We start from the raw sequence: 242,883 nt of genomic DNA, 5'->3' as shown, positions 1-242,883 counted from the left end.
CCTAAGTGAAAGGTTATCTTTCAGAATCTTTTGGCTTTTTCGTTTCTCCTCTCTTCCCCAGTCCTCTCCCCTGCGACCTCCAGTCGTTGACCACCACCCCCACAAATGCTACCTTTTCCGGAAGCGGCAACACAGCGCTCTTGAAACTAGCAAACCCGGTTAAATGTCTGCAACCATATGCAGGGTGTGAGCATAGAGAAAGATCAAGAAATCCGGCCCTGGACCCTGTTGCGCAAGATCTTGCATGGTATTTCCCCCTCACTTCACCAGGGGCCCAAACCTTCTCGGTCTGTATGGCAAAAGACATGGTTATGGTCTATGTGGAACTGGAATTGAACAATTAATGTCTCAACACTTGGAGGCCCTTTAAGTGACCTTAGCCAAACCGTGACCTCCTTAATGGTGCCTTCATTCAACTAACATTTATTGGGCGCCCTGAGGTGCTTATGCATACTGCGATGGCTTACAATTTCTCATCTTTGTGTCCGCACCCTAGCACAAGGTCAGCCATGTAACATAGATGCTCAGTGAATGTTGAGTGATTATGAGCATCAGAAACGTACCATGGGATGAACACCTTCATTAAGATTTCTTCATAATAGTCTGAAGATTTATTTAGCATCTCTCTGCAATACTTAAACATAACCTCTGAGAGGCGAGGGAAAGGAAAGGCATTAAAATATCTATATAACCATTTCTGGAGTTCTTCTTCCCTTATCCACACCCACCTTTCCACCCCTTGCCAACTGAATCTTCATTTGAATTGTGCTTTTTGGCAAAATTCCAAATTCCTGCATTATGCACTTGTGATGGCACTGAATTAGGTTAGTGTCTGCAAGGTTAATGTTCCCCCAGGCATTAACCTTAGTAAATTGTGATGCCTGTTTAGAAATAGAAGAAGCCCAGAGGTTCAGCTTAATTTAGCCACGGGTAACCAAGAAGAGCAAGGGTAAACTACAGCTCCACAATCACCTCTCCATTAAAACATATAAATTTTAATAAGATGACAGTGCAGGGGCTTCCCTGGTGGCGCAGTGGTTGAGAGTCCGCCTGCCGATGCAGAGGACACGGGTTTGTGCCCTGGTCCAGGAAGATCCCACATGCCGCGGAGCGGCTGGGCCCGTGAGCCATGGCCGCTGAGCCTGCGCGTCCGGAGCCTGTGCTCCGCAACGGGAGAGGCCACAACAAGTGAGAGGCCCGTGTACCGCAAAAAAAAAAAAAAAATGACAGTGCATATTCTGAATGCTAATTGCAACAAAACATTGATACAAGCTAGAGCAAGGGACAGTTATCTGGAGGACAGCCTTCTGGCAACTTCTAGCATCTGCAATGGCATCAAATTCAGATGTTAAAAAAAAAAAAACAAACACCTCTGACAGCAAAGAGGCAGACTCTGAATATTAGGTAATAGGAAAACTAATAACTGAAAAGGGTTGAAGTCCTGGAGATTACACCCAGTGGGCTGAGGTTGATTGGTTTATCATCAGGAATAGATCTAGTTCTCTGCTCAGCACCATAACTAAGAAACAACAGAGGAACAACTGTCTTAACATGGTCAGAATAAAGAGCACTAAAGAGATAGTGACAGCAGAAGTGATGACTGGGAGCAAGTTTAAGCCTTTGGTAGGTTAAACTTCTGGAACTATTTCTCAGGCCCAGTTTGCCTCCTTCATGCTCCTCTTGCTCACCTCCCCAACACCAGTCCTAGGCATTCAGCCTACTTTCCTTTCCTTTATTTTTTAAAATTTTTATTTTCAAATAAAGATTCACAAGAAATTGCAAAAATAGTACAGAATCCCATTTACCCTTCATCCAGTTTCCCACCATGGTAATATCTTATAAAGTTTTAATAAGATATCAAAACGAGGAAATTGACAATGATACATTATCGTTAACTAGACTACAGAACTTAGTTTTTACCATTTTTTAAAAAACACTTGTATGTGTGTGCACGTGAAATTTTATTCCAGGTATCATTTGTGTAACCACTACAACCAGGATATGAAACTGTTCCATCATCACAAAAAAACTCCCTCATGCCACCTACCTTTTTGTATTCACAAATCTACCTCCGCTTCTAACCCCCCTACTCTATCCTTGCCCCATAGTAAGCACTAATCTGTTTTTCATTTCTGTAGTTACGTCATTTCAAGAATGTTATATAAATGGAATCATAGAGCTTGTAAACTTACGATGTTTTTACCTAAACATAATGCCCTTGAGTCCCATCCCTGTTGTGACAGGTATCAAACATTCATTCCTTTTGATTGCTGAGCAGTATTCCATTGTATGGCTGTACCAAGATTTGTTCATCCATTCCCCAGGTGAGGTACATATGGGTTGTTTCCAATCTTCTTACTATTACAAATAAAACTGCTATGAAAATTTGTGTACAGGTTTTTGTGTGAACTTAAATTTTCATTTCTCTGGAATAGATACCTAAGATTATGATTGACAGGTCATATGGTAAGTGCATATTTAATTTCTGAAGAAACTGCCAAACTTTTCCAGAGTGGCTATATCACTTTACATTCCCACCAACAATGTATGAGAGGTCCAGTTTCTCCCCATCCTCACCAGCACTTGGTATTATCACTCTTTTTTATGTTAGCTATTTTAATAATGTAGTGGTATCTCATTGTGGTTCTCTCCCTTTTAAAAAGAGGTTCTCTCTCCCCATAGCTGGTTCCTGCATAGGATGCATGCTATCTCTCTAACTCCTACTTTCCATGTGTGTTTTTAAACAAGCTCACAGGCCCCTTTTGTTGAAGGATTTCATTACATATCACTGCAGAGAAACACAACTCTTGCTTTACAAGCTATAACTTTACAACTCAAGTTATAAAGTTTCTTGAAATATTAAGTACATATAGCTTATGTCTTTTTTTGACACCCTTTTTGAGACGGCTCCAGGAAACATCTATTAAGCAGGTGTAGAAATTTCTTTTGGGAAGTGGTACACATAAGCTGCTCAGGATGCAGTGCACAGGTGGCAAACTTAAATGCCTAACAAGCCAAGCAAAAGAGCCAGGCGGCTCAAGCCAGTCTAAAGGGCGTAGACATTACTCATTTCCCAGTGAGAATGTGAAGAACAGGAAATCAAGAGAAATCAGGAATCTGAACTTTGGGGTGAGCTCTCCCTAATATTAATGTTGACAAGTAACACTTAAATTTCTGTAAAACAGGAAAGCATGTTAGACAAAACATGTCTGTGGGTCAGATTCAGCCTACAGCCACCAGTCTATCTTATCTGATTAGGCCTAACCTGTGGAAGGCTGGCACCACTTCTCCAACTGGTGGGATTTCCAGGGCTTCTTTCCTCTCCTCTGGCTCTGGAATGAGTTCTCTTCAGTCTTGGCCCTCTGGCTTCTTTAGGAGAGGAATGTACTTCCATCTCTCTTCCCCAAAGACTTCACCAGGTCTTCAGAACCTCCTGTATTAACCGTTTTCCAAGCTTCCTGGACTTTTCAGGCTCAGGAGGATGGGGAAGTACTATATTCTCTTCCCATGTGGTTGCCTGCAGCATGAGCCATTTGTCAAGGCTGCCTCTACCTTAAGGAGAAACTTGGCTTTTTTGCAAAGCTCTAAATTCATAGACTTGTCAGAGATAGGTCCACAGGAGCCTGATCCACTTTATCTTGTCATTCCCACTCCACCCAGAGAAACATGGCTTTTCCTGTTCCTGTGGGCCATCTTTTCGTAGGATACCTCTCCCTCAGTTTCTGCTTCAGATCTGAAGGGCACTTCCAGATCACTGATATATTCTAAAACTAATGACCAAAATGTGGACACAACTCAAGCATCCATCAACAGATGAACAGATAAAGAATATGTGGTATATACATACAATGGAATCTTTCTTTTTTTTCAATCTTTATTGGATTATAATTGCTTTACAATGTTGTGTTAGTTTCTGCTGTACAACAAAGTGAATCAGCTATATGTATACATATATCCCCATATCTCCTCCCTCTGGAGCCTCCTTCCCAACCTCCCTATCCCACCCCTCTAGGTCGTCTCAAAGCACCGAGCTGATCTCCCCGTGCTATGCAGCAGCTTCCCACTACCCATCCATTTTACATTTGATAGTGTATATATGTCCATGCTATTCTCTCACTTCATCCCAGCTTCCCCTTCCCCCCCACCCCCGTGTCCTCAAGTCCATTCTCTACATCTACATCTTTATTCCTGCCCTGCCACTAGGTTCACCAGTACCATTTTTTTAGTTTCCATATATGTGCACTAGCATATGGTATTTGCTTTTCTCTTTTGACTTACTTCACTCTGTGTGACAGACTCTAGGTCCATTCACCTCATTACGAATAACTCAATTTTGTTCCTTTTTATGGCTGAGTAATATTCCATTGCATATATGTGCCACATCTTCTTTACCATACAATGGAATCTTATTGAGCCTTTATTTTTTTTTATAAATTTATTTTATTATTATTACTATTATTTTTGGCTGCATTGGGTCTTCGTTGCTGCACGTGGTCTTTTCTCTAGTTGCAGAGAGCAGGGCTACTATTTGTTGCGGTGCGCAGGCTTCTCGTTGCAGTGACCTCTCTTGTTGTGGAACACAGGCTCTAGGCACATGGGCTTCAGTAGTTGTGGCACATGGGCTCAGTAGTTGTGGCTCGCAGGCTCTAGAGCGCAGGCTCAGTAGTTGTGGTGCACAGGCTTAGTTGCTCCACGGCATGTGGGATCTTCCCAGGGCTCGACCCGTGTCCCCTGCATTGGCAGGCAGATTCTTAACCACTGTGCCACCAGAGAAGTCCTTATTCAGCCTTTAAAAGGAAGGAAATCTTGCCATTTGTAACAACATGGATGAACCTGGAGGACATCGTGCTAAGTGAAGTAAGCCCAAGAGAGAAAGACAAACACTGCATGATTCTACTTGTATGAGGTATCCAATATAGTCAAACCCATAGAAGCAGAGAATATAATAGTGGTTACTAGAGGCTAGAGGGGCGGGGGGCAGGGGAAATGGGGTATTGCTATTTAATGGGTATAAGGTTTCAGTTATGCAAGATAGATAAGTTCTAGATATCTGCTGTACAACACAGTGCCTGTAGTTGACAAAACGGTATTATGCACTTCAAAATTTGTTTTCCTGACAAATCTCATGTTAAATGTTCTTACGAGAGAGAGAGAGAGAGAGAGAGAGAGAGAGAGAAACGTACACAAAAGGAAAGTCTGGATGTCTCTTGCCTTAACAGTGGTGACAGTATCACTGGGGTTTGCATATGTCCAAACTCATCAAATTGTACACATAATATGTGCAGTTCTTGGTATTAATTATACTTAAATTAAGCTATGTAATAAAGCTAAAGCTAATGAATGACCTATTCACTCCTACTTTGGATATTAAGTTTACACAAAAATTCTTGAGTTTAGGGAGACAAGCAGCCCTCCACCTCTCAGGAGCCTGAGGAAGGTACTGGGTTGCACTAAAGTTCATTAGCTGTGAGATAACTATTGTTTGGAGGGATCCCAGGGAAATCATGAGTGAAAGTCAAGAGGTGCAAGAACATGGTGATGGATGAAAATAACGTCTTGGGCCAGAATGATATCAGTGGGAAAGGAAAAAATAAAATGAAGCAACATTATGAGGATAAAAACTTATCAGGACCTAAAGGTTAGCCTTGTGGTTAAACTAAGTCCTCCTGGGTTTGAATCCTATCTCTACCACTTACTAGCTTTGCAACCTTAGTTACTTAACTTCTCTGTGCTGTCAAGTACCCCATCTAGGAAATGAAACTAATAATAGTAACTTCCTCTTAGAGTTGTTAAGAATATTAAATGTTAATACATGTAAATTATTTAGAATAATATCTGGCACATAGTTAAATGTTCTATGTGTTATAGATATTATTGTTGTTGTTATTATTACTATTAAAAAGCATTTAAAGATGGTGCTGAACCAAATTTCCTAAAAATAAAATTCAATAGGGGCAAAAAATCAGTTCCTACAAGTAGATTGAGGGAAGGGACAAGAGAGAAATTATTCAAGGACAGAAAAATGATTTAAGTGGAAAAATATCTTGGAGAATGTTTAGCGTGGGGAACAAAGAGGGTATATGATAGAGCCAGAAAAAGAAAAAAAAGCAACTAAGCTGCAGAAAAAGATATGTAACATTATTCAGAGAATTTATTTCTAAGAATAATCTTTACCTGAATAATTTTATTTATAAGGCTGATAAAATTGATCTATTGTAAAGATGCTTGCTATTTTCTACTCAGCAAATACCAGCAAATCAAGTTTCTACCTCTTCTTTCCCAAAGTTTAAGCAGAATGAAGACAAGTTAACTACTGTTATATGTATTAAAACTGTGAGTTTCCTTAAAATAGAAAGAATGGCAAATGGAAACTTTTATCATTCTCCACCTTTCAAAGATTTCATACATTAGCTTATTGCCAGATAGTGTGATATAATGTGGAGATGATTTTTTTTTCTCGTTTTTACTATTTTTTATAATTCAAATTTTAAAAGCATGTCAGAATTCCAGCTTTACCGGAGAATCTCAAAACTACCCTGATGCTAAACAGTTGTGGAGATCAACACAATGAAGGAGTTTCCCCCAAAATGACCGTCTTCCTACATGTCAATGTGCAGGGTAAACATTTATTAAAAGCCCACTTGCAAGGCTCAGCAAAAGAGATAAAAGAGATCCTGGGTTGCATTAAAGTTCATCAGCTGTGAGATAACTATGGTTTGGAGGGATTCAGGGGAAGACACGGGTGAAAGGTCAAGATGCACAAGAACACGAGAACGGAGCGCTGGGGTTGAGGCTGTGTTCCCTTTTCATTCTCAAAGTGATTTTTCATAAAGGCAATTTTACATTTTCCTGAAGATTATGCAGCTACATAAGAACACAACTGCTGGTATTCAAAGAAGGCTAGGATGTGGTCTAAGCTCACGTGAAGCTCTTAGACTAATAGAGGAGAGCGATAAAAAGTGAGATAATTTCAGCATAATATGCTGTGATAACATAGAGGTAGCCAGAAAGTGCTTTGGGTTCCCTCACTGATGGAACACACATATCATTCCGATACCGAAACCATACTTTCCACCTTGTTCGTACATCTAAAAACTTACATGGGAAATTCTATACAAATGTCAAACACGATGCAGGTCTTTCACATTTAGAGAGGCATTTATCTCCTGGTAATTAAGAAATGTGTAAGCTTTGAAGCAAATTCTTTCCAACACACACACACACACACACACACACACACACACACACACACATCTTGAAATGATGGCAGAATAATCCTCCGTACTCCATGAACAAAGTGTGAACAAGTAAGGCTGCACAGAAAAATACAAGTTGAAAATTAGGTGAAAGTGATCTATGGCAGGGGTAGCAGACAGAAATGATAGCATCAGTGATAAAGTGGATAATTTTCTTGTGGGAACAGGCTGTTTTACCTTTTCATTTGCTAACTGATATTTCATAAAGACAACCATTTTACGCTTTCCCAAAGAAGATTATATAGCTACATAAGCTATCTTCTTCCCTTATGAAAAAAGGGGGAAGGGGACAGCTCAGAAATCAGTTGACTTGGGGTATAGTTTTGTTTGTAAGAAAAGAAGTTTCAAGGTCACCATTAAAGTGATAGCCCAATTAGCCTCAAGGCCCATATCATCTGAGTCTGCATGTGTGCTCCCCTGACCTCTAGCACAGAGTGATATGACATTCAAATAACTGGTGTCCATGGGAAGAGCCTCAAGTCAACACAGAACCATTAATATCAGGGGCATTTTTTTTTTTTTTTTTTTTTTTTTTTTTTTGCGGTACGCGGGCATCTCACTGCTGTGGCCTCTCCCGTTGCGGAGCACAGGCTCCGGACGCGCAGGCTCAGCGGCCACGGCTCACGGGCCCAGCCGCTCCGCGGCATGTGGGATCTTCCCGGACCGGGGCACGAACCCGTATCCCCTGCATCGGCAGGCGGACTCTCAACCACTGCGCCACCAGGGAAGCCCAACAACATTTTTTGAATGCCTAGCATGTATCGGGCAATGTGCTGAGTGTTAGTGATATTCATTTCCTTGAGAAATCCATATATTTGTTTTTCTATTCATCGACCAAATCACTCTTGAATATTTGGTATTATAGTAAACACTAAAAATACTATGGTAAATAAAATACTCTTCCCCCAACCCTCGAAAAGGAGCTCACCGCCTTCAGTTGGAGTAAAACACATGAAGAAGCCGCTTCACTTGAGAATGATACCGTCTAGACAGGATAAGCACAGCCTCCTGGGAGGACATAGCTCAGCCCCACCGCCAGGGAAGCTTTCTCTTCCCAACATGAGACTGAAGCCAAGACCTGAAAGGAGGTAGGCTGGGGTTCTGGTGGAGTCCTGGGCAGAGGAAGGAGATGGCGGGTAAAGAGTCCTAGAGCCAGAGAGAGCTTGGTGCGTTCTGGGGACCAGCCAGTCATTCAGAATGAATGAGCGCAGGAAGTGGTTAAAAAAAAAACAACAAAACGAGACTGCAGCAGAAAGCAACAGCCAGCTCCAGAGTGCCTCGTGGGCTAAGCTGAGGCATCTGACCTTTATCCCGAGAGCAGGATTCCCCAGTGTGGCTGGGTGGTGAGCAAGAAGATTTTAGATGGTGTGCTATCCAGTGTTTCTTCTTTTGGTAGCTAATGAATTTTATATGCATTAGAAAATATATAATGCATGTATCCAACATATTCTATTACATTATTGCTCAAGGTAAGGCTGAGGGACAAAAGTGATTCAATTCACACAAATTTTTATATATGTCATATTATCACTGGTACATGAACAACCATAAAAGACTGACGTTTGGGAGAAATGCCTGAGACCGACAGATTGCCTTTGAATGATTTTATGCAGGGAAGTAACAGGACATGACTTCTGAGTTAGACACAACACTCTGGTTGTGGAGAATGCATCAGGGCAGTGTTTGTCAAACTTCTGATTAAATTCCATTAGAGGATTATGAAATCAAATTTAAAGTTGTAACTGGCAGGGTTTTTTTAATGAAACGTAATAGGATAGAATGAATAATATCAGACAGCTTCACACTATCAATACTTTTAAATATATTATGCTCATGTATACATGTGTGTGTCTTCACTGAATTACAGTGTAAAATGGTTTTCTTCCTGTGAGTCGAGTTCAAAGGAAGTTTAAAAGCCACTGGAAATAGACCAGTTAAGAGGCTGTTGCAGTAGTTTGTTCATTCGTTCAACTGGTATTTATTGAGCACATCTTATTTGAAAAGTGCTGTTCTAGGCACTGAAAATATAGTTGGTGAACAAAACAGAAAATGTCCCTGATCTCACAAGATTTACACATTGGTGAGGAGAGGATACAATGAACACGTAACCAAATATATACATAAGACAATTTGAGGGATGGCTAGTTTTTAAAAGCTATAAATCCAAGGGAGAAATGTAAGCTCCACACAGGCTGTTTTTTCACTGCTCTGTCCCGAGCACCGAGAATAGGAATGGTGCCTGGAACATAGTAGCTTCTCAACAAGTATTAGTTGATTGAGTGAATAAGGGAAGTTGTTGGTTTGACTCAGGTAGTGACAACAGAAATTAAGAGAGGTTGGATGGATTCAAGATATATTTAAGAGATAAAATAAAAGGGGCTTAGTGAGAAAAATAAAAAGATTTGGGGGCCAAGAGATAAAAAGAAGAAGAATGATTTCCCTACAGCCTATTCTAAATACACTAATCAGAGTGATTGTATGATTTCTCCACTCCAAACCCTCCCGTTGTTCCCTGCTATACTCGGAGTAAAACTCAAAATCCTTACAATGGCCGGTAAGGATGCACATGATCTAGGCCTGGGTACCTCTCTGACCTCATATCTAATAATCTTCCCCTGGTTCTCTCTGTTCAAGCCACACTGGCCACCTTGCTGTTCCTCAAACCGTCCAATTAAGTTCCTGGTCAAGCAAGGCCTTTGAACTAGCTGTCCCTCTTCCTGAAATGTTCTTCCCCCAAATATTTATGCATATAGCACAGTCCTCGCTTCCTTCATGAGGTCTATTCTGACCATCCCATCTGATACTACAATTCACTCTCCATGACATCCAGTGCCCTGCCTGCTCAGTTTTTCCTTGATAGCATTTATTGTTGTGTATATAATATATAAAAAAATATATAACATACATAAAACTTATTGTTTTCATTGTCCCTCTCCTCACAAGATTGTAAACTCTCCTTGAGCCTAGAGCGCTGCTTAGCACATTGTAGGGGCTCCAAAAAATATCTGACTAAAGAAAATGAAAGATGACTCTCAGGTTTCTGGTTTGAGCAACTGGGTGGATGCTCACTGAGGCTTAAATCTTAGGAGGATGAGAGATTTGGTGAGAAATAACAAGTTCCGTTTCAGACATACTAAGTCTGTGAGACCAACATCCAGGTGCGAATGACCTTTAAGCAGTTGCACACATGGGCCTGGCACTCAAGAGAGCCAGAGGTATAAATTTGAGAGTCCCTGGATTATAGACAGCATTTGAATGGGTGACACTGGAGAGAAAAATGTAGAGAAGGAAGAACCTTGAGAAACAGCAGGAGGTAAGAGCTGAAAAGTCAGAAGAGCCAATGAAGGAGAGAGAGGATGAGGAGATAGGGAGTTAGGAGGAAAACTGGGGGTTGTGGAAGTCCATGGAAAAAAAAAAATTTTTTTTAATATTTATTTATTTATTTGTTTGGTTGGTTGCACTGGGTCTTAGTTGTGGCATACAGGCTCTTAGTTGTGGCATGCATGTGAGATCTAGCTCCCTGACCAGGGATCAAATCCAGGCCCCCTGCACGGGGAGCGCAGAGTCCTAACCACTGCACCACCAGGGAAGTCCCAACCCAGGAAACTGGTTTTAAGAAGGAAGATATACTAGTTATCTATTGCTGTGTAACACTTACCCCAAAACATAGTGGCTTAAAACAAAGCACATTTATTATCTCACTCTTCCTGGGGGTCAGCTGTACGCTGCTTAGCTAGGGCCTCTGTTTCAGGGTATCTTACAAGGCTGTAATCAAGCTGTTAGCCAAGGCTGTGGTCTCATCTGTAGGGTTGACTGGGAAGAAATCCTCTTCCAAACTGTTAGAAAACTGTCCAGTTGTTAGCAGGATTCAGTTTTCCAAGAGCTGTTAGGATGAGGGCCTTGGATCCTTCTCATGGGGGTCTCTCCCTAGGGCACCTCGCAACTTGGGAGCTTGCATCAACAGAACAAACATGCAAGAAGGCTCCGAGGAAAAGTGCAAGCAAGTCTCTTATAACTTAATCTCAGAAGTGCCATGTCATCCCATCTCACTTGTGTCTTATTCTGTTCTTTAGAAGAAAGGTACTAGGCTCAGCCCACACACAAGGGGAGAGGATCGCAAAAGGGAGTGAAACCAGGAGGTGGAGATCCCTGGGATCCATTTTCGAAACTGCCTCCTACAGAAGATGTGTCAGCAGTACTAAATGTTGTAGCGTGATCAAGGGTCCAGGAGAGTTGGCAATCTCCTGGGAAGCCATTTGTTATTTTAGAGAGAGCTGGCTTAGGAGTCTGTGGACTCTGATGGACTGGAAGAAGTTGAGACAGCTATCCTAGACAATTCTTTCAAATGCTTAGATATGAAGGAAAGGATAGAGATAGGATGGCAGGAGGAAAGAATGGCGTCAAAGCCAGATTGTGGGTTTTTTAAAAATTGGAAGAGATTTGAATGTGTTGAAATGTTATTGGGTAGGCATCGATAGAAAGGAAGAGACTGTGGGCCGAGAGAGAGAGAGAGACGAATCACTCAGATGGTTTTATAAGGGATGGAGAAGACCGGCAGTGATTCCAGGAGAAAGATGATGAGGGCCTCAACAGTAACTATCATTCATAAGGTCTTACTTGTCCAGGATTATTGTAAGTGTTTATTATTACTGTAAGACTTTTATACCATGCTATACAACAGGAAACAGGCCTAGAAAAACTAAGTAACTTGCCCAAGTTCACATAGTAAATAAGAGGAGCAAAATTTAAAATCAACCCCTAGGCCCGTGGGTCTCAAAGTGTAGCCCAGCAGCATCAGCGTCACTGAGGAACTCGTTAGAAACGCAAATTATCATGTCCCACCCCAGACCAAGTGAATCAGAAATTCTGGGGGTGGGGTCCAGTGATCTGTGTTTTAACATGCCACGCCCTCCAGATAACTCTGAAGTTTGAGAAGCACTGCTTCAGATGATACCACCCCTCAGGGCCCAAACTGGGGTAGGTGTGATAAAGATGAGAGAAGAGGACAGATTAGAGAATTATTTAGAAAGTTAAGGGAGAGTAACTGGGTGAAGAAATCCAGGATGACTTTCTAGCTTGAGTGACAGAGAAATCACCAAAAGAGGGAGGAAGTTTTGTAGAGAAAGGTGACGGTTTTGGACAAGCTGATTCTGAAGTTCTAGTAGGCAAACAGGTGGAGCTATCTAGTAGGCAAATGAACATATACCTCAGATGGTGGAAGGGAAGGTCATGGCAGAGAAGCCTGCCCCTAACATTTGCAGGGCCTGGGGCAAGAGTGCACATACCTGGACCTAAATATTTAAAAGTTATAAATCAAACTGACTTATTTTTAAATAAAATACACCGTCTCCCTTTACCATGACAAATATATCTTTATAATGACAAAATTTTTAAAAATGTTTATAAAGAGATGGTTTTTATATGCCTGCAGGTTGGCAAAATGGCTGATGATTTGGGAGATCTGTTGATGGGTCAGCAGTTGGGATGAGTCATAAAATATATATGTAATTCATAAATTATTGTTCCTTTCCTTTATGAAATTTATTTTTCATGCCTTCATTTTAGCAAAATTTTCAATAATGTTATAATGAAGATTTTCACATAACTTGTATGCAATTGACAGTAGTGATTCAAAGGGTTAAACAGTAAATGTAATTGTATTCAAAGTACCCAAAATTTTTAATAAATTTTCATTAAAATGTAAATCAAATGTAAAAAATTTTTAATTGCTTTTCATGTACATTTCTAAAAATTCTTTTTCTTCTATTCAAAACTATTAAAATTGAAAAGCAAAATACAAATTACTATGAATGAATATCAACAATTTAAATCAAAACTACTTAAAGTTGAAAGTTTTAATTTTTTGACAATTTAAATCTTATTAAATATTTTTATAAGGATGAAACTATTAGCAACTCTAGCAATATTCATGTTTTCATTATCTCTTGCTACATAACCAGTCATCTCAAAACTTAGCAGCTTAAAGTAACGAGCTCTTATCTCTCACCATTCTGTGGACTGGCTGGCTGGTTCTTCTCCTAGTCTCTCCTGAGCTCTTCATGGGACTGCAGTCATGTGGAGGTTCAGCTGGAACTGGAGGGGGACCTCATGCACATGCCTGGGGCTGTGAGGGGGTGGCTTGGAGACTGGGACTTCTCTCTCCACATGGTTTCTCATCATTCAGTGGTCTGAAGGAAGGTGGCTTCCTTACATGGTGGCTGGATCCCAATTGGAAAGCAGAACCTGCTGGGCCTAAGGCCTAAGCCCTGAACGGACATAGTCACTTCTGCCACTTTCTATTGGTCAAAGCAAGCCATAAGGTCATTCCAGATTCAAGTGGAGAGAAATGGACTCCACTTCTTGATGGGAGAAATGCCACGAGTGGACAGGAATGGGAAGCATCACTGGCAGCTATCTTTGCAAACAATTTACCACAGTCCATCTGGTTGCCAATGTAAAGAGTTGGTTATTGGGCTTCCCTGGTGGCGCAGTGGTTGAGAGTCCGCTTGCCGATGCAGGGGACACGGGTTCGTGCTCCGGTCCGGGAAGATCCCACATGCCGCGGAGCAGCTGGGCCCGTGAGCCACGGCCACTGAGCCTGCGCGTCCGGAGCCTGTGCTCCACAACGGGAGAGGCCACAGCAGTGAGAGGCCCGCGTACCACAAAAAAAAAAAAAAAGAAAAAAAAGAATTGCTTATCTTCATAGCTTCACAGATGTTATGCCTAGACCTACATACATACAAATTTAAAATAATAGGCTATATTAAATAATAGGATATATAATTTTAAACAATATTATTGTTTAATATTATAAAATGCTGCTCTGCCATTCTGTGCAACAAGTGTGAGTAATAGGAGAATCAGGATTTAGAACATGAAGAGAAGCAAGAAAATGGAGGCTCAGCATCCATTTTCTACTCCTACTGGGAGACACTTTGTCATGCAATAATCTTTTATACTTCACGCAGTCTGAGAGGAAGGATTTGACCAGTTAGTTGTCTAAATACTTACCCTGCTCAAATCCTCTTCAAACTCAGAAGCAGTACCCATCTCTATGTCAGCAGCACTTATTTAGAGGTAGCTGCCTTTTGTTTTAGGAACATAGGGCAAGAGATGTGGAGAAGTATTTCCTTGAGACCTGGACAGTATTAGTAGAGTAGATGTTTAAAGATATGGGTCACACTGTACCTGTGCTGACTGCTGGATTCTGGATGACAAAGGTACTCAGGTAGTCCTCAATTAACTTACATTGTATGTATTTGCATATGTAAGGATCTCCAAAGTACACAGTCCAGGGCAGGACCCTCTTGTCTAATGAAAGTACTGAGTAGGTACCACTGGATAGCAGGTAACATGACAGAAGAGGAGAGAGAATCCAGGGAGAATGGAGAGACCAGAAAGGATAGAACTCTGGGGAATAAACACATTGCTTACAAAATGGATGGACTGAAGTATCCATCAGTAGGAGAAATGATTAAATAAATTACGATGCATTCATTCTATGAAATACTAAGGAACTCCTTTCTCTCATTCTGTGTTTGTCTCTGTCTCTCTCTACATGAATATGCATGGACTGATCTCTAAAGTAAAACAGAATAAAACAGCCAGCAAAGTGTAGGACAATAGGTATAACATGATTTAGATTTATATCTCACACACACACACACACACACACACACACACACACACACACGTGACTGCATGAAAAAGGACTAAAAGTAAATATACCAAACTGCTAAGTGTTTGGAGGTACAAAGGGGGATTTTCACATTTTTTTTTTTTTTTTTGCGGTATGCGGGCCTCTCACTGTTGTGGTCTCTCCCGTTGCGGAGCACAGGCTCCGGACGAGCAGGCTCAGCGGCCATGGCTCACGGGCCCAGCCGCTCCGCGGCATGTGGGATCTTCCCGGACCGGGGCACGAACCTGCGTGCCCTGCATCGGCAGGCGGACTCTCAACCACTGCACCACCAGGGAAGCCCGGATTTTCACATTTTATTCAGCCACCTAGAATAACTTGTTGTCTCTGAACATGAGTTTTCTGTTATGTAAAAAAGAGGTAATAATAGTAATCACTTCACAGAGTCCTTTTTAACAAGTTGAGATACAGTTCACTCACCACAAAATTCACCCTTTTGTACAATTCAGTGATTTTTAGTATGTTCACAAGGTTGTGCAGCCATCACCACTATCTAATCCAGAACATTGCATCATCCCATAATGAAGCCCCATAACCATAAGCAGTCACTCCCCACTCCCTCTTCCTCCCATTCTTTGGTAACCACTGATCTACTTTCTGCCTCTATGTATTCGGTTATTCTGGACATTTCTTATAAATGGAATCATACAATATTTTCAAGGTTCATCCATGTTACACCATGTATTAATAACTATACTTTATTCCTTTTTTTTTTTTTTTTTTTGCGGTATGCGGGCCTCTCACTGTTGTGGCCTCTCCCATTGCGGAGCACAGGCTCCGGACGCACAGGCTCAGCAGCCATGGCTCATGGGCCCAGCCGCTCCGCGGCATGTGGGATCCTCCCGGACCGGGGCAAGAACCCGCGTCCCCTGCATCGGCAGGCGGACTCTCAACCACTGCGCCACCAGGGAAGCCCACTTTATTCCTTTTTATGGCTGAAAAATAGTCCACTGGATGAGGGTATCACAATTTGGTTATCCATTCGTCAGTTGACAGACATTTGGATTGTCTCCATTTTTTTGCTATTATGAATACTGTTGCTATAAACACTCCTGTACAAGTTTTTGTTGTGAGCATATGTTTTATTTCTCTCAGGTACCTATCTAGGAGTGGAATTGCTGAGTCATATGGTAACTCTATGTTTAACTTTTTGAGGAACTGCCAAATTTTCTACAGCAGCTGCACTATTTTACATTCCCGTCAACAATGTATGAGGGTTCCAATTACTCCACATCTTTGCCAACACTTGGTATTGTCTGTCTTCTTTATCACAGTCATCCCATTGGGTGTAAAGTGGTATCTCATTGTAGTTTTAATTTGCATGTCCCTGATGGCTAATGATGTTGAGCATCTTTTCACATGCTTATTGGCCATTTGTATATCTTCTTTGGAGAAATGTGTATTTACATTGCCCATTTTAAAATCAGTTTATTTATCTTTTTATTGTTGGTTTGTAAGAGTTCTTTATATGTTCTTTCTATTAATCCCTTATCCAATATGTGGTTTGCAAATATCTTCTCCCATTCTGTGACAGTCTTTTCACTTTCTTGATAGTGTTCTTTGAAACACAAAAGCTTTTAATTTTGATGAAGTCCAATTTATTATTTTTTTTATTGCATGTGCTTTTGGTGTCATATTTTTAAAAACATTGCCTAATCCAAGGTCACAAGGATTGGCAACTATGTTTTCTACCAGTTTTAGCTCTTACATTTAAGTTGTTGATCCATTTTGAGTTAATTTTTATATATGGTGATAGATCACAGAGTTCTTATGATGATTCAATGAAATGAATATTGCATACTACGAAGCACATAGTAAACTCTCGGTGACTGGTAGCTAGTATTATTACGGTATTATTTGTTTAACAAAACCACCAAACACACAACAATCATTGAACAAGCTTTGCAGAGAAAGATCAATCTTATTACTTCATGGTCACATCTGCTTTTCGAGAAAAACACATAATCACCTAATTTGGTTGTCTACCTTGTTCTCCATTTTTGGTAACTGCTAGTTGTTTCCAGAAGATGAAGACTTGCCATGGGTAGAGATTTCAAAGCAGAAGCAGTTCCAAAGGACAGCCCCACCACCACCCTGGATAATGAAGCACCTCTGGCACAAGCATAAAGCTCCCCACAGTGACTATAGGAGGAAAAACATGCATTTTGACATAAGTATTTATCATGAAACTTTATGGTTTCATCCTGTGTTTCTATGTCCACGTGCATATATATTTTTGTGCCTGACTTTACGTAGAATTAATTAACTTCTGAGTATTCACCCACTACCCAAATGTTCCAATTAAGTCAGGGCCCCAGCTACCCAAATACGCCAAATATCTTCTCTGGATCTTCAGTATTCACAGTGACTCCATATTGGTCTTTCTTTGAGACAGTCTCCCTGAAATCTCAGTGTTTTCAATGTGGGTGGAGGGGTTGCTTCCAGGTTACAATTGGCAACATCTGGAGATATTTTTGGTTGTCTCAACTGAGTGGACACTACTGGCATCTAGTGGGTAGAGGCCAGGGACACTGCTAAACATTCTACAATGCATAGGACAATCCCCCAAAACAAAAACTTATCCAGCCCCAAATGTCAGCTGTGCTGAGGTTGAGAAACTCTGGCTAGATATATGAGTTGATTATGCTTACATCTTGAACTAGAACAGCAAGGTGTGAAAGCTCTGGAATTAGACACAGCTAGATTCAAATCTGAGCTCTTCCACTTACCCCATTCTGTGACCTTGTGCAAGTTTCTTAACCTCTCTGAGCCTTAGTTTCCTCAGCTAATAATCACTCTAATATACATACGTATGTATAATCATCTTATATGTATATACCTAAAATCATCTAATATATAATATGTGGCATAGTGACTGACACATAGTAAATATTCTAATATTAGATCACATAAACATAGTTGATAATGATATCCTAATAAAAATAATACCTTAGAGGGTTTTTTTTAAAGTCAGTTTTATTGAGTTAATTTACATAGGGTAAAACCATCCTTTACTTAGTATACAGTTCAATGAGTTTTGACAAATGTACACAATTGTGGAACCACCACACAATCATGATATTGAACAGTTTTATCATCCCCAAATTCCCTCATAGCCCTTTGTACAAATTCCCCACCACACTGATCTACTTTCTGTACCTATTGGGGGGTTTGGCTCTTTTAAAACATCATATAAATGGAATTGTAGAGCATGTAGCCTTTGAGTCTGGTTTCTTTTGCTTACATAATGATTTTGCAATTTATCTATGTTTTTGCACGCATCAGTAGCCTTGGTCCTTTATATTGCTGAGTAGTATTTCATTGTTTGGATGTGTCACAGTTTGTTTATCCATTTACCAATTGATGAACTTTTTATTGTTGCCAATTTTTTGGTTATTATGAACACAGCTGGTGTGAACATTAGCATACAGGTATTTCTATGGACATCGTTTTTATTTCCCTTGTAACTGACAAGTTTAACACCAGGAGTGAGGCTTCTGGGTGCTGTGGTAAGTGTATGTTTAACTTTGTAAGAAGCAGCCAAACTGTTTTCCAAAGTGACTGTGTCATTCTGCATTGCTAGCACGTGATGTTGTCAGTTTTTGTTTTGTTTTATAATTTAATTTTAGTCTCGAAAGTAGGTAGTGGTATCTTATTGTGTTTTTAATTTGCATTTTCCCTAATAACTAGCAATGTTGAGTTCCTTTGTTTTGACTTCATGTTTTAACATACAGATGATTTTGGATGCTTTAAATCTCACATAAACTATATTAGCTGGGTAGAAATAAACAACATGTTTATACTGACGAGAATTAAATGCATGCCTTCTCTCCACCCCACCATCACCAAAGTGACTGCTTCCCCATTTCCCATAAGAAAAGAAACGTCTGGTTTTGTACACTCTAGCAACCCAGAACTGCAGCCAATCTGCGTCATCCTCACTGCGTAATTAGAGGCTGGAGGTGCCCACGTGTCTCATTTTTAGGATGCTGTGGGCTACATTTGGCCCAGATTAGGTTATACTTTAGGCATTTCACTGCATCTCTCTTTTTCCCCTCAATGTTCTGGTTCTCAGAAGGCTCTTAAAAGAACAAACAGCTCAACTAACACACCACTGTAAAGCAATTATACTCCAATAAAGATGTTAAAAAAAAAAGAACAAACAGCTCTGGGTTGGATTGAAGAGTCTCCCTCTCTGAGGACAGTGGGGTGATAGAGACTTCCCTCAGGCACGCTCTCGAAAGCAGGAAAGAAAACCAAGCCCCACCAGCTCTTGAGGGCACAGTGTCTTAGTCTCAAACCCAGCCACAGCATGCCGCTTCATATACTAAAATCGTCTGTCCACAAGAATTCTGTTTGTTTCACCAAGTGGACATTGTCCTGCCCTCCCTTCTTCTCACATGGAACCCATCACCATCACCACTTTTCCTCGTTCTCCTAGTTATGGTTGCCAGAGAAAATAGAGGATCCCCAGTTAAATTTGAATTTCAGATAAACAACACATAAATTTTTAGTATAAGTATACCCCACATAATATTTGGAATCTTCTTCCACTGCCAATGTTGGAGGCACTAGCTTATTTTTATTAAGGGAGTCAAGGTCTTACTTGGGGAGAGAACCAAGAACATACTTGATTTCTTTTTAGCTCTATGCTTGTTCTTCTCCCCCTCCAAGAGGCAGGCTATACAGACAACTACTTATTTTCTCCACCACTGCATCAGTTAGGGGACTTCAGAAGCATAAAAGACCAGAGCCAGATGGCAATGACGTACCTTTCAGTAGCAATTCCTGTTTAAAAAAAAAGGAAAGCTCCTTCTGGGCTGGCTCTGTGTACAGTCAGATGAAAAACTGACCACCCCACTTGTTCAACACAGCATGGCTGGGGAAGGAAGCAGGCCAATCCTTATTAAAGGGTCACTTAAACTCATTTCTGGGATCAGCCTGATATAAATACATTCGTTTAACATTAAACTTTTTGAGTCAGTGCACTGCTAGCAAACCCACTAAGAGTGAGCTTCTCCTGCAGAGAAGGGCACAAGCAACGTCAAACCCTTTAGCCTCTCGTATAAGGTTAACAGGAAAATATAAATATTTATAAATAAATATAAATATAAATAAGTAAATGGAATAAATGCTATTCTTAAAATAAGAGGAAAAAATGTATTGACTACCTCCTATGTCCAAGTTCCCTATGTGCATTACCTGAATGCATCCCATTTTTTTTACTTAACATACTTGTGGGCTGGGTGTTATGAAATTCTGAAGAGTTAATTTCCCCAATGCTAGTGGAGTAGCTTGGATTTTTATTAGGGTCAGTGTGATTCTAGAATTAGGTCTCCCTACTAATCCACATGAGTCTGACAACCATAATTACCCGAGAGAAGGAAAGAGAAACTTCCCAGTGAAAATGCTCGGTAGTGTATGGGAATTCTCACAATGAATCAGCCCCACAGTACAAGGCCTATGATTCCAACAGCCAAGCAGAACCCACGCAGGCAGCTTTGACAGTGACATGAAGGATGGGCTCCAGGTGCCACAGCCGTGGATAATTTAAGCCCCTTCATTGGAGCTCCAGTGAAGGGCCAGGACTGGAGACTGGTGTCAAAAGCCATTGACACAAAGGGAAATAAAACTATCTTGTAACTTCCAGAGACCAGGGCAGGGAGGAGATCAGGAATCCAGGCAAGCGAAGAAATCCAATCATGTTTCTAGCCACCAAAGCACCATGAGTGACTGTGACTCTGAGGTAACGTCTGGGCCAACCACAGCTTGGTCCTGTGGCCTGGGACCTGTGTCCTCAGGTGTGATGCCAACAACAACAAGAGTTAACATTTACATGGCACTGTCCAGGTGCCAGGCTCTGCTCTAGGAGCTGCACAACTTTTAACCCATTCAATCATCACAATAGCCCTTTGAGATAAGTACTCTTATTATCTTCCTTTCATCCTTGAGGAAGTGATGGCAGAGAGAGGTTAAGTAACTTGCCCAAGATTCCTCAATGAGTAAGTGGCAGAACTGGAACTCAAACAGAACAGTCTGGCTCCAGAGCCTGTGCTCTTAACCATCACACCATACCACTGTGTGGTAAGTATCTGCACCTGTCCACAAGGCAGACCAAGGCAGTGCTGGTAAATTCTGAGGAAAGGATTGCAATTAGCAGTTGGGATCAGCTTTCCAAAGGAGGGCACTGAATATAGAGGAGAAAGTCAGTGGAGAAAACCATGGTGAAAGGAGGGATAGAGAAGGGAAAGCCACAGAGGTAGACAAAGAAGGAACAATCAGAGAGATGGGAAGGGAAGCAGGACTGTGCAAAAGCTAGGCGAGCGCAAGGAGGACGAAGTTGCAGGAAGATAGGTCATCCACAGTGCCCAGTGCTGCAGAGAGATCAACAAGGGTGGGGCCTGAGAAACAGACACTGGAATTGACACTTTGAAGCTTGTGTTGTTGAAGGTATGGGTTATTCTTGAAGGATACATACTTGGCTGCTGTAATAAAGGCCAAAATAACAGTGCGAAGCACACTTTCCCCTCATGTAACAGTCCAGCATAAGCAGTTCCAGGCTAATATGGCCCACCATCGTATCTTGGTGCATGAGGTTTCTCATTATCTCAGGTCTAAAAGTACGGTTCCTGTCATCCCTCCACAGTCCAGGCAGCCTAAAGGTCAAAAGCTTCATCGAAAACGTACCCCTTCCTTTCAAGGGGATGGTCCAGAAGTTATGAACCTGGCAACACCTAGCTGCAGGGGAACCTGGAAAATGCAGTCTTCAGCCGGGAAGTTTGGTACTCAGCTAAAACTGATGGGTTCTATTTCTAAAGGAAGAAAAAGATGACAGACATTGGGACACAACTCTCTACCACAGAGGTCACTGGTCACCTTTGCAGTTAGTTTCATCTAGTGGGCTGTAGAGAGTTCACAGGGAGAGGATGCAGTGAATAGAGAGGAAGAAGGACCATGTGAGAAGATTAGTGGTCACTGGAAATAGAGAAAAGAGATGGAGTTTGAGGAGTAGCAGAATAGAAAGATGGTCTGTACAAGTGGGGGATCTAGGGCTTCCCTGGTGCTGCAGTGGTTGAGAGTCTGCCTGCCGATGCAGGGGACGCGGGTTCGTGCCCCGGTCCGGGAAGATCCCACATGCCGCGGAGCGGCTGGGCCCGTGAGCCATGGCCGCTGAGCCTGCGTGTCTGGAGCCTGTGCTCCACAACGGGAAAGGCCAAAACAGTGAGAGGCCTGCGTACCACAAAAAAAAAAAAAAAAAAAAAAAAAAAAGGTGTGGGGGGAACTAGGTATGTTTATGGAGAGCAGAAAAAAATCAAGAGGGAAGAGAGAGACCAGATGCTGAAGAGATCAGCCTTGGACACTTCTTTCTTTGAAACAAGAGGGCAGGAGAAGACAGTGAGTAAAGATGTACATTTCAATGTGGAGAGTAGGGAAGTTGAACAAGCATGGGTTCATGTGGCCCCGATGCCAGCCATGTAGGTGAGATCATCCACCTCCATAACTGTGTGTTTCCAAATATGAAGGCTGCCAGGAGCTTACAAAACGTAAGGGTGATGCCTCATGTGCTTGTCTACTGTCCTGTCGCCTGTCTCTCAGGGGGAGTTACATTAGTAACTATGCACTATCGCTCTCCTACAGAGTTAGAAACCTACACAGAGCTCCTTCTCACCTGGAAAGCCAAATAGACACTGTGGATACAGAGATGGCCCCCAATAAATATCTGTTAAATCAGTGAATAAATGAATGGGTGAATAAGCAAATGAACAAACGCATTTCACGACTCTGAATAGTTGCATATGCCAGAACATTTAAATTCCTCTTCAAGCAGCGTAATTCCTTACAGGCTGACGTTCGTTTCAACAGATTCCATTTCCAAACCTGCTTCCTTCTTCTCTAAAACATGAGAAGGATACATCCCCTGGAATTTCTGAGATGTTGTGGATATTATTAGGCAATATCTATCCAGGTTTTTGTTTGCGCTGTTAGAGGAGCTCGTGAGGATCCACTCCGGCTAAATGTTGACTCCTTCCAGTTTAAAGAAATAGCACCAAAAATAGGCTGCTTTTTCCCCAAGAGGAAAATATCCTTCCATGGAAGTTCTTTGCATGTATTTGTTTCCAATTGCCATAATGTCATATTGTTTCAGATGTCAGGCCAGCCATGTCAGAACTCAAGAATCCAGATATTTCAGACGAGGAAACTGCCCCTCCCCTCTCTCCCTCACCCTCAGTTTTTACAGTTAATTGTTCATCATCTCTACTTTGTATTTCAGGAGATTACTTCTAGGAAGATGGTGAAATTAACAGGAGAAAATCAGATCAGAAGTGGCTGTATCAGCCATCAAGTCCCCACAAAATCAGAAAGTCTTTCATCATGAAGTTATTGTACGTGGTAATGTGTTGAGGACTAAACAAAAATGACAAAGTGCTAGTGGCTGCTGCCTGCGCTGGTGTCAACATGGGTTCAGAAGCCTCCTGCTGTAGGATGGTCCCAACCACATGACCACTTGAGACCCTGCCCTGAGGTTTTTCTGAAACAAGCCCATTCTGTTGGTGAGTCACAGACACCTTCACTGTAGAGGGAGAATCTCCAAGTTCAACTACTACAATTGAAGAAATTATAAGCAAGCACAACGATTTCCCTCACTTCTAATAACAATTCCTCTTTCTGGTTCCAACGTGAGGAAACAGTGTGCTAGCTTTTATCCTCACCTTCAGATTGCCAGCTCCCCAAGCAGCCCTTACCTTCTGAAGGACAAAGCTGCCTCTGGTTTTCTACCCTTGGAAATCTCCCTTAACTTGTCTCTCTCCAAGACAAGACATTCTTTGAAGCATTCTTTAAAGCCCAGACTCTCTGGCACGAGACAGAAACAGGGGTGCAAGGGACGTGAAATAACTGTCCTCTTCCTTCTCCAGGAAAAGTGGCTTTTGGTGAATATATTTAGGCACCACCTTGCCTCCTCCACGCTCTCCTTGAACACTGAGCTTCCCACTGTTCTTGGCAGGGGACAGGGCACTAACACCAATACCCACTGTTGGTCTCAATCCACCCCTGCCTTCCAGATCACTCCACTAGCTCTGGGGGACTACCAGTCCTCCCATATCACTTTTGTTTGACATCAGAGCCTCTGACTTCTCAGCCCACATGCCAGAGCGGCCAACAGGGTTCTTCCTGCCCAGGGCACAGGGAGTACTCTCCTACCTTGCTTTTCCTTCTTTTCCATCTGTGACCTCCCTTTTCCCATACTACAAAGACACCACACAGAGCAGACCACACATTTTCAACATGTTTACTAAAGAAAATTAAAGGAGTGATTGTACTAAAATTACAAAGTAGCATTTGTGTATAATCCTTGGGTACAAATCAGTGCTAAATCCTGTCCATCCTTCTCTGATCACGCAGTTATAGTCACCCAAGATTTGTGCCTCTCCCAGGTCTATCTCAGACTATGCCAGACAGTCCCCATGCTGACCCGGTCTGGGCCCGTCCTCCTCTTGTAATTACAGAGAAGCTGGACTGTGGTGGTCTTGTGTCTGAATCTTGCCACTTGCACCTGATATTTCATACCCTGTGTTTAGTCCTGGGTGTCATCGTTTAAAAAGCACATTGACAAACTTGAGAGAACAACCAAGTGGTGAGGGATCTGAAAGCCATCTTACACCCAGAATGGTCAGAGAAACTGAGGACATGGGCTACAGACGAGAGGTCTTGGGGAGTGGACATGGCTGTCCTAGAGGCTGATGAGATACCTTTGCTGCTTTCAGCCCAACCCAAAGATGTGCCTTTCTTACACTAACTCAGCTACACTAAAGGGGTTCAGACTGTTCTAGAAAACAGTGTTTCTTTATCTAAATTGTTCTAGCAGCCATGTTCCTTCCAGCAGAGATGTTCCACACAAGATTCGTGTGCTGGGTGAGGGCTGGCCTTCCAACTCCATAGTTGTCTATGTCTGTGGAGAACACAGAGAGAGGGTCCAGAGGTTTTTGGTTACTATAATCCTCTTAAACCTTGCTGCCTGTTTGACACTAGACATCAGTCAGCTTTCACCTATTATTGTTAGCTTTTGAAATTCTGACACGCTCTCCAGGAGTTTAAAATATTCCCTTCTACAGGACAGCACAGCTTGCTAGCTTTAAATTTCAAACTTCAAAGCTGCTTTGGAAATTAAAATTTGCTTTTACAATTTTAAAGGTTTCTAGCCACAAGAAAGGTGACTTGAACTTTGGAAACTGGCTTTTGAAATGTACACCTATTGACCAATTTAGTGGTGAGCTTGGAAGTCCCTCTGCCAGCAGCCTGTTTAACTTACCTTTGTCCTCTGGTAGGTCAGCCCACCTCCTGTCTGGAGCAGACTACAGCAGTGGTTCCCAACTGGGCTGGGATTGGGTCAGGCATCGGTCATTTTTTAAAATTCTTTGGGTCATTCTAGTGCGCAGCTAGGGGTGAGAAGTTCTGTTCTTGAAGGTTTGAGAACTGCCATTTTAAACCATGTTCCTCTCAGACATCATTTTAGAGCAAGCCAGTTTGCTTACGTTCTAGAAACTTAGTGTTATCATATTGCAAAACACCATTCCAGAATCAATGGATGAATTCTTTTTATCTGTTGTCCTGACTCTCAGAGGACCTCGTGCCTCAGGTCCACTAGACCCAACTATGATGGTGGAGTGAGAGTGGAGTGGAGGTTGAGGGATGTTTTTATATTTCTAATGACAAAATTCTGGGGCGGTGCAGGGGAGGGTGCTCAAGCTACACTCACCTACAGGTGTTTTGAGAGTTTCTCTTGGGTACCCCTTGCTAACACACAGCCTCCCCAGGCCTGAACAAAAACATCTTTCTCTGAAGCTTCCACAGTCTCAGACAAGACAGCATTGCTTTAAGGAGGCTTTTGACATGCTGATTCACAGCTGTTTATAGTCAAGAATAGCTACCCACTGGGGAAATCACATCTGTGCTGACTATTGGAATAAAACTGCCCACAGAAGTTGATGAGCCAGCAGACTCATCCTTTTGGATGCTGCTAGATCCCTGTCATCCCCGCACAAAAGTAAACTCTATGAAGGCACAGATCCCATGGGTCTTCTACACCCTTGTGACCTCAAAGCCTAAACAACATCTGACATGAAGGGGGTACTCAAGGAATGTATTCAACGGTTGTATAAATGGATAATGAATCAAATGTCAATCAGGGCCCAGAGAGAACGCCAGAGACTATCAATATTATGTAAAAATAAATGAGTAAAGGGACTTCCCTGGTTAAGAATCCTCCTGCCAATGTAGGGGACACGGGTTCGAGCCCTGGTCCAGGAAGATCCCATATGCCGTGGAGCAGCTAAGCCCGTGCACCACAACTACTGAGCCTGTGCTCTAGAGCCCATGAGCCACAACTACTGAGCCCACGTGCCACAGCTGCTGAAGCCTGCGCGCCTAGAGCCCATGCTCCACAGCGAGAGAAGCCACCGCAGTGAGAAGCCCGTGCACCACAACGAAGAGTAGCCCCAGCTCACTGCAACTAGAGAAAGCCCGCGTACAGCAACGAAGACCCAACGAAGCCAAAAATTTTTAAAAAATATTTAATAAATTTATATAAATAAATAAATAAATGAGTAAAATATTTATTTCCAGATTCTGGTTTCCCTAGAGCTTCACAGAAATGCTCAGATACTAGCAGAGGAAGACCTTCTGGACAACTTTACACATTAACTTAGGGAGGGACAGACAAAGACGGCTCAACCTATATGAAGCCTTAGATCTACTTCTAAATGACCAGCCCAAACGCTTTCATTGCCAAGAGTTCCCCAACCTCCACCCCCTTCAGCCTGAGCATCAAGAAGCACCCCTCCACAGAGCTGCCTCCCCCAACTCCGGGATTCCCTGATATTAGCCGTACTGACTGACCGCACCCCCAGGGAGGGCCCCTCTCAAATCCACTCCTTGTGCCCCAGGTCTCAAGCCCGACCCCTCACACCCTTGCATAACTCCAGTTTTACCAATCATAGAACACCCTGCCCTGCCCAGCTGGGTGATGCATCACCAAGCCCTTTTCCTCCTCCTCAGAAGCAGCTTAGAAAATCTTTTACAATTTTTCTTTTTGTGTGTGTGCCTCAAGAAATTAGAACTAGGCTTGTCCGGCCCTGCCAGTGTTAGCAATCATCTGCTGGAGAAGCATGCAGATCTGAGGGAGGAAAGCCAAGCAGCTGCATTCTCCCAATCCCCAGGGCCCTAGAACACACCCCACAGAGTATAAATCATTTCTTGGAATATGGAATGTGGGATTGAATGAAGAGATTCTGACCTAACCACCTTTCTCCTGGGCTCTCACATCATCCTCCCACCCCCAGAAGCAGCCTGGGCATAAAGGGAAGTGTTCACATCCACTGCTTTTGAGTTTCCCTGTGAGCCTGGCCACCGACCACGTGACTTGGCAGAGCCTAACAGTTTTCCCTGAGCCTCTGACTGGTACAATAAGGAATTTTTACTTTGAGGCTCAGTCAGCTTTCTGATGAAAAGAATTCACTATGTCTCAGTATAAGCACTGCCTGTATCAAAACGCACACATGGAAAAATCAGGTGCTTGCACTCAATAGTTCATGTGTTGGATCTCTTGTATTTATCACATTCTCTGGCTGAGATTCAAAATGAGGGATTAAATGCTGGTGACCTGGGAGCTAGCATCATCAGTGGCTCTAGAAAAGTCCACTCTATGATGTATTATTTAGACTGGGAAGATTGTTCCCTATGGACCACACCTCTAAGGATGTGCATCTTAAATGAAGAAGGAAATATTCGAGCAGCTCAATCTGTAACAATAACCTGTGATTGTTAACTACAGTTTAATGCTTTAAGAAGAGCAGCGTTCCAATTTCTAATCAAGGGGGCATTGTTACTGATAATAATTATCCCCTCTGTGCTTATCCCTCTCTTTGAAAAATGCATCTTATACAGGGTGGAAAGTGATCACTTGTTTAGGAAACTTCACTCTGTCCACATTATCACAAACACTGGGAGGTTCACATAAATGAGATGGAGGGATTAGGACTGAGAGGCAGACATTACATTTAAAGTAGCACCTGGTTAGCAGCCGCCTGATGGAACTCTCCCCACCCCCAAAATACATGCAGACACAGAAAAAGATTAAAAACTCTAAGTCATCCAGGAATTTAAAAAATACTCATCTGACAAGCACTGAATAGTCACTGCTTTCAAGGAATTTCTGGTCTAGTCACTAAACCAAATTCTGTCTTAGTTAACTATTGCTGTGTTACAAATTACCCCCAAAACTAAGGGGCTTAAAACTTTATTTTCTCACAGTTCCTGTGGGTCAGAGTCCAAGCATGGCTTAGCTGGGTCGCTAGCTCTGGGCCACTCTTCAGGCTCAACAAGACTCACTTCCTCCCTCACTCACATGGTTGTTGATGGGATTCAGCTCATCACTGGTGGTCGGACTGAGGATTCCTTGGTTCCTTGAGATATGGGCTTCTCCACAGGGCTTATCACAACCTGGCAGCTTCTGAGGAGTTTTAATAATAAAACAGAATGTAGTAAACCCGGAGACAAGCAGGAATGTTCCAAATTCCCCACCCGTTCCCCACTCACAGCTGATTTGAGGAGTATCTTGAACATTTCATGCCTACCCATCTGCATCTAGACATCCTTCTTCCTTCCTTCACTGATTCATCCATTCAACTAATATTTGGGGGCTCTCTCTATGTGCCAAGAGCAATTTTAGGTAGTGGGAATACAGCATAAGAATAAGACACATTTCCATTTCTTAGGGAGTTTACATTCTAGTAGAGAAGACAAATAAATAAATAAGAAATGTACAGTATATCAGAAGACAGGTGTTATAGAAAAGATAAGGTGGGCTAAATGGGAGAGAGAGTGCTGAGCGCTGTGTATGCATGTGTGATTAGAGGTTATAATGTGACATTTGAGCAGAGAACTGATAGAGAACTCATAGAAGGTAAAAGTCTTCGGGTGGCAGTGTGCTTGGCATATTCAAGGAACAGCAGTAAAGTCGGTGGGACTGAAGCAAAGTCAGTGAGGCAGAGAATAGCAAGACAGAAGGTCAGAGAGCTGGTTGAATCATGGAAAGTAGTGGAGCTCACTGCACAATAATTTTAACGGCTTTGTAAGTCATTTTAAGACTTTGGGTTTTACTCTGATGTGGGATACAGTGGGCAGATTTGGACAAGAGGAGTAACATGATTGGATGTAAGACCACTTGGTTGCTAGGTTTAAAAAGAAATGGTCTGTGGGGCAAGGTTGGAAGCTGGGAGACCAGTTGCAAAACTATGGAAATCATCCAGGCAAAAGTAGTAAAAAGAGACTGGATTCTGGTTCTATTTTAAAGGTAGAATAAATAGGATTTAATGAAAGAATGAATTTTGGATGTGAGCAAAAAAAAGAGGCATTAAGGACAACTTCAAAGTTTTCGGCCTGAGCAACTGGTGCCATTGATAGGGAAGAGGAACACTGTGGGAGGAGTAAGATGCGGAAGGTTCAGAAATCAAGAATTCTGACAGGACCAGAACAAAGAATCCTAAAATTTATACAGACCCACAAAAGACCCTGAACAGCCAAAGCAATCTTCAGAAAAAAGAGCAAAGCTAGAGGTATCATGCTCCCTAACTTCAGATTATACTACAAAGCTACAGTAATCAAACCAGTATATACTGGCACAAAAACAGACACATAGATCAATGGAACATAATAAAGAGCCCAGGGGGTATTTCCTGGCGGTCCAGTGGTTAGGACTCTGTGCTTTCACTGCCAAGGGCCCGGGTTCAATCCCTGGTCAGGGAACTAAGATCCGGCAAGCCATGCAGCCTGGCCAATAAATAAATAAACAAACTCACACACCATTGGTCAATTAATCTACAACAGAGAAGGCAAGAATACACAATGGAGAAAAGACACTCTTTTCAATAAGTGGTGCTGGGAAAACTGGACAGCTACATGTAAAAAGCAAATTATAACATTTTCTCACACCATATACAAAAATAAAGTCAAAATGGATTTTAAAGACCAGAAACCATTAAATTCCTAGGAGAAAACATAGGCAGAACACTCTTTGACATAAATTATAGCAATATTTTTTTTTGGATCTGTCTCCTAAGGCAAAGGAAACAAAAGCAAAGATAAACAAATGGGACCTAATTCAACTTAAAAGCTTCTGCATACCAAAGGAAACCATTGACAATGTGAAAAGACAACTTGCTGAACAGGAGAAAATACTTGCAAATGACATGACTGATAAAGGGTTAATATCTAAAATATATAAACAGCTCATACAACTCAATATCAAAAATCCAAACAACCCGATAAAAAAATGGGCAGAAGACCTGAATAGACATTTTTCCAAAGATGACAAAGGCGGCCAACAGGTACATGAAAAGATGCTCGACATCACTGATCATCAGAGAAATGTAAATCAAAACCACAGTGAGATATCACCTCACTTCAGTCAGAATGGGTATCATCAAAAACACCACAAATAATTAACACTGGTGAGGACATGGAGAAAAGGGAACACTTATACATTGTTGGTAGGAACATAAATTGGTATAGCCACTATGGAAAAGAGTACCGAGGTTCCTCAAAAAACTAAAAATAGAACTACCATATGATCCAGCAATTCCACTCCTGGGTATACATCTGAAAAAAACAAATACACTAATTCGAAAAGATGCATGCACCCCAATGTTCATAGCAGCATTATTCACAATTGCTAAGACATGGAAGCAACCTAAGTGTCCATTAACAGAAAAATGGATAAAGAAGGTGTGGTGTATATATATATATATATATATATATATATATATATATATACACACACACACACACACACACACACACAATGGAATACTACTCAGCCATAAAAAGGAATGAAATAATGTCATTTGCAGCAACATGGATGGACGTAGAGGGTATTATGCTTAGCAAATTAAATCAGACAGAAAAAGACAAATACTGTATGTTATCACTTATATTTGAACTCTAAAAAATAAAACAAACAAATGAATATAATAAAACAGACTCACAGAAAAAGAAAAAAAACTAGTGGATACCAGTGGGGAAAGGGAAGGGGAGAGCAGTGAGACAAGGTTGGAGGATTAAGAGGTACAAACTATGATGCATAAAATAAATAAGCTACAAGGATACATTGTACAGCACAGGGAAATATAGCCATTATTTTATAATAACTTTAGATGGAGTACAATCTATAAAAATATTGAATCACTATGTTGTACACCTGAAACCAATATTGTAAATCAACTATACCTCAATTAAAACAATAATAAAATAAATAATAAAAAGAATTCTGTTTCAAATATGTTGAGATGTCTATTAGACGCCCAGATGGACAAATCAAGTCGGCAACTGGATAAATGAGTCTGGAGTTCAGGGATTGATTCTGGGCTAGAGATGGAAATCTGGAGTCATCAGTTTATAGACATTAATTAAAGCCCTAAGAGTCGATGAATTCACTAGGAAGTTAGGGTAGATAGAAAAGAAAGATCCAAGAACTGAACCCTGGGACACTCTAACGTGGAGAGCGGCATGACGGGAAAAGTGCAAGCGGCTAGTCAGGTAGGAGGAGAATCAAGAAAAAGTGGTGTCCAGGAAAACAAATGAAGAAAGTATTCCAAGTTATTGAATCTTCCTTTAGTTTCTCTCAGCTTTTTCCAAATGCCCATGTGCATAAGAATCACTCTACGAAGCACCTAGACAATACCTTATTTGTTATTTTGTGGGAAATTTAAAAGATTTTCAAGGTAATTCTGACTTGGCTTGATTTTAGCCATAGGTGCTGACACAAGAATGTAACTGTGATGGAATGTGATCTACTGTAGGTCCCAGGGAACTGGGAGGATTCTAACATACTATAAGGACAGAGGTAGTGTTTACTGGGGGTCAAGTATAAGGGTTTACTTCACTGAATTTTTTTTGATAATTGCAATTTTAAAAACTTTTTATTATAGAGAATAGCAGATGTGCAAAATTAGGAAAATAGTCTAATGATATAATAGCCTCTGTGTTCCCATCACCCAGTTCAGCAATTACCAACTCATGGCCAATCTTGTTTCTTTTCTATTCCATTCACTATCCCCATACATTTTGAAACAGACTCCAAACATCATACCATTTCGTCTATAAAAATACTTTTTTCACATTAATACCATTATCACCCGCAAGAAGTTAATGTAATTTCTTATTACAAAGAAATCCAACCAGTGCTCAAGTTTTCAATTGTTTGATAAATATCATGATTTTTTAATAGCTGGCAAATTGTTTGTGGAAGGGAGCAGGCAGAGTTTCCCACCATCTGGATTTTGATGATTGCATTCTCATGCTGGTGGTGCTGAAATGCTTAGCATGCTCCTCTATCCTCTGAATTTCCTATAAAAAGGAGTTGAATCTGGAGGCTTAATCAGGTTTGTCAGATTTTTTGGGGGCATGACTACCTTATAGGTGCTGCTGCTTTCTTCCACCAGGAGTCCCTTAATGTCTGGTTGCTCCTCTTTTTTGTGATGCTGGTGGCTGTTGATGGTCAAAGCCTAGATGCATCATCACATTGGGGGTTGCAAAATGGTTCTCACTCTATCCATCCTTCTTCATTTACTAACTGTAATACTTCTATAAAGAGAAACTTCCCACAATCTGTATTTGGTTTCTCCATGATACAGTCCAAAAATGGAAAGGCACTATAATGCTTAATTTCTTGTCAATTTTAAAAATAATGAGTTGGTGTCTTGCATCCTCCCACAGAGACCAACTAGGGTATTGTGAATGCATGGATTTAATTATTTGAGTGTTTCAATCCACTGCAGTTATCCTCACTGATGCTCAAATTATCCACCACTGGCCAATGGAAGCCCCTTCACATAGGTTCCTGAATCCTTTTGATGTATAATCCTCACTATCTGGTGTGGCAAGATGTTCAGGTTTACCTTGTATATTTCCCATCCAGACGTAGAATCAGCCATTTCCCCTAGAAGCCCTGGTTCCTTTTAGTGGAAAAGGAATTGAAGTTGTTACGTACCATATAGGGTCACAGAATCAAAGAGCCAGGCGGTAGGTGTTGAAGGAGATGTCACTTCAGTGAGCAAAGCTATACTAGAGTCCCCTAGAACTCAGAATTTGACTGGGAACCATTCACACCAACCTCCTCTCAAGCTGTTGATCTAAGAAAAGGATGCTATTATCTCCCAAGCAGACAGTGTTGGGCCAAGCTGATGGCATTGTTTCATTCAATCCAAGTAAGTAAAAGGAGAAGAAAAATGATGTCCATGAAAAAATGCTACTAAATAAGGGAAAGGACAAGGGGAAGGGACAAATCCCTGAAAATGCAGACTGCTACAGGACACAGAAAGAAAATACTGTGAAATTATTTGGCATCCTCAATAAGATGGAAGAAGAGATGTCTTTCATAAAACATAAGCAGATAGTCACAGGATGAAAACAAGCTGAAAAGAAAAAGAACAAAATAAATAGAAAGGTAGATGCAAGAGATAAAGAATTCTAAGGGAAAAATCATAAACACAAGGGCAAGAATATGATCAGACTCTACATCTATACACATTATACTGTTGTTTTCACCTAATAATATATGAGAAACATCTTTCCATATGTCATTAAATATTTTTTACCATAATATTCCTAATAACTGGACTGCATGGGTAATTCAACATATGAAGGGTCATACTCCATTGAACTTACCCTCTTGTGTCAGAAAACTAGGCGTTTTCCAAGTTTTTCTGCCATTCTGCGCAATGTGAAGATATACACATTCTTGTATATCTGCTCAATAAATAGTTATTTACTGAGCATCTAATGATTATTACCGGGCACATGCTGGGGTGCATGGTAGTGAAAGAGATGGACACAGTTCCCATCTTCATGGACCTTGCAGCCCAACAGGGAAACAGGGCAATTAAGTAAGAAATTTCAACACTTTTGTGATAAATGGTGGAGAAATTTTATGGTAATAAGGAAGCACATGGCTGGGAAGCCTAACCTACTTTAGATTTTCCTGAGAAAGTGACATTTAATCTGAGACCTGACAAATGAGAGGAGCTAAGCTAAGAAAAGAATTGCAAATAATATTTTAGGGAGAAAGAACAGCACGTGCAAAGGCCTGAATATGAGAAGAGCAGGACACACTCAAGACGAAAGAAATTCAGTGGCAGGTAACCAAGGGCCTTGTCACTGAAGGATGTTAAGCATGGGTGTTCCGTGGCCAGTTTTTTTGCTCTAGAGGAAGCACCCTGGAGCACAATGGACATTGGATTGAAGTGTAGCATGACTCAAGGTAGGGAGGCCATTTAGGAAGCTGTTCAATAGCCCAGGCAAGAAAGGGTGGTGAGCCAGAAGAGGGTGCTGGCAGTGAAGACTCAAAGAAGCAAATGGACCTGGAAAATATTTAGGAGAGGCTGATTCATTTGATAGGGGTGGTAAGAGAGAGGGGAGTCAAAGCTGGATCCCAGGTTTTTGACTTTAGCAACCAGGTGGTGCCATTTACGAGTATCGGGAGAAAGAGATGAGAAAGATTATGAGTTTGGTTGGGTAATGTTGAGTTTGAGGCTCCTAAAAAATCCCCAGATGGAAATAGCCAAAATGCAATTGGATATACAGACTTGCAGCTCAGGATCACTTCTGAGATCTGGACTGGAATTCTAGATTTGGGATCCATCAGCATATGGGTTGTAATCAAAGGTTTGGGAGTGGTGGAGATCTTACAGTAAGAATATGTAGAGAGAGAAAGAAAAGCACCTAGGGCAGACCCTGAAGAACAGCGCCAACACTGAAGGGATAGGCAAAGGAAAAAGACACTTAGAAGGAAAAGCCAACAAGATAGGAGGAAAACCAGGGGGAAAAAGTGCAGCCTTATAGAAGCTGAGGAAAAAGCTTGTGATGAGAGGAAGGGAGTGGCTAACAGCATCAAATATTTCCAAGAAGTTAAGAAAGACAAGGGCTGAAAAGAGTATGCTGGATTTAGTGACTATCTACATGACACGACAAGAGCAGTGAGTGACAGGGGTGAGTTGGGCATGGTGACCAGATTTCACAGTAAAGAGTCATCTGAAGTTGAGGAAGCAGCCAATCTCTCATTTGACACTTGACCCAATTTGAGAATCACTGTCTTTTACTCAAGCAAGTTTAACTCATCTACATTTATTTTCATAATAGTTTTATATGAGTTTGCTTCTTTCATTTTGTTTTATGCTTTCTAGTTTTTATGTGTTCTTGCTCTTTCTTTTCTATTTTATTTTTTGCTGAGTAGACCATTGTGTTTACCATTATCTCATAAAATGAACTGGAGTGTAAACAGCCTGCTTTTAATTCTACTCAGTAGTGGAACCAGAATCTGAACCCAGGCGGAACCCAGTGGAACCAGAATTTGAACTCTGGGGTCCACAGTCTCAGCCACTGTGCTGTACGGACTCTCTTGTGACCCCAAATATCCTAATACCCATAGAAAATTAACTTGCCCTTGAAAATAGTTACACCATAAGGGCCATAATTTCACTTGTAGAAATACACTTTAGAGAACTAATCAGAGAATTATGCACATAGGTATTCATTGCAGCATTATTTATAACAAAATGAATTTGCATAGGTTTCCCTTTTTTAAAAATAATATCCATCAGCTGTTCCTCTTCAGTGCTTATCTTTTTGTCTGTGTTAATAATTTTTGGTCTTGTATCTGAATTTTGGTTGTAAATTGATCACATCCCTTTAAATGCCGATTGAAAAAAAATATTTACATTAAAATCTGTGCCCTGTCTGCTTCCTGAGCTGGCTGACTGTTTACAACACAGAACAAGACCTGACATATAAGGATGAAAGAGCTCCTAGTCCATGTGAAGGAAGCAGAAGAGGCAGGCATTTTCTGGCATCAAAGCTGACATGTTGGGCTTCCCTGGTGGTGCAGTGGTTGAGAGTCCGCCTGCCGATGCAGGGTACACAGGTTTGTGCCCCGGTCCGGGAAGATCCCACATGCTGGGGAGCAGCTGGGCCCGTGAGCCATGTCCGCTGAGCCTGCGAATCCGGAGCCTGTGCTCCGCAACGGGAGAGGCCACAACAGTGAGAGGCCCGTGTACCGCAAAAAAAAAAAAAAAAAAAAAAAAAGCTGACATGTTTTTTTGTTTTTTTTTTTTTGACATGTTTTAAGACCTGAGAAATTCGGTTCTAAGATGTCTGGCAATGAAGCAGAAAGAACTACAATAAAGTTACATAATTTCCATTGTCCAGTAAGACAAAGAATTAAGAGTAATTCTTTTGTGGAGGCAGATTTTTTTCTGGGATCTAAAATCAAGCAGGTGTGGGAGGGTCTGAAGCCCCTACCCACCATCCTCTGGGCAGTTCAGGGGGAAGGGCTTGGTCAGTCCTTGCTATAATTATGCCAGAGGAAAATGACATTTTTCTGGGATTCCAATCTTTCCTTTTTGACTGCTAATAAAGCTAATAATTTAAAAATATATATATATATAAATAAAATAAAATCAAGCAGGAATTTATGTGAATCTTCATATAATGGGTATTGAGGGACACTGAAGACTGGAACAGAGTTCCCCAAACCCTTGGAATTTCCTGAGTTGTAAGAGGCATGAGAGCATCTTTTGTTGTAGTATTTGGTTGCTTGTCCTCAGTTTCTGAAATTACTTCAGAGCCATAAAGGTGAAATGGGTGTCTTGTTATTCGTAACAAGTCCCTTTCAACCACAACTGACTTTATGTTAATGAGGCGACTTTTGGAAAGCACCTGAAGATGGGGGGCTGGCTACCAGAGGAGCCAACCCTATGATTAGAGGGTTGAAAGTTTCAGTCCTACTCCCTGACGGCTGGAGACTGAGTTCAGTCACCAACGACCAATAATTTAATCAATCATGCTTGTGTAACGAAGCCTCCATAAAAACCCAAAGGACAGGGCTCGGAGAGCTTTGGGGTTGGTGAACACATGGAGATGGGGGGAGATGGAGAGGGCAAGGAAGCTCTGAGTCCTTTCCCATGCCTTGCCCTGGGCATCTCTTCCACCTGGCTGTTCCTTTCATAATAAACCGGTGATCTAGTAAAATGTTTCTCTGAGTTCTGTGAGCCCCTTTAGCAAATTGATTGAACCCAAAGTGGGGGTTATTAGAACCTCCAATCTATAGCCAGTAGGTCAGAAGTACAGATAACAAACTGGATTTGCGACTGGCACAGGAGGGGCAGGGGACGTCTTGCGGGACTGAGCCCTTAACCTGTGGGATCTGGCACTATCTCCAGGTGGACAGTGTCAGAATTGAGTTGAATCGTAGGACACCCAGCTGGTGGGGGAGAATTGCCTGTGGGGGAGAATTGCCTGTGGGGAAACACACGCCCACATCCACCCTCCGCCACACATTGGGACTGGGTGCTCAGACCCCTTACTATCTTTGAACAGTTTATAAAGAAATCCTGTTAAACCCATTGGCCTGGAGGGCTCTCCATGAACTTGCATAAAAGCACACGGCCAGATATCCTCTCCTGACCTGGGGAAGGTATCTATGCAAACAGATGAGAGTGGGGTCTGGTATTTTGGCTTCTGGTCATATTTGTGTCTTCCTCTCATCTGGGGAGCTCTACCACCAGCAAGGCGCTTTCAGATCCCGTGCTTTTTCAGCTTTGCCATGAAAGCACCCTCAAGCGAATATGAGTTGGAGGTGGGTGAGATGTTGTAGCCCAAAAAGGCCAGCTGTAAGCTAAAATGTGTTTGAAGATTTGCAATTTATATTTAAAATCCATGCGAATTACAGTCTGTTTCATAATGTGTTATAGGTAAAAATGTGTCCCCCGCCCTTAAAACTTCTAACAAAATTGGTGCTCCAAGAAGATGGGCTGTTTTTGTCCTATCTGAGTATCCCTTGGCCAGCTGCCTTGGACCTCCCCACTCCCACAGATACACCATTATTTTAATTTGATGTTGGGCCAGTGCTTTCAGAGTCTAGATTAGTAAACTGCTTCTTTCCAGTATTAGATGTCTTGGAACAGAACATCATGTATTCTTCTAAAGTACAGAAAACAGGGTCTATATAAACTCTGGTTGACAGGTTTTGTGTTGTTTTTTTTTTAAAGTGACATTAGCTGGTGAACATAAATGAATTGGACTTACTGCTCAGCCACTGTTTTACACAGGTACAAACATCCAGTGACCACATTAGGCAAGGGCCAACACACTTCTCAAGAAGGATCTTTTAATCTCTAGCATTCATGATCGTGACCTACCTGAAATTCTAGGGGGGAGATGCCTGGGTGGTGGACACTTGGCGGGGCTAATCTCACTAGAAAAATGAGGCTCTAAGGAGAGGTTTGAAATCTCCAAACTGCCACTCTGTGAGAGCAAGCACACTCTAAGAATTTTGCACGTTGAGTCTTTTTTCTTATAAGCTCGTTCCTATTCAGTTGGCCCTTTCTCTGCCTAGGACTCCTGGATCTTACAAGCCTAGGGTTAGCTAAAGCAGCCCTGCGGGGAGGGGTGTTGTGCAAATCCTCTAGATGGATTTAGGAATGGGCTGGGCCATCATATGTGTTTATGGAAGGCCCGAGATCATTCAGAAAAAGATGTATCCTCTGGAAATTGGAGGCCACAACCTCCAAGAGCAAGACTCATAGAGTGCAGGCCAGGGGTAGGCCAGTAGGCATCTGGAAAGCTCCGTTGAACAAGGAAGAAAATATTTCATTGTGAAAAAGTATCTAAAGCAGATGCTGGCCACCTGTTCCATAGAAGAACCTCAGAATGGCCTCAGCAGTACAGCTATTTTAAGAAAAATGTCCTCTCAATGAACTAGCAAAATGAGTAAGCTACAAATTGTATCCCTAAAGAGCTAACAGATAGAACTGTTTGGTACCACTTCTAAAGAGTCATTTAAATACTGACAAAACCAATATTTGAGACTACATGTGTTGGCCAATGGGAAGACCCAGAGGAGGTAAGGTCGGGTATTCATTCCTCCAGAGGCCTCCTTGTTGGTTGGCATGGCTGCATTTCTCTACAGAAAGCTACAGTCCTGCTTGAAGCCTTCCTACAGTTACAGCTCTCACCAAATTCTGGCAACTCCTCCCTCCCCTACCTCTTCAGGCTTGGGGATAGTAACGCTGGCTTGAGATGTTTCACCATCCTTCGCTGGTTTCTGCTAAGGCTGCCCAAGCTTTTGTGGACGGACCCTTCATTAAACTCTCCTCAATTCCCCTTTTGCTTATGTCATCTTTCCCCTGCTGGACGCTGACCCACACACGGTCCTCACTCCAGGGCCAGACTGATGAAGCTGTCACCATTTGGAACCTGTCTGGAAAAAGAACACAGTGGCGTGTACCTTGTTCTTAAGGGCTTCTTCCTAGAAATGACACGTGACACTTCTGTCCATTCTTCATAAGCCAAAGCAAATCACAGGTGTATTAGTTATCAACTGCCATATAACAAATAACCCTAAAACTTAGTAGCTAAAAACAATGAACATTTATGATCTCATGTAGACTCTGAGGGTCAGGAATCTGTGAGCCGATTAGCTGGGTGGTTGTGGCCACAGGTCTCGCACAAGGCTGCAGGCATTTGGAGGCTGGACAGGGGCTGGAGGATCTGCTTGCAAGGCGGCTCACTCACACGTCTGGCAGCTTAGGACTGGTTGTTGGCAGGAGGCCTCGGGTCCTTACCGCATGAAACTCTCTAAAGTACTCCTTGAGTGTTCACATGACATGGCAGCTGGCTTCCCCTGGAATGAGCAAGTCAACAGAGAGTCCAAGAAAAAGCCACAAAACCTTTAAGGACCTAGTCTCAGAAATCAGAGACTTCTAAGTGAGTCATTAACTCCAGCCCATGCTATATGGGCAAAGCTAAGCTCTACCTCCTGAAGGGGGGAGTATCAAAGAACATGTGGATTTTTTAAAACCACTTCACAAGCCTACACCTAACTTCAAAGCAAAAGACGTGGCTGGGAGACGAAGCATAAACATTTGGTGAGTAGTACTAATGACTGGAAGAATCCTAGGAGATTTCATTGGCCATTTAAGAGTTCAACAAGATCTCGATCCGAGGTTTACTGCTGTGTTTATGAGTCTTTACTATATGAATCTTGGGGTTATGGTGTTGAAAATATAATTTGAACCCAATCCAGGAATCCCTTGGAATGGGGAAGGGGAAGCCCAATATCCAGACTTCCTTGAAATGATGTCATTCCCAGGGCTAATCCCCTCTGGGAAGAAGAGCTTCTTCACTTAAAATGAAGCCCTGGGCAGGCGGGAGTGGGGAATCCGCTTTTCTCTATGATCTTCATTGTTCCGACCTTGGGGGCCAAGGTGGTGTCCACCCTGTGGAACTGGGAGGTCTGGGGTCAGAAAGAGGGGCCTCTCTGTGTCCATTGCTCATGTGTATGGCCTAAGCTTTTGGTCAAACCTGTTGGAATGGGCTAGTCTTGTCTCAGAGGTCCAGACCATGAGAGTAGGCGATGTATCCACACTTGGGTCAGAGCATCAAGGGGAAAGAGTGCATGGGAGGCAGGAGTAGCTGAAGAGAGCCACATGGTCCAGCCCCCTCCCCAACAAGAGAGTCTGTCTCATGAGCAGACCTAGAAACTCTGGGTTGTATCCTATTAATGTATCCAGCATTTTGTTCCTACCAGCTACCCCCAATCTGCCTGACTGCAAAACCAGAGCTGTCAACACAGCGGCCCAAGAATCCAGGCAATGTGAAGATCTTGGCCCATGAGTGCCAAGGTCATATCTGTGAGGGAGGTGTAGTCATTTCCAGACCCAAGGCCTGAGGCAGACAGAGATGGAAGATACCTCCAGACCAGGACAAGAGGTCCAGAAGGGTTGGAGATACTTTCTCTATCTGATGGATCTGAGGCCCTGCAGGGAAATGAAAACCACCTTCCCCAGGATCTGGGAGAAATTTCTGGTGAGCCTCTCCCCGCTGCAAAGCAAGGTCACAGGAACAAACATCCTGCACAACACCTAGTGCTCTGCCTGCTCTACACTGTGGCCTTTGGACCACAGGGTTGTGGCACAGTTCCAACCCGGGCCCAGGGTTTGCTGTGGCCACAATCATTGATTGTACCTGTATGAGGAACAAGCACAGTTTGTAGCCAACTGAACTTTCTTTTGTCTCCCACTAGCCTTTAAATTTTATTCAGTGGGTAAAACGTTTCTTCTGCCACAGGATGAAAATTCAGCAGGCCTCATGATTTTGCGTGTGCTCAGTTTTAGGGAAGAGAGAGCCTGGCAGTACTTTAGGTCAGAAAGTCACTCTTGTTCTGTAGTTATATATTAGTCAGCCTTCACTCTTCATTTAAAGGAGTCTTGTTCCTCTCTCCCAGCCAAGGCTTGCAGTTGGTGCTGCCGCCTCTAGGAAAGGCTGCTTCTTCCTCCAACCCGATCCCCTCTCCTCCCCACCCCACAGCGGCTGTTTCCATCATCACCAGGTGAGGGAGAGGGCAGCAGATGAGGTAAGGTCACATGCCACTAGGCTAGACAGCTTGGTACTCTCTGGGTTGGTAGGGAATTCAAGCTGACTTTCAATTGCAGGTGCTCCAAGACTCCCACCCCTAGATCTTTCTCCTACGATTCCCTTCCCCCGTGATTCATCTGTATCCTAAATGGTCACTGGCGACACCTTTAGTTCCAGCTTCCTGCTGCTTGGGCCCCAGAGCCTCTCCCCTCTGCTTGGCCCACTTCTGATCCATGGGAAGCACTCACAATCCCCTTAGTTCTAATGAAGTCCCAGATGATCCTAAGACACCAGCCAGGTCCTGGCTCTGCCTCAAAGACCCAAGTCAGCACATCTCTCTGTCATCCCCCAGAGAAAGGAATCAGACCCTGGGCCCCTATTCACCCCTCAACTCCAGAGGTCTTGTGGCCACTGTCTCCAAAGGTGGCCGCCACCAATGTCTCCCTTCCCTTTATGTGCGTGTCCACTCAGCTATCAAGAAGTAGAATCTATTACCCCGCCCCCTTAAGTGTGGACTAGCCTGTAACTGCTTAACCAGTAGCACAGCTGGAAGTGACTCAGCCAGTTCTGGACCCATCCTTTAAGAAGACTAGCACCTTGCCTTTCCTCCCTGTTGGTACCTGCATCCATGCTGTGAGGAAGCCCAGGCAGCCACATGGAGGAGAACTGAGCCCCTTAGCCAACAATCCCAGCTGAACTCCCAGCCATCAGATAGCACCAACTTGCCAACCAGATGACCGAGCCATTTGGAGCACAGACAAATGTCCCCACTGAGCCTGGTCTAAATTGTAAAAATGTGAACAAATCAGTGATTATTGTTTTAAGGCACTAGTTTTTAGGGTGGTTTGTTTTGCAGCAATAGGTAACTGAAATGCTTTGCAAGTTCTCTAAGTAGCCCCATGGAAGCCTTTCTCACTAAGTTTGAGGTGAAGTAGATGGCAGGATGGGGGATTCAGCATGGCAACAGATCTCTCCAAGAAAATCTCTTTGCAAATTACCCACTCTCCACACACTCTAACCCATTTTCATATCCCTGATCTACCTGAGGAATTGCGAAACCACTTTAAAATTTCCTTTATAAGGTCAAAGTGTATGGGAATTCTGTCTGACGCTCACACGGATGTCTACTACAGTTCATATTAATTCCTCAGTTAAAGCTGGGGCTCAAAAAACCTCACGTTCAGATTCTGTGGCACTGGGTCCAGGACTGGCTGAGGCAGACACTGACGGTGGGAGTCTTCAAGCAGACGGATGCAACAGTGATTTTTAAAAAAATTTTTAGGCAGGAAATCCTGGCAGAGTCCTATTTGAAGGTCCAAATGAGTCAAAAGCTATGCTGTAGTTGAAGAGGGAGGGGGACGTCCAAGCTGGGCCAGGGCACCTCTCCTTGCTCCTATCCCCCTAAAGCAACATAAATGGCCTGGGGTCTGCAGAGCACAATTTGAATACCACTTGTGTAAGGCAACCAGCGTGGGCTTCGGAGCAGGTGAACATCTCTGCATCTCGGTTTCTTCATCTGTGAAATGTGGAAGATGACAATGCCTGCCTCACCGTTTTTAGGAGAATTTGATGAGCCCAAGAGTGTAAGCACATCTGCTCTTACTTGGTAATCCACAATGTCTCTGCTTTCATTTTGACTCAAGTCTCAACTCAACAGTAGAGAGCCCTCCGCGGCACCCCAGGCCTCTGCAGATCGTCACTCTCTGGGACAAGAGAAGCTCCTCTTCTGGAAAGTGGCCAGACTCCTGGTAAGGGAGGGGTTAACCATGGTTTCCCTCCCCCACAGGATAAAATTCAGGCGGGAGAAAGGCTGAGGCGACTGGGAGGATCACAGAATTGCTGGGATGCCCTGAGGCCTTTTCAGCGCCCCACATGGTGACCCAGGAACTCCTCCCTCACAACCACTGTTGGGAACTTGCTGCATGCTAGGCAGATGCTAAGGGCTTTCCCTGCACTGTTTCATTTAATCCCCACAACGACCCCACGATGCAGATACTATGACCCTGCTTTACGGGTTAGAAAACTGAGGTTCATAGATGTTAAACCAGTAATCCCCAAGTTTGGCTGACCATCAGAATAACTGGGGAGCTCTTAAAATGCACATTCCTAGGGCCCCACCTCACAACAACAAAACCAGAACTCAGTTCTTTAGGGTCCAAGGTCTCACACCTATCCAGTGGGAAGACAGGGCTGGGAATAGGGGGAGTCAATGGAGGCGGCTAGAGCCAGGGTGCACCAGAGAGCCAGGCCCTCTTACAATCTACCCGAAGGTGACCCCAGCCTCACCGTAGGCCCAGCCACTGCAAAGCCAGAATTGGAACGCAGGCCACACTCTTAGCCATGAAGCTGCCACCATCCCAGGATCCCCTAGGGGAGAACTTCATAAACATGAAGATGCATCAAAGCCACCAGGAGGGTGCTGACCCAACCAGCTGCGTGGAGTCTGTGATTCAGTAGGTCTGGGGTAGGGCTGAGAATCTGGATTTCTAAGTTTCCAGGTGATGCTGATGTGGCTGGTCCAGGCTCCACACTTGGAGATCCACTGCCTTAAGGTGGAAGGAGGAGCCGGCACCTAGAGCAACAGGTGCTTCTCTAGATTTCTTTTCTAAGGGTCTGGGATGAAGGGCTCTGAGCAGCCTGGATGCCCCACTCTGCAACCCCAAGGTACATGTACCCCAAGCTGGATGAATTCCCCCATCTCTCCTGCACACAAGCACCTTGATGCCAGGCGTCCCAAGCTGCTCCTGGTCTCAATAAGGAACAGTATCCTGGGGAAAGGGTCTACAATTTGCCAGTGCAGAGAAGTCAGGCCCTACCTGGGTCAGGACTGATGGGATTTCTGGTTTCTGACCACTCCGTGTTGACGCCATCCATCCACGCGGGGGCTTCTGGCATGGTGGTGGTATGCTCACGTTTGTTTCTGTGCTTTTTGCAGCTCTGCATTTACCACTGACCAAGAAAAGAAGAACCAATTTAAAGTTCTTAGGCTCTCACCGCTCCCTCATTGAGTAATTGTCCTGAGAGCAGTTGCGGACATTAGCACTAATTACTTAATTTAATTTTATGTGCTCCTTGTTAGGGTCCCAAATTCAATCTACAAATTAATGGCAGCTCACATGCAAATGAGTGGAATTCACAGTCCCCAGACTTCATGGTTTTCGTTTTGGTCTTTACAACAGCCCTACAGCCCATAAGCCAGCACTGGGTATTTCCTTCTCATCCTCAAAAATACTCTTTCTGATTCATCAAGCACCTAATTGCACAGCTCTTGAGGGACCTTTCTACCAAAAATGAATATCAGCATCCAGTGGGCCTTGGCCCCTTCATCACTCCCACCCCCACAGCTCCCCTCAGTGCCCTGACTTAACTGACCTGTTCTCGACCCCTGACCCCTATCTGTTCCTCCCAATTTTTCCACTCGAACCTAGGCCCATTAGGGTTTGGGCTAAGAGCCCTACGTTGGGCGTCAGGACATGTTGGGCCTGCCTACTGACCAGCCGGCTGCAGTTTTCGCACCTAAATACAGGAGCAACAGGATGGTAGTTTCTGCTGAAGGAAATGGGAGGTGCTGCTGAGAAGAGAAATCTAGGGCTGTTATGATCTTAGGACTCGGGGAGGAAGTCCTTCCTCCGGGGGTTTTGGAACTCGGCTTGGAGATGTCGGGAGGGCAGGAAGCAGCTCTGGGGGTGGCCAGTGTGGGTGTGGAGCGCAGGGGGGATTCACAGCATCACTGGGCTGCCATTTCATTTTTGCTGGTGGCTGCAGTGAGGGACAGCCTCCAGCTTCCAGGGGGACTCAAAGAACCCCTGGAGGATTCAGAGCTCTGGGGAGAACTAGCCCAGGCTGGATATAAGCTGTGTGGAGAAACTCAAAGAGCTCCATCTCTGAAACACCATCGCCACGGGAGCCCAGGCCAGCCCCAAGCTGACCATAACCTGCAGAGAGAGCCCTGAGAAACAGCTGTGGCCTGGGAGGCAGGACGCATGGAGAATGGTCCTTTGGCCTCTTTATCTTCTCAGACATGAAGTGACCACAACCGGGAATCGTTCAGGTCTCTAGACTCACTATCGGGAGGACACCTTTTTTTAAGCTTTACTGAGGTAAAATTGAAAAATAATGGGAGACATTCTTAATAAGTTGTATGTTGGGAGCTTGGAATCGCTTATTTGGGCCTTAAAAAATAGTTCCTTATTTTCATCCAAGTTGGTAAAGCAAGACATCTGTTATTTGAGAGAACTATCCTGTCTTAGTCCATTCAGGCTGCTGTACCATCATACCACACACCAGGCAGCTGATAAGCAACAGAAATTTCTCACAGTTCTGGAGGCTGGAAGTCCAAGATCAGGTGTCCGCAGGCTCAGGTTGTGGTAAGAGCCCTCTTCCAGGTGCCAATTCTTTCTGGGCCCTCACATGGTGGAAGGGACAAGAGAGCTCTGTGGGTTCTCTTTTATAAGAGCACTAATTTCGTTCCTGAGGGGTCCACCCTCAGGACCGAAGACCTCACTTCTTAATACCATCAGGCTGGGCATCAGGATTTCAACATATGAATCTGGGGGGAAATGAACACTCAGACCATAGCGTAGCCTGATCCCTACGGGCCCATCAGCAGTGATGTTCCATGGTTCCATGAGCTATCCCCATTCCTTACTTACCTGAACAATAGCCAACAGTACTAAACACTTAGCCCAGTGTGCCAGGCACTGCGCTAAGCACTTGACATGCATTATTGTACCAAATACAACATTTCTGCACGGGAGGGGCTATACTTATGCCCACCTTGCACCAAGGAAACCAAGTCTCATCAAACTCAAGTAACTTACCCCAAATCACAGAACTTGTAAAAGGTGGAGCTTAGAGCTCCACTCCTGGCTGCTTCTCCAGCATCAGTCCCACCCAGAGGTCCCTAACTCCTGTGACAGTCAGGAACTCTGCCTGTGGAGCAGAGAGACCCTCCCCCAAGCATGAGGACAGGGCACTGGGAGCAGTCAGATTGCAGCAATGGACACTGCTGAGGCGGGCTTGGAGTTCAACCCTGGACCATCTAGGCAGAACCCACGTGTGGCAGAATGTTAAAAAAAAAAAAAAATCCTTTTGCTGTTCTATTTCTGTTGAAGGATAGACACAGTTAGAAAATACAAATGTGTGCTTGTTCGAGGGGTTTGAAAGAGATGCTGCTGGGCAAGAGGGGGAAAGCAGCAAGCAAAGCCCTCATGCTTGTTCAGGAACTCTAAAAAGAAAGTATAAAACCCTTTTTCTTTTAAAGGAGGCAGAAAAATCTCAAACCATGACTGGGAGACTGACGAAATGAGAGGGGTTTGTAGACTCCTAGATCAGAAAGAGGCACATCTTCCATCACAAGCTGGATAGGTGGAAGGGTGGGTGGTTGGATGGTGAGTTGAGAATTCTCTCCAAAACCGGACTGTCCCAATCCCCAGGAGGGCTTTTGGGCCATCAAGTTCCCCTCTCTAATATCCTTGCCCCAGATTCTGATAGGCTCTCCCAGCTGAGGATGGCCCCAAAGCCTAGATTACTGCTACGGGTGGAGAATGCAGGGGGCAGAAGCAGCAAGGAGTGCGCGGAAAGCCAGGGAGATAAGTTAGGAGCGGAGATTTCCCCCTGAGGAATCATCCTGATGAAATCTGGGCTAGAGAGGTCCACGTTCAAAGGTCTGTTTACCTTATTATCGTTTTACCCCGAGGAATGTGCCTGTTGGGTTAATGTTTATTTTATTGAATAATCTAGTTTTAAGCATGTCAATAAGAGTCAGTGCTACTTTATAGGAAGAAAATGCAGTTTGTGGCTGATTTCATATCTCCACCAAGAGGTCCTTCCTGGGCCCATTGGCTCTACTGCCACCTGGTGGTGGATTCCTTTAGCGCGGGGCTGGCCATTTGGGTCACAGACCAGAACCCCAGCCCAGGGTTGGAATCCTGGCTCCGCTCACCCAGAGCAGGATGACCAGTTCGACAGAGTTCCACTCTCTGAATTTCAATTTCCACATCTTAAAGTGGAGACCGTAATACCGGCTTTGGGGGAATTTTGTGATGATCCAATGAGTTAACGTATGTGTAGTGCCTAGTGCAGAGTAAATGTTTAATAAACTATTCATTAGTCGTATTGGGAAAGAACTTGATATCACCGTGGGGTTCTGTTCTCCTCATTTCCATTCTGACTTGAGTGAAGCTATGGAAGGCATGGCCCCCGCATTGGCGGCTGAATCAGAGGCTGAGAGATGTTGGCATGTTGGGCCAAACCTAACAGGGGAAATGTAACAGGAATAAAGTTATAAATTATATTTATTGTCCACCAAGTGTCCACAAATGTGGGGGATGCCTAGCTGACAAAAAAAGACCAGGCCAAAAACACTGAAAGATTTTAAGAACACACAGCTCAACCACAACCAACTGGGTGACTCCACACTGAAAACTCTAATTTGATCAACAGTCGTGAAGGAGCAACAGATATCACAAGCCTTTAAAATGTTCACTCACCTGACCTCTTAATTCCACTACTAGGACTCTACCCAGAGAGAGCTGTACACAAAGATTCTCATCACAGTGAAAAATTAAAAACAATAAATGTCCAATAATAGAGGACTAGTTAATTCAATTGTGGCTTACCCATATGCAGTCCTTCAAAATTTAAGGGAAAAATCTCATCATATAAATTGGGGTGCGGAATATAATTAGAACTAGAGGATCATAACATACTGATAAAAAGTTTCAATTAAATGAAGATAAAAACTAGAAGACTTCATGCACCTAATGAGACAGCTTCAAATTGTATAAGGCATAAATTGACAAAACTATCAGGAGAAATTGACAAGTTCAACATTGAAGTAGGAAATTTTAATACACCTCTTTGAGTAGTTGATCAAGCAGACAAAAAAAAAATCAGTAAGGAAGAAGGGTTGAACTCCACAATTTAGAAGCTTAATAAGAACCCTGCATAGAACACTGCACCATACAGCTGAAGAAAACATGTCCTTTTCAAATGCAGACTTGACCACACACGCAGAGAAACCAGCAGTATCAGTACTTGATGCTAAATTCTAAGACTGGTGAGGATAGCGAGCCAGATGCTCTTTGTTTGGAACTCAGAGAAGATCTCCCACAGGAGGTTATGGCTAAGATGAATTTGTGAAGACAGTTCTCCAGATAAATAAGATGGGGCTGGGAGCTGAGCCTGCCTCAGGCAGAAGTCGCCGGTCCGAGGGTCCTGAGGCAAACAAAAGCAAGTGAGCTCAGGGAACTACAGAGAGCATCCCTTGGTGTCTGTAATACCAAGCTCTCTCAGTCAGCCTGCTTCCAGGCAGAGGCTCTCTCATGAATATCCAGGCCCCACCAAAAGCTATGGTTCAGTTTCCGCCTCTAACAAGAGATGGGGGTCTTCAGTTACCTCCAAGCTGGGGCATGTCCCCCAGAGAGAAACATGAGCTGGGCCCGAAAAGGAGCCGTCCAGAGCTCAGGTGTCAGGCAGGCGTGGTGAGCTCACCACGAGCGGGAAGGTCACAGGACTCTGCGGCTCCGCCAACCACCAAAGAAAGTCTCTGTCCATCGCCTACGGGGACCCCTAAAGAGCCTTAGAGGCCTGCAGGCTGGGCCACGCAAAGTGGGAGCCAAGACTTCCAGGCCTGGTCCAACCCAGCTATGTGACCCAGATCACCCGTCATCCTCTGGGGCTCAGGCCACCTGTTAAACACAGGTATCACTGGCCTCCTGCCCACCCCAGCAAGGTGTCACATACACAGGCTCAGGTTTAGGAGGGAACTCGAGAGGTGTTTGCAACAGTAACTGTCCAAAGCCCCTGCGTGGTGGAAAGCCAGTGTTCATCCCAAACATTCATTCAGCCAACTGCTTTCCCGTGTCCTCCCTACAAACCACTCTCCATGTGCCCCTGTGACCTGGTGTGGGACCTCGCCTTATCCCCCTCTCAGTCCCCGTCCCTGGCTACTCAGCAAGTGGTGAGATATGATAGCCAAGAGAGGTTTGGGCAAGCCACTCACGCCTTTTAGCTCAAGAGACAAATATGAAGGGAGAATACAGAAAGGAAGTTGGGAATCCGCTGTGTGACTGTGAGCAAGTCACTTCCCCTCTCTGGTTATGTCTCCTCATTTTTAAAAAGAGGGGAAATCATCTCTAAGCTCATTTCTTGCTGAAGATTCTGGGATCCTATCATTGAAAGAACTAGATCTATTTCAAGGGTCAGTTGAGCAAATTCTTAATCAAAGGATATCGTCCCTTCCATTGACTTACCAGGGCTGCTGAGAGGTGCAAGGAATCAGAAGTGGGGCTCACTGAGCCACAGACCGGGAATTAGACCTCACAAGGGGCTGTTACCGAACCAGGTACCAGATTCGCTCTGCGCCCCACGCAGCAAGCCAAAATGCTGAGACGCTGAGGTTTACAGCAACGACAGCGCTTATTCACTAGGCAGCCAAGCAGAAGGAAAAACACGCCTCACACCTGCCTTCCCACGGACAAGGGGCTCGGGGCATTTATGGGATAGAAATAAAGATACCTGGCGGTCCGAGGTGTGGGGAACAGGAGAAAAAAGGTGACTGGGAAAAGGTGAGGTAATCCACGTTCTGCGCAGGCGGATCCAAGCCACAGGTTGAAAAATGGAGGCGCTTAGCTCCACCTGAGGGCGGAGTTTCCGGCCCTCTGACGTCAAAAGGTCATCGAGTGGACACTCGCGCATGCCCAGTTGAAAGGTCGGTAGTCCGTCCAGTCTCAGGACCAGCTCAGCTCAGAGTAGACGCAGCTGACTCCAAGTTCCCGGAAAGCAAGTCGGGCAAAAACGTTATTGTTTCGGCTACGTGCTGCGCGGAGGACGTGCAAGCCTTTCCTAGACAACCTTGACTAGTGAAGGCAGGTGAAATGGATTTTTGACTAATGGTTACCCACGGTCTCACGGCTGCCACCAGGACTTGGGGCAATAGGTCCACTGTTCTTCAGTCATCCCCACCTGCCTGAATCAACACAGGGGGAACTTCTATCAGGCCTGACCAACATTTTTGATATGCTAATAAGTCCTAAGAGAAGCCAGTCCTTCACATGTGTGTGCATGTGTGTATCTACAGATACCTACAGAGATACATATATGTAGAGAAACTTGTGATCTCTCTCTCTTCAAAAATATACGAATATATAGTGAATTAAGAAAAGGAGAATTAGGAATTCCCTGGCAGCCCAGTGATTAAGACTGCATGCTTCCACCGTAGGGGGCACAGTTTCGATCCCTGGTCGGGGAACTAAGATCCAGCAAGATGCGTGGCATGACCGAAAAAATAAAATAAAAGTAGAATTACGTGATAAAATGTAGGTTTGGTTCTTGAGCATCTTTGGGGGTGTAAGGGAAACAGGGACGATACCCCAGTTCACGGTGGTGCGCTTCAGCTTGCTGATGGGAACTTATGGTGCCTCAACACCAGCAATGAGCAGTCTTCCTGTTTCCTGCTTAATCTGGGCCAGCCTCTGGAGGGTCATACTTATTTCTGCGTCCTAAGTTTTGAGAGGGATACTTCAAACCAGAGGCTCCCATGTAATATCAGCTCAGGTGGGGTGGAGTCTGGAAAGCACTGAGTGATGGTTGAAAGAATTGGGCATTCGGAGCCTGGACAGGAGCAGACGGGGGGGGGGGGGTGGGGGCGGGGGGGGAATGTAGTAAAGGCACACACAAAGGCAAGGGCTATATAGCTTAGCATAGAAATAGAGTTGAGTTTTCACGAAAATGTAAGTAGAAGGAAGAAAGATTAGTTACAATGGCCACGACCATATCCGCACATAGAGTTTCATCCTTGGGTCTCCTTTCATCCAGCCTGCTCCCCTCAGTGACTTTGTTCATTCCATCTATCTCCTAATGTCTCCCAAACCCATCTTCAGCCAAGATTCCTCCAGAGCTTCATACTTGTACATCCAGCTCCCTCCTGGTCACCTCCACCTAGATGTTCTCATGCATACCAAGCTCTACATGTCCTGAAGTGAACTCTTCACCACATCCATGACCATATTGGAAAGGGCTTCAAGTTTTATGGGCGGCATTTTTACCAACCACATCTGGAAGGCAAGGGAAGGTATGGAATGTGTCGTTTATAACTAAATGGTAAATGGTTACCATTTCCATTTGCCTCTATCCTTAGAATGAGGTGTTTTCAACTCGGTTGCTCATCGGAATCACCTGGGACATTTTTAGAAAATGCACATTTTCTTCCAGGCCCCACCCAAAACTCCATGAATCAGAATCCCAAGAATCTTAACTTTTCTTTCTTTCAAATTTTGACTCCCACTAATGAGATCAACGAAAGTCCATTATGTTAATTAACAAGTCATAAATTTCACCACTGAAAATTCATTCACTTCTACTGACATTTATTATAGTCAGTAGGAAAGATCAGGAATTGATTTCAAGGGAATGAATGCCTTGGCTCTTATCCCCACTTTTAACCAGAAAATACACCTCTCCACCATTCTCTTGAAATTTAGCAGTTCTGGGAAGCATTATCCGCTTGATGCCTCCAGAGGGAATCTACCCTTCATTTGGCCTCTCTGAGCATCAGGTGGTTGATTGTACAGTATTAATTTGTTCTCACAATAATTCTGTTCTTTGGAGAAACTCTTAAATCACTCTCTCTCTCCGCCCTGCCCCCCACCAAACTGGCAGCTCAGGAGTAGGGAAAGAAAGGGCAGGGCAGCCAGGACAGGCACCGAAAGGTCCTAACCTCCACACTGGCCCACAGCAATTTTCAGTGGGCTCCCATGCTGCCCCTTGGCCTGGGGATGGCCCTGAGTTTCCGGCCTCAGATATCTGACAAGAATCTGTCATTTTGTAGCCTCGATGTGCTGCTGGCTACCTTTCTGTACTTTTGATAGCTTTTCCCTTTGAACAAGCAAAATATGGCTATGCTCACCTTGTGGGCAGAGGTGGGGGGTGGGGATGAGTAAAATGTAGGCAGTTCTAAATAGTAGGTCATTGCCAAATTATTTTAAAACCAGCATGGGAATCTAATTAGACATGGATGTGCTAGGATACACCTCCATTCCTGCATCAGCCGCTCCCTGGGTTACACACTCTGCTTCCCACTCTCAGTCCCTTTTTATTTTTATTTTTTTCTGATTTCCCCTACATTTCACAACACAAAGTTTATTAGCAAAATCATATATTTAATATATTCTGGGTCCTAGACTCTTATCAAATATATCATTTGCAAATATCTTCTCCTATTCTGTGGATTACATTTTCACTTTCTTAAATAGTCATAAATTTAGCTTTTGATAAAATCTTGCTTTCATACAAATCTATAGATACAGTTAACTTAAATTTGTTACTTGGCATTACATACAGAATGGACAGACAACAAGGTCCTACTGCATAGCAGAGGGAACTATATCCAATATCCTAAGATAAGCCATAATGGAAAAGAATATAAAAAAGAGTGTATATATTGGGCTTCCCTGGTGGCGCAGTGGTTGAGAGTCCGCCTGCCGATTCAGGGGACACGGGTTCGTGCCCCAGTCCGGGAAGATCCCACATGCCGCGGAGTGGCTGGGCCCGTGAGCCATGGCCACTTAGCCTGCACGTCCGGGGCCTGTGCTCCGCAACGGGAAAGGCCACAACAGAGAGAGGCCCGTGTACTGCAAAAAAAAAAAAAAAAAGTGTATATATATATATATATATATATATATATATATATATATATATGTATAACTGAGTCACTTTGCTATACAGAAGAAATTAACACAACATCGTAAATCAACTATACTTCAATAAAAAAAAAGAAACAGACTCACAGATATAGAGAACAACAAACTAGTGGTTACCAGTGGGGAGAGGCAAGATAGGGGTAGGGGATTAAGAGGCACAACTATTAAGTATAAAATAAATAAGCTACAAGGATATATTGTACAGCACAGGGAATATAGCCAGTATTAATGACTTTAAATGGAGTATAATCTTTAAAACTTGTTAATCACTATATTGTACACCTGAAACTTTCATAATATGGTAAATCAACTATACTCATAAAAAAGAAAAAGAAAAACAAAACAAAAATTTGTTAGCTGGTTTGTGAAAAAAAATTCTCTTTAAATTTAGATATAACAGTATTCCTTATAAAAATTTACTTCATTGTATTAACACATATTCAAATTATCAGATAAATATTTCTTATAGAATGTGGCCTGAACAAAAAAGAATAAAGCCTAAGTTGTGATGGGACAGTTTCTTCTGATTTTCTCACGCGATGCAGGTTGTCATGGAGGGTCTATCAGATTCAGCAGGAAGTGGAAGGTCAAGGGGCACCGCTGTCAGGCTGCATTCTTTCTTATTTCACCCAAGAAGTCATAGGTCTGCTCTGAAATGCCGAAAGGTTCATGGAGCCCCGCTGGTGACAGCAGAGCCTGGAGGGCGCCCTCGTTTTCTTGGTTTTGCTTGAGCAAGTCGGCGATGACCTTCCATTGGGCAGCCTCGGTCTCCTCCTCTGCCCACCAGAACGCGGGCAGGAGCGCGGAGTGGAGGAGGGGGAGCGCGCGGCGTGGTAAACCAGGAGGAACACGGCCTTCAGTAGCTCCTTGTCTCTCTTCTCCGATCTTTTTAATGTACTCTCTTTCTCAGCCCAGGAACTCCCGAGTGCATCCATTATGTCGGGCTGCTCCAAGAGCTTGGGGAAGGTGGCCAGCACTGGATTACTAATTAAATCAGCACTGTGCATGCCCATCCTGTCTTTCAGGAGCACATCTCCAAGAATCTGGCAATAAAATACCAACAAATGAACGGAGCACATACTTCCAATTAATGTTCCCGGCAGTAGACTTAGCATGTTCCTTGATCCTCTGTTCAAAGATCTCAGTTTTACTAGAAGTTGAGGCTGCCTTCTCACCGTCATCATCTGATGGAAAACACTACCATGTGCCCTTCTGGATACTGAAGGGTCCACTTCAACACCTTTTTCATAAGGGGTGCCTCCATTCAAGAAGAGTTCATAAGGTTTTGCTGGAATAGGAATTCCACTGGCATGAAAAAGTTTAAGAAACACCCAGCCACAACTTAATTCTCCTCTTTCACCAGTTGAATTGTGAATATAAGAAATTCCAAGTTCAAATAATATTCCAAGATCTGGAGAAGAAGAATTGGACCTGATGAAACAGTCACCATCAAGCAAGCAGGGCAAGATGCCAGTAACCTGGGAGAAAAGGTCCATGTTTTGGGTTTCTTAGGTTGCCACGTGGCCCTGACTGTATGAGTGTTGCTTAGAACCTTATTGCCGTCAAACAGACAGAAGCGCACGTGTCTGCTCAGAACCTGGATGCTCACTCCTGGGAGAGGAATCATCTTACAGCTCCAGAGGGTCAGAATCAAGGAAACCCGTTTTAGCATCCCACATTAGATCTCTGAAGGCCAGTTGTGAAGTAGTGAGCTCTGGTTGTAAGAAGTAACTTGCTCGAAATTGATCCCCTTGCTCTAGAAGCTGGAAGGGGGTGGAAGGCCTGAACCCGGCAGGAATAGCTCCCATCGTGGTCAATACGTCGACGGTGTTAATCTGCTCTGAGATGGCTTTTCGGACTGCACGCCAATGAGAATCGGTTCTTTGTTTAACTTCTGCTCCTTCTGCCATTTCTACCTCTGCATCTTCTTCACTCCCTTCTTCACTAGACTCCTGGCCTTCTTCTTTATTATAGGGCTCCAAGTCTGTTCTGGGACTAAGACCTTTGTTTCCTTTGGCATTCTAGCCATCCACCAACCATCAGGGTTTTTTTCAATTATAAGGCGAATTTCCCCTTTCTTAAATGTAATGTCTCCGACTTGCTGAGCCATAAAATCTCCAACGTATTCTCCACTTGTGGCCTCTTCATCTTCTTCTTCTTCATCTTCTTCAGCAGAATTGTCATCGTCCTCTCCTTCAGTAAGCGCCCCAGTTTCAGCGACATTTTCTCTACTTCTGGACACAGCAAGTTCCTGCAGTTGGTGGGTAAGCTTATCCAAAAGATTGTGTTCCTCCTCTTTCGTCTGATTGTAACTCCCAACAGGGGCAGGTTCATCAGCCTGTGAGAGAATATAAGTTTTGCTTAATTTTTGAAGAGCATTTTTATTTTCATCTATTGCCTGTTTTAATTGGATACATCTTTGGTAAACATCTCGCCTTTTACTGGCTTCTAGAGCTCCTTTCAGTCGACTCTCAGAAAGCAAATCATCAAGCTGCTGCTTCCGCTCCTGACTGCGACGCTGCAGGAACCGGAGGGGATCGTGCTGCCACCTCGCCAGCATCTCCTCTGCCTCGGCCTCAGTCCCTTTTTGACCAGTGCTGCAGCAGGAGGCTCAGCCAGAGCCGCTATATGAAAATCCTCACAGGGCAACCCTTTCATAGATAACCAAGAGCTGACTTTTCCTTGTGAAGCACATGCTCAAACTGGAATTAGAACGTGAAGTTCACTCGTCATTGGAAATACACTATGTACCATTTTATGTAGGATATAAAACTTTATTTTGAAAAATTCCCACCAAGTTTATCTTACAGACGTACTCTTACATGAGCATAAAGATGAGGAAATTCATTGCATCATTTATAATGGTCCCAGACTGGAACCCACTCTCATTTCCACCAATGTGAGGCTAATGAATTATGGTCTATATGGAATACCACATGGCCAAAAAGAGATAGAGGTATATGTATTGACACGGAGCCCTCTTCGAGCTATAGTAAGTGTGCGTGGTATGCTCCCCTTTGTGTGTGTGCAGGGGTGTATGCACATGCGTGTGACAATTTCTGGAAGGAGACACAGGAACCCAACAAGAGTGGTTACCTCTGTGGAGAGGAACAGGGAGACTGAGGGATGGGAAATGAGAGAGAACGACCCAACTTTTCATGTATAGGCCTTTAGCACCATTCTAAAAAAATTTTTAACCATCTCCATATATTAACTTTAAAAAACATTTTAACATTCTCTTGAAATGTCAAATATGAATTTCACAATCTACAAGAAACTTTGATATGTCCTTTAACATTTACATTTATAATACTATGGGATCCTTGATTTTAATACAGTCTTTGATTTGACCTCTTTTACTTCCCTGGGTGGGGATGGGGAAACAGAATTTGGCTTTTTTTTTTGCCTTTATGTGCTTATTGTGTATTCTCTGCCTTTTTCTCTGCTTATTATATATTAGGAGGAAGAAGGAATTATTTTTACATATTTATTACACATATTCTGAATTAGCTACTGCCTCACACTATTTCTCCTTTCTTCATCTTGTCACATAAAGGAGCACAGCATTTACACTCCATGCAGTATTCCTCACTGTGGTTACTGGAAACCATCACTTTAAGACATTATCTATTAATAAGTGGGGAGGGGCAGATGTGGACACTGCCCTTTCATTTCAGTATGCTGTAGCCATATTTTGCTGATAGCCTAATTCCTGATACTTATTTGTTTTCATCTTCTGACTTTTAGTTAAAATTCTTTTGCGAGCCACATTTGGAGGGAAGCTGTGTGCTTTTGTCAATTTCATTACCCATGTCCATATTCATTCCCAGTGTATTGTGCTGTCTAGTACATGTACCAACTTTAAAAAAAAATTGGTGTATAGTTGATTTGCTATGCTATGCCAATCTCTGCTGTACAGCAAAGTGGCTCAGTTATACACATACATTCTTTTTTCTAATATTCTTTCCCATTACGGCTTATCCCAGGAGACTGGATATAGTTCCCTGTGCTATACAGTAGGACCTTGTTTATCCATTCTAAATGTAATAGTTTGCACCTACCAACCCCAAACTCCCAGTCCATCCTTCTCCATCCTCCCCTCCCCCTTGGCAACCACAAGTCTGATCTGTGTGTCTGTAAGCCTGTTTCTGTTTTGTAGGTAGATTCATTTGTGCCATATTTTAGACTCCACATAAAAGTGATATCATATGGTATTTGTCTTTCTCTTTCTGACTTACTTCACTTAGTATGATAATCTCCAGTTGCATCCGTGTTGCTGCAAATGGCATTATTTTGTTCTATTTTATAGCTGAGTAGTATTCCATTGTATATCTGTAGTACATGTACCAACTTTGATAAAGTTCCTATTGGGCCGTGTTGTCTGAGGTAGTGATTACTGTTATTTTTCTTTTGGTTGCAAAGCAGTTTGGTGTATAGTGATATCTTTTCACAAATATTATTCCTATCATCTGCAGGTATTTAATTAACAATTAAAAATTAAATAGTATATACTTATATTCAATTTCCTGTGATAAACCATAATGGAAAAGAATATGAAAAAGAATGTATATTTAACTGAATCACTTTGCTGTACAGTACAAATTAATACAACATTGTAAACTATATTTCAATAAAATAAATTTTTAAAAAAGTAAATAGTACTTAAAGGTTTATGGTATAAAATAAGATGGGATAGTGAGTGAGAGTATGGATGAAATGTGATTGGCCACGTCAGTAATTGTTAGGGCTGGATGAGGGGTACATGGAGATTCATTGTATTTTTCTCTACACTTTTGAATATGTTTGAGAATTTCCATAATAAAATGTTAGAAGATTTATCGTATAAAATAGCTGCCCCTTGCCTCATTTCCACCTATTCCCCATTCCTCAGTCCCTTCAATTCTTTTTGCCATTTCTTTGGACATTTATCTTTCTATTTCTTAACAATGCTTCTGGTACTATGTCTTGATTTATCAAGACATACTAGATGAGTATCTGCTCTCTTAACCTGACCTCCCAAACAACTGCTATAGTTGTTAGCACCATGTTTGGATAAGCTGAGTGTCCTATTTCCATTATTATAATCATGTAAATATTTTAACTTCAGAGCCAGGTAGTATATTGATTATGATTCTCTTCTTACAAAACATTTCTTTTTCTCCTGAATATTATAAAATACTTGTTTTTATTGCTTATTTTTCTTTCTAGCTACGGCTAAAACATCCCACTCCAATAGCCTCCAAATACAACATTCCACACTTGTCAAATCTATACAGAAGCCTACAATTCCAACTTTTCTCAGGTGTTCTGCCTCCTGGAGCTCCCCATCTCTAGCTCACCTTTGGATACTGCCTTCCCAGGACTCCTTCTGACCTTATCCTGGGTGTACCTGTCATCTCCCTTCTATGCTGGATCTTCTTTTTCTGTATCCCATGTTGTCCTGATTTTTCATCAATGCTCCTGCTTTGGTGAACCACATCCTTCAATAGCTTCTTTTTTTTTTTTCACATCTTGATTGGACTATAAATGCTTTACAATGGTGTGTTAGTTTCTGCTTTATAACAAAGTGAATCGGCTATGCATATACATATATCCCATTATCCCCTCGATCTTGCGCCTCCCTCCCACCCTCCCTACCCCACCCCTCTAGGTGGTCACAAAGCACCGAGCTGATCTCCCTGTGCTATGCAGCAGTTTCCCACTACCCATCCATTCTACATTTGGTAGTATATACGTCAATGCTACTCTCTCACTTCATCCCAGCTTCCCCGTCCCCCCCCCACCCTGTGCCCTCAAGTCTGTTCTCTACATCTGCGTCTTTATTCCTGCCCTGCCACTAAGTTCATCAGTACCGCTTTTCAAAATTCCATATATATGTGTTAGCATATGGTATTTTTTTCTCTTTCTGACTTACTTCACTCTGTATGACAGATTCTAGGCCCATCCACCTCACTACAAATAACTCAATTTCGTTCCTTTTTAGGGCAGAGTAATAAATATTCCATTGTATGTATGTGCCACATCTTCTTTATCCATTCATCTGTCGATGGACACTTAGGTTGCTTCCATGTCCTGGCTATTGTAAATAGACCTGCAATGAACATTGTCCTACATGTATCTTTTTGAATTATGGTTTTCTCAGGGTATATGCCCAGTAGTGGGATTGCTGGGTCATATGGTAGTTCTATTTTTAGTTTTTTAAGGAACCTCCATACTGTTCTCCAGAGTGGCTGTATCAATCCACATTCCCAACAACAGTGCAGGACGGCTCTCTTTTCTCCACACCCTCTCCAGCATTTGTTGTTTGTAGATTTTTTGATGATGGCCATTCTGACCGGTGTGAGCTGATACCTCACTATGGTTTTGATTTGCATTTCTCTAATGATTAGTGATGTTGAGCATCTTTTCATGCATTTGTTGACCATCTGTATATCTTCTTTGGAGAAATGTCTATTTAGGTCTTCTGCCCATTTTTGGATTGGGTTGTTTGTTTTTTTGCTATTGAGCTGCATGAGCTGCTTGTATATTTTGGAGATTAATCCTTTGTCAGTTGCTTCATTTGAAAATATTTTCTCCTATTTGTAGGGTTGTCTTTTTGTCTTGTTTATGGTTTTTGTTGCTGTGCAAAAGCTTTTAAGTTTCATTAGGTCCCATTTGTTTATTTTTGTTTTAATTTCCCTTACTCTAGGAGCTGGGTCAAAAAGGATCTTGCTGTGATTTATGTCATAGAGTGTTCTGCCTATGTTTTCCTCTAAGAGTTTTATAGTGTCTGGTCTTACATTTAGGTCTTTAATCCGTTTTGAGTTTATTTTTGTGTATGGTGTTAGGGAGTGTTCTAATTTCATTCTTTTACATGTAGCTGTCCAGTTTTCCCAGCACCACTATTGAAGAGACTGTCTTTTCTCCATTGTATATCCTTGCCTCCTTTGTCATAGATTAGTTGACCATAGGTGTGTGGGTTTATCTCTGGGCTTTCTATCTTGTTCCATTGATCTATGTTTCTGTTTTTGTGCCGGTACCATATTGTCTTGATTACTGTAGCTTTGTAGTATAGTCTGAAGTCAGGGAGCTGGATTCCTCCAGCTCCATGTTTTTCCCTCAAGACTGCTTTGGCTATTTGGGGTCTTTTGTTGTCTCCATACAAATTTTAAGATTTTTTGTTCTAGTTCTGTAAAAAATGCCATTGGTAATTTGATAGGGATTGCATTGAATCTGTAGATTGCTTTGGGTAGTATAGTCATTTTCACAATATTGATTCTTCCAATCCAAGGACATGGTATAGCTCTCCATCTGTTGGTATCATCTTTAATTTCTTTCATCAGTGTCTTATAGTTTTCTGCATACAGGTCTTTTGTCTCCCTAAGTAGGCTTATTCCTAGGTATTTTATTCTTTTTGTTGCAGTGGTAAATGGGAGTGTTTCCTTCATTTCTCTTTCAGATTTTTCATCATTAGTGTATAGGAATGCAAGAGATTTCTGTGCCTTAATTTTGTATCCTGCAACTTTACCAAATTCATTGATTAGCTCTAGTAGTTTTCTGGTGGCATCTTTAGGATTCTCTATGTATAGTATCATGTCAGCAAACAGTGACAGTTTTACTTCTTCTTTTCCAATTTGTATTCCTTTTATTTCGTTTTCTTCTCTGATTGCTGTGGCTAGGACTTCCAAAACTATGTTGAGTAATAGTGATGAGAGTGGACATCCTTGTCTTGTTCCTGATCTTAGAGGAAATGCTTTCAATTTTTCACCATTGAGAATGATGTTTGCTGTGGGTTTATCGTATATGGCCTTTATTATGTTGAGGTAGGTTCCCTCTATGCTCACTTTCTAGAGAGGTTTTATCATAAATGGGTGTTGAATTTTGTGAAAAGCTTTTTCTGCATCTATTGAGATGATCATATGGTTTTTCTCCTTCAATTTGTTAATATGGTGTATCACATTGATTGATTTGCATATATTGAAGAATCCCTGCATCCCTGCGATAAATCCCACTTGATCATGGTGTATGATCCTTTTAATGTGTTGTTGGATTCTGTTTGCTAGTATTTTGTTGAGGATTTTTGCATCTATATTCATCAGTGATATTGGTCTGTAATTTTCTATTTTTGTAGTATCTTTCTCTGGTTTTGGTATCAGGGTGATGATGGCCTCATAGAATGAGTTTGGGAGTGTTCCTTCCTCTGCAGTTTTTGGAAGAGTTTGAGAAGGATGGGTGTTAGCTCTTCCATAAATGTTTGATAGAATTCACCTGTGAAGCCATCTGGTCCTGGACTTTTGTTTGTTGGAAGATTTTTTTTTGCGGTACGCGGGCCTCTCACTGCTGTGGCCTCTCCCACTGCAGAGCACAGGCCCCGGACACGCAGGCTCAGTGGCCATGGCTCGTGGTATGTCTCTGCATACAGACAAAAGACCTGTATGCAGAAAACTATAAGACACTCCGCGGCATGTGGGATCTTCCCGGATTGGGGCACGAGCCTGTGTCCCCTGCATCTGCAGGCAGATTCTCAACCACTGCGCCACCAGGGAAGCCCTGTTGGAAGATTTTTAATCACAGTTTCAATTTCATTACTTGTGATTGGTCTGTTCATATTTTCTATTTCTTCCTGGTTCAGTCTTGGAAGGTTATACCTGTCTAAGAATTTGTCCATTTCTTCCATGTTGCCCATTTTATTGGCATAGAGTTGCTTGTAGTAGTCTCTTAGGATGCTTTGTATTTCTGTGGTGTTTGTTGTAACTTCTCCTTTTTCACTTCTAATTTTATTGATTTGAGTCCTCTCCCTCTTTTCCTTGATGAGTCTGGCTAATGGTTTACCAATTTTGTTTATCTTCTCAAAGAACCAGCTTTTAATTTTATTGATCTTTGCTATTGTTTTTTGTTTCTATTTCATTTATTTCTGATCTGATCTTTATGATTTCTTTCCTTCTGCTAACTTAGGGTTTTGTTTGCTCTTCTTTCTCTAGTTCCTTTAGGTGTAAGGTTAGATTGTTTGAGATTTTTCTTGTTTCTTGAGGTAGGCTTGTATAGCTATAATCTTCCCTCTTAGAACTACTTTTGCTGCATACCATAGGTTTTGGATCGTCGTGTTTTCATTGTCATTTGTCCTTCTAGAGAACTTTTAATTTCAGTTATTGTGTTGTTCATCACAGTTTGTTTGCTCTTTAGTTCTTCTAGATCCTTGTTAAATGTTTCTTGTATTTTCTCCATTCTGTTTCTGAGATTTTGGATCATCTTTACTAACATTACTCTGAATTCTTTTTCAGGTAGGTTGCCTATTTCGTCTTCATTTATTTGGTCTTGTAGGTTTTTACCTTGCTGCTTCGTCTGTAACATATTTTTTTGTCATTGCATTTTTTTTTTTTTTTTTTGGATGGATGGGCCTGTATTCCTGTCTTACTGGTTGTTTGGCCTGAGGCATCCAGCACTGGAGTTTTCAGACAGTTGGAGAGAGCTGGGTCTTGGTGCTGAGATGAGGACCTCTGGGAGGCCTCACTCCAACTAATATTCCCTGGGGTCTGAGGTTCTCTGTTAGTCCAGCAGTTTGGACTCAGAGCTCCCACCACAGAAGCTCAGGACCAACCTCTGGCCTGGGAACCAAGACCCCACAAACCGTGTGGCGTGGAAAAAAAAAAAAAAAGAAGAAATACAATAACAAAGAATAAAAAACAAAATAAAATTAGAAAGCTAAAAAATATATTAGGAAAATTAAAAATATAATTGAAACAACTGCAACAAGGTAAAATAAAACCAGAACAGAAAAAACAAAATGGGGGGGCGGGAACAAGCCAAAAGGAGCAGAAAAATAACAAAGTATAAAGAATAAAATAAAATTAGAAAAATAAAAGATTAGAAAAAATAAAAATATAAATGAGTCAACAACAATGAATCAACAAGGTAAAATAGAACCCCAGTCTAAAAGAGGAAAAAAGAAAAAAAGAAAAAAAAAGAAAAGCCTTGGCTATGGGGGGTGGAGTTTAGGTGGCGGGGAACTTATGCAGGGGCGGTGTTTAGGGTGGGTGGGACCTAGGCGGGTGGGGGGTGACGTTTGAGCATGGGGCGGGGCCTAGGCTCAGGACCTAAGCAGCTGGAAAAGGCCTTGGGGCCAGGGGCTTACGCAGGGCAATGTTTAAGTGTGGGGCGGGGCCTCTACTTAGGACCTGCGCCAAAGCGGACAGGCAGCACGTCCAAAGGAGGGCCTCTGGAGTGTGAAGTTCTGGAGTTTGGACGTAGGGCCCTGCGTGAGGTTGTCTGGGTGTGGTTTAGGCCCAGCACGGTTGGAGGGGGTCTCCGAGCGTAGAGGTAGGGCCCTGGGTACAGGTGTAGGGGTGGAGCTTGGGCTCTGCACAGCAGGAGGGAGGCTCCAAGGGCAGAGGATTAGGCCCGGGAGACCAACAGGCTCCCCAGTGCCTAAGGGGACAGGGAAAGCACTGGCCCCGTTCCCTTCCATTCCTTCACGCCCCTCCCCCACTGTCTCCCCCACGGTCTCCCCCATCCCCGCTGGACCCCTAACCGTGGGTGGGTCCCACTGGGTGTAGGAACTCCTCCTCTCCCCCAGCCACCTGTCGGGGTGCCGGTCCCGTAGGTCCGGCCTTTACTTTTGCTCCCCATCCCTCCCTCCCACTCCCTCAGGACCCATGGACAGAGGATCAGGCCTGGGATCTCAGCAGACTCCCGGGGGCCCAAGTGGGCAGGGGAAACCTGGCCATGCTCCCTTTTGATCCTCTGCCCTCCCAATGGTCCCCCAATTTCCCCCTTTGGACGTGGGATCCCTTCCCCTCCCCCAGCGACCCCTCAGGGGCGCCAGTCCTGTCCTGCCTCCACTTCACCTCCCCCTCACTGCACCCCACCCTGCCTGTCCTGCCCAGTTGCTGGGGGTTCCTCCTAAGGGGACCCTTAGGTGTCTGTGGTCCCCCGCTGGTGCCTGGTAGGTGCCCTAGTTGTGCCGAGAGGCCAATTCCGCGTCCTCCTAGTCTGCCATCTTGACTCCGCCCCTCCAATAGCTTCTTTAGACAGAGTGTATAGGAAGATAATTTTTTGAGACTGCATATCCAAAAATGTCTTTGTTCTGCCTCACACTTGATTGACAGTTTGGCTGTCAAGTTGGAAATAACTTTTCTCCAGAATTCTGAAGGATTACTCTATTCTCTTCTGGCATCCAAGAAATTTTGCTATTGAGAAGCCTGATGCTGTTCTGATGGCATTTTTATATTAAATGTTTTCCTGGCGACTTTTATTCATCTGAAATTTCATGGTGATGTGCAGTGGTGGTCTCCTAAGCATATGGAGAAAGGGTCAGGACCCGGGCATCTAACTGCTCTTGGTATAAACTTTGCACCAGCCCCTCCCCACACCCAACTCCACACTTGTTCCTTCTTACCAGTGTACCTGCTTCCTCTAATTCCTGAGTCTTTCTTGGATTCTGCTGTGCAAATCTGCTTTCTCATTAGTAGCGCCAGCTATAGGCACATAAGTTTGAGCTGCCACCGTTTTGCTTATTCAATTAATACTCCTCCATCTTTTTATCTTCCAAAATTTTGTGAACATTTCTTGTACACAGTGTCTCGTTTCCTTTGTCTTTAATGGTACTCAAAAAAATATTTTTTTCCTTACTGCCATTTTAGAGGAATTTTGAGAAGGTACAAAGATAAACCCAAAGCACAGTCTAAATCACTATAGTATTTAATAGGAAATCTTCTACAATATTTGATGAAAGCCTCATTAATGCTATTTTTGTTATTACCATATTATTGAATTTCCATCTTAATTTCTGCATAATTATCCATATACTCTTTATCATTAAAGCTCAACATAAAATTTGCTTTTGCTATAAACTTGCAAACTTGAAATTGTACTAAGAAATTGGTATTACCTAATTCCCTCCCTTCCTTCCCTTTTTTTGTATAACTGCTGAATTTTTGTGTATTTTCTAAATAACTGTACCAAAATAGATGTTTGGCCAGGCCACTGGCTTAATAGCTAGTAATATTCCACATTATATAAATATATATATTTCGTTAACACCTCACTACTCAAAGTGTAACCAGTAGCACTGACAGTATCTGGGAACTAGTTAGAAATGCAGACTCTGAGGCTCCACTCTATCAAATCAGAATCTGTGTTTTAACTAGATCCCCACGTGATTCACAAACACATTAAAGTTGGAAAACTAATCTAGTATTTCACCATAGCGTGCCCCTCTCTCAGGTTTCCCCTTCTTGCTCCCATTCCCAGAAGTACCCAAGACATTTTCCTTTTAAATGTCTTACAACTTGAGTATGATGAAAGTTACCTTTTCTATCCCTCCCCCATCCTCATGGGTCTGTCCCAGAGGGTCTCCTCCAGGTCTCTGCTCCTCCGAAAGGGACAAGCCTCGAAAAGTACACGCTCTAGAGCCATGTTACTTGGGTCCATTTAAACTCCAGCTCTAGTAGCTACAAGCTGTGGGACCTTGGGCAAGCACATCACTGCACTGTGCCTCAGTTTCAGGTGTAGTACTAATAAGGATTTAATGCATGTTAGCTATCATCCTCTGAAATCAAGGCCTTAACAACTGAATATTTAGGAATTTCTCCGTATCTTCTGCTGATGGTGCTTCTATCACACAGGTGTGTGAAAGGATGTTTTATTCATTTGGACTTTTGCTACTGAATCAACTGGTTCCACCTTCATCTGGGTATGATTTTATAAATATCTGCTGAATCAACAGATTCCCCAAACCTTTTGGACTTGTGGAGTGCCCAGGAAGTGAACATACTTCCTGTTAGAGCTTTAAGAATGAGGGATCCATCTTCTTCAAGGTTCAACAAATATTCTGAGAAAAATGAGCACAGGGAACAATAGGGGAGGGAGATAGGTGAAGGGAGAAAGCCAGAGGAATTTCAGCATTGGTGAGAGGAGAGGGGGAAATGGGGACAGATATTGTCTAGAGGGCAATTGTCTAGTGATGGACTTAACTTTCCCAACTTTAAGTATGATGATGGCTGGAGGTTTTCCACAGATGCCCTTTATCAGACTGTTTCCTTCTATTCCTAGTTTCCTGAGTTTTATCATGAATCAGTGTTGAATCTTGTCAAATGTTTTGTCTACACGTATTGAAATGATCATGAAGTATTTCCTTTATTCTGTTAATATGGTGCTTATAGTTATTGACTTTTAATTTTAAACTAACCTTTCATTCTGCAATAAACTCTACTTGCTCATAAGGTATTATACTCTTTACATATTGCTGGATTCAATTACCTAATAGTTTAATGATTTTTGCATCTATGTTCATGATATATATTGATACGTCACTTTCTTTCCTTGAAATGTCTTTCACCAGTTTTGGTATTAGAGTAATACTTGTTCTCATTTTTTCAAAAAGTTGGGAAAAGTATTCCCTTTTCCCTATTTTCTGTAAAGTTATGTAGAACTAAAGCTTTTCTTCCTTCAATATTTGATAGAATTCACCAATAAAGCCATGCGGACCTGAAGTTCTTTTGCAGGAAAATTTCTGATAATAACTTTCTTTGATATAAGGCTATTTACATTTTCTGTCTCATATCAGTTTTAGAAAGCTATTATTTTTCAAGAAATTTGATGACTTCATCTAATTTATTGGTTAAAATTTGTCCATTATTATCCTTTTAATGACTGTAAGATCTATAATAACATCCCCAATTTCATTCCTGATAGGGATAATCTGTGCTTTTTCTTTTTCCACTGAGTTTTGCTAGAGGTTTAACTTTATTACTCTTCTCAAAGAACGAACTTTTGGCTGTGTTAACTCTATGATTTACCTGTTTTCAGTATCACTGATTTTTGCTCTTACTTTTAATATTTCTTTCTTCTACTTACTTTGAATTTATTTATTTATTTAATTTTGGCTGCGTCTGGTCTTCATTGCTGTGCACAGCCTCTCTCTAGCTGTGGCGAGCAGGGGCTACTCTTCGTTGAGGTGTGTGGGCTTATTGCAGTGGCTTCTCGTTGCAAAGCATGGGTTCTAAGCGTTTGGGCTTCAGTAGCTGTGACGTGTGAGCTCGGTAGTTGTGGCTCGCGGGCTCTAGAGCGCAGGCTCAGTAGTTGTGGCACATGGGCTTAGCTACTCCACGGCATGTGGGATCTTCCCAGACCAGGGATCGAACCTGTGTCCCCTGCATCGGCAGGTGGATTCTTAACCACTGCACCACCAGGGAAGTCCTTACTTTGAATTTAATTTGCTCCTTTCCCCCCTAGTCCCTTCCTTCCTTTCAAATATATAAACATTTAAAGCTATATAATTTAGGAAGCAAGTACAATTTTTCTGATTTGGCCTTTTGTTATTTTAATTTTCGGGGTTACTAAACCTTGAAAGAAACTCCTAAATTTTTTTAGGGAAAAATTTTCAGGAGAATCAGTAAATTCTACCCTGGAGGAGAGTAAGCATATATATCTAAAAAATGATTATAAGGCTATAAAAAGCCTAGCATTCCTCTTACATAACTCTTGGTTTTTCATTCCATTCCAAGCTGGGTGTGTGTTTATTCTAAAGATGCTTGAATTTTAAGAACCCCCAGTTCCTCTGTTGGATACTATGCTGTAATTACCAGTGACTCATTCATCAAGTTTTTGGATGTAAATGAAGGCTAGGTATAACTTCAGTTAATTTTAATGCTTTGACCACACTAACTGCATCACCAGTACACCGTCAAGATGAAATTTTCCTCTATTACTAAGTATTTACATTTATGTAATGAGTCTTCTTTCTTTAGTTATTGCTTATATTATCTTTTTATATTTATCTTTGGAGATCTAACTCACCCTTTAAATAATTCATTTTGAGTTCTGGTTTTTAAATACAGAAAAGGGTTAATGCATATAGATTTTCTTTATACTTATTATGAATAGTACTAAAAATGATTTCCATCATAAAATTTCATTAAGAGTTCTTTTTTAAGGAATTATTGTGCTATCAAATGAAACTTTTTCAAAATCAACCCATCAAGAAATTCCTACTTAAATATACATACAACCAAGTGAATATTTGTATATTTCAGAGAAGATCATCTTTTAAAACATAGGTATCAGTGGCCTTTTCAAATTAAGTTAGCTAGTAGAAAAAAATCTAATACATTTTATATTTAGTCTAAGGTTAGGCTGGAAGAAAAGGCTTTTGATTTTTAAAGGCCAAGCTACTTTATTTCATGAGCCAAGAGATGATACAATTCAATGGAATGAAATGTGTACCTATCAAGATGACTTTTGCTTCTAACAATTTTATCTTTTTTTTGAAAAAAAAAGGGAGAATTTTTAAAATCATACATCATTTCAGCATCTTATTTTTAAAAAACCCAACACTTTGGCATAAGACAAATTTATACAATTAAACACTTCAAAATATAATATGGCATATATTATTTTTCCATAGGGCATCAGATGCTAATAGGTACTTTGTTAAAATAACAAAAATCATATGAAAATCAACACAATACTTCATTTATTTATTGTATAAGTTTGGCAAAGAGCACAAAACTTCAGCAACATTTTAAACATGTAAAAAAGTCAAATGTTGAACAGTACTGGAAATCTTTTTTTATGTAATTAGTAATAATGAGTACACATGTAGGGTTCTGCAAAGCTAGCAAAATACAAAGGGTGCTTGGCTTCTAAACATATACCACAAACACACACACACAAAAGCAATATAATTTATCTTTACAAAAATTACAGCCAAGCAATAAAAAAGAATGTTAATAATGAAGACACTAACACGTATGTTCACTACATATATCTTATACCATGAAATGCTACACTTTGTACCCTGAAATGCCATGTGTAGAGAGCCGAGCAGAGTCAATCAGTTTAGGCTCATCACTGAGGTTAAGAATTATCTGAGCATTTAATGCTTGTATGTAACATACTCAATGAAACCTTGCTATATACCAATTCCTAGATCACATATCTGAGAAGTTGTGTCTTCTTTGTTGGCAGTGTAAAATTTTTGACTAGTATCAAAATTTTGGTAAAACACACATTGAAGGCATTTTCTAGTGTATGCAATGTTTGGGGGCATTAAAGAATGTGGAAGAAATTCTTAGATTACACACTAAGTTTCTGCTGAGGTTTGTCAAACCAAACAGCTCAACTATAAGGCAAGGAAAATTAACCCCCTATAACAGATTAGTGGGTCTTACCAAATAAAGATAAGAATTCAATCTTAGGAAAAAACTCCCTACATAAGCAGATCTGAAACAGTGGGCACTAAAACGAACATCTAAAAATTACCTAACATCTTGATATTCAGTCATTGGTTCAGAAGCCTGACAATTTGTTGGTATATTTTATCTAATTAACATTTTTAGAATCAGCACCAGTCCCCAAAACCTCAAATTATAATATTTAATCTTCACTAAAATACACCCTTTTGTGCTATATTAACACTACAATCAAATTAAAGAAAGCTGAATTTACTCAACTTATTATATTTTTGTGTATACTGGTAGCAACTTAAATTTTTTTATTTACTTGTGCTTCTGTTTTGGGGCACTTTGATTGAAGAGAAACTCATTTCACAGGATTACATCTTGCTAAAGCATTCCTTAGCATTGGTCCAAACTTGAATTCCCTTTAAAAACAAACAAATCAAAAAAAACAAAAACAAAAAAAAAAACTTTTAAAATGTGATTTTGAAAGAATTCTGAAAGCCCAAGTATTTGGCTTACTGGTATGCTAAGTTTTACTTTTTGGGATAATTAACAAGTCCAGCAAATAGGACACTTCTTCTGGCAATACCTAATATAAGTCAATGTCAAATACTTTTGAAAAAAGTAATAGAATCATTTGTTTGAGCCTATCTTCAAAACAGAAAGAACTCCTACAACTTCTTTTTGAAAAACTCATTTACTCTATTCATATCATTTCTATTTATAAACCAAACAAGTTCTCTAATATTTGAAACAAAAGAAAAAACTTATTAGTCTAATAATTAAATATAAATTAATGAATTATTAATTTATTAGTCTAATAATCAATATTTTGATAATTAAGTACTAAGTTATCAACTCCCTTTCAATGGTTATAGCAGGCAATTTAGCAAAAAACTAATATGCTATAATATAACTAACACGCTTAAACAAAAATGCATGTTTGAAACTGGGAAAAAGTGCATGTTCGTAAAAATGTAACAGTAAAATCTAGAAAGTGGTAGAAATAAACGTATGTTTTCAAAAAACAAGATATATATTTGCCAATAACTGCTAATTTATGAAGAAAGAATATTTTCTTTAATATTTAAGCATTAAAGTTTGTCAATATTTATTGAGGCTTCAAACAATAGGAAAAAAAATTAATCTTTTTAGCTTTTTTTCCTCCCTGATGGAATACAAAAAAAAAAAAAAAAAAAAAAAAAAAAACCCACAAAAATCTTTTAAAATGTCCCCGATTGCCTGGATAAAGTAGTATCTAATGGAGTATTCGTTGGTAGAATGGATAAGATAGATCTCATGTGCACTGTCCTAGTAAGACATCCATAAGACAGCAAATGAAAAAACAAAAGCTACACACTAGCACATATAATGCAATCCTGTTTTTGTGGGAAAGGAAAGTGTATATTTTCTAAATGACCGTATAAGTACAAATGAGTCTGAAAAGATAAACATGAAGATGTAACAGTGTTGGGTTTTCAAAAAGGGATTTGGGGAAGGAGGAGGAGAATTTTTACTTAATATGCTTCTGGCTTATTTGAAATTTTTACAATGAGCATATATGTTATTTGTATAATTTTTTTAATCTAAAAAGATAAAATAACTTGAAATATATAGATACCCACATTTACCAAAAAAAGATGATGTTTATCTTGACTTCTCGTACTTAATTTTAAGTTTCTAAAGAAAATAGCACTGTAGATTTTCATATATAAGAATCTACTCCACTTAGGCAAGAAAATAAAACATGAAACACTGTAATACTGTTCCTAAGAAATAAGGTAAACATACACTCTTACTAATCTCACGTATTTCAGGATACACCAGATACCCAACAGTGTGTCTGCACATACCTACAGTAATATCTTGTTTATCCAGAGATTACTTTTTAGCACCCCTCAACCCGCTCACCCTAAGCAAAGTGGCAGGGGGAAAGTCCTTTGAGCCATTACACAAAATCTGCATTCTTGGAAAAGAAGCAAATGGGAGATCACAGGAACCTATTAATGAATCTTTTATAGGAATAAAACAAAACAAAACCACTCTAAAAACCTTTGTTTTCTGATTTTTCAGACCACCAAAGAGTTAAAAAGGCAGATTAGAAAGACGGTAAATGTGAAGCAGCAGCAGGAGCTGATGGGATGACAGCAGCAGAGACAAAAACACCCCAGACTACAATATATTCAAGCATCAGCATTTGCAGATTGATCAGTCATGGTTTTAACTTCCCTCAAGTGACCCCAAGATCTACAACATGAAGTAACTTACAATTTCATTGAGGCATAACTATAAATTTGGCCCAATGACTAATGTGTGAGTCTGTTGTTTCTGTCTCAAAACATCTTTGTTGTCTACTGCTATTTCTCGTCATACAAGTAAAAAGGGCTAAGAAAGTGACAGTTCCAAGCCAGAAAATACAAACTTTGGACAAATTAAAGCATAAGAGTGTTTGTATGAGTATGATTTTTTTCCCTCTAAGAATGTCTTAATAAATATGGGAATCCATCTTACTATGTGATATACTGAGATAAAGCATGTTAAATCGCTCAATAAATTGCGAAGTGCTAGAGAAATGTAAAGCGTGGGAATGACTGGTGGTCACACAGGCAGATCCTGGGTTATGAAGAAGAGGTTAAGGAATATTTTGTATTTTGTTCTTACAACAGCGTTTTAGAAAGATCTCCATCACTGCCAAAACATTTATTTTAACCAGAATAAGCTTCAACGTCCTTGCCTTCTACTGAGATGTCAACTACGTGAAGGGTTTACTCTGACAACAAACCATAATGAAGCCACGGTTTCCCAAAATAACGCTGAAACCATTTTCCAGTCGAAGTATATATCACTGTTAGGAATGGTACTGTACTGCCCTGTCCAAGGGCAGTAACCCTGGGACATATAACCAAAGTACTGTTGTTCATACATATTTTCACATACAAGTTATAAACGGGGCATACAAATTTGGAACTTTAGATGAGTAGAGACTCGGTAATTGATATTTTGATTATGACCCTTCTTTCAAAATTAAGTAGAAAAACTGGGAAACATTCTGGAAGAGGAGAAGAATGGACTTAAAAATGAAAATGATAAATACTTTGGTCCAAATAAGAAACCGATTTTAAAGAAATTTGCAGGCACTTCTGAATATACTTGTACCTTCACTGAAACCAAAACCTACCTTTTTGCACATACTGATCTGCATGACTGCATAGCTTATGAGGGCCTCCTTTAAATCATGGTTCTTTTGTTCTTTGAAGCGTTCAATATCAGCCCAAGCATTTTTGACAAATTCTCTGAAATAAAAGGTATAGTCATTATTATTATTCTTATTTAAATTAAGTAAACTACATATTATAAATTTGAATAACCACTTCTCATTTGAGTTGGGTTTTTGTCTATACAGAGGAAAAAGCTATTGCGTGTATAAGATAGTTCTATTTTTTCTCTTCCTAAAAATTACAGTGGGAGAAAAAGCATACAGTCATACACTCATCTACATTTTAATAATCTCTATTTTGCCACAAGAATTCCAGCTTCAAATTATTCCCATAAAACAGATGTAAATGGCTCCCTGAACCAGCTCATAAGCCTAACAGATGCCACATGAAGTTGCCTTCCTGGGGTCACTGGAAAACATACATTCTTTTCAACAAGATGGATTATGTATCACATTTATCATGTGCTTACTTTAAATGACAACTACAGTTTTTAAAATTCTGAGAGCAATTTGTCTTTTTTTTTTTTTTGGCTGCACCGCCTGGCATGCGGAACTTCCCTGACCAGGGATCGAATCCACACACCCTGCAGTGGAAGTGTGGAATCTTAACCACTGTCTTTTTAACTCTATTCATGAGAGTTTAGTTTGACTTACTTGATGCCGGAAGTTCTAAAAATTAACAAAATCACCTCCAAATCAGTGATACACTCTTGGTCTGCCTTGGTCTACTCAACAACTATCAGATGAAAACAACAATATGAAAAACGAGCCCAACAGTCATGGCAGACCTTTGAGAACAGAATTTCTAAAAATATTTATGGAATAATTACATTCCAAGCCCTATGCAAGGTGTTGGGACATAAAGATGAAAGAGACATAGTCACTGACTTTGAAGGGTTTGTAATTTAGCCAGGGACAGTCACACTGGACAACCAACCACCCAATACAAAACTGCCATGCAATAGTGGCATGAACCAAGTGTTATGACAGCCTGTGAGGATAAGAGAAAGCTTCACAAGAGAAGTAATGCAAAAGCTTGGCACTGGAGAATGATCAGGCTTTTAACTGACAGAAAAGGGCAGAGGGAATGTGCAAAGGATAGAAATCATGAAAAGTACAGGAAAATAATATTATGAAGCTTAGATACGTTCTTCTTCCTCTTTCCCTGACACTAAAACAACTGTTTCTATGCAACATGATTTTTGATTACTCAAATTTCTTAGGAATACTCAATCACTGCATTTTAGAAGAACAGGCTACATCCAGGGACACTGGTGAAGCTGGGAATGGTTATAAACAATCTGTCACAGAGTCTACATGTCTAGCCATGTTAAAACACCACAGCATTTTTACCTGCCTTCCTGATTTTTAGACTTAAGTTGTTGTTCTCCTTCATTTATTTGTTCTTCTAGCACCTTTATTCTGGCTTCTCTCTGCTCTGGAGTTTCTTGACCAAAGAGCTTGGTAGTCATTCCCTTCAAAGAAAATGTTCTCACGGTCTAAAATGAAATAGAAACAGATGAATGGATAAACAACACACATACACTGAAATATTATTCAGCCTTAAAAAGGAAGGATATTCTGACACATGCTACACAACATGGATGAACCCTGAGGACACTGTGGTAAGTGAAATAAGCCAGTCACAAAAAGACAAATACTGTATGATTCCACTTATATGAGGTATCCAAAGTAGTGAAATTCAGAGACAGAAAGTAGAATGGTGACTGCCAGGGGCTTGGGTGGAGAGGGAAACTGACAGTTGATATTTAATGGGTACAGAGTTTCAATCTTGCAAGATGAAACAGTTCTGCAGGTTGGTTACACAACAATGTAAATGTACTTACCACTATTGAACTTTACCATTAAAAATGGTTAAGATAAAGATCTTATGTTCTGGATATTTTACCACAGTTATTATTTTTTTTCTAAAAAGGGGAAAGAGCCATTTCCTCCCTAGCTCAGACAGAAAACACCACACAAGCCTTACAACCAGGGGGCAACTAATAAGATTTCTAACACTGGAAAATATGGAAGAATCAAAAAGGGAAAAATTTTAACCGAGCTTCTTCATCATATGGAAAACTTCTAGGTGACGTATTAGGCAAGTTACTTCTTTATGTTAGTGATATTTTTTCTAATTACTCTGTGATATAAAAAATGATAAAATTCAACAGGCAACAGTGAAAATAAACTAAAGAAACTATTTAAAATCTGTGTAACTCACACTAAAACTTGGTATCTATTAGTAAAACAGGATGCCTAAATCCAAGCCTCAAGCTTCACTGCTTTACCATTTCCTTATTCTCCGGAGTTTACTGAGGGAAACACATTTAGGAGTAGAGAACCAAGCTCCCTGAAAATGGACTGGGAATTTCCCCTGGATTTTAAAAATAAATCAAGACAGTGTCTACCTGTTTCATGGTCAGAGGTCTTTTCCAACATATCTCTATGTGAGTAGCCCACAAGCACTTTCACAAGTACAGTACTTGTTAACTATGAAATGATTCATAAATGGTGGCATTGTAACTGCCTTTTTTTTTTTTGCGGTACGTGGGCCCCTCACCGCTGTGGCCTCTCCCGCTGTGGAGCACAGTCTCCGGACGCGCAGGCCCAGCGGCCATGGCTCACAGGCCCAGCCGCTCTGCGGTATGTGGGATCTTCCCAGACCAGGGGCACGAACCCGTGTCCCCTGCATCGGCAGGCGGACTCTCAACCACTGCGTCACCAGGGAAACCCTGTAACTGCTTCTTTACTTCCAGATTGTGTGCTCTCACCATGACGGCTTTTTTATTCCAATGAAATAGCTGGACAGTAGAAAGCTGATTATAAAAATGATCTAAGTCCAATACAATAAGATAAGGAATTTTCTTCACAAGTATTCACTGTAAGCATTCAACAATAAAGTACACAAAAAGCTCCCTGTTAGGAGAGAGGCGCCGATTCTAAAAGGGCAAAGTTTTTCAAAGTTAACTAAAATTTCTATAATATACCAGGTAAAATTAAACCTGGCAAAGGTTATTATTTCAATCCCAAAGAATAATGTTTTTTTACTTGGACTTAATCAGAAAAGAGATGGTTCTTATTACACACAGCAATGTTGCCAAAATTTCTTACAACACTATATAATACGTGTTTTAATGGCTTACATCCTTTTATATCAAGATCACAAACAAAAGAATTATAAAGTTGCCCACAAATTATTTCCCTGTAAAAGCTACGGGCATCCTGCAGCCCATTCCACTTAAGGTTTGCTGTAATAATACCAGAGACCTAAATGGAACACCACTCACCCCAGTTGCCAGTTCCTCACACTGCTGCTTCTTGGATGCTAAGTCCTGAGCAGCCATCTCCAAATCATACTGCATAAGTTCATGTTTCCTGCACACAGCCCTAGGGATGAAAGAAAGTGCTGCCATTTAATTTTTGTGGCTTCTCCATTAATGTGTTAAAAACATTTTTTGCAGGGGTAAAGGGGAGGCATCCACGTCTTACTACAGTCGGAACTTTTATATACAGAATTTTCAAGTTTAAAATGTAGTAGCCCAACCTCAAAAATTTAATCTAGCAGAACCTAAGCATAAAAACTTTATATATACTTAAAACAAAAAAGGTTGTTTTCCAGATACTTGCAACATTTTTTTCAATAAACACACCATTATCACATACATTTAAAAAAAGCTTTTGTATAACATAGGAACTAATGCTATAATCTCACATAACAACTGAGTATTGTTTAAAAAGACATTATCTCAAAGCTTTCTTCTTTTTATTTAGAAACCTCTATTAGTTTTTATTTTCCTAAAAGTAATCCATGCTCACTGAAAAGAAAAAAAAGGATTCTAATACAGGAATGCACAAAATAAGTTTCAAGAATGCTCTCTTTTCCCCAGTTCCACTATCCAGACATAATTCATGTTAATAGATAGTATATATCGTTCCAGACTTTACCTAGGCATTTACAAATACACATATCCACCCACCCCCAGTAATTCTACATCTTTTCTTTCTCAACTATTTATATACCAAAGACACATATGTTTCTGTATCAATACACATTAATCTTTTCTATAACTTTTAAGAGCTGCAGAGAATTCCACTGTGTTCAGCAACTTTCTTTTGGTCTGTAACTTGAAAACACCTTGGTGTAACTTCTTCTTTTTTTATTTATTTATTTTATTTATTATTTATTTTTGGCTGTGCTGGGTCTTCATTGCTGCATGCAGGCTTTCTCTAGTTACGGTGAGCGGGGACTACTCTTTGTTGCAGTGCATGGGCTTCAGTAGTTGTGGCACGTGGGCTTAGTTGCTCCGTGGCATGTGGGATCTTCCCGGACCAGGGCTCGAACCCGTGTCCCCTGCATCGGCAGGCGGATTCTTAACCACTGCGCCACCAGGGAAGTCCTTAGTGTAACTTCTTACTACTCAAATCTCTAGAAGGAAAAAGGCTAACAATGTGATGTTTTCATACCAGCTACTGAACAACTAAAGGAATATTGCTCCTGTTTTATTAACAGAATTCTTAGGCTGATTTTAAAAGTGATAGGGGACCGTTGGTAGTGCCAAGACTCGTCAGGACATGCATACGGTCTCTCGCTGCCTGGTGTGGGGTTTGCCATGGGCTGGCAGCCGCCCACTTCCAGTTGGCTTTTTACTGAGTTATGAGGTGCCCGGTGTGGGGCACCAGTCCAACTGGGGCGCTGCTCCTCGCCGGGCCAACCTACTTAGCTGTACTTTTCAACTTTGAAAGTTGGCAGGAACGACAGCAGAGCTGTTGCCTCTTTGAAGCGATAACTTCTCTGTGCTAGTCTATCAGATGAACGGCATTTACTGTTAAACTATTCCCACTGTATACTGTGCCAGGCTTTCTTAATGGAAGGTAGTTTTATTACTTGTGTCCAGAATGATGAAGTTTTCGAAAGAAAAGTTACCAATTGAATTGATGATATGCTGCCCAGTTGCCACTGGACTAGGATAAAACTGATTAAAACTTAAACGGTATTAAATCGCTATATTACTTAAAGTAACCTTTATATCAAAATAAAACATTTTGACTTTAATTTCAAAATCCTTTATAATACTAATGAAAATAAGTTACTGACATTCGTTGAAAGAATACTGGTTTGAGAGATTTGCAGCTTATCTAGCTGTGCCTTGCAAAAAATTAAATTTGTCCACCATGATTACTTAAATTTTGTATAGATTCCTTTCAATTCCATGGCTCTCCTGTAATATTAGTGATAATGTAAAAGCGAGCTTTTGTACTTGTCTCCTAGTAAGATTCCTTTATTTTCTAGAACTTTATTAAAACCAGGGAGCTCTGTTGGCAGTTCACCTTTTTGACATGGATTATGTTACCTTGTGCTCTGGCTTTCTATTTGTGTCCTGCTTCCCTACCATATTACAAGTGTTGAAAGGGCAGTGATCTAACAGATTACCTTGTCTTTCCATCTCCTCATGGCTTCCTATAAGGATCACTTGAGCTAGGAAAGTGACTGGAAATAAGGCAGTAAAATTCTTGAAGCAGTTGTTAAAACAGAAAGTAGGGGGCAGGCAGAAACCATTTTCTTCTATATATTATATGTATAACTGGACAAGATGATAGAAAGTACTTTTAAAATCAAAGAAGGGAAAATCAGAGAAAACTGCCATTCCCCACAGCCAGCTTGTTCATGGTATACACTTGTGTGAACAACCAAAGATAAACAGACAGAAAAGCAAATGTAACTTACCACTAACCAAGACCACCTCTGCAAAAAGAAATGAAAATAACTTTTGGCAGGATTCTGTTTCATCTGATATAATTCAGAAGCAGGAAAAAAAGCCTTTTAAAAATACTGAGAGTATTAAAAATAAGCATTTGAAGAAATCATCATTTCTAACTGAAGTGAGCCAAAAGGAGAATTATGCTGGGGTAAAGTTTAGTGATCCACTTTCTCCTAGTGTTCTTCCAAAGCCTCCTAGTCACTGGATGGGAAGCACCATTGAAAATTCCAACCAAAATAGGGAGTTGATGGCAGTACACTTTAAAACTCTCCTAAAAGTTCAAACTTACATCTCAGATTCCAGTATGTATGTAAAACACAGCTTTTCCAAAATCCCTGGACTCTTGAAAAGCAGTGGTACAGAAATGGAAAATTACCTTGTTGCAATATACAAGGGCAAAAGATGAGTTTAAAAAATTACAAACAGGGGCTTCCCTAGTGGCGCACTGGTTGAGAGTCCGCCTGCCGATGCAGGGGACACAGGTTCGTGCCCCGTTCCGGGAAGATCCCATATGCCGCGGAGCAGCTAGGCCCGTGAGCCATGGCCGCTGAGCCTGCGCGTCTGGAGCCTGTGCTCCGCAACAGGAGAGGCCACAACAGTGAGAGGCCCGCGTACTGCAAAAAAAAAAAAAAAAAAAAAAAAAAAAAAAAATTACAAACATCTTGTATTATATTTTATATTTTGTAAATACTGTATACCATGTATTACGTGTATATTGTTCATACTTGAGAGGTACATTATAGTTTTTTTATTAAAGTATGCATTTTGCCCTGCCCAAATGGTAGGTGTTCTGTATATATACAATGGAGAAATTTTAAGCGTGCTAAGGCACATGAAAGGCCAATTTATTTGCAGAAGGTACTGAGATAATTTTTCAAGAAACAGCTGTCGAATCTCAAGGTGAAGATCTCAGTGTGAACAGTTTACTAATGCACTACTGCAGTTTAAATCTGTGGCACAATCATTGTAAACATGGGGTTTGTCTATGTTCCTCTAAATTGATTTCTGCCTTCTAATCTGTAATTACCAGAAAACTCCTATTCCCATTTTTACCAAACTTAATTTCTGGTTTTTGGTTTATATCCATTCAAATTTAAAATTTTAATGCCAACAAAATCGGTTGTAATCAAATTTTAAAATAATAATAATTTGGCCCCCAAAAAAGTGATAGGAAAACAATTCATTTTTCTAAACTGGACTATCTCCCAGAGAATTGTTTGGCTCTGTAGAAGATACTATAAAAGGAGAAGACAAAGTCCTGACTTGACATTAAGAAGTTACAACCTCACTAAGGAGATAAAATATGCAGGTATGGAAAAAATTACAGAATTTAAATGGTAATACACAACCTAGCGACAGATTATGCTACACACTCAATCTGTACTTTGCTTCCAATCTTCAAACTGGAAAAAGTAGAACAACATACAGACAGACCTGAAGTCTGAGACTAACAGGTTTTATCAACATAATGCTTCAAGCAGAGGGCTCATCTCAGCTATGTCTAGCACTCTATAACACACAGGAATACAATGAGACCTCATTCAATATCTGGGGGAATTAACTCATTTAAAAATCTTTATTTTAGAGTAGTATATGAGTGGTGACCAGCCACAGGGCTGCATCTGGAACATGTACTATACTTACCTGAGTGCTTCTGCGTAAAAAAGATACTCCTTTAACTGATCTGCATAATGTTCTTCATCTTCTAAAATATCATCAATAGAAGACGCATACCTATTTAAAAAACATTGCAAATGTATATCTCAGAAATAACTAAATTTCCTTGTCAATTGCATTATTATGAACTTTCATCAAATCTTTAACTGTGGTCACTTTTAAGTCTTTTGTCATTTACAGATAGTTCTAGGTGTATTCTGATGCTTTTGCAAAGATGTTCCTATAAAAGGGTTTCATCTTCAAGGAATTCATGGAAAAGACTGACAAGTACAGGTTTCTGGTCACTGACTATACTGCTGAACTGAATGAATAAGCATTTTCAGAACTCTAATGGAAAACTGATGAATTCATAAAATTGCTAACAAAAGATCAAGATGAAAAAAAATTAATTACATGGGACTGAGTGAACTGATGAGGATGATTATAATTTTTGTGACTTTCTGTTTGAATAAAAAAAATGTGATGTAAAAAAATTTTTTTTAAATAAAAAATATTGCATAGAGTAACCTTTATCAGGACACAAAGTATTGAAGTTCTAAAGAAGGGCTATTCAAAGTGTGGTCCGCAGACCATTTGCTACCCATGAGTGACAAAAGCAAGTACACAAAGTGAGAATAAGCATTTAGAAACATTTAATGACTTTTTAAAATTGAAGTACAGTTGATTTACAATATTATGTTAGTTAGTTTCAGGTGTACAGCAAAGTTATTCAGTTATATATATATATATTTCTTTCAGATTTTCCATTATAGGTTATTATAAGACACTGAATATAGTTCCCTGTGCTATACAGTAAACCCTTGTTGCTTACCTATTTTATGTACAGTAGTTTGTATCTGTTAATCCCACACTCCTAATTTATCCCTCCCCCCTACAGCAATCTTTAATTACCATGACAATTTTATTTAATTTACCTAAGTGTTCTGATCAGCAAGGTCTTCGAAATAGAAAAACAAAGCAAACAAAAAACGGTCCTTCTTAAGGTAGCTTAAGAAGCACTGTAATATCTTTTGTTCAAATATATTACAGAAAGGGCTACAAAATCTGTAGAAAGAGTAAGAGTTTAGTATAATTGGTACATTAGTGTTCCTGGTAGCAACTACATACAGTAATGCCACAAAGCTACAAAAGGAAAAGTCGAGCAAGTAAAGATTACAGAAAATTTTAGAAGCCTTATTTTATTCTAATTCTCAATAGCAACCTCTGCTTTGATCTGGACAAGCCCTTCACTGTCGTGCCACTCTTGTTCCTGGCCTTGAGTCTTTTGTTGCACAGAAATGTGATGGCTTTCCACACTACTTCTCCAAATCCTACCATACGTATCTCAACACCTCTAGAAATCTTCCCAGACTTCTTTAGTCCTAGTCATCACTCTACTTCTGATCTCTTATCAAAAATTGAGGACTTAAATTTTATCAAAGAAATGTCTCTTGTGTTGGTTTTCTCTGATCACATTATAAATTCCCTAAGGACATGGGCTATGTCATTTACTACCTCTGTATGGTATAAGAAGCATCCTTTTTTCAAATCAATTCTGATTCCCTAGCATGGGCATAAAAGAAAAATATATTTTATGTCTCCAAGTCCTCTTCCTGTAGACAAGTAAACAAGTTTACTGAATTCTAAAAACAAACAAAAATCTACCTTAATGCTCACTGAAAAGTGATGTGTTTACAGTATTTATAAAAGTAGACAAAATATGTATTCTGTAAATATAAATTTACATTTGTTAGAGTGTGGAATTTCCCCTGTGTGACTGAAAGACATCTTGAGAATCATTGTTAACAGTAGGAAAAACTGCCTTTAGTTCATAAATCTACAATTCTGGAAAAGTTAATGTTAAGAAAACAAAAAAGAAGATAGGTAGCTGGTGGCTTGAAGATAGGAAACATAGTGTAGGGATAAGCAGCACATCTTTGGGTAGAAAAGGGTAAATGGTAAAGATTTTTTAGATATCATTACTAAAATTAATTTTATTTAACATTTTAAATAAACCAAGTAAAGGGATAATCCCAAATTCTTGCAAATACTAAAAATGTCCAGTCAACAGAATGCAGGGAGACTTAACAAAATGGTTGAAAAGCAGCCGGTCAGCTTATATAACAGCCCCCCCAAAAATAATACTTAGATAAAATAAATATATTTTTGTCTTTTTATTATTCAGTTATAGGAGTTCTTTATATATTATGGTTGGAAATGTTTACTCCCAGTGTGTGGCTTGCCTCTTCATTATCTTAATGGTGAGTTTGTGTTTGTGGTAAAATATAATGTAAAATTCACCTTTTTAACAATTTATTGGTGTACAGTTCAGTGGCAGTAAGTACATTCATATGGTTGTGCAACCATTACCACCATTCATCTCCAGAACTTTTCATCTTCTCCAACTGAAACTGTACTCCCACATTCCTTCCATTTCCAATGGTGTCTTTTGATAAGCAAAATTTTTAATTTTGATGAAGAACAATTTACCATTTTAAAATATTTTTTTCTTTTCATATCCGCTTTAAAAAATCTTGCCTACTCGAAGGTTGCAACAATATTCTATGTTTTCTACTAAAATAAAACCTGCAATTTTAGCTTTTACACTTATGTGTATCATCCAAATTGAATTAGTTTTTACGTAAGGCGTGAGATATAGCTCAAGGTTCATTTTTTTGCATGAAGATATCCAGTTATTCCAGAATCATTTCTTGAAATGAACTATGTAAATGTGGATCTATTTCTGGACTCCATCCTATTCCACTGATCTCTTTATCTCAATACCTTCTGATAACTATAGCTGTATACTAAGTCTTGAAATCAGGTAATATATTCCAGGCTTGTCCTTTTTCAAGACTGTTTTGGCTATTCTATGTTCTTTGAATTTACATACAAATTTTAGAATCAGCTTATCAATTTCTAGTAAAAAGTTACTGGAGTTTTGATTGAGACTGTGATTTAGGAAGAATGGTCATATTAACACTACTGAGTCTTCCAATCAATCTATGAACATGGTCTAGTCTCGCCATTTATTTAGGTCTTTACTTTCTCTCAGCAATGTTTATATATAAAGTTTTCAGTGTAGAGGTCTTACACATATTTCATTAAATTAATCTGTAAGTCTTCTGTTTCGATGCTATTATAAATGGCATTTTAAAGTTTTTATTTTCCAGTTGTTACTAGTATGTAAAAACAACTTTTTTAATATATTCATTGTGTATCGTGCATTCTCATTAAATTCAGCTATTCCATAATATTTTCGGTTGATTCTTTATGATTTTCTACATAAAAGATCCTGTTAACTGCAAATAAAGAGAGTTTTACTTCTTCCTTTCTAGGATGTATGCACCTTATTTGATTTTCTTGTCTTACTGCACTGACCAGGACCTCTACTACCATTTTTACTAGTTGTGGTGGAAGCAGACAAACTTGCCTTGTTCTTGATTTTAGGAGAAAACACCAATATTTCACTATTAAGTACAGTATTACCTGTAAGTTTTAGACTGAGGAAATTCTTTATATTCCTAGTTTGATGAAAATTTTTTTTTTTTTTTTTTTGCTGTGCACGGGCCTCTCACTGTTGTGGCCTCTCCCGTTGTGGAGCACAGGCTCCGGACACACAAGCCCAGCGGCCATGGCTCACGGGCCCAGCCGCTCCGCGGCATGTGGGATCCTCCCGGACCGGGGCACGAACCTGTGTCCCCTGCATCGGCAGGCGGACTCTCAACCACTGCGCCACCAGGGAAGCCATGATGAAAATTTTTACTGTGAATAGATGTTGATATGCTTTTTCTACATGTACTGAAATGAACACATGGGTTTTCTTCTTTACTCTGCTAATATGTGAATTGAACGGAAAGATTTTTGAATGTTAAATTAATCTTGCATTCCTGAGATAAACTTCTTTAAGTCAAACTATATACAGAGAGCACAATATAAATGCCAGCAAACTTGATAAAAATAGAAGAACAGAAGAATCACTAACACTTCACCACTAATGTCACCTCAGGTTCTACCTTAAATTCTCTGGGTACTTACACATCCATATGATGACCAGCACTCTGCAGTCCATCACCCATTTCTTTTTCTATGGCACTCCACTCACTAAGAAGAAAAAGATAAAACCAAAAACATCATGAATTAGATATGGAATATTATTAAATGGACTCTTTTACAAGGTTGTTTTCTAGCTAGCTTTTAAACAATGTATAGTATCTATTTTGGATTTATTTTCTGTGACTCGAACATGCTCCTTTCCCCGAAGTTTAACAACTAAATGCAAGTGAAGGCTTTAACATATTAGTTCAAAAGTTTGTATCTGCTGCTGTTAAGTGCAAAGAAAGTATCATACAAAACAGTTTCTGCTTACAGACAACTTTCTCAGCTAGGGTGCCTATTTAAATCAACTGTGGTGCTTTTAGAAACTATGAATGCTTACCCTGCTCTTGATCTACTTAATTAGAATCTCGGGGACAGAGCTGAGGCATGCATATTTTTAATTACTACATGGATGAGTCTGATAAACACACATGATTACATGTCACTATCTTAACAGGTCACAGAAAAAGTGTACAGAAATAGTAGGTGTACCATAAAACTTTGATAACTTGCACTAAAGTTGCATGACAAAGTCTACTTAAAACCACAGATCATTTTGTTGTCATTTCAGTGAAAATTCTTGAAATAAAAATTCCTTTTTATGGAAGATGCATATGTATATTATAATAAAGAGGGAAATAAATCTATAATCCTAAATACTAAGAGATGACATAATTTGATATATTTCCTTCTAGTTCTTTTTATTTGCTCATTTTAATATGGCTGAGATCATGTAGTATATGCAATTTTGTATTATGCTCTTTCTATTAATAGTATTTCCCCACATTATTAAAATAACTTGTTCTCAGCATTATTTCAGATGGCAACTCATAATTTTTTAACCATGTTCCTGATCATTCAAGATTGTTTCCAATTTTTCTGCTATGTACAATAAACACCTTCAATTGTATATATCATAAAAGGGAAAAAATTAAAACACTATGGTTCTGTTAATCTGTAGTTTTTATACACTGTTCTTAAAATATCAGATTATACGCTTATAATACTAGAAGGGTAAAACCGTACATGGTTTTTAAAACTGTCAAGGAAGGAAAACAAACATAAATAAACATATCTCCTTCCGACAATTTTTACTCATATGTTTACTCTCAAAATAGTAATAGCAACAGTTAACCTTTTTTTAGTGCTTTGCTGTTTATAAAATGAATTTTTAACATCTCTAGCTATATTATCTAAAGCCACACTTCCAATGCCTACAAGACAACTCTGCTTTTATATACTTCTGTCACTTCAAATTCAACATACCTAAAGCCCAGCTCTTCACATGAAAAACAGTCTAGGGGTTTTGGCAGATTACAGGCATAACTAGCTAAATCTGTAATGTAGCAATCACAGTTAACACAGCTATAGGTCACGTCAACAGAATTAATGGACAGTCCAGATCAACTATCTATTGGATGTTCCACAGGTACTTACTTCATCCATCTAATCTTGGAGCACCTTTTAATGTGCTACCAACTCAAGGTTTGGTAACCAAATTTAATTCTTTTGTTTACCAAACAAGACTAAAAACTAGTTCAAGAAAGGTAAGACTTACACTTAATCATCTATTTACTCCTATTAGGTCGTTAAGTGCCTGATAAATACTTGGCATTTATAGGTTGTAGGTAAAATGAAAGAATGAACTGATAAATGAATAAATGTGAGGAGGGAAACATGTACTGGGTTCTATGTATCAGCCACTACTACTAGGCACAAGATCTCTCCCCTCAAGATATACATAGTCTAGCCCTTGACTACTCAAACTGTGGTCTATGAACAGCATCACACCTGGAACTTTTTGGAAATGCATACTTGCAGGACTCATTCCAGATCTACTGACTCAGAATACTCATTTTAACCGTTCTCCAGGTGACTTGTATGCCTATTACAATTTAAGAAGCATTTGCTAAACAAAAGGTTCTAATTGGGGTCCAGGTATATGCCAAGGATTGGAACTAGAAAATGTTAACCAGTTTAGGGAGGGAGAGGAGGGAGAGGAGGGAGAGGAGGGAGAGGAGGGAGAGGAGGGAGAGGAGGGAGAGGAGGGAGAGGAGGGAGAGGAGGGAGAGGAGGGGTCCATTAACAAGGAACTATTAAAGTATAGAAGGAGGGACTTCCCTGGTAGCGCAGTGGTTAATAACCCTCCTGCCAATTCAGGGGACATGGGTTCAATCCCTGATCCGGGAAGATTCCACACACTGCAGAGCAACTAAGCCCGTGCGCCACAACTACTGAGCCTGAGCTCTAGAGTCCGCATGCCACAACTACTGAAGCCCGTGTGCCCTAAAGCCTGCAAGTCACAACTACTGAGACCACACGCCACAACTACTGAAGCCCGCATGCTCTAGGGCCTGCATACCTCCAACTACTGAAGCCTGCATGCCTAGAGCCCATGCTCCGCAACAAGAGAAGCCACAGCAATGAGAAGCCTGCGCACTGCAATGAAGAGTAGCCCCTGCTCACCGGAACTAGAGAAAAGCCTGTGCGCAGCAACAAAGACCCAACGCAGCCAAAAAATAAAATAAAAAGTATAGAAGGATTTAACATCAACTTTATAAGAGGCTTAACTGCTATCATAAAGTACTTAATGGGTGGATAACTGTCACAGATGAACCAGATCAAAGAGGGTAATAAATCTTTTGTAGCATCTGATGAAGACTATGGACCTTTTCCACTAAGGAGGGAAAATCACAAACAAAATTTTCCATGTAATTTCAGAGACTTCATGGATTAAAGACCTAAATGTAAGACAGGAAATCATAGAACTCCTAGAATAAAATATAGGTAGAGCACTCTGACATAAATCGTAGCAATATTTTTTTGGATCTGTCTCCTAAAGCAATGGAAACAAAAGCAAAAATAAACAAATGAGATATAATTCAACTTAAAAGCTTTTGCACAGCAAAGGAAACCATCAGCAAAATAAAAAGACAGCCCATGCAATGGGAGAAAATAGCTGCAAATGATATGACTGATAATGTCCAAAATACATAAATAGCTCATACAACTCAATATCAAAAAACCCGAACTCAATTAAAAAATGGACTGAAGACCTGAATAGACATTTTTCCAAAGACATACAGATGCTCAGTACTACTAATCACCACAGAAATGCAAATCAAAACCACAATGAGGGCTTCCCTGGTGGCGCAGTGGTTGGGAATCTGCCTGCTAATGCAGGGGACATGGGTTCGAACCCTGGTCTGGGAGGATCCCACATGCCGCGGAGCGACTAGGCCCGTGAGCCACAACTACTGAGCCTGTGCATCTGGAGCCTGTGCTCCTCAACAAGAGAGGCCGCGATAGTGAGAGGCCCACGCACCGCGATGAAGAGTGGCCCCCGCTTGCCACACTGGAGAAAGCCCTTGCACAGAAATGAAGACCCAACACAGCAAAAATAAATAAATAAATAAATAAATCTGTTCAAAAAAAAAAAAAAAACCACAATGAGAGACTTCCCTGGTGGTACAGTGGTTAAGAACCTACCTGCCAATGCAGGGGACACAGGTTCGAGCCCTGGTCCCACATGCTGTGGAGCAACTAAGCCCGTGTGCCACAACTACTGAAGCCCGTGTGCCTAGAGCCTGTGCTCCGCAACAAGAGAAGCCACTACAATGAGAAGCCTGAGCACCGCAACAAAGAGTAGCCCCCGCTCACCACAACTAGAGAAAGCCGGCGCGCAGCAACGAAGACCCAACACAGCCAAAAATAAACAAATAAACTTATTTTTTTGAAAAAGATTATTAAAATAAAAAACCCACGAGATACCACCTCACACCTGTCAGAATGGCTATCATCAAAAAGAGCACAAACACCCAATGTTGGCAAGGGCGTGGAGAAAGGGAAACCTTGTACACTTGTTGGTGGGAACGTAAACTGGTGCAGCCACCGTGGAAAACAGTATGGAGAGCCCTCAAAAAACTAAAAACAAAACTACCATATGATCCAGCAATTCTGTTGCCGGAGGGTAGGTTCTTGTTTTGTCACAGAAATAATTCAGAGACGAGACACAGAGGCCAAGTAAGTGAAGTGAAGATTCACTGAGCAACAGTATACTCTCAGGAGGGAGAGCTGGCAAGCTCAGAAGAGCAGCTGCCCCTAGCTCCTTTTGGCAAGCTGGTTATACGGGGTGTGAAAATGGGTGGAATATTCATCAAGGAGGGAGGGACTTTGGGGTAACTTCCTGGCTTTCATCCAAGTTCCACCTTTCTGAGAGGAGGGGCTGTTTTTGTCCTTGGTCTTCTCAGATCTGCCATGGTGTCAGGTGCAAGATGGGTACTGCTCTGGCTGCAATGCTAATTCTATTGTAATGAGGGTATAATGAGCAAAAAGTTACATTCAGACATAAGAGGTTCTCACCTTTCTTTGCCTCTAGGACCCTGTCATTGCAAGATGTATGGTTTCCTGTCATATGACCCATGCCTCTCTTCTCTGCTCATATCTGGCTAACTGCCTGCTCTAACAATTCCACTCCTGGGTTATAAATATGAAGAAAATGAAAACACTGACTCGAAAAGATACATGCACCCCAATGTTCACAGCAGCATTATTTACAATTTCCAAGATATGGAAGAAACCTAACAGATGCCAACAGGCGAATGGATAAAGAAGTGTGGTATATATATGTGCATGTATATACAGATACACATACATACACACACACACACACACACACACACACACACACACACACAATGGAATATTACTCAGCCACAAAAAAAGAAATTTTGCCATCTGCAACAACATGGATGGACTTGGAAAGTATTATGCTTAGTGAAATAAATCAGACAGAGAACTGTATGTTATCACTTATACATGGAATCTAAAAGAAAACAAACTAGTGAATATAATAAAAAGAAACAGACTCACAGATATAGAGAACGAATAAGTGGTTACCAGTGGGAAGAGGGAAGGAGGGAGGGGCAAGATAGGGATACGAAATTAAGAGGTACGAACTATTATGTGTAAAATAAACAAGCTATAAGGATACATTGTACAGCACAGGGAATATAGCCAATATTTCATAATAACTTTAAGTAATTTCAGAGACTTTAGAGAATCTGAAGTCCATCCTTATCTCCTAGCTTAAGGAATCTGAACTATAAAACCACAAAGGTCCCTCCTGCTCTAGTATTTTACAGTTCCATTAAGAAAGAAAGGAAAGAACTCCAAGAATGCCCAAGGGTCAAGACTCTGGAAAGGAATAAAAATATTATTACAACAAAAATAGAGGTACAGAACTAAATTTAGCTGCCCAATCTGGTGTTCATCAGGGATAGAGGCATGGGAGGCAAAGTCTCCAGCCCCAAGCAAGTCTGTAGTAATAAGTTTTATTTGTTTATACTTCCATATATCATTTCATTTAAACAAAGTTCCATGCTAAAAAAGGGTTTGGAAATCACTCTCCCCATTTAACCCCACAATTGAACAGATATTTAAAATTGGGCTCAGAGATCTAACGTGGTTTACTCAAAAGTCAGGCATCCAATGAGAGGCAGAGCTGAGATTAGAATCAACTGCCATCAGAGTGTTCTACCTACTAATCCCAACCTTCACTTCCTTTTTTTGGCTTTCTTAATCAAATGAGCTCTTTAGGGAATTCCCTGGAGGTCTAGTGGTTAGGGTTCCGTGCTTCTACTGCAGGGTACACGGGTTCAGTCCCTGGTCACGGAACTAAGATCCCACAAGCTGCATGTTATGGCCAAAAGAAAAAAAAAAAAAAGCTCTTCACTGCCACTCATCAACCACATGACCAAAAAATAAATTACAGAATCCTTCAACAAAATACATCCTGTGCGTCTTTGAGCTCTGAGGTATATGACAAGGTTTGCATATCCCTGATCATGTTTACACATGACTCTGAAAAAATTTTCTTTTGCAGTTTCCTGGAATCCCTTGAAAGGAATTATACCAACTGAATCTGGGAAAGATGTTTTTCCTTGGTTGCTTCTGTATGGATTCACAATCTATGAATTAAGATGAGTATTTTAAAATGTTCAATTAACAGAATATAACATTTTAGGCTATTAGCTCCTGACAGCTTTCATTTGCTTCAAAAACTTTAGTTACTGGCACTTAAAACTCTCTTTTTTCTAAGCCTTTTGCAGAGTGAATCCTGCCTGTGTATTGTAAAAAATAAACAGAAACCTCAATTAAATAGAGTTGGAAGACTAAAAGGCGGAGCTCTCATGCCCTGTGTCCACAGCAGAGCCCAAGAAGAAGAAAGATTCCTCTTCTTTCCTGGCCAGGTCTCAGCCAATGAAAAGCCACGGAGACTCTTTGTTTACTCTAGCCCTCCCAACTTCCTTTTCCTCTCTATGAAAGCCTTCTCCTTCCCCTGTCCTGTGGGAACTTGCATGAGCTTTGCCATTGTTGCAGCCTGGAACTGCAATTCTCTGCTAATCTTTGCTGGAGAAATATCTGGCAGTCTATTTGTTTCAAGTCAACAGTGTTTGGTCCAATTCTTGACAGGCAGATCTTACAAGTTCCTGAAACTAGTGAACATATAGACAAGTCCTATAAGCACCTACATGGAATGACCCTTTGGCCTGTCCTAAATTGAATCAGGTGCTATATCCAGGAGGAAGCTGCAAAAAGCCTAGGAACTCAAGAAGAGCAAAAAATGAACTCCCATACTTTAAAAAACAAAAACAAAAAAACCCAGCAACATGCAACATGAACATATTACAAAAATCTTCCCTGTTTCTTCTCTGTGCATCTAATTCCTGCTCATTTCTTACTTACAAGTAAGTTTAAGTCTTGTCACCTTTCCTTCCCTCTTTGACAGTCTTTTTCCACTCATAGCTCAATCATTTTCTTAATCCATTCTCTCACTTCAATCTCTCATTTAGCAAAAAGGCATAATTTTACAAAGTGATTGGACATATATAGAAAACATTTAAATTAAGAGACAAAGCTGATGAAATCAGCTTTATATTTCTTCCCCTCTCAAATTCCAAACCAAAGAACAGAAACACATTAAACTTTTTTCCAGTTATGTGACTCTCAAGCTCTGGATTTTTTCATTACTCTTTTTTTTTGGCTGCGCCGCGAGGCTTACAGGATCTTAATCCCCAGGCCCTGGCAGTGAAAATGCGAGTCCTAACCACTGGACCACCAGGGAATTCCCTGGATTTTTTCATTACTCTTATGGTCAGTGTAGTGCCACTGACCGTAAGAGTAATGAAAAAATAAAAAGGAAACAAAAAGAAAAGATAAAAAACACTCATTACCAATTGGTACTGCTCTGCAATCCTTTCCCACATTCCTAAATGATACCCTCATCAGTGCTTCTCAAACTGGGATACTTCATCTTGGATATCTGAAGCCATCTAAGCATGGCACAGTTTTTCTGAAGAACGAATTTTAAGTTTGAGGCAGGGAAAGTTACACATATGCTTAAATAACCATGGATGCTCTACAGAGTAAAATGAAAAATTTGAATAAACTGACAGAACTCAAGTCTTCAAAGAGATTCTGCACTTGCCACAGCTGCTTCCAGCCAATCCCCCAGGGAGCTGGTAAGGGGAGATAAAGGAGGATATGCAGTAGTATCAGTTTAAGAACTCTCTTCTCCATTAGTTTGAGACCGACTGCCCTATATCACTCCCCTCAAGCTTCCTAACCACAGAATCACCCACCTGTTCTCAGCAGAGACACCTGCTTTACTAAGACAGGGGCCAGCTAAAGTGGCCTCCTGCCACATACTGCTCTTCTCCTTTAAGACAGCTCTGTGCCTTCCTCTCTATCTTCTCTCCCATCCACCCTCCTACCCTTGCTCCCCCAGCAAAAAGCCACCACCACCACCACAAAGAGGCCCTATACCCCTTCAAGAATAACCTCAGAGACTTTTCTTAACAGACTTATCAGTAACTTGCTGTCTTTCCTTCCTTAACCCTCTCCTGTCATCCCTAGGACCACTGCATTATATCACTCAAACCAAACTGCTCTCCAAATTAACACCGAAGGTTTACCCACCCATTTCCCCTCCTTTCGACTAAATTCAATTCCTCTACAGTATAACTCCAACTTCTTGAAGTGCTCCCTTCACTTGCTTGACACTGCGCACTCCTCATCAATTTCCCAATGTCTCCCTCACGTTCTTTTTCTTTGCCTGACCCCTGAACACAGATATTCCCCAAGGTTCCGCCCTTGAGTCTCTCACAGACTTACCCTAACCCTCTAACATTATCACCTTAACCCTACATTAAATATCATTCTATTAGGATGTAACTTTTATATACAACTCATATTCTCACCAGCCTCTTACACTGCAGATCCAAATTTCCAATTGCTTAATAAAAATCTTTAAATCAAATGCAATCTATTCAAAACAGAACCCTTTAATTCATTCCTCAAACCTGTTATTTTTCCTACATTCTCTATCACAATCCTCCTAATCATTCAGCTGCCTGCAAATGAAATTTTGGTATCTTTAGCACCTACCACGGTAGCAGGAGCTCAGCAAATGTGTGCTGGATGACTGAAAGAATCAATTGATAAATCTTGTCATTTATGTCTCCTTAATAGTCCCTACTGGCAATTGCTCTGGTTCAGGCTCTTGATCACCTGCTTAAATTACTTCAACCACCTGTGGTCTCCCTGGCTCACTTTTTATGAAATATTTTAGATGTAAAATGACTTTCTGTTAATTTACTGAGTTAGCAGAAAGGCGAATCTGTATAATATTTATCATGAGACATTAATGCAAATAATTTTCTTTACAATTTGATTCAGCCAAGTGACCTTTCATCCACTTGCCTCTCAAATTAACACAAGTCCATTTATTATTTACAATAAATGTACTACTTTTGAGAGTGTCTGATTTACGTTAATTATCATATGAGCATATTCCCAAGCTTAGCTAGAGTTCCAGTTTGAGTAGTATTCTTAAAATCAGGGCTGACTCACGCATAGATCTAAAAGCAGGTAAGTTGCTCTTCATGCAGCTGACTTGAATTTGCCTTTCTTCCCATTATTCCTGTTTAGACATATACTCCTATCGTAGTTATGAAGAGTCTACATGTTTACAATATTAATATGCTTCTCTTCATTAAAAACATCATATAATGCTGATATTGTCCCATCTTCCATTTGATCAACCAAGACATATAGATAACCTGTTACTCAAATTAAGTAAATATGTAGCCATATCTCGCACCTGACATTCAAATAAATTTCATATGAATCAAAAATTTATAAAACCACAAAAATGTAGAAGAAATGAAAAATCTATTTTTTTATAATCCATAGTGGGGAAGACCTTATTAAGATATACACAAAACTCAGAGGCTATTACTTTATAAAGGAGAAAATCTAACCGCTTACATGTTAACTGAATTTAACAAATTGAGTATTTCTGTATATCAAAAACCACCAGAAGGGCTTCGCTGGAGGTGTGGTGGTTAAGAATCCACCTGCCAATGCAGGGGACACGGGTTCGAGCCCTGGTCCACATGCCACGGAACAACTAAGCCCATGTGCCACAACTACTGTGCCTACTCTCTAGAGACCATGAGCCACAACTACTGAGCCCGTGCTCTAGAGCCCATGAGCCACAACTACTGAGCCCACGTGCTGCAACTACTGAAGCCCGCACACCTAAAGCCCGTGCTCCTCAACAAGAGAAGCCACCACAGTGAGAAGCCCACGCACCACAACGAAGAGTAGCCCCGGCTCACCGCAACTAGAGAAAGGCCGCACATAGCAATGAAGATCCAATGCAGCCAAAAAATTAAAAAAAAAAAGCCCCATACAGTTATTTACTGATAACAATATATATTGGAGAGCTGTTTTTAAGTAAGAAAAAAGCAAAGTAAAACAAGGGAACATAGCAATGTATAAAACATGCTCCCTTTCCATGTTTAAAAAAATGGGGGTTGGGGGGGACTTCTCTGGTGGTCCAGTGGTTAAGAATCCGTCTTGCAATGCAGGGGACACCTGCTAGATCCCTGGTCAGGGAACTAAGATCCCACATACCGAGGGGCAATTGAGCCCGTCCGCTGCAACTACTGAGCCCACGCGCCACAACTACAGAGCCCACATGCTCTGGAGCCTGTGCGCCACAACTAGAGAGAAGCCCACGTGCCACAACTAGAGAGAGAAGCCCGCACGCCGCAATGAAAGATCCCGTGTGCCACAACGAAGACTCGATGCAGCTGAAAAATAAATATTTTTTTAGAAAGGGGGGGAGGGAGAAATGAATTTGTTTGTGTGTTAATATATACATTTATGGTGCTACATGTTACTAGAAGGATACACAAGTAACTCAGAAACTGCTATTAGTTGCCTCAGAGGAGGAGACCGGGGTGGTTGGCAGGCAGGAGGGAAGAGACTTTTCACTATATAAGCTTTTGTTCCTGTTGAATTTTGTGCTATATGAATGTCTTACCTATTCAAATATGTTAAATGAATTATTTTGATTAATTCAATCAAAAGGACTTAGAACATTAGCAAAGACATTTTTCTTACAAGAAGATTTGGATAATTAACTTCTAAAATGTCACAACTAAAATAATTAACACACACAAAAATTCACAAAAGAAAAAGCTCAAAAATAACCAAGATATGCAAGTTATCTACACAAGTAAATATTCTAATTTACACTAATATTACCTCAAGACTGAAAAATCCATCTTGCAAAAGCCTTCAGAAATTATAAAGTGACACAAAGAAAGAAAAGAAAAAGAAAATCGCTAACTCTATATGACAGTGATTTCCAAAGGAATCTTCTTGGCCATTCTGCCAAGAAAGTAAAAGACACCGCTCACTGCTTCAGAGCAGTTTATCTTTTATCTGCTCAATATACTGGACTCCCTTATTATTTTTTATTTAAACAAAGGCTTTACAGTGAAAAGTCTGAAGACTACTACTACAGAACATCATTTAAAAAATAATCTTTTGCTTTCCAGAATCATGTATTTTCAAGAATTATAGTTCTTAGGCAAAAAGCTAATTAGAGCTAGTTGTTGTTTATTATAAAAGTTTGCATAATGCTTACCTGAAAACTCGCCCATAATTCCCATGTACTTTATATACACCATACAGTCGGTCTGCTACTCTCTGGAATAAATATTCGAAAGAAATTGCTATGAAGTCAAAGTTACATAAAGATTACTTAAAAAAAAGATTTTATCCTCATTTAAAATACATACATACATATATATATATATATATATATATATATATGCTTAGCACAATAACCTTGAAAAATATGGAAAAGAAGCTTAAATCTCCCAAAGTTTCATCATGGGAGATAATTATATATTTTTAATTAACGTTTTAAAATTTCCTATACCAAGAGTGCTACTATTTTTAACCAGCAGGTTACTATTACTTTTATTTTATAAATTTATTTATTTATTTATTATTTATGGCTGTGTTGGGTCTTCGTTGCTGCACGTGGGCTTTCTCTAGTTGTGGCGAGCAGGGGCTACTCTTTGCTGTGGTGCACAGGTTTCTCATTGCGGTGGCTTCTCTTGTTGCAGAGCATGGGCTCTAGGCACGTGTGCTTCATTAGTTGCAGCACCCGGGTTCTAGGGCACGTAGGCTCAGTAGTTATGGCTCGCGGGCTCTAGAGCGCAGCCTCAGTAGTTGTGGTGCACAGGCTTAGTTGCTCATGCGGGATCTTCCCAGACCAGGGTTTAAACCTGTGTCCCCTGAATTGGCAGGAGGATTCTTAACCCCTGCACCACCAGGGAAGTTCCCAGGCAATATACCTCTGTGCTACTTTATCAAGTTAATGCCTTCTAACCAACTAACATTAGATATTTTAGTAACAGTAGAATTACAATTTAGGTCACTGAGATAAAATATGTACTGCCTAGAGACTTCCCTCGTGGTCCAGTGGTAAAGAATCTGCCTTCCAATGAAGGGGACATGGGTTCTATCCCTGGTTGGGAAACTAAGATCCCATGTGCCGTGGGGCAACTAAGCCCACGCGCCACAACTACTGAGCCCAAGTGCCCCAACTAGAGAGCCCACATGCCGCAAACTACAGAGCCCATGCACCACAACTAGAGAAAGAAAAAAAAAAACCCACGCGCCACAACTAGAGAGAAGCCCACGTGCCACAACAAAGAGCCCAAGTGCTGCAACCAAGACCCGACGCAGCCAAACATTAAAATAAATGAAATAAATATTTTTAAAAACTACAAAAACAAAATAATGTACTGCCTAGCCATTCACACAAATTTTACAAAAGACAAAACAAAACACCATATGCAGTAATCTCCTTTACTTTCCCCCAAAGTATTATGGACATGAACTAGAAGATCAAAAGTCAATCCCACATAAAACCCTAAAAAAGAATTCCTAGTATATAATTTCCAAATGTAAACCCTGAATTTACATTCAACCCCTCTAGTTCCTTACTCAAACATGAGTAATTTGAGGAATTAGGCATTAACCATACAATAATTCTTAAACCTTTCAATACTTCAGCTTAAACTGAATGAACCACATTGTAAAAACCTGGAGCAGGCGTAGGAGGATCATAAAATGTTTTCCGTCTCTCCTTGACCTGCTAGACTAGAGGGCAGCACACTACAGGTCCACAGCTTGTTTTTGTAGTCTTATTGGAACACAGTCATACTCACTCATATTAGCACTGTCTATGGCTGCTTTCATAGCAGGGTTGAATAGCTTCAACAGGGACCATATGACCCAAACAGCTGAAAATATTTACTATCTGGCCTTCAGAAAAAGTTTGCCGACCCCTGTACTATACTCCAATTTCAGGACAAAGTTCATAGTCTTTACTATGCTTGAAACTTTCCAGGGCTGTCCACAGACCTCTAAACTAATTTCTCTGGGATGTTTTTTCCCAATTATTTTTTGAGAGCCCTACAGAGTGTCAAAGGGTTGGTTGGTTGTTTAAAGTGGTTCCATTGTCAAGTAAGTTTGGGAAATACTGAGATTAAAATGTTTAACAGGTTTTTTTTCTGCAGGACTTTTTTGAACTTTAACACTATATACGAATCAGGACTATTGAGAGAGAGTTGGTTTGCAGTAGGGAACATGTTACAGGAATGGCATTCCAAAGAATATAAAACGGAAAATGTCACTCTAGAGTACTAACTTTTGCAGATCCTCGTACTTTTTTTTTTTTTTTTTTGCGGTATGCGGGCCTCTCACTGTTGTGGCCACTCCCATTGCAGAGCACAGGCTCCGGACGCGCAGGCTCAGCGGCCATGGCTCACGGGCCCAGCCACTCCGTGGCATGTAGGGTCTTCCTGGACCGGGGCACGAACCCGTGTCCCCTGCATCGGCAGGCGGACTCTCAACCACTGCGCCACCAGGGAAGCCCCGTACCTTTTTCTTTTGGCCGCGCTGCATGGCATGCAGGATCTTAGTTCCCCAAACAGGGATCGAACCCCGCCCCCTGCAGTGGAAATGCGGAGTCTTAACCACTGGACCGCCAGGGAAATCCCTAGATCCTCATACTTTTAAAGATCAAACGTCCTCCTGACAGCTGAGCATTTTATCATCTACCTACGATATTAAGTATAGAAGAGAGGGAAAGAACTTGTTAAATAACCACATAAGAATAAAAACTAGAACAACTTAAATACAAAATGCATACACAAAATAATTGTTCAAAGAAAGTTTCTGAATCCCCGGTATTTAAGTGGTTTTTTTTTCTTTAAATTTTATCACTCCTGGCAGCTGATACAAAAGGAACTTTTACCATGATAATTAGAGCTCTGGAAAATACTTTGGTCCATAGAACATGACAAAAAGAGGCAAGAGTTCTCAGACTCCAGAAAGGTGAGCAACCACACAAGGAACTACTCTATTGGTGAATGAGGCAACAAAGAGCCACTCAGCAGTTGTTACTGGACCAGCAATGTTTCTGGCATGAACTACTCATGGAAACAAATTGTTCTAGCCAACCAAAACATGAGATGATTAGTATCTAGATCATCAGGCAGTGAGAGAAAAGATGAAGTGAGGAAAAATTACAAACTATAGACCCAAAAATATCATTTCTAGAGAAAAGTAAAGACAAAAATGGCAGGTAAATAAATCATGAATTATTAAAACCTGAAACCAGATTAATTCAGTGGTCATTGGTAAGCAAGAATCATGGTGCCAGGTAAAGGGGGCTACACACAATGATTTAGTCTACACTGCCACTCAATTTCAATTCTGTTGACACGCCTTTCTTTTTGAAAAGTGATCATCTGACAACTGACAGGGGAGGACTGACACCTAGCAAATAATATTACAACAGAAGAAATTTGACAGACTCATCTTATCATCCTCCCCAGTTCTGAATCACTTGCAACTATGGTAAGACTGTCTTCTCTATCCTCACTGAAGCAGTAGGGGATTAAATGTTAAATGTTAAAAAGGACACAAAGTCTTATGACAGTCTATTAGATAATCTTATTTGAAAAATCTGGACACATAGCTTTTCTTTTGAATTATCTCCTAAGGAGGCAATGATTATGAGATTTAGGACTCCTGATACTACTGCCAAAATCTTTCCCAAAGGAACTGTATGTAATACTTTACACAATGCCACTGTCACCAAATATTTCACAAACACTAGATATTACCATCTTTATATATGACTACAAATTAAATGTTAAATAGTGCCTCAATAATTTCAATTTACATTTTTAGAGTATTAGCAAAGTTAAACATTCCTCCCTCCCTTTTAAATTTGATTTCCCCTAGAGAGGCAGCAAATATGGTTGTAGGAAGTAAGGGATTTGGAGTAAGACAAATGTGAATTCAAATTCCAGCCCCTGGGACTTCCCTGGTGGTCCAGTGGTTAAGAATATGCCTTCCAATGCAGGGGACGTGGGTTCAATCCCAGGTCAGGGAACTAAGATCCCACATGCCAAGGGACCACACATAGAAAGAAGCCCATGAGCCACAACAAAGAGCCGGCATGCCACAACAAAAGATTCCACATGCCGCAACGAAGATCCAGTGCTGCAACTAAGACCCAGTGCGGCCAAAATGAATAAATAAATATTAAAAAAAAAAAATCCAGCTCCTTCTTACTTTAGGGTTTGACTTTTGAGAATTTATTAAACTACTCTTAACCTTAGTATTATATCATTCTCTTGGAAATGTGGAAATGAACCTCATCATATGACTGAGGATTAAAGAAGATGACATTTGTAAGGTACCTGGCAATAAGCAAGGTGGCTCAATGAAAATCAATTCTCTTCTCCCTCAATCTACCTGAATTCACGTTCTCTGTCAATATACTATTTGTAGGTGGTTAAGAGCATGGGTTCTGGAGTCAGACAAAGGTTTAAATTCTGGCTTCATCATATCTATTTATAGTATAATATGAGGCAAGTTACTTAATTCATTTGCCTCTGCTTCCTAATCTATAAAATGGGGACAGTTACAGCACCTACCTTCAAAGGGCTACTATCGGAATTAGTTAAGAATAACACAATATGTTTGGCTGATATACAACAGTAAATAAATATTAGATTAGCATTATTTTCCTTTTGTCTTAGTTTACAAAACATAGATTATCTCATCTGAGTCTCACAACTCTACGAATAACACACTCATTCATATAACAAATATTTATGTAGTACCTACTATGTGCCAGGCAGATATTCCCATTTTCCAGCAAAGAAAACAAACTCTGAAAGGTTAGTGGATTTGCCTGAAGGACCTGGTAAATGCCAGAGACAGGTTCTAAATCCAGCTCCTCTCAGTCTATGGCCACCTGCCCTTTCTGGTTGTTCTGTTTTGACGTCTTAAATATTAACTCTTTAACCTTTAGTCATTTATTTTTTGCCTTTTCTACTTTCAAAAGAATTCTCCTTGTCAGAAAAGATAGCCAAATAATTCTATTTCCTCTTCATCTGTTAACAATTCATCATCTGTATCAAACAGTGTCTAAGCCTTCTTCTCCTGACACTCTGAATGCTACAAAAAAGCCCTCACTGTGGTGATTTCTGTGTTGTTCGCAGGCTTCTGTCAGTGTTGGGCTATAACCTTCCATTTTTAACTGTTATGTCACTGTCTATGACTAAACAGCCTTTCTCCTAATTTTAGAACAATCAAGATTTTAGCTATTCTGTATTTTCCATTGGCATTTATCTCATTTATACAGTCAGAATTTCAATATCACTCACAGAACAAGTGCTGCCTTTCCTTTGAAGAGCTCAAGCTGTCTTTTATGTCAATTAAGTTTCTGAAGCCTGTTTTCATAAAGTTTAGGGTAAATATATCAATACCCAGAATTCTCTTACTTGTGTATTGTAAGCTCTCTGATGACAAGGTCATTTTTCTTTAAAGGTCATATTTCTTGTCAAATATACATTACTAACCAGTTCTCCCTGGCTGGTTATAATTAAATTCAAGAAGTAATTTATGTTACTGCTTTTTAAGATTTTTTAAACATAAAACTGTCAGCACATACATCCATTTATTCATCCATTCAGTGAATATGTAGTGGGTGCCTACTCTGAGTCAGGCATTATTCTAGGGATTTGACAGTGAGAAAACAAACTCCTGCTCCTGGGAGCTCACATACACTAGTAGAGGATATAATTAACAAATGAGTATAGAATACAATGTCAGTGTTGCTATAAAGACAACAGTGATGACAGAAAATGACAGGCCGCTGAGCCTGAGAGTCCGGAGCCTGTGCTCCGCAACGGGAGAGGCCACAACAGTGAGAGGCCCGTGTACCACAAAAAAGAAAAAAACAAAAACCTTGAAAGAATAAGATATTATATGTAGATCTAAAATCCCACACTTAACTATATTCCAACAGTGAAATGGTAGGCCCTTCGATAAGATGTCAAAACAACCATATACAGACTACAGAGAAAACTATAGGCTAAAATTCAAGTTATTTACGCCAGAAAACATTTCACATTTTTTAAAAAAATGCAATTTAGGTGACGAACACACCAAATGTGAATATAAAAATCAGTTATTCATCATAAATATCTTCCATTACTTAAAAACATAACGATTAAATGAGAAGCACTTCCTTTTTTTTTTGTGGTACGTGAGCCTCTCACCACTGTGGCATCTCCCGCCGCAGAGCACAGGCTCCGGACGCGCAGGCCCAGCGGCCATGGCTCACGGGTCCAGCCGCTCTGCGGCATGTGGGATCTTCCCAGACTGGGGCACGAACCCGTGTCCCCTGCATCGGTAGGCGGAATCTCAACCACTGTGCCACCAGGGAAGCCCAAGCACTTCCTTTTTAATGTCTGTCAAAAAGTTCTTGGGGACCACTTACAGCTCTGACTCGAAGAAGATGTGAGATGACAGACTGTAGTTCATCACTGTAGTGTTTTAGTTCTGTAAATCTCCTGAAACAGGAAACAAAACATCATTTTTCTCATGAAAAGTCAAAAACTGAAAGACAAAATAGCAGTTCCTGAGAATAATAAAACTGATTCTATTTAACTATTTGCTAGCCTTAAACATTTACACACCGATGCAAACTCAGAAAGTTCTAAAACAAAATAACCATATTTTCTCTAGATATTTTTAAAGCCAAGAAAAGACTTCATAATTTACACTGTGGAACTGAGATAGAGATAATATTTGTTAGTTTGAAAACAAAAAAACAGGAAAAAATTTATGGTGCTAAGAAAATCTTATGGTGCAACCATAAACTCATTGTCTCTAACAATCTTCATGCTGCTCAGTAATCTTTGTTTCTATAATCTGATGTCTGCCGTTCTCCATAAGACCTGAAACTTCTATTACCACCGTTCTTCCAGCAATGTAACACCTGACCTCACCCTCCTCAAAAATTTGTTTCCCTGACATCAGTGTTAATTTCTCATGATTTTCCTTTTATTCTCTGGTCATTCCTAAAGTCTCCTTTGCAGGACTCACTCCCTTCACTCATCTCTTATACCGCCAACTTTAGTGTGCAAAGGACTCCTGAAGTGTTTGCTAAGAGCACTACTGAGGGCCTCTCAGTAAAAGAGGGCATGAGTAACCACCACAACTGTACACAGGAATAAATTCAGGAATCTGAATTTATAACAAACGCATTCACAGGATTCAGATGCTGGCAATCCTCAGATTACACTTTGGAAAATGCCCTTCAAGCACTGGCTTCTTTAGGATTCAGCCCTAGGTCCTCAACCATTTTACAACCAATCTTTCAATCTACACAATCTGTGTGACTTATTCACAAAGCTTCACAATTATGATCTACATGCTGCTGAACTCCAAATATATAACTCCAGCCCAAATCTCTCCTAAAAGCCATATCTATGAAGCCAACTAACTAGCAGACATTTGTACCTGTTTACATATCCAAAGCTCAACTTATCTTCCCCTATCCCATCAAATCTCTCTCCTCTATTCCCTAGCAGTTTAAACAATGAAACCTAGGTGCCACCTGTATTTCCTTCTCCTCTCTTTCATCCCATACATTCTACCACTCACTCAGTCTACCTCCTAAATATTAGCCAAGTATTGCCACAAAAAGTAGAGACTCAAGGTCCTCCTCCTCACTGCTTTTAACAGTCTAGTTTGAATAAAAATAAACATGCATGAAGAGGTATCATTTGAAACCTCTGAAACAATCTTTCTGGTTTTCTACATTTTAAGAAAGAATGGAATTAAAGCATTTAGTGATATAAACTATTTCAGTAATGGTATGAATAATAATTAATCTATTGGGCCAGACAGACCTAGAACAGGGATTCTGTATATTAAAAATCTGTTACAACAATGACTGATATAGATAATTCTCTTATCTAAAACTTAAGGCAAACAAATTCTATTACTAATTATACATTAATTATATACTTGAACAAGAACTTAGGAGCAAAAAACTGCCTTGTTTATGTTATTGGTCATATCACATTTAAAATTCTATATATAATGTAGAATATTAAACAAAATTTAGCAATCTAGAAAAGCTGGTAGGTCAGAAAAGGGAAGACAAACATTCAGTTGACAAAATATTTTTCATTAAATTAAAAAACATTCAACTGACAAAACAATAATATTAAATATTAATTTAAAAACTGTCTCATCTACATGCTCCTCTAATGAATGTACATTCACCAATGTCATAAACTTTGATGCTTAGGTTTTCCAAAGCTTTTTTGGAGGGTGACATAATTTAGTTCTTAACCTAGAGAACATCTCATATACCATGGATGTCATTATAGCCCTTATAAAAACCGCAGTGGAACCTTAAATGCATATTACAAAGCAAAAGCCTTTCTGAGAATGCCCCGTATTGTATGATACAACATTCTGGAAAAGGCAAAACTATGGGAACAGTAAAAAGATCAGTGGTTGCCAGGGCTATGGGGAGGGAAGGATAAATAGGCAGAGCAAAGAGGATTTTTAGGGCAGTGAAAATACTTTTTATGATACTGTAATGACACGTACATGTCATTATACATTAGTCAAAACCCATATAACATGTAACACCAAGAGTAAACCCTAATGTAAACTATGGACTTCGAGAGGGTAACAATGAGTCAATGTAGGTTCATCAATCATAACAAATGTACCACCTTGGTAAGGGATAATGGGGGTGGCTCTGTATCTCTAGGGGTAGCTGTGTAAGTGTAGCGGCAGAGGGTACCTGGGAGCTCTGTACTTTCCACTTAATTTTGCTAGGAACCTAAAACTACTCTAAGAAATAAAGTCTATTAAAAAAATAAAATAAAAACCTCAATGGTTACCATCACAATTTCTTAATTACCAAACTTTAAAGTATTTATTTGTATTTTATATTCAAAATGTATACTAAAAACCAGAGGCACAATGTTAATGTGTTATGGTTTATAAAGTCCAGCACAATAGGCTATCAGACTATGCAAACTTGGCCTTTGTCTGCTAAGAATTTACACTATGTAGAAGTTAACGCTGAAGGCCTGACTAGAGAAATTCTAACAGACCTCATAAACTTAGTCACCAAATATGGAAAAGCCTCATCTACCTAAGCACATTTCTACCTAGAAAGTTATAGCCGAAGCAAGCTTCAGGTAAAGGTCCATATAATGAAGAGCCTGAATTATCCACCAAATTCAGAGAATGAACAAAACCAAATCTTAAATACTTAGATCCCACCCTAAGGAAAGTTATTTCTGAATACACCAGTTTTCTTTAATATAGAAATGCTCTCACAAACACCAAAGTGACACTGATGAAGTCAGGTAACTGTCATATAAATACATCTCCACGAAATTATTATACTAGTATGCAACTATCAAGTTTTTTTGCTATTCAAAGTAGATAGTTTATTATTAAAATAAATAATATATTATCTTGAGTTTTGTACATATCTGACAAGCAAAGTCTAATAAGAAAAACTATTTTATATGAAATTTAAATTATTTTTCTCATTTTTCTGATACCTTAAGCAACACTCAATAAATCCTTCTAGGAAAAAGCAGTGGTTTAATTTTCTAAAACTTCAGTTACTTACAACCTTAATCCCAATTAAATTACCAAATTTCAAAATCAGTTTTAGACTGTAAAAGGATTTCACTAACGTGAATTACTATTTAAAATATTTAGCAAATAAAGTGCATACATTCAGAAATGAAAAATTAAATAGATTGATAGGCACCATTCAAAACAACATTGTAACTGTTATTAAAACAAAACCTTACTTGTCTGGGTTTTTCACTCTGAATGTTGCATTAAGCGCTTTTAACCTGGAGTCTGCCTGGAAAAAATAATTTATTCACTTAATACAATTACATTTCAGGGTTTAAATCCAAACAGTTTTATTTTCCCTTTAGAATTAAGATGCTCAAGTACAGTTTTCTTCGTATCATTTGTGTCAAACACATTAAACATACCCCAAAAAACAGTTTAGTAGTTATTTTTTAAAACACTACAAAAATATTTATAAATTAAACTGAACACATGGCATTCAGTAATACCAAAGTAAAACAACTGTAAACACCAGTACACTAGCAACCATATAGCTCTGCAATATTATAACAAAATAGGTCATGTGAAAAAAGTAGTTTACTTTTTCTCTAAATCAAGAAAAACAATGATCTATACATATAAACTAAATAAAACTACTGCTTTGAAGCCTGTGCATTACTGAGATTCGTTCTCAGGTGGAATGTAAACCAAATGTACATTGGTTTTTCTCATTTTCATAATCAGTATTTTAGAAAATAAAGAAATATGGAAATGCCTGTACTAAATTAAAACTAGCTAGATGAGGACTTCCCTGGTGGTACAGGTTTGATCCCTGGTCAGGGAACTAAGATCCCACATGCTTGAGGTGCGGCCAAAAAAAAACAAGCTAGATGACATCAAATTAATTCCTTTCTAGCTGGCAGGAAATGTTACAACTTTTTAACTACCTTTACTTATTTCTAGATATTTCAACACAACTATTTAACTACCTTTACTTATTTCTACCCTAACTTATTTCAAAGGAGAGACAGAAGGATCAACATGAAATAATAATTTCACTGTATAAATTTATACTTAATATAGCCAAATCCTCTCCTCTTATCATATGTTCTCATTAAAATAAAAAAAATATAAATAAATAAATATATATATATTTTTTTTCTGACCAAGGCACAAAAATGATACAGTTCATAGAAGGTAGCTCAATCAGTAATCAATTTCATGATGTGGTTTGGTTTTGAAAATCCCAATCAGCTTGAATATTTTATATTATTCCAACTTATAAGCCCTAATTACAAATACTCCCAAAATAATAAACAAACAAAAGCAAAACTACTAGGGCTCCCCAGATTACATGGCTGAAGAAATAAAAACAAATGCAACAAATACACCACTCCATAAACCCAGCCTCCTAAACCTTCAGACCAAAAGCAATTCAAAGAGCTATCAAGAATATCTAAAGCTTAATTTATCATTGAATTCAGGGGATTCTCTTATTTCTAAAATGGGTATTTTATCAATTCTTGACCTTTCTTACATCTCAAGGGCAAAGGAGCTAATGCATGTGAAAGTCCTTACAATTAAAGCAACTATGAATTTAAGGCATATAATATTACTCCCTTATGTTCTTTAAGTGAATTCAAATCACTAAACATCAACGTGTTAATGACTTTATAGTCACATGCAAATGAGATTCTTTAAATAAGGATGAAATTACATAAAAACCATCAGTAGAAAAGAAAATTTTCATGTGTATCTTTTTCTGAATCTCATACTTAATGCTACCAATTAATTTATTTTTTACTTTTAATATTACCATCTTACCACTATAGAAGGCATATAAAATGTAAACCATCACCATCCTAACCTTTGCTTACCAAGCATTCTGTCAGGTCAGTCCATCATAACACCCCACTCAACCTGCTCATCATTTCACAAGATTCCATAATAAGAGAAATTGCTTAAAATGTCATCAAATCAGAAACTTCTCCCCAAAGCTAGATCTCTAAACACCTACCTAGGCTGTTCCAAATCTGACGGTTACCATTCATCCATCTTATCAGGTTCCCCACTAAATATCTAAAGAAGCCCTTATATAATTGTTTCATACCACCCTACTTTATCTCCTTTAATACAGCACTATCTGAAATCCGCTGAGTTGTTTTCTTGTTTCCTAGCTGTCCACTAGAATGTAAGAGCCACAAGAAAAGCACAATGTGAATGGGGCTCCTAGAGTTGCACAATGGCTGCCACGGCAGTACTTTAATCTTCTTTGTTCATTCCTGTATCCCCAATGCCTCCCAATGCCTGGCACAAGAAAAATATGCGATAAGTATTGGCTGAATGAAAAAATAACCCCGAAAAAAAAAAAATAACCCCGACTATTCTACAGCCCCAACTTAACTTCCTTTCCCATGTTCTTTAATCCCCACCTCTCCTTCCATTTCCAATTACTATTACATACTTTACTTTCCTTGTCCTAGACCTTGTCTTTCCTTTATTTCATTTTCAGGTTCTTCCCCCAAACCTTGTCTAGTAAACCATTACCAGCTTGCCCTCTCTCTAACATTCTTCCTTTACCCGCTAGGTTGACTCCACTGCAGGTTCCTCACTATTCAGGTCTCAGCTCAAATGTTCTCTCTTCAACCATGTGATGCAGTTTTCCCAGGACAGTCCTGGCTTACACCTGTTGTCCCTAATCTAATTATTAGCAGACCCCCTTTTTATTCTCAAAAGTGTCCCCATTTGAACAATAAATTTTGTCACCTATCTCAAAATAACCCCTAGAAAAAAATCCCTGCTGTCATAATCTCTCACAGTAATGATTGTTTCACTTTATATCACCTATGACTTTCAAAGTATCTTAAATAAATGTTAACTTAAAGTCTCCAACTACTTACAATACAAACTCCATAAGAACATGGGGATAATGAATGTTTCCAGCGTATTCGCTGTTGTATCCACAGCACCTAGAAGGGTACCTGACAGTCTGTAGGCACCCAGCATTTGGAATCTCCAGGATTAGCAGAGATCCTAAAGGCCCAGATCTCTCTGGCAGTCCCTGCTCCAAGCAACAGACAGGGTTCTGGATTCTTCTGAGTCAGCCTAAAATCATTTAAGGTTTGGGCATATGGATGACACTTACTTTCATGTAAGTAACTTACTGAGAGAACTGAGTTAAAATGATATTACTTTAAACTAAAGTATTGGGTGGAGGACTTCCCTGGTGACACAGTGATTAAGAATCCGCCTGCCAATGCAGGAGACATGGGTTCGAGCCCTGGTCCGGGAAGATCCCACATGCCACAGAGCAACTAAGCCTGTGTGCCACAACTACTGAGCCTGTGCTCTAGAGCCTGACGAGCAACAACTACTGAGCCCGCGAGCCACAACTGCTGAAGCCTGCATGCCTAGAGCCCATTCTGTGCAACAAAGAGAAGCCACCACAATGAGAAGCCCTCACACTGCAACAAAGAGTAGCCCCTGCTTGCCGCAATTAGAGAAAGCCTGCGCACAGCAACAAAGACCCAACGCAGCCAAAAATAAAATTAATTAATTTTTTTAAAAAGAGGGAACTGAAAACAGACAAATACCATATGATTTTTTAAAATAAATAAATAATAAAGTATTGGGTGGGCCAAAAGTTTTGTTCGGTCTTTTCCATAAGATGGCTCTAGTAGCACTTAGCTGTCTTTAACGTCATTCGAAACAATTTTGTTAGACTGTATGTGACAGCTGTCATATCAGCAAGCATTTAAAAAAAGACAACAAAATTGATGAATTTTTGTGTAGCAATTTTAATACTGAAGATGGAAGAAAAAAGCATTTTCAGCATATTATGCTTTATTATTTCAAGAAAGGTAAAAACGCAACTGAAACGCACAGAAAGTTTTGTGCAGTGTATGGAGAAGGTGCTGTGACTAATCGAACATGTCAAAAGTGGTTTGTGAAGTTGTGTGCTGGAGATTTCTTGCTGGACAGTGCTCCACGGTCGGGTAGACCAGTTCAAGTAGACAGCGATCAAATTGAAACAATAATTGACAACAATCAACATTATACCGCCATTAAGTCACTTTCTCGAGTTCCTCATCTAAAAAACTGGAATAATATTAAACTAACCTCAAAGGTACTGAGGCAACTGTCAGCAAAAAAACACGACCATGTATTAGAGTACAGTGCTTAAGCACATAGTAAACATTTAATGTTAATGATATTCAGATAAGATACTGCTTTAGGTTCTAACTTTTTTTTTCTTTTTTTTCTTTTTTTTACCAATTTTGATAATCTTCTAAAATTATCTTCCCTAAAAATATTCTTATCTGTCATCTTACAGCAATGGTTCTTAAGTTTTAGGCTCGTGGGAATCAATATGTCTGGAATGAACTCTAGGATTCAGTATTTTGAACAAACAATCCCAGCAAATTGAGACTCATGAAGCCAACTGACCACATTTTAAGAAACATTGAATTAAATTTTTTTTTTCAAAAAACTAGTTCCACGCTAAAAAAAAGAAGAAAGAAACGCTGAATTATGAGTACTCAGCCAGCAATTCAACCTTTTCTTGAAGCCTCAAGGTAACCACTATAAATAACTAATACTGAATCCACCTGTGACACAATGAAGCCCTAGGGGTTACATAGGTGTGTGGGGATTTGGCCCCATGCCAGAGGCCTCCATACTGCAGTGTCTGACTCTCAGATCACTGTTATCCTTTACTAGCAGGCTCAGCTGTCAATTTCACTATTGTAACAGTGTGCCTGTCTCCAGCAGTATTCACTTTTAGACCTCTTAAATTTTCTTCTAATATGCTGTAGCCTAGAAAACAGATAGCCAAGTTTATTTGAATAACTATAATAAAATTAAGTGGGGGGCTTCCCTGGTGGCGCAGCAGTTGAGAGTCTGCCTGCCGATGCAGGGGACACGGGTTCGTGCCCCGGTCTGGGAGGATCCCGCATGCAGTGGAGCAGCTGGGCCCGTGAGCCATGGCCGCTGATCCTGTGCGTCCGGAGCCTGTGCTCCGCAGTGGGAGAGGCCACAGCAGTGAGAGGCCCGTGTACGGAAAAAAAAAAAAAAAAAAATTAAGTGGGTACTATCTGAAAGGACCAAAGTATATCTGTAAGTACTATAGTAAGCTATGTTACATCCATTTGAACATCTCAGAAGTCAGTTCTAAATACCCCCTTTCAACTGTGATTGGGTTAGTTGTAACTGCCAAATACATGACCTCCAGATAAGTGAATTGTGTGTCTTTCTCTCTCTATCTCTCGGACAACCTCACATACGTTTGTATGTATGCATGCACATACGTGTGTGTATGTGTAGTCCTAAAAGGTCCCATTTCACTTCCCTGGTGGCACAGTGGTTAAGACTCAATGCTCCCAATGCAGGGGGCACAGGTTTATTCCCTGGTCAGGGAACTAGATCCCACATGCATGCCACAACTAAGAGTTCACATGACACAACTAAGGGGCCGACGAGCCGCAACTGAGAAGCCCGTGAGACACAACTAAGGAGCCCATGGGCCACAATTAAGGAGCCCATGTGCCGCAACTAAGACCCAGCACAACCAAATAAATAAATAAATATTTTTTTAAAAAACCCTGCTTCTTTAAAAATAAGTCCCAATTCCTTGCATGGGTCTCCAAATTCTCCCCATACATTTTATGTCTGGTCCATTTCATTTAAATTCTGACTTTTCAAATTATTGTGTACAGAGTATTACCTTTCAAAGATTTTATGAAAGTGAAACTAAGATTTCACCGTAAGGCTACCCAAATACAAAACATTGTATCTAAACACTTAAATAGCACCTACACACAAGATTCAAAGCACTCCGTAAAGAGCATAGTCTATATGGATGGAGAAATTTAGGAGTTTTCTCAAGGCCACCCAAGTTATGGCCAAAAACTGAGTTAAGGACAAACAACTGATAACTAGTTGCTAAACTAATGACTAAATCAACAATGAAAATTTTTAAAATCTTCTTCTTATATAAAGAGATATCACTAAAAAATATATATTTTAGTTTGCTCTTTTCTTTATTACTGGCTCCTAAGAAATCTTGGACTAGTTCTCAGAAAATTCTATCAAAATATAAATAATTTTTTAAAGTTTAGAGTTATTTCAAACCATCTCTAAACCAAAATTCCAGCATTCTCTCTGAGCACCATAATGAATTATAGCCAAGAAAATACTAATTTTTTCATGTTATCTGCCAACAATATATTTATAAGTTAAAATTGGTTTATGACAGAATTAGATACTTGATTATATTTTCTGTGCAGACAAAAAATTTTCTCTTGTCTTTTTATGTTAAAATTAAAATACCTATATACCAATGCATAAATCTCTAGGGGGTGTTCTTAAAATTACTGTAAAGACATTTTGTTCTTGTCGCCTAGACCTACTGAATTTTGTTACTGCATTATCATGTGAATTGTTGATCAATTTATATATTATATCAATTTATATTACTTTTTCTTCTTACCTATTCAGTTTACAAAAGAGATGAAAACTTTAAAAAATCTGCAAGCACCAGTGTTAAATTACTTTTGGGAACAAGAGGGAGAGCAGACTGGAGTTAGGGTGACCATCTTATGACCAACATGCTCTTTAATTTTTAGATAACAGTTCCATTCCCAGACACTAATTCTAATGACCGAATATGAAAAGCGGTCAAAATCTAATTAGGCCTGTATTACTAACAGATGCTAATACAAAATGAATCCTATGCCCACTCAAAACTGGCCATGTCCCAGTAGACAGAAGAAGCATGACTGATGGTTCATCTTCTAGTCTGCTAAGACTGGAAAACCCAAGATCAATTCTTCAGAAGTGTCTTTCCTATTTAATAGAGTGACCAATTTTGGGGGCACCACTGATAGTGGCAGTGATAAGGACAGAGGGAAGAAAAAAATATACAATGTATAATATGACTAAACTGTGGGAAAAATCTATAGCCTGTACCTAAATTACTGCTTCAAAATCTTCTTTCCCAATAGAACTAAACTCATAAATATGCCCATTATAGTCTCACTATTAACAAATATTACACCAATCAAAAATACACTGCATTGTTTCTTTAAAAACTTTACCAATGATATTAGATGCAAGGCCAATTTCCAATATTCGCTCATTCAATAAACAGCAAGTACCCATTAAGTGCATGGCACTGTGCTAGGAACTGTAAAGGAATGTAACAAATTATTTCATGCAATTATCCTTACCTTCAGCTGAAATCCGGTTTCATTCACAGTCTCCTTCCAGTTACCTTCCTAAAAATTAAAGTTAATTTTAGATATCATTGCAAAATAGCCCGTAAGGAATATTCCAAATTAAATATCTATCGTTCTGTTCTTCTTTCAGGGGAGATGGAAGAGAAAGGTTAAAAAAGAATTCCTTTCACTGCAAAATTAAACATACAATCCAGATTCCAAAAGATTACCAAAGATGGACTCAAGATTTTATAGACCTGGGCTTCAAAAAACTAAAGGCTAATTCTGATACCATTTAAGTGATACCCAAAAGTACCATCTTTAGTATCTTTAAGTATAAAAATGTTAGCCAAAAGAATGATGTAATTTACTTTGGAAATTCAAAACAGAACAAACCACGAAATGCATATAAATTAACAAAGCTGCTCCAAAAGGATCCTTAAGAATAAGCACTCCACGATTTAAAATTTAAAAGATCCCAAGTCAAATGAATTTTTTTAGAAGACTAAATAAAAGAAAAATACCTGTGTTAAAAACAAATAGAAGATTTTGTCTCTACAAAGGATGGGATGTGAAGCAACTCTCAAGAGGAAGTTTTCTAAACCAATTCGACGTCTTTCCACAAAATCCGGGTCCATGTTGTCAGCAGAGAGTTTATGCCAAACAAATTCTGCCTAGATAAACAAAACAACCATGAAGAATAGTCTCAATGCTAAATACTTCTGAACTATACTGCCATTTCACTTCTTACCCTTTTTTCTGGTAAAGGTGGCACAACAATATGCGGATAGTAAACTAAAAGGTAGTTTCTCAACAACTCAAATTCACTATACCGCCTCCATAGTGAGTCTGTTAGGACACTCTGACCATCAATATGTTCAACTGACCTGAAAAAGACAGAATAAGATTTCTAGTGCTTTTTAAAAATACAAATGCATGCACACGACCTCCTTTAAAACTGATAACTCCATTCCTTTAAAACTGATAGCTCCATTTACTGAATGAACCAGACACTGAGTAGAGAATTTTTCATGTATTATTTAATCCCTACAACAAACCTGGTGAAGCAGGGATTACTGTCCCCATTTCACAGATGAGGAAGCAGCTGCACAGTATATGCTCTTCCTACAATCACAAAGATCTGTGGGTAGAGCACTCAGATCCATCTGATTCCCAAGCTTTCACTCTTAACCACTTTCTTCTGTTATAGAAAACCTATTTGAACTCAAGAGAAATAGTCATATTAGGAACATTCTAAAAGCCTCAATATAAAATAATTTGGTTAATGTATAACAGCTGGCTTTCCAATATAGTAAAGTCTGGCTTAGCCAGTGTTTCATTAAAGAAAAAGTATTTTTCACTGCCACAATGAGAGAACAACTCCTGCCACAATGAGGGAATAATATTCATGCCAAAGACGATGACACCAAAAAAACCCTCGATTCAACATTATAAACGAATCAGATGCATCCAAGTACCTGAAAAAACCCACAAAAGCAAAATGTCAATTAACTCTGAAACAGTGGGGAGAAGGGATGTAAAAATTCAATTCTAGTCTTATCTTTAATATAAAGAGCTGCAGGCAATGCCATGTCTCATCCATATAAAAGTTCAAGTTGGGGGAAAGCTGGGTAAAATCATATAAAGAATATTTGAAATTATTTTGACTATTTACAATTTCTGCTAGCATAATCACTGTTAGAAAACATTAGTCTTCTAAACATTATCAGAACCTTCCCATTTTCTAATTGTTTGCTTGAAAATAACTTATAGGCCCTCCAAGAAACATAACCAAAGTGTGCATCTGTACGTTATGGCATAAAGGCACAGAGGCTAAATCAGTCTTAGAATAAAGTAAAGTCTTGAGAAGATATATATACTGTGTCATGCTCAACACAAGCATTTTAATAATAAATAAATAAAATAATTTATTATTTATTATACTTAAAAAATAATTTTTATATTGTTTGCCACTAAATTTATTCATTGCATTATATATTAGAAAAGGAAACATAATAGAAAGGAAACAGAAAAGGAAGCATAATATGAAATTCAAAATGTACAAATGGTTCCCATGGCAAAGATATAGGATTATTAAATCATAATTCATTTTAAAGAGTTGACCTAACCATTAGCTATGACTAATACTATTCTAATTCCGATTTTCAACTTCAGCTGAAAAAATATCTTAGGTTAATATCAAGTTTCAAATTATTTAAAATCATGACCAACAGAACCCACATCTTGCTAATAAGCAAATAAATATAGCCTATAAGCAGTATACCTAAAGGTTGTTAGAAGATCTTTTACAAGTTGATTTTGTTTTTTGTTTTGTTTTAAAGGCCACAAAAGGCAGGGTCTAACAACTGGAAACACCTAAAAGCATAGGGAAGACTTTCTTTGGACCACAAAACTACCCCATTTATCCAATCATTTAACAAATACTTAATAGCACATAATTGGTTTTACATGCAACATTTAATTTAACCCTCACAATAAAGTAGATAGGATCATCAGCCCTGTTTTACAAATTAGAGGAATTAAGTGAAGACATCATATAGCCTCCCAAGACAATGAGGAATTCTTACCTATTACTATGTACAGTATACTTTATTTTAAAAGGGTTCATACTCTATGAACAGGAAAGCATAAACACCTCTGGAGAAATTAAAATCAATGACTTTAGCCTTATTCATTCTTAGCCTATTAAACTGTAACACTATAGGCAATTGCTAAATGGACTTTCTACTTGTGTCCAAAGAGTAGGTAGATAAGCTATATGTTAAAGTTCAACTTTTAGTCAATATCAAGGCTCAATAATACTCATATTGTCCAAGACTATCTGAATAATACTGAATTACAGCAAGAATCCTACATGATTAAATTAATAAATTCCAGGGTTCTGTGGTTGTTGAAGGAAAGTTAGCCTTAGGGGTACAGTACTTTCAAAATAATCTATCTAAAAGCAGTGTTTCTCAAAGTGGATATGTACATGATGTGGGGTAGGCAGAATTTAAGAGAGGGGAAAACACAAATCATAAAAGAAAAAGACAGATAAATTTAACTATCTTAAAATGTAAAGCCTTTATACTTGATAAAACTATGGTCCATCTGCTTCAAAAACACCTGGAATTTTGCTTAAAATGTGTCAATTCCTGGACCCCACCCAAAACTCTGCAGCTTAACAAAATTTCCAAGTGATTCCTATACATTTTAAAGTTTGAGAATCACTGTTTTAAAATAAATGAAATACAATTGTGAAAGTCAACTCAATAATCCTTTTGTGCACCACACATTTACTGATGATCCACTTAAATATTTATCCAGAGTCTAGCTATATTACTCGTGTATGGTCACTTCTAACTCCAAGTTTCAAATTATAATACTCTATTCATTTCAGTCAAGAGTAAACTATAAATCATTCCAGATTATTCAAATCAAGTCTCTTCCAGCAGTAAAACTAGTCAACAGCTAATTTCATTGTTCAATTGGGTGAAGAAAATAGGCACATACTAAAATGTCCTTTTTCAGCGAGCCACAACTAAGAAGCCCACGAGCCGCAACTAAGAGCCTGCTTCCCGCAACTAAGGAGCCTGCTTCCCGCAACTAAGGAGCCTGCCTGCCGCAACTAAGAGACCCGGGGCAACCAAATAAATAAATAAAATAGAATAAAATAAAAATATCCTTTACAGTTTTAAATTTAAGAATTTACTTAGAAAAAAAAAAGAATTTACTTAGAAAGTTAGAGCCATGAATTTCTAAAGTATGATTTATTTATTATTTATTTAAGCTGCACTGGGCCTTAGTTGCGGCATGCAGGCTCTTTAGTTGCGGCATGCAGAATCTTTAGTTGTGGCATGCAAACTCTTAGTTGCAGCATGACTGTGGGATCTAGGTCTCTGACCAGGGATCAAACCTGGGCCCCCTGCATTGGGAGCTCAGAGTGTTAGCCACTAGACCACCAGGGCAGTCCCCTAAAGTATGATTTTTTAAAGTAGCTAATTTAACTTAAAAAAAAAACCTCTCTCATGGGACCATAATTTTTTTTAATTACCTTAAAAAATCTCTCTGATACATACATGTATATATGCATGCCCCAAAACAATCTATTTTTTAAAAGACCCACCTTAGCTCTTTTCCCCAAATTCCTATCATACACAAATTTTCTCTTCTTTTTGGAAGATTCTTTTTTTCTTTTCTTGTTTTGTTTTCTTTGCTTGTTGTGTGTGTATGTATGTGTGTGTGTAAGAAGGAAGACTATAGTTAAAGAAAGGATTACCAGAATTATTTGTAAACTAAATAACCTTCACCATGATTTTAACTTTCATTTTGGGTAGAACCACAGACCTGGAGAAAACCCTGAAAATGGCACAGGGTTCAGCCCTAAGGCTAGTTTGGTGACGGTGTGGTAAAGCCAATGAAAATGACTAAAAAAACCTTTTAATGTATTCATATTAAAACATGGTTGTAACACTTTATCAACTAGGTCTGGTAGTTCTATTGTTTTATTTTAGAAGTTATCAGAAAGTTCTCTCATATCTACTTGTTTTATTTATTTATTTTATTTATTTTTTTCTGCTGTGCCACACAGCATAAAGGATCTTAGTTCCCTGACCAGGGTTCAAACCCACACCCCCTGCACCAGAAGCAGGGAGTCTTAACCACTGGACTGCCAGGGAAGTCCCTCTACTTGTTTTATTTATTTATTCAAATAGATTGATTTATTTATTTATTTTTGGCTGTGTTGGGTCTTCATTGCTGCACACAGGCTTTCTTTAGTTGAGGTGAGCGGGGGCTACTCTTCATCGCGGTGCGCAGGCTTCTCGTTGTGGTGGCTTCTCTTTGTTGTGGAGCATGGGCTCCAGGCATGTGGGCTTCGGGAGTTGTGGCACACAGGCTCAGTAGTTGTGGCTCGCAGGCTCTAGAGCACAGGCTCAGTAGTTATGGCACATGGGTCCAGCCTCTCTGCGGCGTGTGGGATCTTCCCGAACCAGGGCTCGAACCCATGTCTCCTGCACCGGCAGGTGGATTCTTAACCACTGCACCACCAGGCAAGACCCCCCTCTACTTGCTTTAATTGAAAGTATTTCTGCTCAGTCCACAGAGAGAAAAGACCTTGTCAGTATAGTCTTTACATAAACTGTTTATAATTGGCAAAATAAATTGAGTCTTCCCTTGCTTTGCTCTAGACAAAACAATCTAATTCCTTTAACTTCTTCCTTATGAGGTAAGACTTTTCTGGTGAGTTGTGATTACACCATGAGCTACTTTATCTTCTTCCTTTTTTTTTCGATTACACCATGATTTATTTTATCTTTTCAATTTTACCCCAAGGTCTAAAGCTCCAGTCTCAATCAATTTTTAACTGACTTTAATTTCTCGCCAAAAAAAAAAAAAAAAGATTAAAAATGGGGAATTCCTTGGGAGTCCAGTGGTTAGGACTCCATGCTTCCACTGCAGGGGTCATGGGTTCCATCCCTGGTCAGGGAACTAAGGTCCTCCTGCATGCTGCACAGCTGGCAGGGGCAAAGGGGGGATTTTAATTTCTCTGTAACTCCCAACTCTCCTAAACTGACTTAGACTGTATTCTCTCCTCCTAGACTTCTTTGTTAACCATCTCCACTTACTTAAGTCCGCTTAATACTTCATATATCTCTGAGAACCTGGTATCTTTTCCCCAAATCACAAAAGGGTTGTATCTAACAACAAGAACTCCACTAAAGCATGTGTCAAGTAACATTCCAGATCCCAAAAGTATTCCAATAACCTTCCCTCTCCCTCCAAAACAAGTACATTAGAACTTAGCTACTAAGAGTACCAGAGTAAAAGACACACCTGTTAACCTGTTAAAAAGTAAAACAGCAAAAATCCCTAAAAAGACAATGACCTGTAAACAATTCCATTATACAACAGAATTTGCATCAATAGCTACCAAAACTTTTTCTATCTAAACCTAGGCCTAATTCTCATCACTCACCTTGTTTCAATGAGGTAAGCAGTATATGTTTCTTGCATGTTCATGGCATTCCTCCCAGTTCGCTTTTCTGCTTCTGAAACACTAATTTCTATCTTCTTCAACCAAAAATTATTTTCCATCATCTGAATAAAAATAATGGAAGAACAACAACAAAAAATCTTTAAAATTATATTGAAAACACCCTAGCTATTTTAATAAAATCCATTATTAGTACATATTTCGGGCTACTTTTTTATATCTCTTAAGTTGCTAGGGGTTGCTAAATGATATCAGCAAATGCCATGCCTTTTTATCAGCATACTGTAGCACATTAAACTTTTCCAGAAGCTATTTTAACAAGTGCCATATTAATTATTAAAATGTAGGCAAGATTATAAGAAAAAAAATTAAGATAAAATGTAGACATTTCACACAGTAACCAAGAATAAACGTATACAGAAATACACATGAAAAAAATCTAAAAATACTATATACAAAGACAAATGATGCTCAATACTGATATTTAATCTGTTTTTAATATTTATTTATTTATTTGGCTGCGTCGGGTCTTCATTGAGCCACGTGGGATCTTTTGTTGAGGTGCTCATTGTGGCGTGCGGGCCCTTCCTTGAGGTGCATGGGCTCTTCCTTGCGATGCACAGGCTTCTCTCTAGTTTTGCTCTCTCGTTGTCGCGTGGGCTCCAGAGCACGTGGGCTCTGTAGTTTGCAGCATGCAGGCTAAGTTGAGGTGCGCAAGCTCAGCAGTTGTGGCGCACAGGCTTAGCTGCCCTGCGTCCCCTGTACTGGAAGGCAGACTCTTTACCACTGGACCACGAGGGAAGTTCCTGATATCTAATCTTTTTATTTTACCAAAGTCAAATCTCTATCTCAAATATAAAATACTACATATATGGCAAAATGTGAGATTTTTAGCAGGCAGGTTAAAAAAAAAAAGCAGGAGTCGTCACATATTTAACCATAAATTTGCCTAAACTTTTTTTTTTTAATTTATTTTTGGCTGTATTGGGTCTTCATTGCTGCGTGCAGGCTTTCTCTAGTTGCAGCGAGCAGGCGCTACTCTTTGTTGCAGTGCCCGGACTTCTCACTGAGGTGGCTTCTCTTTGTTGCGGATCATGGGCTCTAGGTGCGCGGGCTTCAGCAGTTGTGGCATACAGGCTCAGTAGTTGTGGCTCACAGACTCTAGAGCACAGGCTCAGTAGTTGGGGTGCACAGGCTTAGTTGCTTCATGGCATGTGGGAGCTTCCTGGACCAGGGCTCAAACCCGTGTCCCCTGCATTGGCAGGTAGATTCTTAACCACTGCACCACCAGGGAAGTCCCTGCCTAAACTTCTTGGCAGTGATTAACAGGCTCCACTGTGAGAAAGCAGGTTTTCCTATTTTTTTTTAAATATTGCTTTTATTTATTTATTCATTTTTTTATTGAAGTATAGTTGATTCACAAACTTGTTTTAGTTTCTGGTGTACAGCAAAGTGATTCAGTTATATATATATTCTTTTTCATACTCTTTTCCACTATGGTTTATTAGAGAATAATGAATATAGTTCCCTGTGCTATATACAGTAGGACCTTGTTTATCTGAGGCAGCAGGTTTTATCAACAGGAGACTTCTTTCTTTTCTGCTAGATCATCCCAAGGTCTGTATCAAAGCACCAAAGAAAATGACAAAGACATCACAGGTGGTTCACAGGCTCTTTCTGTAGGAAGTGTGCCACTGAAGAAGGGTCTTGAATGTATCCAAAGTAACTCCAAATTAAACAAGAAAGACACAGTGAGACCATGCGATAACTGCTATGCTTTGGTTTTTTCTCCCTTGCTCACTTTTAAAGTTCAGTTGGTTTTAATTAAAAACTCTGTACTATATTATAACTGGGGTTAGTCTGTGAAGAAGAGATATAAGTAAAAAGATGGATACACCAAAAGTTTAAAGAAAAAGATGCATGCAGTAAAACCCATGATGATACTCTATACAGAAAATTAAACCTGTGTACTATGAAGAGAAAATAAGCTATGTGACAGTACACAAAATTAAATCAGTGATGAATAAAGATGACACACTTAGGATGTACCGCCAAAAATGTTAAAGAAAAATGGAGGAGGTAAAAATGCTAAAATTAGGACAGAGAAGAGCCAACCCAAAACAGAACAAAAATGAAAACAAAAACCACTCTGCTGTCAAACAAGACACTTTTATAAAATATAAGTTTTATGTTTATGTACTAAAAGAGAAAATAAGACAGGAGAAAATCATTCAATTAAAAGAAAGCTCAAAAAATTACATAAGCACAAACCACTCAACGTCAGGGTTATGAAGCCCTCACTGGTTGAGATTATACATATAAAAAATTTGGGCCCACAGCCAAGCACTGTTTTACCATCACGTACTCCAGTGAAAAATTCTCTGAACTCTGGAAGCACATAACTGATAAAGCAAGTTATTTCCCAGCCAAAAATATAATGCATGTGAGTCATAAATTTACCCCATTATGCCATCCAATTACACAGAAGGAAAAAATAAAAGAATAAAATCAACTATCATAAAAACTAAAGACTGGCATATAAAAATACCAGCACAGTTTGGGAGATGATATAAAATTGCTTATCCTGTCATACTAAAGTACAAACAATGCCAAGAATAACACAACTAATACCATAATTGTTAAAAGGACACATTCAAAATATTGAGAAATGGATAAACTTGGTAACTGGAAGATGGGACCGGGACTGTATTTTAAAGAGAGACATAATATATTATTTTTTTTAATTGAAGTATAGTTGATTTATAATGTGTGCTAGTGAGACATGACATTTTAGATGTATTAAAAGTGGACTTCTCATTAAAGAACATCACTAAAGAGTGATGCTACACTCACATCCTACACTTACATTCAAAGGAATAACATCCCAAATGTAGATGCTTGATATGTGAATCACTACTTTTTACCTAACTTAAGACCAAATAAATATAGAAGATGGACATATTTAAAAGGCTGATGAAATTCTTTATTTTCAATTCAGTGAGTAAAAATGAATATAATCTACTTTAAGTTTTAAAAATGTTGCAAACAGTGAAACAGTACAAGCAAGCATAAAACAGGTAACAGTGATAAAAGGAACAATAAGAAATTATTAATTCAATAACTGAATATTTACTGAGTATCTATCAATACAATGACAGTCCTTAGGAATGGGAAGATAACTGGGAAAAGGTGCCTGAGTTCAGTGGTTCACTGCTTGCCTGAGGAATTCTCACCATCTAGTAGCTAATGTTCATCTGTGGCGTCCTTTAGGATTAAAGACAAAATGAAGACAAATGACAACCTTAATATAACAACTTTCAGGACTGTAGATGAAAAGAGTTGGTGTATCTATAGCACTCATTTAGTTAATCTTATTTAAATCACACAAGAAAGAAAATATATCACATTCATTGTTATACTACAAATTATGGGGAAAAGATAAAATTAAAACAGTCCAAAAAACAAAAAAAAGGCAGATGGAGATGAGCATGGAGCTAACTCAGAAGAATAAGAATGCAAAGAAAGAAAAATAAATAGCAAAAAATAAAATAGAATTCTAGGCTGTAAAACTGACACTGCAAAAAAATCAAAACAGTAAGATGGTAAGCTCTCCCAAAATGGTAATGAAAAAAAGACCCACAAAAAGTGAAAATGATGAAAGATGATTTTAAAAAAAGGAAAACTAAGAACCAATGCTTAAATAATAGAAGTTCTTGAAGAAGAAATCAGAAGAAACAGAACAGAGATAATAATCTGTATAACTAAAAAGGAAACCAAAAAAAATCCTTTCTGGATTGAAAAAATTTTTTCTACAGCTCCAAACTGAAAGGCATGTGGTCCACGTATAATGATTTAGAAAATTAAATATCTTCAGCATACAGAAAAAAATCCTAGACCATTCCAATAGATGCAGAAAAAGCTTTCAACAAAATTCAATACCCACTTATGATAAAAATCCTCCAGAATGTAGGCAGAGAGGGAACCTCCCTCAACAAAATAAAGGCCATATATGACAAACCCACAGCAAACATAGTTCTCAATGGTGAAAAACTTAAAGCATTTCCTCTAAGATCAGGAAAAAGACAAGGTTGCCCACTCTCACCACTCTTATTCAACAAAGTTCTGGAAGTTTTAGCCACAGCAATCAGAGAAGAAAAAGAAATAAAAGGAATCCAAATCGGAAAAGAAGAAGTAAAACTGTCACTGTTTGCAGATGACAGGATACCATACATAGAGAATCCTAAAGATGCTACCAGAAAACTACTAGAGCTAATCAATGAATTTGGTAAAGTAGCAGGATACAAAATTAATGCACAGAAATCTCTTGCATTCCTATACACTAATGATGAAAAATCTGAAAGAGAAATTAAGGAACACTCCCATTTATCACTGCAACAAAAAGAATAAAATACGTAGGAATAAAACTACCTAAGGAGACAAAAGACCTGTATGCAGAAAACTATAAGACACTGATGAAAGAAATTAAAGATGATACAAACAGATGGAGAGATATACCATGCGTCTTGGATTGGAAGAATCAATATTGTGAAAATGACTATACTACCCAAAGCAATCTACAGATTCAATGCAATCCCTATCAAACTACCAATGGCATTTTTCACAGAACTAGAATCAAAAAATTTCACAATCTGTATGGAAACACAAAAGACCCCGAAGAGCCAAAGCAATCTTGAGAAAGAAAAACAGAGCTGGAGGAATCAGGCTCCCAGACTTCAGACTATACTACAAAGCTACAGTAATCAAGACAGTATGGTACTGGCAGAAGAACAGAAATGTAAATCAATGGAACAAGATAGAAAGCCCAGAGATAAACCCACGCACATATGGTCACTTTATTTTTCATAAAGGAGGCAAGAATATACAATGGAGAAAAGACAGCCTCTTCAGTAAGTGGTGCTGGGAAAACTGGACAGCTACATGTAAAAGAATGAAATTAGAACACTCCCTAACACCATACACAAAAATAAACTTCAAATGGATTAAAGACCTAAATATAAGGCCAGACACTATAAAACTCTTAGAGGAAAACATAGGCAGAACACTCTGACATAAATCACAGCAAGATACTTTTTGACCCACCTCCTAGAGAAATGGAAATCAAAACAAAAATAAACAAATGGGACCTAATGAAACTTAAAAGCTTTTGCACAGCAAAGGAAACCATAAACAAGACAAAAAGACAACCCGCAGAATGGGAGAAAATATTTGCAAACAAAGCAACTGACAAAGGATTAATCTCCAAAATTTACAAGCAGCTCATGCAGCTCAATATCCAAAAAAAACCACAACCCAATCCAAAAATGGGCAGAAGACCTAAACAGATATTTCTCCAAAGAAGATATACAGATTGCCAACAAACACATGAAAGGATGCTCAACATCACTAACCACTGGAGAAATGCAAAATCAAAACTACAATGAGGTATCACCTCACACCGGTCAGAATGGCCATCATCAAAAAATCTACAAACAATAAATGCTGGAGAGGGTGTGGAGAAAAGGGAACCCTCTAGCACTGTTGGTGGGAATGTAAATTGATACAGCCACTATGGAGAACAGTATGAAGCTTCTTTAAAAAACTAAAAATATGGGCTTGCCCGGTGGCGCAGTGGTTGAGAGTCCGCCTGCCGATGCAGGGGACACAGGTTCATGCCCCTGTCCGGGAAGAACCCACATGCCGCGGAGTGGCTGGGCCCGTGAGCCATGGCCACTGAGCCTGCGCGTCCGGAGCCTGTGCTCCACAATGGGAGAGACCACCACAGCAGTGAGAGGCCCGCGTACTGCAAAAAAAAAAAAAAACTAAAAATAGAACTACCACACGACCCAGCAATCCTAGTACTGGGCATATACCCTGAGAAAACCATAATTAAATAAGAGTCATGTACCAGAATGTTCACTGCATCTTTATTTACAATAGCCAGGACACGGAAGCAACCTAAGTGTCCATCGACAGATGAATGGATAAAGAAGATGTGGCACACATATACAATGGAATATTACTCAGCCATAAAAAGAAACGAAACTGAGTTATTTGTAGTGAGGTGGATGAACCTAGATTCTGTCATACAGAGTGAAATAAGTCAGAAAGAGAAAAACAAATTCCATATGCTAACATATATATGGAATCAAAAAAAAAAATTTGTTCTGACGAACCTAGGGGCAGGACAGGAATAAAGACGCAGACATAGAGAATCGACTTGAGGACATGGGGAGGGGGAAGGGTAAGCTGGGACGAAGTGAGAGAGTGGCATGGACATATACACACTACCAAATGTAAAATAGCTAGCTAGTGGGAAGCAGCTGCATAGCACAGGGAGATCAGCTTCGTGCTTTGTGACCACCTAGAGGGGAAGGATAGGGAGGGTGGGAGGGAGACGCAAGAGGGAGGGGATATGGGGATATATGTATACGTATAGCTGATTTACTCTGTTATACGGCAGAAACTAACACAACATTGTAAAGCAATTATACTCCAATAAAGATGTTAAAAAAAATCCTAAGAAGATTAAGGCAGAAAAATAAAGAACAAGACCACTATAAAAGAATAAAGACCAGATTTGTCCTAGATTTCACAATAATAAAGTCCAAATGACAAAGAAGCATCAGGCATACAGGACATGCTTGAAATATTATAAAACATACTAACATATTGTTCCTTTAAAAATACTTTACCCCAGCAGGGTTTTTTTTTGTAGAAGCTGATACTCTGTTCCTAAAACTTATAAGGAAATACAAAGGACCTAGAATAGCCAAAACAATTTTGAAAAATAACAAGTTGCAGGACCTACACTATTCAAAATTTATTAAAAAGCTAAACTAATCAAGACAGTGAGGTATTGGCAGGACAGACATAGAGATCAATGGGTCAATGCAGCAGAACTGAGAATCCAGAAATAAACCCTTACATTTGAGATCAACTGATTTTAATAAACACACCAAGGCAAGTCAACAGCGAATGGAGAGTCTTTTCAACATACAGTGCAGGGACAACTGAATAGCCACAGGCAAAAAAAAAAAAAAAAAAGTAGACCCTTTACTCACACAGTACACAGAAATTAACTCAAAATGGCTTACATACTCAGATATAAAAGCTAAAACTGGGCAATTCCCTGGTGGTCCAGTGGTTAGGACTCTGCACTTTCGCTGTCGAGGGCCCAGGTTCAATCCCTGGTCGGGGAACTAAGATCCTGCAAGCTGCTCGGCATGGCCAAAAAAAAAAACCTAAAACTGAAATTTCTAGAAGAAAACAAAGGAGAAAATCATCGTGATCTTGGGATAAACAAAGAGTTCTCAGATACAATACCAAAACAACAACCTATAAAAGAAAAAAAATTGATATACTGGACTTTGTCAAAATTAAAAATTTTTGCTCTTGTAAAGACACCATTAAGAAAAAGAAAAAAGCCACAGCCTAGGGGGGGAAAGAATCTCATTAACTGATTAAAAAAAGAAAAAACTTGTATCCAGAATACCTGAACAACACGTATATACAACTCAGTAAAAAGGAAAACCACCCAATTGTAAAATAAGCAAAAGATCTGAATAAAATTTCACCAGAGAAGACATACAAATGGCAATAAGCACATGAGAAGATGCTCAACACCAGGAGTCATTAGAAAAATGCAAATTAAAACCACTTCACACCCACTAGAATGGCCAAAATCAGAAAGATAGACAATGCCAAGTGCTGGCAAGGATGTGGAGAAATGTGAGCCTCATAATTGCTGGTGGTAGTGCTAAATGGTACAGCCACTTTGGAAAACAGTGGCAGTTTCTTAAAAAGTAAACATAAACTTACCATATAACCCAGCAATTATGCTCCTACAAGTCTAACTCAAGAGAACTGTAAACATATATCCCCACAAAGACTTGCACAGGAATAAATATTCATCATAGCAGTAATATTCATAATAGCTAAAAACTGAAAATAACCCCACTTCCATCAAATGGTGAATACACAAAATGTGATGTATCTGTACAATCGAATATTATTCAGTAACAAAAAGAAGTGACTAATACATGCTATAATATGGATGAACCTCAAAAACATTATAAGAAGGCAGACTCAAAAGACAACAGAGTGTATGATTCCATTTATATGAAATACCCAAAAGACAAATAAATAAAGAAAGCAGACAGTGGTTGCCTAGGGCTAAGGGTGGGAAGGGGGATTAACTACAAAGGGGAATGAAGGAATTTGGGGGAATGACAGAAATGTTCTAAAACTAGGTTGCAGTGATGGTTGTGCAACTCTGCAAATTTACTAAAAATTACTGAATTTATATACTTATAATGGCTGAATTTTACGGTATATAAACTATACCTTAATAAAGTTTAAAAAATAAAATAAAATCCATGAGTCCATAATGAAACAGACAAATAAAGAGAAATTTTGATGAGGAACAAGATATTTTCATAGTTTCAAAGTATGTCCCCACAAAAAGAGATCAGATTTGTGGTACCAGAGGCGAGGTATGGGGGGAAAAAGAACTGGATGAAAGCAGTCAAAAGGTACAAACTTCCAGTTATAAGATAAATAAGTACTACAGATGGAATATACAACATGATAAATATAATTAACACTGCTGTATGTTATTTATGAGGGTTGTTTTCTTTTCTCTTTTTGGTTGCGTTGGGTCTTCCTTGCTGCACGTGGGCTTTCTCTAGTTGCTGCAAGCAGCGGCTTCTCTTGTTGCGGAGCACAGCCTCTAAGCACACTGGCTTCCGTAATTGCAGCATGCAGGCTCAGTAGTTGCGGGATGTGGGCCCCTAGAGTGCATGGGCTTCAGTAGTTGTGGCGGGTGGGCTCAGTAGTTGTGGCTCACGGGCTTAGTTGCTCTGCGGCATGTGGGATCTTCCCAGACCAGGGCTCAAACCCGGGTCCCTTGCATTGGCAGGCAGATCCTTAACCACCGCGCCACCAGAGAAGCCCCTATGAGAGTCGTTAAGAGAGTAAATCCTTTGAGTTCTCATCACAAGAAAAAAAAAATTCTTTTCTATTTATTAAATTTTCTATCTATATGAGCTGATCGATGTTCATTTCATGAATACTGCAAGTCAAATCATTATGCTGTATGCCTTAAACATATATAGTGCTGTATGCCAATTATATCTCAATAAAACTGGAAGAAAGGGCTTCCCTGGTGGCGCAGTGGTTGGGAGTCCGCCTGCCGATGCAGGGGACGCGGGTTCACGCCCCGGTCTGGGAGGATCCCACGTGCCGCGGAGCGGCTGGGCCCGTGAGCCATGGCCGCTGAGCCTGTGCATCCGGAACCTGTGCTCCGTAGCGGGAGAGGCCACAACAGTGAGAGGCCCGCGTACCGCAAAAAAAAAAAAAAAAAAAAACTGGAAGAAAAAAAATTATGTCCACAAAAAATTAATTACAAAGGGAAAAAGAGTAACTTTATATTGGAGAAGACTGGCAGAAAAAGTGACCAAATCTAATCGTGTGCAGACTGGTAAGAAGCAATTAGAAGAACACAGCATCACTTTAGTGGCAATTTCTGCCAAAGCAGCATATCCTGAATTTAATCATGAGAAAACATCAGGCAAACCCAAACTGAAGGGACTTCCCTGGTGGCGCAGTGGTTGAGAATCCGCCTGCCAATGCAAGAGACATGGGTTCGAGCCCTGGTCCGGGAAGATCCCACATGCCGCAGAGCAACTAAGCCCATGTGCCACAACTACTGAGCCTGAGCTCTAGAGCACGCAAGCCACAACTACTGAGCCCATGCGCCACAACTACTGAAGCCCACGTGCCTAGAGCCCATGCTCCGCAACAAGAGAAGCCACTGCACTGCAACGAAGAGCAGCCCTCACTCGCCGCAACTCGAGAAAGCCCACACACAGCAACAAAGACCCAATGCAGCCAAAAATAATAATAATAATTAATTAATTAAAAAAAGAAAAAGAAGAGAGAAATATAAGAGGGCACTACGTGAAGTAATGATTAAGTATTGTTTCCTGAAACAACGCTTATGTATACAAGTATATGTATACTGACTATGACTAAAAATGTATTTTGTACTGTGAGTCGCCTTCAAAAAAATCTGAGAGCTGCCAAGGTAGAAAATGAGGAAAACATTCTTGAGAATGACTTAATTATCTGCTACTAAACTGATAAATTCTGTAACTATGCCTATACATTTTCTTTTCCTTTTTCATGTTATCTTCACCCACAAACGCTTATCTTCACCCACAAATGCCTCAAACCTTCCCCACAGTTCTGGCCTCCTCCACTCAGCTCTGTGCTGCCAATCTGTGAAGGTGCTAATTGTGTATAGGCATTTTCAAGCATCGGTTGCTCAAGCAGTCTTAGCCGTGACCAGCACTGCTAGGCCTAGACCCCTCTCCCTATAAAAATCATTATGCATCCCTTAGGCAGTGGTTCTTCTCTGAGCAAATACTGTTAACTGCCAACTCAATGGAATCTTCCAGCCTAAAAAAGTATTTTTACGTCCATTCCCTTGCTATTTCCTCTCTCTTCTGCCAGGACTAATTACTACTCTCTTGGAGACTGAATTCATCTCTCATTTTTCATGTTCTAAACTACTTTAAATAAAACTGACAATACTTTAAAAAAAATACACTCTTCCTTACAAGGAAAAAGTATGAAAAGAAAGGAGACTTCTAATTAGACAATGGAAAGGAAGAGGATGAAGATTCACAGAAAGAAAAATAAGAGAATACAGAAAAAGAGTTTACAACAGAATTTAAAGAATCTTAATTAGTGACGTTTAAAACCAGAAAAGATTTGCAACCCTTAGACAGTGCTTCTTTCCACTACCCCTAGGTGTAGGGCAACTGGTACAATTTCCTCTCCAACCAAAATGTGCAGTCAAAAATAAGGCTGATGAGGCTTTTTGCCATCTCTGCCCACTATCTGCATAGGTATCTTTGTGGTGAAAAACTGATTGATAAATCAACACATCGCTTACACCTCTTTTTCTTCTTAACATAACAACTTAATCTTAACTAAAGGAAAAAATTTTAAGTACAGTATTTTACAATTTACAAGACTATTTTTAACTTTTTTTTTTGGAATGAAGCTGCATGCCTTAATGAACAAAGCACTGATATCAACGCCAGGCAGACCTGGTCTCAAATCCCAGCCATGCCACTGACTAGCTTGTGACTTTGGCCAAATCACTTCTCTCTGTGCCTCTGCTTCCTCATCTTTATATGTCTTTTGGGGGTTAATTTCTGAAAATTAAATGAAAAGTAGAGCCTTACTGTGCCTAGCACAAACAACAAATGTAACTTACATGTCTGCCCAGACCACATTCCTATCTACCAGTAACAGTAGCAGCCTGGCTGTGGTTACTGCAATACTTCTCAACTGGGGATGGACTGGAGTGGAAGAGGGGATAGGAAGAGGGACGAGCAGACCTTCTAAGGAGGAGACTGGGGAATCTTTTAGGAGGAGGGAACAACGTACACAGTGCATGTGAATGTGTGTTTTTAAACTCCTGGTGATTCTGAAATATTTGTCCAAATGGCTTATATCTCTATAAATTACTAAATTACAGAGTTGTTTGAGGAAACTCTTAAGTTTGGGCAATAATGAATGGTCTCCTGCAACACATGTTTACTGAAGAGTCAGGTAATACTGCGTAACTACAACTTTTACTGTACGATGGCATATTTGGGTTTTCAAATATCTTAAACTGAACACATAGGTTTTTTTTTAATGAGATATTTATAAACACTTTTAAATAAACATAAATGGATTTTATATTATAGTTGTAACTTCATCTTAGTTAATTAAGTATCCAAAGGCTTTCACAAAAAAATTACCAAAATGTTCATCATGAGTCATAATCAAAATTAAACTCATGATGTAGCTAACAAAATATATGACTCTTACCTTTGGAAACAATCTAAAATTGCTTTAACACATATCCACAAGATTGGCAAATAATTTAAAGTCTGAAAATATTAAGTGTTGATAAGGACAGAGAGCATGAGGCACCACCAATGGGAACACAAATTGGTATATTCACTCTAAAAAACAATTTGGCACTACCTACTACCCTATATCCTATGCTACCACCCTATAATCCAGCAATTCCACTGTTAAGTTTATATGAGACATTTGCGCCAAGAATATGCAGGAAGAAGTTCATGGTAGTAGTAACTTAGAAATAGCAAGAATCTTGTAACAACGCCAGTGTCTGTAAACAGAAGAAAAGAGAAATCAACTATAGAATATCTATAAAACGGCATACTAAAGAGCCATGAGTATAAATGAACTAAGCTACATTTTCAATGAATCCCCAAAACATTATAGAGCAAAGAAAGGAAGTCATAGTAAAACTAGTCCACTTAGGTAAATTTCAAAATCAAGTAAAACTAAACAACATATTGTTTAGGGACACTTACCATAAGATTGTCTTTAAAAAGCTAGAGAATTGTTAATACAAAATTCAGAATATAGATTACTTCTGTGGTGGAGGGAGTGGATGTAACCCAGGAGAATATATGGAGGCTTCAAAGGAACTGATAATTATTTTGTGAGACCCTTCTCTGCATTAATGGTATACTTCACGATAAAAGTTCCTTCCTTCCTTCCTCCCTCCCTCCCTCCCTCCCTTCTTTTCTTTTTAAGAGAACAGAAAAACTAAGTCACAGATGGGAACCTTCATTAAAAAAGCAACTCATTTAAGAGCCAAGTTTATGCACTACAGAATACACACACTTTTCTCACATTTCGTATGAGATACTGACTTCTCCACAAATAATTCTAGAATTTGGGAAGAAATTAAATGAAAAACTTAAAATTCACCCATAAAAGTCTTCATGCTATCCTATGTATCTCGACATTTCCCCCAAGTAGGCAAAACGTTCAACTCCAATGTTGAAGTTCCTAGCTAGTTAAGTCTTTCTAGCTTCAGTCAGCAAACAACTTTAACTTTTCTTTATCCATTGACCATAAGGATGGGCAGTTTTGCATTAGCACTAACACCTGTTTCAGAAAAAAAGAAGCAAAATGGACGAGCAATGCACACTCTGATTAGGGTGGTCTGATGAGAAGTACTCCACTGAGTTTCTGAATCGCTTCAGTTCAACCTGGTCTACTCATCCTGCATTATGCATGAAAACACTTCGGAATAAAAGCAATTACAAATATAAACTGATGCATTTTCTCCTTTCCTCAAGCAAATGAAAATCACTAATTACCAAAGGAGCTTCTCAAAGCAGATACATGGGATATCCATGACATGTCTCCACTGGGAGATACAGCACCGACCCCAAATGAAGAAATTACAGTCAAACAAGGAGTTTTCTTTTAAATCTTTTTCACTTGTACTTTTTCATGACTCTAACACTTTGCTCCATCTCCTGATGGTGACACCAAGCCAACCACCCTTACTGCCCCAGACTTGTTCTGCAAGTCCCCCATTCTCTTCCTTCTCAAACACCGCTGCCACTGCCCACGGTGCCTCCGTTAAGCCTTCTCCGCACAACCCCTTACAAGATGCCAGAAACATCTGCGTTCCTCTTCAGGTCCAAACTCCCAGGCTCCCCGACCCTGAAAACCGCACCTACGCCAGCCTGGCGCTTCCCGGGCCCCATCTCCACGCCCGCCGAGCCGCACCCACAGAAAGCCCTCCGCCGCGCCCCCTTCACCCTTCCCGTGGTCCTGCAGCGCCCGGCGCTCGCCCCCTACTCAGAACCCCCACTCTGCACCCGTGGCCCGACTTTTCCACCCCGCTTCCCAGTCACCGCGGGGCCTCTCGGCCGAGCCCACCGGCCCCGGCCAGGCTAGACCAGCCCAGCCTTGCCCGCTAGGCCCCGACCCAGGCCGGGCGACCTCTGCCGCCTCTTCTCCTCACCGTGCCGTCCCCGGGGCCCTCGTCCCGGGCCCCCTCCGCTTCCTCACCGACCGCAGACTCCAGCCCAGCGTCAGGGTGGCCCAGCGGCTCTAGGGTCGCAGGCTGCAAACGCCGCTCGGGGTCGGGAACCGCCTGCTCCATAGCTGCGGTTCGGCACGGCGGACACAGTGCGCTTGCGCCGCCTCGCCTAGCCGAGCCCGCCCCTCCACCCGCGGCCGCTGCCAGGCCCCGCCCCCTGGGCATGCGGCCTCCCCACCTGGCCTGGCCTCGCTCGCGGCTGCCGCTGAGGCAGAGAGGGCTCCTGGGTGAGGGCTGAAATTGGGGATCGGGCTAGGAAAGAAGGGCGGACCTACAAGGGAAGTGGTCAGCTGCTAAGCCAGGAGACCCAGGAATCCGGGAGAACTGGTTGAGAGAGAGAAAGTCAAGAGGAAGGTTAAGATCAGAGTAGGTACTGGAACCATTCAGGTCGGTGATCACATAAAGAAAAATTGAAACTCAAAAGAAATCGGAGGTTGGGACTTCCCTGGTGGCACAGTGGTTAAGAATCCGCCTGCCAGCACAGGGGACACGAGTTTGAGCCCTGGTCCGAGCAACTAAGTCCGTGAGCCACAACTACTGAGCCTGCGTTCTAGAGCCTGTGAGCCACAACTACTTAGACCTTGTGCCACTACTACTGAAGCCCGCCCGCCTAGAGCCGGGGCTGGGCAACAAGAGAAGCCACTGCAATGAGAAGCCCGCACACCGCAAAGAGTGTGATAGTAGCCCCTGATCGTGGCAACTAGAGAAAGCCCGGGCAGCAGAAAAGACCCAACGCAGCCAAAAATAAATAAATAAATAAAAAAGAAATTGAAGGTTGCAATCTGACGTCTCCCTCTTGGCCTCTATCTTGCCTGCCATTATTTTTTCCATTCCTCGCTCCACCTACCCCCGCAACACACCCGGAAAGATCCGAGCCGCATAAATTGTCAGCAGGTTGAGTAACACAATTAGCAAAAGGTAACGCTTTTAAGTGTTTGAGAAAAGTTAAGCACTTGGCTGAAGCCATACTTGAGTTCTATCTTAAGTGTTTCTTGAAGCCCTGGAGATATCTGATAATTTTCTACAAACACCTCAGTTGAATTTTCGAACCTGCTTCCTAGACAAGCATTCACTATGGTACCCTGATGGGAAGCACTCACTGGGTGTACCAGACTGTGGTACCTTGAAGTACCCTGTACACAAAGTCTGGTCATCAATTTTTCAAGGAGAGAAACTGATCTTTCTGCCCAAATAACTTGGCTATTCAAAGTTGTGACACACAATTTTCTCCTCCTCCTGATACTTCCTCTGGCTTGGTAGCGATTTTTCCCATTCATCCCTAAAACCTCAAGTTATCATGTCCAAGTGCTACTATCACTTTGTTCAAAAATCGGTTATGGGGCTTCCCTGGTGGCGCAGTGGTTGAAAGTCCGCCTGCCGATGCAGGGGACACGGGTTTGTGCCCCGGTCTGGGAAGATCCCACATGCCGTGGAGCGGCCGGGCCCGTGAGCCATGGCCGCAGAGCCTGCGCGTCCGGAGCCTGTGCTCCGCAACGGGAGAGGCCACGACAGTGAGAGGCCCGTGTATCGCTAAAAAAAAAAAAAAAAAAAAAATCGGTTATGACCTTTCTCATATTTTTTTTTTACAGTTATTTACTTATATGTCGGTCTGCCCCAACTAGGCTTCAGACTCCTTTAAGGAAAGGACCCTATTTTATTATTTTTTTCTTACCAAACCTAGGACATTTACTCAATAAATGTTTAAAGGCATTCAATCAGTTTTTCAGGGAATATCCGTGCTAGGCAAATTCTCAGGAATTTTTTTTTTTTTTTTAGTTCCCCCACCAGGGATTGAACCCGGGTCCTCGGCAGTGAGAGTACAGCATCCTAACCACTGGACAACCAGGGAATTCCCAGGAACCATTTTTAAATCAGAAGACTATTTTATTAATTTATTATAGGAGAAATAGATATCTTCTTTCCGGGGACAGATATGTATCTGTTATCCTGTGCCCTTTTCCCAGTTTTGAGATACCCAGGAAACTAAGTCCTAGAGCCATTGGGATAAGTGCTCTGTGCTGGTAACTTGAGCATCTCACTCTGCAGTGAGTAGTGTTAGAAAACAATATTCAACTGAGTAAACTTTGAAGATCTTGTTGGCTTTATTCAACAATTCATGGAGCAGGCAGCATCCCATGTTGCAGATAGAAAGGCATTCCAATGAGCTGTACAAAATGAAAAACTTTTATAGGAGGGAATGGGGGCAAGGAAGTTATACTAGCAAAAAATGTATTGGCTGTGGCAAGGACACTTTCCTTTAGGGGACGGCAGGGCTCTAACGAACAGATTACCTCACTAGTGCTGACCAAGTAGTTCCTGGTTGACTGGTTTAAGATTCCATTTCGGGGAGAGCTGAAACTATAATTAAGTTAAATATTAAGTCCCGGTTTGGTGATGTGTGGTTAGCATAAGTGACTCTATTTGGGGCCTGTTGTCTTGTTTTAAACAACTGGAACAAGGAAGGGGACTCGGGACTTTACAAAGCAATCACTTGAGGGGAGGCCACAGTGCTATCTGTGGTTTCTAAAAAAAACCAAACGAACAATAATACTAAAACAGAGTAGGAACATCTGTTTCCCCTTCATTCACACCTCTTTTTTGGTGTGAAAAAAAAAATTCAAGACTGCCTTTGAGAGGCTTCCCTGGTGGCGCAGTGGTTAAGAATCCGCCTGCCAATGCAGGGGACACGGGTTCGAGCCCTGGTCCGGGAAGATCCCACATGCCGCAGAGCAACTAAGCCCATGTGCCACAACTGCTGAGCCTGCACCCTAGAGCCCTCGAGCCACAACTACTGAAGGCTGCGTGCCTAGAGCCCATGCTCTGCAACAAGAGAAGCCACTTCAATGAGAAGCCCATGCACCACAACGAATAGCCCCTGCTCGCCACAACTAGAGAAAGCCCGCATGCAGCAACAAAGAGCCAACACAGCCAAAAATAAATAAATAAATAAGTTAAAAAAAAAAAAATACAGGGCTTCCCTGGTGGCGCAGTGGTTGAGAGTCCACCGGCTGATGCAGGGAACATGGGTTCGTGTCCTGGTCCGGGAAGATCCCACATGCTGCGGAGCGGCTGGGCCCGTGAGCCATGGCCGCTGAGCCTGCGCGTCCGGAGCCTGTGCTCTGCAACAGGAGAGGCCACAACGGTGAGAGGCCTGCGTACCGCAAAAAAAAAAAACAAACAAACCAATATCTAACAAGATATTTTTTAAAAAAGACTGCCTTTGATATCCATTTTAAGTCGTTCACCTAGATATAACTTTGTTCCTGCATCTTCTTAAGAATGGCCTTGAAGAAACCAAATTTGAAAAATCAAAAGGGTGTTGAAGGGTCTAAAATAAGGATAAAAAGGATTCCATGTTCATTTTCCCTTATCTCATATACATATAATACATGTTCATTGTGGGAAAATTAGAAGATAGTTATGCATAAAAATAAAAGCTATCCATGCTCCCACACCCAGAGATAAACACATTTAACATATATCCATTCAAATATCATGCACATATATAATAAAAATGGAACTACACTACAATGCTAATTTATAATTTATTTTATTCACTTAGTACAGTAAGAACACCTTTCCATGCAATTAAATATATTTCTACAGAATCTTCTTAAAGGTTACACTTTTGTAAAAAATTGTAAAAAATTTTGTATTGTAAAAAATTACTATAACTTATTTTATCTTATAATCCTCAATAGTTATAATTTGATTCTAAGCTTGACTTTTACAAACAACACTGCAGTGACCATCCTTTTATATAACATCTTTGAGTACCCAACCAGTTATTTCCTTAGGCTAAACAGGCATTGGAAGATTTACAGAAAATTTCATTTAAGCTCTGATAGTACCTGAGGAATTATCTCTGCTCTATTACAAAATAATATATTTCTTAAAAATTGACATTTGTGGGACTTCCCTCATGGCCCAGTGGTTGGGACTCCTCGCTCCCAATGCAGGGGGACCAGGTTCGATCCCTGGTCAGGGAACTAGATCCTGCATGCTGCAACTAAAAAAAAGAGATCCCAAACGCGGCAGCAAGGATCCCACATGCCGCAGCTAAGACCTGGCATAGCCAAATATTTTTTTTAATTATTAAAAAAATTGATATTTGTATCCACTAGATAATACATCTTACCCTTGGGGCTGCCTATAAGCTAACTTTTTTTTTTTTTTTTCTCTGGCCGGCTGCTCTGCCCAGCTTGCAGGATCTTAGTCCTCCGACCAGGGACTAAACCCGGGGCCCTGGCAGTGAGAGCACCAAGTCCTAATCACTGGACCACCATGGAATTCCCAAGAAATTCTTTTTAATAAAGAGACAAAACTAGTGTTTATGTTAAGAGCCTGGGGTGGGAGAAGAAACGGTATCTTGAGCTTTTTAATGGGTCCATCTTTTGGACACCCTATCTTGAAGTTTTTATGTGCTTGGCACTTTACATACATTTTCATGAAATGCCCCTGCAAGGCAGGCATTATTTTCCCCATTTCACAGAGGAAGAAGCAGGCTTGGGTAATATTTGACAAGGTCACATAGCCAGCAAATAAGGGGAAGACCTGAGATTCAAACCCAGATTTATAGGATACCCAGTATCCAAGCTCTTGGGCCATGCTGATCTGGATGGGGGAGAGGAAGAAGAGAGATTCTTCTGGAAAAGGAGGCAATTGGCAGAAATCGAGGGTTCATTCCTCACCTGAAAACCCAGAGAGAAGAACATTTCCTTGGATTATGAAGGCAAAGTCACTTCACTGGCTAAAGTCTGGGAAAGCCCAAAGCCAACTCCATGGAGATTTCCAACACAGATGCTCTCTGTTCTTCTGATTCAGGCAGGAGAAGGATACCCACTCCAGCATCCCCCTGGGGGAGGGCCTCAGTGGGAAAAGTCTCAGGAGCAGGGGTGACCGGCCAGGGCAGCTCTAAGGCTGAGTCGCCTCCTGGGTGGACACTTTCCCCACCTCATCCAGCCAGAGGAACTTCAGTCTCTTATATCTGAATAGCATGATTTAGGCTTTCATTTCGTCATGAGTTTAACGAATATTTACTGAGCTCCTGTGTTAGCCTAGAAACTCCATGTAACACCCATTCTCTGCTCCCCATCACCCAGGTTCTGTCTCCCCTCCCCAGGATTCTCCTCCTGTGTCTGGCTGGCCCCCCAGGGTCTGGGAAGGTCACGTTCTTGCTCTGAAACTACACCCTTCGCCTTGACCAGCAACCAGCCCCAACCCCACCCCATCTCTCATTTTAGTGTCGGTGTGGGTGACATCTGCTTCATGTATTTTGAAGATGTATATTAGGTACATACACACTCATGACTGTTATGACTTTCTAATGGAATTGGTATTTTATCATTGTGAAGCGTCTCCGTCTGTCTGCTGCTACTCTTTTTCTTAAAGCCCATTTTGTCTGATATCAATATGGCCACACCAGCTATATAGTGCTTATTGTTTTGTTCGCATGGCAGATCTTTTTCCATTTTGTTATCTTCAACCTATCTGTGTCTTTATTTAAAGTTTCTCTTATAGACAGTATAAGTGGAGGGGGGAGAGGAAGGCTGCATTTGTGAGAAAATTTAAATTACCATCAATCAGTTTAAAACATTTATGTCTTGCATGGAATCTTCTACTTGGAACTTCTGGCATCATTTGCCCCATGCTGTGTGGACTGCCACACGGGAACGCTTCGCTGTCATTTATCAGTGGCACAGCCCTCCTAAGGGGGATATTCTTCTTCAGCCAACTGGCCAACCCCTCCTCAGAGAGCAGTGGTTCCCAGGGTAGCAAAGCAAGGGGAGGGGCATGGCTGTGAATGCGGACACTCAAGAGCAGAATTAAGGGAGGGCAGGACACAGGAGACAGGGAGCAGCATCTGGGATCTTCCCTCTGCCTGAGAAACATCCTGTCCAACACACATTCAGAAAGGTGAGCAAGAAACAGGCAAGGGATGTACGCTTTTGTGACCGATGACCTTTGGGTTGCTTTTAAATTGTTTCTCCCTAAACTATTTTGCCCTTTTTATTGAATCTATAGAACAATAAAGGACTTTCCAAAAACGAGAAATAATTGTAAGTAAGTAAATTTATACTGAATGTACTTTGCCCTGTGTTTAGACTGGTTGTTTTCTCGACTTGGGATTTTTCCATGACCTCCTTCCCACATACTCATTAACCCTCTTCATTGAAGGCTGTCTTTTTTCTGTTCTGGCACTTCTCATCTTGTTTACTAGCTCTGTCTGTCTCCTCTTCTGGGCTAATGAACTCAGCAGTAAGAATGGGGTGGGACATGCCTCACGTCTCTGTGTCCCCTGCACTCAGCATATAGGTCTGCTGAACTAGTGAATGAGTGGGAGGGGCGCAGCATACAAGGCAAAACAAGCAAACAAATAATAGCCAACCACACTTTTACTTATGAAAGCCAGCCAGGCCTGCTTACCCTAGCTCTCACTGTACCAAGCAGGCCAAAAGAAAGCCCATCCAGCTTCTGCAGGCAACTCCTCACACAGGAATTCTCCCTGAAACTGCAAGGAAGGGGGAAGGTAAGAATGGTAGAATGGTTATGGGTGGAATGCTGGCCAGTGCTGTCTCCTCTTGCATCCCTTCCCCAATCCCAAGGTGGGCCCTCCTCCCTAGCCCCTTCCCCACGGGCTTGGTCCTGTGAGGACCCCAGCTTGGACCCTGAGAATCATTTCCTTGAGATTGAGAGGCAAGCAGCAGGAGTCACTGTGTCCCTGTCTGCAGCTGGGCCCTAATCAGTCAGATCTCTGCTTCTACCAGGAGTGTCTCTGAGCCGCCCTACCATCCTCACCTCTCCCCTTTGTTAGGAAGGAAAAGCGCTGACACTGCAGAGATCTGAGTCAACTGATTAATCCCAGAAACCACCAACTTCAGCCCTGAGGGGAATGGCAGAGGAGGGTTTTTTTTTTTTTTCTTTTTTTCCTGTGTAAATAACCCAAACTGGAGATCATAGGTAAGATATTATCTCAGAGATCCTCTAATCCAACCCCTTCATTTTTCTGATGAGGACAGAGAAGCCCAGAGAGGCAGTTCAACTTGCCCACAGTCACTGCTAACAACCAGTTAGTAGCAGAAGGTGGTTGGGACACAGCTCTGGTCCCAAACTCTGACTGAGGGGCAGAGAGTGCCTGATTCAGCTTCTTCTGAAGGCCAGGTGAACTCTCTCACGGGAACAGCCATTTCCTTGCCTGGAGGGGTGGAGGAGGGGGGAGTTTTTTTTTTCCACTTGAGGAGGGATGAGGTGCTGGGGACACAGCCACAGGTATCTATCAGCCAGTGAATGAATGAACAAATTGTGGTATATTCCAAACAATGAATTCCTATTCAGCAATACAAAAGAATAAACTATTGATACACGAATCAACATGGATAAATCGCAGAATAATTGTATTGAATGGAATAAGCCAGACGCCCTCCCAAAAGACCATATTGTTTGATTGTTTATATAAAATTCTAGAAAACTCGAACTAATTTATGTGACATAAAGCAGATTAGTGAGGTAGTGGGTTGAATGGTGATCTCCAAAAATCACCACTGGTGATTGGTGACGTCCTGACTTCTGGAACCTGTGAATGTTACTTTACTTAGAAAAAGCGTCTTTGCAAATGTAATTAAGGATATTGAGATGAGATCATTGTCTTGGATTATCCTGGTGGGCCTTAAATCCAGTGTCAAGTGTCCTTATAAGAGGATACCAATACAAGTAGTCCCTGGAAATGGGAAAGAGGTGGAGAGAGGGGAGAGGTGGGAAGGAGAGATTACAAAGGTGTAAAGAGTAAACTTTTGGGAATGATAAATATTTTCATTATCATGATTGTGAGGATGTTTCATGGATGGAGACATATGTCAAAACTTGTCAAATTGTATACTTTAAGTCCATTATACATTAACAAAACTTAAAAAGATGAAAGATCCATGGGTCTAAAACGAGATTCCACTCGCAATATTCTGGCTTTTTGGAAGTAGTCCACATAACATTGATATGTGGTGCATTCTCAGAAAACTGATCATGAGATGAAACACCAACATATGAAGAACAGCTGAATAACCCCAGAATATTAAAATTCGGATAACTGATATATATATTAATATATAAAGTAATCAAATATATTAAGTATTGCAATGTACAGAACATTCTCATCTTATATGAACTTCATTAGAACTGAGACCAATGACATCCTTGTAGTGAGATAGATTTTGATGCCCCTCTTTGACTTCTTCTGTTGGATCTTCTGTTTTTCATGATCTCTTATCTTCTCCAATTCCTGTTGTTGTTGCTTTTTTTCTCCCTCTTCTTATGTTTTGCTGGAGCATGTACTTTAATAGCTTCCAGAAAAGGAAATGCTGGCATAAACGTTTTTTGAAATCTTGCATGTCAGATTTGTCTTTTGGCTGGGGACAAAATGCTAGACAAAATTGCTCTTTTGTCTTTTAGCTTTCAGGGATATTATTGAGAAGGCTGATGCCATTCTCTTTTTAGAATCTTCTCTTTATCTTTAGTGTTATGAAATTTCACCGTGATGTGCTTTGGCTTGGGCTTTTATTTTTTCTCTATTGTGCAGGGTATTCATGGCATTTCAAATGGATTCCCATCATTTACTCTGGGAAATTTTCATAAATATACACATACACATCATACACACGTATACATATATCAAAATAGTATCATCCCTTCCATTGGTTTTCTTTCCCTGGAATCCCCACTAGTTACATGTTAGACTTCCTGGATTGCTTCTCTCATTTCCGTATCATTTCTCTCCTATTGTCCATTGTTCATTCTTTTGTTCTATTTGCTGAGAGCTTTTTCTCACTTAACTTCTAGACCATGTATTGAGTATTTAATTTGAACTATCATATTTTAAATTTCCAAGACCTGTGCTTGTTCTCTGAACAGTCCATTTTAAAAATAGCATTTTGTTAATGTTTCGTGGAAACAATATCATCTCATCTGCCTGAAGGTTTAATTTTTTCTGAAGTTACTTCCCCTGACTTCCTGAATTATCTGCTTCCTCTAATTTCTTTTCTCCTGTTTGTTTTGATCTCTCTTTTATTCATGTTGGAAGCTTTCCTCAAACGTCTGCTGATCCTTAGCTATTAAAACGAGTCATGATATGTTGTCTATATATACAGTGTGGTGGACGATGGATATGTGTAATGTATTGGTGAGAGGGTGGAGGGTTATGTTGGAGTAACTGCTCACTTGGCTTTACTGTAAAGTACTTAACAGGGTTGTCAGCTGAGCTTTTTGCTGGTGGACCCTTCAAATATATTGAAGGACTTTTTTTTTTTCTGGAGTTGTTCTCCTAAAAGGGATCTTTTAATCTCTCGCCTAAGGGTATAAGCCTGACTACCAATATTTTGGGAATGGGATAGGGGAAGGGGCTGAAAGATCTGAATTGGTTCAATCAGAACCAATTTGTTCTGGTTCAATCTCTCCAGAGTCTCTTGTAGGGTGGAACAAGGGTTAGTCACCTGGATGCATTGTTTGGGGCTTCTTATGCAGACTTTGAACCAACCCTGTTGTTTTCAGCTCACTGCTCAACTCTGCCTTCCACATTACTTAGGTATCACTGATGCTTTTCTGGGATTTGGAAAGACCAATAGCCTTGCCTGTGTCAACATCCCATTCTCAGGAATTAAGTTTTAGCTTCTTCCCTCATCCAAGTCTCTGAGGATAGGGAGAGTATTTGCCACATCAGAGTCCAATGCACCACCCAGCCCCAAAGGAATACTCAGCAGATATCTGTTGAATGAACGAAGGTCTAGCTAAGTGACTTGAAGTGAGCACTAAACTTTCTGAGCAATAATTTCTTCATCTGTAAAGTATGAACAGCCATCCCTGACTTTCCAATTTCACAGGGCTGTTGTAGAGTGAAGGGACTCAATACTTTTCTTCTTCTTCTTCTTATTTTTGGCAACAAGTAGGTATTAGAGGTGATGTTGGTTACAACTTGCAGAATTCAGTGAATCAATATGTAGATGCCATACCTTTCCCAAAACACAATCTAAAGGCCAGAATTTTTTCTTTTCACTTCTAGTCTTGGACTTCTTAACATACAATTCCTAATAGCCAGAAGGAAAGTGTACATTTAAAACTTTGGCCCAAAAGAGAGAGATACAATTGCTACAAAGACTTGTTTCCCTGGCCAAATATTAACAAGGTGTAGATTAAAAAACAAAACAAAACCAAAACAAAAACAAAAACAAAAACCAGAAAAGGCCTGTACCTTTTGTTAAGTGAATAAGCTGCAGCAGATGTCAAGAAGACAAGGACAAGGTAAAACAGTTACCCTAAAGTGGTATTATTTCACTCCTGTCAAGGCGGGGAGATTTCAATTACTCATAAATGTACTTTTAATAAGAATTTTAAAAAATCATATTTCAGTAATTCTTAAAATGGTTCAAAAATTCAAAGAAATAAATGGGCATTCAAAAGGTTCAAAGAACAAAACAAAAACCTCTAGTTTAATTTTATATTCTTGCTCTATTTCCAGTTTATTTAAAAGTCATAAAATTATAACATTTTAATTTTAAAAACTTGTTATTAAATTTACTCCCTTATTTCCCTAAGAGATTCCTGAAGGTAAGGATTTAAAATCAATGTCCTTCTCGAATGAACAGGGCAATAACTCCGCTAAATATAAACTTTCTATTTCTCTCCATTCATAAAACAGACAAAGGCATCATTGTTCTCTAGTTTTATTATTTTTTAATCTTCCCAACACATGAACTATAACTCATTTTGAGATTTTTTCAGTGCATTTCACAGCAAAAATGAACAAGGGAATCATTAAAATGGTTGTATATTAACCAATTATCTTCTTATAATTTACAATTTGTTGAAAAAAATTATTATTTTGCTGTTTTCATCCTATTAGCCCCCTTCAATAAAACACAATTTATCAGAGCACAAAGCTTAAGCTTCTTATGATGATGCAACAGATACAGCCACTTACAATGGCTGATGAATAACAGGTGTATGTTACACACACTGATTGGAAGACCACATCAGAAGAAACAGAGTAAGGCACAACTCTTGGAAAATTAAGGTAGCTTGAAGTAACAAGTGTTGAGCACCATAAGTAGGTGCTAAATAAATACTTGAATGAACGACGAAAGCCATAATTAGCACTATTCTTTTAATTGCCAGCAATTCTTCAACCTCAATAAAATACTTATTAAAAAAAAAGACTGTACCTGAATATAACTTCCTGATATCTTTTTTCCTGATACCTTTTTATTTCATACTGTTTCTTCAGCATTTGCGTTTCCTTAAAAAAACAAAACATACCATACATGCACTTAGTCACATATATAACTTCTGAATTACTGACAAATATGAATAGTTGTTTTAAATTTTGAGTGAACAGAGGTAAGATAAAGCATACTTATCCAGAGGGATAGCACGTAATATTGGATATTAACCTACAAGTGAAAAAAAGGTAAGGAAAACAGTAAGTCTTATTTTTTAATATTTGCTTGTTCTTTAATGCCTCAGTTCTTGAGAAGGGCCAAAATCTCATCATACTGACATGACCACATTTTTAAAAACTGTCTCTCAAGTATAATATTTAATAAAACTAGGTATTGAAAAATGCTCTGAAATTTTTCAAGTCGACGTTGTTTTCAAGTATATTAAAATGCTCAGAAGAAAAAATTCTCTATGGTTATAATTCTAATCAATTTATAAATATACTTTTTAAAAGAGAGTTCTAACAGAGGTGGATAATGGATAAGTTCCTCAGACACAGGCACACAGTCTCTTTGAAGGAACAGAATGCCTTGTTATGACTACCTGGTTGACTTTTTTTTTAACACTGATTTCAGGCACAATGGCTGAAGCCACTTCTGGGTCATCTTCTTCCTCCTCTTGATTTGTTGTAAGAGTAGTGAATACTTCAGTTACTGACAGAAAGCAAAGCACAAACTCTGAAAGAGACTTCAATTTTCACTACAAAGAAATCAAAATCACTTGAGTTCTCACTGTTGTGTTTATCTGCTGCCCCCATGCAAAAAGAGGGGATTCAAACTTAGCTTTTGGAGCAGGAACTGGATAAAAGATTAATCATCTAATAATTCAGGTGAAAGGGCTTCAGATGATATTGCTCACATCACATGAACGGCTTGGTGAGAGGTCCATCGTGCTTCTTCAACACTTTGGTCTTGCTGCAGTTCTATGGTACCCTAATTGGTACATTCGTGTGTAGTTAGTTTCAGTCTGTGCAATCAGGAAGCAGGTCACTCAGTGCAATGACTCCATTCTGAGAGAGTTTAGGGTAAATAGAGAAGTTCATTTGGTCGAGTCTTAGATAGTGTGTGTCACTCTGCGGGTTGTACTGTTGGAACTATTTTCCAAAGGGGTTTGTGATAAACCCAGGCATCTCCCTGAAACAAGTAGAAAAATAAATTAAAGAACCATTCCTTTATTATTTTCAGAATCAGTAACCAAAACTAGATGCAATGCCTTCACTGAAATGGAATTCTATTCTCACATTTAAAAACAAGAGTTTGTGAAGAAAAAGCCTCGGTGCTTAAGACACCAAAAAATATGTATGGTTTAGCTAGGATTAGGTGAGAAGTTCTGGTCTGGGAAGACCTAGTTTGTGCTCCACGAATATTTTACTTTGCAGAAGTCATTTGTAGCAATTCTGCCAATTTTGCCAAGATGCTGCAGATTGAGCCCCACTGATGGAGTGACAGACAGCAGGTGGAGCATAGGAAATGGTCACCAAGGTACGAACTGTTCTCTGCATCTCAGCTGGCATCTCTAGGATCTGAGTATTGTTTCCTAGTTCTTTTCTGACTCTACCCTATTAGTTTTCCCTGGTTTCTGTGAATAGAAGGATACCAAAAGGAGATAAAGTTAGTCAAAGAGTGAAAGAAAGACAGGAGAAGACCGAGTGAGGAAAAAAGTGCTGCAGCAAATGCATGAAGCAGCATACTGGGGTGAGAGCTTGGCAGAGCTGAGGTCACAGTAGCTAAGACTGTAGTTCAGTGTTTATGTGACTAGGTGAAGGAAGTCAGATTTGAACCTCTGTCCGTAACCCCTATATCGCCCTCAATTTATTTGCATTAAAAAAATTTTTTTAGGGACTTCCCTGGTGGTCAAGTGGTTAAGACTTCACCTTCCAATGTAGGGGGTGTGGGTTCAATCCCTGGTCAGGGAGCTAAGATCCCACACGCTTCATGGCCAAAAAACCAAAACATAAAACAGAAGCAATATTGTAACAAATTCAATAAAGACTTTAAAAATGGTCCACATCAAAAAAAAATCTTCAAAAAAATATTTAGAAAAATATATTTACCCTACCTTACTCCAAAAATGGCTTACACCCAGCAATTATGTGGGTCATAGTGACGAGGACTCTCTCCTTGACCAAACTTTAAAAGTTAGACTCCTCTGTCTCTCTTCTTGACTAAGCCTCATCCTAGGCCTGCTAAACTCAGTTTCAGCAAAAAAAAATCCTGATGAACTAGTTTATCAAGAATTCTCTCATCTTTGATATCCAATGAAACTCTTCTCCTCACACTTTTGATCTAATCATGTGCCTCCCCCGACCCACCATCCTTGACATCTGACCAAGTTCCTCTTAGTCATCTTCCATCTACTCCCTCATCCTGCCCATTGGCTATAAATTCCCACTTATCAACACATTCAGAGTTGAATTCAACCTTTTTCCTCTACTGCAATATTCTTGAATAAAGTCTTCCTTTTCATTTTTAATGTGTCAGAATAATTTCTCTTTAACAACAGAAACCATTATGTTGTTTAAATTAAATCACCTGGTTGATAATTATCACAAAACACAAAAGATGTCTCCTAACCACATTACAGAATGCTAGGTTTAGAAGTTAAGGCGTGCCACCTGACCATCTCACTTCACAGATGAAGAAACTGAGGCTCCGAGAAGTGAAATGAGTTGTCCAACTTCACCCAGGAAGGGGCAGAGTTCTTTTCAGTGCACCTTCTATATAATTACCTACATTTTACAGATGAGGAAACCGAAGTTAGAAGTGGTAAATAAACTATCCAAGGTATGACTGAGGTTCAAGCTTAGCACATCTGACTCCAATGTGGTCCACTATTCTGCAAAAGCCTTCCTGCTTGCATTTATATACATCTTAAGCAATTTTAAACATCCACTCAAGAGGATATGACCAATAGATCCTGATGGACCAATTATCCTGATGGATAATCGCAAAAGGGAGGAAATGGAAGATCTAATAAATTAAACGTCAATGAGAAATGGTCAGGAAAAGAAGGTAGGTATTATCAAATGATACTAGAAACACTCTAAGTTCATCTATACTTTCTCAGGTCACTCTACCTCCTCTTTTTATATCAAGTGACTCTACTCCTCCATCTAACTAAAGCCAACTCCAAACTGGTCTGTTGGTTTGACAGCAATAATGAAAGTACGAAACAAGTGGAAAAGCTCTTGTCACTCATAACAATATGTATGAAATATCTACTAAGTGCCCAGCGCTGTGTTTAGGACCACAGGGGAGACAAAATTGACTTTTCAATAACGTATGATTCTTCTTAGCAAAGAGCCATACCTGATGGCAATAGCGCCAAAGTTGTTATGAACTTCGTGGTACCAGTGTCAGCTAACTACCATCCTCATCAGCCTTACCTCTACTCTGTGGTGCTTCTTACAGCACAGTCCACGGTCCTGTCACACACAGGATGTGACGCGACGGCCCCATGGGCTTAGGCAATCAGTATATGACACAAATCTAACCCATCTATTGTTGTACCACTGTGTCATGGCATACCATTTAGAAAGCCATCTTACATCTTACCAACTAAAGAGGCCCAAACCTGAGCCAGCATCTCCAATCTACTGTTTCATCAGGCAGTTAGTGAAGACTATCTAGGCAGAAAGAAATTCACTACTTTATTAGACAACTGCCCTATCTTGCTATCACTTTCTACATCTGTCTATCCAACATCACAAAGTATAATAAAGGGATTAAGTGGTAGGTTCTTAATAATATCTGTCAAATAAAGAATACATGACAAGTAGCATGTTTACATGTCATGTTAGTTGCAAGAACCAGGAGGCCTATCTTTTAAAATCGGTTGCATCTTTTACCCATTACAGCTTCTTGCTCTCAGCCCCTAGAGTTCATTTTTAATGATTTATAGAAGCCTTCCCTTAGAAAAATTCTCCTCTTTAGAATCTGCTTCTGGTATGCTATCTTAATGAGCTTGAAATGAAAAAAAATCTAAGGTTACAAGACTATAATTTTGCATAGTAGTTACAAAGGTTTATCTTTTCATATAAAAATGAAGAGATGTAAAGTACTTTTCCTTGAATTCCTATCCATGTAAACATTTGGGGGACTTCCCTGGTGGTGCAGTGGTTAAAAATCCACCTGCCAATGCAGGCGACACGTGTTTAAGCTGTGGTCCGGGAAGATCCCACATGCCGCGGAGCAACTAAACCCGTGCGCCACAACTACTGAGCCTGTGCTCCAGAGCCTGTGAGCCACAACTACTGAGCCCATGTGCCACAACTACTGAAGCCCGTGCGCCTAGAGCCCATGCTCCACAACAAGAGAAGCCATCGCAATGAGAAGCCCATGCACCACAACAAAGAGTAGCCCCCGCTCACTACAACTAGAGAAAGCCCGCAAGCAGCAACGAAGACCCAATGCAGCCAAAATGAAAGAAAGAAAGAAAAAGAAAGAAAGAAAGGAGGGAGGGAGGGAGGGAGGGAAGGAAGGAAGGAAGAAAGAAAACAGTTGGCATTTATATTTCATACCCAAAGATGAGAAAAATTAAAGCAATGAAACTACTACAATAAACTGTGGGCTTTTAAGGGTAATAACTATGCAAAATTCACAAACTGTTTTTCTAGATTCTTCCTGACAGACCAATATTAAAATTCAATGAGTTTCCTTAGACTTGGCTATGGACAAGAAAACTTTTTTTGGCATCAGCTCTGGTCCATTATTCACCTTACTCTGAGTTCTACCAGAAATTAATAAACAAAATAAAACAAAACCTTTAAATTTAGAAAAGACTTTTAGGAATCATTTTGTCTTACCTGCAAAACTAGTGAATTAAACACTTCTACATAAGCCATGGTCTCTTACATGAGTCTAGCGATGGGGAACACATTACTATAAAATGTACACTTGTCATTATTGGATTTTTAAAAAATTTTTATTGTTTTATTTATTTATTTATTTTGTGGTACGCAGGCCTCTCACTGTTGTGGCTCTTCTGTTGCAGAGCACAGGCTCCGGACGCGCAGGCTCAGCGGCCATGGCTCACGGGCCTAGCCGCTCTGTGGCATGTGGGATATTCCCGGACCGGGACACGAACCCGAATATTTTTTATTGTTATACATTCCTTCTTATGTTAAGCTCAAAATGCTTCCTGGTACTCTGGGCCTAGCTCAAGTCTGCTATTGGAGCTGATAAGAAACTTCTACGTGATAAGCCTAACCTATATTTGAAGAAAGTTATAATGAATGGCTCCAATTATCTGTTTTCCAGCCTAAGTACCCCCCACATCACTCTTTTTCCCTTAAACAATGCAAAGATTCTAGTCACTTCTCACTATCCTCTGTGTAGCCATTTAAGTTTTTCATGCATCCTTAAAATGTGGTCTCTGGAAGTGAACAAAGTTTCACTGTGGTACAAAAGGCAACAAATTGTCAATTGCATATTCTGTTATTGAGATTAAAGATTAATGTCGGTATTTTGTGGCCAATCTAAATTCCCAAATCTATTTCATCTGAACTGCTGGTAAACTATTCTACTTTGACAAACTGTGAAAAGATCATGAAAAAGCTCATGGTTAAGCTGGACCATTTTCAGAAATAAAGCTATATAAGTGATAATTCAAGAAAGCCTACTAAGCTAAAGTTCTCACTAAGTAGATAATGAGTTTTAGTCTGAAGACATGTAGGACATGTACCTCTTTAATAAAATATTTGGTTTTCCAAGGTGTGCCTGTTTCAGTACGATGCCTTTCTTCAGTCCTCTGGCGTTCTTCCAGGGTACGTTTATGCTCTGTGGCCTTATCAATATCAGATTCCCTCAGAGAGTCTGTCACATTTCTCCACAATCGCCTGAAATCCGAAAACCACACATTTTACATTCTTCAAAAAAGATAATTAAATAGAACTGATACCCTCAAAATTAACAGTAATTTTAATAAATTACATTTCCTGAATCAGATCTAGAATTTCATGCCTATGAGTTACAAGAATGCTGACACTATGTTGCTGATGTTAATGTCCAAGATGCTGCTGCTTCTGCTTTTTAAATTAAAAGTAATTTATATTTTCCCAAGTTATATAACCAAGATTTTTATTTTTAAGAAACTTAGGAAACAATAAGCAAAAGGAGAAATAAATTTTTTTTAAATAAATTTATTTATTTATTTTTGGCTGTGCTGGGTCTTCGTTTCTGTGCGAGGGCTTTCTCCAGTTGCGGCGAGCGGGGGCCACTCTTAATCGCAGTGAGCGGGGCTCTCACTGTCGCGGCCTCTCCCGTTGCGGAGCACAGGCTCCAGACGCGCAGGCTCAGTAGTTGTGGCTCATGGGCTTAGTGGTTCCGCGGCATGTGGGATCTTACCAGACCAGGGCTCAAACCTGTGTCCCCTGCATTGGCAGGCAGATTACCAACCACTGCGCCACCAGGGAAGCCCGAGAAATAAATTTTTAAAAAGCTGAAATAGAAGAGACCACTTATGCTTCTGGACGTGATTAAATAATGGGCACCAGATTTACCCTCCTGCTTTTAATCAACTATAGAACCAGACAAAATATAATGAAACAATGGTTTTCAGATGTCGAACAAAAGGCAGCAGAGGACAGTGACTCCTGAGAGCAGGCAAACGAATGAGGGGGTCCTATGAGTGCTCCAACTGACGAGTTAGAGAGCTTGCAGGCACAGCACGGGGGCAGGGCGGGGGGAGCTCAACAAACTCCAAGCCAAAGAAATCTGCCAAGACAATTCTCTGGGGAAAGTATAGTCTGTTCAACAAATGGTGCTGGGACAGCTGGATATCCACATGCAAAAAGGTGACTTTAGGCTCTCACCTCACAATAAAACTTAGAAGATAAAAAAACACTGATAATCTCACCTCATCAAATAAAAACTGATTACTGAAATAAACACCATTAAGAAAATGAAAAGATGAGCAAGAGACCAGGAGACAATATTTACGAAACACATACCCAATAAAGGATCTGTGTCCAGAATTTACAAAGAACTCCTATAACACAATAAGACAACAAACAATTCAATTTAAAAAATGGGTGAAATTTATAAGCAAACATTTTAACAAAGAAGATATACAAATGGCTAATTAGAACATAAAAACATGCTCAACATCATTAGCCATTAGGGAAATGAAAATTAAAATCACAATGAGATACTATTTCACACCAGCTAGAATGGGCATACTAAATAAGACAGGCAATAACAAATGTTGATGAAGATGAAGAGAACTGGAACCTTCATAGGTTTCTGGCAGGAATGTAAAATGGTGCAGCCAGTTTTGAAAATAGTTTGGCACTTTCTTGAAAAGTTAGACATAAAACTACCACACAAACCAGGAATTCCACTCGTAGGTATTTACCCAAGAGAAGTGAAAACATGTCCACACAAAGATCTGCACAAGAATGTTCACTGCAGTATTAATCATCATAGTCCAATACTGCAGATGTCCATCAGTTGGTGAAGGGATATAGACAAAATGTAGTATCACATAATGGAGTACTATTCAGTAATAAAAAGGAATGAAATATTGATACGTGTTGTACGATGAATGAACCTCAAAAACGTGCTAAGTGAAAAAAGCTAGGCATAAGAGATCACATACTGTATGATTCCATTTATCTGAAATGTCCAGACAACGTAAAATTATAGAGATAGAAAGTAGGTTCCCTGGGACTGGGGGCAGGAACAGGGATTAACTATCAATGGGCATGAAGGATCTTATAGGAGGATCAAAGGATTCTAAAACTAATTAACAGTAAAAACTGTACCACTAAGGAAAGCTACTAAAATCACTGAATTGTACACTTAAAACAGGTGAATTTTATGATATGTAAAATATATCTCAATAATATTTTTAAGTGGCAATTTTAATATTAAAGTAGAATTCAAAGCAAGAACTATGACCACGGATGGAGGATCATCTCATAATGGCCAAGGGCTGGGGGCAATGCAGCAAGAGGATGTGCAATCTTTTCAGGGTCAGCATTCTGGAGAAACAGAGTGTGTTTCCTATTTGCCAGGAAGCTTGAGGATGTTTCCAACAACTGTGTTACCATTCCTGAGGAAAGGACATATAATCTTAAATGTGTATGGCCCAAACAACAGAGGTCCAAATAACATGACACAAAAACTTATCGAACTATAAAGAGAAATATTCCATTAAAATTGGTAATTTCAGTAACTGATCTCAATACCTCTTCTCAACTGATAGAGTGCACAGAAAATCAGTAAAGATACAGAGGACTAGAAAAATACGATTAATCCACTTGATCTAATTGACATTTACAGAATAGTCTCACCTAACATCAACAGAATACACATTCCTGTCGAGTGCACACAAAACATTTACCAAGATAGAATGCATTCAGTGCTATAAAACAAATCTCAATAAATTTAAAGGATTAAAACCACACAAAGCACATTCTTTTACCAAAATGAAATTAAATTAGAAATGAATCCTGAGAAGATATCTGGAAAAGCTCCAAATATTTGGAAATTAAACAACACATTACTCAATAAGTTCAAGTCCAAAACAAAAAAAAAGAGAAAGAAAAACCCACAAGGGAAATCAGAAAACACATATCAAAAAGTTCAAAAGGTAGAGAGGCCAGATCAAGATGGCAGAATAGAAGGACATGGAGGTCACCTCCCCCGACAAAGACATCAAAAATACACCTATATGTGGAAAAATTCTCACAAAATACCTGCTGAATGCTGGCAGAGATCTCATACAACCAAAGCTGCAAAATAAGATCACTAAGTAGTTGGGATTGACATGTATACACTGATGTGTATAAAACTGATGACTAATAAGAACCTGCTGTATAAAAGAATAAAATAAAATTCAAACATTAAAAAAAAAGATCACTAAGTAACTGGGCAGGACGAAAGAAAAAAAAAAAAAAAGGAATCAGGACAAGACCTGTGCCCCTGGGAGGGAGCTGTTAAACAGGAAATGTTCCCTCACCCTGGGAAACTTCTTCACTGGCAGGGAGATCAGCCGGGATGGAAAGAGAGTTTCAGAGGCTTGAAGGAGAGTGCAGTAGCCAGCTTGTGGCATGCAGAACAGAGAGAGACCTGCACAGAAGGTCCTGGCCAACTCCATGCACTCCCCAGCCCAAGACGCATGTCTGCTGGTGTGTGCAGGGGCTGGGTGCTGAAACTCAGGCTTCAGAGGACAGACCGGGGGAGCGGATTGGGGATGGCTACACAGAGACAGCGTGAAGGGGCAGGAGTGAGGCCCAAGCCACAACCAGGGGTGTGCAGAGGAGAGCCTGGGTCTGCCACTGAAGCCCCATTGTTAACATATGCGTGCAAAGGAAGGGGTGGGGCCTGTCATAGCAGCCTCATCCTCAGTGTGCTCACAGCAGGATGGATCTGCCTCTATGAGTTCTGGGAGCACATAACCACACAAGGAGGTGGGGCTGAAATCCGAGCCAATGCCCAGGGACTGCATGACTTTAGAAGCAGGGCTGAGATCTGAGCGTCCCAGCAGCTGTGCAATCTGCAGATTTACGTGCTATGGGTGGCTTTGTAAACTCAGTGCCTGTGGGACATCTGAGAAGATTACTGGTGCATCCATGGCCAGGGTGGGTCTGGTGACAGCAGCTGCAGGCTCTGCAGGTACACACCAGGGGTGGGGCCAGGGATCTGGGCTGACTCAGTAGCTCCCATGGTGGGTCTAGGTGTGCGACTATGGCAGTGCTGGTGCCTGACTTTAGCAGTTCTGCACCAATGGATCTGTGCTAGTGGCTTTGTGAGCACAGAGCCTGAGGGACCAACTGGCCTGGATGGCCGACTGCCTGAATTCCCATGGTTGAGGCAGGGCTTGAGGGCAGTGCCAAAAACAGTGTACTCTGTGAGCCTGCACAATGGGTGACAGGCAACACCACAGAGCTCACTTCCTAGGGGACAGCTCCAACGGAGGAATACTCAGTGGCTCCTCTCCCAGAGGACGCGCTCCAGTCCTTCCTACCTCATACCACAGATCAGAAACAGATCTGGGGGTGTCTACTCCAACTACTGGGGAGCAGGCCCTGCCCCCAACAGGGCTGTGACAAAGAGGAGACCCTGCTCAACATCCATTGCAGGCTCTGGTCACCACAACAATCACACACCCTATCAATGGGAAACAGCCAACACACACTGAGGAAAGATGTGGCAGTCATACATACTAAAGACAGCCCTTATTCCAAAAATATTAGACTCACAGAGGCTACACCAGGACACTCCCACAGAAAAACAGCCCTTCAAGACCACAGTTGATTAACTGTTTCTCCTAAACTCACAGTCAGAGAAATACAAGTAAAATGAAGAAGCAGAGGAACCGCTCTCAATTAAAAGATCAAGGGAATTCCCCTAAAGATGACCAACATCTCCAGTATACCCAATTCTGAGTTCAAAAAGGAGAGAATGAAAATACTGAAGGAATTAAGAAAGGCTATAGATAGAAGTGCAGATTACTGTAAAAAGGAACTAGAAACTATTAAAGAGGTACCAATTAAAATTAGAAAACTCAAAAAAAAAATTAGAAAACTCATTTGCCAAGACAAAAGCTGAGCTTAAAGGCAATAAATAGCAAACTGGATAACTCAGAAGAACGAATAAGTGATCTGGAGGGTAGAATAATGGAAATCACCCAATCAGAACAGCAGACAGAAAGACAAATTTTTTAAAAAAATGAAAGCAATATACGAGACCTAAGGGATAATACAAATCATGCCAATCTACGTGTAATAAGGATCCCAGAAGGAGAAGAAAGAGAAAAGGGGATCAAAAATGTACTTGAAGAAATTATGGGACTTCCCTGTTGGCGCAGTGGTTGAGAGTCTGCCTGCCGATGCACAGGACGTGGGTTCGTGCCCCGATCTGGGAAGATCCCACATGCTGTGGAGCGGCTGGGCCCGTGAGCCATGGCCGCTGAGCCTGCGCGTCCAGAGCCTGTGCTCCGCAACGGGAGAGGCCACAACAGTGAGAGGCCTGCGTACAGCAAAAAAAAAAAAAAAAAAAATTATGGCTGAAAACTTCCCTAATCTAAAGAAGGAAACAGTTGTTGAGGTACAGGAAGCACAGAGGGTCCCAAACAAGATGAACCCAATCAGACCTACACCAAGACATATTATAATTAAAATGGGAAAAGTTAAAGAGAGGATTCTAAAGGCAGCAAGAGAAAAACAAACAGTTAATTAACAAGGGAACCTCCATAAGGCTATCAGCTGATTTCTTTACAGAAACACTGCGCGCCAGAAGACAGTAGCAAGATATATTCAAAGTCTTGAAAGGGAAAAAGGTGCAACCTAGGATACTCTACCCAGAAAGATTATCATTTAGAATAGAAGGAGAGATAAAGAATTTCTTAGACAATCAAAAACAAAAAGAATACAGTAATACTAAACCTATCCTAAAAGAACTATTGACAGATCATCTCCAAATAGAAAAGCAGCAAGAATCTACAGTAAAGAGAAAATCACAATTGGAAAGTAAATCACTTAAATAAGCCAGTACACAGATTTAAAAGATTTTTTTTTGGAAAGCGATGATAACTACAATGAACAGCAAAAGGATAAACATGAAGATGTAGAAGAGGACATCAAAATCATAATATATGGGAGAGGAGAGTAAGAAAATGCATATTTTTTATTTTTAAGGACTGTGTTTGGGCCTATATGACTACCAGTCTAAAGCAAGTAGATATAGTAATAGGCTAACATACTTCAAAACCAGGGTAACCACAAATCAAAAACATACAATATATTCACAAAAGCCAAAAAGAACACAAGCATAATACAAAAGAAAACCACCAAACCACAAAAATAAAAAGGAACAAAGAAGAAATACAACATCAACTGGAACACAAGGTTCAAAATGGCATATCTATCAATAATTATCTTGAATGTTAATGGACTAAATGCTCCAATTAAAAGACACAATGCGGATTTTGCTCTTGATCCAGTGGTTAAGACTCCGCACTCCCACTGCAGAGTGTGCGGGTTCAATCCCTGGTTAGGGAACTAATATCCCACAGGCTGCACAGTGCAGGAAAAATTTAAAAAAAAGGACAGAGTGGGAAAAAAAAACAGACAGAGTGGCAGATTGGATAAAAAAACAAGAGCCTATAATATGCTGCCTACAAGAGACCCCCTTTAGGGCAAAGGACACACATAGATTGAAAGTGAGGGGATGGAAAAAATAATTCATGCAAATGGAAATGACAAGAAAGCGGGGAGAGCAATACTCAGACAAAAAAGACTCGGACTTCCCTGGTGGCGCAGTGGTTAAGAATCCGCCTGCCAATGCAGGGAACATGGGTTCAAGCCCTGGTCCAGGAAGATCTCACATGCCGCGGAGCAACTAAGCCCGTGAACCACAACTACTGAGCCTACGCTCTACAGCCTGCGAGCCACAACTACTGAGCCCATGGGCCACAACTACTGAAGCCCATGTGCCTAGAGCCCGTGCTCCACAGCAAGAGAAGCCACCACAATGAGAAGCCTGCACACCACAATGAAGAGTAGCCCCCGCTCACCACAACTAGAGAAAGCCCACACACAGCAACGGAGACCCAATGCAACCAAAAATAAATAAATAGATAAGTAGATTTATTTTTTAAAAAAGAAGACTTTAAAACAAAGGCCATAAAAAAACAAAAAGAAGGACACTACATAATGGTAAAATGATCAATACAAGAAGAGGATATTAAACTTGTTAACATATATGCACGTGATATAGGAGCACCTAAATACAAAAAACAAATATTAACAGAAATAAAGGGAGAAACTGACGGGAATACAATAATAGTGGGAGACTTTAACACCTCACTCACATCAGTGGACAGATCTTCCAGACAGAAAATTAATAACATAACAGAGATACTAAATGATACAATAGAACAGTTAGACTTAATTGATATTTTCATCCAAAAAAACCCAGAATACATATTCTTTTCAAGTGCACATGGAACATTCTCTAGGATTGACCACATACTAGGAAACAAAACAAACCTCAACAAATTTGAGTAAAGAAATTATTTGAAGGACTTCCCTTGTGGCACAGTGGTTAAGAATCTGCCTACGAATGCAGAGGACACGGGTTCAAGCCCTGGTCCGGGAAGATCCCACATGCTGCAGAGCAACTAAGCCTGTGTGCCACAACTACTGAGCCTGCGCTCTAGAACCCATGAGCCACAACTATGGAGCCCATGGGCCAGAACTACTGAAGCCCATGCACCTAGAGCCTGTGCTGTGCAACAAGAGAAGCCTGCACACTGCAACAAAGAGTAGCCCCAGCTCGCCGTAACTAGAGAAAGCCCACGTGCAGCAACGAAGATCCAACGCAGCCAAAAAATAAATAAATTTACAAGCAAATAAATAAATAATTTCAAGCATGTTTTCTCACCACAACATCATGAAACTAGAAATCAACCACAGAAAGAGAAATGAGAAAAAACAAGAGGTTACATGGAGATTAAATAACATGCTACTAAGAAACCAGTAAGTCAGGGCAGAGTCAAAGATGGTGGCAGGGGAGGATGCAGAGTTTGCATCTCCCCACAACTAGGGTGCCTGGCAGATGCTGGTGGGGGACCTCAACACCCAAGGACATGGGAGGAACCCGAGTGACCAGGTAGGATGAGGGGAGGAGTAAGGGAGGAGGAAAGGTAGAGTCTAGACAGCACCGGGCACCTGAGGGGTGGCTGGAATTGTGGAGGGGTTCCCACTCCTGAAAGGACACTCGGGGGCTCGGAGGATCAGTGGGGGGAGCATGCCTAGCATGCTGCCCAATCAGGCCCTGGGAAGCCTGCAGGGCTCCCAGGCCTGGTCCTCTGCCCTCCAAGGCCCCTTCTGGCTGTGGGGGTCCTAGGGGCGTAGGAGAGAGGGAGGAGGGGGGAAGAGGAGAGGCAGATGTGGGGGACCATCTGGGGCCAGGGGATTAGGGGAGGGGCCATGGGCGTTTCCCTGCCCACTTGGCCCTGGGAAGCCTGTTGGGCTTCCGGGTCTGGTCCCCTGCCTTCCAGGGTCCCCTCTGGCTGCGTGGGTCGCAGGGATATAGGAGGGAGGGAGGGGGGAGAAGAAGAAGAGATGCCAATGAGAAGGGGGCCACTGGGATTGGAGGATCGGGGGAAACACGCCTAGCATTTCCCCCACCCACTCGGGCCCAGTGAGCCTGCTGGGATCCTAGACCTGGTCCTCTGCCCTCCAAGGCCAGAGGCATGCCTAAGCCCCACCCCCATCCCCTCAGGGCCTTTTCCTAAGCACAGGCACCACCTACCACCTAAACCCCACCCCTGCCTAAGCCCCCCCCACCCACCCACCCAGCCAAGGCCTTCTTAGGCTTCTTTTTCTTCTTTGTCTCCTCTATTTTTTTTTTACTATTGTGGTTCTTTTCTACGTTCAGTTCATTGTTTCATCTATATTTTTATTTTTTAATTCTTTCTAACATCTGTTAGTTTTCTAATCTAATTTTATTTTTATTTTTATTTTTTTTTAGATGTTGGGGGTAGGAGTTTATTAATTAATTAATTTATTTTTGCTGTGTTGGGTCTTGTTTCTGTGCGAGGGCTTTCTCCAGTTGTGGCAAGCGGGGGCCACTCTTCATCACGGTGCACGGGCCTCTCACTGTCGCGGCCTCTCCCGTTGCGAAGCACAGGCTCCAGACGCGCAGGCTCAGTAGTTGTGGCTCACGGGCCTAGTTGCTCCGCAGCATGTGGGATCTTCCCAGACCAGGGCTTGAACCTGTGTCCCCTGCATTGGCAGGCAGATTCTCAACCACTGCGCCACCAGGGAAGCCCTAATTTTATTTTTTACTCTTTGTTATTGTTCTGCTCCATTTTTTCTTTTCTGTTTTTTTCTTTTCTTTTTCTTTTTTTTTTTTTTGGCACCCCACATGGCTTGCAGGATCTTGGTTCATGAGCCGGGGGTTGGGACAGAGCTCCTGTGGTGGGAGCTCCGAGTCCAAACCACTGGAATAACAAAGAACCTCAGACCCCAGGGAATATGCATCGGAGTGAGGTCCTCATCTCGACACCAAGACACAGCTGTACCCAACAGCATACAAACTCCAGTGCTGGAAGCCTCAGACCAAACAACCAGTAAGACAGGAACACAATCCCACCCATCAAAAGCAACAACAAAAAAAGAAAAGAGACAACAAAAAAATATGTCACAGATGAAGGAGCAAGGTAAAAACCTACAAGACCAAATAAATGAAGAGGAAATAGGCAACCTACCTGAAAAAGAATTCAGAGTAATGATAGTAAAGATGATCCAGAATCTCGGAAATAGAATGGAGGCACAGACTGAGAAAATACAAGAAATGTTTAACAAAGATCTAGAAGAACTAAAGAACAAACAGAAATGAACAACACAATGACTGAAATGAAAAATACACTAGAAGAAGACAATAACAGAATAACTAAGGCAGAAGAATGAATAAGTGAGCTGGAAGACAGAAGGGTGGAAATAACTGCCGAGGAGCAGAAAAAAAGAAAAAAGAATGAAAAGAATTGAAGACAATCTCAGAGATCTCTGGGACAACACTAAACGCACCAACATTCGAAATATAGGGGTCCCAGAAGAAGAAAAGAAAAAGAAAGGGTCTGAGAAAATATTTGGGAAAACTTCCCTAACATGGCAAAGGAAATAGTCACCCAAGTTCAGGAAGCGCAGAGAGTCCCATACAGGATAAACCCTAGGAGAAACACACCAAGTCACATATTAATCAAACTAACAAAAATTAAATTCAAAGAAAAAATATTAAAAGCAGCAAGGGAAAAGCAAAAAATAACATACAAAGGAACCCCATGAGGTTATCAGCTGATTTTTCAGCAGAAACTCTGCAGGCCAGAAGGGAGGGGCAGGATATAATTAAAGTGAGGAAAGAGGGGCTTCCCTGGTGGCACAGTGGTTAAGAATCCGCCTGCCAATACAAGGGACACAGGATCAAGCTCTGGTCCAGGAAGATCCCACATGCCGTGGTGCAACTAAGCCCATGTGCCACAACTACTGAGCTTGCGCTCTAGAGCCTGCAAGCCACAACTACTGAAGCCTGCACACCTAGAGACCATGCTCCACAACAAGAGAAGGCACCACAATGAGAAGCCTGCACACCGCAATGAAGAGTAGCCCCTACTCACTGCAACTAGAGAAAGCCCGCGAGGAGCAACAAAGACCCAACTCAGCCACAGACAAACAAACAAACAAACAAATAAATAAATAAAACTAAAAACTCATGAAAGAGAAAAACATACAAGCAAGATTACTCTACCCAGCAAGGATCTCATTCAGATTCAACAGAGAAATCAAAAGCTTTTCAGACAAGCAAAAGCTAAGAGAATTCAGCACCACCAAAACAGCTTTACAACAAATGTTAAAGGAAATTCTCTAGGCAAGAAACACAAGAGAAGAAAAAGACCCATAAAAGCAAACCCAAAACAATTAAGAAAATGACAATAGGAACATACATGTCAATTATAACCTTGAATGTAAAAAGATTAAGCACTCAAACCAAGACACAGACTGGCTAAATGGATATAAAAACAAGACCCATATACATGCTGTCTACAATAGACACGCTTCAGACCTAGGGACACATACAGACTGAAAGCGAAGGAATAGAAAAAGGTATTTCATGCAAATGGAAATCAAAATAAAGGGGGAATAGCGATACTCATATCAGATAAAATAGACTTGAAAATAAAGACAGCTACAAGAGATAAGGAAGGACACTACATAATGATCAAGGGATCAATCCAAGAAGAAGATTATATAATTATAATAATAAATATTTATATTATAAATAATATTTATGCACCCAACAAAGGAGCACCTCAATACATAAGGCAAATGCTAACAACCATAAAAGGGGAAATCAACAGTAACACAATAAGAGTAGGTGACTTTAACACCCCACTTATACCAATGGACAGATCATCCAAACAGAAAATAAATAAGGAAACACAAGCTTTAAATGACATAATAGACCAGATAGATTTAATGTATATTTATAGGACACTTCACCTAAAAGTGGCAGAATACACTTTCTTCTCAAGTGCACACGGAACATTCTCCAGGCTAGATCACATCATGGGTCATAACTCAAGCCTTGGAAAATAAGAAAATTGAAATCATTCCAAGCATCTTTTCTGACCACAATGCTATAAGACTGGAAATCAATTACAGAAAAAAAACTGTAAAAAACACAAATACATGGAGGCTAAACAGTGTACTACTACATAACCAAGAGATCACTGAAGAAATCAAAGAAGAAATTAAAACATACATAGAAACAAATGACAACGAAAACAGGATGACCCAAAACCTATGAAACACAGCAAAAGCAGTTCTAAGAGGGAAGTTTATAGCAATTCAATCTCATCTCAAGAAGCAAGAAAAATCTCAAATAAACAATCTAACCTTACACCTAAAACAACTGGAGAAAGAAGGACAAAGAAAACCCAAAGTCAGTAGAAGGAATGATATCATAAAGATCAGAGTAGAAATAAATGAAATAGAAATGAAGAAAACAATAGCAAAGATCAATACAACTAAAAGTTGGTTCTTTGAGAAGATAAACAAAATTGATAAACCTTTAGCCAGACTCATGAAGAAAAAAAGAGAGTGGATGCAAATTGATAGAATTAGAAATGAAAAAGGAGAAATCACAACAGACACCACAGAAATACAAAGGATTATAAGAGACTACTACAAACAACTAGATGCCAATAAAATGGACAACCACGAAGAAATGGACAAATTCTTAGAAAGGTACAATTTTCTAAGACTGAACCAGGAAGAATTAGAAATGTAAACAGACCAATCACAAGTAATGAAATTGAATTAAAAATCTTCCAACAAACAAAAGTCCAGGACCAGATGGCTTCACAGGCGAATTCTATCAAACATTTAGAGAAGAGCTAACAGCAATCCTTCTCAAGCTCTTCCAAAAAATTGAAGAAGGAGGAACACTCCCAAATTCGTTCTATGAAGCCACCATCACCCTCATAGCAAAACCAGACAAAGATATTACAAAAAAAGAAAATTACAGACCAATATCACTGATGAACATAGAGGCAAAAATTCTCAACAAAATACTAGCAAACAGAATCCAACAACACATTAAAAGGATCATACACCATGATCAAGTGGGATTTATCCCAGAAATGCAAGGATTCTTCGGTATACGCAAATCAATCAATGTGAAACACCATATTAACACATTAAGGAATAAAAACCATATGATCACCTCAATAGATGCAGAAAAAGCTTTTCACACAAGTTAACACCAATTTACGATAAAAACTCTCCAGAAAATGGGCATAGAGGGAACCTACCTCAACATAATAAGGGCCATATATGAAAAACCCACAGCAAACATCATACTTAATGGTGAAAAACCAAAACCACTTCCACTAAGATCAGGAACAGGACAAGGATGTCCACTCTCACAACTCTTATTCAACATAGTTTTGGAAGTGCTAGCCACGGCAATCAGAGAAGAAAAAGAAATCCAAATTGGAAAAGAAGAAGTAAAACTGTCACTGTTTGCAGATGACATGATACTATGCATAGAAAATCCTAAGGATGCCACCAGAAAACTACTAGAACTAATCAATGAACTTGGTACAGTTGCAGGATGCAAAATTAATGCACAGAAATCTCTGGCATTCCTATACACTAACAATGAAAAATCAGAAAGAGAAATTAAGGAAACAATCCCATTTACCACTGCAAAAAGAATAAAATATTGAGGAATAAACCTACCTATGGAGGCAAAAGACTTGTACTTAGGAAACTATAAAACACTGATGAAAGAAATCAAAGGTGACATAAACAGAAGGAGAAATATACCATGTCCTTGGATTGGAAGAATCAATATTGTGAAAATGACTATACTACCCAAAGCAAACTACAGATTCAGTGCAATCCCTATCAAACTACGAATGGCATTTTTCACAGAACTAGAACAAAAAACTTTACAATTCGTATGGAAACACAAAAGACCCCAAATAGCCAAAGCAATTTTGAGAAAGAAAAACGGAGCTGGAGGAATCAGGCTACCTGACTTCAAACTATATTACAAAGCTACAGTAATCAAGACAATATGATATTGGCACAAAAACAGAAATATAGATCAATGGCACAGGATAGAAAGCCCAGAGATAAACCCATGCACATATGGTCACCTAATTTATGGCAATGAGGCAAGAACATACAATGGAGAAAAGAGCCTCTTCAGTAAGTGATGTTGGGGGACTTCCCTGGTGGCACAGTGGTTAAGAATCCACCTGCCAATGCAGGGGACATGGGTTTGAGCCTTGGTCCGGGAAGATCCCACATGTCACGGAGCAACTAAGCCTGTGAGCCACAACTACTGAGCCTGCGTTCTAGAGCCCAGGAGCCACAAGTACTGGGCCTGTGTGCTGCACCTACTGAAACCCGTGCGCCTAGAGCCCGTGCTCCACAACAAGACAAGCCACCACAATGAGAAGCCCGTGCACTGGAATGAAGAGTAGGCCCTGCTTGCCACAACTAGATAAAGCCCATGCACATAAACAAAGCCCCAACGCAGCCAGAAAAAAAAAAGTGGTGCTGGACAAGCTGGGCAGCTACATGTAAAAGAATGAAATTAGAACACCACCTAACACCACACACAAAAATAAACTCCAAATGGATTAAAAGCCTAAATATAAGACTGGACACTATAAAACTCTTAGAGGAAAACAGGAAAAATACTCATTGACATAAACCACAGCAAGATCTTTTTTGACCCATCTCCTAATGAAAATAAAACCAAAAATAAACAAATGGGATCTAATTAAACTTAAAAGCTTTGCAGAGCAAAGGAAACCATAAACAAAATGAAAAGACAGCCCTCAGAGTGGGAGAAAATATTAGCAAATAAAGCAATTGACAAAGGATTAATCTCCAAAATATACAAACAGCTCATGGAGCACAATATCAAAATAACAAACAACCCAATTAAAAAATGGGCAGAAGACCTAAATAGACATTTCACCAAAGAAGAAATACAGATGGCTAAGAAGCACATGGAAAGATGCTCAGCATCACTAATTATTAGAGAACTGTAAATCAAAACTACAACGAGGTATCACCTCACACTGGTCAGAATGCCCATCAAGAAAAAAATCTACAAACAGGACTTCCCTGGTGGAGCAGTGGTTAAAAATCTGCTTGCCAGTGCAGGGGACATGGGTTCGATCCCTGGTCCGGGAATATCCCACATGCTGTGGAGCAATCAAGCCTGTGCACCACAACTACCGCGCCTGAGCTCTAGAGCCCACAAGCCAAAACTACTGAGCACACATGTCACAACTACTGAAGCCCGCGCACCTAGAGCCCATGCTCCGCCACAAGAGAAGCCACTGCAATGAGAAGCCCGCACACTGCAACAAAGAGTAGCCCTTGCTCACCACAACTAGAGAAAGCCCGCATGCAGCAACGAAGACCAAACGCAGCCAAAAATAAATAAATAAATTTCTTTTAAAAAAATCTACAAACAATAAATGCTGGAGAGGGTGTGGAGGAAAGTGAACCATTCTGCACTGTTGATGGGATTATAAATTGATACAGCCATTATGGAGAACAGTATGGACGTTCCTTAAAAAACTAAAAATAGAACTACCATATGACCCAGCAATCCCACTACTGGACATATACCCATAGAAAACCATAATTCAAAGGAACACATGTACCCCAATGTTCACTGCAGCACTATTTACAATAACCAGGACATGGAAACAACCTAAATGTCCAACAGTAGATGAATGGATAAAGAAGATGTGTTACATATATACAGTAGAGTATTACTCAGCCATAAAGAGGAATGAAATTGGGTCATTTGTAGAGATGTGGATGGACAAAGAGTCTGTCATAGAGAGTGAAGTAAGCCAGAAAGAAAAACAAATGTTGTATATTAACACATATATGTGGAATCTAGAAAAATGGTACAGATGAACCTATTTTTAGGGCAGGAATAGAGACGGAGATGTAGAGAATGGACATGTGGACACAGTGGGGGAAGGGGAGGGTAGGATGAACTGGGAGATTAGGTTTGACATAAATACACTACCATGTGCAAAATAGATAGCTAGTGGGAACCTGCTGTAAAGCACAGGGAGCTCAGCTCGGTGCTCTGTGATGACCTAGATGTGGAGGAAAGGGGGGACGGAGGTCCAAGAGGGAGGGGATATAGGTGTACATATAGCTGATTCACTTCATTGTACAGCAGAAACTAACATTGTAAAGCAATTTTACTCCAATAAAAAAGAAAAAGAAAAATGAAACCAATGGGTCAAAGATGAAATCAGAGAGGAAATTTAAAAACACTTTGAGACAAATGACAATAAAAACTCAACCATACAAAATCTATGGGACGCAGCAAAAGCAGTTCTTAGAGGGAAGTTCACAGTAATAGAGGCCTTCCTCAAAAAACAAGAAAAATCTCAAATAAATAACCTAACCTACTATCTAAAAGAATTAGAAAAAGAACAAACAAAACCTAAAATCAGCAGAAGGAAGGAAATAATAAAGGTCAGAGCAGAAATAAATAAAATAGAGATTAAAAAAACAATAGAGAAAAATCAATAAAACCAAGAGCTGGCTCTTTGAAAGGGCAAACAAAATCGACAATCCTCTGGCCAGGTTCACCAAGAAGAAAAGAGAGAGGACCCAAATAAACAAAATAAGAAATGAAAGAGGAGAAATAACAACTGATACCACAGAAATAAAAAAAACCATAAGAGAATACCATAAATAATTATATGCCAACAAATGGGACAACCTAGAAAAAACAGACAAGTTTCTTTTTTTTTTAATTCAAACAGAAAGTCACAAAAATTATAATCATCCTCATCAGTTCACTCAGTCCCATGTAATTAATTTTTTTTCATCTTGATCTTTTGTTAGCACTTTTATGAATTCATCAGTTTTCCGTTAGAGTTCTGAAAATGCTTATTCATTCAGTTCAGCAGTTATCAGACAAATTTCTAAAAACATTCAGCCCACCAAAACTGAATCGAGAAACAGATAATTTGAACACAGCAATCACTAGAAGTAAAATAGAGTCTGTAATTTAAAAAAAAAAATCCCAGCAAACGAAAGTCCAGGGCCAGATGGCTTCACTGGGAAATTCCACCAAACATACAAAGAAGAACTTATACTGATCCTTCTCAAACTATTCCAAAAGATGGAAGAGGAGGGAACACTCCCAGTCATTCTATGAAGCCACCATCACCCTGATACCAAAACCAGACAAAAATAACAAAAAAGAAAATTACAAGCCAGGCCAGTATCTTTGATGAAGACCTAAACAGACATTTCTCCAAAGACAAACAGATGGCCAATAGGGACATGAAAAGATGCTCAACATCACTAATTATTAGAGAAATGAAAATCAAAACTACAATGAGGTATCACCTCACACCAGTCAGAATGGCCATCATCAAAAAGTCTACAAACAATAAATGTTGGAGAGGGTGTAGAGAAAAGGGAACCCTCTTATACTGTTGGTGGGAATGTAAACTGGTGCTGCAACTATGGAAAACAATATCAAGTTTTTTTTTTATGTGGACCATTTTTGAAGTCTTTATTGAATTTGTTACAATATTGCTTCTGTTTTATGTTTTGGTTTTTTGGCCCCAAGGCACGTGGTATATTAGCACCCTGACCAGGGATCGAACCTGCGCCCCCTGCATTGGAATGTGAAGTCTTACCACTAGACCACCAGGGAAGTCCCCTGAGATCTTAAAAAACAAAAAATAGAGTTGTCATATGTTCCAGCAATCTCACTCCTGGGCATATATCCAGAGAAAACTATAATTCAAAAATTGGATGCACTCCAGTGTTCATAGCAGCACTATATACAGTAGCCAAGACACGGAAGCAGGGGACTTCCCTGGTGGTCCAGTGGTTAAGACTCCATGCTCCCAGTGCAGGGGGCACGGATTCAATTCCTGGTTGGGGATCTAAGATCCCGCATGCTGCAGGGCATGGCCAAAAATAAAAAAACCCACAAGTGTGAATAAAAAAAAAAAAAGACATGGAAGCAACTTAAATGTACATCTACAGATGAATGGATAAAGAAGATGTGGTATGTATATACAATGGAATACTACTTAGCCATAAAAAAGAATGAAATAATGCCATTTGCAACAACATGGATGGGCCTAGAGATTATCATACTAAGTGAAACAAGTCAGAAAGAGAAAGACAAATATCACATGGTATCACTTATACATGGAATCTAAATAAAAAATGATACAAATGAACTTATTTACAAAACAGAAACAGACTCACAAACTTAGAGAACTACTTATGGTTACCAAAGGGGAAAAGGAATGGAGGAGGGATAAATTAAGAGTTTGGGATTAGCAGATAAAACTAATATATAGGGCTTCCCTGGTGGCACAGTGGTTGGGAGTCCGCCTGCCGATGCAGCGGATGCGGGTTTGTGCCCCGGTCCGGGAGGATCCCACATGCCGCGGAGCAAGCCATGGCCACTGGGCCTGTGCGTCCGGAGCCTGTGCTCCGCAGCAGGGGAGGCCACAGCGGTGAGAGGCCCGCATACCGCAAAAAAAAAAAAAACAAATAAAAAAAACAAAAAAAACCTAATATATATAAGATAGATACAAGGTCCTACTGTCCAGCACAGGGAACTATATTTGATATCCTGTAATAATCCATAATGGAAAAAAATATGAAAAACAATATGTATATACAATATGTATAAACTGAATCACTCTGCTGTACACCAGAAACTAACACAACACTGTATATCAACTATACTTCAATAAACAAATAAATAAATAAATGTTCAAAAGTTGCAGGATATAGATAAAGCAGACCTAGAGGGAAATATATAGCATTAAACATTTATATTATGAAAGAAGAAAAATCAGTGATGTAAACCAGGGGTCAAACTATGGTCCGATGCTCATTTTTGTAAATAGGCTTTTATTTTAATATAGCAACATCTATCCGTTTCCTGTCTGGCTGTTTTCACATTACAAAGGCTGAATTGAGTAGCTGTGGTAGAAACTATCTGGCCCATTACGCTTAAGATATTTATTCTCTGACTTTTTACAAGAAGAAGTTTGCTGACCCTGACCTAACTTCTATTTTAAATTTATTTATTTTGGGCTGTGTTGAGTCTTTGCTGCTGAGCGTGGGCTTTCTCTAGTTGAGCTTAGCAGGGGCTACTCTTCGTTGTGTTGCACAGGCTTCTCACTGTGGTGGCTTCTCTTGTTGTGGAGCACGGGCTCTAGGTATGCAGGCTTCAGTAGTTGTGGCACGCGGGCTCAAGAGCACAGGCTCAGTAGTTGTGGCGCACAGGCTTAGTTGTTCTGCGGCATGTGGGATCTTCCCGGACCAGGGATCAAACCCATGTCCCTGCATCGGCAGGCGGATTCTTAACCACTGTGCCACCAGGGAAGTCCCTAACTTCTATTTTAAGAAACTAGAAGAAGGAATAGCAAATGATGCAAAAAATAAGCAGAAAAAAGGAATTAAGAGCAGAAATCAATGGACAAGAAAACAGAAATATAGAGAAAAGTCAATGAAACCAAAAACTAGTTCTTTAAGTAAAATTAATAAACCTTTAATCACGCTGATCAGGAAAAGAAGTTATCACCAATACAAGGAATGAGTGTGGGGCCACTACAGATCCTACACATATTAAAAGAATAAGGAAATATTATGAAATACACACCAATAAATTTGAAAAATTAAAGGAACCAACTCCTTGAAAGACACAAACTACCAAAACTTGCTCAAGAAGAAACCAATAGGGCTTCCCTGGTGGCACAGTGGTTAAGAATCTGCCTGCCAATGCAGGGGACACAGGTTCGAGCCCTGGTCCGGGAAGATCCCACATGCCGCGGAGCAATTAAGCCCGTGCACCACAACTACTGAGTCTGTGCTCTAGAGCCTGCGAGCCACAACTACTGAGCCCGTGTGCCACAACTACTGAAGCCCGCGTGCCTAGAGCCCACGCACCACAACGAAGAGTAGCCCCCGCTCGCCGCAACTAGAGAAAGCCCGCGTGCAGCAACGAAGACCCAACGCAGCCAAAAATAAATAAATAAAATAAATTTATTTTAAAAAAAAAGAAACTGATAACATCAATAGCCCTAGGTACTACAGATATTAAATTTGTGGTTAAAAACTTTCTTCCAAAGAAAACAAAAGACCAATAACCCCCAGGAATGTAGACCAAAATCTATAATAAAAGTTTAGCAAAGAGAATACAGCAGCATCTCTTAAACATCTGGTTCAATAATAGCCAGATTCTTATATCTGCTTCTACATTCAATCTATTGTGATACATATTGTTTTAGTTAAAGTATATAAGGAAAATATGGCTTCAAACAGACATATAGCTGGAAAATGGAAGAATATTTTAATAGATATTTCAAATAACTCAGTTCTTTGATACCATATTAAAACTCAGCAAATGGCAGTTTTTAAAAGATTAGCTGCAATGTGGAAACTGAAAAATGTCAATGAATTTTTCATGCTCTGCGACATGGAAATCCATTGGTCTAATTTGCACCTTGAATGGAATTTTTACCCATGCATAATTTTGTAATAACATGCATTGGTCATCTGAAAAATGATCTTCCAGATTTTGACATATTTTATCATATTTTAAAGATCACATTCATTAGTTTCACCACCAATTTCATCAGAAAACTCTTTACTAGGGAAGTTTTCAGTTTATTGTGACAGATACAAGTTTTCCAAACTTTTGATTTCTGTCTTTAAACCTCCACTTTTTTCTCCAGTTTTGTTTTTTTTTTTTTGGCCGCGTCAGGTGGCACTTGAGGATCTTAGCTTCCCAACCAGGGATTGAACCCGCACCCCCCTGCATTGGAAGCGCAGAGTCCTAACCTCTGGACCACCAGCGAAGTCTCTTTTTCTCCAGTTTTACTGAGATATAATCGACATACAGCTCTGTATAAGTTTCAGGTGTACAGCATAATGACCTGACTTACATATATTGTGAAATGATTACCACAGTAAGTTTAGTTAATCATCATTCATCCTCTCATATAGATGCAAAATTAAAGAAATAGGAAAAAAACTTCTTTTCCTTGTGATGAGAACTCTTAAGATCTACTCCCTCAACAAATTTCAAATATACCATACAGTAGTGTTAACTACAATCATCATGTTGTACATTACAACCCCAGTACTTATTTATCTTATAACTGGAAGTTCATTCAATTCCTTCACTCCTTACCCCACACTTTTGGTAACCACAGTCCAATCTCCTTTTCTGTGAATTTTTTAAATTATTTTTTTTATTAAGGCATAGTTGACATGTAACATTATATTAGTTTCAGGTGTACAACATAATGATTTAATATTTGTATTACTGTGAAATGTTCATCACAATAAGACTAGTCAACATCCATCACCGTACATAATTACCAAAAAAGTTCTTTTTCTTGTGATGAGGAATTTTAAGAACTACTCTCTGAGCAACTTTCAATTATGCAATACAGTATTATTAACTATAGCCACCATGCTGTACATTACATCCCCATGACATTTATTTTAAAACTGGAAGTCTGCACCTTTTGACCTACTTCATTCATTTCACCCACTCCCCAGCTGCCCACCTCTGGCATTTCAGAAATACACCAATCTCTGTTCTCTGTATCTATGAGCTGTTTGGTTTTGGTTTTTGTTTTTTTAAGATTCCACATATAAGTGAGGTCATACAGTATTTGTCTGTATCTGTCTGACTTAATTCACTTGGCATAATGCTCTCAAGGTCCATCCATGTTGTCTCAAATGGAAAGATTTCATTCTTTTTATGGTTGAGTAATATTCCATTGTGTGTGTGTGTGTGTGTGTGTGTGTGTGTGTGTGTGTGTGTATATATATATATATATATATGACATTTCCTTTATTCATTAATCCATTTATGGACACTTAGGTTGTTTCCATATCTTGGCTATTATAAGTAATGCTGCAGTGAACATAGGAGTACATAGTTTTTTGAGGAACCTCCATACTATTTTCCATAGCAGCTGCACCAATTTATATTCCCGTCAACAGTGCAGTGTTTTTTATTTTTCCCTTGGATTCCATATGTAAATGAGATCATACAGTATTTGTTCTTTCTCTGAGACTTGACTTCACATAAAGCATTCATCCATATTATCACAAATGGCAGGATTTCCATCTTTTTTTTTTTTTTTTTTTTTTTTGTGGTACGCGGGCCTCTCACTGTTGTGGCCTTTCCCTTTGCGGAGCACAGGCTCCGGACGTGCAGGCCCAGCGGCCATGCTCACGAGCCTAGCTGCTCCGCAGCATGTGGGATCTTCCCGGACCAGGGCACGAACCTGTGTCCCCTGCATTGGCAGGTGGACTCTCAACCACTGTGCCACCAGGAAAGCCCAGGATTTCCATCTTTTTAAGGACTGGATAACAGTCCATTATACATATATATATATATATATATATATATATATATATATATAAAATATATACTTCACAACTTCCTTATCCATTTATCTGTGAATGGGCACTTAGGTTGTTTCCGTTTAAATTTTATTATTAGCAAAAAATACTGCCAGGCTTCCCTGGTGGCGCAGTGGTTGAGAATCTGCCTGCTAATGCAGGGGACACGGGTTCGAGCCCTGGTCTGGGAGGATCCCACATGCCGCGGAGCAACTAAGCCCGTGAGCCACAACGACTGAGCCTGCGCGTCTGGAGCCTGTGCTCTGCAACAAGAGAGGCCGCGATAGTGAGAGGCCCACGCACCGCGATGAAGAGTGGTCCCCGCTTGCCACAACTAGAGAAAGCACTTGCACAGAAACGAAAGATGCAGCACAGCAAAAATAAATAAATTAATTAATAAACTCCTACCCCCAACATCTTAGAAAAAAAAAATACTGCCAATTGTTTTCCTTGAAGTGCCATGTTCACATCGTTCATTTATAAGGAAAATGTCTGCCCAATATTAAAATTAGAACAGCCTTAGTTTGTCTGTCGATCATTTAAGTAAAAATAGTGTTTTCAAGAAAGGGTAATTTGCTTGTAACTCAAACAACTGAACAAGTGCTCTTCCTCCAGATAACCACTGTACTTTATAATCTAACACAAGTGCTTTATGTATACTTCAAATTTGTCATGCAGAATATTAAAAAAGACAGGTGATCAATGTTCCAGATTTAATAAAACTAATAATCTGTACTGCTTTTCAAGCAGATTTTAAAAAGAAAATGGTATTTAAAAAAACTGCAAGGCTGAAAAGAAAAAAATTGCATGGCAGTGAGGAATACCATGACTACTTGTACAGTTTGGTGCCACTGCTTGATTGGTGCTAAGGCCCAGCAGTGCTACCCACCATTGCTTTTGTATCACCAATGCACGTGCAAACAGAGAGAAAAAGGCAAATAATATCTTAGCATTATTATGAAAGTTTTTTCAACTTGAAGACCCCCTGTACAGGTCTCAAGGGCCCCAGGGGTCCACATACCAAACCTTGACAAACTCTCCTAAATAAATCCTAAATACACCCATAGAATAATTTTTTTCAATCATTGCTGTTTTATTTTTTGACCGAATCTGAGTTTTTGGTTAAAAGGTATTATATCCCTTTACACATCTACTTATAAATTGCTTGGTTTCATTTATGTGATCTTAAGATGTTTAATGCTTCCTTGTATTTGATACAGTAATACTTCCATGTGACATAAAATTTAAACAGTACAAAGGGGCATTCTGTGAAGAGTAAGTCTCTTTGTTTTTTTTGGTTTTTATTTTGCGGTACGCAGGCCTCTCACTGTTGTGGCCTCTCCCGTTGCAGAGCACAGGCTCCGGACGCGCAGGCTCAGCGGCCATGGCTCACGGGCCCAGCCGCTCTGCGGCATGTGGGATCTTCCCGGACCGGGTCACGAACCCGTGTCCCCTGCATCGGCAGGCGGACTCTTAACCACTGCGCCATCAGGGAAGCCCGTTAAGTCTCCTTCTTATCCCGGACCCCAGTATTCCTCTCTGGAAGCAACCACTGCCAATACATTTTGGAGATTACCTTGTTACACATATAGATCCACTTCATTTACTTTTAAAGGCCTATGACATATATTGACAAAATACCCTCTAGGAAGGCTGTAGCAATTTACCTCTCTAACCAGCAATGTGAAAATGTCTATTCACTCATACTTTTTCCAAAAGAGATACCATTTTAAAAAATGAATTTGTCTTATTGTTTAATTTATATTTCTTTTAATTCTAATTACACTAAACAATTTTTCATTTTCTTATTGGGCATTTTTTTTTTCTATTTTTGTGAACTACCTCTTTGTGTCTTTGCCCATTTTTCTACTGGGGTACCCATCTTTTTGTTAATAATCTGGAAGAGTTTTTATGATAAGGATAGTAATCCTTTGACTACTAAATGTTAATATTTTTGCCCAGTTAATGTTTTATTTTTACTAAAATGTGACTATGTATCCCATAATGTCATAGCTGGTACGGGGTTTAAGAGCATCAGATCAGACCAACACTTTCAATTTATAGATGAGGAAGCTGATGCAAAGCAGTGAAGTGACTTGCCCAGGGCTGGAAGTTAGTGAAAAGGCTTAGATCAAGATCCAGAGTTTCTGACTCTTTCCTGGATGGATGCAAGGATGACATACCTGGATTCAAATGGGTCCTGCTTCTCCAGAGGTCTTACTCTTTTCTTTGTCACTGCCAATTTAGTCAAGTCCACATACTTTGTCTCTCCATTGCTGTAAGTGAACTCAAGAACACTATTCCATTCCCCTTGTACTCTGCATACAACAGTGTTGGTGATGTTGTGCTTTACTTCACCTGTAACCCTAGAAGCAGACAGAAAAAAAAAAAAGATATGCTCTAGTAAGTAATATTGCTTATTTCTTAGGAATTCTGAAACCCAGAATGTACTTTGTGAATTCTGTTTAAATTAGTTACACATATCACTTTAATTTGTCAGCGCCAAATTCAGTTACAATTACAAGTCAATTTGTCAGTTACAAAGTCTTTGTAAATCCATGGTAGTTTCCTAGATAATTTTTTCAAACATCAATTTAATTTGAGAAAGAACACTAGGAATCAAACTGGAGACTTAGTTACCATAAATCATCACAAAGTGTGGTATTTTAAATGCTTGCTATAAACAACCATTATAATATTAAAACCAGGAATATGAAAAACATTAACATTTCTTTTTTATTACAGAATAAAAATGTTACAACACTACAGTCTATTCAACTTTTTTTTCAAACTAGTCCTATTTAAAAGTTTAGAGTCCCTATATTTTAAATTCTGGATATACAGATTCTGTATAAAACCACATAAGCTTAATTTTAAATTAAATATAGAAACCAGACAAATCAGTAAGAGGTAGAAAAAAATAAAAGATACATTAAACATTTGTTAATTCTCTTGACAAAAACAGCACTGGTATACAAAAATGATCACTATCTACACAAAACTCAGAGAACTCAAGCACTAATGTTGTTGAAAGTTTAATGAAGAGTTATCTGGCTGGATTATCAACAGACAGACAGGATCCAGCTCAAATGAAGGCTGGAATAGAAACAGGTCTAATTATTTTTAATGAAGTACTTTATGTTCACTGTCGGACACAAACAACAACAGGGTCAGATTCGACAGAGGTTCAGAACTCAAAGAATAGTGGGCAAATGTTAGGTTCTGGTCAGTGTGCCAGGGATTACGGTTTATGTGGATTCAAAAGAGAATCCAGGGACTTCCCTGGTAATCCAGTGGGTAAGACTCCATGCTCTCAATGCAAGGGACCCAGGTTCGATACTTGGTCAGGGAACTAGATCCCACCCACATGCATGCCGCAACTAAGAAGTCCGCATGCCACAACTAAAACCAGGCTCAGCCAAAATATAAATGAATGAATGAATATTTTAAAAAGCTGTGTGTGGGGGAATCCAAAGGACCAAAGCCCAGGTTCAGGTGACAGCTCATAAATAGCATTTGCCAGATATAAGCCAAGGGCCTGGGAACCAGAAGGTTGTAGTTGAATTTAGGGAGTCCATAGTTTTTAAGCAGGAGAAGTGAATGGTCTACAAATTCAGAGCTCAAGGCAGAGGTATAGGAGCCAATAAGCACATGAGCCAGATCTTAGAGATCAAGGTGTACGAGGGTTTGGAATCAAGAGCACACCAAACATCCAAAATTAAACGTTAGGCATAATTGTAGCTCACTGGACACAAAGAACACCGTGACTACAAGTTTGCTTGATTACAGCAGGAGTGGGAACTCTAGGTTATACCTCAAAGCGTTTGAACTTAAATAACTACACTAATAAGGGTTTTTGCCTGACTGAATGTTTTTTGTGACATCCACATCTCCTCTCTGATCCCACTTGCCAACATTGTTTCCTTCCTTAAAAATTTATCTGTAACCAAACATGATATGAAGAGATGACACTGAACACTTACCGTTTCCATCTTCCAACCACGTATACCCAAAACTATATTCTGTGAACTGAGGAATAATAATCCGTTTCTCACTTGATCTTTCTTTTACTGCCACAATCTCTCAAGTTATCATTATCTCCTTCACAAGCCTTTCCACTTAAAGAGTAACAAACCCTAGGTCCCTGTCCATGCATGCTGGGTTACACGGGGTCTTTGCTGCTTAGTGCAGCTACACACAGCAAGAGCATCGTGATGAGAACTGGGGCAGGGAACAAGAATTGCACATGCTAGAGGCAGGCCATGAGGAACTTGCAAAAGGAGCATAAGGAGGAAGAAGGGCCTTGCCTCATTTTGCTTATAACAATTGTTCTTAACAGTCTAGCGCAGAGTTAGTGAACGTCTATAAAGGACCAGAAAGTAAATATCTTAGGATTCGTGCGCCAATATGTACATGAATATGTACATATGTAAATATGTACATATGTAAAGACAATATGTAAATGAATATCTAAATATCTAAAGCATATAAATCTAGGTCTTGTATCAAATAATGATATGAAATACGCTGCCTTTAAAATACTTACCAAAGAGTTAAATTTTAAGTTGCCATCCTACTCATCTCTAAAGTGAGGATAACTGATAACCGATAAGGCATTTACTGTCTCAAGAACGACATCAAGTTGTTATTTTTTTCCATATTTACTTATTTATTTGGCTACGCAAAGTAAGTCTTAGTTGCAGCACGCAGGATCTTTGTTGCTGTGTGCAGGATCTTCGTTTCGACACGCAGGATCTGTTCCCTGACTAGGGATCGAACCTGGGCCCACTGCACAGGGAGCGTGGAGTCTATCCACTGGACCACCAGGGAAGTCCTCAAGTTGATGTTTTAGATTATCTAGACCCTGTCTCTATAGCTATTTAGAATACCAGAAAATCACTGGATATATTAACTTGGCTTCATACAGAAAAATTTTATTTAAAGATTGAAAGTTAAGACTTCAGCTTTGGGTTTTACTGATGTATATGTAAGAAATACCACATAAAGGGAATTACATCTTATGCAGAACTAAAGACATTGTTCTATTATGTTACTCAATGCCACTACATAAGAATAGTTGATACAAATCCCTTCAAAATTTAATACCAGGAAAGTTGTTTATCTCTCCTGAAGAAAGTGATGGGCACCCTTTATCAGACAATAAGAAGAATGTTGAGCATCATGTTGCTCTTTTTAATTTAGCAGAAGAGTATTTTCAGGTACAATAATTACCTAATCCCAGGTTCACAGCATTATTGTCCTTTTCCATCACTATGGTTACTATAATAACAGACTTTATTTTTAATTGTCTATTATACGTGAGTTTTTCCTAAAAGCCTTATAAATGCTTTCCAAAGATAGGGTCCTGCATTCTAATATTAGACTAAAACCTTAGGCAGAGATCGTCTTTTCTATATCTTCAGTGTGCAGAAAAGTATGCCACTTAGCAGTTAGTTAACATAAATCTTAATGACATTATACTGCTACATATATTTTAAAAATCACCATCCTAAAGTGAGTGTGGAAAATGGGATCAGGAGATGGACAAGGACATGAGGAATAGTTAACTAGGCCTGTTTGGCTCCATCAGAGAGAGTTGTGGAAAATGAGGGAGTAAGGAAAGACAAGTGGAAGATAATATATTTATATCAAATGCAGACAGCAGATAATGTGTCTGCTTGATTGCAGACAGCAGTGGAAAAACTAGGCTATGTCTGAGGAGGGAGGCATGGTTATTAATAAAGACATGAAAGAGAGTCTTAGTTAAAATATTCTATAAAATTGAAGAAGAAAAGATATCAAAATAGAGAAGTCTGTTTCAAATATGAATCTTTTAAACGAGAAATTAGGTAAAACCATTGGTCTTAAGGGAAATCAGAGTGGAAAAAATGAGGAAACTTTGGAGTCAACCAAAAGTATACTTCCAAGTAACAAAAAGATCCAGTATTTGTGGCCTTGTGGATAGGTAAAAAAGTATGAAGGGAGAAAAGAAGCCAATTTAAATAAGAAATTCAAAGAAATAAGATGGCAAATATAATGACTGATCACTAACAAACCAAGGATATCTATCTAAAATTATTAGGAGTCTTAAAAAAGTCAAAGTATGAAAACCAAGAGAAAATTTCTATGCAGGATACTTGCAGCAAGGAACCATCTAAATGTCACGGCAATGGTAAGATTTGGGGGATGAATTTTGATTCTCTAAATTAAGGTAGTCCTGGCAGTATGATAAATTATAGCTTATATTTATTATTATAATTTAAGGCAAGATAAAGCACTGATTCAGGACAAAGGTTTGGATATTTTGCATTTGACAAAAAAATTAACCTGAGCTTAAAACTATAATGAGTTTTTATAAAAGGACATTTGAAACTTAATCAAGACTTAAAAATTAATCAGAATAGCTATCATATAGTTGAGCTGTTACAAAATTTGAAGAAAATTCTGAACATGCAAGTGAGGTAACATTATGTGTACTAGATACGAAATAGGTGTTAACTGATCATATGTAGAAATACAAATGAACGTTATGTGGGAAAGCCTTTAACAGCCTCTTATTTCCTTCTTGGTAGCAGAGATTTAATAATGGAAAGGAACCCACTGAATCATAATAAATATGGGAAAGTTCCCACTCATGGTTCAACATGTGATAACGCATATGGATAGAATAAATATGGGAAATCCTTAAAAGGGATTTTATCTCTTAATCAACCCAAGAAAGTTCACAGAGGAGAGGAACCTTATGATGAATAATAATGATTTCAAAAAAGTCCACAGTCGTGGACTTCCCTGGTGGCCCAGTGGGTAAGACTCCACGCTCCCAGTGCAGGGGGCCAAGGTTTGATCCCTGGTTGGGGAACTAGATCCCAAGTGCATGCTGCAACTAAGAGTTTGCATGCCACAACTAAGAGTCTGCACGACGCAACGAAGATCCCACATGCCGCAACTAAGACCCGGAGCAGCCAAATAAATAAATATATATATATATATATATATATATATATATATATTTTTTTTTTTTTAAAAAAGATGTGATATATATCTTAAAAAAACAGAATATTACTCAGCCATAAAAAGAATGAAATATTTCCATTTGCCAACAACATGGATGGACCTAGAGAATATTACGCTTAGTGAAGTAAGTCAGATAGAGAAAGACAAATACTATATGATATCACTTATATATGGAATCTAAGAAATAATATAAATGAATGTATATGCAAAACAGAAACAAGACTCACAGATATAGAAAACAAACTTGTAGTTAAAAGGGAGAAGGAGCGGGGAGGGGCAAATTAGGGGTATGGGATTAACAAACTATTGATACTACATATAAAATAGATAAGCAACAAAGATATATAGCACAGGGAATTATACCCATTATCTTGTAAAACCTATAACGGAATATAATCTGCAAAAATACTGAATTACTATGCTATATAGCTGAAACACAATATTGTAAATCAAATATACTTCAATTAAAAAAAGAAACGAATTCATCAATATCATTGTCGAATAAAAGTGCTGGACTTGGAAAATTTTTCACTGTAGTTGTGTCCCCTAAGCATCTGACTCAATTATATACTTTGAAGAATGGTTTCACCAATGCAGGAATGTTACAGGGATATAGATTTCAACTTTAACTTCATATAAATAAGGGGTGTCTGAAAATGGAATAGGCTGCCTCATGCATTATGAGTTCTGTACTAATGATAAGGTACCAACACAATGAACAAATCAGTATCGGGTATGATGCAAAGGATTTAGATACCTAGCAAATGTTGGTGTAGTGACTTCTAAAGTCCCTTCTAAATGTAAAGTTTGAATCCTGTGATCACTATGGTGAGAGGAGTAAGTAGAAGCACATATAACAAAGTGTGAACCATATTAAAACCTTCTCTAAGGATAAAAGGCGACTTATTCTGACAATCTCCAGTGATTCTGTTTAGGTGATCTGTAATTTTTTTTTTTAATTCTCTGCTTCAGTGTTTTTGAAATCTGTGTTTTTTAAGGCCATTCAATGCCTGGGAGCCAATAAATCTTTCTTTCCACTTCTAAGATTGCTGAGTACCAGTTGTCCGGTGAAGAAGTAAAATAGCTATATGCACTGAAAGTCTCATACGTGACTGAAGAGAGTGCATTTTGGTATAACCATGTAAGAAAACTGTTTGGCAGTAATAAAGTTAAAGTTTCATTCCCTACAGCCCAGCAATTCCACTCCTAGGTATCTACCAAACAGAAATTCATACATACATTCACAATGTTCTAGCAGCACTATTTGAAATGGCCCCAAATCAACTTCTATACTTTTGTATGTATGTTATTCTTCAATAAAAGCTCTGTAGAAAAAGAAAACTATCCCTACTTCAGGACAGACAGAATAGACATCAAAAGTTTAAGGAAAGAGTCAGTATCCTTTTGAGGATCCTATTAGAAAACTTATCTTCATGGAGTTGGGTGATCTGGACGAGTGCTGAAAAGACCAACAAGCCACTAAAGGGGTATAATAACTGGCCGATTCATAGATGGAATTAGAACAAAGCCACATTCAATACTGGTGCCTAAAGATATTGGCTTCCATCATTGTGCTTCTTGAACTATTTCTTATGATTAGATGTATTTTCATCCTAACTTGTAGTGACACTACCTCTACTGAGGTCTGGATCCAAGTCTGAGTCCCTTTAAAGGCAGAAATTGGGCCAGAAGCTACATGTCCATTTGTTAGGAGTTCTAGTTTACAAGAAAAGATAGATCTGTCACTATTTTAAAACCAGATCGTGATTTCCAGAATGCCTTCAAAGATCAAATATATTAAACAAAAAATAAACATGAATAAAAATCCAATCCCATTTCACATAAAACAAAGCAGAAAAAGAATAAAGAGTTATAATACAAGATCAAACTGATAGAATAAGAGCCAGGTATCACTAAAATATTCTTACCGGTGCAGTTTGCCACCATAAAATGGCTTAGTATGAAAAGTGATGCTGGCTGAATACCCAGTTTTTGCACAGTTGACACTGACTTTGCCACCCAGTTCTACCCAAGGAACAGTTAAAATTGACCGGGCATATGCACAAGGTAGAGAAAACGTATACTCTTCTCCATGCTCTAGTAGACTGAGGATTCCTGAATGTGAAAACATAAAAGTGGTTAATATCTTTAAAAAAAAAAAAAAAAAGACAGCTATGAAAAATCCATATTAAGTTTTTCTCCTGCCTGGTAAATGAACATCATGATTTTGCTTAATTTTCTTTTAGCTTTGGATGAAATTGGCTTCATTTACAATTGTATTTGACAACAATTCCTGGTAATAGTGAATCGAGGTTACTTTCATTATGACTTTATTATCCCTTTGGGGTTCATGGGACCAGAAAATGTTGCAGTGGAAACTGTTTAAGAGTTCTCTCTAATGCTCCTAAAAGTAAAATAAAACCTTAAGTCAGAATTTAAGTCCATGCTATACTGTATCATTATAAAATCTGATCATTAGTTAGTACTAATAATTTAAGCAGTTTTTGGAATAACTAAATATCTAACATTATAGAGTCACAGACCTTAATCTCAGATGGTATGATGGGGGGGGCGAGGGAGGGGAGAAAGTGTTCTTCATTCTATTCTATGCATATTAAGAAAGAAGAAAAGTAATTTTATGATATAAACTAAGGTCCTCATAATAATTTTGTTTGCTAAATTCTGAAGTATTTAAGGTGAAGCTACAAGAGTTAGAAGTGGTAGTTTTCAAACAAATATTATTCTAATGGGGCTTGTTCCATATTAAGTGATGCTATAAAGATGGCTTTAAAAAACATATAAAAAAGGGAATTATAAAAAAAGGGGAATTACATAAATGAATAATCAATCTATCCTAGATAATTAAGAGACATTAAGGAGACTTGAGCTACATTACTAACCTAAGCTCATTACCTAGTTCACCATAAAAACAAATACCAAACTGGATGTGTACTACTAGTCTGAACTATAATGGCATGTCTCTCTTAATGAATGCTCATTAACTACTGTGTTCTTAATGTTCACAAATAAGGGCAAAAATTATGATAAATATTGTAATATAGTCTATTTTTAGGATAAACAAATAGACAGACTGAGATTCTAAAGTAGTCTACTTTACATAAAGCAACGCCAACTATTAACTTGTATTGCCCTTAACAGTTTTCACAATGGGCAACAATTAATATTGAGCCATTTGAAAAGGAACATGGCTCTGTATGTGATATATTTATATATAATGGGAGCTGTCAGAAGACATACATAACATACTTGGTTATATTTCAAGTATTTAATAATAACTGTTGATTAATTCTAAGTTAGAAAGGATATCACATACTTTTCTAAAAACATTTGGCCTTATAAACTAGATTCATGATCTTTGATTTCTAGGAATATAGTTAACATAAGTAATATTCTCTACGGAATTTAACGTCTAATAAATATATAATCAGTTTCTACTGAATGGGAAAATAAGACTAGTTAGGATAACTGAGATTCAAAGTATTCTAAAATCTCATTTATCTGATAATTAAACAGAATTTCCCCCTACTTTTCAATAAAAACATGGCTGCCAACAGAAGCAAAATAAACTATCAGAAGTTCCATTCTCTGATTTAATTTACTTTCTGTTGAGAGTGTCAATAGCAATTTAATTTTGAAAAGACAAATCCATGAATATATAACTAGCAAATCAAAAAATAACTATCATATACATCCTTCTCAATGCATGGTTAAGATATTAATGCTTTTCCTCATTTCTTGAGGTATTTCCTTTCTTGGAGTGGGAGAGGATACTATCACCAGATATTCTCTGTTCCATGAACTGTTAAGAGTAACTGTCCTCGGGGAGAGTGTCAAAGAATGAGGGTCTAAATCCGACTATGCCTTAACTTCTATGATCCTGGACACAACCCATCACCTCTAGGCTTCAGGTTTTTCATTTCTATAGTAAGTAAACTGATTTGTGAAGAGCCTAGGGTTAATGTGATGCAGCTTATAACTGGAGATAAACTTTTTTTTTAACTAATAAAATATCTTCCAATGTTATAAAAGTTTTGATTAGTTTGAAACATTTGGAAATTGGTAAGACAGCACAATAGGAGTTAAAGATGAGGAAAGCTTAAAAAGGGGATAATATATTTTCTTCAAGGCTAAAATAACACAATTTCAAAATGTTAGGGTCATAAGCTTAATTATGCCACGCTTACACTGTAAGTTTATATTTAGAACAAATTTTCCTATGCACGAGAGTGTTCCTTAACATTAAAATGGCAGACCATTATATTTTCATTAACTCTGCAATGATTTCTGTGGAGATATTTTTGTTATTGTTAATCTGTTTTTTCTATTCTTAGCCAAAAAATATTGTATTTCCTTAAATTGTTTTTTCATAATCATTTGCTGGAGTAGATATAAAGTTTGGCAATATATTTTAAAATATTCTATGAATATCTCCTATGAAATACAAAAGATGTAGATTTACCTAGAAAATATTTCTTGAGTGCTGTTTATAACAAAAACATGTTTTAAAGCATTATTAATAACTTGGGAAAATGAATATTCAGTGCAAAAAAGGACAAAAAACTACATAGAGAGAATCCTAATTTTATAAAACTAAAAGTATGAACATACACACATAGAAAAAATACAAAATACTAGCTAAATTTATCTATCTCTGGATGAAGGGATTAGAGATACTTGTATTTTCTCCTTGATACTTCTAAGTTTTCTAAATTTTCTATAATAAAAATAATTTACATTTAAAATCAGAAAAAAAAGTTTAAAAAAAAGAATTTATATTTGTTGACAGATATGCCCCCTCCCCCCGCCACCAGTATTCTGAAACATACTAGGAGTTGGGGAAAAAAGTAGTACACATAGCAGTTCAAATTTATAACTAATATTTCTCTAGCTTCCCCAAATTTAAGGTTATAGTTTGATATTAAAAATTGGAGAATAATTTTTCTACTTACCTTCCCCAACCATTGTCACACCTATCGACATGCCTAAGAATTTGCTCTTAGTCCAGACGTGCACATTTACACACATCTTCTTCTCTGCACATTCTGCATAAAATCCTGAGACTGGAGGATGATGGGAAACCTGCTCAGCAACAAATCTGACTGTGTAACAGTCTGATCCCACCTGGCTCAAAGCTTCCTCTGATGGAGGAGCATGATTTGTGACAGCCTGGGTGGAAGAGCTGCTAATGACACTGGATGCTACATCGCGTTTTGGTATCCTCCAGGAACAGTGAAACGTTTCTCCAATGATAGGATTGTACGGTTTCTTAGCAATGGCTCCCTTACGGCCTTCATGAAATGAGGTAAGGTAGTATTCAACAAAACGAATCATTCTGTCCTCAGCTGTAGCTCCATTAGAGACGGCTATAAACAGGTCTGGATGAGACATAAAGTCTGCATACATTTCCAACAGGGAACGCTTCTCTAGGATAAATGTAGGCAGCACCACCTAAAACAACAACAACAACAACAAATCAACCAGAGAGAGCAATACAAAAAAACAGTAATTAGTATCTTCAGATAATTGAGGGGCTACTCTTTGTTGCGGTGCACAGGCTTCTCATTGCGGTGGCTTCTCTTGTGGCGGAGCACGGACTCTAGGCACACAGGCTTCAGTAGTTGTGGCACGTGGGCTCAGCAGTTGTGGCTCACAGGCTCTAGAGCGCAGGCTCAGTAGTTGCAGCACACGGGCTTTGTTGCTCCGCGGCATGTGGGATCTTCCCGGGCCAGGGATTAAACCTGTGTCCGCTGCATTAACAGGGGAATTCTTAACCACTGCATCACCAGGGAAGTCCCTATAATATTACTTTTAAAAGAACAAAATAATGGGGAAAATGGCTATTACTTATTCACAACATGCAAGCCAGGACCACAGTCACCTTCTTGGTTGCTGTAGCCCCAGCACCTAGCACAGTGTCTGGAATATAAGAGTGGCTTAATAAACATCTGTTGTATCAGTGTCATTGTTAGACAGGAGGTACATGTGACTGCAGTTTAGTCACCAGGTTCTTTAATGTTGCTCAGAAAGTACCATTCTTTTAAATGTTGTATGGCTGTTCATAATTTGTGATCAGTTAATGCTAATGATTTTATATATAAACACAATACATATGTATTTCTTCAATTAACAATGCACAAATGTGGGGAAACAATATTAAATTCATTATTCATGTCAAGAGAGACTTTACCATCTGGATTATTATCACAGAACATTCTTTTCAAATGTTCTTATGCCTCATAAACCCCAACACTGTTCTTATGCCTTACAAACCTAAATCTACTAAGGGACAGCAAATACCATAATAACCAAATAAACTCCTTACCTGACTGCTCATTTTAACCTATTTTACAACTAATAGTCTTTTCTGAACCACTAATATAAAAAATATTTCTAGAATAAAAATGATACCTGGGCTTCCCTGGTGGCGTCCACCTGCCGATGCAGGGGACACGGGTTCGTGTCCCAGTCTGGGAAGATCCCACATGCCGCGGAGCGGCTGGGCCCATGAGCCATGGCCGCTGAGCCCGCGCATCCGGAGCCTGTGCTCCGCAACGGGAGAGGCCACAACAGTGAGAAGCCCGCGTACCGCAAAAAAAAAAAAAAAAATACCCAGTTGAATACTAAGGTTAGATGAAATATGAATGTTTAAATGGGTTTCTTTATTCCTAAAACGTCTGCTTCTTAGTAGGCTATTAATTCAATCAATTTACTTAAAAACCCTCCTATAATTACTATAAGTCTAAGTAAAGAAAGAACTGTGTTTTTGATTTTGAAATGCTTCAAAGTGAATGCTAAAGGAAAAATGCTTTCTATATTTAAGTTGCATTTTCAGGTGAGTAACTCACTGGAATCAAACAACCTTTTAATATACACTTCCACTACCTTCAAAAACCTCAATTTGAAATATACCTCGTGAAGTCAATTTTGAAATCCCACACTAATGCAAAGTAGTGTCAATAGTAACTCAAAGTATGTAATTCCACAGTAGTAAATGTTTGACATACATAGGTTTTAAACCTTACTGGCTTTTTAAATCAATGTCATGGATTAATTGTTAAAACAAATTAAGGCACACTAATTTGATAAACTGGGAATGGAGAAGATGGGCCTAAAATTAAAAACTATAGATCAGTGCTTCTCAAACTTTAATGTATATATACATATTACTGAAATGAAGATTCTGGTTCTCTAACTTAGAGATTGGGGGCCGAGATGATGCGTTTCTAACAAGTTCTCAGGTGATGGTGATGCTACTGATCTTCAGACCACACTTTTTTCTTCTTTCAGTTTTATTAAGGCATAATTGACAAATAAAACTAAGATATTTAAAGTGTACACTGTAGTGATTTGATATACACATATACAGTGAAAGGGCTCTCACTATCAAATTAATTCAGGCCACACTTTTAAAGTAGCAAGGCTGTAGACCAGGGGTTTGCAAACTATGGCCTTTGGGCCAAATCTGGCATCCTGTTTGTGTAAATAAACTTTTGCTGAAATACATCCATGCCCATCCAACATACTATCTATGGCTGCTTTCACACTACAAAGGCTGAGTTGAGTACTGCTGATCCTTAAACAATATGGGTTTGAACTGCAGGTCCACTTATACATGGATTTTTTCCAATAAATATACAAGAATATACATGTAGAACATCATGTGCAAGACTTGTATTGAAGTGGATAGTCTATTCTTACACAGGCTTAAGGTGAGTAGTATGTAATATAAAATGAATAATATGTTAGTTTTCTTACTGTTTTATAACCTCATTTTCTTAGTTTTATAACCTCGCTCTCAAAGAATTACATTAAAGTACCATACCTCTCTCACAATGAGAGAAAAACTGTGTATTATCACAGGTATGTGGGTTTTTTTAAAATATGTAACAATGTTTCCAATTGTTTCATGAATATGACTGCAATACTGTATGTCATAAAAATTTTATAACAATTCATTCATTAGTGTATAGGCTAGGCTACCATGAAGCTGATTACACTAGGCTACCATAAAGCAATCATATTGCTGCTTCTTCATTATCAATGCATGAATCATTATATCTGTAAAAAAATTTTTTCACATTATCTTTTCATTTTTGATGTCTAGTATATACTAGTAATACATATACATAGAAACAAAATTTGCATTAATTGAGTGTTTATGTTATTGGTAAGGCTTCCAGTCAACAACAGATTATTAGTAGTTAAGTTTTGGGGGAGTCAAAAGTAATATGCGGATTTTCAACTACATGGGGGGTTGGCTACCCTAACCCCTACATTGTTCAAGCATTAATTATAGTTCCAACAGAGATCTATGTCCACATAGCTAAAAATATCTACTATCTGGTCCTTTACAGAAAATGTTTGCTGATCTCTGTTATAGATTAATACCCAAAACACTATCCAAAATGGGAAGTAAGAATAAAGTAGAAGTATCAATGACTTTAATGGTTTTGTGGGATTATATCCTTTTCTTTAGATTTTCCAATTCTGTATCCCAATGGATCCCTTTTATTTTGTACAGAAACAAGACTATAGGTCTTTATTTGCCATGTGACTTAATGTTGCACAAAAAACCTATCACATTTTTTATGAAAATAAATGCTGATCAAGCAACTAAGAAACCAACTCATAAAGATTAAAATGCCCTGACAACATTAACAATCATAGGTATAGTCCTAATCGAATGATCTCCTTAGACTGTTTATCCCATTACTTACTCTTGTTAAGTCCATGCCCAGCTTGAGCTGTGATAAGAGATGTAGAATAACACTGCGTTGCTCTTCCACAGCTCCCAGGTCATCCTCCTTGTTGTCACAAGTATCCTGCACCTCATCATCTGCATTTATTTCTTCAGGTTCCTTGATGCAAAATAAAGCAAAAGTCTATTGCTACTAGTGCTTATTGAGAGAGTTGCATGGACATATATACACTACCAAATGTAAAATAGATAGCTAGTGGGAAGCAGCCACATAACACAGGCAGATCAGCTTGGTGCTTTGTGACCACCTGGATGGGTGGGATAGGGAGGGTGGAAGGGAGGGAGACGCAAGAGGGAAGAGATATGGGAACATATGTATATGTATAACTGATTCACTTTGTTATAAAGCAGAAACTAACACACCATTGTAAAGCAATTATACTCCAATAAAGATGTTAAAAAAAAGAATAAAAGTATAAACATCAGATGAAGACATTTATATTGGGCCTAAATGAATCTGAGAACAGACAAAAATCTTTCTGAAAATACAACTTCCATCACTTGGCCATGGAACAGATTTCCTTCAATGAACCCATTATCACTGACATTGAACATATTGTGGTTTTGTCATAAATATCACACATAAAACACACAATATTTTGTGAAAACAGGATTTTTCAGAAAGAGTGAAAATGTCTCACCTGAAACTTAGGCTTTGCAGGCTTTGACTACCTGCCAGGGGACCCTACCACTACCTATAATTTAAGATGTTTTGAGAATTAAATATTTGCCCTATTTTTAAGCTAACACTATAAAAGTAAAATTTTAAAGTGACTATACATGTCAAGTCTAACTTCTGTAATCTATATTTAGATATTCACGCATCCTTGGAGTTGTCAGAAAGAAACTTTGGGGATGAAGAGAATTCTAGGTGCAGGTATAGAAAACTTGTAGATGTTTATGCAGTCTTAATGCCACAAAATGTTCTCTGCATAGTTCTTCAATCAATAAAACAACCCCTTGATAAACCAAAAATGTTTACTCTCATCTCAATAGGGTCTTCGCTCCAAATAACTGGTTAAGAGAAACCTAATTTCTTATTTCTATTTAAGCAACAAATAAAAGTTTCAAATCCCAAGATTCTATAATCTTATCAGATGTCACTTTCTGGGCTTCCCTGGTGGCACAGTGGTTGAGAGTCCGCCTGCCGATGCAGGGGACGCGGGTTCGTGCCCCGGTCCAGGAGGATCCCACATGCCACGGAGCGGCTGGGCCCGTGAGCCATGGCCGCTGAGCCTGCGCGTCCGGAGCCTGCGCGTCCAGAGCCTGTGCTCCGCGGCGGGAGAGGCCACAGCAGGGAGAGGCCCGCATACCGCAAAAAAAAAAAAAGATGACACTTTCCATGTTTATGTGGGGATGGTGTCCCATCTCTCTCAGTGGTACCTCTTTTCATTACCTTTGTGCAAGACAGACTTCATGAGTATATTATCTTTGGTATTGTATTAAATTTTAAGTTATGAGGATTTTAAAAAGAAAACGATTCTGCTAATGTCTCTGCCTTTAACTTTCTCTTCCCATAACCAAATCCTGTCAAACAAGAAGCCCATCTGTTCTATGTAGCTAGGCAAAGAAAACCAATCCTAATCAGGTATAAAATCAAGAACTTAATGTTCTCAAAATATTAAAAACAAAGTACAAAACTTGGTGACACAGTTAAAGAAGAATGGGTTTCTGGTTATTCTTTTGCCTTTGTTTTTCTCCTTTTTCTTCTCTCTCCTTTGAACAAAGAAATCTTTACTAGCTCAAATTCTGATAAATCAATTAATGGTCTAGTTCATTTCTTCAGAGACCAAACACAACAACTGTGTATATCAGAATTACTTCTGTTTTTATGACCTTGAGGAAAGATCCCGAAGGCAAGTTTTTCAATTCCCCTTTTCAATGGCTAGTAAGTCTGTCAGGAACTATTTCCTGTTTCCTACCCTAAGTCAGATGCACAATATAGTTTAAGTATACCAGGGAATGTTTACTCATTATGAAACAGGGGAAAATCTGATCATCCCTCTTTATATATATGAATTCCAAATATAACAATTTTTCATTTGAGAAATGTTGAGGGGAAAAAAACTAACAGATCTTAATTAAATAATGTTCTCCAACCTTCTGAAAGGTACCATTACATTTGAGGTCAGAACCTAGGACACAGATTAATAATGCAAATACAGCCTTAAATATTATTATACACAAAGTTATACACAAAGTTTACTTTGTGGTTTCCTCTAATGAAAATAATATTAAACTAATGAGATAAAATATAATCTGGTATGGGGATGTATGTATACGTATAGCTGATTCACTTTGTTAAAAAGCAGAAACTAACATACCATTGTAAAGCAATTATACTCCAATAAAGATGTTAAAAAAAAATCTGGTAGAAAAACTGAAAGAATACAGTTTTTGTTGTTTTTATAAAAATAGTCAAACCACTTACTAAAATAGAAAAAAAAGGAATTCTATTCACGATTAAATACTGATTCTAAAGCATGATGTGAATGGAAGAATTTGGAAGCTCTCTTTTCTTTTTGAAATGGCCCTCCTTAGAGATTGCCATGCCTTTCTTAAAGAAAAGCTTAAGGTTAGGGCTTCCCTGGTGGCGCAACGGTTGAGAATCTGCCTGCTAATGCAGGGGACATGGGTTCAAACCCTGGTCTGGGAGGATCTCACATGCCGCAGAGCAACTAGGCCCATGAGCCACAACTACTGAGCCTGCGCGTCTGGAGCCTGTGCTCTGCAACAAGAGAGGCCGCGATAGTGACAGGCCCGTGCCCCACGATGAAGAGTGGCCCCCACATGCTACAACTAGAGAAAGGCCTCACACAGAAACGAAGACCCAACACAGCAAAAATTAATTAATTAATAAACTCCTACCCCCAACATCTTCTTAAAAAAAAAAATCTGGCAGAAAAACTAAAAGAATACAGTTTTTGTTGTTTTTATAAAAATAGTCAAACCACTTACTAAAATAGAAAAAAAAGGAATTCTATTCACGATTAAATACTGATTCTAAAGCATGATGTGAACGGAAGAATTTGGAAGCTCTCTTTTCTTTTTGAAATGGCCCTTCTTAGAGATTGCCATGCCTTTCTTAAAGAAAAGCTTAGTAAGGTAGGGCTTTCCTGGTGGCGCAGTGGTTAAGAATCTGCCTGCCAATGCAGGGGACACAGGTTTGAGCCCTGATCTGGGAAGATCCCACATGCTGCAAAGCAACTAAGCCCGTGTGCCACAACTACTGAGCCTGCGCTCTAGAGCCTGTGAGCCACAACTACTGATTCCACGTGCCACAACTACTGAAGCCCGCTCCTAGAGCCTGTGCTCCGCAACAAAAGAAGACACCGCAATGAGAAGCCTGCGCACCACAACAAAGAGTAGCCCCCGCTCACCACAACTATAGAAAGCCCATGTGCAGCAATGAAGACCCAATGCAGCCAAAAATAAATAAAATATAAAATAAAATAAGGAAAGCTTAAGGTTAAAAAAAAAGCATTACAAAAATTCAAATAAGCATGCTCAAACATATAAAATCCCTAAAAACCCAGAATGGTTAGCAAATACAGTGGCAAGTCCTGTTGAATTTCTAGGAATTCGTACTATTTGGAGATTGCATGGCAGAGGGAAACCCCAATATTCTGCAAAACTCATACTAATCCCATTTTTTTGTCTTCCTGATTTCTGACTTGGACACTAAGGAACTGTGAGCTTCATTCTAGCCTCACTGAGGTTTACCTCCTCTATCACTTGACAGCAAAATTTCCACTACTGTAATGTACGTTTCGAGCTTGCATTGACACTCATATTCCAAAGAAGGCATATGTGAAATTTTTGAAAAATTCAGGTCTTTTCTGGTATGCTTGAGTGGAGTCTAATGTCTTTTGTAATTTAAAAAATAAAAAAATCTATGCGGGCTTCCCTGGTGGCGCAGTGGTTGAGAGTCCGCCTGCCGATGCAGGGGACGCGGGTTCGTGCCCCAGTCTGGGAAGATCCCACATGCCGTGGAGCAGCTGGGCCCGTGAGCCCTGGCCACTGAGCCTGCACGTCTAGAGCCTGTGCTCCACGACGGGAGAGGCCACAACAGTGAGAGGCCCACGTACCGCAAAAAAAAAAAAAAAAAAAAATCTATGCACTTATTTTTTTCTATTTGCACTAGGTCATACACTTGGTCTATTCAACATTTCAAAAGATTTGGAAATTCAACAATCCTCTCCTCCCCACCTCTGTGCCCCATCTCTAACATATGCCTCTATCCTGACCTCCAACATGCTTTGTACTCTCATTTAGAAGTATGAAAATGTTGGAGTGTATGACCTCTAGTTTATAACTTTTCACTTGTAAATTATATCTCTAGTCCTGATCTCTCTCCAAAGCTTAGGTTACATCATTTCCAGTTGCTTTTCATATACATTAACAATCATATGTCCTCTTCTCAAATAAAATTCAACATGTTCATAAACCATACTAAACCTTTTCTTTCAAAAAGCTCTTTCTTCCTAATTTTGCTAGCTTTGCGAATGGCACCACAATTTTAATCATTTAGTCTCAAAAACTTGGAGTCATCTTTGATCCAACCCTATATCCAGTCAATCACAAGCTCAATTGATTTTTCGTTTGAAATGCACATTACCTATTCATTTGTCTTCATTTCTACTTCCATAGCTTTCTATCCACACTTTAATTCCAAGTCATATCATATAACAATCTTTTTAAACATATCGCATCCCTCCCCATGCTCATGATCTTATTATGTATCACATTAAGACTAAATTCTTCTGCATGAGTTTTATGTTCCTTGGGGGCACAGTTTACACTGTATTCTATGGAGCAGTGCTCAGGGGATTATCACTCCACATAGCATGCCACATGAATGGTCATCTGGATTTGTAAAATCCAACAACCCTGGGGTCATTTTCCATAAACCAGGTACTCTGCTGAATTTATTTTATCTAAATAACAATCTTATAAGGTATTACTACCCCTGCTTTACAGATGAGGAAGCTAAGCATGGTTAATCAATTGGCCCACATGTTAGTAAATGACAGGACCTGGGTTCAAAATCATCAGGCAAGCCTTTTCTGCAATAAGTACACACGCTTTAGTATTCCTGCTTGTGTTACTCCCCCATCTTGAGATTCCCTTACTACTATTCTTCTCTTCAAACCTTGTCTCCTTTCAAAGCCCAGTTTCAATACCACTTTCTCTCCAAAGCATTCCTCATCCACTCTACTCATATACCTCTCTTCTTTCCCTGAATGCCCATATCCCAAGAATCTAAGTGATATCTATTAAGATGAAAAAAAAAATAAAAATAAAAAAATAAAAAATAAAAAATAAAAAATACTGCTTTATGTTATCATCTCATTGTTTCAGTATATATGTGTTGTGACTCTAAATAGATTTTAAGTCTCTTCAGTGAAAGAACTGTCTTCTATTTTTGTGTCTCCTCTAATTCTTAATGTTGGACTTGTCACATATTAGCTAACTTAATGAATACTTACTAACTTCTTGACTCCACAGATGAATTAGTCAAAAAGCTATAGGAAAAAAAGGATTTTTTTTCTTTCTTCTCCCCCACCCACCCTACTGCCACTGCCAGCCTCACTGAGTCAAGACCTTTGCCAGCTTTGGAAGTCCCTGTGTCATATGTTTCGCTTAAGAAGTAATTTGCTGTTATAAAAATAACCATAAACCGTGCATTACTCTTGACTCAGTAATTCTAGTTGGGAATATAACCTAAAGAAATAATCCAAATAAAGGGGAGAAAAAAAAATAAAGCAGTAGACAAAATGATAGAGCATTATTTATAAGAACAAAAAATAACAAACAACCTAGACATTCAATAGGCTACTTCAACCTAAAAACTTTTATTATATAGGCCAGAATAACATATAAGAATACTTATGAGAAGTAGCAAGTAAAAAGAGCTTAAAACAAAACTATCTATGTAATTATGATAACCATAAATATAACAGATGTAAACTCAAAAGGCAAAAAACCAGTATGATTTGTTACAGTGGTGGAACTATGAATAGAAGAAAACACTGTTTAGCTTCTGAGAAATGTGGACTTAATATTACTTTATAAAAATATTAAACCCTAAGACTGTGTGCTATTTTAAGTAGACTAACACTTTTAAAAATTGGTTTGGTAAAGTGCTTACTATCAACAAAACCTTAATGTTAAACTTTTAAACTTATGAACTTAATAGTAAACACCTAGTAAATAATGTTAAATTAAGACATGTAAGAGATAAATATCATGCGAATAATTTTCTATTGGAAAAGCGATTTTCCAGAAAAAGAAAAACATGCAAATTTCATTTTTTAAATACATTTATATGAAGCAAAAGTAAACTAAAACTAAAAAGGCCACATAATTTAACCTGGAAAACTATGTACAAGTTTTACACAATAGACCCCTTCCAAAGCCAGTGCAGTTTAAAGTAGAACAACGTCTAGAGTATGCTCTCATTATGTTGATTTGCATGTCCTGACAATGAAAAGATGCTTTTCAGTGATTTCTAATTTTTACTCCAAAACTCTATGTTCATATAACCTTACCCTTGCTAATAGTCCAGATTCTGCAACGCACTGCTCTTCTGGGACTGCCACTGGTTTACTCTGCTCAGTTGCAAAGGGCTGGTCAGCTCCATTTTTATAGTGGTTTGATAAAGGTATCTTTGGTTCTAACCACTCGATTGTCGTTCCTGATGAAGTAAGAGAAAACTTTCGCTGAAACTTGCTCATAATCTGGAAAGTTCAGCAAATGTGGATTTTATTAAACAATTTTCTACAAGACTAAAAGCAATTCAACCTGTTAAGAGACTCTGCAAGACAGTGACTTGTAGCTCATTAGCATGAGCATCACGATTGGGTATTTTACAACACAGCAACCTGCAACTTGAAATCAGATACCATTTAAATGAATCAACCCTGAATAGGACTAAACTCACTTCTTATGCAAATCTATGAATCATAAAGTGTATTCCTACCCTAACAGTTGATTTGCTGGCCTTTCTGCAAGAACCCTGTCCCTCTAGTATGACTATGCAGTTAGGCTAAAGGAAGTCACAATTACAGGAGGAACCTGGGACTGTGAAACAATAAAATCTGCTTCAATTTGGGGTTGAACCTTACTCTCAGTAGCAATTTTCTAACTAATCAAGATCTTGATCTAATTTAAGAATTGCAAATACATGCCCATTATGTTTTTTCCAATCATATAAAAAAGCTCCATATACTTTTAAACTGAAAGGCTCTCCTACTGAATAAATAATAGCTGACCTAGTGAAAGATAGTGGTCACATTTAGAGACCTGTCATCTTCTCAATTAATGACTCAATGTCTCTTATTACCCTCAACTAGTTTAACAAAGTGGATTCTATGCCTAATCAATAATGGAAAATGTTCCATTTGATTTCAGAGGCTGATCTAGGTTTCACAGGAAACTTGGTTATATAGTACTACATTAAGGGATGCTCAGACTACCACAGCAGAAATTAAAAGGAGTATGGAATTTACTTAGTCTATAACAAAATCCCAGACTTGAGTAGAGGAATTAATTACAAAGTACCTATCAGGCTACCAGAGCATCTTGCCTTGCCACTCAGTTCAGTTTCACTTGGCACTGGCAGGGGGATTCATAATTAGGGGAATGCCCTCATGGGGTCTCTTTCAAAATTCCAAAGAAATGAAACCACTTTGTTCCTACCTCAAACTGTTTATTTTTAATATCAATATCTAGATTTCCTTACTTCTCGAAATAAAATGCACACAAACACCAGACTTAAGAGATCTGTTTTAAGAGATCACTCAACTGATAAACCATAACAAAACTCTTAATCAAACCAATCATTTGGTCTCAGAACCCTTCTACATCAATAATCACTGCTGTGCTTTTGTATAATATACATTAAGACCTCATGGGACTAAACACTAATTTTTATCCAGATTTCATTTCTTGGATCATTTCAAAATTTGAGTGGGAAGGTAATTCAGTTTTTTTTCTTCACAGTTTTATCTTCATTCTCAACTGACAAGAATAAATTTCTACCTACTTAATTTGGAAAATATGACAATTTATGGTGAGAAATACCAGTATTAGTTAATTCTCTCAAATACCCATAAATCTGTGCTCCAAAAAATAGTGATATGGGAGAATACCTTTTACTTCAAACACTTCTATAAAGTTTACAGTGTGTTTCGCATTTTTAATTAAAAAAATACAAATTTATATTGGGCATGCTTCATTAATCACAAAGCAATCATTTAAAAAATAAGACTATTAATTTAAACTACACAAATGAAATTCTAAGAATTTTTAAAATTACACAGTATTTAATTAATCAAGTATTTTTTTTTTAACTGAAGTATAGTTGATTTACAATATTATATTAGTTTCAGGTGTACAGCATAGTGATTCAGTATTTTTATAGCTTATACTCCATTAAGAGTCATTATAAGATAATGGCTATAATTCCCTGTGCTATACAATATATCCTTGTTGGTTATCTATTTTACAAACACCTATCTTCAAACAACTATGAGGTAAAACAAAAATTAAAAAGAAAGAAAGAAAAGCCTGGTGGGGAATGTACTAATATATTCACGGGGGCAACTTCTGCTTGGTAAGATAACATATGATTTTTCTTTCAGTTGCATGGTAGTTTCTAAATTTTTTATAATGAGTGCTTTATAACAGGAGAACATTTATATTGGACTACTTATAATTCCTCTAAGACAACAGTCCATGCTCACAATGCACAATTTAGGCTTTTCTATCTCTTTGGAATGCCCTCTCCCCTACCTCCCACTCCTGAACTAATTGGTTTTCTTAGCTTTTCTGTGCCTTTCCCAGACTTTTTTTCTACCAGAAGTATTAGTCCATTCACATGTTTTCCCACAGTACTTTGTGCCCATTGTAAGTGGCACTTTACATATTATAGTTAACTATTTACATTTCTTCCCCAAGTGGACCATGAGTTCCTTAAGTGGAACATACGTAACTTATTGGCCTCTGTAATACTGCCCTGACCTATATCTACAATTGCCATTAGCTTGTTATTGTTAGCTTGAAATACTGAATTTAGGCACACATGAGGATGGGATTCATACCCTATCCATATCAAGATCTGACTTGGTAAACTTTTTCCTGCACAAAGTCTCAACATCTTCCTAAAATATCTTTCTTCCACAAGCAGGGGGAGTTCCTTGGATAAGAAAACAATGAGTATTGGGAAATACTAAGTTACTACTATTAATACAATGTGATGGGAGTGGGGGAGTTGGGGAGATGTTGTTAAAAGGGTACAAACCTGCAACTAGAAGATGAATAAGTCCTGGAGATCTAATGCACAGCACAGAGAATGTAGTCAACAATACTATATTAAATATTTCAAAGCTGCTAAGAGACTAGATCCTAAATGTTCTCACTACAAAAAAGAAATGACAGGAAATTCCCTGGTGGTCCAGTGGTTAGAACTTGGCACTTTTACTGCCCAGCCCTGGGAAACTAAGGTCCCGCAAGCTTCACGACATGGCCAAGGAAAAAAAGGAAGAAATAAATAACAATTATGCGATGTGATTGAGGCATTAGCTAACACTTTGGTGGTACACAAATATATAAATGTATTAAATCAACATTTTATACTTACACAATGTTATATGTCAATTATATCGCAATTTTTTAAATGATGAGCTTATTCATCTCATTTAATAGAAAAACTCATTTTTTGTTATACCATGAAATAACATTCTTTTCCCCAGTAAATTAATTTCAACAAATAGGTGCTCTCAAATACTAGATGTACATCTTATTTTTCAAACTGAAAGGTGACTGATAGACTTTATTTTTTTAATTATTTATTTATTTTGGGCTGCGTTGGGTCTTCGTTGCTGTGCGCAGGCTTCTCACTGCGGTGGTTTCTCTTGTTGCAGAGCATGGGCTCTAGGCGTGAGGGCTTCAGTAGTTGTGTCTCACAGGCTCTAGAGCGCAGGCTCAGTAGTTGTGGCACACAGCCTTAGCTGCTCCGCGGCATGTGGGATCTTCCCGGACCAGGGCTCAAACCTGTGTCCCCTGCATTGGCAGGTGGATTCTTAACCACTGTGCCACCAGGGAAGTTCTAGACTTTAATATATATATATCTCAGTATGGAAATAATGAATAGTGGACTAAAGCAAAACTCAAGGAATCATTCCAACGTTTCTACTTTGATCGTCGAGAGTGATGCCACCAACTTTAACAGAAATATAGAAGACGTGAGTTTTGAGTTCAGTTTTTGACATGTTGAGTTTGAAGTTTCTAAAGGGATATGTAATTATACGAGACCTAAAATGGTTTTAGATTTGAAAAAGGACACAGTTAAAAAGACTTTATATAACATTAGTGATAATTAAAAACCCAAGAGGCTTGCTGGTTTTCTATTTGTTTCGTTTTGATTAAGATTTTCTGGAGTAGAATTACAAAGGATACAGTTGGTCCTTTCCATGTTTTGACCTGCAATGTTAAGTCCTATCTTTAAGCAATAACTTACCTGAAGGCAATGAGCCCTTCTGATGTGATGCATGTTGCAACTGGAGAATATGAAAGCAGTCGTTTAAGCAGTTCATAGTTGCCATGGAAGTAGCCTTGAGCATTAAGAGATCCTGGTCCAAGGAACTAAGATGGCCAGAAGCAGGAAGGCATTCAATTCCTCTAATTAAGTCTCTTTGTTGTCCTTCAGCATGAGACATCATCTAAGGAAAACAACAATTCTGTGTGTCCCACTCAATTTCTGTGTAACATGTATACATACAGTTGCCATTTTAATAACAATATTCTGTATAACATGTAAACATACAGTTGCCATTTTTAGGGCATATTATGCCTAGAAATCTATTTTCAATTTGTTTGGCTATTCTCAATAAGCATTTAATAGTGCTTCTCAAAAGACGGTAACTTTTGTTGGCAGCTACACTTTTTCTTTGGCAGAAACAAAGATCAAAAGACTTCCATCTTTATATAAATTTCTTTAACAGTATACATTTATATAAGTCATCAGAAAGAACATTCCAGATCATTTTTCATAGCAGCATTAGATATTTCACTCCAAAGTAAAAATAATTCCCAGTCTGGGCTCTCAACCACTTTATTCACAGCACATCTGGACAGGCTCAATTTGAACCTACAGTGAAATCATGATAGTTTACATGCTTCTGCTTTTCTGGTCCCATTAGGTTGATTTTAAGCAAATACTGGATATAAGCTTTTCAAGTTAAAAGAGTTCAATACGCTTTTTGATTAGGAGGCCTATCTATACAGCTCCTAACAGAGTCAGTGGAATAACAATGACGATGAGCAACCCAATTTTTAAAAATGAAAACTGAATTTAGGGGCTTCCCTGGTGGTCCAGTGGTTACGATTCCATGCTCCCACTGCAGGGGGTTCAGGTTTGATCCCTGGTGGGGGAACTAAGACCCCGCATGCTGCCACATGGTGCGGCAAAACAAACAAACAAAACCCCGGAATTTATTATGCTTAATTATTTTCAATTGTGAGCAGAAGGTTCTCAGATTGTCCACCCTTTGGAAATTATTTTAACTCACAAAGAAACTCTATAGTGGAGAGACTCCTTTAGATTTCAGAGACTTTGTTCCAGACAATTTTTAATACAGTTCATTGGAGGGCTAGTGAAAGAGAGATGCGAAATGATCCTACCAAGCAAATTAAGTGTGTCATACATGAAACAGCCCCTGAAAACACATGCATAATACTGGATCAAACAGTCACCCTTACCAGAAAAAAGGGTTATTAAATGAAAAGTGTGGGTATGAAGGTATCTATACAGATCTTCCTCCACTTACAATGGCGTTACACGCCAATAAACCCATTATTAAGTTGAAAATATCATAAGTTGAAAATATCTTAAGTCAAAAATACATTTAATACACTTAACCTACAGAACATCATAGCTTAGCCTAGCCTAGCCTACCTTAAGTATGCTCAGAACTTTTACATTAGTCTACAGTTGGGCAAAATCATCTAACATAAAGCCTATTTTATAATAAAGTCTTCAATATCTCATTTAATTTATTGACTATTGTGCTGAAAGTGAAAAACGAATGGCTGTATGGGTACAGGAAGGTTACAAGTGTATTAGTTATTTACCCTCATGATCACGTGGCTGACTGAGAGCTGTGGCTTGCTGCCTAGCATCAGGAGACAATATCGTACCACACATCACTAGCCCAAGAAACGATCAAAATTCAAAGACTGGTTTCTACCGAATGTGTATCACTTTCGCACCATTGTAAAGTCAAAAAATCATACATTGAACTATCGTAAGTTGGGGACTGTTTGTGTGTGTGTAAATGTTTTTGTATATAAATGCTAAGACTAACTCCCAATAATCCAAAATTAAGAATAAGTACAAACACTTTGGAAAACAGTTTGGTAATATCTACTAGAGTTAAATATATAGAGCTAAATAAATATAATCCATGATCCAACATTCTTAGTTACATAACCAACAGATATGTATGTATATATGTTCATCAACTCAAATGTCTATCAACACTGGAACGAATTAAAAATATTAAAGTATATCCATATAATAAATACCGTGCAGCAGTGAAAAGAAAGGAAATGCTATACTCAATACGTAAGTAAATCTCCAACATATGCTGACTAAAAAGAAGCCATACCCAAAGGAGCACACACTTTTTTTTTCATCTTTTTTTTCATCTTTATTTTTCATCTTCATCATTTATTGGAGTACAATTGCCTTACAATGGTGTGCTAGTTTCTGCTTTATAACAAAGTGAATCAGCTATACATATACATATGTTCCCATATCTCTTCCCTCTTGCATCTCCCTCCCTCCCACCCTCCCCATCCCACCCCTCCAGGTGGTCACAAAGCACCGAGCTGATCTCCCTGTGCCATGAGCACATACTTTTTGATTCCAGTTTTAGAAATTACAAAAATGGGCAAAATAAATCTATGGTATTAGAAGTCAGGATAGTGAGGAGGGCGTAATGATGGAGAGGCATGAGAGGGTCTTCTAGGGTGTTGGTAATATTTAATTTTTTGATCCAGGAGGTAGTTACATGAAAATTACAAGATGCACACTTGTGTGTCAGGTTCTTTTATACATGGATACATGCTTAGAAGGTTAATTAAGAACTGGGATGAAGATCAAGGGAAGGGGGTCAAACAGATCCATTAGGTTTACCTCTGGTCTAATGAAAAGAACTTCTATGGCTAATTAAACAGAGCAGAAAGCCAGATAAGAAACTGTAGACAAAATTCTATAATTAGTTGAGGCATAAGCTCCAAATTTCTAGAGACAGTCCTGGTTTATGCTTAGAGTCCGCTGTAATTATATCTAAACCTGTTCCAGTTTGAAGACCAAATTACATACTTACCCTATTTCTTCATTCTAAAAGAACTTCTTGGTATGTAATTAGAAATGGGAAGTTTGGGGCTTCCCTGGTGGCACAGTGGTTGAGAGTCCGCCTGCCGATGCGGGGGACACGGGTTCGTGCCCCGGTCCGGGAAGATCCCACATGCCGCGGAGCGGCTGGGCCCGTGAGCCATGGCCGCTGAGCCTGCGTGTCCGGAGCCTGTGCTCCACAACGGAAGAGGCCGCGACAGTGAGAGGCCCGCGTACAGGAAAAAAAAAAAAAAAAAAAAGAAATGGGAAGTTTGTATTATGCCTCTTTTGTATATCTCACTGGTCTAGGGGTCTTTAATATAATTGCTCTTCCCCTCTGCTTCTAGCAATGTTATGAGCAAATACTAACTTTTACACTTGTCAGATTTCTTAAAAAAGTCACAGTAAGAGCTAGTATTGCTGAGGGAAAAAAATACTGCTCAACTATATCTGAAACCAAACTGAATTTATTACTTTCCAGGCAAGGAAGAACTGTTCTTCCAGAACAAATCAAAGAGCTAATCTTATACAGATTTTTTGGGGAATTACAACATTCAAGGATGAGTTGACTTTAAAAACAAAAGTAACAGAGTGGAGGAAGTATGGCCTTTAGGGATTAACATTCAGAAGTAAGTATACTAAAACAGGGCTGTTAATGACTGAATTGAGCTGGTTAAACAGGCTCCACGTTACTTGCTAAGAGCTTCAATCTAGAGCCGAACAAGAGGCTGTTTTTCTCTTTCTTTCTTTTTTTAAAATTATTTATTTATTTATTTATTTATTTATGGCCGTGTTGGGTCCTCGTTGCTGCGTGTGGGCTTTCTCTAGTTGTGGTGAGCGGGGGCTACTCTTCATTGCAGTGTGTGGGCTTCTCATTGCGATGGCTTCTCTTGTTGTGGAGCACAGGCTCTAGGCGTGCGGGCATCAGTAGTTGTGGCACGCGGGCTCAGTAGTTGTGGTGCACAGGCTTAGTTGCTCTGCAGCATGTAGGATCTTCCTGGACCAGGGACTGAACCCGTGTCCCCTGCATTGGTAGGCAGATTCTTTTATTTATTTATTTTTGTTGCGGTACATGGGCCTCTCGCTGTTGTGGCCTCTCCCGTTGCGGAGCACAGGCTCCGGACGTGCAGGCTCAGTGGCCATGGCTCATGGGCCTAGCCGCTCCGCAGCATGTGCGATCTTCCCGGACCGGGGCACGAAGCTGTGTCCCCTGCATTGGCAGGCGGACTCTCAACCACTGCACCACCAGGGAAGCCCCAGGCAGATTCTTAACCACTGTGCCACCAGGGATGTCCCCTCTCTTTCTTTCTTGAACTTAGAGAATATAACTTCTTATTCTCACCATAAGAAAAACATTTGAAAAACTGGACATTTAAATTAAAAACACCTGTTCACTTGACTACACTCTCCAAAGAGCATAAAGGAAAAAGGAAAAGATGTACACTTATTATCTGTATACTTTTCTATATTATGTTATAAGCCAATAAAAGTTTAATAAAGGAAAAATCATAAGCAGAATACTGACAACATAAATAATCAGCTATCACAACATAACACTTAAGAGAAGAAAGTGTTTCCTTGTGCAAATGGCCCAAAAAAGCCACTTGCTAGTGCTGATGTTAGAAGTCAAGATGCCTAAGAAAGGGCTTCCCTGGTGGCGCAGTGGTTGAGAGTCCGCCTGCCGATGCAGGGGACACGGGTTCGTGCCCCGGTCTGGGAAGATCCCACATGCCGCGGAGCGGCTGGGCCCGTGAGCCATGGCCGCTGAGCCTGCGCGTCCGGAGCCTGTCCTCCGCAACGGGAGAGGCCACAACAGTGAGAGGCCCGCGTAACGCATAAAAAAAAAAAAAAAAAAAAAAAAAAAGATGCCTAAGAAAGTGATGTTCTCGACTAGAAAAAATAAACTTTAAATTATAATTATAGCGCAAATGTTAAAATTTGGTTATGGTTCTTTCCAAAGCGAACAAATGAGTTGATCATGTATTTACAATGAAAGAGAACTGATTGTGTGAAGCTGTTTCAGTGATTGTTCCTGACAGTATGAAACCAGTTCCTCAAGAAAGAAAAACCATCAGGAAAGCTGAAAACTTGCTTAACCAGTGTTTTGTAGCTAGATATGGCAAATATGGTGATAGTGTACATCACTTAAGTGGCATCTAGTTTGTCTGAAAACCAGATGAGAATCATGATTTTATTGCTTGTATTTTAAATGTCTGTCTCCCTTACTAGACTGGTCATGTTAGCCCCTCCCAGGGTACAGCACAGTACCAGCATGAAGCACGCACTGATTAATGGCGTGATTGATAAACTGTACTAATAATAAGCAGGACATACTAAAATAGATCACTTTAACACTTTAGTAATAAATCTATGTTCAAGCACAATATGACTCTATTCTCAATAGTCAGTTGCTTTTGCCAACTGTTACTTTAACTATTGCCGGACTTACCCATGGACTTTGATTAAAATACTCCTTTCAAACTCACTTTGAATTATATCTTTGCATTACAACCTCCTGGAGCTGGATCACTCTAGAACAGCATCTCAAACAGTGCTCTGCAGATTCTTGTCGGACTCTTTTCGGGCGGTCTATGGAGTCAAAACTATTTTCACAATAATTTTAGGAAATTAATTTGCCTTTTTCACTTCGTGGCATTTGCACTGATGGTGTGAAAGCAATGGTGGGTAAAACTGATGGTGTCTTAGTTAGAATGAAGGCAGTGTCATCATCATCAACAGTACTAGTCATTGTATTCTTCACTTCCATGCACTTAAGGGGTGGCGGGGAGCGGGGGGGAGCCAGTTTTACTTAAGAATGTTCTTGAAAAATTAGTAAAAATTATTAGTTTTGGGCTTCCCTGGTGGCACAGTGGTTGAGAGTCCGCCTGCCGATGCAGGGGACGCGGGTTCGTGCCCCGGTCCGGGAGGATCCCACATGCCGCGGAGCGGCTGGGCCCATGAGCCATGGCCGCTGAGCCTGCGCGTCCGGAGCCTGTGCTCCGCAATGGGAGAGGCCACAACAGTGAGAGGCCCGCGTGCCGCAAAAAAAAAAAAAAAAAAAAAAAAAAAAATTATTAGTTTTACTATATCTTGACTCTAGAGTACACATTTTTTAATAGTCTATATGAAAAATGAGAAGTACACTTCCGTTGCATATCAAAACAAGTGCACTTCTGCTGCATACCAAAGTACTGTGGTTGCCTAAGGAAAAGCACTTGTGAGACTGAGCTGCAAGCTGAACTAGCTGTTTTTTCCACAGATCACCATTCTGACATGAAAGAATCCCACCTCTTCCTGGCACACAGCTCTTAAAACCGCTGTAATTTCCTAAGTGATCAGAGCATAGGGGCATCTTCTGTTACAATATTTGGTTTCCTGTAATAGCTTCAGAGCATAAAGGTGAAATGTGTCCATTGTTATTCATAACAAACCGCTTTCAACCACAGTAGAGTTAATGGAGTGATTTTTGCAGAATCCCTCGATGGGGGCTGATTGCCAGGGGACTCAACCCTGTAGATTAAAGGGTTGGAACTTTCAGCCCTACCCCCCAACCTCTAGGGAGGAGAGAGGGGCTGAGGTTGAATTAATCACCAATGGCCAGTGATGGAGTCAATCATGTCTAAATAATAAAGCCTCCATAAAAACCCATAAGGAGGAGGTTCAGAGAGCTTCTGGTTGGTGAACACATGGAGGTGCTGGGAGGGTGTGCAACCAGAGAGGGCATGGAAGCTCTGCATCCCCTCCCCAATATCTTGCCCTACGTATCTCCTCCTCTGGCTGTTCCTGAGTTACAGTCCTTTATAATATACTGGTAATATAGTAAGTAAACTGTTTTCCCAAGTTCTGTGAGCTGTTTTAGCAAATGACCCAACCTGAAGAAGGGGTAATGGAAACCTCCCATCTATAGGTGGGGTTACAAACACAGGTGACAACCTGGACTGGCGAATAGCATCTGAAGTGGGGGCAGATACTATCTCAAATAGTGTCAGAACTGAATTGAATTGTAGAACACCTAGGTGGAGTCTGCAGAGGGTCAGAGAACTGCTTAGTGTGGAGGAAGCCTCCATACATTTGGTGGCCGGAGGACAGAAGTGTAGGGTGTTGCAGTAGAAAAGAGGAGAAACACAGGGATGTTCCTCCTTGACATAAATAATGACTGTTAGAAACTATGGCTCTTCAGGCTTGGGGGTATGTGGTAGACACCTCAAATTAAACAAAATGACTTGCCACTTCAAGAAAAACAACTGACAGTATTTGTGGCCAATTATAAAATCTGAGCTTTAAAATGAAATTACAATCTTGGAAAACCTATGTCAGTTACCATGAGCTTGACAGGTTTCCCACACTAAAAGCCTTTTCTGATGAGATTAGTGGGGATCTTAATGAATGTGAATTTTTGATATTGTATACCAACATCTGTAAGACCTGCATAACTCTGAACTAATATTTTCCAAATGACTAATGCGTAGTGTTACAAAATTGTGCATAGGTTAAAGATCCATTCAAAGTGCAAGATGAACCAATGTATTTTCATGAAACAGAATATGAAAAGTTCACTGATATATATTTGATTCCACACTGCATCTAACACTTAAGAAACTGCCACTGTCAAGTTTTGGTGGCATATCAGAGAAGAATAGCCACAATTATCTTAAAAAGCTATTAAAATATTCCTCTTTTTTCCAACCACGTATCTGTGTGAGGCCAAATTTTTTTTCATATATTTCAATCAAAACTACATATGGCAATAAATTAAGAGCAATTATTTTGTTTTTTTGGGAAAAAATAGTTGTTTGACATAAAAATATGTTATTTATATTAACATGTATGAATTTATTAATTTTTATTTTAAAATAAAACATTTAACATTTAAAATAAAATTTTAAAACAAGTATTTTTGAAATACCTGTTTTTATGTATAGATAACTAATAAAAAAATAATAAATAAAATACCTGTTTTAATTTCTAATAAGTTAAATATTGGTAAATTTAACCCATGTAAAACAAAAGCTCTTTGAGGTCCTCAATCATTTTTAAGACTGAAAGGGATCCCAAGACCACAAAAAGCTTGAGAACTCTTACCTGGAACCATAGGTCAGCGTGGTATCAAAAGTTTTCTCAATGTCTTTGAAGAGAAAAAGGATCTGCATAGTCTCAAAGTAACTCCCCAAGATATTTATTAACTACAGAGGGAAAGACAGCAACTTTACAGTGGAGAAATCCAGTAGAAGCTACCCTAACCAAGTGACCAAGGCCAACATCACTAGTAATACAACATACTGACATCATGAACTCCTTGATATAGGTACTAAGGATACATATCTTCTAGGGTATTTTTCCCAAAAATGTATAATCTCACTCAAATACTAAGAAAACATCAGATAAATGCAAATTTGGGAACATTAAATAAATATAACTGGATCTTCATAGGTGTCAAGGTCATGAAGGATAAGGAAAGACTGAGAAACAATTACAGACAGAAGGAGACTAAGTAGTAATAACAACAACTAAATGCAACATTTTAGGACAGGATCCCAAAACAGAAAAAGAATGTCAGTGGAAAAACTGTTAAAATTTGAATAAAGATTATAGTTAACAGTATTGTATCTATATAATTTCCTGGTTTTGATACTATGTTATGAAAGATGGTAACATTACAAAAAGTTAGGTGGGGGATATATAGAAACCCAGTACTACTTTTGCAACTTCTCTGTAAATTTAAAATTAGTCCAAAGTAAGCATTTAAAAAGTGTTCTTGGACTTCCCTGGTGGCCCAGTGATTAAGAATCCACCTGCCAACGCAGGGGACATGGGTTCCATCCCTGGTCCGGGAAGATCCCACATGCTGCGGAGCAACTAAGCCCGTGTGCCACAACTACTGAGCCTGCACTCTAGAGCCCGCAAGCCACAAATACTGAGCCCGAATGCCACAACTACTGAAGCCCACGCACCTAGAGTTGTGCTCCACAACAAGAGAAGCCACCGCAATGAGAAGCCCACGCAACGCAACAAAGAGTAGCCTCCACTCGCTGCAACTAGAGAAAGCCCGTGCACAGCAACAAAGACCCAACGCAGCCAAAAATAAATAAATAAATTTATTAAAAAATTTAAAAATTTTGTCTGAAGGACAAAAAATGGTATAAACTCTCCAAATGCACTATTTTCTCACAAATAGAATTATTCCATTGGAATACAGAACGTTCCTAATAGAGTTATAATTTTATAATTTGACCTGTTGAGTTCTTAAAAGCAAAAACATCAACCTAGTGAAAACACAGACACTCAGCTAAAACTTTTTTTTTTTTGTATGTGGCATGGGCACAGAGATTGCCAAACAATGGTCAACCCTCAAATCCTAGGATAATTACTGGAGCCATAATTCAGGAAAGCTGCCATTAAATTAGTCAGTTCTGTAAGTAAATACCTGTCCTTCCTAAAGAGGTAGTTGTGAAACTTTGGGGACACACACTCTCTACATACAAGTGTCAGAGTTACATGCTAAACATTAACATGCTATCACAATGATATGAAAGGTATATTTAAAATCACAGAACATTATAGTGTGGGTACTGTAAGAAATTACCCCTGAGTGTGAGAATAACAAAAGAACCATTAGAGCAAGAAAGAGAAGCGTGGGTGATTAAAGTCATCACAGTAGAAGAGAAGCTGAGATATGACAATAGTCTCAGTACAGCAGGTCCTAAAGATCCAAGCACAGCCAAGCAGAGGTCTCCACAGACAGCTAAAATCTCAAATACAAAAAGGTTCCTTTTCCGTGAAAATGTGCACCAAAATTCATGACAACTTCAACTACATGAGTTTTGCTTGTTTTGAACTTTTTACTGAAGTATATATATACTGATATACAGTATTACAGATAGAAAAGTACACTTCTCACAAGTATATAGGCTTTGATGAATTTTCATAAACCAAACACACCCATGTAACCAACACCCAGATCAAGAAACAGAACATTATCAGCATCTCTGAAGAACCCTCAAGCTCCCATCACTAGCCATGATCAAAGATTTCCAAAAATTTCATGGCAGCCTAATTTTTAAGGGTTAAGGAACACACTATGATACAAGTCTGCCCCTATATATTTTTCTTTATTCTATCCCTTATCTTAACCATTTTTAATATTTCCTTTTCCTTCACTGTAGATTAATATATCAGTACCTTGATTTCCTTAAGACACAAACACCAATATTTATCAACAGATTGAATATCATCAATATAAATACTAAAAATGTATTGTTTTATGAAAAAAGGTATTTATAATTGTCACTTATTTATAACAGGACTAGAAAGTGAGTCAAAGCTATTGTTTGTTTATCTCAAGGATGTTACTTCATCTCTTTAAATCTCAATTTCTTCATCTATAAATACAAACCAAAATAACTTGATAGAGGGAACATCCTCCCCAGCTTCCTGCCTTAAATCATTTGGGTGTGATTTATAATATTATTTTCACAATTCACTACACAGATATTTATAAGCTCTACCAAAATTAACTCAGTAAAATACACCCAGATTATTAAGAACCTAACAACTGCATTCTTTATTAACTAGAATTATTTGGTACTCAGTTTGAAAGAGAATGAAGAAAATGGTGAGAAAAGGCAACATCAAGGATTTAACTATTCTATTTTTGTGTGTGTGTGGAATTCTCTGTTTACATGTACCAGTTAAAGAAAACAGTCAGTTGCTTGACCATATAGTCTTCCCACTAGGCTTAATAACCCTTTTGATCATAAATTTTACATTAAAGGAGTCTGTACTCTTACTTAAGAAATGAAAGATGCAGACTTTTGAAAGATGACAGTGTACACAGAACCTAGTTGACAGACTTGAGGAAACTTAGGACTCCTAAAGAATCAGGGACTCTTTAAGACTTAAACATTGAGGGCCCCAGAAGACACAGGATTTTAAATTTTTGTGTGTCAAAACCAAGCAGTTATGATTATTTTATGCATTTTAACTTGATTTCAATTCATACTTACTTCTCTGACTTCCACAAGATGGTCTGGAGGTAAGTTAGTTCTTTTGTTCACTGATTGTAGTTTGGAATGTCCAACATTAAAAAAGGAAATGGCATTTTGACTGGGTCTCCTCTGGAATATAGGAGAATTACCACTAGATGCAAGTGAGAAGCTCCGTGATTTCAGAGGAGGATTATTCTATTAGACAAACAAAGAAAATCATTCCTTTTTTAAACTTCAGGTTAACCCTCAACCTATACTAAACTAGAGTCTTTTACACACAGTTTTAAAAGTAAAATTAACCTCAAAATTCACCACAAGAATAGCTCTGAAGATGATAAAATTTAAATCCTTCAATCCTTCATAGTAAACTGGTAACGTAGTTAGAAAATTAATTCCAGGTCTGTGCTGTCAAGAACTCTTTTTATCCACGTTAGAATGTATTAGAATAACAAGAAATTTCTAATTTCAGATCTTTAAACATCATGATTGAAGCAAAAAATATACTCAGCAATACTCAATATAATGTTCTAATGTAACATTCAAGTATCTTTGAAACAAACTAGCACCTTCTGGTCACTGCCAATGCTTAGAATCTTGTAGCACAAATAAAGCTTTTATGCTGGATTTCAGACTATAGGCCTAAATCACAACTTTAAAAAATTTAGCTATGGGGAAAAACCACTAGGAAGAAAAAGAAAAGTAGGTATGGAATCCTTTAACTATGCTTCCCTATATTATTTTTTAGACATTTCTAACCTCAGACTTCAAGTACTGAGACCCTCCTTTTCATCTTAAAAAATAAAACACCCCAAAGGAGATACACAAATGGTCTATAAGCACATGAAAAGATGCTCAACATTATTAGTCATTAGAAAAATGAAATCAAAACCACAATGAAATTCTACTTCACACTCATTAGGATGGACATAATAATTGTAAAAAAGGACAGTAACAAGTATTGGTAAAGATGTGGAGAAATTGGAACCCTCATGTATTGCTGGTGAGAACATGAAATAGCTTGACCGCTTTGAAAACCAGTTTGGCAGTTCCTCAAATAGTTAAACAGAGAACTACCATATAACCCAGTAATTCTACTCCTAGGCATAACCTAGAGAACTGAAATCATGTGTTTACACAAAAACTTGAACACAAATGTTCACAGAAGTATTATTCATAACAGCCACAAAATGTGAGCAATCCAGGGAACTCCCTGGCGGTCCAGTGGTTAGGACTTGGCGCTTTCACTGCCATGGGCCTGGGTTCAATCCCTGGTTGGGGAACTAAGATCCCGCAAGCCACTCAGCATGGCAAAAAAAAAAAATAAAACAGGGCTTCCCTGGTGGCGCAGTGGTTGAGAGTCCGCCTGCCGATGCAGGGGACACGGGTTCGTGCCCTGGTCCGGGAAGATCCCACATGCCGCGGAGCAGCTAGGCCCGTGAGCCATGGCCGCTGAGCCTGCGCGTCCAGAGCCTGTGCTCCGCAACAGGAGAGGCCACAACAGTGAGAGGCCCGTGTACCGCAAAAAAAAAAAATAAAATAAAATAAAACAATCCAAATGTCCATCAACTGATGCATAAACAAAATGTGGTACATCCATACAACAGAGTATTATTTGGCCTTAAAAAGGAATAAAGTATGATACATGCAATGACATGGATGAACCTTGAAAACATTGTGCTTATTGTAAGAAGCTAGACCAAAAAAGCACATATTGTATGATTCCACTTACATGAAATGTCCAGAATAAACAAATCCACTGAAACAGAAATTATATTAGTGTTTGTCAGGGGACTGGGAAGAGGGGACTAGGGAGTGACTGTTGATGGATATGGATTTTCTGGAAGGTGATGAAAACGTTCAGGAATCAGACAGTTGCAACAGGTGTACAATCTTATGAATATACTAAAAACCATGAAATTGTACACTTTAAGAGGATAAATTTTATGGTATGTGAATACTATCTCAATTTTAAAATGTAAAAAAATAAGTTAAAAATCTTTCCCATTTTTGTGCATTAATATCATATATGAATCCACATACCTTGCCAATAGCTTCAGTGTGGTGTTGTGTACATATCTGAAGTCTGCTAACCCAATGCTGTCGCTCTTTAGCATCTGTGGCTGATAAAAAGTATCTACAAGTTATTCACTTTTATATTTATTTTTAGAATACAATTAATTGTCTATAGCATGAAGAACAGATCACTGAAAATCAGGAATTGGTCTTACTCTCCCTAGAGCAAATGTCCCTGACCAGAGGGAGGTAGGAAAGAGGCCAAAGCATCAACCTTGTTAGGTAACACCATAGCTGGATGTGGATACATTAGGAGGATAAATTACGTGCAGCTAGGTGGGCATATGACATGTCTTAACTTTCTCATAAAAATATGCTCTTCCTTAAAGAAATAACCTTTATTAAGCATTTCATGTATCCTCAGTATATTCCTTCAGATCTCTAGAAGCATGCTCAATTAGGGTTATCATTATACTTTATATGTATTAATTAAATAAAAACAGAAACTTTATATATATAAATTAAATGTATCTAAACAGACGTTATACTTTATTTTAATGAATATGAGCATTTTAATAAATCTCAATTATGTACATTAGTCACTAAAAACCACAGAGCATACCAACCAAATCAAGAAAGGGGGTAAAATACAAATCCATGGAAGACATAAAAAAAAATTTAAAGAAGTCTATGTTTTTAGAGTTTTCAGTAATCAGGATTTCCTCTACACAAATTTCTTAGAGGGCCCAATTTTAAACAGACTTGTTCACTGTGCCACTTAAAAAAAGTCATAAATTAAAACAGATTTCATAAATCCTTAAAGCAATTCCAAGGTTTAAAATATTGTATCAATGACAGCAGTTTCTATTTCCAAAACCTAAATGAAAGCAGGGAAGTATACCAACTTCTCAAGGAAGAAGAAAATCACACTATTAATTCTCATATTTCAGTCATACCTCTGAGTTTATACTGTTCCCCACTGGCAGCATTTACAGTGAAGGTGTGAGAGTCCTCATCACTGGGTGATATTACAGCTCCTGCAAGCTGCAAAGTACCTCTGGGTTTTTGATTTCTAGACTGTTCATTCACAAAGTACTCCAATAGCCCAGCTTCATTGTTTAAAACAAAAAACCTGTAATGATTTTAAAAAAGGTCACAATTTTAAAATATTTACCCTAGTCAAACTAAAGCAAACCAAATTTTAATCACACACTTTTGAGTTTTTGCTATAAATAAAATTCAAAAGCATCTCAAGAAGTACTTGGAAACACTAGATTGAATTTCCTAGCAGTAAATGTTATTGAAAAATTGAATGAGTTTAATAAAAGATATGAAACCTTCAGCTGTGAAAGAGGCATTTAATAGGGAAGAGGCATACTAGACAATGCAAAAAGGAAACAAAGATACAGTATCCTTTCAGAGGAAGATTTCTCTCCAGAATTCATTAACAGGGAGGGTAAGTTGCCCAAGACAAATGGTAGTGCAAATTTTTATTTAAAATTCACTGGAAACAAATCAAAGCATGAGCTCTGAAGTTAATAAATGCTAGGTAAGAAATGAATCTGATTTAAGATTTAATCAGTGAAATAAGAATAATGCCAAGGTATTAAGATTTTGTGAACATAACATTAAATAGGTCACAACTAAAGATTACTTATCCTCTTTAAAAATGAAAAAGCTGCAACTGGAGATGCAGAAACAAGGAACTTGAAACTAAATGATGAAATACTGATACACTTTGGAAAAGAATTTGATGTTCTGATTTGGTTTTAGATTAACTACTTTAGGAAATATGTTAATTCGGATTCCAATTTAAGTAGTGCAATAGTTCTTTTCTTCAGGGAAAAAAACCTAAAAAGTTTCTATTTCAAAAAGTTAATGTTTGGGTTTAGAGCAATTTGGCATTCAACATGTTAGTGTGTTCTGTAATAGAACCAGGTAGACAATTTGATCCAGTTCAAGTTCCTAGAAGATATTGTCTTAAGCAACATGGCAACCATATCAACCATACCAAACTGGAAGAGAATGGGATCAGCCTTTTATTCAGGGAAAGAAAAAGAAACAATGAGAAGAAAATACAAGTCAAAAGCGGATGCCTGAAAAGGGAGATGGGAAAGCAAGACTATTTCTCATTCGTCTTTTAGCATGCTTGTGATTTTAAAAATTATGTTCACATATTCTGATATTTGATAAATTAATTTTAATATTTTTGAGAGCTTTAAACCTCCATTTCTTTAATTACTAGAGGAGTTAAACATTTTTCAATGTGTGTTTATTGACCATCTGTAGTTCTGCTTAGTGAACTGCCCCTCACATTTCTATTTTTAAAAGGGTTGTTTAACATTATTTTCCCTAAGAGTTGAAGAGATTATTTTAATTAGCACAAAAATAGCCACTAAAATCATCTTAAATTCCTAAAACATATGGAGTGTCCTTAGTAATCTGCCATGGTCTGAATGTGTCCCTGCCAAAATTCACATGTGGAAATCCTAACTGCTAAGGTAATGATATTAAGAGATGAGGCCTTTGAGAAGAGATCAGGTCATAAGGGTGTAACACCCTCATGAATGGGATCAGTGCCTTTATAAAAGAGACCCAAAGGACTTCCCTGGTGGTCCAGCAGTTAGGACTCGGTGCTTTCACTGCCATGGGCAGGGGTTCAGTCACTGGTTGGGGAACTAAGATCCCCGCAAGCCGCGCAGTGAGGCCAGAAAACAAAAAGAGAGAGACCCAAGAGAGCTCCCTTGGCCCTTTACAGCCATGTGAGAATATAATGTGAAGTCTACGATCCAAAAGAGGATCCTTTCCTGACCATGCTGGCACCATAATCATGGACTTCCAACCTCTGGAACTGTGAGAAATAAATTTCTGTTGTTTATAAGCTATCCAGTCAGTGACATTTTGTTATAGCAGCCTGAACAGACTAAGTCATGAATCTACTACAAAAAATTCAGCAAGCAAATGGAAGGGGTCTGTTAGCAAGAAAGCAGTCTCTTGAATATACTAAAAATCATTGAGTTCTACACTTCAAATGGGCACTACATCTCAATAAAGCTGTGAACAAAGGAACAAATGAACAAACAAACAAGCAATAAGGAAAGGAACAAATGAAGGAAACGAGAAAAGAAAGAAATCTCTTCTGACTGCTCTATGCAATAAGCACAATTCATTTCAAACAGTCAAAGGAAAAAGACTGGTCTCTTCTCTCACAAGCAGTCACCTCAAAGAAAATTTAGAGAATAACATGTTTGGAAATCTCAAGTTTGCTGTGAACACATATTTCTTATCCCAAAAGCATTACCGTAAATTTACAACATGGGAGGTACTCACCTAGATATACAAAAGGAGGGATTGGTAAAATGATAGAAATGAGCCAATAACTGAATACCTTTCTAACACCAAGATGATGTTATGGACCCACTGGCAATAATAGAGCCTTTTGGGCTGTCTTTCATCATACATGAATTAATTCAAATGTTCTTCCTTCACCACTTCTCTGGAGATATTTTACAAGATGTATAGATTGGGGACAGAGAGACAATCCACATAGTGAGGAAACTTAATAAAGCTATTTTGCCCAGAAGGGTACAAGACTCTTGATGATAGTATTTTTATCAAGTTGGCCTAACCAAAAAGCTAAAGAAATGCAGAAACAAAGACTTAAGATTCAGCATCTATCTTTACATGCAGAAAAGTCACCTACGTTGTTAAAAGGAAAATTAAATAATTGTTTATTTTTTGCAACTTCAAAACAACAGTCAGTTTGAGAAAATGACTAATCTTCAGAATAGCCCACAACTTAAGGTGAAGTATCATCAAACGGAACTTTAATCTAAAAAATATTCTGACTTGGAAGTATGTCTTATGATGGCAAAAATCAACTTTAGTGAAGATTCTGGATGGAAGGGCACCCATGTGCTTTGCTCTGACCATCCTAGACTTCAGTGCTGAGCATGTATAGAACTCCTAAGCCAACTGGGAAGTGATCTCATCTTCAGGAATTAGAGTTGAAAGTGAAAGGAAGTGGGTTCCAGAGAGGGTCTTGCTCATTCCTAGGGCACTACATTCCAAAGCAAGCAGTTATTTATAGAGTACGCCCATGCTGGATTTCTCCAAGCTGCTCTAAGTTGCCCTTAGTCAAACAGAAATGGATTGCAGGGAAACTGCCTTGAATATCTGGCACAGGTGCAGTGCTTTTGTTACTTAAGCTTTATCTGCAGCACAGGTACAAAGCGGCTAGGCCTGCCAAAGGAACTGAGCTCTAAGCCTAAGGTCCTTTAACATGGTCTTAAACTTTCTGTTCCTCTTTTATCATTCAATCTGCACATTCCAGCCTGAGAACCCAGTATATCTCTGCTGTGCCACAAGCCTCCAGCCAGGTTGGCAGAAAATGGAAGTTTTTTCTAAAGTGGTCCTGCAGCAATCAAGTTGACAAGCTGAGACCTCTCTGATGGGGCAAGTTGGTAAAAGATTCTGTGTTCTCAGTGGCAAACAGGGATGGGTTGTCTTCATCCCCACTTCCTGCTGCTGCTAAAACTGGCCTTTTAGACAGCTGGAGGGATCACATGGGCAGAGGCAGTGCCCCTCCCTAAACTGGAACTTTGGTTTGGATCTCTTAGCTAACTCCTCAGGCAACCAGTGGCCAATGGATCTTTTTGGAAGGCTCCCTCATGCAATGACACAAACACCTGCCCCTTCTCCCCATGGTCTCAAGTTGCCACTGACCTGAAATGCCAGAAATCATTAACATATATTAAATCTTATAAGCTTGGGTATATTTTGGAGCTTTCTTACTCTGTTCCACTTCTGAGACTTTCTCAATAATATAATATGAATGAAAGTTGTTGAATGTCATGGGGGAGAAAAGTTAACCTATTTCCCTTTTTAAAAACAGAACAGGGGCTTCCCTGGTGGCGCAGTGGTTGAGAGTCCGCCTGCCGATGCAGGGGATGAGGGTTCGCGCCCCGGTGTGGGAAGATCCCACATGCCGTGGAGCGGCTGGGCCCGTGAGCCATGGCTGCTGAGCCTGCGCATCCGGAGCCTGTGCTCCGCAACGGGGGAGGCCACAACAGTGAGAGGCCCGCGTACCGCAAAAAAAAAAAAAAAAAAAAAAAAAAAAAAAAACAGAACAAAGAATAGTGCTAAAAGCAGAGTGACATAAATTTTAAAAATATATATATTTTATATGTCATTTAAATGTATAAGCTTTTAAAAAATTACATAAAAACTGAGGTGGGAAAATGCAAAATGAAAAGGCTCCCTTGACTTTGCTCTTTTAAAAAAAAAAAAAAAAAACTGAGAACCTTAGAGAACTACCCTTTTCACTTCAACAGGAATGATTCCCTTCTATGTGTTCACATCCAGCTTTGACCTCTCATATGACCTCCAACTTCCTGCATATCACTCCTATTTGAAAGCCCTACTGTTATTTCAAACTAAACATGGCCCAAACTGCCTTCTCTTTTAATAAATCACATGTTCATCATAGCGCTTCAACTATTTTTTGAAAGTCTGAAAACCATTCTTCCATATACTATGTCCCATTTTCTAGTTGTTTAAGGTAAAATGCAAATTCAGCTCCAGTTATTCCATCATGCTTTTGACCTAGCCGAAAGCAGAGGTCTCCAAATGACATGTGAATAAGAAGCAGCATGTTATAATGCCAAGAACATAGACTTCAGAGTCAGAACTATTTGGGTTCAAATTCTAGCTTTAACATTTGTAAATTTAAAATCCACAATGAGATACCACTTAACACCCATTAGGATGGCTATTATTAAAAAAACAAAACAAAACAAAAAAACCCACAGAAAGTAACAAGTGTTGGGAAGATGTACAGAAATTGCAAGTCCTGTGCATTGCTGGTGGGAATGTAAAATGGTGCAGCTGCTATGGAAAACAATATGGAGATTCGCCAAAAAGTTAAACACAGAATTACCATGTGATCCAGCATTCTATTTCTGGGTATATACACAAAAGAATGAGAGCAGGAACTCCAACAGATATTTTGTACACCAATGCTCACAGCAACATTATTCACGATTAGCCAAAAGGTAGAAGTAACCCAAATGTCCACTGACAGATAACTGCATAAACAAAATGTGGTATATACATACAAGGGACTACAATTCAGCCCTAAAAAGCTAGGAATCCTGACACACGCTACATAGGTGAAACTTGAGGACATTATACTAAGTGAAATAAGCCCATCACAAAAGGACAAATATTGTATGATTCCACTTTCAAAGGTACCTAGAGTAGTCAAATTCATAGTGACAGAAAGTAGAATAGTGGTTGCCAAGGACTCAGGGCAGGGGGAAATGTGGAATTATTGTTTAATGGATACAGAGTTTTAGTCTGAGAAGATGCAAAAAGTTCTGAGATGAATGAAAGTGATGGCTGCATAACAATGTGCATGTATTCAATGCCACTGAACTGTATACTAAAAAATGTTTAAAATGGTAAATTTTATGTTATGTTTATTTTACCACAATAAAAAAAAAGGTTTAATACCCTGCCCTACAACTACCAGTTCCACACAGTATTTAAGATAGCTGGCTTTGCTACTTATTGAGTGCTTGTTTGACCTTCGGCTGGTTATTTAAACTCTCCAGGGTCCCAGAGAACTTTTGAGAATCCTGAACAGGCACCTAATACAAATCTCTTTGCCGTCTCCAAACCACCCTAAAAGCCTCACCACTGCAAGTATGCATAAGGCAAGTGGACAAATGATTCTAACTTCTGAGGCATTTGGAGGCTGCAATTTGGACAGATGTTAACTCCTCCAACCCCTTAAAAAGGAGAAGAAAGTCATTAGATTTTTAGAAAAAACATGGTAAATCTTTCTCTAACATGTTTCCCAGCCATATTTGTACTGAAGTAATATCAGAATATAAAATTATCAGCCCCATTTCTGGTCTCTTGGGAGAGAGATGTGACAGAATAATCACACTTACCTGTACTGCCACCCAGTGACAAGGTTGGTGTACTTCATTAAATAGCCATACACACTTTCCATGTGATCACTGTTTCAAAAAGATCAGAAAGGGCCAAAGTCAGTGAAAATTAGAAGAAATTCCAGGAAGTTAACTGTACAGTTTAAAAAATAGCTGTAGGGACTTGCCTGGTGGCACAGTGGTTAAGAATCTGCCAGACAATGCAGGGGACATGGGTTTGAGCCCTGGTCCGGGAAGATCCCACATGCCATGGAGCAACTAAGCACGTGCGCCACAACTACTGAGCCTATGCTCTAGAGTCCGTGAGCCACAGCTACTGGGCCTGAGCACCACAACTACTGAAGCCCACGCGCTTAGAGCCCGTGCTCTGCAACAAGAGAAGCCACTGCAATGAGAAGCCCACGCACTGCAACCAAGAGTAGCCCCCGCTCACCGCAACTAGAGAAAGCCTGCGCGCAGCAACGAAGACCCAATGCAGCCAAAAGTAAATAAATAAATTAATTAATTAAAGAAAAAAAGCTGTAGACACATACTTTTCTACAAATACTTCAAACTTACTTCAGAAGTAAAATTTATAGGTTAACAAATAGAGCTATTTAATCTCCCATATTTTATATCCATAGGACTTTACCAGAGTTCTTCAAAGCAAGTGTAATCCCCCATAAATCACTATACAATATTAATATATAAAGTCATTATATACGTATAAAATTACATAAATATGAAACAAATATACTATACATATAATTATAAATAAAAATATTTTATAACTTAATTCAATACTAAACAAAGAAAATCCAGTTTTATGGTTCTAGAATAAACTAAAAAAGGTCTCCAGGTTGAATAGTTCTTCCTCAATCTGGTGGGACGTGTTATGTCTTTGATTCTTTGGGCTTTCAAAATGAAGATCCTGTTTCTGATGAGTATGACACCTCACTACCACTCCCCCACCCCAGATAGGCATGCGGCAAAGTGCTCATTGCAAGTCTTACCACTGGAAAGATTTATTTGGGACCTGTATCGTTAGCCTTATTGAAAGTGAGTTTCTTTACCTCCTGCCCCCTTTTTCTATTTATCAGAAATGTTCTGTTACAGTGGTTCATAGAAAATGCAGTATCTTATTGATACTTTGTTTCCAATATTTTAAGGTTCCTTATACTTATGAAAAGATATTAAAGCTTCACCTACATTGATGTATCTTTTTGATATATGGGCTTCATTTTTCATTTTGTAACTTACATTAAGAATTCTTTTTAAACTCATCTACTCTAAAGTTTTAACTTTAAACTATAAGATGCAAACGATATTAAACATTTATTTTCTCTACTATCCCTGAATCACAGAGCTTACTTGGTAAAATTTCAGCTAACCAGCATCTAGGAAATGGAAAGTATAAGACAACTGGCAACCTTTAAAACATGGATATCAAAAACAAAATCAAGAGAGAGCTGACACGACCAACAGAACAAAAATTTTTAAAGACTTAGGTTGATCTGAATGACAAATGAAAAGAGATGAAGATAAAGATACTCTCTTACACAAACACACAACAAAATGCCCAAACTGACTATAAGATTCTAGTAGCTATTATTACTGGAGAGCAAGTAGGAGAATGCCTCAGGGATAAACTCAATGTTGGGTGCCCTTCTAATCTCATTTCTTCAAAGTGCTTGGAAATAAAGAACTGATCCCATGACTGAGTATATGTTACTTTTTTTTCTGTATTTTTCTTCCATTCTAAGGCTAGCAAACAACACTGTTTACTAATACTAAGTGAAACGGCTCATGTCCTTTTGGTTTCATACAGTCACTAATCTCAAGAAGACAAAGGCTGTCAACCTCTAAACTGCCAACCCAAAGTTATGATAATTATACATGTATTCTGTCATGTTAAAACTGACAGTACCATTTGAATTTTCATTTCAGTAATTTCTAAAACCCCCATCTAGAGGAAGGATTCTTCTCTAGAAACCCAACCCATTGGATTTTTGCCCTACTTCCAGCCCTATGTCACAGCAAAGCTATTTCTTTCAGTTCCACTGGTACTTGAAAAGGCAGAGATTTCTAGTCTGGCACTCATGTTTTCCCCAGGCTTCAGGCTTAAACAGCTTTTGGGGGCCAGAGGAATCCCAATGCCCCTGGACTCTGCCCAAAAATAATTTCCCAAAGAGTTCCTCATCTGTTTTAGATAGTTAACATAGAGCTTAGCTGTCTTGAACTGTTCTTGTCCTCAAAACTTATTCCTTCACTTATATATGGGATCTAAAAATAAAAACAAAAAAACCCCAAAACTCATAGAACAGATTAGTGGCTGCCAGTGGTGGGGGTGGGAAGTGAACAAAATGGGTGAAGGTGATCAAAAGACACAAACTTGCAGTTATAAAATAAGTCAGTCCTGGGAATGTTATTTATAGCATGGTGACTATAGTTGATAATATTGTATATTTGAAAGTTGCTAAGAGAATAGATCTTAAAAGTTCTCATCATAAGAAAAACAAAGTGTAACTGTGTAGTGATGAATGTTTTTTAAAATTTTTATTTATTTTTTATTTATTTATTTTCGGCTGCATTGGGTCTTCATTGCTGTGCACGGGCTTTCTATAGTTGCGGCGAGCGGAGGCTACTCTTTGTTGCAGTGCGTGGGCCTCTCACTGCAGTGGCTTCTCTTGTTGCAGAGCACGGGCTCTAGGTGCACAGGCTTCAGTAGCTGTGGCACGTGGTCTTGGTAGTTGTGGCTCGTGAGCTCTAGAGCGCAGGCTCAGTAGTTGTGGCGCATGGGCTTAGTTGCTCCACGGCATGTGGGATCTTCCGGGACCAGGGCTCAAACCCGTGTCCTCTGCATTGGCAGGTGGATTCTTAACCACTGCGCCACCAGAGAAGCCCAGTGATGCATGTTAACTAGACTTATTGTGATCATTTTGCAACATATAAAAAAAATTATATTGTGCACCTAAAACTAATGTTATATATCAATAATATCTAAATTTTTTAAAAACCTTATTCTTGGTCTATTTTGTCCTGTAGCTTCATAACCTGAATATTTATTTACACTCTGTACCAATCCACAAAAGGCCTAGGGTGTCACATAACCTAAATTAAATATTTCCCCAAAGTACCCAGATATTCCATAATTCAGCATTTTTAATTTTCCCCTTTAATCTAGGTTCTCTACACCAAGCTTTCATTACTAGATAAGAATCATTTCATAGCTATTAGCATGCTATAAAAACATTACAACTCAGTTATAGTTCAATTCCTCTGGTTCTAGGACTATATATATTTTTCAAATGGATATGTGAACTGTGCAGAGAATGTTTATTAAACTTCAAATAAACTATCTACAACTGAGAAAAACAAAATCTTCATTTCAAAGCAATCAAAGATTATGCCTCATGTCCCCTATTTTTGTTTAGTCCCTCATATTATTAAAGGTATTCCTCATTTTGGTCATATCTAAGTTATTTATATCAGTCATTTAATGACTATCAATGAATTTTTAAGAGTATAATTTCAGTAGCATCATTCATTAAATAAAATGAACGTGTATCCTCATATTCCACAGTACAGTAATGTTTTATGTTTAATTTTTAGTGTTTTAATATTTTTGATACTTGCATCTAAAGAGTTAACCTTCTCACAAAAATCACAAGAGGGATACTGACATGGTTCATTTGGTAGTAGCATAAAGCCAGCTTCAAAAGAAACAAATTCAAATATGTACTTATAAACTGCTGGCCTGCTTTTACTACAGAAAACAGACATCTGAGGTTACAAAGAACCAACTGAAGAGCAATCCATTCTTGGAACAGCTGGTTGCACTGTCCCTCTCTCATCCTTCCCCTTCTCTAGTCAGTGCAACCAGCTGATGCGGAACCACTGTGCCATCTGGTGGCCAGCATAAAAAGCTCTGTGAGTGAACATCTTTCGTTCCCTCTCCTTTCTTCTCTCTACTTCCTTATAGTTATTATGTAGTACTTCTAACACTCATGCTTTGCTCCTATTTAAAATGTGTAAATTTAATAGAAGATTTACCTGTTAATATGAATAAAACCTAGTTGTTAAAGTGGGAATATACATCTGATTATATCATACTAATATTCTGTGTTCTATGAATTAGAGATGACGGTCCAAAAGACTAATACACAGAAAAATAAGCTATGAAAAAGTTAATTTCTTCTTCAGTCCTTCAGCAACTCCACCACTCAACAAATTGCGTATATTCTGATCTTGTTAACGTTTTATTGAAATTAGCGCTAGACGCTGATAGTCTATAAATACAGTTGATTAACTGAACTATATGCCAAGTGGCATTATTCTGTTTAATTTAAGGTTCATCACCTCCTAGGTATCTTAACAGTGACTGCTTCAATTCCTAACTCTTCATTACTATAACACACATTTCTTAACCCTTCTTTATCAGACTTAAGGAAGATATGCAGAAGCTTTTAAAATTAAACTACTTTTTCACCAACATTGAATTCAGTTAAAAAAGTCTGTTTCCATGGTTAGACCCCGGTAGACTAAACCCTGTATTTTGAGAACAGAGGTTCCGATCAATATTATATGTAGAGAAACGGCAAGAACCTTGGAAGCCACAGAGACTGCTCTATTCTTCACTGATTTTCTTTCTTCATTTATTTTTAAATGTTAAGCATTTATTTGTATTTTAATAAAAACAAAATTAAATAACATATAAAATTAAATATGTGAAAATTAAACATAGTTTTAAAATGAAAAAATAAAATAAAATTAAGCCACTTTTTAAAACAGTTTCACATCCTTTTATTTCAGTTCAACACTATTGCTCAGTACCTTCTAAATGCAAAGCACTCTGAAAATCCACGGAAAAGGATGGGGAAGTAAAAAAGGCGATTCCTCTCCATCCCAAATCCATTACCTAATATAAGACAAATGTACCTCCTTGAAGAAAAAGACAATGACCCACTGGGACTCTCTGCTCTTAGCTGTCATACAAATGAAAAGGGTAGTTTTTCATTTGTAGAAAGGGTAGAATCCTGTGTTAAAGACACAGGATTCGTTAAACAAAGACACAGGATTCAATAGTGATTAGGTTGAAACGATGGACGGGGACTTGACTTATCAGATGTGGAATGAGAATGAGAGTGAGAGAGAAGGGACAAGGGGAACACCCAGATTTCCAGCTGGCACAACTGTGTAGATACGAATGAACGCCTTTATGGGGATCATAAAGGAAGTTTTGGATTTGTTCCAATTTAACATGCTGAATTTAAGGGACCTGTGGGACATAACACAGGGAGATATGCAATACGGTAGCACAATTTGGACTGAACATACAGATTTTGGTAGTGATCAGCATATAAGCATGTAACTGGTATTTGAAACGATGAGACTAAAGAAAATCACCTAGGAAATATTATAAAATGACAAGAGAAGGGACAGAGTCTAAGAGAGAACCCTAAGGAAAAGTTTTAAAGGCAAGAGGAGTACAGAGAGGAGATAAGTAGATAAGTAGTAGGAAGAAAATCAGGAATATTTCAAGTAAGTTTTTGGTCAAGAATGTTTAATACTATTGAGGGGTGAAGAAAGATGAAGACTGAGAAGTTTCTATTAGAGTTAACAACCAAGGGAATCCCCTGGCAGTCCAGAGGTTGGGACTCGGTGCTTTCACTGCTGTGGCCCCTAGGACCCCACAAGCCGTGAGGCACAGCAAAAAAAAAAAAAAAAAAAGATTTAACAACCAAGAGATAACAGTTCCAATTTAATGATGAAGGCAGAGCCAGATGGCAATAACTGAAGAGAGACTGGGAGAAAGAGAAGTGGTTAAGGTGATATTATGGGCTTAAGGCAACGGTAGCTGTAAGTGCCTGACAGGCAGGATATAGTAACAAGAAAAAGGCTCACCACAACTCAGGAGAGTGATAGAGGGAAATGGGGGAGAGGTGGGCTCCAGAGCCCAGGTAGAGGAATTAGAGATGGATACCTTAAGGCATTTAATTACAGGCAGAAATTTATGCAAGCTGTAGTAAAGGAGGTGCCAGTCAAGCCACAGTTTAAAATTCCTACTTTCTACTAGTCAAGAACTATCCTCCAAAAAGGCTTAGTTTTGGTTCATTACCTTGTAACATAAATAGCATGAAGGGAGGGAGCAGTCTGCTTAGCTGAGGAAAAAGCAACTGACAACAGATGGGAATGACTGCAACACATGTACCTCCTGGCGCTGTAAAAAGATATTCCACAGAGCAGAGACTGCTTCTTACTCATCCTAGCAGTCCACGCAGCACCTAGTGTATAGCCTGGGATATAAACAGGTGCTCAATACATCTCCACTGAATGAATTAGGCAATGGGAAGACAGAAGCAGAATTTTTCTATAAGACCACAAGACAACTGAGTAGCCTGCAAAAAAACCCAAAACAACAAAAAACAGCAACAACTCAATTCACAGCCTGTATACTCAAATAAATCCCAGCTAAAACTAATTCTAATTTCAACTGTGTCTTAATCTATACCAAAAAGTATACAAGTCAAGGGAGACTCCCTCTCTTCTGCTAAGAGTCTTAAAAATGTTAATGCTCTTTGGTCCAAGAACTTCACTTCTAGGTATCCAGACAGACGATTAGAAATGTAGACAAACATAATATGCAAACATGTCCAATGTAGCACTATTTATAATAGTAAAAAAAATTAAGTGGAGAGACAAGGAAATGAATGGAGAGGAAAGGAAGAAAAACAAATAAGCTAGATGAATGGCATTAAGAAAATGATTAAGAAATATGATAGAATAGTATTCACCAATTAAAATGTTTATGAGTTTCTAACAACATGGGGAAACGCTTATTAATAGCACTAAAAGTACAGGTTACAGAATTTTATATAGTGTGTAAAATATATGCACAGAACAAAAGTACACAAAACAGTTAACTGTGGTTATCACTGGATGGAAGAATTATGAATGATTTAATTTGCTCCCTTTACTGTTTCACATTTTCCAATTTTAATATATTATTTTTATAATCAAACAAAACATTTTTTAAATGTTCAATTACATTGACTAGGTGGGACAGTCCAGGCACAGAGCTATTTATACTTATTAATAGGTATGGATTAAATTTTTAAAAACTTTCCCATGTGACTATATGAGCATTGCTCTTTTGGGATGTAGAACTGTGTTTCCTAAAAACCCTTACTTCTCAAATTAGGTCACACATATCCAAAACTGGGCTAGGTGGCTAGGAGAACAGGGTAAAACTAGACTATCTTTCTAAAGCAAATTTACTTGACTATAAGAAGTTAAAGCCTTTTTAATGTCAAAACTCACATAAATGTTAAGAAACTTGCTCCCTCCTCACATATTTCCATGAGGAGGACTTCTCCAGAGAGATCCTATCCTTCTCTCCCCAGCCTTCCCCTCACTCTTTCCACAGCTGGGTATGAATGAATGGCTCAGCCCGTCCTAGGCTCTCTTCTTTGTATCTGCCTGCCTACCCAGAGAAGATATTTTCATCTGCTCTGATGGAAATAAGACCTGAGTATTCCAAGCTGCTTGTGACGAGGTAGATAGGCATGACTAATTACAGGGTGAAATATTAGCTAACCTATTTAACCCATGTTAAAGGCACTTTCTTCAGTGAGTTTTTCCAGTAATAAAACAATTTCTTCACACCCATTAGTATGGCTATTATCAAAACCAAACCCAAACCAAACCAAACAAAACAGAAAATAACAAGTGTTGGTAAAGATGTAGAGAAATTAGAACTCTTGTGCATTGCTGGTGCAACTGTAAAATGGTGCAGCCACTGTGGAGAACTGCATAATGGTTCCTCAAAAAGTTAAACATAGAACTACTATATGATCCAGCAATTCCAATTCTGGGTATATACACAAAAGAATGAAAGCAAGAACTCCAACAGACAAAAATGTTCACAGAAATATTATTCACAACAGCCAAAAGGTAGAAACAACACTGGATAGTCCCATGTAAATCAATGAAGCTAGAACACACCCTCACACCATACACACAAATAAACTCAAAATGGCTTAAAGACTTAAATATAACACAAGACACCATAAAACTCCTAGAAGAGAACATAGGCTAAACATTCTGATATAAATTATACCAATGTTTCCTTAGGTCAGTCTCCTAAGGCAATAGAAATAAAAGCAAAAACAAACAAATGGGACCTAATCAAACTTACAAGCTTTTGCACAGCAAAGGAAACCATAAGCAGACTGCTCCCTCCCTTCATGCTATTTATGTTACAAGGTAATGAACCAAAACTAAGCCTTTTTGGAGGACAGTTCTTGACTAGTAGACAACCTACGGACTGGGAGAAAATATTTGCAAATGACACAAATGACGAGGGCTTAATTTCCAAAATATACAAACAGCTCCTACAATTCAATAACAAAGAAACAAACAACCCAATCAAAAAATGGGCAGAAGACCTAAAAAGACATTTCTCCAAAGAAAACATACAGATGGCCAATAAGCACATGAAAAGATGCTCATTATTGCTAATTATTAGAGAAATGCAAATCAAAACACCACTTCATACCAGTCAGAACGGACATCAGCAAAAAGTCTACAAATAATAAATACTGAAGAGGGTGTGGAGAAAAGGGAACCCTTTTACACTGTTAGTGGGAATGTAAATTGGTGCTGCCACTATGGAAAATAGTACAGTGGTTCCTCAAAAAACTAAAAATAGAGTTGTCATATGATCCAGCAATCCCACTCCTGGGCATATATCCAGAGAAAACTACAATTCGAAAAGATACATGCACCCCTTATGTTCATAGCAGCAATATTTACGATAGCCAAGACATGGAAAAAACCTAAATGTCCATCAACAGATGAATGGGTAAAGAAGATGTGATACACACACACACACACACACACACACAAATACACACACAATGGAATATTACTCAGTCATTAAAAAGAGTGAAATAATGCCATTTGCAGCAACATGGATGGACCTAGAGGTTATCATACTAAGTGAAGTAAATCAGAAAGAGAAAGACAAATCCCACTTATATGAGGTACTTAGATTTGTCAAAATCAGAGACAGAAGGCCAAACAGTGGTTGCCGGGGGGCTGGGGGGTGGGGTGGGGTGGATGAGGAGTTATTAGTTAATAGGTACAGAGTTTTAGTTTGGGATGATAAAAAATTCTGGAATGAATAGTGGTGACAGTTGCATAACAATGTGAATATATTTAATGCCACTGAACTGTATAGTTATAAAGGGTTAAAATAGTAAATTTTATGATATGTATATTTTACCACAATAAAAAAATAACCTGACAATTTGATTGCATCCTGTCTGATCCCTAATGTTCTCTTTCTCAACTGGTCCTGAACTCATGATATTATTTATAGACCTCTGAAAAACCCAATAACAAATATATTACAGAGTAGAATATAAAATCCTCATGAATTTTGAAGATACTACAGATAACTCCCAAGAAAGTGATATCAGCCACGGGCTGCTTTAAATCACAAACTGCATCCACTGGGGGTACCTACTGTCTTATGCAGTTAAGAGAGATTTCATGAAGAAAGTTCGAGAAGCACAGCTGTAAAATGGTTGCCTATACAGACCAAAAACAGAAGAAGTCCAATATATAATCTGATTGTTACAGACAACTAAATTTGAGAAATCCCTCATGCAGATAACTGGCCATTTGAAGATGGGACAGAAGAAACTTCTACATGGAAAAGCAGAAAGTCAATTCTAATGTTTCCAGAAAGTTAGGAAGTGGTTTATTATAATGGGAAAAGCATGAGCTTAACACACACACAGGTTTGAATCCCAGTGTGACTTTACGCAAGTAACACATCCGGTCCTATGTGTCCTTATCTGTAAATGCGGATAAGAACATCTAACTTCAGATTTATAATGAGGAAATAGGAAGAGATAATGTATTTCAACCCAAATATATTTGAAGTACCTTTCAACATGGTAAATGCTCAGCAAGTATTGGTTTTCTCCCACTCCAGGGAGTCGATTCCTCTGTGGGGAAAGGGCTCATTTTCTAGATCAGTTCTTTAGATCTCTCTTACCTTGTCAGCCTGACATTTTCAAGTCAGAATGATGGGACCTAAAAAGCCCTGAGTCTCCCACTTCTTTATTTAAAAAAATAATTATTGTATTTTTCCAGTAAGTATTTTGTCAAGAACTATGAAGGGTCTGAGATGTCACCCTATTTGTAAGCTAACAAGTTAGCTTGCCAGCTTCACGGATGCTGGCAGGATACATGAAACTCGTAAGTCAGAGACAAAAGACTTCAGTAGTCACAGCAATATCAGCAGACAGATCATAAGCTCAACCACACAGGGCAATGCAGAGAGGGCAGGAGATGCCTGCACATGTGGTAGGTTGCGGTACAGAAAAGGAACCCTGAGTGTAGGGAACCCAAATCTTTTAAGGACAGCAAGTCTACCTGACCTCCATGGCAAGGAGACATTATGTTTATTATATTGGACAGTAAACAAACCTGACTTTTGCTCAGGAGGGAAATACTCTCTCTAACCTTCAAGACTGTTTGCTATACAAATATTTTGGAAAAAACAGTAAAGAACAAAGGAGAGTCAGTACCTCTGCTAACAACACAGGCAGAAACATGAAAGACCCATTAAGAACTGTCTCCTAATGAGTATTACATACATATACTGAAAAGTTTCTTTCCTTTTTTTTTCAATAAATTTATTTATTTATTTTGGCTGCATTGGGTCTGTGTTGCTGTGCGTGGATTTTCTCTCGTTGCAGCGAGCGGAGGCTACTCTTCGTTGTGGTGCGCAGGCTTCTCACTGTGGTGGCTTCTCTTGTTGCAGAGCACAGGCTCTAGGTGCACAGGCTTCAGCAGTTGTGGCATGCGGGCTCAGTGGTTGTGGCTCGCAGGCTCTAGGCACGCGGGCTTCAGTAATTGTGGTGCACGGGCTTAGTTGCCAGGGAAGTCCCTACAGTCAAGTTTCTTATCTAACCTTGTCTTCCAGCCACCAGTTCCCCTCCTCAGAGACAAGCACTTCTCTCAACTTTTTATGTATCTCTTCAGAGGTATTCTATGTACCTACAAGTGTGCACGTGCACACACGAGCACACACACACACATTTTTTTTTAAATGGTTGTGATTAGGGACTTCCCTGGTGGTCCAGTGGCTAAGACTCCGTGCTCCCAAAGCAGGGGGCCCAGGTTTGATACCTGGTCAGGGAACTAGATCGCACATGCCGCAGTAAGAGTTCACATGCCGCAACTGAAGATCCCACACGCTTCAACAAAGATCCCGGGGGGGACCTTGAAGATGGCGGAAGAGTAAGACGCGGAGATCGCCTTCCTCCCCACGGATACACCTGAAATACATCCACACGTGGAACAACTCCTACAGAACTCCTACTGAAGGCTGGCAGAAGACCTCAGACCTCCCAAAAGGCAAGAAACTCCCCACGTAACTGGGTAGGGCAAAAGAAAAAACAGAGACAAAAGAATAAGGACGGCACCTGCACCAGTGGGAGGGAGCTGTGAAGGAGGAAAAGTTTCCACACACGAGGAAGCCCCTCCGCGGGCGGAGACTGCGGGAGGCAGAGGGGGGAGTTTCGGGACCGCGGAGTAGTGCACAGCGACGGGTGCGGAGGGCAAAGCGGGGAGATTCCTGCACAGACGATCGGTGCCGACCAGCACTCACCAACCCGAGAGGCTTGCTGCTCACCCACCGGGGCGGGCGGGGCTGCGAGCTGAGGCTCGGGTTTTGGTTTTGGACGGAGCTCAGGGAGAGGACTGGGGTTGGCGGCTTGAACATAGCCTGAAGGGGTTAGTGCACCACGACTAGCCGGGAGGGAGTTCGGGGAAAAGCCTGCACCTGCCGAAGAGGCAAGAGACTTTTTCTTCCCTCTTTGTTTCCTGGTGCGCGAGGAGAGGGGTTTAAGAGCGCTGCTTAAAGGAACTCCAGAGACGGGCGCGAGCCGCGGCTAAAAGCGCGAACCCCAGAGACGGGCGCGAGCCGCGGCTGAGGGCGCGAGCCCCCGAGACGGGCGCGAGCCGCGGCTGAAAGCGCAAACCCCAGAGACGGGCGCGAGCCGCGGCTAAAACCGCGGACCCCAGAGACGGGCGGGAGACGCTAAGGCTGCTGCTGCCGCCACCAAGGGGCCTGTGTGCGAGCACAGGTCACTCTCCACACCCCTCTTCCGCGGAGTCTGTGCAGCCCGCCACTGCCAGGTTCCCGGGATCCAGGGACAACTTCCCCGGGACAACGCACGGCGGGCCTCAGGCTGGTGCAACGTCACGCCGGCCTCTGCCGCAACGTCACGCTGCCTCTGCCGCCGCAGGCCGGCCCCGCACGCAGTGCCCCTCCTTCCCCCATCCCCCAACCCCCGGCCTGAGTGAGCCGGAGGCCCCGAATCAGCGGCTCCTTTAACCCCGTCCTGTCTGAGCGAAAAAACAGACGCCCTCCAGCGACCTACACGCAGAGGCAGGGCCAAATCCAAAGCTGAGCTCCTGTGAGCTGTGAGAACAAAGAAGAGAAAGGGAAATCTCTCCCAGCAGCCACAGAAGCAGCGGATTAAAGCTCAACAATCAACTTGATATACCCTGCATCTGTGGAATACCTGAATAGACAAGGAATGATCCCAAATTGAAGAGGTGGAATTTAGGAGCGAGATCTATGATTTTTTTCCCTTTTCCTCTTTTTGTGAATGTGTACGTGTATGCTTCTGTGTGACATCTAGTCTGTATACTCTAGCTTCCACCATTTGTCCTAGGGCTCTATCCGTCCATGACTTTTTTTTTAAAATTCTTTTTCTTAATAATTAAGTTTAATTGTAATAACTTTATTATACTTTACCTTCGTTCTTTCTTTCTTTCCTTCCTTCCCTCCCTCCTTTAGACAACGAATCACCCCAAATTGAGGAGGTGGTCTCAGGGAGCAGGATTTATGATTTTTCCCCCTTTACCTCTTTTTGTGAAGGTGTATGTGTATGCTTCTGTGTAAGATTTTCTCTGTATAGCTTTGCTTCCAACATTTGTCCTAAGGTTCTATCCGTCCCTTTTTTTTTTCTAAATATTTTTTAATTCAATAACTATATTATACTTTATTTTATTTTTACTGTATCATCTTTCTTTCTGTCTTTTTTTCCTTCTTTCCCTCCTTCCTTCCTTCCTCCCTCCCTCCCTCCCTCCTTTCTTTCCTTCTTTGCTTCTTTCTTCCTTCCTTCCTTTCCTCCTTTCCCTCTTTCTTTACTCATACTTCTACTAATTCTCCCTACTTTTTCTCCCTTTTATTCTGAGCTGTGTGGATGAAAGGCTCTTGGTGCTCCAGCCAGGAGTCAGGGCTCTGCCTCTGAGGTAGGAGAGCCAACTTCAGGACACTGGTCAACAAGAGACCTCCCAGCTCCACATAATATTAAACGGTGGAAATATCCCAGAGACCTCCATCTTAACACCAGCACCCAGCTTCACTCAACGACCAGCAAGCCACAGTGCTGGACAACCTATGCCAAACAACTAGCAAAACAGGAACACAACCCCACCCATTAGCAGAGAGGCTGCCTAAAATCATAATAAGGCCACAGACACCCCAAAACACACCACCAGACGTGAACCTGCCCACTAGAGAGACAAGATCCAGCCTCATCCAGCACAACACAGGCACTAGTCCCCTCCACCAGGAAGCCTACACAACCCACTGAAACAACCTTAGCCACTGGAGACAGACATCAAAAACAACGGGAACTACGAACCTGCAGCCTGCAAAAAGGAGACCCCAAACACAGTAAGATAAGCAAAATGAGAAGACAGAAAAACACACAGCAGATGAAGGAGCAAGATAAAAACCCACCAGACCTAACAAATGAAGAGGAAATAGGCAATCTACCTGAAAAAGAATTCAGAATAATGATAGTAAGGATGATCCGAAATCTTGGAAGTAGAATGGACAAAATGCAAGAAACAGTTAACAAGGACCTACAAGAACTAAAGATGAAACAAGCAACGATGAACAATGCAATAAATGAAATTAAAATCACTCTAGATAGGATCAATAGCAGAATAACTAAGGCAGAAGAACGGATAAGTGACCTGGAAGATAAAGTAGTGGAAATAACTACTGCAGAGCAGAATAAAGAAAAAAGAATGAAAAGAACTGAGAACAGTCTCAGAGAGCTCTGGGACAACATGAAACGCACCAACATTCGAATTATAGGGGTTCCAGAAGAAGAAGAAAAAAAGAAAGGGACTGAGAAAATATTTGAAGAGATTATAGTTGAAAACTTCCCTAATATGGGAAAGGAAATAGTTAATCAAGTCCAGGAAGCACAGAGGGTCCCATACAGGATAAATACAAGGAGAAACACGCCAAGACACATATTAATCAAACTGTCAAAAATTAAATACAAAGAAAGCATATTAAAAGCAGCAAGGGAAAAACAACAAATAACACACAAGGGAATCCCCATAAGGTTAACAGCTGATCTCTCAGCAGAAACCCTACAAGCCAGAAGGGAGTGGCAGGACATACTGAAAGTGATGAAGGAGAATAGCCTGAAACCAAGACTACTCTACCCAGCAAGGATCTCATTCACATTTGATGGAGAAATTAAAACCTTTACAGACAAGCAAAAGCTGAGAGAGTTCAGCACCACCAAACCAGCTTTACAACAAATGCTAAAGGAACTTCTCTAGACACGAAACACAAGAGAAGGAAATGACCTATAGTAGCGAACCCAAAACAATATATAAAATGGAAATAGGAACATACATATCAATAATTACCTTAAATGTAAATGGACTAAATGCTCCCACCAAAAGACACAGATTGGCTGAATGGATACAAAAACAAGACCCTTATATATGCTGTCTACAAGAGACCCACTTCAGAACTAGAGACACATACAGACTGAAAGTAAGGGGATGGAAAAAGATATTCCATGCAAATGGAAACCAAAAGAAAGCTGGAGTAGCAATTCTCATATCAGACAAAATAGACTTTAAAATAAGGACTATTAAAAGGGACAAAGAAGGACACTACATAATGATCAAGGGATCGATCCAAGAAGAAGATATAACAATTGTAAATATTTATGCACCCAACATAGGAGCACCTCAATACATAAGGCAAATACTAACAACCATAAAAGGGGAGATCAACAGTAACACATTCATAGTAGGGGACTTTAACACCCCACTTTCACCCATGGACAGATCATCCAAAATGAAAATAAATAAGGAAACACAAGCTTTAAATGATACATTAAACAAGATGGACTTAATTGATATTTATAGGACACTCCATCCAAAAACAACAGAATACACATTTTTCTCAAGTGCTCATGGAACATTCTCCAGGATAGATCATATCTTGGGTCACAAATCAAGCCTTGGTAAATTTAAGAAAACTGAAATTGTATCAAGTATCTTTTCTGACCACAACGCCATGAGACTAGATATCAATTACAGGAAAAGATCTGTAAAAAATACAAACACATGGAGGCTAAACAATACACTACTTAATAATGAAGTGATCACTGAAGAAATCAAAGAGGAAATAAAAAAATACCTAGAAACAAATGACAATGGAGACACAACGACCCAAAACCTATGGGATGCAGCAAAAGCAGTTCTAAGGGGGAAGTTTATAGCAATACAAGCCCACCTTAAGAAGCAGGAAACATCTCGAATAAACAACCTAACCTTGCACCTCAAGCAATTAGAGAAAGAAGAACAAAAAAACCCCAAAGCTAGCAGAAGGAAAGAAATCATAAAAATCAGATCAGAAATAAATGAAAAAGAAATGAAGGAAACAATAGCAAAGATCAATAAAACTAAAAGCTGGTTCTTTGAGAGGATAAACAAAATAGATAAACCACTAGCCAGACTCATCAAGAAAAAAAGGGAGAAGACTCAAATCAATAGAATTAGAAATGAAAAAGGAGAAGTAACAACTGACACTGCAGAAATAAAAAAAATCATGAGAGATTACTACAAGCAACTCTATGCCAATAAAATGGACAATCTGGAAGAAATGGACAAATTCTTAGAAATGCACAACCTGCCAAGACTGAATCAGGAAGAAATAGAAAATATGAACAGACCAATCACAAGCACTGAAATTGAAACTGTGATTAAAAACCTTCCAACAAACAAAAGCCCAGGACCAGATGGCTTCACAGGTGAATTCTATCAAACGTTTAGAGAAGAGCTAACACCTATCCTTCTCAAACTCTTCCAAAATATAGCAGAGGGAGGAACACTCCCAAGTTCCTTCTACGAAGCCACCATCACCTTGATACCAAAACCAGACAAGGATGTCACAAAGAAAGAAAACTACAGGCCAATATCACTGATGAACATAGATGCAAAAATCCTCAACAAAATACTAGCAAACAGAATCCAACAGCACATTAAAAGGATCATACACCATGATCAAGTGGGGTTTATTCCAGGAATGCAAGGATTCTTCAATATACGCAAATCTATCAATGTGATAAACTATATTAACAAATTGAAGGAGAAAAACCATATGATCATCTCAATAGATGCAGAGAAAGCTTTCGACAAAATTCAACACCCATTTATGATAAAAACCCTCCAGAAAGTAGGCATAGAGGGAACTTTCCTAAACATAATAAAAGCCATATATGACAAGCCCACAGCAAACATCATCCTCAATGGTGAAAAACTGAAAGCATTTCCACTAAAATCAGGAACAAGACAAGGTTGCCCACTCTCACCACTCTTATTCAACATAGTTTTGGAAGTTTTAGCCACAGCAATCAGAGAAGAAAAGGAAATAAAAGGAATCCAAATCGGAAAAGAAGAAGTAAAGCTGTCACTGTTTGCAGATGACATGATACTATACATAGAGAATCCTAAAGATGCTACCAGAAAACTACTAGAGCTAATCAATGAATTTGGTAAAGTAGCAGGATACAAAATTAATGCACAGAAATCTCTGGCATTCCTATATACTAATGATGAAAAATCTGAAAGTGAAATCAAGAAAACACTCCCATTTACCATTGCAACAAAAAGAATAAAATATCTAGGAATAAACCTACCTAAGGATACGAAAGACCTGTATGCAGAAAATTATAAGACACTGATGAAAGAAATTAAAGATGATACAAATAGATGGAGAGATATACCATGTTCTTGGATGGGAAGAATCAACATTGTGAAAATGACTCTACTACCCAAAGCAATCTACAGATTCAATGCAATCCCTATCAAACTACCACTGGCATTTTTCACAGAACTAGAACAAAAAATTTCGCAATTTGTATGGAAACACAAAAGACCCCGAATAGCCAAAGCAATCTTGAGAACGAAAAAAGGAGCTGGAGGAATCAGGCTCCCTGACTTCAGACTATATTACAAAGCAACAGTAATCAAGACAGTATGGTACTGGCACAAAAACAGAAAGATAGATCAGTGGAACAGGATAGAAAGCCCAGAGATAAACCCACGCACATATGGACACCTTATCTTTGATAAAGGAGGCAGGAATGTACAGTGGAGAAAGGACAGCCTCTTCAATAAATGGTGCTGGGAAAACTGGACAGGTACATGTAAAAGTATGAGATTAGATCACTCCCTAACACCATACACAAAAATAAGCTCAAAATGGATTAAAGACCTAAATGTAAGGCCAGAAACTATCAAACTCTTAGAAGAAAACATAGGAAGAACACTCTATGACATAAATCACAGCAAGATCCTTTCTGACCCACCTCCTAGAGTAATGGAAATAAAAACAAAAATAAACAAATGGGACCTAATGAAACTTCAAAGCTTTTGCACAGCAAAGGAAACCATAACCAAGACCAAAAGACAACCCTCAGAATGGGAGAAAACATTTGCAAATGAAGCAACTGACAAAGGATTAATCTCCAAAATTTACAAGCAGCTCATGCAGCTCAATAACGAAAAAACAAACAACCCCATCCAAAAATGGGCAGAAGACCTAAATAGACATTTCTCCAAAGAAGATATACAGAATGCCAACAAACACATGAAAGAATGCTCAACATCATTAATCATTAGAGAAATGCAAATCAAAACTACAATGAGATATCATCTCACACCAGTCAGAATGGCCATCATCAAAAAATCTAGAAACAATAAATGCTGGAGAGGGTGTGGAGAAAAGGGGACACTCTTGCACTGCTGGTGGGAATGTGAATTGGTTCAGCCACTGTGGAGAACAGTATGGAGGTTCCTTAAAAAACTACAAATAGAATTACCATATGACCCAGCAATCCCACTACTTGGCATATACCCTGAGAAAACCAAAATTCAAACAGAGTCATGTACCAAAATGTTCATTGCAGCTCTATTTACAATAGCCAGGACATGGAAACAACCTAAGCGCCCATCATCGAATGAATGGATAAAGAAGATGTGGCACATATACACAATGGAATATTACTCAGCCTTAAAAAGAAATGAAATTGAGCTATTTGTAATGAGATGGATAGAGCTAGAGTCTGTCATACAGAGTGAAGTAAGTCAGAAAGAAAAAGACAAATACCGTATGCTAACACATATATATGGAATTTAAGGGAAAAAAATGTCATGAAGAACCTAGGGGTAAGATAGGAATAAAGACGCAGACCTACTGGAGAACGGACTTGAGGGTATGGGGAGGGGGAGGGGTGAGTTTTGACAGGGCGAGAGAGAGTCATGGACATATACACACTAACAAACGTAGTAAGGTAGATAGCTGGGGGGAAGCAGCCGCAAGGCACAGGGATATTAGCTCGGTGCTTTGTGACAGCCTGGAAGGGTGGGATGGGGAGAGTGGGAGGGAGGGAGACGCAAGAGGGAAGACATATGGGAACATATGTATATGTATAGCTGATTCACTTTGTTATAAAGCAGAAACTAACACACCATTGTAAAGCAATTATACCCCAATAAAGATGTTTAAAAAAAAAAAAAAAAAAAAAATTTTTTAGCTATTTTCCTTGAAATTGTTCACCACTGTATCTTACAGTTCTTTGCTTAAACAGACTGTGCTTTCCTGGATGACTTAAGGTCATTGTAACTATGATTATATTACTAGGAAGTAATACAGCTTAGTCTGCATGTTAACTTTTCAAATCTTTGACTGTCCTATGCTGTCAGTTGCCATTTCCTGTTACACTTCCCCTGATAACTTTTTTCATTTGTGCTTCCAACAGATTCTAGTTTGAAAATTATATAACCAGTAAATAATACCCTAAGTAAGGGATAATAGGGTCCTGAATCAAAGTATAGGAGTAAAGTATATGGCTTTATGACAGTGTTAAGAAACCTGTTTCACTTTTTAATTCAATTAAGACTGGGTTTCAAAGAGTTGAGGAGGTCAGAAGACTCACCTCTGGCTACATGAAATATTATTTTATCTTGCTTCCTTAAGTCATATCAAAATAACCCTGCTAAGTTATTGATAATTTTATATGGTTAGTCTTAAACCACAAAAGGAAAAGCATCATGCATTCCAAAAGTGAGCCTAGACATCTCACAGTAACTAAATATACTTTCCTGTCATATAATCACTTATCAATAAAAAGTTATAATCTTCTACACTTTGTTTCTGTGTGTTAATATAGTCCTGTATATTTCACATATATGGATATTATTCGTGATAAATGTATATCCTTCATGAAATCTTGACTTTAATCCCTTTCAAATTTCACAACTACAAACAGCACAAAAGCTAAAAAGAACCGAGAGCTAAGCACACAGGCAGTCGGTTAACCAAAATTTAAGAAATCATTCCTATAGTTCCAATACCATGAGATATTCCAATTTCATTCATTCTTAAGATTCTGAATAATCCAGCAATTCCACTTCCAGGTATTTATCTGAAGGAAAGGAAAACACTAACTCAAAAAGATATCTGGACCCCCATGTTCATTGCAGTGTTATTTACAATAGCCAAAACATGGAAGCAACCTAAGTGTCCATCAGATGGACAGGGATGATTGGACAAAGAAAATGTGGTATATATACACAATGGAATATTATCCAGCCATAAAAAAAGAAGGAAATCTAGCCATGTGCACCAACATGGATGAACTTTGAGGGCATTATGCTAAGTGAAATAAGTCACAGAGAAGAGACAAATACTGTGTTATCTCTCTTACATATGGGATCTAAAAAACAAAACAAAACTCATAAATATAGAGAACAGATTGAGGGTAGCCAGAGGGAGGGGTGGGTGAAATGGGTGAAGGTGATGAAAAGGTACAAACTTCCAGTTATAAAATAAATAAGTCCTGGAAATGTAATGTACAGCATGGTGACTACAGATACCATATAGATACCGTATACTATATCAAACATTTGAAAGTTGCTGGGACTTCCTGGTGGTCCAGTGGTAAAGAATCCACCTTACAACGCAGGGGACGCGGGTTCGATTCCTGGTCAGGGAACTAAGATCCCACATGCCGTGGGGCAACTAAGCCCACATGCCACAACTACTGAGCTGGTGTGCCTCAACTAGAGAGCCTGCGTGCTGCAAACTACAGAGCCCACACACTCTGGAACCCACGCAACACAACTACAGAGCCCATGCACCCTGGAGCCTGTGCACCACAACTAGAGAAAGGAAGCCCCACACACCACAACTAGAGAGAAGCCTGGGTGCTGCAACGAAGAGCCCGCACGCCTCAATGAAGGCCCCGCGTGCTGCAACTAAGACCCGACGCAGACAAAAATAAATAAAATAATAAATAATAAATATTTTTTAAAAATAAGAAAGTTGCTAATTCTCATTAAAAAAAAATTAACTCTGTGTGGTGACAGATGTTAACTAGATCTATTGGGGTGATCATTCCACAATACATACAAATATCAAATCTTTATGTTATACACCTGAACCTAATGTGTTACATGTCAAATATTTCTCAATTTGGAAAAAAAGATTCTGGATGGTTATACCCACCTATCCTTTACATATCAAAAACAAAAAATAAAACTGCCATTGCTTCTCCAGTACTCACTTCCTGTTCCTTCAGTTTTTCATTCATATCAATAAAAATTAATAAACGTAGAATCTCTCAAAGCCAGAGAGGTGTGAGTGGCCTGATGGAGTCAAACTGAAACATCTCACTAGTTTAGAGTTTCGGAGGCACTAGCAGTTGTACTTTTGCCTCTGTATTCAGATTATTTATGTACATCTCTCCTTCTAAATCGCAAACACCATGAGGGCGAGAATCTTTTCTGACTGAATGATTCCATCCATCACTGGATAAACATGTTTTGAGCACCTAGCATTTGCTAGCCTCCGGAGAGAGCTGAGTTCAACAGTCCCTACCCTCAACAAGCAAGGGAGGCAGACTTATTGTAAACAAATTACAATATAGGAAAAACAAAAGTGAGTATAGAATCAAATCAGAGAAAAAATTAGCTCTAGAGTCGTGGAGGAAGTTCAGGGATACATTTATGTGTTCTCCAAAAGGCCTTCAATAAATACCTGTTGAATGAATGGACAAATGAATGAATTAAATCTTGCTAATAAAAATGGGACCACAGGTCCAAATGAAATGTTATTAGTTACTTCTGAAGTTAGTGAAAAAACGTCATCCTTCAGCAACTGTAGGAATGCAGACTCCAGCACACCCCGACCTCAGGCTATCACCGTGGAGAAAGAGCCGTACCTGTACTGCCAGCCTTTGGCACTGCCGCCTCGGCTGCTGCCGCTGCTGCTGTTCCCACCCCCACAGCTGCTGTTGCTGCTGTTCTTGTTCGGGGTCGCCGCGGTGGCCAGGCCCTCCAGCCTTCCTTCGCTCTCGGAGACTTTCATTGTTGACACTGGTTCACTCCCCTGCATCTTAACTCCAAAGTCCATTTGCCCTTCTTGGGCGGGAGAGAACAACTCTGTAATTTTGTAAGTGATAAGATTTAAGATCTGATCTGAAGGTGATTCCAGTTGCTAAACCAGACGGCGGCTGGAGTAGTAATCATCAAATGGTCCAGGGGAGGAATGCAAGCATTCCCCCTGAAGGAAAACTTTTAAGAGGAGAGGGGTAGCGATGAGGACAGATGTCCTTTCAATATATATCTCCTTCCGGGCAAAAGCAAGGAGAAAAAAAATCACCCTGCCAGAGGATGTGGTGGCATGCTCAAAGGAGAAGCAGGAGCAGCGTGGGGAGGTCGCGGACTCTAGCCAGAAGTGCTGGGCGAAGGACGGACCACGGACGGGTACCCGCGGCCTGACCTCTGCGCTGACGGACTGACCCGCCGCGCTCCCTCTGCTCCTCCGGCCGGTCCTCAGCGGGAGGGTCCGGTCCAGACCGCTCGGCGGTTCCCACCGCAGCCCTCAAGAAAGAGCTGGAGACGCCCGCGGGCAGCCCGGGAGGAGGGTCGGAGAAGGAGGCCGCCGAGGGCGGGACGCCGGCTCCCAGGGTCGCCTAGCCTCCAGGTAGAGGCGAGCTGCTCGGGGCGACTTCCTCCAACGCCCCCGGCCCTGGGCCCTCGACTGGGTTCCCAGGGGCGGGACGAGTCCCTTGCCCTCTCTCTAGCCCGAATGTGAAAGCCACAGCTGCAGCCACCACCCCACCCACAGCCCCCCGTCAGGTCACCCGCCCGCCTGCTCTCTCCCCCCCACTTCCCTTCCGGAGTAGCGTGAGCTCACTTCCCCCAGAGCAGAAGCCCCTGGCGCCATCTTGGAGCAGGGCACGGGGCCCTGAAGGGGGCGGAGCCTCGGCGATGGCTGTACTGGGGCGGCAGACTCCGAAGAAAGGGAGGCGGTGGGCAGCAGAGGGAGGAGGCGGTGGGACAACCAAGGAGGGAGAAACAAAGGAGTTAGTGCCCTACTGGAGGGTGACTTCCGGCCTTCCTAACCCGGGCCAGGCCGTCCATTTGAGGGCCCATTTCAGTCATTTTAGGAAGAAAGCTTAGAAAAATAATCATTTCTATAAGGAATTACAAAACCATTTCTTCATTTTAGTTATTTCGAAAAAAAAAAAAAGCATGATATTGGCATAAGGCAAATCAGTGTTATAAATGAAAAAGAAACTGTCCTGGAAATTAGAGCTCTCGGTATCAAAGTATCAAAGTATTCCTTTTAACCTCAGACAACTCATTCACCCTCCTTAGACCTAGATTTCTGCAATTGTAAAATAAGAGTGTTTAGGTGATTTCTAAAGTCCCTTCTAATTGTAAATAATAGTTTCTAACAATTGAATGTACAACATATGCGAAACACTATGGCAGAGGCAAAGAAGTATTACTCAAAGAAAGTAAATAAAGTAATAAAGTAGATACAGATATATAGGTAATTAAGGCCATGAGGAAAATAAAAGGAGATGATATAGAAAACAAGCAAGATGGAATACAGAACTTACTTTAGAAAGAACAGTTGAGGAAAGTCATCTATGAGGAGATGGCATTTAAAGTGAGAGAATAAAGAAACGTGAGGAAGCTAAGGGAATAGCAAGCTTTACTTATTTTGGGAGATGAGAGACCTGGGACCTGGAGCATGGTGAATAAGAGAGTGGTGTGAAATGAAAGTGAAGGGATAGGCAGAGAAATTTGGATTTTATTGTAAGTGCAATGGAAAATCATTGAAAATTTTAATAAAGGAGGATTGTGATCTGACCTATGTTTTTAAAAGATCTCTCTATTCTTTTCAGCAGATAGTGCTGGGACACTGGCTATTCACATACAGAAAAATGAAATTGGACCCCTACCTCACACCATACACAAAAGTTAACTCCAAGTGTATGAAAGACATAAATGTAAGAGCTGAAACAATAAAACCCTTAAAAGAAAAACATAGGCATAAATGTCCACAACCTGGGGTCAGGCAAAGCCTTTTGGATACAACATCAAAGCATAAGTGACAAAAGAAAAAATAGATTGGGTTTCATGAAAATTAAAAACATTTGTTCTGTAAACCATACCATCAGGAAGTAAAAAGGCAATCCATAAAATGGGAGAAAAATATTTGCAAACCATATATTTGACAAGCGACTTATATCCAGAATATGTAAAGAGCTCTTACAACTCATTAATAAAAAGATAAATAACTAAATTTTAAAATGGACAATGGAACTGAATAAATATTTCTCCAAAGAAGATACAGCAAAGGTCAATAACTACATTAAGAAGTTCTCAACATAGTTACTAACCAAGGACGTGGGTTCGTGCCCCAGTCCAGGAAGATCCCACGTGCCGCAGAGCGGCTGGGCACGTGAGCCATGGCCGCTGAGACTGCACGTCCGGAGCCTGTGCTCCACAGCGGGAGCGCCCACAGCAGTGAGAGGCCTGCGTACCGCAAAACAAACAAACAAACAAACAAAAAAACCACAATGAAAGAGTGCTTCACACCCACTAGGATGGCTACAATCACAAAGGTAGAGAAGGGAATTCCCTGGCAGTCCCGTGGTTAGGACTCCGCGCTTTCACTGCCGAGGGTGCGGGTTCAATCCCTGGTCGGGGAATTAAGATTCTGTAAGCCATGTGGTGTGGCAAAAAAAAATAAAAATAAAAATAAAAAAATATATATATATATAATATGTGTGTGTATATATATATATCTTTTACATATATAAATATATACCTTTTATATATATAAATATATATTTATATATATAAAAGGTAGAGAACAACCAAACCAATGTTGATGAGGGATGTGGAGAAATTGGAACCCTCATACACTGCTAGTGGAAATGTAAAATGCGGTTATATCCACACAATGGAATATTAGTTGCCTATAAAAGGAATGGAGTGCTAACATATTCTACAACAAAGATTGACTTCAAAAGCATTATGCTAAGTGAGAGAAGCAAGAAAGCAAAAGCCACATATTGTGTGATTCCATTTATATGAAATGTCCAGAATAGGCAAATCTGTAGAGGCAGAAGGTAGATTAGTGGTTGCCAGGCCTGGGAGGAAGGAGGAATTGGGAGTGACTGCTAATGTGTATGAGGTTTTTGAGGGGTAATAAAAATGTTTTAAAATTAGATTAGTGGTGATGGTTGCACAATCTTGTGAATATACTAAGACCCATTTAACTGTACACTTTATTTTTTTTTAATATTTATTTGGCTGCACTGGGTCTTAGTTGTGGCATGCGGGATCTTTAGTTGCAGCATGCGGACTCTTAGTTGCAGCATGTGGGATCTAGTTCCCTGACCAGGGATTGAACCCGGGCCCCCTGCATTGGGAGTCTTAGCCACTGGACCACCAGGGAAATCCCTAGCTGTACGCTTTAAACAGGTGAATTCATGGTAGGTGAATTAAATCAAAATAAAGGTATGTTTTAAAAAAACAAACTCTCTACCTGCCACATAAAGAATTAATTTTAGTGGGAGAAAAAGAGGAAGTAGGGAGACTAGTCAGGAGGCTATTACAGGAAATGAAGTGAGAAGCGATGCTAGTGATAAGACTAGGGTGATGGCAGTCAGGATAGAAAAAAGTAAGTCCATCTAAACTGTATGGAGGTAGGAGTGGCTACGGTGCTGTAAATAGATTGGATTTGCAACAGTGCAGTAATATTCTTACAGGTCTTTCCAATTCTGGTCTTTTCTACACTTTTCACAGGTCACAACTCTGATCATGCCCCTTTGAAACTCAGAACCTTCCAAAGACTTTTCATTATTTATGGAATAAATTCCAAACTCCTCTATCCAAGAAAAAAATAGCATGAAGGTTGTTGTAATAGCTATAGGATTTAAAGTTATCCTTTTATAGTCCAATACTGACTGAGATAAAGATCTCTAAATAAGCAATAAATTCAGCCAGCTATAGAAGTAAGCCACACTTGGACTTCCCTGGTGGAACAGTGGTTAAGAATCCACCTGTCAACGAAGGGACACGGTTCAATCCCTGGTCCGGGAAAAACCCACATGCCACAGAGCAACTAAGCCCGTGCACCACAACTAGTAAACCTGCGCCCTAGAGCCTGCATGCCGCAACTGCTGAGCCTGCGTGCTGCAACTACGGAGGCCCATGTGCCTAGAGCCAGTGCTCTGCAACAAGAGAAGCTACCGCAATGAGAAGCCTGTGCACCGCAACGAAGAGGAGCCCCCGCTCGCCGCAACTAGAGAAAGCCCACGTGCAGCAATGAAGACCCAATGCACCCAAAATTTAAAAAAATAAAAAAGAATTAACTAATTCCACTACTGATGAAATAAACAAATCCTGAAATAATTTATTAAAAAAAAAAAAAGTAAGCCACCCTCGACCAAGATCATCCAGGCTCCAATCAAGGAAAAGAATCCTTATGAGTGTACACCTTCACTGGAGAAATGGCAGGTGTGAAGGACGAACATGCCAACCCAAGGATAAGGGACAACATAGAGTCTGGAAAAGGCCTCAGCTTTAGAGAACCAGAAACTATTTTGTCATTGCTCCCAGTGGTGATGAGACTTGGGGACTAGCCCATGCTAACCAAATGCACGACAGACTGATGTGTAGCAACTGCAAAGATAAGTGTTACTTAATATTGAAAAATACAGTACAGAGTACTCAAGTTTGGTGTCAGCACTTTCCATGCAAGAAACTCAACAGGATAAG

At 39.5% G+C, this 242,883-nt stretch overlaps 3 protein-coding genes across 3 annotated transcripts; all 3 read right to left on the bottom strand.

Moving 5' to 3' along the window:
- Positions 1–53,480: 53,480 nt before the first annotated feature.
- Positions 53,481–55,677, bottom strand: LOC116753265 (nephrocystin-1-like). Its single transcript, XM_032630843.1, is given in 5 exon segments — positions 53,481–53,944; positions 53,947–54,597; positions 54,600–54,784; positions 54,786–55,137; positions 55,140–55,677. Coding segments are annotated over 5 exon segments (1,950 nt in total). The 3' UTR covers positions 53,481–53,720.
- A 12,868-nt stretch (positions 55,678–68,545) lies between these two features.
- Positions 68,546–131,603, bottom strand: SNX4 (sorting nexin 4). The gene is made up of 14 exons (XM_032630874.1): positions 131,439–131,603; positions 117,566–117,687; positions 112,340–112,475; positions 112,113–112,262; positions 111,601–111,648; positions 104,608–104,663; positions 101,247–101,319; positions 95,013–95,074; positions 83,951–84,016; positions 79,901–79,990; positions 75,785–75,884; positions 73,845–73,990; positions 72,453–72,567; positions 68,546–69,696 (listed from the first exon to the last, which is right to left on the bottom strand). Exons 1-14 carry the CDS (start codon positions 131,577–131,579, stop codon positions 69,649–69,651), a joined length of 1,353 nt encoding a protein of 450 aa, XP_032486765.1. The 5' UTR covers positions 131,580–131,603; the 3' UTR covers positions 68,546–69,648.
- Positions 131,604–142,206: 10,603 nt separating this feature from the next.
- On the bottom strand, positions 142,207–238,967 carry OSBPL11 (oxysterol binding protein like 11). The gene is made up of 13 exons (XM_032631164.1): positions 238,020–238,967; positions 216,403–216,471; positions 210,403–210,578; positions 209,474–209,553; positions 207,452–207,628; positions 196,569–196,770; positions 192,598–192,743; positions 186,006–186,146; positions 182,238–182,736; positions 179,196–179,382; positions 172,437–172,619; positions 148,458–148,611; positions 142,207–143,908 (listed from the first exon to the last, which is right to left on the bottom strand). Exons 1-13 carry the CDS (start codon positions 238,208–238,210, stop codon positions 143,843–143,845), a joined length of 2,271 nt encoding a protein of 756 aa, XP_032487055.1. The 5' UTR covers positions 238,211–238,967; the 3' UTR covers positions 142,207–143,842.
- Positions 238,968–242,883: the final 3,916 nt, after the last annotated feature.

Source organism: Phocoena sinus, chromosome 4 (assembly GCF_008692025.1).
Source record: "Phocoena sinus isolate mPhoSin1 chromosome 4, mPhoSin1.pri, whole genome shotgun sequence".
Lineage (NCBI taxonomy): Eukaryota > Metazoa > Chordata > Mammalia > Artiodactyla > Phocoenidae > Phocoena > Phocoena sinus.
This window is presented reverse-complemented; position numbering and strand designations above follow the sequence as displayed.

Coding starts and splice junctions, on each gene's coding strand:
- SNX4 (XM_032630874.1), bottom strand. CDS start 131,579: ATGGAGCAGGCGGTTCCCGACCCCGAGCGGCGTTTGCAGCCTGCGACC. Junction 111,649..112,112: donor TCTATTTGTTTTTAACACAG/GTATTTTTCTTT, acceptor TTTAATTTTTAG/GAAGGTAACTGGAAGGAGAC. Junction 73,991..75,784: donor GTGAGGAACTGGCAACTGGG/GTGAGTGGTGTT, acceptor ATTTCATTTTAG/ACCGTGAGAACATTTTCTTT.
- OSBPL11 (XM_032631164.1), bottom strand. CDS start 238,210: ATGGACTTTGGAGTTAAGATGCAGGGGAGTGAACCAGTGTCAACAATG. Junction 179,383..182,237: donor TGTGACAATGGTTGGGGAAG/GTAAGTAGAAAA, acceptor TTTCACATTCAG/GAATCCTCAGTCTACTAGAG. Junction 172,620..179,195: donor TATGGTGGCAAACTGCACCG/GTAAGAATATTT, acceptor GTCTGCTTCTAG/GGTTACAGGTGAAGTAAAGC.